The sequence below is a fragment of the Alosa sapidissima genome, chromosome 14 (assembly GCF_018492685.1).
Source record: "Alosa sapidissima isolate fAloSap1 chromosome 14, fAloSap1.pri, whole genome shotgun sequence".
Lineage (NCBI taxonomy): Eukaryota > Metazoa > Chordata > Actinopteri > Clupeiformes > Clupeidae > Alosa > Alosa sapidissima.
This window is the reverse complement of record NC_055970.1, coordinates 27,207,473-27,464,931: the sequence shown is the minus strand read 5'-3', so window position 1 is coordinate 27,464,931 and position 257,459 is coordinate 27,207,473. Positions and strand designations below refer to the sequence as shown.

Sequence of the window (257,459 nt, the reverse complement as noted above, 5' to 3'; positions counted from 1 at the left end):
GTAGGTGTGTTCATATGTGTGTGTGTGAATGTGTGTGCGCGTGTGTGTTTATGTGTGTGTGTGCGTGCGTGTGTGTGTGCCTGAGTGTCCTGTGTCCTGCCCACCCTCCTTTCGGGGGGGCCGGGTCCGGAAGGAAAAAAAACTTTGACTAAACCTATATGACTGCCGCTTCGCTAGTGCAGCAGTCATAATAAAATATATAGCCTAAAATTCCGTTATCCTTGATAGGTACAAGGAAGGCTAAAGAAATTGCTTTATCTGACTGTTTCCTTTTAGTTGGTGGTCCATACATCTTAATAGAAGACAGCCCCATATTTTAATGAAAGAATCTTAAAGTGTATGCTATATCAGCTTTTGCCAAAGACAAAACAGTTTTTTTCTGATTCGAAGCAACAACTGAGCGTTTTATAGTGTTTTAAGCCCCCAATGTCGTCTTCCAGGCAGCACATTGAAGGCACTAGGGTTAGGCATGGATTAGGATTAGGGTTAGAGTAAGGGTTATGGTTAAGGTTAGGGTTAGGTGCCTTGAAGTCGACGGTCGCAGCGCTGCCTTGAAGTCGACGGTGGGGGCTTAAAACTCCATTGAGCTAACTGAGCTAGCCTACAGCTATATAAAGCTATAACGTTAATTTAAAGCTAGATAAATGTCAATTCTGGTTGCAGTTTACATTGTTAATTTGCGTCCATCTTTTATTGTTTTTTTAATGTAAAGAAATCAATGGGAGGGCTAAGACTTCATTCATGCAGAGGTAAGCTACTAACAACCCTATACCCAACACAGAGCCTTTTAACAAGGACATGACTTTTGGAGAAGAGAACAACACAATTATTTTACTGAATTATCTAATGTTTGCAATATATACTATGTACACACACTGTACATTTTGACACAATATTTCACTCTATAACCATCCTAATTCATTTTGACACAAATTACACCCCATAACCTTCCAAACATGCATGAGTAAGCATCAAATAGCCTAAGAGCACATACAGTAACATTACCTATTTGTACACAGAATTGCAGGGTTCTGTGGCTCCTTGTCCCTGTATCTGTTGTTTTTGGCTACTATTCATGATAAGGTCAAGCAAACTTCTTCACTTGCCATATCCATTGATTCTGTACAATCAAAGGAAATCAGAGCCTGTTTTGTGTCTTTCTGTGAATACTGATAAAAATGAGTATGACACTGAAAGAATAACACCAGCAAACATCTCCAGGTGTTTGTTCAGTATCATTCTGACTAATAGCTCCACCATCTACCCCACCTTCACTCCGAGGACCAGACAGACCCAATGACTTGTATTTGATGCCTTTCACTGATGGGCTGCCCTTCCTAAAACCCTACCATGCTGCAATTATTGTACAGCAGGCTGCTCTCTCAGGGAGTGGATAATCTGAACTGATCAAATTAGTGCCCAGAGACCACAATTGACCCTGGGAGAGGGATGAACTCCCTGCTTGCTTGAGTAACAGTTTTCGTGACATTACAGACATGTGGTATCTCATAGAAATGATTTTAGGAGTGTAAAAACAGCAATACCACCAAAACCACAAAAAATGGCTCTTTAAAAAGCCTGTCAAAGGCCAGTGTTTATATTGGTAAAGTTGTGTACAGCTCCTAAGCTCTCTTCTCTCCTAGCAGGGTTACGTATGGAGGCCTTGGGCTAGCATCTCACTGGAACTAATTTGGGTGCTATTTGCTCGATATGAATGGATGGGTGCCTGAAGAACCGACACCACTTGATTTGATTGTTCTTCCCTGTTTTGCGTTGCATATGTTATTGTCGTTGTTTTTTGTACGTTTGTATGTTTATCTGTTTCTTTGTTTCTTATGCTTGACTGGAGGCCTTTTTCCCTACAGTAGTGCTGCTGATCACCAAAGTGTTGACCTCTTTGTTTTGTGATTGTCTTTCTGTTTGCACTCAATCTTTGTTAATTTGTTTTGCCCTCACTAAGGGGAAGCTGTGAAGCTGCTGATTCTTAGTGTGTCAGTTTGTTGGTTTTTTTTTATTGTTTGTTTGTGATTTACTTTGTTACACTTTGTATATGTGTGAGCGTGTGCTGTGTGTAACCCTTGTGCATCTCTTTGTTTAGGTGCTGAGAGCCCAAAGTGGGAGCAGTTCCTTGTGGTGATGGATTCCCATCTTTGTGTGCTGTGACATTTGTCTCTCACTGAGTTGCTTGTGTGTGGGTGTGACCAAGCACGACTGATTGGGGTGCCTCCTTCGGATACTCATCCATTAGCCACTGCCCTCCCACCGGTAAGCCTCAGCCCTGCCCTTTTCCTGTTTTATGTGTACAATTTACAGAAGAGAATAGATGTGAGAACAGTGTGAGAATAAATAAAGTTCTGAGTTAAGGGTACTGATATCTGAATTATATCTTTGGGTGCAAGTCCCATCGTGGGGTAGTCTGCTATTCTATCGGGGCCGAAAGCCCCCTAAAAACTATATCACTTGCCACACAGCTAGGAGAGTGTTCATGAAGCTTTGGAAAATAAACATTGCAGTTGATACACCAAACTGTAATCTCAGGGCACGGAACAATCCATGGTGTGTGTTGATGGTGAGCAACTCAGCAGCACTCTCATCCACAAGGAGTTGTTGATATGCCTGCTTTAAGTCTAGCTTTGAGAAAACAGTCCTACCGGCAAGCTTTGCAAAAATCTCATTCACAGTTGGCAGGGGGTAGACATCAGTCTTGACTGCGGTGTTAACAGTGCAGTGGTAATCACCACAGAGTCTCAACGAACGAGTAACTTGATACACCCCACTGACATCTATGCCCAAAACACTAAACCAGTCACGCCATAACAGGCTTGTGCCATGGCCCTGGATTACCAACAAGGGTAGGGTATGTGTCACTCCCTGATACGCCACTTCAACAATGATCTTGGCCAGTGCTCTCAATGGTACATTTGACCACTGTTTTAGGACTCAATCCTCTCCCATTAGCTGGGGGGTATGTGTAGGCCAAAGGTTGTGAAAAGTGTCCACACTGATTAGTGAACAGGCCGCACCTGAGTCTTCATTCCCTATCATCTGTAGGCTTCTATCCACGCCAGTGCTGATGTACTGTTTGGTGAACATCCGCTGATTCCTGTATTACCTGCTCAGGTCGAAGCATGCGTACATTTGCAGAGTCAGTCTCAGCTGCCTGCAAGGGCTTTTTCTTCAGTAATTTTGAAAGTCAGTTTAAGTTCTGCCAGCAGGCAACTCTGCAGGTTAGCATCGAGGACACCGCACACCACACGATCCCTTAGCATGTTTTCGAGTCACCAAACTCACAATAAACTTAAAACTTCCTTAATTCTACTATATAACTGGCAATGAATTGGTCTGGTTTCTGCTTACAGTTGTGGAAATTAAAATGTTGCACAATGGGAGATGGCAGGGGGTTATAATATAATATAAAGTGGAGTATGTCACTGATCCACACACGCTTAGTAGGACCGCTCTTTTTGTGCATCCTCCGTGAGCTTGTTAGCTACGAAAAAACATTCCAGTCTTTCAGAGTACTCTTGCCACAAAATTCCTTTCTCCCCTGAAAACTCATATGCGCCATCGCTGCAAAAAAAAAAAAGCTTTACAGAAAGTTCATTCAGTAGTAGAGCGTAGGCTACTGCACCTTCGGTTTGACGTAGTTAGTTCATTTATCAATCCGCATCCTCATTTATCAATCCACAATGATATGTTTGTTGTAGAGTGAAGAGGAGACACCAGGCTTAATATTCAGGAACCTTTATTAAAGAAAACTGCATGTTTACAATCAACATAAAGTATTCGGCCGAACTTCCCAAATATGGGCATACAAGAGAGCCTTCCCTAACTATGGTGGCCGGCAAAAGAATACAGCAATTCTTAACTACAGTGACCAGCACATGAGACCTACCCAAATACATAACAGCAAGAAAAAGTGCAGGTACGCTTAAGAGTAAAATGTATACTGTGTACCGGTGAGTACTTCGAGCACTAATAGACAAAAATACTGTATACCTTTTGAGCCCTCTAGTGTCATCAAGGACCAACATATCGATATATTATTGTAATAGGAAAGTTGTTTAATAATCAGGTAGTATTAGCCAATATTCATGCTCCAAACTTTGATGTTGCTTTTTTTCACTTCTCTCTGATCTTAGCACAAATTCCCTGATACTTGGGGGAGACTTTAACTGGTGGTTAGACTCAGTGTTACACCAATCCTCTTCCAATCCTGCAGCAGTACGCAAATCAACCAGCCACATACAGTCTTTCCTCTCTAAATATGGTGTCTCAGATATATGCCGTTTTTTCACCCTGGGAAAAAGGCATATTCTTTTTTTCCAATATCCACCACACTTACATCAGAATTACTTCTTGGTTGATAACAAGCTTATTCCACACATCCGCTCCTGTGAGTTTCAAAGCATTGTGATATCAGATCATGCCTCTCTAGTTCTAGGTCTGTTTCTCCCTGGCACTGGTCAGGCAAAGAGACATTGACAGCTAAACTCTGCTCTACTATCTGATGCAGTATTTGTAATGTGGGTATCAGGTAAAATATCTTTCTTTCTTGAAACAAACATGTCTTCTAAAGTCTCCTGCCCAACCGTGTGGGACACTTTGAAAGCCTATTTAAGATGCCAAATTATATCCTTTGTAGCAAATAAAAATAGAACTCTCAATAAGAAGCGGCTAGACCTCTCAACTGAAATGTTAAAGTTTGATAAACAGTATGCTTAAACCCCAACACCTGCACTGTATAAAACGCTGTCTTCTGTCCTATCAGTCATTTAAAGCTGGAGGGCTCCCACAAACATTTAACCAGGCCTGCATAACCCTTATAGCTAAAAAGGAAAAAGATCCAGAAGACTGTGCCTCTTACCCTTCCATCTGTCATAGACGCAGATCAAACAGGCTTTGTAAAAAAAACACCACTCTTTTTTCGATGTAAGTTGCCTATTCAGTATTCTGCAAACAGCTGTTTCATTCATCCCACCATAGACATTTGCCATTATAACCTGTTTTGCATCCCTTGTAAACAAACATGCAATGTGAAAGTCTGGGATTAGAGCACTAAATGGTCTACTGGAAATGGAATAAGCATGAAGTTGAACCTTTAAATGAAAACAGTCTTTAATAATCAAAAAAATTAAACCACTGATGAAGTTTACGTTGACCATCCAAAATCGTTTATCGCCTGTAACTCTGTGATAAAAGGATACAATAGGAACGTTTTTGGCTGATAGATGGAGGTTAACTTACTCTATGTTTTGTCCAAAGGATGTTTGTCTATCATCGTTGCACTCGGGGAAAACTAGAATGTTTAATTTCCTCCGATTCAATCATCCCAGTTGTACCCTACACCAAAGTTTCATGTTAGAAATGTATAGTATGGGAATTATGGCAAAGTATAGGCAATAGGCAAAGTTAAAGATACTGCCCTACTTTGCCTATGACTGTATATGGCCTCTTTTAAAAACCAGTATAAATAATTTTGAAAGAAAGAAGGGTGATGGGTTGTACAGCTTCTGGATTGAGCCTTTCCATTCACAGACCACCCTCTCTGATGACCTGATTGGTCAAACTCAGGTGAAAGGCAAAGGAAACGACTGCTGGATGCCACAGGTTTACCTGCCTTGAGGAGTTCATAGTTACCTGCAAAGCTCTCTTGCTAACCATTATGGGATGATCGCTGCAGCAGGATATGTACTAGCAGGAACTGGTCCAGACAGGCTGGCCGCCCCTGAATACGCTTGATGGCTGTAGTCATCTGTAGAGGAAGGAACGTTTTTTTGCTGTTCTATGTCCCTATGGTCAAATCCCAGGAGAAAAAGTTCCATTTTAAGTGAGGTGGTCGAACTTCCTTCTTTGCATTGCTCTCTGCTGTCTGCATGTCCTTTGAAATAATTAGCCCCATTTACACAGAGGGACAAGCATGGTGCCAGGGAGTGTATACACTGTAATGGACTAGTCTTAAACAGAGCATAACCAGGAATAGCCCAGCTCAACAGCCAGGGCCACACATCATGCCACATCAAACATTTCTTTATTTTAATCCTTCTAAATTACACTGAAACGAATAGGTTACTAGTATGACAGCAGCTGTATGATAATGTTGGTGTCATTTAAGATGGCAGTGGTTTGCATTTGATATGAAACGCCATAAATGTAATAAATTAACTACATGTAAAACTTCTCTTTCTACTGTATTTTTTTTTATCACAGAGTTAATTTCCTTGAACAGACCTGATGCTGTTATTACCTATCCCTGAGAAGTCCATCGCCACAGCATGTGCTTGACTTTCATTAAAATAGTATCTGAGTGCATCAACAGTACAGTCAAGAGCTAATAGCAAACTACATTATGGAGGTAAGCCTGTGAGTGAGCTGTCACATAAGTGCTGTTTTCATATTAGTTATTTTCAATTTACTGTAGTGGAGACCACATAATGATAATAATGTCTAATGCATCTCCACATGGATCAAAGCATGCAGTAATTTTCCCAAATTGAGCTGTTTTTCTCCCTTTTATGTGTACAACATTCCTCATTAGCAAATGAAAGGCATTTGGACAAAAGGTTGAAAATAGCTGAACTTATAACGTGACTGCAAACAAGTCGCAGAAATTCTGATAAAGGGCTCAAGCATGAAGTGTGCTTCAGCGTTTAATCGACTTAAATTACCTTGTTCAATATTTTGATTCATCATGAAGGTTGAAACATAAATTATAAAACAGCCTCTATCAATGATGATAGTAGCAGCTGGTGGTTATTATTGTAATAGGGGAGAAGGTGTGTGCTGGGCACAAGGCTGGACTGGGACAAAATATCAGCCCTAGCATAACTGGCCCAACCAGCCCTTCAATCAGTCGGGCACACCCTAATACACAATCCTGGCCTTAAATATACGTATCTATTAAACTAAGGGCCGTGGACCACTGCAAGTGCAGATGTACTCAATCGTTCACTATATTACTCACTAGTGATCAGAGGTGGCCATGGAGCACATCATTTAAGTACAAATACAAGCAATTGTCAAACCAAAATCCAAAGTATCATGTCAAGTTATTTAATACATTCACATTCACTATGGCATCCGCTATGGCATCATTTCCACAAGCTTCTGCAATGTCACAACATTTATTTCCATCCAGCATTGCATTATTTTTTTGCCACACTCTTGTATTGATGACTGGAGATTCGGACCACTGTGCTAAGTCTTCTCCAGCACATCCCAAAGATTCTCAATGGGGTTAAGGTCTGGACTCTGTCGTGAAAATGTTCCTGTTGGCTCCCTGAACCACTCTTTCACAATTTGAGCCCGATGAATCCTGGCATTGTCATCTTGGAATATGCCCATGCCATCAGGGAAGAAAAAATCCATTGATGGAATAACCTGGTCATTTAGGTAGTCAGCTGACCTCATTCTTTGGGCACATAGCGTTGCTGAACCTAGACCTGACCAACTGCAGCAACCCCAGATCATAGCACCGCCTCCACAGGTAGGCTCTTAGCTATTTCAAGTTCAACCTGTTGCTGACATAGCTACTTGCAATATCAGGTATTGTTGAAGCTAAATTTTGACACCATTGGCACCACCGGCCACTACCCGCTGCAATTTCTATGAGTACTTTGTTTTATCCATGCATTTTTCATGCACTCACAGAATTTTAGTGCTGAGCCAAAATGGGATGGGTGAGGCCTAATAAGAGCTGTTATCTTGAATTTCCCCTTGGGGATCAATAAAGTATCTATCTATCTATCTATCTATCTATCTATTGGGCCATCCCACTGTCAGTATAGAAAATGAGCCAATTGGCCGCTGACTGTCCTTGCTTTGGGCCGATTGTTGGCTTTTTTTCTATAATTTTTTTTAAAAGAATAAGGAAAGTGTTAAATGATAATATTCCCTAAGGTGCATTATATGTTATTATGCCCTAAGGTGCATCGGCCAACCAGAAAAAAGCTTAGTATGCCAGATGGCCAGTCCGTCCTAGGCTGGGGATGGGAGAGGGGTTGTTGGTTTGGTGGTAGTAAATGAAGGCATAGGCCTTACAGAGGGTGAAGGTGTTTTCTTGAAATGTTGAAAACAGGGGGAAATGGTGATAGACTGGTGTGTGGAATTGGAGATGATAGAATAGGCTTACAGCGCCGGTTATTGTCAGAATCTGAGCTGACATCTGACAAGGCACTAAAAGTAGCTCAAGTAATTGAAGAAGCCAACAAAGATGTGCAAGAATTACAAACCCACTTTTCAGAGGCCTTGATATTAGCGGGCCACCAGGAGGTGCACAAGATGGCTGCAACGCGACCAGAGATGGGTGGCGAGCGGTGCAGAGCATACTACAGGTGCAGCGGCGAGCAACCTTAAACCATTAGACAACCAAGACATAAGGTGTCTGTTTTTTTATTGTGAATAAATCAGTCATACAAACCCAGATGTTCAATCTAAAAAACTGAGCTCTCAGATATTAATTTTGGACAGTTTGTTTTGTTTATATAAAAATATGATGATTGGAATGGAATAACAGGGATTTGACCTTTGTCATAATGCCCTTTTTGTCCCAGTGAAGTGGTCCTTTAAATGCCAATGATTTCAGGTCTTGTACTGCAGTGAACATCTGTCAAAGCTGTTTGGCATTACACAGCAACTCACATGTGATGAATTGAAAGGGCTTTCACATCTACTCTCACTGTTTTCTGATTAAGACCAAATGGCATTAGATCACTTGGCTCTAGTAGATTTGTTTCCCATCGTCAACATCCGAAGTAATGGCAGCAGTAGGCTAGTTTCTAGGGGTGGCATGGTTCATGAAAAATCCGAACCAATCTGTTCGCTTGTCTCAGTTCGTGGCTTGTGTTCATTTTACGGTTTTGACTGTTATGAATGAATGAATGTTATGAATGTTATAGCCCAAAATAATGAACATGGTTTCCATATCAAAGAATCCAAAGTTGATAATGACATGCACTGGATAGATATTTCTACCATAATGCTTCAGGTGACATAAATGTAACATCAGACACAAAGTATTTTTCCTTGACATATAGGATGACATAAGTATGATCACATCATTTCACAGATATGGGAAGCCTATACTGTCTTGAAAACGATATACCCTAGCATAATAGATTGCCCTTACAATGACCAAAGAGCTTAATAGTAAAATGACACTGAAAATAGCCTCAGCCTTAAAGGACTAATATATGACTTATATGGTTAAAATCATAGCTTAGTCTAGGGTGCAATTGCTTAGGTTTCAATATTGTTTGATGATTGATTATTGAATGATCACATAAGTTAACAGTATAGTTTGCGGCTATCATTTTACCTGTACCACAATTAAAAATAAATTAGCCTACAATAAAGTAACCAAATTCTATGTCTATCTAAACATAGTCAGGTAGAACTTTGTGGAATTTGGGCATAAGTGTGACATAAGGTACTAATGCAATTTCAAGGTACTTTTTTTCAATTTCAAGGTACTTTTTTGCATAAATTGATAGGTAAGGGGGCGTCCTTTCAGAATCTGACGGGTGCCGCTCCGGCACCCTTGAGCATTTTCTTTAAAATGGCATCAGCTGCCACACCCCTTTTTTAATCATATAAAATCATCTAAATAGACATTAACATATAAACCCATCATGTATGGTATCAAATTAAAGCTCTTTTCATACAGAAATCAGCTTTGACCATAAAAAAGTAGAAAAAATAGTTTAGGTCCCTCCAGAGAACAAAATACCTTTTGCAAAGTGACCTTTAAGGTCAAATTAGGTTCCTTTTTGCTGCATAATAGCTTATACCTCTAAATCGTGTCATGTTTTGTATTAAATTAACTAAATTATGGAACTGCCATGTAGCTTAATACATACAGGAATACAATAATTCAATAGTAATTCATTTTAATATGAATATTATAGCAAGTCTGACAGCAATGTTGTGAGGTACTTCCCAGGTAGTTAGCACATTAATTATAACTGTCCTTGGATTTCCCCCCAGAATTACAGACAACAATATTTTTCATCCTAACATTTTTTAATGCTTTAAAAACAGACACCACAGTCCAGGATTGATACAAACTAGTCTGAGTTATGAGGTACTTGCCAGTTAGTCAGCAGTGCACATTACATAACTATAATATTCCTTAAATTTGCCCCCTTAATTACAGAGTAAACTGCAAAGTTGATTACAGGAGGAGAGGACAGAATCAAGAAAATTATTTCTTCCAGTATTGCAAGGAATGAGACGTATCATTTGGAATTACAACAACAAATATAATAACAAATGTAAATCAGGTTTATAGCCCAAGTATACTTGCATATAGGCCTACAAGGAATTTGGTCTCTGCATTTATCATGAATTAGTGAACACACAGTGAGGTGAAGCACACAATGAGCACACATGAGGTGAAGCACACACTAGTGTTTACTTGCTACAGTGGCGCTCGGGGAGCAGTAAGTGGTCAGGTGCCTTGCTCAAGGGCACTTCAACCGTGGTTGTGGGCATGGTCTTCAACCCCCCCATCCAACATTTCTCCTACTGGTCAGGGATCGAACTGGCAACCCTTTGGTTTCAAGCCCGAAGCCCTAACCAGTAGGCCACGGCTGCCCAAGTATACTTACATATACCAGTACGGGAGCATGCCTATCCCACAGCCCTATGTCCCCTAACCAACACCTCAGGCCTAACCCTAACCCTAATCCTAGAAATGTGGGACACTGATACAAGGTATTTGTGCTCTGCATTTTACCCATTCGGGGGTAGTGTACAACACACCCACACTAACAGTGTACACCCATTCAAACACACACCCTAGAGCAGTGAGCACACTAGGAGTACACATACACACCCTAGAGCAGTGAGCACACTAGGAGTACACATCAGACATGTGGACTCGAGTCACATGACTTGGACTCGAGTCAGACTCGAGTCATGATTTTAATGACTTCAGACTTGACTTGATAAAATTCGGCATGACTTGCGACTCGACTTGGACTTGAATACTATTCACTCGAGACTTGACTCGGACTTTGCCTCTTTGACTTGTGACGACTTGACATGTCTCGAGTCAAAAACTACATTTCCTGATCGTGGACCAGTCACCCCAGAGATGATTTCCCTCCGCGACTAAAAAAAAATAAATAGCGGAGACAAGCGGCTAGTCCAGAGCACAGTTCAGTGCTGCCGCTACCCCCACATGCGTTACGCACTGTGTGTAGGGCACCAAGAGACAGAGAAACGACCAACATTTAGCTAATAACTAGTAGCTTTACTGCAAACTGATTTGCACTCTTGTTAGAGAACGTTTACAATGTCAAAATGCACCAACAGCATGTTACATAAAGATGATACTTTTCGAGTCCTCTCCATTAAGATCCAACTTAAACTTATGCTAGGCTACTGCATTTAATTGAGAACACATCTAAGCACGCACGAGAGGGAGAGAAAACGAGTAGGTTCCAGCTGGCTTGTCATTGTTGATGATGATTGATATTTTCTTTTAAATATAAGAAACGTATAAAAGGAAATCATGAAGGCAACAAATACGAGATTAGGGGAAATTGCGGATTTATCCGGTTCTCACTACTGTTATAAACTATGAGATCCAGGTCACTATGACATAGGCTGCACTCACTGTGATTTGGAAAGTGGACAAGAATATGAAGAGTTGTCTTTGTTTAATGGAAATGGTGAGTCTTGAAGTAGGCCTATTCAATAATTTGTTTACATGAAGCACATTGATATGCCAATTGAAACGCATTCCACTCAGCTAGCTAGGTGGCTACTGGCTACCAGGCTCATAATTCACATTTAATTGCAAACAGAAAATGTCAAGCAAGCATCATGTCATACATGCATCTATTTCCAAAGGAATGAAAGCTGTTTGTGCCAACTTAATATAATGCTTATCATTGTTAATATTGTGCTATTCATGTGGCACAAACAATGTTTGAGTTTGTGGACTAGCCATAGGAATGGAGCTGGTAAAAAAGATCATTATTGAGAATGTGTGGACAGTGGCACACAATGGGCTTAAAGGAGAATTCCGGTGTGATATTGACCTAAAGTGTATTGAAACATGATACCGAGTGTGAACGTATGTCTCATAGCCCATCTCGGCTTGTCCCCTGCACTCCAAAATCTGGCGCTAGTTAGCCGATGCTACCAACAACTTTTTCAGTAGTGGTGCTTCGGCATCGGGCTAGCCATGCAAATAAATCACTGTTTTACACCCATTTACGAGGCTCAATGTATCTCCACACTTCATTGGTAGACTTCCGAGGGCCCTGACATTTAAAACGAGACACTGAGAACTTTGAAAAAGCACTGGTAGTTTACTTACAAGACGATTTATACAGACAGTATCTTCACGAAGTTTAGCGTTTGCAGCCATCTTGAATTTAGTCACGATAAGTCGAGCAACAGTAAGAATGAACAGGTATGATAAGGGATCAGATTCCAAAAATAATTCAGTGGAAATGCATGGAATCCATGCATTTCCACTGAATTATTTTTGGAATCTGATCCCTTATCATACCTGTTCATTCTTACTCATTGCTCTTATCGTGACTAAATTCAAGATGGCTGCAAACATTAAACTTCGTGAAGATACTGTCTGTATAAATCGTCTTGTAAGTAAACTACCAGTGCTTTTTCAAAGTTCTCAATGTCTCGTTTTAAATGTCAGGGCCCTAGGAAGTCTACCAATGAAGTGTGGAGATACATTGAGCCTCGTAAATGGGTGTAAAACAGTGATTTATTTGCATGGCTAGCCCGATGCCGAAGCACCACTACTGAAAAAGTTGTTGGTAGCATCGGCTAACTAGCGCCAGATTTTGGAGTGCAGGGGACAAGTCGAGATGGGCTATGAGACATACGTTCACACTCGGTATCATGTTTCAATACACTTTAGGTCAATATCACACCGGAATTCTCCTTTAAAGTGACAGTGCACCATTTACAAATGAGATAAACAGCATCACATGTGTAGTATTTCTTAAGAAATGAATACTTTAAAACAAAATTACTGTGTCATTATTATCTTTTAAATAATATAAAAGTGTTGACCTTGGCTTCCTTTATGAGTCGCCACTGGCAGACAGCCTAATAAATTGTTTGCAGGCAAATCTGTGGCCTAGCGCAGTGAAATGCCATCAGTCAAATTATTACTCATCCTTACAATGGGCTCCGAAATTTGGAAAAACAATATTTTTATTTGTCATGTAGCTATCCGTTTTGTACAGATTACTCAGGTATGCACATGTGTATATTGTATGCGCATGCATATATCGTAAAAGATTTCAAGACAGAAACATTGAACATATTTTAATCTGTATTTATAAAAAAAAATTCTGTGGATTAGATGGAAGTGTTAAAATTATGATCGATAGTCTAATAATGCCATTATTAAGTGAAGAGTACCTGATGACTTGTTCAGGACTTGAAAAAGATTGGGACTTGGACTTGGACTCGACTTGGCTTTGATGAGACTTGGACTTGGACTCGACTTGCCCTTCTCTGTATTTACTTGGGACTTGACTTGGACTTGAGTGCTAAGACTTGGGACTTACTTGTGACTTGCCAAACAGTGACTTGGTCCCACCTCTGGTACACATACACACCAAATCATCACCGAATACACACATACACAATCGAACTGGCCACCCTTCAGTCACAAGTCCGATTCCCTAACCAGTAGGCAATGGATGCCCAAAGTAATTGACATTAATGCTATGGCTGCAAAATTGGGAGACAAATGTTATGATTTGTTGGCTGTTCATGTATTGTTTGGTTGTGACAGTGTGTCATATCCATATGGCAAAGGGGCAAAGGGAAAACCTCAGCAATCAGTTTGATGCTCAAGAGGAATCTTGATTTGAAGAATTTTACAGATGTACTGTAGAAGCTGATGAGCATGAAGGCAGGAATGGATTTCCTTTCTTGCCTCTACTATTAAAAGACTGTTGAAAGCCTCAGTAACTTGAGATACATACTATTCACCAAGAAAAGAGACCCTCCTAAAATAAAGAGTCTTCCTTCAACAAGAGAATATGCAGCGGAACACATCAAGCATGCATGGCTGCGAGTCTTTCTGTGGAGAGCAGCTGACAAAAAAAAACACCTCCTGTGCCTGTTCATGGCAACACTGACATTGCACCCAAAACAGTTCTACAGCTTGTTGCTTGTGGATGCAAGGCAGTGCCAGCATGCTCCAGGGCCTTTTGTTGCTGTCAGTCAGATGGACTACCATGCACCACCTACTGCCATGGCAAAGGTGGTGAACAGTGTGCAAATAAAAATTTGAAGATGGCTACACTTTCAGTGGAGGATACTGATGACAGCGAGGGAGAAATGTCTGATTGAATGAATGTTTTTTGGAGGAGACATTTGATGTTTGTGATGTGTACAAAGCCAGCCTGGCAACATGTTCTGTATATAGTTGCTTTCAGAATCTGTGAGAAAGTTCTACTTTGTTCCTTATAACTTTGTCTATTTGACTAATTGTTGATGGTTAATACAATTTTTGATTTCTGTTTGAGAAGAGCTTTCATTTGATACCATACATGATGGGTTTATACAGTAATGTGCATCTAGTTATTTTTTTATGGTCAAAAAAGGGGGCGTGGCAAATAATGTAATTAAAAACTACTTAAAAGCTACTTCTACACCCCCTAAACTATCAATTTATGCAAAAAAATGCATTAGTACCTTATGTCACACCTATCCTGGGGTTCTACCTGACTAACAGGCAATATACATCAAACAATGACGTCACTGAAGACAAGCTCAAGTAAGGGAACAGGTGTACAACAAGCCCACACTGGGCTCTAGGTAAAACTTGTGTGACCAACAGGGTGTCTTTATGCTCACTAAACCAGATAATCTACACTTTACCAATCTGTATACAGGCTGCCCAATGAAGGAACAGTCTTGGAGCTGATGTTATAAGAAAATATACTTTTATTAACAGATAACAGACAGATACACATTAAACAAATAACAAATTTTGGCACCAGGGCAACAAACAATGTTCCGCATAAATTACAGTACACAACCTCAAAGAATGAGTGGGTACACCACAACACTTCACACTATATGGACAGTGCACAAACACACACTGATAAGGTTACACTAGGTTTCAGACACCACACTCAAATAGACACTGCAAACAAATCACTGTTTATATAGGGAATATTGCACACTGCCCTAAGCCAAGACAACATGAGAACAAATACAGACAGACATTTAACAGACACACAAACAGAGACAGACAGATAGTATAAAGGTGTACTGTAATTTATGCGGAACATTGTTTGTTGCCCTGGTGGCAAAATTTGTTATTTGTTTAATGCGTGTCTGTCTGTTATCTGTTAATAAAAGTATATTTTCTTATAACATCAGCTCCAAGACTGTTCCTTCATTGGGCAGCCTGCATACAGATTGGTAAAAGAGGGCTGCAACTTATGTGTTGTGGTATTAAGTATTGTGAACCTCACAAACTCCCTCATAAACACACTTACACTTTACCCCACTAGACTGGATCCTGTGTAACAACACTCCCACTGGTATCAAGCCAGCCATCTACCCATCCTTGTCATACTCCCTTTCAAAGTTCATTAGGTGTGATTGCACCTGTGATTGAACTTGCTGGCTTGAGCCAGCACAAAGGAATGTCGATGTTATTAACATTAGCATATTAGCATTACTTGAATGCATCTCAGTCACTCGCATTGTTCTGTGCCAATACAGCTGAGCTAACCACAATAATGCTATAATCTACACCTTACAGAAGGTAACACCAGGTAAATATGTATGTTACAGTATGTGAAACTATTTTTAAGATATTTTGTACAGTTTGTCCAAGACTCACAATACTCTTTGACTTCTACGCTGCTCCGTTGTTGATTATAATACAAATTAAATATTTCACTGTAAAGGATCTATGTCATTTGTGAACAGTAAGTTCTCCAGCACATCCTCTCTCATATGTCCACACTGTATGTTTATCTTTGTTTCAAAGCAAGTCTACTAAAGCATACCAATCATATGAATACTCCACAATAAAGGGTAGTCTGGGTTGGTAACAAACACTTCAATCAAAAGGGTCCAGACAAGTCAGCAATCTTCATCATTTTGTCAAATATCTCATTTCAAGGTTAAATACCTGGAGTTTTGTTGTCAGACGTCATATTCACCCAGTACTTTTGCCTTAGCTGTTGGGGTAGATAATGTTTTTTTCCCCTGCAGACAAATGCTTACCATAAAGCCTCATGTCACGTTGGCATTCTCGCACTCAGCCACCCACACAAAACATTATTTCAGATGCAGTGTTGCCTCAAAAGTCACTCCTCTTGCTTTTTGTTATATTAGCCCATCAGCCCATCAGGTAAGTGTTTGGAAAGAGAGGCCCCATACATTATCTATGGCCTTTCTACTCTCCACCCACGCACTAGGAGATGAGTCCACGTGTTCAAGGGTGGTGTTTATGTGGACCGGCAGCTAATGAATTCACCAACAAGGGCGCTTCAGAATCCCTCTCACCCATCGCCCACACAGCTGAAACCAAGCTGTGAAAACTGATGTTGAAGAGTTCACTCATTGGGATAAAAGAGGACTTGATGGTGCATACAGCCTATGCTTTTTGAAAACTACAGAAAACTACAGCTCAACAAAGTATGTAGATTATTTTAAGGTGATGTCACAGAAGTCATCAGTGATACTTTTTTTTTAATTATGTCTAAATGTAGGTGTATATGGAGTTCATGCATGGGCAAGCAAGTTCAACTACAAACAAACAAGTACAAGTAAAGGCACATTTGGGATTCAGATAGGATAACATAGTCTCATTTCCATCTGTATGTGTGCAAATATAAATGTGAGATGATGGTTAAAAATGAAATTGTTTGGCGGTTTTTAATCTTTGTTTTATAACTAGTGCACTCTAGCCTGTCATTTTTAGCGCATTTATGCCGCCTACATCCCCACTCTGAATACTCATGAGACGGTTGCATAAGGGTCTGTCTTCTTGCAGACCCCCTACTGGCCACTCTTTCCCATGTCAGAAGCTATTCTGAAGGCAGCCGTTAACAATGCCTCTATTTTCACACTGCACTGTTCACAGTCTTACTTCTCATGATTGGTAGCCTACTCCCATTATATCACTGCTACTGTTTAAATGTTCTCTTACAGAGTCAGTACATAAATATAGCCGCAAGTGGTGACAATGGGCCCGGGCACCTACAGTTTCGCAACCTGTGACACGTTGTAATCCAACAATGCACTCACATGTGTGTGTGTTAAAGAATGTTGCGAGTTTTATACATTGAAAGCACTTTCTCACTGAAGTGCGTCAAAATTGATTATGTGTCATCAGTGTAATAGCCATTCATATATTTGCCAGATGGTGGCGCTATGCAAAATATGCATTGTGGGCAAATGAATATCATTGCCATAATTTTCAATAACCTATGAAGTTTGAGCCATGTCATGCAATGCATGGTGAATTTATGATACATTTTCTGTTTATGTGACTAGATATTTCAAATGTACTGTATCACCATTTCAGCATACAACATAATAATAATAACAATAATAATAATAATAATAATAATAATAATAATAATAATAAGCTTTATTGTAAAGCACCTTTCATACACAAAATGCAGCTCAAAGTGCTTTACATTTGGAGCATTTAACACAATAATAGAGAAAAGATTGTAATAATACAAACAAACAAACAAAACAATAAATAAAACATCAGAGATTTCAAATTAAGTAAAAATGAGAATTCATATAATGGTAAGGAGATTCATACAACAGCGCATAAAATACAACTAATGCAGTGAAAATAGGAAGACCCTCTAAATAGTAGAATGTAACAATGTGAAGAAATAGGCTACAATCTAAAAGTGAGTTAACACTCTATACAGGTATGTTTTCAAGTCTTTTTAAAATATGTTTACAGAATTTGCCTGCTTGATATACAGAAGCAGGGTGTTCCATAGCTTCGGTGCATAATGGATAAAAGCAGCTTCTTTGCTTTGCTTGTGGAGCACTTAAGGCACAATTAAAAGATTAGCATTGGAAGATCTAAGGTTAATTTGTGGATGATAATATATTAAAAGCTCAGAGATAGAGTATATGAAGATGCTATGCCATTAAGAGCTTTGTAAGTAATTGACAGAACCTTAAAATCAATTATATAGGAAACATGGAGCCAGTGCAGTTCAGCCAACACAGGGTTGATGCGCTCTCCCTTCTTGGACTAGTTACAAATTTAGCAGCAGATTTCTTTAGGAGTTCTGATTTCTTTGTATGCTTTTTTGGGAGACCAGTAAAAAGTGCATTGCAGTAGTCTAATCTAGTGATAAAGGCATGGATAAATTCCTCTGCATCTTGTTGAGTTAAAAAAGGCCGCACTTTGGCAATGTGTCTCAGGTGGAAGTAAGCTATCTGGGTAACTTTACTAATATGGGGCTTGAAGCTTAACTCTGTTAAGCAGGCCTTGATGCACAGTTCTATCTTTCCGCCTATATCATTTTTTGATTTTCTGGACTGCCTATTTACATCTATGTTTGAGAGTGGCCCATATCACTATGTACACTACGCATGCACCCACACACTCATGAACACACGCAAACACACACATAAAGATACATGCACACACATGCAGGCACACACATACTGTACACAAACAGAAACACACACACACATAAACGCGCGCACACACACACAAGCACAGACACACACACACACACACAAACACACACACACACACACACACACACACACACACACACACACACACACACACACACACACACACACAGAGGTATGCACACCCTCACACATGTGCACACATACATACACAGGAGACATGTATACATACATATGCATGCACACACATGCACACACACACACACACACACACACACCATTACCCCCACACACACTCACAAGCCAAAACACACACACACAGAAGCACACATGCACACAGCTCTGCACACCCATTACTCTCGGTGAAATATCTCACAAGCAAACCATATATCAAAATAAACAGCAGACCTTACTGAATACGAGGATATAAAGCATCCCTTTGTAAAATAAGACATTGCCAAGTAATCCGGTTTTGAAATGATTGCAAATTTCATTGATTTCATATAATTTCAAAATCATAATGCATTCTAATGTATACTATAATTTATCAGCAGATTAAATTTTTTGTACATTGCTGAGCCATACGTAGAGTATCCCACCATCATCAACAACGACTATTCCGATCAAAGATTCTAAAGCGCTTGATCGGAATAGAACGTACCCCATGTAAACAGAGCCTCTCTGGTGGCTACTGTACAGAATAGAATCCTGGGATTATTGTTTTACATTACATTACATTACATTACATTACATTACATTTGGTTGACACATTTTTAACCAAAGTGACATAGTAAACAGTTTAAGTTTTAAAGCAATTCTCTCAACAATTCTAGGACCATTTAAAAAACGGTAGAGTACAGTATAAATAGTGCATCAGTGAGTGCTGTTTTTAAACAGTTGAGTGTCAGTTCAAGACAAGTGGTAAGTGCTAGGATCAGCAAGACTAGTTGTAAGTAGTGCTATGAGAGGAGATGTTCTCTGAAGAGTTGGGTCTTCAGGAGTTTTTCGAAAATAGAGAGGGATGTCCCTACCCTTGTAGGAACTGGCAGTGCGTTCCACCAACGAGGAACCACAGATGAGAAAAGTTTGGATTGGCCTGAGCGTACCGGTGGCAGAGCTAGACATTGTTTGTCTGAGGAGCGCAACGGTCTGGAGGTAGCATATGTCTGTATGAGGGCATTCAAGTAGGTGGGAGCAGAACCGGAGACTACTTTGTAGGCAAGCGTTAGAGCCTTGAATTTGATGCGGGCCGCCATAGGTAGCCAGTGTAGCTGGATGAGTAGCGGGGTAACATGTGCCCTTTTGGGTTGGTTGTGGACCAGGCGCGCCGCCGCATTTTGGATCATCTGAAATGGTTTCACTGTGCAGGCTGGGAGACCTGTCAGGAGAGCGTTGCAGTAGTCAAGTCGTGAGATGACAGACAGCAGAGCCGTTTCGGTAGAGTGGCCGCTTTTGAACCCAGACTGATTTGGATCCAGAAGGTTGTTCTGTGAAAGGAAATCAGAGACCTGTTTTGAGACTGCTCGTTCAATGTCTTTGGATAGGAAAGGCAGGAGTGAGACAGGGCGGTAGTTCTTGAGTAGGGTTGAGAGAAGTTTTCTTAAGTAACGGTATTACCCGGGCCGTTTTGAACGCTGTTGGAAATGTGCCAGAGGTTAGCGAAGCATTGATCACATGTGTGATAGCTGGTGCGATGGTCGGGCTGATGGACTGAAGTAGGCTCATGTGGATGTCAAAGCAGTTGGAAAAGTTAAATGCCATATTGTGTATTTTTTGTATATCTAAGGCTAAGATATCATGACATTATAGAAGAAACACAGTCATATCCACTGCTTTTTTCATGGTGGTGGTGGAAATGACATGATGAAATGACCTTGTCAATGCTAAAATCAGTTTTTTTTTTATCTTAATGCTTTTAAATTTTACTTTTGTCTACGTATGTCGTTATATAATCTCCACCACACTTTGTCTTTTCCACCACTGTCCTTTTCCATCACAATGCATGTTTTAAGTTAAACATTTAAAAAATAACATGCATTTGGCACATATTTGTGTAACATAAAAAAAAAAAATACATTTGGAACAGTAGATGTTAAGGTTACGGAGCCCTAGAGGGGTCATCGCAAAATGTTTTGCATGTTGAGAGAATGTGCGCTCGTTTTACTATATTGTGCGCTCGTTTTACTAAATTGTGCTCTTGTTTAACTAAATTGTGCCCTCGTTTAACTATATTGTGCACTCGTTTTACTAAATCGTACGCTCGTTTTACTAAATTGTGCGCTCGGTTTACTAAATCGTGTGCACAATTTACTATATTGTGCTCTCGTTTTACTATAGTGTGAGCTCATTTTACTAAATTGAGCTCTCATTTTAAGCATAGTAAAACGAGGGCACAATTTATTAAACGAGTGCACTATTTACTAAAACGAGCGCACGATTTACTAAAACAAGGGCACGATTTATTAAAACGAGAGCACAATTTGTGAACATGGTTATAGAACATTGTGTGCACGATCTACTTAAACGTGGCCACAATTTGTAAAACGTGCACTCAATATTGTCTTGACACATGTAAACATGAGCACGTTATAGTATATTCGAGATCTCGATCTACTAAAACGCACCCACGAATAATTAAAACGTGGGCTCGAAGAAATTAAATTGTGTGCACAAAAACATAGTGTGGTGTCAAGGGGTATCCCCGGGAATGACGTCGGGAGGTGTGTCGCTTGTAGTGACGTAGAGGGAATCTCATTGATTGCAGTGCACCTGGTTATAGCCCCGTTAGGTAGGCTGTAGGTGGGAGAGCAGATGATTGTGTGTGTTTGTACAGGCCCCTTGCCAACATCGTCCAGCTGAATGTTTGGCGAAGTTTTGAGTGTTTGTTGAGGTCCAAGTGTATGCAGAGCTGTGGTGTTTATCGCGAACGGTGTGAGCTGGTCTACATAGCCTGAGAAGCTGAGCATCGTGAACGACACTGTTTATGTCTCCCGTTTCATAGTCCGTATCAAAGCTTACCTCGTTGTGTGCATCATTGGTGTGCGCGTGGGTTATATGGTGAGGCCCATCGGGCGCTAGAGGGAACCTTATTGTATTGGGTGGGTATTAGGCGATACTACTAATACGCAGTAGCCTATTTGTACCAACAGTAGGTCTACGTGTTGTAATTGTTTGGGAGCTTGTCGCTGTGATGTGCTTCGATTGACTTCTACACCTCACAGTTAAGTCAACAATCCAGGAGATAGTGGAAACCGGTCATTAGGCTACAACAGAGCCCGCGAGTAGCCTTTGTAGTAGAATTTCCCCATTATGGGTCTCCATAGCTGGCGGTTGACACCACAGTGCCCCTGCTACAAAGAGTAGAAGTCCGCTATAAAACATGACCACCTAAAGTCTTTAATTAGCTGCTTACGGTTATCATCACATTACCAATATGAACTGTTACAGACAGCTGTAGGCCTAGTCCATGTCAAGGTAACACGAAGTTGCCACCACAGCACAGCGAGCGGTGAGAAAATGTCGGGAATTACTAAATGTGAGCACGAAATACATATTTCGAGAGCTCAATTTAGGCCTACAACGGGGTCACGTTGTATTAATTCGAGGGCTCAATTAAAGGAAAACGTGCTCACGTTTTATTAATTCGAGGGCTTAATTAAAGGAAAACGTGCTCACAAATTATCACGACCAGACAAAATATCACTTAAAGTGAGCTCTCCCGGGCTCCGTAAGGTAGGCCTATTTTTGCTGGAAAAAACGTGTTTTGTTGTGTGATGTAAATGACAGTTAGATGTTTAGAATAAAATGGCAAAAATATATATTGTTTAAGTAAAATCATCACAGCCACTATTAGGGCAAGTTTCTAGATCGACTAGGCTAGATAAAACTATGCAAAAAGATTTTTATTGAAAGATACATTTTCTAAAAATGTCCAGGACCTACACCAAAGGTGTAGTTGAAGAATAACCCGTAAACGATAGAATATAGCCGAGTTGTTACGCAATTATCAAAGCTATTATGGTATTATTCCTGAGAGAAACTCATCTTGCAAGTTTAGTTTTTGTTTTGATATGTGATATAATGAAATCACGCCTAGGATATTAGGATAGCGTAATGCTTGGATTGCAACTGTTAACATAGAAGAAGAAGAAGAAGAAACATAGGCTACGATAGAGCCATAACTAGTAGGCCTAGCCTACTTACAGTAGGTGGCATCAGAGAATGTCTAATAAGGGCTCTGGTGGCATCTTACACTTCGTTTGCCGGTGTTTGGAAAGTGTTGTTTCCGGTAGGCCTACTCTCCCATACCAAAGAAGAAGTACTTTGTGGGCAACTCAAGTTCCGTGGAGCTGGCAACAGTAGTCTAGCCTACACGACAATAACGGGCAATATGGCGTCAAAATAAAGGTAGCCTGCAAACGAACGTTCAGATAAAGTAGGCCTAGATTCAAATTCGGTTTGCACGAAATGTAAACATGTTGTTGCAACTATGTAAATGTATCTGCAAATGTTGTAGCCTAATTGTAGCAGAGTTGTCTTATTAACATCCTTTAAATTAAACGAAAGTGACCTCACGCAACACCTTTCTCAATAGCCTCAATCGACTTCATGCAGCACTGCGCCAATCTGACCTGATGAAGTAGGCATATGCTGGGTTGAACGCAGTGCATACTGTAGAAATACAGTGTTGGCCTATATGGAAAGTATTCACAGCGCTTCACTTTTTCCACATTTCATTATGTTACAGCCTTAGGATGCCGAGGATGATGAGCGGTGTCTCCTCCAAACATAATCTTTTCAGGTACCTTTTGGCAAACTCCAGGCGGACTGCCATATGCCTTTTACTAAGGAGTGGCTTCCATCTGGCCACTCTACCATATACAGGCCTGATTGGTGGAGTGCTGCAGCGATAGTCATCCTTCTGGAAGGTTCTCCTCTCGCCACAGAGGAACCCTGGAGCTCTATCAGAGTGACCATCGGGTTATTGGTCACCTCCAACTAAAGCCCTTCTCCCCTGATGTACACATCTAAAAATTCCACAGGTGCCGTACACTAGCCAATACAAGGAAAAAGAAGAGATATACAGTACACACACACCATCTTACTTGCTCCCAGTTTTAATACAATGTTTTGACCACTCAGGTCTTCGTCAGGTACATAAACCAGAACAGATGATAGGTAAGCATATATACTGGCATGCTGACCTCGGTAGAACAACAATCATTATAAGTAATACCACGTAATAGGCTCATAAATGAGCTAATGTCATCATTCTATAACACCTTCCTCTCACAGAAGACAGATAAAACATTCACATATTACCCACATCTGTTTAAAACCACAAAAATATGCAGAAGAAAAAATAAATAAACCAATATACAGGTGAAATGATATGTAGGTCTCTCCAATTAATTGTATAGCACAGGTGATATGGAGGAGGTGGGGGCACACACTACATCACACACCGCATGGAGCAAATGTCTTACAAAAAGGGTCTGATATCAAACTCCTCCTGGCTGTGAAAACAATTCACAAAGTTGTGCATATTTAAAAGGGGGGTAAAATGGACTCTTTATGTACTTTCAGAATATACATAGATATTATACCAAGTCTTTGTTCACTCGCCTTTTAAATATGCACAAGTTATTGTTTTCACAGCCACACAATTTGAAGTTCAACAGTATAAATTTGGTATAAATATCTATATACATTCTTAAAGTATTTTATAGAATGTATATAGATATTTATACCAAATTCGCCTTTGTAGGTACAAGGTACTAAATCTTGACCGAGTCACACACTATAATATTGACCCATACTGTTGAACTTCAAATTGTGTGGCTGCGAAAACAATAACTTGTGCACATTTAAAAGGCGAGTGAACAAAGACGAACTTGGTATAATATCTATGTATAGTAGAGATGCGCGGATGGGCTATTATTTCAACCGTAACCACATAGCAAAACTTATCATCCATCCGCCATCCATCCGCACCAAAGTTTTTTGACCAATTTTCAAAACCGCACCCACCTGCCATCCGCTGGTTGTTTTAATGTATATGGGTGATGCGTTTGATTGGTTCAACCGCCACCCGCCAAATTTAATTAAAATATTATATTTCTTCACGTCATCCGCCCGATCCGCGGTTTAACCGCGGAGTCCGCGGCTGTAACCGCGAACCGCGCATCTCTATAGCACTCGAGTCTTTTAATTTCCATTACATTTCACCCCACCTTTAAATATGCTCAACTTGTTGTTTTATCAGCCACACAATTTTTATTCAACACTAGGCTATATGGAAATAATGTAGCATTTCATGGTGTGTTTTGTATTTGATTATTTTAAAAATGTAGGCTACTCTACCTTTGGTAACACAATACAATTATTAATGTTCCTGTTGATGAATTTAAAAAAACTAATAAATAAATTGTAGTACAGCGGCTAAGGTCAAATCGTTCAGTTTTTGCAGAAAGCACGAAACTTGGTACAGGTGATAAAAAAATGAAATGGACCCCAACACATAGCGCCCCCTAGTGGCCCCTATCTTGACTTCAAATATGGCCACCAAAATATGCCCTTTTTTTCTACATTTATAATGCTATGCTGCTTTTAACACATAATATGACATGTCTACAGCCATCTTTCAGCATTATGAAATACATTATGAGACAATCATGCATAATTAAAATGGCAGACATGTTAGATTTTAAGGAAGTAGCCATACATTCTGACACTGAGTCAAAAACTGGGGTGCGTTTGGGCTATGTGTGAAGTTTTGACTGTGACTAAACCCTGCACTTGCCTGGGCTCAATCCTTCTAATTTGCCCCCTAGAGGCTGGCATGCTAGCAAGGAGGCTAAAACCCTTGGATGCTAGCGTCTGTCAAGTCTCTTAAAAAAACATATGCTGCCTTTTGGGAAATTAGCTAATTTGTCTTCTATCCTAGAGTTAGATCAATTAGTACATACACCCAGTCATAGTTAGATAAATTAGTACATAACCCAGTCCAACACATCCTACTGTTAGCCTAATTCAATTGAGGTGAGTGGGGCCAATTAGCATATGCTAAAGTTTATTTTAAGGCTTATAGTGATTGTTTGAAAAGGTCTATTTTGTTTTATTGTAGTTTAATATTTTGCTATATTTTAGCAATTTCCTTTGGGCCGGATCCGCATAAAAGCCATTAGATCCGCCTGTAGCGGACATACGGTATCTGACTGTGGGCCAGGTCTGCTCCTGATACAGGTTTCAGCTCTGCTAGCAATGCTGTTTTATCACCTGTTTACAGATTTGTCCCAGGTCCAATTTCCGCAACTCAACTGGAAGTCAGAAGATGCGTTTAAAATACAAAACACTGATTTGGCCCAAACCTGTGATATATGAGCCAAGGACCATTTTTTCACAGCAGACCCAGGTGGTAATGATATTAATTAAGGTGCTTCTGCTAAATTTACTGTCCTTTCCCTACTTCATTGTCAACTAACTGCTAAAGAAAAAAAAAGGTATTTTGGAATGGCACAAATTTAGAAACCATGGGGGTGCACTATGTTCCCATGACCATTTCATTTCTACAGTAAGGCTGGAAAAGAAGATATAGTTGGCTCAATATTGATCATATGTTCGTTTCATTATTTTTATTATTACCTAGCAGTGGTAAAAGTAGTCAATTGTTGTTTGTGTCAGACAGTGCTATGAGACAACCCCATATTCTTGCCACGCATGCAGAAGTCCAAGCAGTAACGTAATCAAGGATCTTTGGTTTGCTCACTATCAATCTTTGACATGATTTGCCAGCCTGGACTAGGACAGCCTAACTTTTCAAGGTAGGCTATCTGCTTTTTATCTCTGTTGGTTTATTCAGAAACAATAACAAGCAAACGAGCGATTGATAACTTTACTGTAAGGTTATACCAGAGAATGTCTAATGGGCTCTGGTTATACTATTATTTTCCAGCAATATGGGCTACTAGCTTAGCTTAAGCAAAACAGCCATCACAATAACTATTTTGGAAACAGTGATAACGTTTTTACCGATGGTAAACAACGAGTGTAATTGTGACTTAGCCTATTTTCAAAAAGGAAAAATGTTTATTTTGTGTTGTTGTCAGATTGACCATGGAGATGACTGAGGAATATCGATGGGGACAGTGGAATTAACACGACTTAAACTTTGTCTGGGATTGCACTTCTACAGCCAGGTTGTTGAATAAAAAAATAATAAGACACTTATGTGTAAAGTTTTTTTTACCCCCCTCTTGTGTTTGTAGCCTAGCTTATGTTTATCAGTTGAGCTGTTGGGAAAACGTTACGAACTTTAGCCTGGGTGAACCTATAATGAACCTGTTAGCAAATGTGTAGCAAACATTTTTTTCAGGATAATTAATTACCAATCACATTTCACATGTCAAATAAAGCCGGCTGATGTCTGATAAACGGGTCCGTACCACACACAATAAGCGGACGCGTATTGCATATGATAAGCAGATCTGGAACACGTCAGTAACACAGACTACCATACGGAACTGGGCCAGTCTTAGCCCTTATTGGTACCAGATCCGTCAAACGGATCCAGACCAATTTTGGACCGATGTGCGTTTGGACGCCGAATCAGGTCCATTATGCAGATCCGTGCCGGACGTTGTGGTAGGTGTGGCCCAGATCCGTCCCAGTGTATGTTTGCTATCTGGGTTATGAGTTTAGCTCCCTCCTGACACATTAGGGCTCATGCTAGTCAGTGAACCAGCACTTTTAGGACACTTGCTAGTGCGTTCAGCGCCAAGTCTGGTGGCAGGTACCTAAGACAGGTAAAGTTGTGTATCGTCCGCATAGCAGTGATAATCAAATTCATGGGAGCGAATGGTCTCACCCAAGGAAGTGTGTAAATAGAGAAAAGTAGGGGCCCTAATACTGATCCCTGATGCACACCTGTGGTGAGGTCATGTGCCCTTTAAGGTAGGATTTAAACCAGTCAAGGGCTTTCCTAGACATTCCAGTTCAGATAGTGTAGAAAGGAAAGTAGAAAGGAAGGTAAGTCCAAGACTTGCTTGAAGACCATTTTCTCCAAAAACTTTGACAAGAAAGGAAGAAGGGAGATAGGTCTGTAAAAACGGGAATGTTAGAGGTGATGGCAAATGATACATTTTCCATCTTTATCCTCCTTGACTGATTTTTCACTAGTTTCACATTTGGCTATGAATGGCACACCAATACGTTCCATTGCCAGAAGGATTGCTGTGTCTCCCAGCGCAGTCTCAAGAGCATGTAGGAGATTCCAGTAGACAGTTGCTCAAGGAGAGCTGGGCAGGATGGTAGAGGGTCCTTAACCCAGCAGCAGGACCAGTATCTGCTCCTTTGTGCAACAACAAATAGTAGGAGCCCTGCCAGAGCCCTACAAAATGACCTCCTCCAGGCCGCTGGTGTGAATGTCTCTGACCACACTGTCAGACTTCATAAAGGTGGCCTGAGGGCCCGATGGCCTCTGGAAGGACCGATGGTCACTGCCCAGCACTGTGCAGCTCAATTGGCATTTGCCATAGATTACAAAATTGGCAGGTTCGCCATTGACGCCCTGGGCTTTTCACAAATGAGACCAGGTTCACCCTGAGCACATGTGACGTTTAAAGATGTCTTGGAGAATGTAATGCTGCCTGCAACATCATTCAGCATGACTGGTTTGGTGGTGGGCCAGTGATGGTCTGGGGACGCACACACCTCTACGGGCAAGACAACTGCACCCTCACTACTCTTAGGCATCAGGATGAAAACTTCAGACCCATTGTCTGACCCTGTATTGGTGCAGTGGGCCCTGGGTTCCTCCGATGCCATCAAGCATGTCGGGGCCATACGAACTACTGAGTACCATCATGAGTTGCTGCGCTGAAATTCAAGCAAAATGTACTAGCTTGCCGTGTCATTTTTTCCACTTAGATTTTCGGGGGGTCTTTGAATTCAGTCCTCTGTGGATTGATCATTTTCTTTCCCAAATAACGAAGTCGCATCCTTTTGTTCCTAACATATTACCCAGTCCATATCAGTTTGAATCCTACCTCACAGGATGCTCGTTTAACGTATCATGGCTTGGACATCTGTCCGCACCTCACCATCCCACCACAGGGGTCCCCCAGGGCTCAGTACTGGGCCCCCTTCTCTTTTGCCACAACACTTCTTTGGGACAGATTATACATTCGCACAGCTTCTCATACCACTGCTATGCAGATGACACATAGCTTTATCTGTTCTTTCTACCTGATGACCCCTTGGTCTCGACACGGACCACGGATTGCCTCTCAGACATATCTTCATGGATGAAGGCACACCACCTCCAGCTAAATCTCTCAAAAAACAAACTGCTGGTCCTCCCAGCTAAACCTACTGCTCCCACCTACTTGAATGCCCTCATACAGGCATTATATGCTACCCCCTGACCGTTGCGCTCTTTAGACAAACATTGTCTAGCTCTGCTAACGTTACGCTCAGGTCAATCCAAACTTTTTTTCATCTGTTGTTCTTTGTTCTCTGTTGTAATTTAGTATTGTCCCCCAACAATACCGTCATTACCGCGACAGTCTATGATTACTACTAGGATTTTTTTAGGATAAGACTTGTTTGTGCCGTAACCATGGAAATCAATAGTGACAGGGAAGCACATGTCAGCCATGAGAGAAGAGTGATATCTGATGTCTGAAAAAGTAAGTAATTTAATCATGTGTTCCTTCTGATCATGGAGTAGACTTATTCAGCGTCATTACCATAAATGCTGTTGCAGCAATATTTTTATGAAAAAATAAGAAATATTCACATTATTTATGTGTATTTAAAGTTCATGTTGTACTAGCTGATGAATGATGTTAGCAAATCCATGACCTAGCATCTTTTTTCCTGAAAAAAGATGAAAAATGTCATTACCGCAACCGTCATTACCAACACAAAACTTGTCGTGATGGTGATGGCGGTAATGACAGGTTATGGCGGTAATGACAAGTTTTCTGTTTCACCATCTATATTTTATCATCTGTTTAGAAATTAAGCTAAAGAAGCCTAATAGGGTGATGTTGCAATGAAACTCAAGTGAGATACCTTACTTCCTAAAACAAATGTACCCTATTTTTTTTCAACCAGCATGACTCCCAAGACATTAGCAGAAAGGTCTAGAGAATACAGGGGGAAAGTATAGGAGACCTCTTTTTTCTGTCAGTCAAGGAACAATAATAAATGCTAGGCCTACAAATATTTTATGCAAATATTTAACCTTATACTGACTTAACCTTAACTTTTACAGATGTCCACTCTAGCACGCATTTAACATTGGAAGTATACGTAAGAATTGTCGATGACCAGTTGCCGTGAAGCATTTATTTGTATCTTCCTAGGGATGCAGATTAAACAACAAAAAGAAAAAAAAACATAAATAATGACATTTCAAGATGGTTTCATTTTAGGCCTGAAATATGCATTGTTAAACCATACCATCTTTTTCCTACCGGTAATAATCTCAATATAGTTATGGTCTGTATTTTGATATTTTCTGCTGTTTTATTACATTGTTTCATGTTTTTTCTCTAGAAAAAAAATTAGAGGTTTCTGGTTTAGTTTTGTTCCTATTTTTGTCTATTCAAACATTCCCATTTTTTCATTGCTTGTCATTACCAAAACACTATGTCATTACCAGAACAGCATGTCATTACCGCCACGTTCCTTAATTTACAGTAAAACTTTAAAAATAGCTTTATCTTCAATATTGAGCTGCTACATGAAAAGCTTAATGAAATACTTATCCACATATTCAAAGAAAAAATATCTAAAACTACTTTTCCAGAAATTAAACAAAAGTGTACTTTAAACACGGAAAATCACATTTTGATGCTGAAAATATCAAAATATATGTAATTTGCTGAATGTGAACATTTTGAATTTATACTTATTGTTGATGGTTAACAATGTTTACAACATAAATGAGTTTAAATTGTCTCCTTGTTAGATCCTTTTTTCCCAAGTTTTTGATGTTGTGATGGGAATGACATTTTGTAATGCCAGTTGGCAAATAAATTATTTTTAAATATATTTAAACTCGGTTGTGGCCAGCATTATACCTTCATATTAATTGTCTTGGCATAATTTAAACCAAAATTTTTCTGATTTTATCATTTAAAATTTGAGATGGCAAAATTGCCCCCAATTGAAGAATCACCCAACAATAGAGATGGTCTATATTTTCACATTTGGTATCCTCCATATTGGATTTCAAAATGGCCAATATCAAGTTTGTTTGGAAATCCTGTCAATAGCTTCATTGACCCTAACAATTGAGTGTTAGAACTTAAAATACTTTTTTATCTTGTTTAATTTTGAAGTTGTATCAACAATTCTATTAAGAATGGTAGCCATATTTGACTTCAAGATGGCGGCCACTAGGGGGCGCTATGTGTTGGGGTCCATTTCAATTTTTGATCACTAGGGGTCGTAGTATAACTGTGCCAAGTTTAATGCTTTCTGCAAAAACTAGCCGCTGTACTATTCTGACTTTTATTTTGAAGGATTAGCGAATGGCGGCCATATTGACATTTGCCTTACTGTCGCTAGTTTCACGCTACTGGCGACTCAGTGTGGCCACAGCTGTAGAACGATAGATTTCGAAGAATGTCGCAGTCACTCTTACGGTTCTCGTGGGTATTTTATATTGCTTTGAACGTCTGTTTGGGAGAAAGACGCCTAAAATACGTCACATTAGTAAGTCTCTGCTAACATTGAAGACGACCTAGATTAATGTTTATCATTGTTAATCAACCTCTCTTAACTTTGAGCAACGCTACTTCAACTTGGCTAGGACAGTACCCTACGTTATTGTTAGGCTGAACTTATCTAATTTGCTTATTGCTTTATCGCCTAGGTAGCTTCTAGCTGTGAAATGCTCAATCAATATGAATTGAAGCGCTTAACATTGTTTGCGGTGTGTAATTGCTCAGTAGCTTGCGTTAGCACTTCCTAGACAATGACATTAGATTAAACCTTCACTGAAACACACTCCACAAGATAAAAATGCATCGAAATACTTTGCAGTCATCTCAATTGGTGTGTGGCACTGTTTACGTTAGATTATTGCCTTAATGTTACTATTGCTAAATCCAACATGATTTTGCTAGCTAACGTGTTTGAGTTAATGTTAGCCATATTTAGTTTCCATTTTGGACTTACATTTTTTTTTTGCAGACTTTGCATGAAAGCTTCGTAAGCTTTGTAAGGAGTAACGTTAGGGGGTTCTTAAACGGGAATCAAGTGAACATGCCTACATATCTCTTTAATCCTGACTGTAACGTTAGCCACTTATGTAGGTTATTGCTACATGTAATGTGGAGTCAAAAGTAACTTGCGACACTACAGGTCATGGGGTTTGCAATTCCTGTCATTGTCTTAGAATAGTCTTGCTGACCGCAGGCGTGCCTATCCTTTTCCCCCTCTTGTTTATGGTAGCTCGCTTAATTGTACAAAGTAAAGAAGTATACAAGTAGAAGTTGTGTAGCCTATGTCTACTAGAAAAAAATGCTGTACTTTGAATGTCTGAATTAACTGCATGTCTTGCAATATCACCCCATAGTGTTATGCATTAATTAGATCACATACTGTATTGTTTTTGGCATATTGAAACATTTTGCGTTTACACATAGCTGTACCGTCATGGTGACCGTTCCCCTGTCAAAGCCTACCCAACTGACCCACATAATGAGAGTGCTTGGCCTCAGGGATTTGGCCAGCTGACTCAGGTATGTTGTTCCTCACATGATGCAAGTTTGTGTTTGCTGTGACTAAGAATGATATGACTGATTTGAGACACTATTATTTGTATTTGTTCAATGCAAAGTGCTCCAATTTCAAAAAGGCTGTGAGCTCAGCATTACCATTGCTTAGATAAAGCAACATCAATTTGAATTGCTATTTGCATGCATTGCAGCACACATAGGACAGCTAGAGGCAAAGCCTTTTTGGGAAAACCCAGACGAACCTGTTAGCGAATTTGAATCCGCTCTGCAGGTTAGTCTGGCAAGGAGGCCATTGATGTCCATTTCTAATGTCCAAAAAACACAGGCACCAATCACAATCATTAATTCGGCATGGAACGGGCTTATATGACGACCGATGAAGCATTCAAAACAACCAATGGCTGTGCTGATGGAAACAGATATGGATGTTGGAATTAAAGAAATGTTCTGGAGTAAAAACAACCAAGGGTCTATTTCCAGAAGTTAACAGGTTCAAGCAGTTGTTTCAGAGCATAATTACTGGTGCAGTTTTGAGCAACACAGTCGTTTGCATTAACACCAAATTGTGACACCAACGTGCAAAGAGCATAGACACATGTCAAAAACAAACTCTATTTTACACCACTGACAATGTTCAGAATAGAATGACTCTTCTGTGGTAGTGTGGTGAGGTTCACTACAGACAATGCAAAGTGCTGTAAACTGCAAAGTGCTGTGACACAGGTTCGCGGATATGAGTGTCACAATTTGGTTTCGATACGCATATCATTACAGCCATAGTTGCCACACATCCGATGTGAATCGGCATTATGTTTGTAGCCATGACTTCATCCATCATCTTCTTTTAGGAAGGAATGAAGCAACACTTTGAACTGGGACAGATGCTGCGCAGACGTTACCAAGGATTCCTTAGTGAACACTACAACCGCCTTGAGGTTATTCTTATCAGTCTTAAAAGAAAAAAAAAAATCAATATATGTTCTGAAAATTGGGGCATAAGATGCTTTTCACTAATTTGCTGCATATTAAAAAAATCTTCACATTTTTTTGTAGATATTTGTACGGAGTACTGACTATGATCGAACACTGATGAGTGCAGAGTCGAACTTAGCTGGGCTGTACCCACCCAATGGTTCACAGATCTTTGAACCAACTGTCCAGTGGCAGCCTATACCTGTTCACACAGTTCCCCAGAGTCAGGAGAAGGTAAGTGTCAAAAGTCTGAAGGTTGTACAGATATATGGAGACATGCACACAATGAGCTCACTGAGGAGAGACATGAGGCATGATTGAAAACCAAATGCAGAAAGACCTAACTTGGGATTGTGGTGATGTGACTTCTATGCACATTCTATACAGGACAATATATTGTTGTCCATGAGCATTTATTTCAAAGGGCTTACAGTGTAACCGGAAGGCCCTTTGAAGTTTTCCACATTTTGTTATGGTTCAGACTCATCTTAAATCAGATGCAATTAACTTTTATCACTCTACACACAGTACTAGTGGTGGGGCAAGTGTTGGGTCGCTAGGCTGTACGGGCCAGGAATCCGGGCAGGGAGGACAGTAATAGCCATGATAGGGCAGTCGTAGGGATGGGACTTCAGGTGAGATGAGGGCCAAACACACGGATGATCCTTGAGATGCTTCTACAACTTGATTGGAGTACACCTGCCTAAATTAAATCATTGGACATTATTAGGCGAGGCACACATCTGTATAAGGTCTCACAGTTGATGGTGTATGTCAGTGAGTGAAAAGCAATTCATGAGGTCAAGATAATTGTCCATAGATGTGTGAGACAGGATTGTGTCAACACACAGACCTGGGAAAGAATACAAGAACATTTCTGCTGCATTGAAAGTGGGGTGGTGGGCTAGCGTGCAGTAGCCTGAAAGTTGTGTGTTCAATTCCCGGTGTTGGACTTGTGCCCTTAAGCAGGGGTTCCCAAACTTTTTCATTACACGGACTGGACAACAGTTGTCATATTTCTGACAGACCGGTAGCAGGGACGTTGATGGTATTTTGTGAGAGGTGGTGCTGATCACGGGGTTCGAGGGTGTCTCCCTGGGAAAATGTCGAAATTCTGGCTGTTAAATACACCATTTTAACGCAGTTTGGAAGGGGCATAAAAACTTAAACAGAGCAAGCAGGGCCGTTTTCTGTCTGACTCAGGTGACATGAACATTGGCTACCTGCATGATAAGGTTATCACTTCACTGCTGCTTGACACTACCCTGCATGGAGACATAATCCAATGTCATGTTAAATGTATGTATATTGTATTACTTTAATTTCCCTGAACAGTTTAGGGAGTATTGTCCTCCCTTTCCTCAATGGACGAGCCTCCTCTGAGGCTCATATACAAAAGTAGTTTCATAATATATTTCATTAACTAATATACTGCATAACAGGGCATACTAAAACTGCTGCATCGTGGCAAAAGTATACCTCTGCCGTCAAAGCTTAGTGTAATGCAGATATGGATGTGCATTTGGTAGTCATTAAGGTACTGTATACTGTATCTCCTAGTTGCTGTTCAAACTGCATGCTATAGTACGGCATTGTTAAAGGCACCATATTATGCAAAACTCACTTTTTCTGTCCTTTTGTACTTCCATTTGGGTCTCTGATGCTTCTACAAACACTATAGGTGCTAAACAAAACCGCACGATGAGTTTTTGTGGGTTAGTTGAGAGGGGTTGATGCCAGAAACTATGCGCTTCTGTAAGCTAGTCAGAAATCTCCCTTATTGAGACGTCACAACAAGGGAAATTTGAATGTTACTACCCAGAGCAATATAGGGTGCTGACTAGGGTTGGGTATCGTTTCAATTTGAACGATTCCAATTCCGATTTCTTATTTCGATTCCGGTTCCTAACGATTCTCGATTCCGATTTTTTTTAAAGGCAGGGTCAAAAAAAGTTTAGGATATTTTAAATGAGCTAGCTAACCAACGGCCTTTCTCAGGGTACACTGCAAAAACTGTTTATCTAACAAAATCTAACCAAGTGTTCTTAATCTTATATCAAGATAAAAAAATATAGGTATTGTTTTCAGTATAAAGAGACTTACCTAGCACTTTCTTGTGAAAACATTTGTCTTAATTAAAAAAAAACTTGACTTATTTTAAGACATCTCATCCTGAAAACAAGCAAATTTGTCTGCCAGTGCGTTGAGTAAATTTGTCTTGATAAGAGTCCTTAAAATAAGTCAAAGTTTTCTTAAATTAAGTAAAAATGTTCTTTTGAGAGGGCGCTAGGTAAGTCTTTTCATACTAAAAACAATACCAAATAGATTTTTTAATCTTAATATAAGATTAATAACACTTGGTTAGAATTCATTTTTTGCAGTGTATCTGCACATTTTCCAAGTGCAAATTTAAAGACTTTTAAGACCTTTTCAAGACATCTAAATGAAAATTAAGACTATACCACGGCAAAAAGATATATATGACTGTTTATGCAATAGTTTTTTTTTTTCCTACTAATTTTAACCCCCACCCCATTACAGAAGTTACCAAATATATTTTGGCGAAAGAAAAATAATTGTGTGTAAATTACCTTCACAGCTATAAATGCCCAATTTTAGGGTCTGGGCTGCTTGCTTTTGAAGCTGGCTGTACATATTTGGTTTTGCTTACTTCTGAGGCTGACTGTTCTTCTGTGTCTGTAGTAGCCTAGGGCTACTTGCCAAAGACATGTGCACTGGACTGGATTCCCTTCAATATTTTTTTTCAAAGTTAGACTAAGCCATTTACATATTTTAATAAGCCTACTTTATATAATTTACTATGTGCATCTATTGTCCAATATGCAGCACAGCAAATTAAAGTTAATCCACGACTTTACATGTTGCATACCAGTTGTATCTAAACCAACCAAAGCTGGACTGAAACATTGTAAAACCATTGACTTGTTTTAAATTAATTAAGAGACAGGTCCTTCTCGCATGATCCTGCTGAAAACTGCTGGTTTCATCTCAAGCATGCATGTATTATGAACGCACTTATTATTTTTTTTATATAGCAGTCGCCGACATTCAAAAAATATGCGGTTATATTTCACAACTTTTGCGAAGTAGGCCTAGCCTACTGGGAAACGCTGGCAAGCAAGCTGCTGGCAGATATTACAGGTAGGCTATTATAACTTAGACAGATATTTTCTTCCCTAGGCTAGGCCAGCAACACACGCTGGAAAGATGCAAACAGATCAACTTAACATATACAGTATTTCCTCCTGATTGCGAAGCACTGCACATAATTTGACCAGCAGTCTTCGCGTCCATAGTTTGTGAAATGATGTTGCGTCCGAGCAAAGACTTTAGATGCCAAGCGCAACTCCAAAAAGGAGAACAAATGAGCGTCCGGCTTGAGGCTGTGCCAGACGCCGGACAGGGCTTTTAAAATCCATATGTCCGGCCTAAATTCGAACATATGGGCAACCTATCGCTAACTGGCTTACAAACTCTTTCTCCCGCTCATTCTACCGTAGGCTCCCTCATTCCACGTAGGCTACCTGTCTATCTCTCAGGCCTCAGCTTCACCACGAAAACGTCAGGCATATTATTTTGTACATAGGCCTACTGTATTATTACCGTTTTCACACCTTTAACCAAACCCGTGAAAAACATCTTCACTCTGCAACCACTACACTTCCTCCCGTAGCCTAATAGCCTAGTCACTTATACAATTGCGTTTACAAAACTGGATGGAGACATCGCTCGCTCCCTTGCTCGCTCATCGCTCGTTGGCGGTCCCATACGCAACATTTAATACCTCTCTTTCGCAAAATTCAGTTGTATTTAAGACTTTTTAAGGATCCGCGGGAACCCTGCTTTCTGAATGAAATAGTCTGACCTTCTCCATGAATTTTAATTCTATGAACTATGCGCTTCTTCGTTGGTGTTCAGCCGTTTCTTCTTCCGGTCGGCGGACTGAAAATCGAAACTAGGAATCGAAATTTAAACTTTTGAACAATTCCGGGAAAATCGCAAAGATAGTCCCGGTTCCAACCAATACTCGATATTCGATACCCAAGCCGATACCCAACCCCATCTGAAAATTCCCACCCACTAGGTTAGGAATTTCCTCTCGAAGATCCTCCATTTTGGTTGTAGCCTATCGTTTCCAGCAGTAGGCTAGGCTACTCAAAATATCCAAACGTCTTTTACGCACCTGATATTATCCATATTGCAAGTAACAGAAACTCCTCAGGACACGGTCAGTGGATCTTCTGGCCAATCGATTTCCGTTTCGGAAATGAAAATTAACAAAACAAAAAACGAGGGATTATTTGATTTCCGTTTTAAAATACAAAATCGAAAAACGAGAATCAAGTCATTCACCGTTTTCCTAATCGGTTTCAAAACATCAAAATACAAATATCGAAATTAGTCTTAAATTTCGACGGTCATTATTCAATGAAGCCTATAGGCTAATCTGAGTAGGCTACCCAGAAGCTCGCATCAGGCTAACTTGGTAAAAATAGGCTACCTGTTAGATATGGCGGCCTTGGAAAGTGTTGCGAGGGATATAGAAGAGATGGTTAAAAAGGACATGTGTTATGCAGAAATTCCAAACACTTTAACAAATAACTTTGGTTCACAAAGAGGTTACTCTGAGAGAAGCATCCAACGATTTTGCACCCAGCATAATTAGGCATCCACTAACTCGGGACCACCTGGAAACTGAGGTGGCAAAAGCCGTTTGCGAGGTAGCCTAGGCCCTAGGGGATGCCAGGCCTACTGCGGTCACGTAGCCTACCATAGGCCTACCTACTGTATGCAATCACTCATTTTACTTTGATGTATTTATTAGGTTGGTCCAACATACAGTACCTCAGAATTATTGGCACCTCTGCTAAAGTTGATGCCAGTAGAAAAATAGCCTAAGGACACCTGGTTTGATGCTCAGGACACCTGGTTTGATTAGATTATATTAGATTAGATTCAACTTTATTGTCATTGTGCAGAGTACAACAGAGACAATGAAATGCAGTTTGTGTCTAACCAGAAGAAAAGATATAGTGCAGTGTATACAGTAGTATACAGTTATTTTCAGAAGGTGGTTTAGAGTAGTATAAATTAAATATAAGTATGTGCAGTGTATTAGCAGTAACCTTGTAAGAGCAGAATAAATATGGCTGTAATATGAACAATGTAACATCATGTACAGATATGTGCAATAGTGGCAGTATACATTATAGTAGTAGTAAGAACAATATAGATATATGCAGTGTATTAACAGAATATATTACAGAAAAACTGAATAAATATGCATATTTAGTATGAACCATATGAACAGATATGTACAGTATGTACAGCTATGTGTAGTGTGGAAACCGTACCATCGTAGTGCAGAAAAAGTAACATTATAATAGTATTAAGAATAAGTATGTGCAGGATGAAGAGCAGTAATAGTAATAGTAGAGCAGTAGCAGTAAACAAATAGACACTATGGATGATTGATGCTCATTGAGCTCAATGCAAATCAAACCAACTATAATAGGCTAAATAAAACCATGCCAATCTCTATGGTGAAGGGTATGTGATTATGTGGAGCTATTTTAATTCCAAAGGCCAGGGGAACTTTATCAGGATGCATAGTATCCTGGATCCATGAAATAACTGGCCTTTAAAAATAAGAAAAATCTGGAATGTAACATAGGGGTGCCAATACTTATGACCCTATTTTAAGGAAGAAAATGTAGTTATTTATGATACATTAATCATTCACCAAGAAAATTGGTGTTCTTATAGGTTGGATATTTACTATTTTTTTTTACTTAAGGCATTAAGATCAGTTTCCAAAAGATGATTTTACATTCCTCTTTTTAGTCAACTTTAGCAGAGGTGCCAATAATTCTGAGGTACTGTATGTTGGACCAACCTAATAAATACATTAAAGTAAAATGAGTGATTGCATACAGTAGGTAGGCCTAGGCTATGTGACCGCAGTAGGCCTGGCATCCCCTAAGGCCTAGGCTACCTCACAAACTGCTTTTGCCACCTTAGTTCCAGGTGGTCCCGAGTTATTGGATGCCTAATTATGCTGGGTGCAAAATCATCGGATGCTCCTCTGAGTAACCTCTTTGTGAACCAAAGTTATTTAAAGTGTTTGCGATTTCTGCATAAGACATGTCCTTTTTAACCATCTCTTCTATATCCCTCGCAACACTTCCCAAGGCCGCCATATCTAACAGGTATTTTTACCAAGTTAGCCTAAGACTAGGCTATGATGCAAGCTTCTAGGGCCTCAGATTAGCCTAAGAATAGGCTTCATTGAATAATGATCGTCGAAATTTAAGACTAATTTCGGTATTTGTATTTTGATGTTTTGAAACCGATTAGGAAAACGAATTGATTCTGGTTTTTCGATTTTGTATTTTAAAACAGAAATCAAATAATCCTTCGTTTTTTGTTTGGTTAATTTTCATTCGAAGATCCACTGACCGGACACGTCTTGTTCTTGTTGGCATATTTAAGCAATATGAGACGAATGGGAGTGAGGTTGATAAACGATATCCCCGTGGCTGTAATTCGGCCGTAGACAGGAGGCCGAAGGCCATATAGCCTAGCCTATGCTGAAAGCGACCCCGCCCCATCTGGTAATAGACAGCCAATTTCACAAATGCTTTTAAACTTTTGACTTTACAACTTTACTATGAAAATGCAAACAGAACCATCAATGATGTTGTCACACATTCTTTATTAGTCCTGCATAACAAATTGCATTTTATCATTGGTAGTCAGAGGCTTTCTGGTGGCCGACACCGACTTGTATTCCCTGGCTTACGTTACGACCATGATGCCCGTTGACGTAGACATGGAATCAGTCCGGAGTGGTCATTTGCGTGTAAGGCAACAGGCCCCAGAAACAGCCTATTCTGACAGGGACTGAAACTGGCAAGAATAGAGCTGCTGATAATGTGTAATCTGAGGGGATTTTTTGCAAACAGCTTCAGGGACATGTTTTGAGCAACCCATAGGTCTATTTTGACTTTTTGAACAGAAGTATAATATGGAACCTTTAAAAAATTATTTAGTCATTAAAGTGAGAGAATATAAGTATTCACACGGTGTTGCAGGATTAGGGGATTTGGGAGGAACTAGGCCTGTCATGATAACTATTGTTTCTTCTCTTTAGTTACTTTCATTTCCCATTGATGACTGCCCTCGCTACAAGGTTCTTATGAATGAAACTGAGCACTCTGACTTCTTCCGCAATATGACAGAAACATACAAAGTAAGTGTGTGTGTGTGTGTGTCCCAATAAAGTTAGGAGTAGTGTGGTGTTATGACATACAATCTCTCTTTTCTTTCTTGTTTAACAAAGGATTTCCTGGCAATGGTGAGGAATGAAACGGGCTTGAACACAGCCACAGTAGAAAGTGTTTGGAGTGTCCATGACACCCTGTACTGTGAGGTGAGGTCCAAAATCTACTAGACATTTTAGCCAAATTGATTATTGTTTTATTATGTCTTTATTACTATTCCAGAACAGGGTTTCTGCTAGAATATGTTTTCTTGTTCGTTTGATTTTATTTTAAGAGAAATTATGTTACCTCTCCCAATTTGTTATAAATGCAAATGCACCAGTTGTGCACCTGACCTACTGGAGGTTGATAAAAGAATGAAGTCCTCAAATCAGTTTGACCTTTAAATTAACAATAACATTGAAGTAAATCAAAGAGTAGCAAGTGAGCAACACCTCAACATTACCAACGATAATTTATAATCTTAGATGAAATTGGCAAAGGGTAGATTTATTAGAAGCCACCAGCTGGCAAAATGGCCTAAATCAACAAAAACAGGCAGAAAACCTCCCTGTTCACTACATCATAATAAGCTTCATAATATGAATAAGAATATCACTCAAATGAAGAAAAAAATTTGCTGAGTAAATCACCATAATTAATTAAAATTCACTCATACATCAACAATATAATTAGTAGCAAACTTATTGCCTAATTTGTCTCCAGAGCTCAATGCCCTATTAGTGCTAAGTTCAAGAAGATGACTAAATAGCCCAAATTTAAATAAAGTCACAAACATAAGACTTCTCCCAAAGAAATGTAGCTTAAAGCCCGATGAAGTCGTCAGTTGACACTTTGTAATTGATGAGAGGTGGGCCTATGGCAGTTGGGATGTCCCTCTAAGGAAAGCGACATCCTGTTGAGGTAAAAATGTACAGTAGGCTGTTAATAGAGTGTTTCACAGGCTGTCAACACATAGATCTCCTTATACATTTTGTATGATAATTATTACCGGCATGTTTTATATTTGCCCTTTTCGCATACATTTGGCCTGTCAAAAATAAACCAGAACAGTACCAGAAACAGTTTTTCACAACTGGGCATTTTGTTCAAGTAAAGTATCACCTAGTGCTGCTCATGCATTTGATGAATCTGCAAGGAACAGTGTCACTCATTGCATACAAGCTGTCAAGCATGAAAGAATTTGGTCACTGCGGTCTTGTGACTGTTGACCCTTGAAAGAACTTGTGACGTGCAGTAAAGTTTTTACCATGCAGAGTCTAAAAGGCATTTAATGTTCTCAAACCTCATTACGGAGTTAGGAATGTAAAGATTAATCAAATCACAGCGAAAAGATTAGAGTCCCATCTGCTGTGTTAATAAAATAAACATCTAATTAAGGAGTTGGATATCCACAGTTATTTAGAAACCAAGAGGAATAGAGAATCTGTGACACTCAAATGGCCAAAGAAAACAAGGAAGTAGTTATCACTAGGCATCTTCCATGTTTGCTATAATAAATATACAAAGAAATTACCAAAGAAATTGCTACATGATGCCTCTTCCTATTTTTATAGTTTTAGTATAGTGGTGATGCACATTAGTGATGTCTGTCATGCTCCCACTGCCACTGGTTTACATCCCATTAATTTGATGTCAGGTGTGTGATTAAATGATTTGACAACTACGATGAAGGTAGCTCAATATAGGAATTCCTCTTAACAATGACATTCACAATGCTGCTGTATCTAGAATTGGGATCTTATTGAAAGTTAAGTAAACTAACTACACATCATGTTGTTTTGCCTTGTATCCAGTTGTGAAATTATAAATAGAATCCAAATATGTCATAACCATGAGAATAAATGTTGCATAGTCATTTAATATTGCATATGAATGGAGTAGTTGATAGATTGTTAAAGCTGGACACATAGAGCTCTAATTTAAATGGTGAGCTATGTGTAGTGTGACTGAGTGTGTGGGCTTCAGTGTTTGTTTTAGAGTGTTTGAGCAGGGCTTGTTTGTGTCGTTAGGGGTTCTGTGCATTATTAGTGTTTGTCTGCATGTTAATTTAATAATAAGGCAAGATCTATCTGATGTGATGCCATGAGCAAGATCCTCAGCAAAAACAGTGGGCAGAACAGTGCTCCCTCACTCCACGTGCTTTAGCTACAGTACTCTACAGAATTATTGCCACCTTTTGGTAAAGTTGAGTAAAAACTGGTATAAAAAATAATCTTTTGGTGATTTATTGTACTCTCACACTGAAAACAATAAGGAAAAATCCACCCTTGAAGGGAAGCAAAATTATTCTGAGAAAAAGGAAAATGGAAAGAAACTAGAAAGAAAGAAACTACAAAAAAGCAATTCCAAGGAAATACCAGTGCATGAAAATGACAAAAACAAAATGTAAAATATAATTTATAGTTTAAACAGATAATGCAAAAAAGAGATGGGGGCGGAAGAGAGAGAATGGGGATTTACATTTAGTGTAATTTACAGTATGTTATACGTTTTAGGGTTATTGCTAGGGTAATCTGTTGCTTGCTATGGAGATTAAGTAGTAATTGAATTATACACAGATATTGATGGATGTTGATAAATAGTTTAGTGGATGTTGACAGATAATTTAATGGACGTTGATAGACAAACAGTTTAATTTATGTTGATAGACAAATAGTTTAATAAGTGGATAAATAGTTTGAAGTAGATGGATGGAGAGAAAGTTGGATGGAATGTGCCTAGGAGCAAAGGTAATAATATTGGTTGCTATGCTGGTTCCTAGGTTGACATAGTGGTGGTTGCTAGGTTGTTGCTAGGGTAATTGTTATTGTTGCTAAGGTGTTGCTAAGACACCTATGGTGGTTGCTATGCTGGTTACTAGGGTAATCATCTTGGTTGCTAGGTTGACATGGTTTAACGGATGTTGATAGACAGATAGTTTAATGAATGTTGATAGACAAATACTTTCATGGATGTGTAAAGGTAGATATTTTAATGGATGTTGATACCATGGGTCACCTGCCTATCTGCAGAACTGAGCTCATCACAGTCTGATCATGTCTGAAGAAAATGACCAAAGAATGCAGTTACATTCAAGCTCATTTGTTTTAAAGACAATCTTCAAGCTATTAATACCCAAGCATTGCTTCCCAGATTAGGCATGTAAAATAATAATAATAATACTATTATTATATTGACAAATCTGAACAAAATCTGAATTGGTGCTGCAGACATTTTTCTGGATTCGATCTTATTTAACACAGAATGTCCCATGTTATTAATTTTTTTTATCATTCAGTCCAAACATAACATGACTATCCCACCATGGGTGACTCCTGAGGTAATGGAGACACTGAGGAGATTAAAAAACTTCGGCTTTCAGATGATGTTCGGAGTCTATAAGCAGAAAGAGAAGTGTCGGCTCCAAGGAGGTATGTTCATATTTTGATTGTGTGAAATAATTTATTGCTCAGTCCAAACCACTGTGTTTCCCATTTACAAAGCCAGGAATGCACATGAACGTCTATTGTTTTTAGAATGTGCTTTGAGTGTTGTCAGGATGTTTCTGTGTTCCCTTTGACAGTTCAGTCTAAACATTGTTCTGATTGTATTCTCACTGCAATACGGTGAATAAAAGGATCAACAGGCTCTCAGCGATTCTCGTCTTCGCTGTCCATCGGATACTTGGTTCCAGAGTGCTAATTGGTTCAAAGAGGTTCAGAGGTGGAATTTTCCACGACAAAAGCTACTATTTATTGGCTAAATGTTGGTCCTTCCTCTGTCTCTTGGTGCCCTACACACAGTGCACAGTGCATGCCTGTGGTGGTAACGGCAGCACGGATCAGTCCCCCACAAAATAAATAGGAAAACACAATGTGTTAATTGCGTTAATATTTTGTAACACATTATGTATTTAAAAATTAATCGCGGTGATTAACGCAATCCACTTAGTTGGGTGGCAAAATAGGACAATCTTGGCCGTGATCAATGTGATATTTTATTTAGTTTCTCATGCAGACTGGACGGATAGCTCTGGACTAGGCTACTAGGCTTCCACGGCACAATTCGGGGGCGGAGCTAATGGTTCACTATTAACGTTTTTCATGTGACGTATTCTAGGTTCTATAGCTTTGTATACATCCACCTGGTAGGCAAGGGACAAGTTGAACCCATTGAACATCATTGTCTGCAGCTGCCTCTCAGTAGGCTACATCTCTGTATTTCAGCAATGTCAACATTTCAGGCATCAATAAAGGTGATAATGAAACGTTATCCCATTGTTCAATATTTGATAGCCTGTCACAGGAACGTTATTTCGCTAAAATCGCCCTGATTTGGTGCATTGATCTGTATCGATAACGTTATGGGAGAACCTGCAGCCTATGGTAGCCTAACTTTTTTTCTCTGTTCAAAACTCGGTTTACACGAAGACGATAGACTTTCTTAGAAGCTGTGAAATTTGGCCAGAAAGGAGCATGTCTTCCCTCTGAAAGTTGACACAAAATCAAACAATATTTGATAATTTAACTTGAACTGAACAGCAACAGGTTTTGGTAAGCAGTAGACTCAGCAGACGTTAAAACGGTAGCCTACATAGCTAGCGTCAGTCATGTAACATTAATGTCGTTAAAGTCATGAATCCTGTAACATATTATAACATACAGTATAACAGCGATGACTCATTCGAAGACGATCTGCATGGATATATAACCACCCAGAAAAACTCAGAATGTGAGTGATAAAGTTCATTAATTGTATGAAACTTTTTTATTAGTTCATTGCAGCATCGGCTATATTAGGCTGTTTTGCTAGCTCAGCCCATATGCTGTTATTTTAGTCATGTGGACTTGATTAAACGGGTAAAGATAATTCATAAACTGCTTCTTACATGACTGAAGCAGTAGCCTAGGTTCGGCTAAGTTCAGCTCAAAAATCAGTTTATTTTGACATACGGGAGTTAGCCTAACTGAGCTGTAGGCTATAGCACATAGGCCTATTCTGTTTTCATTTATTTTGTGATTATATAATCAAATGACACTCATGATAACTTGAAATAGAAGGACAGAAGATAGGTGATTGATGTCCACAAGCACGAATTTCACGAGACAAATTAGAAAAAAATGTATATAATCTTGCCATGTTTAAAATGCTGAGCCTATCACTGGCAATTCATTTTTGGATGACTGTAGATAGTTGTATTTTAGCCTACGTCTTCGTAGACAGTAGGCTACACCATTAGGCCATCTTGAGAATAAAAGACTTCACAGCTGCTAACGATCATCCTCCACAACCACGAGGATAGGTAGGCTAAACGGTCGTTCGTCGCCTTTTTGCTTCTTATTGTAAAACCAACTGTTAGGGCCTACACAAGTGGTCGGCATCCCGGTCAATATTTGATATTAAAAAATTTTATTTCAATTTTGAAGCTATTTGTAACTATGTGTAGCCTATGCAACCCGACTGTTGTAGGCTTGCCTACCACTCTCTGCAGTGCCTTGCCTACCATTCTTGCCTACCACTCTAGTTGTAAACAAACGGTCACATGACATTATGACGTAGGTGCAAAACCTTAATACTGTCAGTGTTTATTCCAACATCATGTTTTTATTTAGCCCACTTCATATTGTGCTTATTAGAGGCTGAGGCATTTTGTTTATGTCCTGATGACCTAGCCTACCGTTTAGTCTGTGCATCGGGGCAGCTGTGCGTATCATCAGGCAACTCAACGAGAGAGAATTTCCCGTGTGTGTTCACACAAAGTTAGCCCACCATAACTTCCCAACTGCTTCACAACTGTGCAGTATCCCATTAACTGCTCGACAATAGGCTATTTACAAATTTCTTTAAAATTTGTAAACACGTTGTCAAAATCAACTTTAATGTACGCACCTTTTGTTTGAGCAGGAGAGGGAATAATAGCCTAACAAACGCATGCAGCAATTACAGAAGTTGTGGGCTAGGCTACTTGCTTTCTTTTACTATGGTTGCCTGTTATCAACACACAATGTTAAAGGTTAATTCCGGTGTGATTTCGACCTAAAGTGTGTTGAAACATGATAACGACTGTGAATGTATGTCTCATAGCTCACCTCGGCTTGTCCCCTGCACTCAGAAATCTGGCGCTAGTTAGCCAATGCTACCAACAGTGTTTCGTTGTGGTGCCTCGGGCATCGGCCTAGCCATGCAAATAAATCACTTTTACACCATTTACGAGGCTCAAAGTAGCTCCATACTTCATTGGTAGACTTCCGAGGGCCTTGCCATTTAAAACGAGACATAGACAACTTTTGAAAAAAGCACTGGTAGTTTATTTACAAGAAGATTTATACAGACAGTACCTTAAGGAATTTTACTGTTAGACGCCATCTTGAATTTAGTCACGATAAGTCCAGCGATGAGTACGAACGAACAGGTATGATAAGGGATCAGATTGAAAATGCATGGATTCCAGTTGCTGCTACGGCTAGGCCGATGCCCGAGGCACCACAACGAAACACTGTGTTGGTAGCATTTGCTAACTAGCGCCAGATTTCTGAGTGCAGGGGACAAGCCGAGGTGAGCTATGAGACATACGTTCACACTCGGTATCATGTTTCAACACACTTTAGGTCAATATCACACCGGAATTCTCCTTTAAGCTAATTTACTAACTCAAGACTTCAAGGCTATCATGGATATAAAACGTTTTTTGGAAACAATGAAAGGGTGGAGGTAGCAATGGAGGCAGCAAAACTAGAGGAGTTATTTCAGATGAACATGGTTGGCAAATGCTTTTCAAAACGTTAGCATTGTAATGTTTACTGATGTTAAAGTGCGAACGCTGTTTAAAGCCATACACAACGGTAAACTAACAAAACTAAAGGTAACTTTACCCTTATAGGGTCGTATAAAGTTGTCCAAATGAATTATTAGGCGTTATTGTAGTATATTGCATTTTGTACTAGGCTACAAATATTAAGCCTTTCAATGTTTTGTTGCGCGCGGAGGGGTAGATGCGCTTAACGGTACCCATCCACTTGCACGACACTTCATTTTGTCGTGTCGCATAGATGTTGCGCTGCCTCCCCTCGTTTAGTCGTGTCTGGGAATTTTGTTTAAAATGTCAGTTACCAGCTCATACTCAGTTCGTTTTAACGTATCTTAAGTGTTTTTCCACAAATGGACCACAATTTTAGGCATGTACTTAACAGTATACAAGTCGCTTGACGTCACCCATAGGACTAGAGTGGAATGCATAGATGTCGCGCTGCCTCCCCACGTTCAGTCGTGTGTGGGCGTTTTGTTTAAAATGTCAGTTACCAGCTCATACTCAGTTCGTTTTAACGTATTATAAGTGTTTTTCCACAAATGGACCACAATTTTAGGCATGTACTTAACAGTATACAACACATTAATAGCCTAAACAAACTATGCAAGCCATTTGGAAATCTTGTTTTATTTAAACTACTCAATGCAATCTCAAATCCTTACCAGAAACGCCAACAGTCAATACATTCATCCAAATCCTAGTTTCGTTTGTTTTATGGACTACTAGGTGGTCGTGGAAGAGATCGTTAAAACATTAATTGTCTTGTAAGCGGAACCAAAGTTTCACAGGCACCGATGTGGTAGAATAAAGGACCTACAACCTCGTCCTTTCATTGGAGAGTCGCCTCGCGTTCAACGGAATCATTTGCATAAAGATGGGCCTCGGCCAGCTTCTTTGTCGCGCTACATTATTTCAAATGCAGCGCTGCCTTCCCGGGATGCTTTGCGGACGCGTTAAAGTCGCTTGACGCCACCCATAGGACTAGAGTGGAATGCGACACGACAAAAAGAAGTGTCGTGCAAGTGGATGGGTACCGTGACATTCATTCCTGCTGGCGCGCCTGATAGTGACTGCTGTTGTCGCGGCAAGCTGCCTATGCTCCTGTCTCTAAATAGGCACAGTGTAGACTAGACCACTGTAATAAATGCAGCCTGTAGCATAGGCTACTTCGGCAAACCCAGACCGGTTGTGGCATCAGTTTCGCTTTTAAAACGCAACAGTGTAGCAAGAGGGAGAGTGCGGGCTATTTAATTTGCAGCATGACAGACGAACTCCCATTGTGAGCACACTCTACGGACCAGTGGCATCTTTAGTAGGCCTAACATTTTAGTACAAATAAGCATCGGTAAATATAACAATTAATCAAGATAGATTTGGCCAAAAGTGGGCCCCCTTTGCGGTCGTGGGCCCGGAGAGACCGCCCCCCCTGCCCTCCGCTAATTGCATGTCTCTGTCCGGGAAGGCAGCGCTGCATTTGTCTGCATGCTCTGCCCGCTTGTCTCCGCTATTTTTTTTTCTTCGTCGCTGAAGTGAAAGTGTCTCTGGGTTGAGTGGTCCACGATCAGGAAATTTAGTTTGAGTGAATAGTAGTCCAAGTCGAGTCGCAAGTCATGCCGAATTTTATCAAGTTTTGGCCTTGCTTCCACCAAACAAAAATATCGACCAAAAACGATATTTTTCAAAAACGGGTTCCAGGGTGTTCAGTGGGGTCGTCTTACATTCGCGGTCTAGAAAAAAAGGAAAAAAGCCTGTATAGGCTTGATGGCGCCGTATCGATATTTTGTAACGAGTGAATTAAGTGAGCAGCCACCAACCTTCTTCACAACAGTGGCACGAGCCTGAATGATGGAGAGACCAAGAAATAATCTCGAACAAAGTGGATCAGACTTTTAGTTAATTAATAAGAAGTAGTAGTAGTAACTTTTGAAAGTGTGTTGTCATTAAAATTGTATTTCGCCTGGTAACAACTAAATTGAAAGGAGCAAGATTAACATATTGGCATTGTTATTATTCTTTCAAATTGCAGGCCTCCTCTTAAACCAGATTATTGTTAACATGTCTGCACATGCTGTTCAAGATTCTAAAGATCCTCTGAAGATGACTGTATACTCAGCGGTAAGCTAAACCATTTCTGCAGATTTTCATGTGGTACTAGCAGTGTCTGTTAATGCAACAGTTTATGAATGGTGATTGCCAGTAATGAAGCAACTCCCAAGAGGTTGTAGATTGTAGGTTGTAGGTTGTACTTAAGCGATAATGGTTGCCAAGCATCACACAGATGAAAACTTTTCTAGTGAGCTAGACCTTTGTTTACATGCTCGCTGCTACAGCCTGCGTTTGCATATTAGTCCAGTAGTAATAGGGTTACACCCAGAACAAATTAGTAACAAGCTGAATTTTTCAGGATATGTTCAGAATACCTTTAGGAATGACATACTAAAAGTCCCCGTGAATCCCCCTTGTGCTCTCTGAGATGGTCAAGATGGCGTCCAAAATAAGTATAAGTATATATACTCTTTTGATCCCGTGAGGGAAATTTGGTCTCTGCATTTATTCCAATCCGTGAATTAGTGAAACACACTCAGCACACAGTGTACACACAGTAGAGTGAAGCACACACTAATCCCGGCGCAGTGAGCTGCCTGCATCAACAGCGGCGCTCGGGGAGCAGTGAGAGTTAGTATGTTAGGTGCCTTGCTCAAGGGCACTTCAGCCGTGCCTACTGGTCAGGATTCGAACCGGCAACCCTCCGGCTACAGGTCCAAAGTGCTAACCAGTAGGCCACGGCCGCCATTTGGAGATTTTTTCATATCTCAGGCTTAAAACCTGATACAAATGTAATTAAAAGGTCAAAATATATGTTTTTTAGGGTAAGTGAGTCAAGTTCATCATAAGTTTATTGAATGGAGACATTTCATAATAATAAATCACTTCAGTCATCATCCTCATCAGAAATTGGTGTTGATTCTTCAGTTTCTCCCTCATAATCTAGTAAAGCTGGCATTGGTGCTGCATTATATGAAGTCAGCATTATATATAATATTATGTGCTATTGCATTATCAAGGTTATAGAGGGAAAATTGTTGTCTAACTATGTGTTCAGACCAAGAGCTACCAAAGTTGCAAAATCACTTTTGTCACTGGTAAAATGCAGCTGCTAAATAATAAATCTGTTGTTTTTGTCGACATGAGAGATTTGAACCTTCTAAGTTCACATATTTTTCATAGACATTAAGATGGTTTATAAACATGATCAAATGTATACAGAAATGCCTGTAGCCTAAATATGCTTTAAAACTTGCCATCATAGTTATTACTCTTTTGCCAAACTCTCTGAATTAACAAGGAATTCTTATTTTAACTTGGCTTACGCTAGCTGTTTTTTGGGTCACTGTACCATTTCAGCCCACCTTGGAAAAAAGCATTTTTTTATGTTCAAAAAAATGCCTTTTTCCAAGGTGGGCTAAAATATTATTTCACCCATCCAAATCCTTATTTTTTTTTTTTTGTAAAATGAATCAGAAAACATATAGTTTGTACACTCACCATGTTTAATCCTTAAGCAGTGTATCTGTAGCAGGGTTAATGTTGTTTCCCTGAATTTCCCCACTTGAGTTGTGCTTTTCTTTTTGGAGTTTTTGTATTTTCTTTATTTTCCCACGGGAATCTAAGGGTAAGGGGGTGTGGTGTGCTAACTTTTAACTAAGTGTCCCACTTCCCCAGGCTGGCTTGCAGAGGTGGAAAAAGTATGAAAATATTGTACTCAAGTAAGAGTACCAATACCTTGATGAAATATTACTCAAGTACAAGTTAAAATACCGATCTGAAAATGTACTCAAGTAAAAGTAAAAAGTAGTTCATTTAAAATGTACTTTAAGTAAAAGTTACTTAGTTACTTTTTTTTGGGGGGGTGGGTACCAGAACAACCAGTTTTACCAGAGACTTTCTAATGAGGAGATACAGCACTCAAAAAATCCTCCATAGTAATGCATGGGGTTAGTTTGTAAAAGTTGTCTACACATATCACAACCCTTCCGTGGCAAAACGTTGACATGTGAATACATTGAGCCAATCATGTGGTGTGTTGTAAAATACATTGAGCCAATCATGTGGTGTGCTGTGAAGACATCGTGCCAATCATCTGTTGTGATCTCGCTGCTGGAGCAAGATTGGTGTCGTGAAGCCTTACGCACACGCATTTCTGCCGAAATAGATGTACGATAAGTGCCCAAAAAGTGTTGCAATATGGCCGCCGAGTGGAGATACTTGCCTGATAAGGATGTTGAGAAATGGAGATCTATGTGAAAAATCACCGGAGTTCTCCTTTAAGTTTGAGCAGTAGTTGATTTTCAAAGTTAGTTGCACTCATCCTTGGGTCGCTTTGCAGTGAACAGTAATCCAGCACAACTGAAAAGCCCCTCACAGGCAGCTGAGGCAGGCAGGCCAATGTTGAGTTGCAGAGGTTTTTTTTATATTTGGAAACGAGCAGAAGGTTCAGCAGATTAAAGGGCGTCGAAACCGGGGGGGGGAGTGGGAAGTATAGGGCAATGGAGGAGAGGGCCCTTGAAAAGTGGAATACAGGGGGCACAACATTTTCATCAGGCATTAGTAATAACTCAGGTAATCCACACATAAAAAATCCAAACAACTCCATAAGTAGAGTCATGTGTAATGAAGTGGAATAACACAGGGAAAAAGTATTGAACACGCTAAGAAAAAGCACTAAGGCAAGGAAAGGGAAGGAACGAGCTGGAATCTGTAAGTAGTTAGAGATTAGTTATCCTTTCTATCTGCGCAAATTAATATAAGCTTGGTTAGTAGCTTACATATTGATGGGCTATAAAAAGGTTTTTCATTACCAAGGTGTCACACAAGAAACATTTCATGATGGATAAAAGCAAAAAGCTCAAACAGTTCTGGAAGTAATCTGGAACTAAAGATCAGGATTCACAAGAGGGACCCCTGGAATCTGTTTAGAACAATGGACCAAAATCACACCTGATACTGTGACTAATAAGTTTTGTCATACAGGAAATGTCTTGAAGCTGTCTTTACAAACAAAGGCTTTTCCACAAAGTATTGAAGAAATTTCAGTAGGCACGTTCAATACTTTTTTTCCTGTGTCATTCCACTTTAATACACAAAACTCTTATGTTTGGATTTTTTATATGTGTGTTAATATAATGTGTGGTGAAAATTTTGAATAGACTCACTGGAAGTTTAGGCTAATTACTGGGGGAAAAAAAAAAAAAAAAAAAGCGTTCAATACTTATTTCCGCCATATATTTATTTTACCTGAATATTTTAACTTCCAAATTAAATGTAAAAATGAATGTCAGACGAAATGTAAAGTTTGACTGACTGGATTTTGTATAACGTTACAAAACATAGTGAAAACTGTCTAAGGTCACTCTCACTCTCCCTTGCTAAAGAGCTAAATGGTTTAGTCCGCCTGCACGATTCATAAGGTAGTCTCTTTTGTTTATTTAGTTGAGCATTGCTAGTAGTGGACCGCTAATTGTTGTGCTGCTGGTGCAATGTGTTTCTCGCCAAGAAAGCAAAGTCAGGTTACTAAAAACAAAGGCCAAAACAGGAAAAAGAGAGACATCAAAATGAGGGGAAACAACTGCTAATAAACTTCTTTCCATAGAAAGGTGAGCACAAACGTCAAAACATGAAATCCCATGGTGTTTGCTTGAATATCTCCGCAATCATTGGTGCTAAAACGAACTGAGACAACCCATTGGAATAGCGAAAAATACACTTTTATAGGTTAGGCTAATCTGATTCATCTCGTGATCCAGCTCCATCACTTTCAGAAAGACTGCATGGCGCCAGCTTGATTCATGTCCTGTTGTAGGCTACAGTACATGCTGATCATTATCACTAGGCTAGTGGTTGGGCGCGATTTTTTTTTTTCTCTCCCTTTCTGTTTTCGTTAGTCTTTTTTTAGTTTTTTTTTTTTACTCAAGTAACGGATGGGATTTTTGATGTAGCAAGTACAATACTTCACTCAAAAAGTAATCAAGTAAAATTTAAAATACCGATTTTATAAACTACTTAAAAAATACAAAATACACAGAAAAACTACTCAATACAGTAACGTGAGTAAATGTATTTAGTTACTTTCCACCTCTGCTGGCTTGTCAGATTTCACGCAACAGGAGCACCTGAATGTGATAGCCTGTGTACGAAAATAAACAAATTCAGTAAGACCCAGTTTGAACGTCACGTTGCGTTATTTCAACTTTTCTTTTAAAAACACAACGCAGAGGATATTTATGGAGAGCAAAATACTCCCGTTACATATCTATCAGTAGGGCTACATGTATTGACTATTGACAATGGTTTGCTAACTAGCATATCTCATCTTTCTACATAAAGCCAAATGGTAAAAAATGACACTGAACTACCTGTTTATACACACAAAACAAACAATGATCTCCCAATTTACATAATATGAATCTACATACTTAGTCAGTGGCTGAAAATAATTGAAAAGAGGCTCTATCTGAGGGGTTCGAAAACACCAAAGTTTTGAAGCGACTTTGGTGCCAAATAAAAACTAACATAATAAAGACATTGTGTGATTAGACAAAATGATGAATAGCATTAGACAGGCCCCTCTTTTTCTAAAAAATTACAAAGTTACAAATGGGCTTAAATGGTTCCTGGGCTTAATGGGTACACTATGTGAATTTTGTGTCACATTGACCTTGTAATCTTGGTTAACTTTAATTTTAGCAGTGTGTCAATGGTGAATTTGGATTCCTTGTATGAGAAAACTTATATTTAAACATTTTTATTGCATTTGTATTATGTTTTAAGCCTGAGAGATGGTAAAATCTCCAAATAGCGGCAATTTTGGATGCCATCTTGAATATCTCAGAAAGCACAAGGGGGATTCACAGGGACTTTTAGTATGTTATTCCTAAAGGTATTCTGAACATATCCTGAAAAATTCATCTTGTTACTAATTTGTTCCGGGTTTGACTCAATTTTGAGCTAATGCTCTTGGACTACAGTATATGTCTTATCGGCCTGCCTTTTTTTGGGTGGTTGGAAATGCTAGTGCATTCTTTTTTAATTTAGGTTGTATGACTTTACATTAACATACACAAACTGTTTAAAGTAATGTTTATTGATGTCATTGTAAGTAGTTACTACTAGATACTTGCCTCTGAAAATGCTGTTATCAGCAACTGAAGAAAGTATGATGATGAAAGTAAGTTTTCTGTTGTGATAAATAAACAGATAAATAAAGCACTGCACATCCTCTGTTAATAATGTCTTTTACTCACTACAGCATGACACCACTATAGTGGCCCTGCAGGCAGCTTTGGATGTGTTCAATGGGCAGCAGCCCCCCTATGCCTCATGTCACATATTTGAATTGTACCAGGAGGACAATGGGTATGCTACGCTTATTTTACACATTTTATTTTCGAGCTTGTATGCACTTTATTGCACATATATGCCACGTTTATTTAGGGAAAGGTTTAAATATTCTTTTGATTGATTAGCATTGGAAAATGGACCAGATATGGTTATAGTAATACTTTTGTTGTTGTTGGCAACAAACAAAAAAAAATTCTGAAAAAAAGAACATCTGTATTTGTATCTGTATTAACCCCCTTGACTATGAAGCCCTTAAATATGATCTTATTACACTGCTCTTCATAATGCTGCAGAATGCTCCATTCAGTTGGTGTGCTATTCCTCGATAACAGACTATTGCTAAGTCAAGGAAAATGGGTTTTGTGCTTCTAATTCACGTCTTTCATATCACTCCGCAATTAGTACAGTCACTTCTTGCATTGGAACTTCATTCAAAAGTGAAAGCAGATGGTTGATCAACTGTGTTCTAAAGAATGTTTGATTCAAGTTCAGCATGTGTTGCGAATTATTTGTTTCTCACCAAAAGCCACGATGAAATGGTAACAAATAAATGTAAAGAGTCATATCATGTGGAGTTTATTTTTCCGCTGGCGCGTCGGTCCTGTTCGCCCCTGTTGGGACTTATTTTCCGATAATGACCGGCGTTCTATACATTATCCCTTACGCAACTTACTTATAGCGTTTTTACTGCTGTGCTGATATTTCTTTGTTACTGATTTTGTTCAACAACCACACTTTCAGTATTTTCCTCTGATGAAACTCTGGATTTTTCCACGTCTCCATTTCCACGTCCTCCATATACACTGCATTCCACATTATTATACAAATTACATTTTTCTCAGATTTTCCTAAATAGTTGATGCAAATGACAGTCAGTATAATTCGAATTATATTGAACAAACCTCCCAATGATGGCTATAATACAATATGAACTCAAAATGCGCTGTTCCAAATTATTATGAGTTTCAAGACATTTTATAGGTTGTAAAGAACTATAAATGGATATTTGTTACATTTGCAGCATTAGGAGGTGATATAAATTAAATCAAAAGTTATTTCAATCAAAACATCTTAACAGGCCAAGTTACATGTTAACATAGGACCCCTTCATTGATATCACCTTCACAATTCTTGCATCCATTGAACTTGTGAGTTCTTGGAGAGTTTCTGCTTTAATGTCTTTGCAGGATGTCAGAATAGCCTACCAGAGCTGCTGATTGGCTGTGAACTGCCTCCCACCCTCATATATCTTTTGCTTGATGATGCTCCAAAGGTTCTCAATAGGGTTGAGGTCAGGGGAAGATGGGGGCCACACCATGAGTTTCTCTCCTTTTATACCCATAGGTGTTCTTTGCAGCATGAGAGAGTGCATTGTCATGCATAAAGATGATTTTGCTACGGAAGGCACGGTTCTTCTTTTTGTACCACGGAAGAAAGTGCTCAGTCAGAAACTCTATATACTTTGTCAAGGTCATTTTCACACCGTCAGGGACCCCAAAGGGGCCTACCAGCTCTCCCCCCCCCATGATTCCGGCCCAAAACATGACTCCGCCACCTCCTTGCTGACGTCTCAGCCTTGTTGGGACATGGTGGCCATTCACCAACCATCCATTACTCCATCCATCTGGACCATCTAGGGTTGCACGGCACTCATCCGTAAACAAAACTCTTTGAAAATTAGTCTTCATGTATTCTTGAGCCCACTGCAACCGTTTCTGCTTGTGAGCATTGTTTAGGGGTGGCCGAATAGTAGGTTTATGCACACTTGCAAACTTCTTGAGGATCCTACACCTTGAGGTTTGCGGGACTCCAGAGGCACCAGCAGCTTCAAATACCTGTTTGCTGCTTTGCAATGGCATTTTTGCAGCTGCTCTCGTAATCCTATGAATTTGTCTGGCAGAACCCTTCCTTATGATGCCTTTGTCTGCACAAACCCGCCTGTGCTCTGAATCGGCGACAAAATTTCTTCACAGTACGATGGTCACGCATAAGTTTTCAGGAAATATCCAATGTTTTCATACCTTGGCCAAAGTAGTGCACAATTTTACGCTTTTCAGCAGCAGAGAGATCCTTTTTCTTTCCCATATTGTTTGAAACCTATGGCATGCTAAATAATGTGGAACATCCTTCTTAAATAGTTTTTCTTTGATTGGGCTCACTAATAGTTTGATTGGGCAAACTAATTATCACAGGTATCACAAAACAATTAGTGATCCAGGCCAGAGCAGTCTATAGTACTTATATTATTTAAACGCAGCTCCGGTCTCCACGCATCTACAGGGAGAATGGATAAAAAATAAACCATGGATGGGTCCATTGATGGTCTACTTGAGTAATTAAATGGTCTTATTTAACTCTGTTTTATTCTCTTGTTTTATTCTCCTTTTCAATATTGGTAACTACAGGAGTTAACTGGGAGAAATTGTCTTGGTCAAAACGTCAAAAAAGGCCTATATTATGCCTGATATGCTGTTGGTGTTGGATATGCAACGGTGTCGCTTTTTTAAAAGAATATCAGACGGCACTAGCCTACCCCAGACGGAGCGGCACCTTCAAGGTGGCCTATCCGCTCCAGACAGTAGTATAAAAGCGCAGCATTGAAGCGCTGGTAGAGGGCTACACACAGAGTAGGCTAGCTAGGCTAGATCCTATTGCGTTCTGGGGTTCTTTCCATATTTGTTTAAGCACGGTGGACTGATCGGTGAATAGGCTAAAAGAATATTACTGGCGCCTGTTGCGGACCCATGCTCTAGATGTACACCGAGGAATAGCACAATGATTTTTTAACAATCATTGTGACCTCATTGAAAAGACAACACACCGTTCCTCTTAGTAATGAAATACTGTTGGTTAATAAAGTACTGGTGTGATCGTTTCTCTCTAATAATAAAATACAACAGGAAGGATATTCTGGTGAAATAGCTCCACAGCTTGTTTATTGCTATGTAATAAAGTAAGAGTGTCAAAAAGAAGAAGAAAAAAAAAATCATGTTATGGTCATGTCAGTGAAAATATCTGGACTTGCCTTGTTATCTAGGTCCTTCACTGTGGCCATGTTCTACCGCAATGACAGCAGTAAATCACCCTATCCCCTGGCCCTGCCCAGCTGTGAACAGTATTGTCTTCTGCAAGACTTCATTCGTCTCACTAAGGATGTCATAACACCTGACTGGGAGAAGGACTGTCAAGTGGTAACTACAGTAAAAGACACAGGTTAGTATTTTCACATCTTTACTTCAAGTATTACTAAGAATATCTGTGATACGGGATGTTTTCTCAGTTAGTTTTTTAAAATGATATCAGATTAGTTAACAGAATGTGCCTTTGGAACATTGGATGAGTGGTTGCTGATGATGGGCAATGTATATATTGCATTAATGATCAGCTATTTCTTTCTACAACAGTCTAGAACCCTTCTACAATTATGTGAACACATGCTGCCCTGATTAAAAAAACAATGTAACTGATCTCAGCTGGTATTCTGTCTATAATGGATTGGAATGGAAATGTTTTCAATCTTGAAAAGTGTTTCCAAGCTTTTGACTGGTAGTATATATGTCAAGCAATTATATTATGTTTACATTCTTGTCTTTTCAAGAGAGATTGAATATTTCCTTATCTTTATTCAACATGCCAACTTTTTATATGTCGCTGAAAGTATTTGCCTATGATGAAACTGAAAACTACACTGCTCATTTTCAAACAGGCATGCTAATATGGCTCCATCTTGTGGTGCTTCCTTAAATGACACTTAAATGACTTCAGAAGTTAGATAATTCATGATTCATTGCGGCAAAGACCATTTCTATATGAAAAAAAGCTGACAGATTGCTAATCATACAGGATTATCCATACATGGAAAAAGGCATCGACCTCAATCTTAGCAACAGCTGACGTCAAACAGATCTCAAACACCATACCATTACTCAGACTCAAAGGACTTCCAGGACAATTGTGGTGGTGCACCACACCACTGTGCAGTGATTGTTGCACAGAGGGTCTACTTTGAAAGGTTATCAGAGGAACTCTTCTTCATAGTCTGAAGTGTCCAAAGCAACATCTGTAGAAAAATAGAGCTGAAACATGCTCAGATAAGAGAGTGCATATCCAGTAAGTGTCCTGCATTTGAAGTAATCTGCAGTTAGCCTGTTTAGCACAGAGACCTTCTCATTTGGAATTGAGAGTGGGTCTGGTCTAGTCATTGACTTACGACTTCAAGCAGGGGCGTAACTAGCAGTGAAATTAAACTTAAATGGGTACATTAAGCTCTTGCCAAATCCTTTTAGAAGTTCCGCAATATTGTAAACGAATGTTTTTAAATGCAGTTCACTTAATTCCAAAGAAATATACATCCATGCTGGATTAGCAACTGCATTTGCGTGCCTGCATGTGTATTTAATTCTTCAATGGCCTCTTGGCCAGACAGACCTGCAGAGCAAATCCCAAATTTGCCAAAGGTTTGTATGGGTATTCCCAGGCTATTAGCAGTTGTTTCCCCTCATTTTGATGTCTCTCTTTTTCCTGTTTTGGCCTTTGTTTTTAGTAACCTGACTTGGCTTTGTTGGGGAAAGACATTGCACCAGCAGCAAAACAATTAGTGATCCACTACTAGCGATGCTCAACTAAATAAACAAAAGATAGACTACCTTATGAATCGTGCAGGCGGACTAAACAATTTAGCTCTTTAGCAAGGGAGAGTGAGAGTGACCTTACACAGTTTTCACTATGTCTTGTATACAAAATCCAGTCAGTCAAACTTTAAATTTCGACATTCATTTTGACATTTAATTTGGAAGTTAAAATAAATATATGGTGGAAATAAGTATTAAACGCTTTTTTTTTTTTTTTTTTTTTTTTTTTTCAGTAATTAGCCTAAACTTCCAGTGAGTCTATTCGAAATTTTCACCACACATTATATTAACACACATATAAAAAATCCAAACATAAGAGTTTTGTATATTAAAGTGGAATGACACAGGGGAAAAGTATTTTACGCACCTACTGAAATTTCTTCAATACTTTGTGGAAAAGCCTTTGTTTGTAAAGACATTTCCTGTATGACAAAACTTATTGGTCGCAGTATCAGGTCTGATTTTGGCCCATTGTTCTAAACAGATTCCAGGGGTCCCTCTTGTGAATCCTGATCTTTAGTTACTTCCAGAACTATTTAATTGAATTGGCTGCCTTCAAGTCTTTCTGGAGCTTTCTCCGAGTGGTCCTTGGCTCTTGGAATTGGCTATCCTTCTGACTCCCTGGTCAGAAATATTACGAGGAGATCCTGTGCATGGCCGGTTGATGATGCAGTGATGTTTCTTCCACTTGCAGATAATGGCTCCCATGCTGCTTACTGGAAGATTCTGATGTTTTGAAATGCATCTGTAACCAGTTTCATTGATATGTTTTGCAACAATAAGGTTGCAAAGGTCTTGGGAGAGCTTTTTGCTTTTATCCATCATGAAATGTTTCTTGTGTGACACCTTGGTAATGAAAAACCCATCAATATTATAATTATAGCCCATCAATATGTAGGCTACTAACCAAGCTTATATTAATTTGCACAGATAGAAAGGATAACTACTCTCTATACAGATTCCAGCTCGTTCCTTCCCTTTCCTTGCCTTAGTGCTTTTTCTTAGCGTGTTTAATACTTTTCCCCTGTGTTATTCCACTTCATTACATGACTCTACTTATGGAGTTGTTTGGATTTTTTTATGTGTGGATTACCTGAGTTATTACTAATGCCTGGTGAAAATGTTGTGCCCCCTGTATTCCACTTTTCACGGGCCCTCTCCTCCATTGGGGCCCTATACTTCCCACTTTCCCCCCCAGTAGGACGCCCTTTAATCTGCTGAACCTTCTGCTCGTTTCCAAGTATAAAAAAAACTCTGCAACTCAATATTGGCCTGCCTGCCTCAGCTGCCTGTGAGGGGCTTTTCAGTTGTGCTGGATTACTGTTCACTGCAAAGTGACCCAAGGATGAGTGCAACTAACTTTGAAAATCAACTACTGCTCAAACTTAAATCACCGGAGTTGTCCTTTTTCACATAGATCTCCATTTCTCAACGTCCTTTTCAGGCAAGTACCTCCACTTGGCGGCCATATTGCAACACTTTTTGGGCACTTATCGTGCATCTATTTCGGCAGAAATGCGTGTGCGTAAGGCTTCACGACACCAATCTTGCTCCAGCAGCGAGATCACAACAGATGATTGGCACGATGTCTTCACAGCACACCACATGATTGGCTCAATGTATTTTACAACACACCACATCATTGGTTCAATGTATTCACATGTTGACGTTTTGCCGCGGAAGGGTTGTGATATGTGTAGACAACTGTTACAAACTAACCCCATGCATTACTATGGAGGATTATTTGAGTGCTGTATCTCCTCATTAGAAAGTCTTTGGTAAAACTGGTTGTTCTGGTACCCCCCCCCCCCCCCCCCCCCAAAAAAAAAAAAAGTAACTAAGTAACTTTTACTTAAAGTACATTTTAAATGAACTACTTTTTACTTTTACTTGAGTAAATTTTCAGATCGGTATTTTAACTTGTACTTGAGTAATATTTTAATCAAGGTATTGGTACTTTTACTTGAGTACAATATTTTCGTACTTTTTCCACCTCTGCAAGTAGCTGATTAGTTTTTGTGTACAATTGTCCCTAAAACTGATTGACTACCATAAGTAAATGATTGGATGTACCACCTCTATGTACTTGGTGAAAATGTCTGTTAATCACTATTAGGCCATGTGTCATTTCTTCAGGAATGTTGATCGTTTCATTGTGACTTCCTGATGTTACTGAACACTGTATTTGCCTTCCCTCCCTCAGAAGTTGTGATTGGGTTGGCAGTGTGTGCATGCCTCCTCTTTTTCCTCGTCCTGCTCCTCTTCGTTGTGCTCTGCCGGCAAAGGGAGACCTCAACTGGCTACAGTCACGTCATCAATGATGGGGATGAGAACTCCTGACGGTCATACCACCGGAAAGAAGACACGTGGGATGGCGAGGATGATCTGTGAACTAGCATAAAGCCCACACCCATAACCTTTCAGTTTGGATGAAACAGGGATGAAGAAACGAAATATGATTGTTTTTACCTTTTTTTTTTGTTTGTTTGTTTGTCTTTTGGCAAAAAAACTTGACATGGCTACAATAGCCTTGCATACCTACCAAGTTGGTTGTGTTATGTTTGCCACATAGCCCTGAATTACTGAGAAAATCGCTGAAATCTACTGAAGGAATCTAGAGAACCATTAGGTGCTATGGCATCTGTGTGTGTGTGTGTGTGTGAAACTGTTGGGATAAGAAGTGTTTCTGGTTGCCTTTTTCACAGTGCAGTGACCACAGTGGATGCCCACTGAATGTTGTGTTGCTTGGAACAAAGTCTTGACCATCCCTTCTACAAAGGGTAAACCGTTTCAATACTTTGTGGCAACAAAGTGTCCGTTATTTTGTGAATTCTGTTTACATTCAATCATTGTGACACTTTTAAAAGTGGCTATGTCTACGGAGCACACTAAAAGGGAACAGCTAGTAGTGCTTCATGACTTACCTTTTTTTTGCATCCTAAGATGCATTGTCAAATGTGATGCTACCTTCTGTTCAGTTGATCAATGACTAAGTTCTTAATATTCTCTATACTTTAAGACTTTCAGTCCTTATTACTGCACAGCAGTTGACCAACTTTCTGTTTTCACAGATTGCAAGGTATTGGATAGGTACAGTTAGTTTTCCCTCAGTTATCAACAGTGATTTGCCATTTTGTGAGAGTCAGGCCAAAAAGGTTGTCATTTCAACACTTACAATGTGAATTGAGTGTTTCCATAATATATTTTGAATTCCAATCTTTGACATCTTCATGGGAATCTACTGTAGTTAAAGGTGTTCTAAGCGATGCTAGATAACGTCACTTCTGTTGACTTTCAAACAAAACAAGAGAGCTAGCTCGCTACTTTACAGTGTATTCAGGACAGACAGCTAGCAGTTGGTTAGGTAATTGCAGTAATTCACATAAAATGTTTTAACCTAAAACACCCTTGGCATCGCTTAGAGCACCTTTAAGTAAAATTATTTCTCTCTCTCTTCACTCTGAGGATTTAAGTATTTGTAAAATTTTATGAACTTTGTTCATTTTTCTATGTTACAATTTGTTTGTTTTTCTCTGATTGTATATATTGAATGCTTTAAAATGGCAAAGGAAAGGGAATGTAAAAATTAAATATGCAAATAAATACAATGATTTTACTAACATTTGACATGCATTACAACACATTCCTTATCCCTCAGGATATACAATTGAAGGTGATTCTAATTAATTAGTTTGTCATTAAGGGAAAATTTTCATTCTGATGGGCATTAGCAACACAACCCTTTAATAATGCATCAGTATGACTTATAAACACAAGTAAAATGTATAATTTTATTATGAATAATACTCCTGTTCTTATAAGAAAGTACACAAGGAATGTAACTGAACTGGTGAACACCCAGTCTGCAGAAATTAGACACCAGTAGCTGGTTAGAGCACGGATTTGCAGTCTAAAATATAGCAGAGTTTGAAAACACAATGTCACTACCATTTAGTTTACTGCATGGAAATCATTCTCAACACTGTAACAGCCTTTTGCTGAATCAAATGTGGAATCAAAATATTTAAGTACTGTATGTGATTTGCTCCCCCAGCCCAGTGTTCTTTGTCTGGTAAAGAAGCAAGCCTTATAGCAAAAAATATTGTGGGGGGAAAACAACAGCCACTTACCATTTATCCAATGTCTCTAGAATATTACAAATGCTTTTCAGCTGATCACAAATAAAGTGTAAAAACGTTAAATATTTTATAAACTTGTACACAGCGAACAGATCTTCACCACAATACAGGAGCTGTTTTCAGGTTGTACAGGTTATTTGCTGCAATACAATCTTCTGCTTGACCACATGTTTGAACACATTTTTTTGTATCTTGCTCTTTCCAGCTCTTGGATTTACACACAATGTGCAACCAAAAACAGCTTTTTGTTTCGTTTTTATGTATTAATTCCCTCTAAGGCATAGAAACTGAGTAACCTGGAAAATGAAAGTAGACATGAGCAACACCATAGAACTACCGAAGAAAATTACAGGATTCAAAAGAGGTTTCTGTTATTTTCAAGTTGTTTAGTCAAGTGTGCTCAAAGCGTCTCTTCTTGGTAGTGCTTTCACTCATACAATTGCCTTTGCCTCAGGTAGGAATGCCTCCCAGTACTTGATGATCTAGATGCACAAGAAATAGTTGGTTAATACTGATTCAAATACAAGTTATACATTATGTAAGGACACTTTGATATAGTTATAAGTTTTTATACACTTTTATTCATAGTTATACATTATGATCATGACACTTAAAGAGACTCACCCTTTGTTGAGAGAGTAGGAGAGACTCTAGATACTTTATAATGTGGATTTTGAAATCCCTTGCCTTTTCTTTCTGCAATTTAGTACAAGCATGATGAAGACGCATTTGTGCATTGATTATTATATAATTTCTACACATCTGCAGGAAATTGTCTTACCTCAAACCTGAGAACCTCTTGGCGAACTGTCGTGCAGATCCTCTCAAAGTCTCCTTCATATTGGGTGACTTTAGCCTCCCACTGTAAACAGCATAAATAAATAACCATGAGCTTGTACAGCTTTTGATAAGCGGTCAAATTTCCCCCCTAATTTATTTAATATATTCTAGATTCATTAGATATATTATATAAATATCTATATATATATAGACTATTTCAAGCCATTTTTTGGTTGTAACATTGTTGATTACGGCTTACAGCTCATGAAAACCAAAAATCAGTTTCTCAAAATATTAGAATAAAAATGTTATAATACAGAAATGCTGGTTTCCTGAGCCTTTAATCTCTTAGTCTGCTTCAGTAAACACAACTACAATCATGGGAAAGGCTGATGACTTGATAGTTGTCCAGAAGACTCTCATTGACACCCTCCAAGGAGGGTAAGCTACAGAATGCCATTGCTGAAAGGGCAGGGTGTTCATGGAAAGCTGACTGGAAGGGAAAATGTGGTAGGAAAAGGTGTGCAAGCAACAAGGATAGCAGCAGCCTTGAGAGAATTGTCAAGCAAAGTTGATTAAAGAACTTGGGGGAACTTCACAAGGAGTGGACTGAGGCTGGAGTCTGCATCAAGAGCCACCATGCACAGTTATGTCCAGGAAATGGGATACAAGTGTCCCATTCCTAGTGTCAAGCCACTCCTGAATCAGAGACCAGGTTAGAGCGTCTTCCCTGGGCTAAGAAAAGACAGAACTGGACCGTTGCTCAGTGGTCCAAACTCCTCTTCACATAAAAACAAAATTTGCATTTCATTTGGATATCAGGGTCCAATCAAGGTCCCAAGAGTCTGGAAGAAGAGTGGAGAGGCAAAGAATCCATGTTGATTGAAGTCTTGTTTGATGTTTCCATAGTCAGTGATGATTTGGGGTACCATATAATCTGCTGGTGTTGGTCCACTGTGTTTTATCAAGTCCAGAGTCAATGCAGTCTTCTACCAGGAGATTTTAGAGCACTTCATGCTTCCATCTGCTGACAAGCTTTATGGAGATGCTGATTTCCCTTTTCAGCAGGACTTGTCCACAGTGCCAAAACTGGTTTGCTTACCATGGTATTACTGTGCTTGACGGACGTCAATTCCGATGTAAACAGCAAATAACTCAAGTCGTTATATTGCATTGTTGTATTGTATTATATTGTATAGTCGTTATATCAGAACAAGAGGATTTTGCGCAATAGCCGGAAGAATGACACTTGTCTGACCTGAACCCCATAGATAATCTATGGTTTATTGTCAAGAGGAAAGTGAGAGACACCGGACCCAAAAATACGGCTGACCTTAAGGCCAGTGGCGTCAGCAGGCGTAATTCTGTACGCACTGTGCGTACAATTTTTTCACACCTTTATTTGTGAAATCATTCAATATTAGCCTACAACAACAAAAAAAAACTTGTGTGACAACTAGCCTATATTTATTGACTCATGTGCAATCTGAATATTTAATGGCATTATTCCGAATAAAACCGGAATATGGAGTGCATGGAAACCATAGACTATAAAATATGAAAACGTAGCATTGTCATGACATGATAAAGATTGGCCTGTGGCGGTTTTCGGCCGTGGGTTTGGATGGGTCAATTCTGGCTAAAAACACAACATTCCATTCATTCATAGGATAATAGCCTAAATCAATCAGTCATGAAAAGAAAACAACAGCAGCAGCTTAATATTTTTCAGGTGTTTAACCGTAATGTTAAAAGACGTAGGCCTACTGTTCTTAGCAGTAATGCTGACACTGACAGCAGTGAGAGATTGTCCTCTACAGTCACGGTCTACACATGTTTAAAATGTTGAATTGTTTGCTTTCCTCTGTAGGCTTATTTAAAAAAAAATAAAGCACTGTTTGGAACAGAGATTCAGTTAATGCGTAGAGCAGAGGTTCTCAACCTTTTTGGGGCTAAGGAACGTCATGACAAGTCGGGTTGGTGCGGGTGTTAAAAGTCGTTGACTGTGCGTAGGCCTATCATCTAAAAGTTTTGGATACCAAAACAGCACTGCAATGTATTTAGAGTGTTATGAGCAAATCCTTATTGTTAGTAGGTTACCATAACTGTTTCTCTCTATTGCAAATCGTGGCATAAACTCATTGGTTTTATTTTTTCTTTTCTTTTCCTTTTTCGCAGGTTGGGCAGTGAAGTAGTTATAATGCGCATAAGGTATGTTCACCTAATTTGAGCCAGAACCGCTGCTCTGTAAAAGGTATTTCTGTCCTTCCCAAACTGCGTTAAAATAGTGTGTTTAGCAACCAGAATTTAAAAAAATTTCCCGGGGGAGAAATCTCCCTCATCCCAGAACTTTTAAAAAGCTTGAAACACCCCTACACGCAGCCTACCAGTGTTGTAAAAGTTAGACGCTTCATGTGGTAGCTATTTAATAAGGCAGTGTTTCCCAAAGTCTGGGTCGAGGATTTTATTTTGGTCGCCAGCACAATTAATGTTGTGTTATAGGCCCAACTGATACCATTTGTCATTTGATACCAGGAAAGCTAACAGTTTTCTATTAGGATGTAGTTTGTTAACTACCACAGTCACAGTTTTGTCATAAAAGCTCATGAAACTGGCGCATGAAACTAGGGGACGAACGCATCGCAGAGGGGGTGCCAGAGCATGGATATCTACCTCTCAAAATGAAACCGTTCTGTGGGGCGCCTGCCACGTACCTCGCAGTTGCAAACTACAAGGGACATGAATCCGCCTATTTGCACGCACATTAACAGATACCAGCTCCTCAACTTTATCGATTAAAATCTAGTGACCGTGCTGTCAACTAAATCAGACATCCATAGACCGGACATAAGGCCATTCAATTTGCATGTAGATAGTTTCGATTGTAGATGCAATCTTTAAAGTTAATAGCAACCTCCTCACATTCTTATTTCTGATTTAAAATGCACAGTGCATTAGGCTACAATTTAAATGGACATTTTAAACACTATTCCTCTCGTTTTCTACCTCGCAAAGTAAAGGCGCATTCTTCTGGCTATTGCGCAAAAGCCTCGTTCTGATATAACGACTATACAATATAATACAATACAACAATGCAATATAACGACTTGAGTTATTTGCTGTTTACATCGGAATTGACGTCCACAGTGTTATGGACCCATTTGTCTGCAACGCAACGTAGCCTACAACATTTTTTTTTAGAAATACAGGAACAGCTTACTATGCTGACGAATGACGACCGCGTATCTTTTCAGTAGTCATTTCCAATTTTTCACGCTGATAGTGCTCAAAATGCAACACAACTGTGTTCAAAGCAGGATCTATCTATCTAGATCCTATAGCAATGTATGGTTGGGGAAGGCATAGAAAAGTTGGAGAACCTGTGGCCTTAAACAATATTGGTGGTTGCAGGGTAGATTTGAAGTGAAATGGGTTGCGATGGTCTGTCATTTTTAAAAAGTGGGTCCCCAGAAAAAAAGTTTGGGAAACACTGTGATAAGGGATGACATGGGTAGGTTGACGTGATTAAGAAGGGCTTTCTGTTCCAGTTTATGTAAAGGTTTTTCTTAGGCTCAATAAGGAGAGGGGGGGCACGTATGGTGTTAACTATAGAATACAACCCTAGCGGCGCCCCTGCTTAAGGCCACTATCAAAGTAACCTAGGTTTCCATAACACCTCAGCAGTGTCACAGGCTGATTGCCTCCATACCACACCACATTGATGCAGTAATTTGTGCAAAAGCAGCCCGACCAAGTATTGAGTGTATAAATGAACTACTTTAGTCAAATTAGTCAGATAAGTTAATTTCTATTCAAAAGTCGACATTCCTGTATTATAACCTCTTTATTCTAACATTTTGAGATACTGATTTTTGGTTTTCATGATCTGTAAGCCATAATCATCAAGATGAAAACACAAAATGGCTTGACATATTTCACTTTCTATCTAATGAATCTAGAATATATGAGATTCACTTTTTGAGATAAATTAGAGGGACAAAAATGAACTTTTTCACAATATTATTATTATTTTTTTAAACTCACCTGTGTTTAATATGCTTCCATGCTGTTGATTCTATACTAATTCTATGATTATTGGAAACTCCATTATTAAGAGGAATAACATTAATTTCAAAACAATACCAGTCTTGTAAAGTCGCCAGTATAGTCCATCACAAATTAATACCTACCAACAATATCTACAGGGCGGCACAACCAAAATCTTACAGGGTTTTGTGATTTTATGAAAATGACCACAAGAAAAACATTTTGAAGTTTCAAAAGTTTCAGTCATTTCGGACACTGAAGTTGGTTCATAACTTGCTAAACGCTAAATAATTACCTCTGTAATCTCCTCTTTCGCTTGTTGTAATTTGTCAGGCTTGTTAGCCCACAAAAGTTTTGCCTCAACTTCCCGCTTCTTTTGTAGAGTGTTCTGTGCATCCTGCCACTTCTGCCAAGTTTTCATTCGGTGGTCAAATGAATTCTGAGAGAAAAAAAAACAACCACAACCCAATAATAATTTTATATTAATTAAATTAATGTCTTGAGGATAATACCATAAGTTACAAGACCTAACAAGTAGCCTCTTCACAAGATAATTTTCAAAATGCAAAACTACCACTGCCAAATATAAAGTCTTTCAGAATTCTGCATTAAGCCAACTAATAGTTTTTATTTTTCCATTTTAGAAAATGTTCTCCTACCAGGGGCAGAGTAAGATGGGAGGCACAGGCTACCCCCAGAATTCAGTTGGCCACCCCACCGGAGATGTGGTAGTTGGTAATGTCAGCATAAAAAAGTAGATTTGTTTTCTTAGCCACACCAAGTGTTTCACATTGATTTGATGATGGCCAAATTATTAAGGCTATATTTATGGGTACTGTATGTATTGCGATGCTATGTCCAGTCTGGGCTCAAGAACCAGTTTCTTCCATTGTAATGTATCCATGCACATCTAGCCTACATATGGTGGAAAACTTCATTCTAATTGGCTACTGCTTTACTTGAAAATACTTTCTTGTTGCACTGCATCTACAGTACCAAGTTACTGTATGTGCTTGAGATGTTCTAAAAAAACTTAAGTTTGCTACTACATCATGTTAAATTGCTTATTTTCAATTATTCTACATAAAATAACAGCTTGATTATTAATATCACTTAATTTAGTATTAATTCTAAGACTTTAATATGTATTTTACTTTTCACATTATGTTTATGTGCCAGCCCTCTCTGAGTCTGTGCTCCAGCTTGGCCACCCCATCAAAATGTTTCTAGAATTGCCACCTTCAGAAATGCCACTTTCACACCCTTATCCTTCACTGCCTTTACAAGATGATGAGATGCAGGAATCTTGGTATGATATACAATGTTTTTTCTCCTCTAACTTCCAACACTATTAAAATAAAATGTCTGTTTGGAAGTGCAATCGTGCCACATTTTTAAAAGGTGCAGGAGGGGAAGTGTTGGACTGAGCGACTTCAAATCAATGTCAATCTTTTACCTCAAATGAGATTATGAACAATTAGTTATTTGGAAAAAAATGTACACTGCCCACTCTGACAATACTATACATTTTTTAGACTGCTCTGGTTGAGATTTGTTGGCTCTGTGTTTGCGTTCATGACATCCAGTCCACCAACTTCCCTGTGAGTGAAGTCATGCTAAAGTTAGCAAGAGGCAAGAGACTGAACACAACAAGGGAAAACCTGCAGGCATTGGGGAAAGTATAAATAGGTTAATTAACATGAGCAAGATTAAGTCCAGACTTTCCAAATGCCAGTTTCGATCCATTTTCAGGTAATTGCCCAGCCTTTGTGGAGGGACCTGAAAGTTGTACTCATTTTATTTTCAAGTTTTCAAAGTCTACCCTCTTCCCCCTCCAACCAACGGCACCATTAAATTGAAGATGCGAGACAAGGTAGTGACAACTAACAATACTTTCCACTTGTGTGCTCTTCTAGGCCTTGTACAAATACAGTAAGTTATTCACTTTTGTAAAGGCATCTAAAGGCCAGGCAGTACTACTCAGATGTTCTAAAAGGAGACGGGTATGAATACATCTCTGGCAGACACTATAACTAAAATGTAACAAATGTACACAATCACTGTGTATGGGCTATGTGTGTGTAACTCTGACCCGCACGGCTCCTAGCAGTCGTATGTAGTCGGCTAGCAGTTCTGCGAAGAGAAAGAAGTCACTGCAGGCCTGCTCCTGATGCAGGTGCTCCATTTTGTCTTCCACTTCTGCTAGCTGGGACAGAGCTCTGGATAATGCAGTGTTGTCTTCAGAGGTTCCCAGCATTGCCATACTCTTTGCAAACACAGCCGTGTTCACACACAATTCTAAACAGAAAAAAAAATTAGGCAAGTGACATAGGCAAGCAAAAAACCCTGATGATGACCACTTTGCTTGACAAAATGCCTTTCCAACCAGCTATGCAACACCATAATATCTGAGAGAAAGCAACACAATAATATCTGAAAGAAAGCAACACAATAATATCCGAGAGAAAGCACTCACCTTTTCTGTGATTGACAAGAGCATCCACCACTGTATGAAGCTTTCTTAGTTGCTGCTCCTCATTCTCCACCTCCTGAAACTTTTCCTCAAACCACTATAAGAGCCAGTGTACCAAAACAGAAAAAAGCAGAGCAAGCAATGTCAAAATACACTTTAGAATTGCATGCTAATCTTGCACTTGTAATTTTACAATAATATCATTACTTACATTGTCTGACTCATTCATCTTGATTGTCATTTTGTTAACTGCATCTGATGCCTTGTTGATCATCTTTAAGAAGCCGGCTCCACTCAATGCTTGTGTACTCACTGCCCTTGGTAACTGTAAACACGTATCCAACCTCTTAATATTATTATTCTGTTCAATCACCACATGCTTAACAATGTTTTATAAGAAACCAACTATTCTAAGATTAGTTATAACATTGCACAGAACAATATGTTGTGATATTGATTGGGAACTTCCCATAGCAGCAGTAAACCACATTTAACAAACAAACAATATAGCACAACAGAATGCAGAATACCAGATCACATGACTAAATGGTGACAGCTGCAACACCTCCCTATGCCGCATGTTGTACCAGAGATTCATAAAGGCACTACTTCACAGCACAACCAACACAGCCAACAACACCTAAACACAACAACATAATTGCCCAAGTCTCACCTCAACTCACCAAGCATGTTTTATGATATTCTACAAAACATTCTTGGTTACCACAAAATGTGGAAAGTATCAGCACAATTATAAGAAGGCTATACTTGTACAGTGAGATTTAATGGCATCTTCTAGTTACATTAATGCATTACGTAAGACATGGGGAAATTATTATTATTTTATTTTTTTTGAGACAATTATCACATCAACAAATCGATATTGAGTAAATCAACTATTCAGTTATTCAAAGATCATGACCCATTCCTAGTAGAGGCCGGATGGTGCTGAGGAATGACGTAGAAGGCAAGTCACTGACAGAAACACACAGAACACTGAAAAGCCTGAATGGCAGCCCCTACTTTTTGCAGATCATGTTCAAAATTCCAGATGTACGAACCTCATCTTTTTCTAAAAACTCCCTGACATCTGGGTCTTGCAGCAAGGTCTGATGTGAAACAACTCTCTTCAGGTACCTATAAAAAGGACAATGCCATAAGCATTACAAGTTAAAGATTAGGAATTTAACCATCCTGTTCTGTGAGCATTAACTGACACTTGCAGAGAAGGGTACAAAACATGTAAACATTAACGCTGATTAATCACATTTTGTGGTGACCTCTGACCCAGCGCACTTGACTGAAGGAGGCAAACGAAAAAGCGTCGCTTGGTCCAGTGAATGGAACATTCAGCCTATGTTTAAAAAAAAAATGCCCAGATGGAACTGTTGACAGGAGCATCCTTCTCTGCGATTTCTGCAGCAAGGAATTTCCGTAGGCTGCCATAGGAGTTTGAAGTCAAGTGTGAAGTATCACCTCAATGCAAAGCAACCCAGAGGTACCAGTTACCACACCCCTAGATGATGATAAATAACGCTAGCCTCCAGCCATATCATTGAGCTCAATGAGCATCAAACCATAGGTATGGTGAAAGGTATGTGATGATGTGGGGCTATTTCAATTCCAAAAGGTCAAGGGAACTTTATCAGGATGCATAGTACCCAGAAAAGCTGGAGCCAGCATGACTGAGTCTGATGAAATTAGCACAGATGCCCCTGCCACTCCGAAATTTCAACAAATTTAACATATTTCTAAAATGGGTTAAAAAATTAGCCTGACGAGCCAGACCCACATCAAGATGTAGGGTCTGGGAACTCACCATTGGCAGTGCTCAATCCGAGGGGCGGGATAAACGGTTGTCTTTCAAATTCCCTCTGCACGCAATAGGATAGCGCTACAACTCATGAGTCCCATGCGTTTTCCCACCAGTGGAGCTAGTTGACTAGTTGAATTTTTGCCAACTTAAAAAAAACCTTAACTCGAGTCGCGATTCAAAGTCCGCTGTTCGCCAGCAGCAGCATCCATCTTTGTTTTAGTAGTAGCAGGGAATTCACACGGAACCGTCGCAACTCCGCCGCCATTATGTTAAGCCACTTTACCGACTCTAGATTTCTAGGCTACTACAAAAATGGTGCTGACATTACTTGTCTTCCAGAATGACCACAAAGATACTCACCTCTCCAGTGCTGCTCTCCGCCTCTCGACAAACTCTGCTGAGGAGTGATCCTCCTTTCCCACTTTCACTTTAGTCATTCCTAGCAAGGCAAATATCACAATATCAAATATTATGAAGAAAAATAGATACACCCTTAACCCTGTTATGACACGAAAGGGTTCAATGTAAGGCCATTTACTCCCAAGCTTTTAAAAGCATCAAATGACCACTGTGTCAAAAAGCAATCAGTTACAGTTTTTTTCAGTCGCTAACAAGCGTTTGTCTAACCAGTTGTCACATTTTCAAAACTCTAAACACAATTAGCACAGCATCGGTCTTTTGTGGCCATACCATTCACACGTCATGTCGTTTTCACACAATTTGCAGTCAGTGAACACATTTCCGCAATGCTTACATTTTCTTAACAGACAAGCTATACCTCCCAACAAAACTATGGATTGTTTTTGTAGTATTTACTAATGTTAACACACAACATCCCACAATAGCAAACACAATACTCCAAACCTTAGATACACTATATCAAAACCTCTGCTTCTGCTCTGATTCTGCTAGCAAATGGTTTTATCTCAGGTGCATCGCCTTGGATACAGTTTTTCTCAGTCGCTTTGGTGCTTTTTTCAGATCAGAATTAAAATTCTCATAACTATTAGTTCAACCTCCACAACATTTAGTCATTTGTGCACATCATAGTAGCAATTTCTCCTTCCTCTGAACAAATTGCAAATACTTTTGGACATGTATCAGTTGCTTTCATACAATTCTCTGCTGTTTTTTAACATTATCATTTGCTTATGTCATGTCAGTCAAAATGAACTATACTTATGCATGCTGAATAGTCGTTCCCAATAAAACTAATAGTCTTCATTTCATTGCTTGAGTCATTACATACAAAATTGTTGAACTAGTTATCAAATTCTGTCACAATGCTGTAGAATTGCAAAGAGCATACAGTAAAAATGTACGTATTCAGTATCTTGTACTCACCTAACTACAGCAATGTGTAACTTTACTGTAGTTTTCAAATGGCTGTACAAGTACTGTATAGTGCTGTCTTGAGCATGTTCAGGTAGTGTCACCGAGTTCTGACCTTTTTTTGCATTGGAAAACACTGAGAGAACTGTCATAATGAAAACATGACAAAGCCATTTGACTATCTTGTTCATAAACGATGGTGTCAAGACTTCTCATTCTGATGACACTGACAGTTTCATTGACATGAATATCTGCTTTTGAGGAATGGACATTTTGAGCAAGTGACGTGCTTTTGCAGGTCATCCACTATGTTTTGCAGTTTGCACTAATTGTTTTGAGAATTGCACTAACTGCTGTGCAAATGTTAATAGTGATGTGAGAAAAGCACCAAAGCGACTGAGAAAAACTAATATCAGATGCGATGTTGAATGTGTGATGATGAAAACATGTGGCCTAACTCTAAAGATCGCAGAGATGAGATACAGTAATTTTGTGCTTTTTTTAGTTCCCCCTTTTTATCTGGGCTTTTTGCTGTTGTTTTTTGTTCAGAATGCTCTTGTGTGTTTCATGGATATTTTGTTCACTGTAAGCAATACTGTAAAACTTTTTCTGTTCTATCATACTGTAAACAGTATTTCTACTGTACCTCCTGTAGTAAACAGTAAAGGGAAAAAAAAACTGATTTGCTTTTTACTGGAATGCTTTTGAATGTGCACATTACATGTGGACATACAGTTCCCAACCAAGAAATGTAGTGTAAAAACTGTGGATAGAGCATGTTTTGCATGCAAATACCTGTAAAACTGAAACATAAAAGTCTATGCAGTTTTTGTAATGTCAACAATAGCCAGTATTTTGAAACCTGGTGTACTTTGATTGACTGCATGTACATTGTGAAGAGAAAACAAGTGTTATTCTTTGACAGAATAATTTCATTTTGAGTCAGATTTCCAGTGTTTTGGTAAAGTTAGTGTGTGCAGAGAAATATGTGTTCTGTTTTGTAAGTGAAATGAAGAGTTAGTATATATTTAACAAAATGTGTTTTTGAGAAGAAAATTATCCATTTGGCCAATTGTGTTTTGTAGGTGTGAGTCTGTGTTAAGAGTTTGGAAAAAGTATCTGAAGTATGGGTAAGCGCTTGTTAGTGATTGAAAAAAACTGTAACATTATGTGTACCTGTACACCTAATCTGTACTCATAAATTAGGCAAGTAAATTGGGGTCCTAGCAGCAAAACAACTGGAATCCTTGGATGATGCCGAATTCAACGCACCCCATGACGTCAATTTTCGCCATATTGGATTAGGAAAAAAAATGTGTCCAATCTTCACGAAATTTGGAAGATGCTCTTCAGACCGAGCCTCACAAAAATTACATATAGGTGTTCCAATTTTCAAAAGCGTTCACTGAATACAGTCAATCAAATTTGGTGGCAAAGCTGCCAAACAGGAACAGTGACTCATATATCAGCAACACTTCGATGTATAAAATCCAAACTTGGTACAGGTACTTCTAGGGGGAGCCTCAAAAAGCAGTAATGTATTTTCGCTCTAGGGGGAGCTGCAAAAAGCAGTAATGTATTTTCGCTAATAGCCGTTGATTTTTTTGCCTTGAAAATAAAATTCTACATCCAGTTTATACCTTGAAGGACTCTAGAGATAACACAATTTGCCACAGATGATCTTCAGACCAATGCTCACAAAAGGTACTTATTGCCATTCTGATTTATGAAGGCATTCATCTAATGTAGCCAATGAAAATGGACAGTGAAGCAGCCAAACAGGAAGTGAGGCCAATCTTTTGTCTTCTTTGCATTATGCACGTTAATCACAAAACACATTAAAGGTCAATATTGGGTCATTCCATGTCAAATCAGATCAGGTTGTTCCTGCAGTCTTAGACTGTTTTGATCTAGATCATGAGTGGGTCCCAAAACCAAGGCCTGTTAACTATCCCTACTCAAATCTTGTCTTTCATTTTAAAGACAATATTTTATTAAAGCTGTGTCAATGTTTGAGGTCTATAAAAAAAATGGGGATGAATATGTTGAATATAAAATAGGGGAGGTTGCGTATTTTAGCATTTCTGAGAATTTAGCACTGTGTCCTAACTGTATGCAATTCAACCGAGTGTTGGCGAGAAAACCAGTTAGATTACCTTATTTTCAATTAGAATGTTCTAACTAGATGCAATGCAACACAGTGCTGTGCAGTGCCACGCAACACAACGTTTTGAGCAGACCTTTTGTCGGACGCCCCATTTCTTTCTGTTGCTTGTGTTGTTTTGCTAATTTGAACCAAAAATATGACAATAAAACCGCATATTTAACAGATTCAGAGTGGGCAGAGAACACTCAATGCTACACCAAAATCGGTTGCTCGCATGCAATTGGGACAAGCTGTAATATATGTAAAAAGATCAACAATATGAATTGAATTGAACAAAAACATTTTACAGATGTTAGTTTGGGGACCTAAACATTACGTACGGCAAACTTTGAGCAAAATCTGGGAGACAACTATTTTACAAGATTCTGTCTGATTTGAAATTAAATTACCCTATTTGAAGAAACAGTCAGTCTAATACAGCATTCCTGCAGACTTTCTTTGATTTTATTCTCACAAGTTAAAATAGTTCCCAAAACGACATTTTTGAGGCAGGTTATTCACTCAAACCAGGGATTCCCAAACTGTGGTACGTGTACCACCGATAGTACGCGAGCTTGCACTAGGGGGTACACAAGATGAAAAGGGCAATGTCGGAAAGGTGTTAATTTATTCTTTTTTAAATCTTAAGCCTATGTTCTCTTTGTTCTTTGTGTTTCCTAATGTTGTTCTCCACACTGTTTATTTAGTGTGAGAGCTCATAGACCAGCTGCGCATTTTGTTATTTGTCATCATGTAGGGCCGCTAATAAACATGATGCCTGGAATGCATCAATAGAATGTGTTATGTTTTTATGTGTCGGATGGTGGGGGTACGAGAGCCGAGTCAGGATGTAGGTGGTGGTACGCGGGGAAAAAAGTTTGGGAACCGCTGACTTAAACCAACCTACCAATGTGATAACCATGTTCAATTTCAAGTTCAGTTCCTCACCTACAACACTCTTCTCTGGGGGTGGTGGCACAATATACCCATGGTGTGAATGCTTCTCCGAAAGTTTCTCAGAGAGTCCCAGGAAATCACTAAATCTTCTCCTCACAGAAAATGTTGTGCTCTTGAACATTGGTAGAGTGGTCTACAAGAAGGCAAGTGAGGTGCATTAAATAAATTCAAATATTTTACAAATGTATTTGTATATATACATGCCATTACATACCTGAGTAGACACTTTATAGGCCATATAAGCATTCATGCCATCTCCTGCAATAAGACATCAACATTAAGAACTATGAATAGTCACATTTTGTATGACAGACATACATTTAGAAGCCATGACCTGTACTGTATAAATAAAGGGTCTTACCAACTTTCTCTGGATTAGTCACGGCAATGTTTAATTCAAACTTGTCTTTGTTCTCTTCCTCTTCCCACTGAAGTATGACATAAAAAAGGACAATAATTTCAAATAACTTTAATAGTTCCTCATCAACTGCAGACTGTTTCAGCAAAATGCAGATGGCATGTGTCGAAATGGCAATATTAGTTACTGTGATTCAACAGCTTGTGTCTATCTCTTTGTCCTACCTCTTCCAAGGACTTATTTGTCGCACTAGACTTGAAAGAAATGTCCTGTACAGAAGGGCTTGGCCTTGTCATTTCTTTTCTTTCTCTGTTGTTAACCTTGTCTATGGATAGCTCCACAGTTGCCTCTGAAAATAAAACAAGAGTTTTTCAAACAATCTACAGAAGCCTTGGACTATTGAATAACACTGATTTAACAAAAATTAAAATGCAAAAACTAGAATTCCTTTAATGACCTCTTCTGCCACCAACAAAAACACAAATTCGACATAAGCAATATAACAGTTTAATCCCCAAAACATTCATAACCATGTCAAATTTTCATTTACAGCCCCCTCCACTATTATTGGCACCCCTAATACAGATGAATAAAAAGTGTTACAAAAAGCCAGGAGATGCTGGATACCATAAATTATTATGTACAAAAAATTATTTGAGACAAGCGTCTATATGAGACAGGCCTTTAATTCCCTTCACACAAAACTTTTCCTCTGTAAAGATGGGAAATATTATCAAATTAATTATTTCAAACACACTGAATGCCTATCCATATTACTAGGCTATCCGATGATAGGCTTCAGTTACGGATCATTCATCTTGTGATGCTGTTCATTGAGTGTTAAGAGATAACGATCCAAATAGGGAGAAGCAGGGATGGATGAAACATGTTTTAATGAAGTGTATTTTTCAAAGAGATCGTACCACGCTGAAAGCTAATATTTTGTCACTAGCAACCTACATCTGTCCATCTGTCCTGTTCGCCAAATACAGTTGCATTTTCATCCCTGACCAAAACCGTTCAGGAATTATTTAAGCAAAAGTGGGACGTGTGTGATGTTTCATTCTCCCTCCTGGTCGAGACGAATGAAACAGCATGAGACGAATGAAACATACAGTTTCTCACAAATGTTGTTTGGCAAATTTGACAAGTCACCTTACATTTCGAATCATACTTCATTTTCTTTGTCACCATGGTGGTAAGAAATGCATTTCGACTCCACTTTCATTCATTAATTGAATGTGTGCTGTGCTGTAATGGATACCTTATTGCGTATCCAAGTAGCCTAAATTGAGTTATTTTTTAATTATGCGTGATTTACTTTTTATTAAATTCGTAGGCTGGAATGCCTTGCTGCAACAACTGTATTTAAATGTAGTACTGCTTCAGCCTCTTGCAAGCTGGTAGCTTGAGAGCGACATGTTGAGACCCATGGTGTAGGACAACGACTTTTCATCGATAACAGTATCCAACCAACCAACAATATAAAATATTAAGAAGAGCTCTTAAGTGAAGAGTTAAATCGAAACAATGTCTTCTAGTGCTCGTGGACTGATAGCCCTACTGGTAGGCAATTATTACCCCGGCTTGTACTTGGGGACCGGCCTTTATTTGTCCGAATCGACCACGCCCCCGGCTATTATCCGAGGCCCAGCTATAAATAGAATTCCGGCCATAATTTGAGGATTTACGGTAGTTTAGTTACCTCGGTTGACAGTGTTGTGATAACTTCAATTGCGCCGCAGTTCATGATGCTAACCTTTAGTGAACTTCAGATTGAATCACAATTTGGTCGTTCGCCACACAACCATTAACTGTATATAGAGGTGAACCGATGTGGGTTTTTCTTGCCAATGCCAATCTTTAGAAATCAGGGTCGGCCGATATATGCTGCCGATTTTTTGGGGACGATATTTGCCTGTTTTTACCCTCTATTTGCAAGACAAAGAATAAAAAGATGGTAAGAAGTTAAGCCTAGGTTTTATCCCAGGAACAATGTTGTTCTGGCTGGAATCTTTAAGTGACACAAGGGGGAAGCCCGCAGATGCAACTGCCTGTTAATTGGCTTAATATCCTTGGATATCGGCCGATGACAATTAACTAAAAAATGCCAAAAATTAGCCCAATTAATTGGTCTATCTCTACATAAAATAAAAGTCTATTTCTGAAACGTTTAATGGAATGTGGCAAAAAATTATAATTAACAATAATTTGGCCTCCGTTGCTGATATGTGGACCATGAAAGTAACTTGGACTTTCATCTAATCTCTACAAAACCAGTTTCTGCTAACATCCTTCATCAATACAAAATGTACCTGAAAAAAGGTCTTGATCATCATCAGAACGTAGGCCATTTGCATCCTGCTGGGGCACTCTGTGGGACTGTAGAGTTGTGCCTGATCCTTCCTCAGTGAAGATGTCTGTTGGTATCTGGTTTACTGGGGTGCCAGAGGTGGATTTAATCTACATGAAATTCAGATATAGAGGACATCCGTTATCATGAGGAATCATTATAATATATTAAGAAGCGACATCGTTGACACACTGCTCACACAGTGTAACACTGCCCAGGAGTGTTTCCTAAAGGAATAATCTGTAATGCTTCCACTATTACTCAAACAATTAAATTCATAGACTAGGGAACCTTGACACATATCATACAGAGAGAGCATAGGGATGAGAATAAAGTAAAATAAAAACATACATACACACACACACAGAACACAACACACTTAACAAACACTGGCAGCAAACTCATATTGATTGTAGAATATTAAAAGATGCTCTTAAAGGGTATAGGCTATATTCATCCAGTGGTTGTCTTTGCCTTATTGATCTTTGCAGTCGCCCAACAGCAGTATAGTCGCCCAACAGGATACTTTAACCAGAAATAGGTGAGGCTACCAAGTTTAGTGTAACACAATTCGGTCATATAGGTTGTCAGAGTTTTTTTTCTTCTGGATTTTTTTGTTTTTGTTATTCCTTCAGTAATTTTGTGTGAACGATTCCCAGGATACTAAAAAACGGGGTTGCATGAAACACAAGGATGACAAAGAACCGTCACTTTGATCCGTCAACCACCCGCCGCACCGGACCCCCAAAAGGAGACTAGGATGGACACAGTTTTCTGTGAATATCTCGAGATCCGTAGGTCCAGGACGACCATTTTTTTCTATGTTGGTCAAGGGACCATCCTCCACATGTCATCTGGATCCCATCCCAACTTCCCTAGTCAAAGCATGCTTGTCTGCCTTAATACCTCTGATAACCTCCATCATCATATCCTCTTTGTCAACTGGCACAGAGAGGGGGAGTGGATACAGTAGAGCGGAGAAAGCCAATGTGTTCTTTCCTCAAGCCATCCGCATCCTGAACACACATGCATAAACTACATTACATGGACTTGCCATATTGCCATACTTACACACGGAACTTTTTACACTTTTCTCTCTCAATCTATTTAGGCCTATTAAATTCTTTCTAAATCTTTCTTTCTTTATTCTTATAAATAGTTGGTGATACTCAGGACACCGTTGGGCAGCTAAATGTCATTTCACCACATGTTTTACAACATTATCTCTATGTATGTGGGCAATTCCACGGAAAATGGACTTTTTGTCACATCCATAACGCCAGTGAAATGCCTTGGCATTTGTATGATGTGAATGATAACATTAATTTGTTGTGCATTTTTTCTCATGTACATTCTTCAGCCAAAATTAGCAAATGCTCAAATTTCATGTAATCATTCACATCATGCCATACCATCACATTTTATTGGCGTTATGGATGTTACAAAAAATTTAATTTTCCATGGAATTGCCCATGTGCCAAATAACAATCGACACGTGGTTATCACTTTGTAGTCTGATCATCCAGATCAGGATGCTAGGAATTTGGTTTCACTTTCAATAGCACTCGGCGATGGGGGCGCGAGGGTCTGCAGTCGCCCGACTGCCCTTGTCGTTAGTATGAATTCCGTGCAATGTATAGCTTTTGCAAATCTTAACAGCGAAGACAATTTGTATCTCACACCCATTCATGTAACAAAGTGACCTAACGACTTGAAATGATGTTGGCAATCAGAAGAATGTTATTGCTAGCTAACTTAAATGTTTATCTGCCCTGTCCCTTTGGTTTTCTCGAATTAGCTTCGAGCAGGCTAACTCAACGCTGAACAGCTTATCAAACAGGAATGATTACAGCATTTACATCCGTTATAAACTTGACATTGTATAGCCTACTTACATTGCCAGTAAAAATGTCTTCACCCTCGTCGTCACTTTCCTCTTCTAATTTATTCGAATTTGTTTCTCGATCCATTGGATCAGGGAATGGCGGTGGATTACGCTCTGTGCTAGCCTCCATACTTTGATGATGTTAACGCTAACGTTTGAATATGACCAAAACAGTCGTGCTTATTGGTGATACAATATTAATGTAATTATCTATCAATTTCACTTGCAACTGTGACTGACAAATGATTTGGAGGTGTCCAGCGATCGATTGAAGATAATTGACCAGACGTCTACACTTCAGCATTTCACTTGTCATTTACCTCCCTCCTTCTTCCACTTCCATCTTTGCAAACCAACAAAATACCGCTTTAGCGCCTTCTACTGTGGTGGAGTGTGAAGCCGCGACGGCCATACGCGGTGGTTTAGGGGATAAGTAGTTATTTCGCTCGGAAATCAAAACATGGACACAGTCTTGTACTTTTGTCTTTTTCTCTGTTTTTTCACTCGAAATGATATGTATTGTCATGAGTCACGCCGTCTAAAACTCTTTATATACGGATTTTCCAGACGTCGATGGGAGAAAAACTTACTTCCGGAAACTAAGCGCTCTCGTGTAAGCCAATCAGAGGTAGGCATAAGGCGGGACTTGGCGTGAGAGCCGTACAAGTAGCGTTGCCATGACACCATATTGTTGTTCACATCAAAACGACCACAAGCCAAGTTAGCTAGCTGGCTAATTTAAGGAGCTGGCAACACTTAGTCAGAATTCAATGGCTTGCCTTATTTCTTAACCGCATCTCACTGAAGTAATCAGCGTTTATATTTATGTACTTTTAAGTTGTACTTCACGTCTTTAAAATGGTGAGTGATGTTCATTTTTCCAGTAGCTAAGATTAAACAACATAAAATGATCGGTAGATAACTAGCATAGCATAACAGGTAACGTACGTATTTTTAATACTTCACAATAACATTTGATAAATGAACCTTACATTTTTCAGTAGCCATAGGTGTGTAGATTTGAACAAAATCTAGTTTGGTTCTTACCGGGGCTTTTGCTGCCTGAAATATCCGATTTTGTTTACCACGCTCGGAGTTTAGTGCTGTGCTGCCTATTTCCAACCTTTCTCACGGCACATCTACGGTTAGACCGAGAATTCTCGTCGCAAATCAAAATATTCCACTGGAGCGCCAAGCTGAGTTGTACGCAGCCTTACAGCACTGTTCACAGCTCTTCGAGTCACGGTAAAATGTAAATCCTGGTACATAGCTAATTTAGATGCACTTATGATGTAGGTGCTTGCGTTTCTTTAGGAATCCGCCGTCTTGGTTTGTATAGAAACGAATATTAAGTGACATACACGTAAGAGGTCGGAATACGGAGTACGGGACGGTTGACATTATCATTAGGTAACATTATAACGTTACGATTATAGTCTTGATGTCCCTGCGTTACTTAAACTGGAGATTCGCGTTAACATAATTAGCACTAACTTAATGTTAAGTTAGATAACTCTGTCTGGAACCTCTGCTGAAATTTAACGTTGCTTTGACCATCGTTAAGTTGGTTAAAGTTAACGTTCGTCTTTCTTGATAACGTTAACTCAGTGTCTTGAAACAACTAATGTTAACATTAGGATAACTTAATTTACCGTTAAGTTATCTCCTTTCCGTGATTTCTTTGGCAGCTGCCTCAGTTACCGTTTCTTGCCCGCTGTGGGCCTGTCTGTTAGGGCTAGAGGCTTCCATGGTGATGTTAAAGACCTAAAAGATGTGCCTAACGTTAAACGTTTTGGTAATCCGTTTGGCAAACCCCTTAATGTTAACCTTTGATCATTTGTAGCCTCCTAAGAAGAAACCCGGTAAAAAGGGTCCCAAAGGAAAAACACCCACTGTTGTTGATGGCCTGTCTACAGAGGAAATGTCGAAGGAACAGGTTAGTAATAATAGTTTTGTTAATGGAAAAAAAAAAAAGCCATAGATCTTCAGACTTGTCAGACATGTGCAGCGGTATACCTGAAATGTAGGCTTTAAAGTATTGTCTTCTCTGCTGTTTCTTAATTTCTTTTAGTACTCTTCAGTGTTTTGCAGTACATAATAAATAACATACAACCATTCAACTGGAGACATTCTGAAATTACAAGGAATTTTAGTACTGATTCAGATAGATTAATGTTGAAACATACAAGGTGCACTGATGCAGATAAACTAATGTTGAAAGTTACATGTATTTTACAGTTGGAAGAACACATTGTCCGCCTTCGAGAGGAGTTGGACAGAGAGAGGGAAGAGCGCAATTATTTTCAGCTGGAGAGAGACAAGATACATACCTTTTGGGAGATCACTAAGAGAGATTTTGAGGACAAGAAAGCTGAGCTGAGGAACAGAGACAGGGAAATGGAGGAGGCAGAAGAGCGACACCAGGCTGAAATTAAGGTAGGTCTGCTTGATTATGGCAAAACTCATGATGATGATTATTTAAGTCAATTTTGAAATCACAGTTATTTAACGTAAGCTGTTTTCAGACATGACCTCTTGATAGTGTCGGTGCAATTAGATCCGTATCTAAAAAGGAGTCGAGTCTCACAAGCAGACGTGGTAGTTGCTCATACCTGCAGTAAATACTCCATTAGTTTAAATTAAGGGAGGAGCCATGGTTGACGCACAATATATTGTTAGGGCATGATGACTCACAATATATCAATTAGTAGTGATGATAAATTATGCTAAGATAGTAGGTCCAGATTGTTAAAATGAAAATATGGTCTGAAAACATGTATTTTATATGCCCTTTAAAGGGCAATACAGGACTTTCCATCCCCAAGATGCACTTGCAAAAAGATTTTGACAAAGTCATAAACTTTTAGGCAGTTAAGCCAAGGGAACGTCATCCGTTTTGCACGGAACGGCATCACCACACCCCCCCACTGGGTGTAAATCTACCGGTGCTTTAACCTTGTTTAAACATTCGCTCACCTATGCGACTGTAACCTGTGTTGAGTTGAACCTTGCGGCTCAGCCCTGCACTTGCCCTGACTCAAACCCGCAAACGTCAACACCTCAGATCGGGATAATCTACATATAATTCAACTGAAAACAACTATAAAAATACAAGGCTAAAATGATAATGTACATCAGTTACCACTGTAAAGCAAAGGGTTACATTGTACAACCCCAAATCAGAAAAAGTTGACGTTGTGTAAAATGCGAATAAAAACAGAATGTAAAATTACAAATTTGACTATTTCATGGAAAGTATATGTTAATTTTGAATTTGATACCAGCAACATGTTTCAAGAAGATGGAACAGGGCTAACAAAATGCTGGAAAAGTTGTGTAGGCTAATGATAAAGAAAACAAAATGAGGAATATTTTTCAACTATTTAGGGTAACTGGCAACACTATTGGGTATGAAAAAGAGCATCCCAGAGAGGCAGGGTCTCTTAGAAATAAACATTTAGGGGTATTCATCACTCTGTGTAAACCTGTGTGTACAAATGATGAAACGATGTAATTTTAATGCTTGTTAACATGAAATTGTGAAGTATTTGGGGAGTTAATCATCTACAGGACATAATATTATTAAAACATTCAGAGAATCCAGAGAAATATTTGCAAACATTTCCATAGAGCTTAAAAAACGATTTAGGACCTCAGATGGCACTGCATCAACACCAGGGCCCGGTTTCCCAAAAGCATCGTAAGCCTAAGAGCGTCATAAAGTCCCTCTTGTGAACTTCTTAAGATTTGCCGCCTGTTTCCCGAAACCATCGTAGCTTAAGAGCGTCGTGAAAACACTTGTAGATCTACAATCGAGTTATGAAACGAGACGTTGCCAGAATAGTTTGTCATTATCTTTATGTAAGTGTAGGCTATCTTTTATTAGGCCTATGAGGTAAGAGAAAGGAACATGTGGTTTAGTCTGTGCTGCATCAAGATCTAAGCCTAGACTTATTGTTGTTGTTTTGTAACTCTATAAAAGAGCTAAATGCTCAGTCAATTTCTCCCTGAATAAAAAAACGGATGATGATGATTGATGATATGTTATTTAAGCCTACACATTTCCTCACTTTCTTACTCGACCTCTTTCTTATCTTCAAACGTCTTAAGTGACACAAACATAAACGGTGCAACAATCTAATCTTAAATAATAATAATAATTATTTATGTCTGTGTGTGGTATATAGTTGACTTGGGATTCTTACATGCAGATTATTAGACTATTTTAATATTGATGTGAATTAATGTGTAGATCCGAAGTTTAAACGGTAGGCCTATAGGTGTGACGTGCAGTCACCTGACATCACCATCAAATTAGAGGATATTTCAGAACTAGTAACATGGACAGCTCCCCTTAAGAGCAGTGCACGCGCGTTCATGCTACGAGCATGTTCGGGAAACAGTCAGAAAAACCAAACGAACGATCGCAAGATGAATCATAGAAAGCCCTTGTAAGTGCATGTATCCATCGTTATCGGGAGACCAGGCCCAGACCTGTTTCTGTAAAGAAAATCATTGAATGGGCTCAGTAAAACCTCTTAAAACCATTGTCTCTGAGCACAGTTGGATACTCAATTCAGAAATGCTAGTGTCAACTTTACCATGCAAGAGCCAAAGTTGTATTTAGACATGATACAGAGTCACAAAGTCAAGGACGGATCCTTCAAAGCTGCTTTTTGAAGTATGTTACGTCGTCGAATCTTGCCACTGTTCCAATGTCGAGGGTGCTTTAAAATTCTATCAAGTACTGAGTCCTTCGTTCTGAGAATTTCTGAGAATTTTAGAGGATGCATGTGTGTATCCTCTGCGTGCTTGGAACACCCACAATCCTGTGCAAACATTTGTGGAAGATTTAAAGTCTATACCAAACAAGGAAGTTCACTATGTATTTAAATGTAAACACTGTGTTATTGTCACTATGTAAAGTAACCTAAATGAAATATGGCCTCATCATTTTGACAACTTTGAACTCTCACACCGTAATTGTGTAAATAAGGCATTTAGGAAGGGTATTTAAACATTTTCTAATAAGAGCTATTGCGAGCTAAATATTACACTTTTCTCTTTACGATTTTGCTTAATAGTTGCTGCTCTGAGGTTTCTATTTGCAAATTGACTGGTGAATGAATGACTGGTGCATTCATTGTTTTTCAAAAAGAAGCGGGCAGGAGGTATGATTTTTAATAACGCACACAAGCAGCTTACTGCACACTCGCTAGTCTGTTCCATTGTGTGTTTTCCAAATGCTAAGAAGAAGCCTTGTGATTGTCTTTGAAGGATTTGACTCGGCAGGGCTCGTTCTACCAAACACAAGTCCTCGACTTTGAGAAACCGTTATGGATTCATCTGGGCTAAAGAGGAGAGAGCCTATCCAAGTATCCAGCCTATCCAACTTGTTTCAGTGCTCAGTTTGAAACCCAACATCCATGACGGTGTGGAGGTGCATTAGTGCCTACAGCATGGGCATCTTGCACATCTGGCAAGGCACAATCAATTCTGAATGATGTATAAAGGTTTTGAGCAACATATACTGCTATCCAGGCGATGTCTTTTATAGGGAAGACCTTGAATATTTCAAGGAATACAATGCCGAAATGAATTCTGCACTTATTAAAACAGTAGGCTATTTCTGCATAGAGGAAGAGTCCAGGTCAGTCCAGACCTGTCAAATTAGGTGCATCATGGAATGAAAAACATGATTAAGAATACCCCATACTGTTGAGCAACTGAAGTCCTATATCAGGCAGGAATGAGACAACATTTCATTTTCAAATGAACACGCGCACACACACACCTACATGACTTTTAGCACTTTTACATCCCTCTCCCTATGCTACAGACCTTTTATTTATTTTCTTATTTCATCACACGTCAAAACACACACACACACACACACATATATCTGACTTTCTCCAACTTTTGCACATCTCCATAGAACTTTTTTATTTATTATTTTTGATTTCTCCTCCATCTATCTACCCATACCCATGTCCTTGATTGCCTAGCCTTTCTGCCCCCCCATCAGGAAGCATCTCCAACACACATCCTCCAACATACTTACAGCACACTGCACCCCCCCCAATACACAGCACATTGTCTTATGAGGAAGCTTCTCCAACACCCATATTGCACACTGCCCTCTCCCCACATACACAGCACACTATCGCATCTCCCTTGTCATCCCCCCCAACACAGACACCAAGACCCCTGGCAGTTGGGTTAGCCCCTTGAGCCGTGGATCTGCCCAAGGTTTCTTCCTTGGTAAGGGAGTTTTTCCTTGCCCCTGTTGCTCTTGGATGCTCCTTGTTGGTGCGAGTTTAGAACACTCTCCTAGAGTCGCGATGTATTTATATGTCACTCTGCTATTGTAAATAGCAAACTTCTCGCGACTTATCCCCCCTGTACATAATGCAAATGCTTTTGTTGTGGAGGTGAAGGATTAACAACAGGCAAAAACTCTCCAAATAACTATATCTACTGACAAGGTAATGTTTCAGATTCTCGCGAGTTTTGGCGGGGCCACTCTTGGAAGTTGCATGGCTGTTTTTTTCTCGGTAGGGACTCGCTACGTCTATGCTATATAGCATTGTGAGATTACAATAAATCACCAAAACACAGTGGAGGGCACTGTATGTCTTCCCTTCTTGTAGAAGTGGCTAGTATGATGACCGGCTCTATACTTTCCTCTTCCTTTCCTTGTTTATTGTACTTCGGTGAAAATGTCTCTCATTTTGACTGTATTCTGTTGTTGTACAGGTTTACAAACAGAAAGTAAAGCATTTGCTCTATGAACACCAAAACAGTGTGTCAGAGCTCAAAGCAGAAGGAGTGGTGATAACCAAAGTAATGCAAGAGGAATATTCAGAACTGGAGAGTGAATTGCTGAAAGAAATGAAATCCCTGAAGATGAACTTGAGAGATCATGAGCTGTCCAAACAAAGCCTCATAAAGAGCATAAAACTGGTTTGTAGACCCATATTTTTGTTGACATTGACTGTTTGTTGACTTGCCTTCATTGCCATTGTAACTTGACTGACATGCCACTGTAACTATGTTAAACCTTTCACAGAAACATGAAGAGGAGATCACCAACATAAGGAATGACTGTGAAAGGCTTGTTAGAGGTGTAGTTGTCACTTGTTCTGTTAATTTAAAACTTTTAATAAAATTCAGTAAGGGTGTATAAAAGTAATTTTGGGAAATAATTGTACATTGCACATGCATTCCAGGGAATATGCCATTCAATTTAATACTTTAACGTCATATTTCTGTATTATTTAGAAATTGAGTCCAAATATGAGAAAAAGATGCAGATTCTGCGTCAGGAACAAGACCAAAGGCGGAAAACTGAAAACCACGCTCTTGAGGAGAATAAAAATGCTCAGATCAGTACGCTGATGAAGAACCACGAGAAAGCCTTCAGTGACATGAAGAACTACTATAATGACATTACAATTAATAATTTAGCCCTTATCAACTCACTGAAGGTAAGGTAATCAATTTGTAGTTGTGGGTGATGTTGGAACCTATTAAAATGCACTCAAATGTGTTTCTATACTTGATTGTTCAATGTTAACTTTGTCATAGGACTGCAGATCCCATCAGCCTCTGTTTGTGTATTTATAGGAACAAGTAGAGGAGATGAAGAAGAAGGAGGAGCGCCTAGAGAAGGAGATGGCTGAGGTGCAACTACAGAAAAGGCGTTTGACAGAACCCTTGCAAAAGGCAAAAGAAGATGTAGCTGAACTCCAGAAAAAGCTGGCTAACTATGAGAAGGATAAGGCCTCCTTAGCGGTATGCACAAGTCCTAAATATACATATCCTACAGGCTACTATGCAACTGTTATAGTTTAATATTTTACTGTTCCACTTTAACCATCCAATTCAAGGCTCACATTGCATCCCAATTTGTTCAACAAAGAAACACCTTTTTTGCCTTTACTTTGTTCATGGCAATGCAGTAAAAAGTTGAGAATCATTATGAGTGCATACACCTAGGCACACACTGGCTAACAAGTAAACTCGGGTCAAGTCAGATCAGTTCGTGTCACAGATATGGAGCGCAGAAAGGTCATTTTTCATCACTAAATAAAAAATGGCATTTTTTTCTGTAAATCATACACCACATATTTCTGTAAATTGCTCAGCCCCAGAGTATCCTTCCAACATGGCAATTATATTGCCCGATTCATGACCGTCTGCCCTACACACACATGAAATGCATGTAGAGCTATGAGCTTGCTGTGGTGAGATACATGTCAAAATATATGTTTTACAATATATATTTTTTATAATATGCTTTTTATATTTTAATTCTTTAAAAATCCAAATAAAATCAATGCTAGTACTAATACATGAAATGATGGCAGATCTGCGGTTAGGGTGGTAGGCTGTGGTTAGAAATAATCCAAGACAACTTGATGTGAGACTGCAGCTTTATTCACGGCACCGGAGATGTTACCCACACAAAATGTCAGATAACAAGCACAAATCTATGTGGTTGAAGTCACTTCTGGGGCAGCCGTGGCCTACTGGTTACCGCTTCGGACGTAACCGGAGGGTTGCCGGTTCGAACCCCGACCAGTAGGAACGGCTGAAGTGCCCTTGAGCAAGTCACCTAACCCCTCACTGCTCCCAGAGAGCCGCTGTAGCAGGCAGCTCACTGCGTCGGGATTAGTGTGTGCTTCACCTCACTGTGTGTTCACTGTGTGCTGTGTGTTTCACTAATTCACGGATTGGGATAAATGCAGAGACCAAATTTCCCTCATGGGATCAAAAGAGTGTATATATGCTTATATACTTTTACTATACTTACCCTTAACCAGAGATGTAAAAGTCCAGCTTCAGAAAGTAAAAGTTAACACATATGATTTCACTAATTAGCTGCTCTACCTGAAGAGTTGTGTTAATTAGAATCAGCTGATTAAGTAGATATATATATATATATATATACGTTATTGATCCCCAAGGGGAAATTCAATAGAACAGTCATAGCAATGCAAGCAAACGAATTGCAGCTGGAAGAATATGTAAATGTATACTATCTTTTTTTAATTAGTTTAAAATGAATAGTGTACATATTTGGTTAAAATCGATTCCCTATTTTAGTTTTCGAAACTAGTGTTGGTTGGTCCAATTGATTGTGCAATCGATTTTAGAACTTTAGACTCTATTTATGAAGTTAACAGTAGCTCAGAAAGGACAAACCAAAACACTGGGTGTACAGAGGGCCTTTCATGTTTTTACGCAACTAGAGGATCATATTTTACCCCCATACATTTAAAGTAAAACACCACTAGAGGCTACACACTGCTATATACCAGTCACTTTACTTACTTCTAGGTTCAGGTCTGGATTAAGGGTGGCTGAATGACCAACCTTTTGTTTTAACATTTTAGATTTTGCATAGTTACTTGTCGAATTAAATAAAAATTAATTAATTCATTCATTTATTTTCATTTATTTATATTCACTGTTAATGTTGTTGGATTGTACTGCCGTTGTTGTCTAATGGTTTCAAATATATTTTGTCACAGTTTTTGTCATAACAAATGGCTATAAACACATCCGTATACCATTATGTGCTGAACATGCTGTATTTAGGAAACTGTAGCATTGATGTATTTTGACTTCTGCAAAGAATGAGGCAGAAAATGAATGAGTGATGTCTTTGTCAGGGTGCCAAGGCTCGTCTGAAGGTTGCTGACAAAAATATGAAGGACCTCAAGTGGGAACATGAAGTACTTCTGCAGAGTTTCAATAAGGTGAGAAGCCAAACTTTACTGCAATCTAATCACCTCACTGATTTTGGATAGGGAAGGAAAAATAATTTTGGTGGATTACCACAATAGAGCTCAACAGCCCCCGCCCCCTCCTCCGAGAACTTAGTTTCCAGAAGTAAGTTTCCCATTCATTTCTCCAATCGACATCTGGAAAAATCCATATATAAAGAGTTTTAGACCCTGCCTTAGGTTGACCAGCTATGACATGACTCATAATCATACAACATTTAATTCAAATTCAAACAGGAAAAACGAAAAAAGGTACAAGACTGTGTACATATTTTAATTTCCGAGCAAAGGGACTACTCATCCCATCAGCCATTGCGAAATGATATATTTCGAACATTGCCCACCCAAAAAATAGTTTAACATGCTTCCTTATGAATGTAAAACAACAAGATGACTAACTTCCTACCATTTACATTGAGTAAATTCAACTTTCAAAGGTGAGAAAAACAGTTTTCATTGGATGGCCATGCATCGCTTCTAACTGCCTCTTCTTACATCTTGGTTCAAGCAGGTCGAGCGAGTAAACAATCTTGCAGTGGCGGGAGTCAGGCATAAACATTTCCATGGCAACGGTGATCTCTAGCAATCAAAGGCTCTGCTTTTACACATTAGGATTTTGAGTAGTGTAGTACTTTTTCATTAAATCGCGAATAAAACACATTTCACAAATTGTACGGCTTATAATCCAATTCTGAATGGAAAAAATTAACTACAATCTTCCAGAATTGTAGGAGGGCAGGACTGTTGAGCTCTATGGGGTAGAACCCGGTGTCTGATGCATCGTTCACACCAGATATGTTGCATCTCTGTTCATCACTACAAGGTTGTGTGTGTATTCACATCAGGAACTTCTCTGATGCAAGGCTGTTGCTACTATCTTTCACTGTCTACTGTCTTGTCACATGACTGCCTCCAACACTCTTGCGTGAAAAATAGGCACCACTTCTATTCTCTAGCACTTAGTCTAGCTGGCTCGTGGTTACAGCTGAGAGAAGCACGTCTCACGGAGGCAGTGTGAAAGCTGTAACCTGTTAACATGGGCTGCAAAATGAAAACGCACAGGTAGGTTAATGCAGCCACTATGCACACACCACACACACAGTGTGAATGGGGCGTGATGGAAAGCCTCAGAAACTATAAACCGAAACTCTTGGTTTCCACCTTTGTGACTGGTCTAGGGCTATGGCCCTAACAGCCTCAGATTGGTCCTGGAGTAGGCCTCAATCAGGGCTGAGCTAAGGAATTATAGAATAGAATACAACCCAACAATAAAATGGGAGAAATTGAAAAGGGGTTTGATTAAGTCAGTGTTTCCGAAACTTATATCTCTCATGGCACACTATCTACTAGGAAAAAATATTGTGGCGCACTGACATTAAGCATACACAAGTCACAAAATAACAAGTTTATTGTTGTTTAGCATTCGGTCTACTCATTAATTATTATATGGGAGCAGTATTCTGATTACTGGACAACAGGCACTGAATTGTTACTTGGTGTTTTAAGCCCCCAACGTTGTCTTCCAGGCATCGCTGCATGGAAGGCACTAGGGTTGGGCAAGGATTAGGGTTAAGGTTAGGGTAAGGTGCCTTGAAGTCGACGGTGGAGGCTTAAGACACCATTGACCACTGATTTGATTAGTTAATTGAATGCTATTCTTGGTCTGAAACCCAAAAGGGGTAAGACATGTGAAAACTCGTTTTATAAAGTTTATTTACACTTGAACAAAGCCGTGTTTATCTTGGTATATGATGGTGGTGAAAACGAGTGGTTTACTTTGTTTCCCTTATGCCTGTAAGCTTCATTGTATAGCCTTTTCTAAGATGTCTTTTTTACCATTCTAATTCAATACTTGACCCATTTTGGTTGTTTGTCTGTAGTGAATATTAAAACCTAAAGATGATCTACAAATAAGGCCCAGGTTGAATAATCCTATAGTAAAACAAATTGAATACATTGCTATACTCTTTAGGTCCAAGCAGAACGAGATGAACTTTATCAGAAATTCATCAAGGCTATCCAGGAGGTTCAACAGAAAAGTGGCTTTAAGAACTTGCTGCTGGAGAAGAAATTAGGAGGCCTAATTGAAACCCTGGAAAAAAAGGAAGCCCAGCTCAATGAAGTACTGTCTGCGTCTAATCTGGATCCCACTGCTGTCAGTGTGGCAACCCGCAAACTGGAGGTATGTGATAAGCCTGTTTGTTTACCTGTTTAGGGTCATTCTGTGTGATTACTTGTAATGATTTCTTTAAGATTATTCAGACCAGCTTCATTAGCTCATTACTGTACAGTATGTACTGTACATGACATGCAGTCAGACTTCTTTCTAGGCTATCAGCCCTTACAACAATCTCCAAAAGGCTAGAAAAGGACATTTTGCTTGACTAGTATAAAAAAGACAGCTTACTAAAGAACTCTTCATGACATACATATCCTGTTGCCATCACTTGGTTTGTTAAGTTGTGCATTGGATTAATTAATTCCAGAAATAATAAGGCGTTAAAAAATTGAATGCTGATTAATCACATTTCATAGTGACATTTGACCCAATGCAGTCTGGCTATCGTGACTGAAGGAGGCAGACGAGAAAGCACTGCTTTGAATGAAACATTTAGCCTAGGCCTACATTTTAAAAAGAACGCCCAAACTAATACTAGTATGGGGAATCGTGTAATTTTAGGAACAGTTCATATAGATTTTTGCAACTGGTGATGGGAGGACCCCATTGAATACAAAACAACCTGTTTCCAATTTTGTTCTTCATTTTCAGTGCCAAAATTCAAGATGGCGGACAATATATGCAGAAAAAATAATGTAAAGGCTTAAAGTGGTCAAATATTTTGATAAATCTACACATAATAAGGTAGACAAGTGAGATACAGACTATTTACAAAAGATGTATTGCATCATTTGCCAAGAAATTTGGAGAAAAAATGGAAAAAATTGAAAATTGTTTTAAAATCTGCATCTTGTTTCATTATTGAAGAGTTCAACAAAACATTGTCATTGTCACTCAAGTATTTATCCTCACCACTGTCACTGTCTTTTTAATATTGGTGCACATCTCCTCAGAGCCTTCAAACCTGCAAAGTTGTGTGAATGGTCAGTTGTTACTCTTGCAAGAACACCTTCTACTGCATTGGCTGGCAAGACAACAGCACTTCACAAGCTCCACAACAGCCTCTGGTGCTGGTGGAAGTTTTGACAAAACGGGAGCCCATTGCCCATCAACAATTTGCCTCCATCCCAGTGATAGTGAGTCAAGAATCTTTGGAGCAGGCACTGTATCTTGTGCCCAAACATTTGCTTGCCTGTGTGCTCTCAGAATTTCAATTTCAACTTAATTTCACTTATAGAGCGTCAAAACATTACCCTTGTCTCATGGCGCTTTACAGAGTGTTAAACATTCAGACAGAGCCCATGAGTAACAGGGGCGAGGAAAAACTCCCAAGAATTGGAGAAACATATAGGAGGAAACCTCAAGCATATCCACGACTCAAGGGCCTGACCCATCTGCCTGTGGTCAGTTACAGGACAGTAAGGTCTATATACAGAGAATAACATGGTATTTAGAGCCACCTGAGGTATATGTTACAAAGTGGTTAGATGGTTACATAACCAGTATGATAATTCATGAATCCCATTTAGTGTTAAGTTCAAATAGTCCAGTGTAGGGGATGAATTGTCCATAGGGATTAGGATTTCTCATCGGCCAAGTAGTGGGTCTCCAGGCTGCATGGGCAGGAAACCGAGCATGGGGACAGCAATAGGCGATGGTAGGGCCATCATAGGGATGGGATTTCCCTAGTTCCCGAGTTCCACCGAAGGGCTTTAGCTGTTTGAAAACCATGTTTTGAGGAGCTGACACAAATTTCTCACATCCAGCTAACACGTCTGGAGATGGGTGTGGACCTACTACAAGCCTACAAGTGTTTTAATGACATCATGACTTGATTGACTTGAAACAGAAACCTTTCCTTTCCCACGGGATAAACGGTAAATGGCGGGACAAACGGTTGTCCATCAATTTCCTGATAGGATAGGATACAATAGGATTCCCGATAGGTCCACCGACTCTATGCACAATGTGATTGGCCGGACCGAAGTTTGTTTTTTTCACCTCACAAGCCAACGGAGAGTTGCTAGACTACCCTGGCTGGAAATTACATTTGCTGCCGCTAGGGTACGTCAAGATTTCTAGGCTGAGATGTATCTTTTGCCAACGTTCTCCAGTGCCCATGATAATGAGACTGTCTTTGTTGATGTCTGGTACCCTGCGAAGGGCAAGCACCAAGACATCTGTGTGACGTGTAGATATGTGGGGTTTTGCTAAAATTATTTACTGCTACTGCCACCTTTTGTGTGTGTGAACTGTGACTGGCAGTTTACATAGTTCAACAGCTTTATGAGCAAGGTAGAGAACGAGGTTGGCTTTGGTTTCCTTTGATCCCAGGAAAGCTTTAAAGTCTTTGATTGGTGTAGTCTTGTATTTTGTATCCCTTATCATGTGCTTTTCCCATTGTATGGACCTGTCTCATCCTGTCTTTCATGGAGTTTGTGATGGTATAGTTGTTAAATAATAAGTAGCCTATATGTCATTGTAGTCTCATGCCTTACTTTCAACATTTTCAAAGAAGCATTCTGCCAGATCTTAGCAACAGTTTATGTCACTTTTCCTGACAACCATCTCCTGCACAACAGCCATGCCATCTATTAAGATGCCATCCAATGTGTGTGTTAATTGCACTGAGCTACTCTCTGTAGATTGTTCAGATGATGCTGCACACACCCCCATTCTCATCAATGGGACTGAAGTGAAGTGTATCACCAGCTTCAGATTTCTGAGTGTCCACATCTCTGAGGACCTCTCTTGGACCCTCAACACCTCTACCCTGATCAAGAAGGCTTACCAGCGTCTCTTCTATCTGAGGAGGCTAAAGAAGGTCCACCGGCTCCTCAGATCCTGGTGAACTTCTACCCCTGCACCATCAAGCGTATCCTTACCAACTGTGTCACAGTTTGGTATGGCAACTGCTCTGCCCACGACCGAAAAGCATTGCAAAGGGTGGTGAAAACTGCCCAACGCATCACCAGTTCCTCACTGCCCTCGATTAAGGCCATCCAGGGCAAGTGATGCTTGCATAAGGCGCACAGCAGGTTCAGAGGAAGCTTTCCTGCAGCTGAACTCTAGCTCTGCATCCCGGTGACAACCAACCTACAAACCTTTTTTTGCTACATATCGCCCTGCACTATACTGTTGACGCAGGAGCATCAATCTACTATTTCTGCAGTAAGGAATTTCTGTTGCCTACCATAGGAGTTCGTCAAGTCTAAACATAGCACCTCAATGCAAAACAATCCGGTGTTAGGCTTACGAGTTAGCACACCTCTTGATGATAACAATGCTAGCCGCCAGCCTTGTCAAAGTTAATTTTGCTAACGTTTTGCTGAGCCTACCCTATGACCGACTAACTGACCGACAAACTCCCTTAATAAATTGACTAATTGACTACGTTTGTTGCACGCTTAGACAAAACCAGACAAAAACAAATTGTCTTCAAAAGTATGTAGAAGGTGGTTACATTTATTTCCATTCCAATAACTTCACACATTACATTTCCGTTTGCACTTGTAAGCTATGCTGCTTTAATTTTTCAAATACATCGGTTCAGAGTTCCTAGGCCATTCAACCGCCAAAGATGTTGTTGAGAAACTCAACAACTTGCTATCCAAATCTCGATGGATGGCCCGAACGTGAATTGGCAAGTGTTTGAAACCCTTCAACAGCAGGTGCAGATTGACGTGGTAAAGTCACTTAGCAACATCGGGTCGTGTGGTTTGCATATACTACACAATGCATTTAAAGGTGTAAAGCGACCGGGTGGGACATTGAACATGGCCCTGTAAACATTGGCGAACATGCAGGAATTTAGTGACTGCGTATTTTTCCTGATATTCTTGGGATCTACTGGGAAAGTCCCAAAGATCTCGATCGGCGGTTTGGCGTCCCCTGCTGTAGACTGAAAGCGGAAGGAGCTTGACTAACTCCAAGCAGAGACTTTCTAATGAGGAGACAGCACTCAAAAAATCCTCCATGGAAATGCATGGGGTTAGTTTGTAACGCCAATATGGCAGTTGTCTACACATATCCCGCCCCTTCCGCAAAGCAACAAGTCGACATGTGAATACATTGTGCCAATCATGTGGTGTGATCTCGCCACTGGAGCAAGGTTGGTGTCATGAAGCCTTGCGCATGTGCATTTCTGCTGAAATAGATGCCCGATAAGTGCAAAAAAAGCATTACATTATGGTCGCCGAGAGGAGGGACTTGCCTAAAAGGACTTTGCTCCAAGGTCTGAAAAAGAAGAGGGCCACCATGGAGGCAGATGTGTTTGCCCTCGAAAAATCTGCTGATGAATTGTCAGAGAAAGCAGAAAAAACAAGTAGTCTAACGTTAATTTCCAAATCAAACAGTTAACGTCAGACAGCAAAGGAAAAAAGAGCTGCTCTGCATTGCATTTGTTTCTCTGTGGTGCCTTTTTAATCAGTTAATTTAAGCATTGACCTAACACTGTTTGAACAACCTGGTGCATGATTGTTCTTGTCAGCACTCCATACCCCCTTTTTTTTTTAGTGGGGTTAAAAAAAAGATTAAATTGTTAGTTGTGCATTCACTATTCAATTTCCACTACTGCCCAATTAGTTGTGTTAATTGACAGTTGCTGTGTTTTTTAAGGGGTAAACTTTAACACAGATTTTTATTCTTATTGTATAATGTCAACTGACATTCTTACATTGTCATGGAAATTTGCCAAAAAGTCATGGAAAAATATTGGTTAAAATGTGTATGAACCCTTAATTTTAGCAGGTTATTATTAGTAAGTGTTGTATCCCAGTCACTCCCTAATCCCTCAAACTTTTCCCAAGTGTCCCAATTTAGCACAGTGTGACATCATAGTGTAGTACATGTGATGTTGAAAGATCTGGCCATTGTGTGAGGCCACTCGTCATAGCATAAGAGATGTAAAATGTTTTTTCCGGTGTATGAACAGAATTATCCCAGATGAATGGGCTCGAAAGCCGCTTTGTTTCCGGTGGAGCCAGGTGTGTTTGAACCTGCCGCTATTGTTAATGTAATTAGTGTCTACACAGACCCGGTTTGGTGTTGCACCTAGTAATTCAGCATGTTACAACAAAGAAGGATTTTTAAAATTTGTATTATTGGTCAAACAAGATATTCAGTGTCGGAGTGAAGATGTTAGGAACAGAATATAACGGAAGATGCCGTTACAACACAGTTGACGCTCCACTGCGAACAAAGCGACCGCATTGAGAGCCTTTGTGCAAAGAGCCCATTAAGAATGACTTTCAATTTCTCAAATTCAAAGACTTTAATCAAATGTTTTACTTCTATTCAGGAGACATTGGACACGAAGAATAATACCATTAAAGACTTGCAATATGAACTTGCTCGGGCCTGTAAGGTGAATAAGGTCAAATGTCATAGTAAAATAGTTTACTCTTTCTGTGTAAAAAATAACATTGAGTAAAATATCCTATGGTCACAAATTTGTATCCTTACAGTTTGTCATCAACAATTACATTAACAAAACTGTTTTTTAATGGTTAACACCATACTAGTACCAACATTGAAGTTTAAGTGAACCATGATGTTATGTTTCAGGGGAAACAAAAAAAAAAACATATTCCCTAATAAATGGTTAAGCAGGTTGTTTCTTTACCCTTATATTGACATCATTCTATGAAGTTGTATTACCATTGCACCTTTTTTTTACCATTTCAGGCTCATAACGACTTGTTGCGCACGTCTGAAGCGAAGCTAGTCAATTTTGGGATTCCTGTGGCCCAGCTTGGATTCAAGCCTTTGGAGTGCAGTCTCAACCGCTTGACACTTGGTGCAGGTCCTTCAGGACTGGTGTCAGCAAATATTCAAAGAAAGGATGTAGCCCCAAGGGCAACACTTCCACCTCTGAATTGACTCCTGGTGAATTTTACCCCAACATAGAGATACATATTAAACTTACTTGCTGGCTCCTTTCCATTTGTGCAATCAAGATCTGGACCTCCCTATCCTTGAATCATCATGCAGTTTTCAGGAGTTTCATGAACATTTTTAAAATTGTTGTGCATTAAAAAAAGCAAAACGCAAACCAAGTTTTTTTTTTTTTTTTTTTATTACTAATTATTATTGGGGGATCGGGGGCGTTAAACATAAGCAGGGTGATTTTATATGGCATAAAATGTCAGTCTGATTAACATTTAGGGCCCTATTTTGATGGTCTAAAACGCATGGCGCAAAACGCTATTCAAATAAATGGCGAGGCGTATAGACAGTAGAAGTTACTACCGTCATTTTGTATGCATTCGATTAGCATTTTTTACACATTCCGGTTCATAAGAAAAAATCCCTATGAGAGAATGATGGGGTTTCGGGGAAACAGAAAGTCATAAAAATAATGCCCTTGATAGATAATTAATGACTTGACTTCCATGTAGACCTGCTACATCTTTTAAAAATAGATAGATTCATCCCGAGGAAAAATGTTGGCATCCTATAGCTTATACAGCTTAACACAACAAACACACGTCTCACCCAAGTATCTCACAAAAATGAGTACACCCCTCACATTTTTGTAAATATTTTATTATATCTTTTCATGGGACAACACTGAAGAAATTACACTTTGCTACAATGTAAAGTAGTCAGTGTACAGCTTGTATAACAGTGTACATTTACCGTCCCCTCAAAATAACTCAACACACAGCCATTCTTGTCTAAACGGCTGGCAACAAAAGTGAAAATGTCCAAATTCGGCCCAATTGGCCATTTTTCCTCCCCGGTGTCATGTGACTCGTTGTTATAAGGTCTCAGGTGTGAATGGGGAGAGAGCAGGTGTATTAAATTTGGTGTTATCGCTATCAGTCTCTCATACTGAAGAACTCTGAGGATCTGAAAAAAAGAATTGTTGCTCTACATAAAGATGGCCTATGCTAAGAAGATTCCCAACACCCTGAAACTAAGCTGCAGCACGGTGGCCAAGACCATACAGGTTCCACTCAGAACAGGCCTCGCCATGGTCAACCAAAGAAGTTGAGTGCACATGCTCAGTGTCATAGCCAGAGGTTGTCTTTGGAAAATAGACGTATGAGTGCTACCGGCATTGCTGCAGAGGTTGAAGGAGTGGGGGGTCAGCCTTGTCAGTGCTCAGATCATACGCCGCACACTGCATAAATTGGTCTGCATGGCTGTCGTCCCAAAAGGAAGCCTCTTCTAAAGATGATGCACAAGAAAGCCAGCAAACAGCTCGCTGAAGACAAGCAGACTAAGGACATGGATTACTGGAACCATGTCCTGTGGTCTGATGAGACCAAAACTTGTTCAGATGGTGTCAAGTGGGTGTGACGGCAACCAGGTGAGGAGTACAAACACACAAGACACAATGCTCTTAAAATGACCATTTATTAATGAGTTGAACTGCATCAAATTAGTAGTATTTTTTATATTAGTAATTTAAAGGTAGGCCTATCAAAGTTTTTTTTTTTTTTGGGGGGGGGCGTACTGTAAATCTATTTAATCTGAATTATCATACTGTAAGTAACATACTGTTACACAGTCTTTGCATTTGTATGCAATGGTAGCCTAATTCCACCCTTGGAATTTCATTTTCTAGTTTTACTGTATTCTGTTCTAATTGATCCATGATGCGTTACAGTAGAAATCAGAGCCTTATAGATAGATCCCACATATCTTCTAGCTATATGGCTCTCGTAGAAATGTAGAGAAGAATGGAGAATGTTTTTCAAGTAGGATCAAAACCTACCCTACCAGGTTAAGTTCAGCCTATATTATCATAGTGACTTGCATAACCTTATCATTTTGGAACTGAAATCCCAAGTTTACCGCTTACTCTGGGTTAACATACCCAGTTAGTACGAGTTAGTAGGCCTAAACCACATTTCTGGAATAGGCCGACCCCCTGGACGCCGAACCGTTCCGCACACGCAATGGAGGAGGGCTAGTGTATTCCGACGCAACTCTTCCAAAATCTCAGACACACCTCCAAGTTATTGCACCTGTTGCTAGGCTTAGATGCGCTTCCGCTATAGGCTTGGTCTTTAACTACGCCTATCCGGTGTGACTTGATATCACCTGGATGACGTGTTAGGCGTAGGCTATTTGTTTCACTTGTAAACGCAGTGGCAAGTGCTATGTTGTGAGAATTGTGAGCACAATTGGCATCGAAGTAGGATAGGCAACTATTAGTTTATGTGAGAATATGTCCGAATTTGATGATAATCCTTTTGTGGATCCTGTGGACGTCAATCCTTTCAAGGTAGGTCTAATTGACATTTTCACTGAAATATTGGAAACAAAGTAGGCTACGATTTTTTTGCTCTATAGCTTAGCCTAACCCAACTCTACTTCGATAGAAACCTGTCTGGTTGGTTGATTCGTTAAGCCAACAATACTTGCCCTACTTGTCTGGAAAAGTCATGATGTAGCCTAACGTTAGCAATACTGGATCGCCTTCGTGCATTCATGTGCTTCTCACACACAATTTAGGCTAACTTGTTTATTTGTAGTCTTTGCACGCTCTGGGATGTACCTTACAATTGTAGCGACAGTGTCATAAAATGACGAGTAGGCTAATATATACTGCGGTAGGCGAAATAATAAGGCTCGTAATGGATAAGCAACACTTGAGTTTGGACTATGTTAGCGTTACATTTTGGATGTTGTTGACATGTGGCATATTTGCAGGTGGTCTATTATAAATTGATACAGGATCTATACAGGACATCTAAACATGACTTGTTTGCAGGACCTATAATGTAACGCTTCTTATTCCTATTTTCCCAGATGACAGTGGGCCTATTGTAGGCCATACTAGGCATAAAGGTCAGTCGGCTATATTAGGGTAAAGGCTGTAGGCCTATATGTTTATTTCAGCCAGTTCAGTTCAATCAGTTTTTATACAACTCCACAACTTCTTTCACATTAAGGAAACAATAACCTTGGCTTAGCTAATAGAATGACAGTGTGTGTAGTAGCCTAGGCTATATGGACTAGGCCTTTCCCCTCACCATACACACAGTAGGTTACATAACATTTGTCCTGTCAATCACTTCTTAATCAGATTAATCAAACCCATTTATTAGTTTTCTTCTTGAGACTGAAACATGTATTTGAATGTGAAATCAGAGAATTAATGTTGAGTCTCAGAAGAGTATGTCCATAAGCCACCACTGGTTTCTTGGAAACCGTTAATAATTTTTCTCCTGTTACCCTAAATTTAGTTTTCCTTCTGAGTTTGCATTGTCTTAGTAGCCTATTTTCTTGGCATTTCAGGTATACCCTAATCAGTCTCACAACAAGTTCAGATGTTAGCAGCATGTAAAAAGATATGAATAAGTGTAACTGGTCTGGTCTGTGCTGCTGTTTGCGGGTTCGAGTCCTGACTGATTGCTGTGGGGCACATTGGATCAGAGCCTGGGGAATAAGTTGAACTAGTGGTTCATCTTACATCATATACAAGCCAAATTCCAAAAAAGTTGGAACATTGTGTGAAATCTGTAAGTCTTGTAAACCCATATTTAGCTGCAAAAGGGCATGGACAACATATCAAATATTCAAATATCAAATAACAAATTTGACTTTCATGAAAAATATAAGCACCGAAAGTTGGGACGGGGGCAGCTAAAGGCTGGAAAAGTTGTGTAATGACGGACAACAAAAGGAGAAACATTTCACAACTAATTACCGTATTTTTCGGACTATAAGTCACACTTATTTTCATAGTTTGGCTAGTCCTGCGATTTGTATATCAATATATATTTAATTTAACATGTCTTTAAATGTTAGCCAGTATGAATTGACATGACCCCTACATGAAACATTACCATCGCTCTAGGCTTGTGGAATGTGATCGGGAGCTTGGTGAACTTGCGACAGGTCAGACATTTTTTCGTACTTTTTCGTGGTGCTGTCACCACTGGGAAAATGTGTTAAATATTGATGCACAAGTTCTGCGCAGTCAGAGATTAGGACTTGCACTATGCCTAAAACATGCGTGCATACAATAAATCCTCTTTTGGTCAGGATTATGGTCAGGATTCTATTTATAGCTGGGCCTCAGATTCGGACAAATAAAGGCCAGCCCCCAAATAGCCTACAAGCTGGGGTAATGTTCTGCCTACATTATTTCGATTTAACTAAATGAAATAAAAGAGCTTTTTTATATTGTTTGTTGGTTTAATACAGTTGCTAATGAAAAGTCGTTGTTCTACACTGGGGTCTCCAACACGTCACTCTCAAGCTACCAGTCGCTTGCCGCCCCCTTCTGAGCTTGCCAGAGGCTGAAGCAGTACTAGCCTACATTTAAACACAATTTTTGCTGCGAGGCATTCCAGCCTTAGCCTGGGTGCCATTCCGAACTTAGTCCCGCCCACAACATTTGAGGTCGGGAAGTTCGGTCTGGCATTGCTCCATTGTGGAGCAAGTATGCTCGCCCTAGATCGGGCGGACCAATCAAATTGGGCTTTACGCGCTGTTGCTCACCTGTCCATCACGTCATCTAAGCACGCTTAGATTAGGCTTATGTTTGAAACAAAAACGCTGTGGCTAGAAGATGCATGGCTTTTAAGACCCCATATGGAAAATGCATATTATTTAATGAGGTTTTATCACAATTATTATGAAAAACGATTATTTCTGAAAACTTTGGCCAAAGTTGAGATGTGGGAAAACTCGTGGTTTCACTTTCATCAAGGGAAAACGGCGCTGTTACATTGCGACATGTTCCCTCGTTCGTTTGAAATCTCTGATTGACCACAGCCTTTCCCAGCTGTTTAACATGTTTGTAGCATATCAGTGTTCAACAGAATTATCTTTAAAAACGGAGGTGATATAGGCTATCAGTTTTTTCCTAATAGCCTACCCTACTACGTATCTCTTAGATTTCGCTAATGAATGTTGTGTAGGCTAGGAGTTATTGACGGCACTAACTTGAGCTCAATGCAAATCAAACCAGCTAATAGGCTAACTGAAATAACACCCATGCCAATCTCTAGGTATGGTGAAGGGTATGTGATGATGTGGGGCTATTTTAATTCCAAAGGCCAAGGTAACTTTATCAGGATGCACAGTATTCTGGATCCATGAAATAACTGGCCTTTAAAAATAAAAATCTGCCTGTCTCTATGGGAATTTAACATAGGGGTGGGAATATGACCCCTGTATTTTAAGGAAGAACATTTATTTATTTATGATACATTATTCATTCACCAAGAAAATTGGTGTCCTTAAAGGTTAGATATTTCCTAATTTTTCACTTAAGGCATTAAGATCAATTTCCAAAAGATGATTTTTATATTCCTCTTTTCAGTCAACTTTAGCATGGGTGCCAATACTTTTGGCCATCACTGTATATAAAAATCCAAACATTCATGTCTAAAAGTAGAGTTATGAGTAAAAAAGTGGAATGGCACAGGGAAAAAGTATTGAACACGCTAAGAAAAATCAGTACACAAAGGCCAGGAATGGCAAAGAACAAACTGTACAAAAGTATTTAAGAGAAATTATCCCTCCTATCTGAGCAAATTGATATAAACTGGGTTAGTACATACTGGTGGGCTATAAAAAAGTTTTTTTGTTACCAAGGTGTCACACAAGAAACATTTTATAATGGGTAAAAGCAAAGAGCCCTCCCAAGACCTTTGCAACCTTATTGTTGCAAAACATATCAATGGAACTGGTTACAGATGCACTTCAAAACTTCTGAATCATCCAGCAAGCAGTATTGGAGCCATTATCTGCAAGTGGAAGGAACATCACTGCATCAACAACTGGTCATGCACAGGATCTCCTTGCAAGATTTCTGACCAGGAAGTCAGAAGGATAGTCATAAGAGTAGCCCAAGATCCAAGGACCACTCCGAGAAAGCTCCAGAAAGACTTGGAGGCAGCAGGTACAATTGTTACAGAGAAAATCATAGGTAATGCACTCCACCGCCATGGCCTCTATGCACGCTCATCCCGCATGACTATTGCTGAAGAAAAACATGTCAAACCTCGTTGAAAGTTTGCATTTGGACAATCCTGAGAGAATGTATTCTGGTAAGAGCAAAATTGAACTTTTCGGATGTCCTACTACACACTATATTTGGAGGAGAAATGGCACTGTGCATCACCCTAAAAATACCATACCAAAATGAGGTTTGGAGGTGGTGGCATCATGATGATGAATGGAGTCATTTTGTTCCAGGAGAATCTTTACATCCACCAGGATGATGAGGATGAGACATGGCTAGTAGGGGTGGGCGATATATATTGTCTGCGATAATATCGTGATTGTTGTTTTAACGATCTGCAAATTGACATTATCGAGTATTTAAATTACTTATGGGGGAAAAACACTCAATCACGCATTGAAGACTCATACATTCCCAGGAGGTGTATGCGGGAAAAGCCCCTGGCTGCAGCAGAGCAAGTGTCACGTGATCACTAGTGGGTCACAACGTTGTCACACGCACGCCTTAATGTTTATTTTGTGCAGCAAGAGTATAGGCCTACTTGTGATTTTATGCAGCTACTTCTGTTCAAGTAGCATTGATGGGACAGTCACATTTTTTCCTACACGGTATTATATGGAGAGAGAACATTAGCCTTTGAGTATTTTAATAGTCAGTTGTAAACAAAGAACTATGTAACTCTTTTGTAAATGGACTGAAGTTCGCTCTAAATATCTACGGTTACCGATTATGCTAACCGTCTCTATGGGATTTCTCATATACATTAGCCATAAGCTAACGCATTCGTTTCTATTCTGTAACTTGGAATGCTAGCCTATGATTGCTCTTAAACTAAACATCAAAGGAAATAACTGAGATGTACTCTGTTGGTCTGCTTAGTTTTACAGTGAATCCTATGCAAAGGTTTGAAAGGAACTTCAGCTTCAGACTTTCTCTTAGGAAACTGTTAGGCCTATTCATCTTCTCTAATGTAGCTGGCTAGACCATGTCATTGCCACACACACAAGTGGGGGCAGAATTGGAAATGTGTCATCGAGTGAAAATGCATCGGTTGATTTGGTTAAAAAGTCACAGGTTTGGTTATTGGTTATTATTGTAATGATGCTGTTAAATAAAGAATGGGCTGTAAAGTAACTCAGACTTTAACAAAAACAATTCTTTAAAGGATATTGACTAATTATCGTTATCGTCAAAATCAAAAAAAAATATCGAGATATTATTTTTTGTCCATATCGCCTAGACCTTCTAGCAGGACAATGATCCAAACTATTCAGCAAAGGAAACTCTCAATTGGTTTCAGAGAAAGGAAATCAAGGCCCTGACTTCAATCCAATTGAACAGTTTTGGAAGTTAACTAAAGATCAGGATTCAGGAAGAGGGACCCCTGAAATCTTCAATATTAAAGGACTATCTGTTTAAAAGAATGGGCCAAAATCACACCAGAATACTGTGACTGATTAGTTTTTGTCATACAGGAAATGCCTTGAAGCTGTCATTACGAATAAAGGCTTTTCCACAAAGCTTTTTTTTTTTTAATTTCAGCAGGCGTGTTCAATATTTTTTTTTTTTTTTTTTTTTTTTCCTGTGTCATTCCACTTTATTACACATAACTCTACCTATGGACTTTATTGTTTGGATTTTTTATATGGGTGGATTATCTAAGTTAATTGTAATATCTGGTGGAAATTGCATGCAAATAGCTTCATTGGAAGTATACTTACTGAAAAAAATGTTGACGTGTTCAATACTTATTTTCCCCGCTGTATAGGTCGCAGCCTGAGCGATGTCCGCCATGTTACTCTAGGCCTACTGTTTTCTCCCTTTCATTTCAAACCGTGACAAGTCTCCCTTATCTGCAGAACGCATACAAAATAATAATAAAAAATGTGCCATGAATTGGTTTTAAATGCCGTAAATTCTCAAATTATGACCGGGTTCTATTATTTACTTAGGCTGTACAAAGCACAGCTTTATTTGGGGCAGGCTTAATCGAGGCAGGTCTTTATTTCTACGTTTTATTGTGACGTAAAACGTTTTTTTGTTGGTTTTATTGTTGGTTGCCTGAGGAAGAGCCAGGGGCTCGAAACGTTGCACGCATAATAAAAAACCTTCCATGGAAGCTATATGGTGTGCGGATCACTCTCTTACTTTTGAACTCTTTCCTCTGATCCAGCACCCATCCGAAACGGTGAAAAGGGATCTGCGCGGTCATACGTTTACTTAATTACGTTTTATTGTGAGACATGCGTTTTGTTTTGTAGGCTATCAAAAGCATATGATTTTCGGTTTGGTTTGGGATTTAATTTACCTTTTTGGACTGTGATTATATTGCTAAATGTTGGGACTGATAAGCACTGAAATCTGGGGGGTATTTGATGGTTCAGTATTTTAAGTTTCATGTAAGCTAGTTGAAAGAGTGTCGGGAATTCCACCCGCTGTGTTTATTGCAAGACAGACAGTCGCTTTAATTAATTAATTGAACATGCGCTGCGCTAGCCTGGGTTTTCCCATGCTGCCTTATGCGCGCGATTTTATTCACGCTGCTAGGCAGCCTGGATTCCATGGACTTTGTTTTCACCTCAACGAAGGAACCAATCACAGAACGGAGGGGGACAGCAAGACGATGACTACACACCGAAGTGGTTAAGAGCTACGTACAGACGCATTTGATAGACATTCGTAGCGCCCAATAAACGGCTCTGGGGATTCGTAAACTATGTTTCAAATACGAGAAAATGAATGTGTAGTTCCCAGACCCCATCTCAATGAGATGAGGTTTGGCGTTAGCCAGGCTAGCGCTGCGCTTTAATGGAAACCTTATTGTGTATAGCCAAGTAGTCCTACGGTAGCCTAAATTGAGGTTGTGTTTTTTTTTTTTTTTTTTTTTTTTTAATTAGGGTTTTTAATGAGTTAGCCTACTTTTGGTAACGCTTTAGAATAACATGTGCTTATTATGTATTAACAGTGCATAATAAGCAGTTAACAATTCATTACTAACAGTTAGTTAACTGTTGTTATCCTTTAATAACATTAACTAACGGTTAACATGCAGCTTTTTAAGTTACTTACAAGCATATTTGTTAACAGTTAACATGCAGCTTGTAAGTGTTAACAAGCTGCTTGTTAATGGTGTATAAGACAAAGAGGTGGATAACTAATACGCTTATAAGACCTTTCTTACCTATTTGTAGTACATTTTGCAGCCCCCCAATCTAAATTGAGGACCATGTAGCCTATTCTACAAGCCCAACCTTCTATCTCTATATATCTACTGCATCTATCTAGTTTGTTTAAGCTGTGAGAAATGCACCTTCAAAATTGCTGCAGCGAGCAGGAATTGAACCCCGGTCTCCTGTGGCAAAGAGTGAAGTGCTACTGACTGAGCCACGTTCCTGTCTTTGAATGTAATGATCATCTTGATTCTATATTCTGTTAATGTTCTAGATCATATCATTATACCTTTTACAAATATGTTTCTGATAAAAAAAAAAAAAGGTGGCGTTTAATTTCCATAATCTTTGTTCAGTGAACAGTCAGTTTGTCAGCAATCTAAAGATATTATCAGAGGGGGTTAATCAAGGATCTTTGATATTATGCCAGCTTTGTTTATAGTTTGGTTACATAGCAACCGAGAGTTGAAGACGACAAGTGGGTGCGTTCAATGTCGCAAACATAGGCGAATGTTCGCGATCGATTTGAAACCTTTGCCTTGAACAGAGGCGAACATTTGTGGTCTGTTGCTGCATCAATGTCAATGGGAGACTTGTGGAATTTTACCAAAAATTGGTCATTATGTCTTTCTGGATTTGTTGAGGGTTTTTGGGGAAAATTTGTAAACAAAATAACTTAATATCAGACCATGCTACTGTCAGTTACTGTCCAGTTGCTAGCGAATTAGCTAGCCGCCTATCTAAGGTAACATTTTAAATGGAGAAGTGTAATTTCTTTAAAATGACAACTAGATGAACAACATTACTGACATTAGTTAAAGTGGATAGTTTATACTCAAGTGAACTTGCAACAGTATATTAAGTTTAAGCAAAGCTCCTCAACTGCTAGTCACTTGTCAGCGCATAGCTGTGAACAAAATGAACAATTTCATCAATACTGTTACAGTAAAGTAGCCTAGTTTAGCTCAGTTAGTAGCAAATCACTCTATGACTCAGGAGACCAGGGTTCAATTCCTGCTCACTGCAGCAATTTTGAAGGTGCATTTCGCACAGCTAAACCAAGCTAGACAGATAGATGCAGTAGAGATAGAAGGTTGGGCTTGTGGAGCTATAGGCTACATGGTCCTCGCTTTAGATTGGGGGGCTGCAAAATTTACTACAAATAAATAAGAAAGGTCTTATAAGCGTTATATAGCATATAATAGTTATCCACCTCTTTGTCTTATACAACATTAACAAGCATTAACAAGCTGCTTGTTAACACTTACAAGCTGCATGTTAGCTGTTAACAAATATGCTTGTAAGTCACTTAAAAGGCTGCTTATTAACACTTACAAGCGGCATGTTAACCGTTAGTTAATGTTATTAAAGGATAACAACAGTTAACTAACTGTTAGTAATAAATTGTTAACTGCTTATTATGCACTGTTAATACCTAATAAGCACATGTTATTCTAAAGCGTTACCCTACTTTTTTGTTTGATTAAATTCGTAGGCTGGAATGCCTCGCGGCAACAACTGTGTTTAAATATAGTGGCTTCAGCTTCTGGCAAGCTCAAAAGGCAAGCGACTAGCTTGAGAGCGACGTGTTGAGACCCATTAGGACGACTTTTCATTGGCAACAGTATTAAACCAACCAACAATATAAAATATTAAGAAGAGCTCTTTAATTTCATTGAGTTAAATTGAAACAATGTATTTTAGTGCTTGTGACTGATAGCCACTACTAATACTACTAGCAATTAATAATAATACTACTGGCAATTATCATCCTGGCCATAATTTGCAGGATTTACGGGTAGGATATGCCTCCAAATCGTGTGATGCGTCCGAACAGCAGCATCTGCTGGTTGAATTTCATTGCGTTATCTATCATTGTTCGCCAAACATTCTAATCAAAATTGTAAATCTTACACAAAAGTATAAAATAATCTAAACTTAATTCACTCTCCGTGTATAGATCAAGACAGATTTACGGAACAGGTTGCAGGGCAACAGTCTGACAGCCTGCATGAAAATAAGCATAAATGGTCCGCATTCGTAAAAGAGTGCAATTACCAAAGGGCCCTTGTTGTTTTGCACTTTCTTTTGCACTTCAGTGTTAGCCTAGTGTTTGTTAAAATTGCACACATTAATTCACTGTTCTTGTTTCAGTTGTTATATTTATAGCACTTTTTTTTAACACAAATATGTGTAAAAATAAACAGCGGTGGAAATCCCGACACTTTCAACTACAAGAAACTTAATAATGAACCATCAAATACCCCTGCAGATTTCAGTGCTCATCAGTCCCAACATTTAGAAATATAATCTAATAGTCCAAAAGTAAATTCAATCCCAAACCAAACATCTTCTGTTTTTGCTCCAAACAAGCGCATATCTCACAATAGAACGCACGTAAGAAATAAAGGCCTGCCTCAAATAAAGGCCTGTGCTTTGCACAGCCTAAGTAAATAAAAACCACGGATCGGGCGGATGACGTGAAGAAATATAATATTTTAATTAAATTCGGGCGGGTGGCGGTTGAACCAATCAAATGAAAAAAATATAGCCTATACATTGTTAAATTGTGTTACCTACATCCGAAAAAAAACAAGCACACTTTGAAATAGTCAAATTTTCATCAGGCAGTTTGGCCTAGTTGCTTCTATGCATGCTGCTTTGTTTAGGCTATCTATCAGAGACGGTGTTGCGGAACTGGTGTATTTCGATGTTTCACTGAGCAACCCCGAACGCACGCACGCACACACACTAAAGGTAACAAAGTCTAAAATTAAGTAGCCTATCGTAGCCTACCAGCATGTTTTCCTCTCCAGTGTGCAATAAGAAAGTAGAATAGGCTACAGTGCAAGTTGACCGATGATTCATCATCCATTTCGCGTCTCGTTGCAGAGCCTTGGTAGGCCACTAAGCAAATCTGCAACCTATGAGCCCAGCTGCCAGTATTGGAGGAGGCCTAAACATCTCGTAGCCTAGATGAGACTGACTGGGTTATTTTGTTTCGATATTTTATATATATATATATATATATATATATATATATATATATATATATATATATATATACACTAAACACATAGTCATTGTAGCCTACCATTCAGGGAATAGGCATTTAAAAGGGAGACGGATTATGGAGTGATATGACTCAGAACTGACATCGGGCAATGGCAGTGCGAGATGTTCAGAACGTAAGAGCTAAAACTTCTACAAGTTCAGTAACATCCACGGCGGAAAAAAGAAGGTAAGAAAAATAGTCGGAAAACTTAGATGTGAGGCAAGCAAGCAAGTTTGGCGGTTGTTACTAAAAATGTGAATATGCACGTTGCACTGCTGTGCGGTGGGTTACAGTGCGTAAAGTAGCCTATAATGTGAATGACTTGTTATTTTATTAAGGATTTCTTTCTTTTTGCAAAAAAATAAAGTACAATAGGCATTAATTAGTAGGCTAAATAGCAGCATGTTGAAATGATGTGCCAAATTGCGTTTTTTATTACAATGATAAAATTGTAGGCTACAGGCCGATGTGCGTTTTATTTGGAGACTTTTGCGAGACAGAGACTGAGTTTGCTGCTGATATTCTGGGGATAGGCTACAACATAGCCAATGTAGGACTTTAGCCTTTTAATATATTTGCTGCATTGGATCAGTCTTTCTAGAACAGGCAAGAGCTTTAGCCTCACGTCAGCAGCACCGCATCACCCATATACATTAATACAACCAGCGGATGGCGGGCGGGTGCGGTTTTGAAAATTGGTCAAAAAACGTTGGTGCGGATGGATGATAAGTTTTGCTATGCGGTTACGGTTGAAACTAGAAATGCACTTCCAAGGAATTGCCAGTGCATGAAAATGCTAAAGTTGTGATGTAAAATATCATGTATAGTTAAAACAGATAATACAGAGATGGTTACTACGGTGATGCTAGGATAGACATGGTGGTTGCATAGCTTAATAAAAGTTGATAGTTTAAAAGTAGACTGTTTAAAAGCTGAATGTAGATAGTTTAAAAGTTGTTGATAGACAGTAGATAGTTTAAAAGTTGTTGATAGACAGCTAGTTTAGTAGATCGTTTAATGATAGTTTAAAAGTAGACCGTTTAAAAGTTGAAGGTAAATAGTTTAAAAGTTCTTGACAGACTGGAAGTTGAATAAATGTTGTTATTCAAATAGTTTAATGGCTGTGTATAGGTAGATATTTGACGATAACTGAAAGTTGGAATGGCTCTAATGTTTGCTAGCAGTTATGCTAAGATTTGTAATTCTGCTAACCATGCTACTTAGCTAATGTTTTATAGTAGTGTTAGCAATGCTAACATGTTAACCATGTTACTTAGCTAACTTAACTAACATTTTCTAGCAGTTTTGTTAAACATGTTAACTATGCTAGCAATGTTAACATGCTAACTATGTTAACCATGTGACTTAGTTAACCAAGCTTATCATTTTTAGTAGTTATCTTAACTAACATGCTAACTATGCTAACCATGTTACTTAGCTAACTTAGCTAATCATTTTTAGCAGTTATGTTAACAATGCTAACTAGCATGCTAGCATGTTAACTATGTTAACCATGTGACTTAGCTAACCTAGCTAATCATTTTTAGCAGTTTTGTTAAAAATGTTAACAATACTAGCAATGCTAACATGCTAACTTTGTTAACCATGCTAACTAGCTACAGTGGGTAGGAGTCATAGTTGATGAAAAGTGTTGACAGTTGATGACAAGTTAAAAGTTGTTGATAGACAGCTAGTGAATGTATATAGTTTAAAAGGTGAATGTAGATAGTTTAAAAGTTGTTGATAGACAGCTAGTTTAATAGATAGATAGTTTAATGATAGTTTAAAAGTAGACCGTTTAAAAGTTGAATGTAAAAAGTTCAGTAGTTTAATGAGTTACATTGTTTAACAGTGGATTATTGAGTAGTGAGGACTTTTATTTTGAAACAGTTTTGGGCAGAGGAAACAGTTGAATAGGATGTGTAGTCTTAATTGACCCAGATTGTATGCTTAAAGCCTGAGGCTGCAGGTGGCCTGAACACCTGCCATAGGATTCTAATTGCTTAATGGCCGTATTATGATGTCATAATCGGCAATGTTAAGTCTATGGGGATTTTTAAAAAGTTTTTCTTTAATAGTTTAAAAAGTATAAAAGTTTCAAAGTTGAAAAGTCATACCAACCCGATCTGTTTGAAGACCTATGTTACAAAGTTTGAATTAAGTTTCTAAGTTAAACTGTTGAAATTGCGTACGGAAAAAGTGGTAAGCGGAATAATAATAATAAGAAGTTGCCTAGGAAGAACAGTACAGTGCATTTTCATGCACTGTAATAATAGCCCATCCGCACATCTCTAGTATGCAACAACAAATTGGCGCCCCCCCCCAAAAAAAAACAAAAAAAAAACAACAACAACAACACAAACACACAAACAATTAAAGTAAAACAAAAGGCCAATAATTTACATAATTTATTAGTGTAAATTATTATTTTTAAGAAATTCTGCCAATTTGAACTGTTAAATGGTACATTGTCACTTTAAGACTTTAAGCGAGTCTAACCGGTTCTCATAACGTTCTTTTGCCAGCTGTTGCTCACAAAGGATAAGGCTGATCCAACCTTTGTTTGACACATATTATCAGCACAATATTAAGCTATTAATATTAGGATTGTTAGGAAATGGAAGCATGTAATGAGTTGTTGCTAGCGTCGCTATTCTGTTTGCAGTTTGCCATTAAAAGTGTAGTATGAGCATGCAGCCACGTAGCTAACTGAATATAATAGGTTATGTTTCAATCGGCATATGCTTAGCAAACGCTAGTCTGTTAACATGAATATTTGCAAGCCTCCAAGCACAGACGTCACATTTTAAATCCTACCTGTTGCTTTTCACCATCCACTTATTTAACTGCTGTCGCATCCCTTGACATGCCATCTCCTTTCCCCTCTTTCTTTTTCTATGTTTAGCCCCCGACAGCTTTTTTGCCGTATCCATCTTTTTCATATAGACGGCAACTCACTACTCGTAGGCCTAGCACTACCTGCTCGCTCAGCGCTCACGGCGCCCCCCACTCCCTCTTCTATGTCAAAATTCTATGATGGCCTGTTAGTCCTCTAAAATGTTATTTAACATTGAGGAAATGCAGAAATGATTTAGAAACGTACAACAGTAGCTACATATAGTATATACCAAATATATTATTATTATTATTATTTGTTTTATTTTTACCATGGCTTTGGCGCCCCCACGGTGCTACGCCCCTATGCGCCGCATATAGCGCATACCCACTTTTTGCGCCACTGCATTTTGGCATCGGAGTCCACTTGCTCTCAGGAACGGATCCGCTACGAAGGCGGATCGCGGACCCGCCGTGGCTCCGCGCTTACCTCCGCGGCGGGTCCGTTTGGGACCCGCAAATTGATACATAGGCCTACATCCGCCGCGGACCCGCAACGGACTCATAAAGGCTCATCTGGCCCGGGGTCCGTTTTGGACCAGTTTATCTTCAAAATTTCTTCTGTTCTTGCTGTAGGATAAACTATAGGATAAAACTAAAACGATCACTAGGCCTAGCCTAGGCTACTACAGCAATAGGCCTAATATTAATCTGCATTGCCTCGTATTTTTAACTTAACAATACTGTCAATAAACCTAACAGAAAAGGTTTAAGTCAAGACATCAATTTACTGTACACTACTACTTTCTTCTGAGTTTCAGAGCGCTCTCAAGTTCTCACAAAGTTCAGGGCTTCACCCTCCGCCAATGACAAAGCGCCTTTTAGTCACGTGTTTCACTTGTGGAGCGAGCGCGGTAGCCTAGTCCAGAAAGCCTTCGAGGCTGCAGCATCGTCGAACTCGTGCGACAGGAAATAAACAAATTTGATGTTGATGACAACTCAGGTAGCCTACTAGCAGTGTTGGGGAAACGAGTTACAAAGTTACACGCTGCAATAACGAAGGTAACGAAGTAGGCTAAGGTAACGCATTACAATTCAAATTTCAGTAATACAGTTACCGAATAACTGTAACTTCCATTCCGCGTTACTCACAATATCTCTAATATATTAACTTATTGTTTCCATAGCAGCACACGATTGCTTATTTAAAATATAGATTAGCCTGTGGTAGATGCATTATTTGCAGTGCACAGGGTAGAGCACGCATTCTCCCTGCACCGCTCTCCCTCAAATAAGTTGGCTTCAGCCTGCTCCACTTATTGTGCAAGGATTGAATGCAGACTACAACTGGCGTGGTGTAGCCTAGACAACTTTGATGCATTCAAGTTAACTGAAAGTAAAGTTAGTATAGCCTACTTATCACAACGTTGTCAATCGTATTTTGTTAATTGCAGACGCTCTTCACCAAACTACCTGTGGTTTAATTTGCGGAGGACGTAGAGAAAGCACCCGTTTGATAAAATGAGCCAGTGGTGGAGAAATAACTTAAGAAATGTTCTGTAGGCTACTGCAAAAAACATTGGGTAGGCCTAGGCCTAGTGACGAGCATCAGCCAACCACTCAGTCTCAAACCGAACTACATGGCAGTTGACTGTTAATTCTCTAAAGGGCAAGCAAGAGTGTAAGAAATCATTCTGTTTTTGATACTGTACTTAAATTGGCAAGTGACAAAGTCTATTTCTCTAGATACTGAAGCTGTAGCTGCAGCATGTTGATTGACATGTTTTAATTATGTAAGGAGATGTTCAAGGAGTCCTGTATCAGGACCATAGTTATACCATGTGTTTTATGTACTATTTTTGGTAGCCTACTGTAGGCTACTTAAATGGCTAGTATTTTCTTTATTCATTGAAGCCTCTATGTTTAGAGGCTTGTGGGGATGCACAATGTGCTAAAGGTGGCAAACAAATCTATGTTTGGTATTGCTATTTGTTTTGTTATGGTTTATGTGTGCAATAAACATTACAATTCGTGACAAAAAAAATTGTGGTATCCCCCAAACCACTATTACCAAATGGCCGATATTAAAAACATTAAAACATACATGGTAACTGCAATATGCACATCATGGTGTGCCACCACGCTGACTCAGGCATATTGGTCTACTGTTTTTAGAAATAAGTTTGGGCGCTTTCATACCTATTTTTAGGGGTGTGCAAAAAATTGATTCGCATTCATATTCAAGCGCTTGAATTCAAGCGCTATCCCTGACCGGTAGCCCAGTCGGTGCAAACGCCAACGTTCGGAGGTCCTTTGCTATGTGTAACAGACCGCTGTCAATGGCAATGTGTGGATCAGCTGCACTGTAAAGAATGTTTGATTCAACTTGTTTGTGTTGAACTTGTTTAGTTCATTCAGTCATTCGAACATTATTAGGGTAAGTGTTGCTTTTTCCAGCCTATGTTTTTGATGGTAACCGATTGTCAGTCAATAGTGAAAGTAAGTAACTATGTAGAACTGTTTTGTCGTTGACTGACACCACGGTGAAGTTAGTTTCACTTTGCCAATGAGTTCAAATAATAGACTAGTGCAAATGTGTGAAGGCTATACTATGCTAGGTTTTAGTACAGCATTGTTTAGTGGAATAACTTCCATACAGTCTCATGTAAAGCAGATTCCTTCACGCAAGCAGATTCCTTCAAATGCGCCACTGACTGTCAAAATACTGATGCACAGTTTGAAGTTGCGTTCCGTGGTGTTAAAGGGAATGGCAGATGCCATTCTCATTGGTTTATATGATGTTACGCCCAAAACACACCCATGAGTGATTTAAGAAACATAAGGCCCACCTTCTTGCGCGGTGCGCCAGACGTTTCATAACTAAACCACACCCAATATGGACTGGACAAACCCCGAAATTTGTTTAAACTATTCGCCAGTGACCATGCACTTGTCATAATAGGCCCCTTGTCTTTTACCTGTTCTATGGCATCATGAATAGCAAAAGCGGGTAAATTAGTTAAAGCCCTAGGGGTTAGGTAAAGCTAAGAAATGGAATGTGACTTGATTAGACCACAGGCTAATGTATACAGATATAAACATGGTCTGTTACCATATGTTATTTTTCAGTGATTTACTGTATGAACACAAAAGAAGGCATTTGTGACAGTCATACAAGCAGACTGTATTAGTGTAGCCTAGTCAATATCTGTTCAAAAGTAATGGGCCGGCCGTGGCGCAACTGGCTGGGGCACTTGCACCGTACTTCGATGTCCCGGGTTCGATTCCCACCCTGTGGTCCTTTCCGGATCCCACCCTGACTCTCTCCCATTCACTTCCTGTCATTCTCCACTATCCTATCCGCAATAAAGGCATAAAAGCCCAACAATATATATATATATATATATATATAGTTGGGCTTTTATGCCTTTATTGCGGATAGGATAGTGGAGAATGACATGATATATATATATATATATATATATATATATATATATATATATATATATATATATATATATATATATATATATATAATATAAAAAGTAATGGGCCTACTGCAAATTTGCAGAGAGTGAGGCTACTGCATTTTTGGGTTTTATGTTAGATTCTTTGTGGTAATCAAAATCTTTTTATATTTACAGGATCCATCAGTTGTTGAAGTAACCAGCACAGCCATGGATGGAATTCAGGAATACAACCCTTTCTCCGCTAGCGGATTGGTAAGATTTAGACCAATCTGAATGAAATCTCTTTTTACTGCTACTACTCTTTTTACTACTTTTGCAGCCAAGAAGTGACATCTTTTGTGGAAAAGGTGGAAGTGTGTTGTATTTACATTATGGATGACATTCATTCACTGCTGACTTAGCAAGTTGTACAAATTGGACTACGTCTTCCCAGATGCTCAAGTCTTTCAAAAAACATTTTTTTAAGAAAAAGACTGGCAGGATACGTGTTGACTTCAAGGATAGATAGATTAATTGTATTAGCCCATAACAGAGGTTTACTCCTGCTTCCCTGCTACAAATGTGTTATTTTTTTTTAATTTTTTTATTTTTTTTTTTGAAATAAGTTTAATTTATCTCTGGTGTTTAACCCTAGTACTCAGCAATTTTTGCAGGTTTTTGCATTACTTACATGTTTTAATGACTTTATAGAGGTCAGGAAAGTGCATATTCTTATATAATTTTTTTCAGCACAACCTAAGCGATATGAGCAGTATTGTCATTTCATTTTAACCAACTCCAACACATTTTCATTTTAACCAACTCCAACACAATCATGAGCAAAAAAATATATATGTATTTATTTTTAATTGATTTATTTTTAAATAAATGATTGGCAAAAAACACAAATGAGGAGTGCCAGGACAAAATGAGTCCAGTGTTGCGGAAATCCATTTTGAGATATAGCAATTTGAATGCAGAGAGGGTTGAAAAATTACAAAATTATGCATTTTCTAATTTCGCCACGAACACATTCCTTTACCTCTTATCTATCACTCATAGATGTATCTTACTGTAAAATGACCTAGAAATAATTGTTCAGATGCTTGCTGTGTGAGAACAGGAAGGTTTCAGTTTTTTTTGGTCTGATAACTTTGTGTTTTGGCTTTTGGCCTCTTAAAGGAGTCATCATAAATAGGCTTTCCACTCGTAATTATTCTGAAGAAAATGTCTATTTTATCCAAGAAATTTAGGATGAGAAACAGTGACCTAAACATACAGTTGTTGCTGACCAGATTCCTCACAGAGATTCGCAATTGGTCCGATTCAATTTATTTTGGAGTTGGTGGCGGCCTATTTAAAAACAAAAAGAGTAGGCTATGCATTAAGAATTGGGCTATTATAGTCCTTGTTGTCTTCAGAAGTTGATCGAACATTATCGCCTACCTCTCAAATTATACGAATGCCTCACAAGTTTAGCGGCCTGCGTGAATGGAGCATTTACATGTAGAAGCTGCGCTGTGTAGTTTGGACCTTTCGGATTAAACAATGAGATTCTGAAGCAATTCAATCTTTGGCTACGGATTTCTTTGGAGAACGGACAACAGAGATGGACAAGACAGCACTGGGGCTATTTTAATTCCAAAGGCCAAGGGAACTTTATCAGGATGCATATTGTGGTGGTTGAGAGGAAATACAGTATACATAATATGCTCATTTACACTTCACAAACTTTAAAGCTGATTTTCTCAAAACTTGTTTTTTTGCTGAGACGAGGATAGCTTTCACATTTTAGCCAATATCTCTGGGTTGGCTAAATGGAATTGAACAAATGACCCCTTGTTTTAAACCCTAAGGTCTGTGGATTATGAATATCCAATAAACCCATTTTTTGTTTTTGTCGAATTGGACTCAATTTCGTCGTGGCACAGCCCAAATGCATAGATTACACACTTATTCTGAAATAAATACGATTACATTTTTTACTACAACTATCATAGTCAGAGAGAGATCCCTCCTCAAAGTCATGTTGACACTACAGGTGGGTCTCAAAAAATTAGAATAAAAAGTGGAAAAGTTCATTTTTACCCCCTAATTCAAGTCAAAAAGTGGATCTTTGTATCTTGTATATGTATCTTTTGTATCTTGTATATGTACAATGCACGGCTACAGCTCATGAAATTCTTAAAAGATCCACTTTTTGAAACTAAATTAGGGGGAGGGAATGAACTTTTCCACGATATTCGAAATATGTTAAGACCCACCTTTTACTTTCTGTAATGCAATGGGTAGATTGGAGTCTATGGATAGATGGCGCTGTTGCTGATCTAGTTAATCTACCCATCCCTGGACAGGAAATGACTTCCATACACACAGTCGCTACCCAATGTGAGTCGCTACCCGATGTGAGTCACGCATGCCCATTAAACGGTTTACGGCATAACGCCAATCTATGATTGTTTGATTGCTAACGTTCGCTCAAAACGCCATTCAAGTGACAGACATTGTTGTGTTTGACTGCTAACTTGTGTTGTAGGTCCATCACAGAAGTTTCTCGTTAGCAGGTTCTTGTAGGCTACTTCAGCTTCTAATCTAGAACTGACATCAGAGATCATGCCGTGAAAATGTGATGCTTTAGGCTAAATAATAAATTACTGCTATGTAATGTACCTATGTCATTATTCTGTGGCTAACAGCAAAACTCGGAAGCAGACAGGAGCAGAATGACAATTTAGATGATCTTTTAATATTTACGTCGCAAAGTGACAAAGTTGTAAAGTGAGGCATGCGTGACTCACATCGGGTAGTAAACATCCTATGGTCATTTCAGTTTATTTCCTGGTTGGTTTGTTGGTCAAAAATAATGATAAAATGATGTTTTGTGTTTTTTTTCTTTTATTTTTTTTCTTCAAATGTCTGACACATTCCGGTCGCAGTAAAAAAACAACATGTTTTTAAAATGACAATAACATTGGTTCTACTTCATGGATCAGAAAACCAATTAGCTTAGCATGATCCCTGAACCCTCCCCTTTCCATAGACCAGCGGCACCTCCGGACAACGAGGGTAAGTCTGTTACAGTTAGTCATTTCCCAAGGGTGCGTCAGCAGCACGGATCCGTGCCGCTGGAGTTCTGAGGGTTAAAGTGGAATAGGCCATTTCTGTAAACTGTCTTCACTGTTAAACTGGGGCCTTGGATGTTGCATACATTGCCACACTATTGAGACTCAGAATTTAGGGTGTTTTCACACTTCGTCCCTTTCAACCTTCTAAACGAACATTTTTTTTTTGTGCATATGTGAACATATGCCAACCAAACTCAGACCCATCCAAAGCGAACCGAACAAAGATAGGAGGTAGTCTCGGCACGGTTCGCTTTGAAGTCCGCGGTGCGGTTCACCTAATCTGTGTATTGTGAACACAAAGTGCCCTGTGTTCACTTTCACTTTTTGCATTGTAGCCTATTTTATCCTCTTTGATTTGCCATTGCTAAGAAGGCATATTGTTAATTATCAATGTGAATAGAAAATCCTTTTTCCAGAGCCCTTTTTGTTTTGGTCCACTTTCTGGTCCACTATGTGGTCTGATTTTGGTTCTTTTAAAAAGGACTATATATGAAAACACCCTTGTAGAACAGAATTCGTAATGACGAAATGACAATTCCCCATTATTAACCTTTGGCTTAAATCATTTGGCTCTTAGGAGAAGTACAATGAAACTACCATCCCTATCTCTGATGGTTCCTCCCAGCCAGCAGTTCTGCAGCCTTCCTCAGAGCCCAGTCCGCAGGTCAGCTCTTGTTATTCATTTTTGAAGCTTTTATTTTTGTACTGCTATTCTGATTAAACCACACTGCATCTGCCTCAGTCATCATGGTTGTTAAAAAGTGGTTTCAGAAACCTCCAGAAAATTTCTCCATCGCTGTCGCAACTAATCTGTGATGCTCCACATGATAGTTCCCATGGTTAATTTACTCAATGCTCTCAGCACTCAAATAATCTCCCATAGAAATGTATGGGGTTAGTTTGTAACGCAAACATGGCAGTCGTCTACACATATTCCGCCCCTGATAAGTGCCCAAAATGAGTTGCAATACTGGTGCCGAGTTGAGAAGGACTTGCCTAAAAGGACTTTGATTTAAGGTATGAGCTACACCAGGCGCGTAACTGAAGCGCTCTGTTTGAGTAGCGTCTGCTGCAACAATTAGCTGCCACTATAATCAATGGAAGTAGCTACACCAGACGTAATAGCAGCGCGTATGTTCGGAAAAAAATAGACCAGTCTTTTAAAATGGATTTTACGCGTCGCAAATGGAATGCTTCAGTTATGCGCCTGGTGTAGCTCATACCTAAGTTTTTATTAGGGTTGGGTATCGTTTGGGTTTTATCCGATACCGGTGCTAAATCGATACTTTTAAAACGGTGCCGGTGCCAAAACGGTGCCTGAACCGGTACTTTTGTTTTTAAAATGTTTTTAAATTAAAATGGTCTAAAGCATGAATTGCTTTTTTTTATTATTGATAAGACAAATTTGTACATGAAATTGAACTGTTATATTCAATTTACTATCAATATGTCATTGCTCCTACGAATAACACATTTAAATGTTAAAACAGCTTGCCATGCATGCACACACTCTGCTTTCAAGTTTAGGCGGTTTGCCATAAGGTATGTTAAAACCGCTTGCCATAGAACTGCCAGGTCATGGACAACGGCATTTGCAAGCTAGTGTTAATTTCGTCAGACGAGACGAGAGGAAATATGTTCGTCAACAACCTTTTTTTTCATGACTAAGACGAGACGATGACGAGACGGCAGTAATGTCCTGAAACACTGACTAAGACTATCTTAAGATGCATTATTGTTGACGAAAAAAGACGAGACTAAAATGTTTTGCATGAAATAAAAACTAAGATAAAATCTCTCTTTATTTTCGTCTACAAAATGAGAAGACAGAATATCTAGCTGTTACGTTTTCAATAGTGTTAATTTTGTCACCTATTTTTAATTTAGTCTTAGTCTTGTGACGAAATGTCCTTTTTAGTCTGTCATATTTAGTCATTCAAATATCATTTTTGTTAGTCAAGTTTTAGTCGACTAAAAGTCTCGTCATTTTAGTCTAGTTTTAGTCAAAAGAAAACTAAAGGTATCTTAGTCTTAGTCAGTTTTAGTCAACACATTTTAGTCTTTTTTATAACAAATTATTTCTGATTACCATTTGAGTCAAATTGAGTCTCAATTTTCCAACAATATTGTGTGTCCACAGGGCTACTCGTCTGTTATAATTACTCATTCTGATTTTTTGTCAGTCAGTATGTTTACATGCACAGGTAAGTCGAGCTACAGTTATAGCTCGGCTGGGATTTGACCATAGACAGTAAAAGATTTGACTGGAGCACTGTCATATTTGTAGACCAGTGTTACTCAGAGTGTGGTCCGGGGATCACTGGTGTTCTGCAAGCTAGCCCAAGTGGTCCGCCAGCAGACGTGGTAAAATATAATATAGATGAGTTGTTTGCAATATAACTTGTATGTAAATCCAAACAGTTCTGCAACACTGTCTATGTAAGATATGCCAGTTTAAATCATACAGTATGAATCCTCTGAAACAATAAGCAAAGTGCAAAGACAATAAGCAAGGTGGTTCAGTGAGTAGGCCTATTGTGTAGACTAATTATAGGCTACTGTTGAAGTAGATTTAATCTTTTTTTTTTTTTTTTTTTTTTTTTTTAGCTAGGGTTAGTTAAGTGGTGCTGAAACTGAAAAAGTTTGAGAAACACTGTTGTAGGCCAAACTATTAATGTTTTACTCCGCCTCGCTAGATGGCGATATGCGCCCAAACACAACACATTCCCCAAACAGACTCTCCATCTTAGCCATAGCTAACTTGCTAGCGAACTTTCCATATTAGCTTACTTGCTAGCAAACTTTGCATCATCAGTCTAACTAGATGAATAGTTGACATTACATGCTGAACATTTTCGTATGGACATTTCTGGGGGATGTTAATTTGTATGAGAGAAGCTTCAACTTCTGGGTATGTAGCATTGTGGCATAAAGCTTAGGTAGTTAGCTTGCTAACTCTGGCAAAAATCTCCAGTGTTCTTGTTCCATGTAGTTTCATGTTGCAGCCAAAGGGTTGCAGCAGCAGCACGTAGACTAGCCTACAGGAAAGCTGTTGCGTATGAACTCATTCAGAATATTTTGAAAACATAACAGCTAGATATTCTGTCTTCTCATTTTGTAGACAAACATGAAGGGAGATTTTATCTTAGTTTTTATTTCATGCAAAACATTTTAGTCTCGTCTTTTTTCGTCAACAATAATGCATCTTAAGATAGTCTTAGTCAGTGTTTCAGGACATTACTGCCGTCTCGTCATCGTCTCGTCTTAGTCATGGAAAAAAAGGTCGTCGACGAACATATTTCCTCTTGTCTCGTCTGACGAAATTAACACTAGTTTTCAAAATATTCCGAATGAGTTAATACGCAACAGCTTTCCTGTAGGCTAGTCTACATGCTGTTGCTGCAACCCTGTGGCTGCAACACGAAACTACATGGAACAAGAACACTGGAGATTTCTGCCAGAGTTAGCAAGCTAACTACCTAAGCTTTATGCCACAAAGCTACATACCCAGAAGTTGAAGCTTCTCTCATACAAATTAACATCCCCCAGAATGTCCATACGAAAATGTTCATCATGTAATGTCAACTATTTAACTAGTTGGACTGATGATGCAAAGTTTGCTAGCAAGTAAGCTAATATGGAAAGTTCGCTAGCAAGTTAGCTATGGCTAAGATGGAGAGTCTGTTTGGGGAATGTGTTGTGTTTGGGGCATATCGCCATCTAGCGAGGCGGAGTAAAACATTAATATTTTGGCCTACGACAGTGTTTCTCAAACTTTTTCAGTTTCAGGACCACATAACTAACCCTAGCTAAAAAAAAAAAAAGATTAGACCTACTTCAACAGTAGCCTATAATTAGTCTACACAATAGGCCTACTCACTGAACCACCTTGCTTATTGTCTTTGCACTTTGCTTATTGTGTGGATTCATATTGTATGATTTAAACTGGCATATCTTACATAGGCAGTGTTGCAGAACTGTTTTTACATACAAGTTGGTTCAATATTGCAAACAACTCATCTATATTATATTTTACCACGTCTGCTCACGGACCACTTGGGCTAGCTTGCGGACCACCAGTGATCCCCGGACCACACTTTGAGAAACACTGGTCTACGAATATGACAGTGGTCCAGTCAAATCTTTTACTGTCTATGGTCAAATCCCAGCCGAGCTATAACTGTAGCTCGACTTACCTGTGCATGTAAACATACTGACTGACAAAAAATCAGAATGAGTAATTATAACAGACGAGTAGCCCTGTGGACACACAATATTGTTGGAAAATTGAGATGTGTGAAACACTATTTGACTCAAATCAGAAATAATTTGTTATAAAAAAAAGACTAAAATGTGTTGACTAAAACTGACTAAGACTAAGATACCTTTAGTTTTCTTTTGACTAAAACTAGACTAAAATGACGAGACCTCTAGTCGACTAAAACTTGACTAACAAAAATGATATTTGAATGACTAAATATGACAAAGACTAAAAAGGAAATTTCATCACAAGACTAAGACTAAGACTAAATTAAAAATAGGTGACAAAATTAACACTATTGCAAGCAAGCTAATCTAACAGGGACTCTACTTTCCAGTTAATTCAGTGTGTTCCCAAATGCTTAAAGAAACTTCATGTCTTAACCCATAACACACAATAGTTTTGAACATGTTAGGCTACATGTCAGTGTTGAAGTGTTTAGATTCCCAGCGCTAGCCTAGTAGGCATTTTAACAGCAACTATGGCTATGCACTAACTCCAGTCAGCTGAGTTTAATTAGCGATAACTACGGAGATGGTTTCGTAGCCTCTTTGACAGCTCAGTGACATCAGGTATGTAGCCTAACCTACATATTTATGCTTTTGCCAGCTAACTTTTAACCTGATCTTCATATTCATTGTGATGCTATATGGGCCTCATGCACATGAAAGATTAATATCATGCCATTATGTTGTTTAGAACACACTGTGAAATAAAGTTTTCACCTTACAACTTTGCTGATAACATTTCAAATAAATGGCAGTTAGCGCATTAGCAAGGATATTGTGTAACGTGTACTGTTGATGTTGTTTCATAGCCTTTTGCTTGTGTGTAGTTAGGCCCACGGCTAGATTTTGACAGGAGCTCGCGATATAAGTAAGCTACTTGTGCTCACGCAAGCTGTCAAACTCTGTCCACTCATCTATGTGGTGCACCCTCTGGTTTATACATCCAGTGTTTATGTTAGCTAACTGTATCTGGATGTGTTGCTATCAGAGCAAGACGTTAGAGATGGCGCATGACATGCAGTGATGCCTTGTATAAAATAACTAAATAAAAAAACACTATTTAAGCACCGAAATGAGGCACCGAAATCCACGTTGTTATTCGATGCAGTTACTACCGTTTGCGTCGGCACCGGTGCCATATTAGAACTGTGTTTCGGTGCCCAACCCTCGTTTTTATATTTGGAACTTTTCAAAAAGGTGCTAGTGTGACTGTGTGACAATGGGGTAAAGATAATCCATCATAACTGGAAATAATGATTATTGATGGCAGACCTTGTTATTGTAGAAAAAAAGTAGCCTAAGTCAAGTGATTTGTGAGATGTCTACCAGCACACTACTTGGGACATTAGCAAGTTAATTACGCTGTTATTGTCGTAGAAACAAACAAAGCAATGTAGGAATGTCCAAAGATTCTTGACTGCACTTCTCTATGTCTTTTGAAACGTCTTTTTGATAAAACTCTGGGTTGACGCTCTCCCCAGGGTCTTTCTGTCATTAAAAACACTATATGGACACAGCCTAATATAGATTCTGGGAGTCCAGATTTCTACCCACCTCAACGAAATCTGATATATGGCTATAATCATACTGATATGGCTATAAAATCAGTAAATAATTTCAGTTTGAAAATAGTTAGGCTTGCAAAGAAGGCTTAGCAGGCTGTGTCAATCCACCACTGATTCCATCCATGGGGTGTTGCAACTTACACATTTCAGTGAATGTGTCACACAGGTGCACACACACAGGCATACACACAGGAACAAACACAGATGTGTATACACAGGCATCGCGTGATTACTTTTCAATTCATGCAAGCACAGGCCAGTAGATGACTTCAAACGTTACTGTAAAAGTGCATCAAAGTCCATTTAAAACATAGTTGCTTATGTTGGCATAGGCAACAGCAGCTGCTGCTCAGGCAGAACTCCTCAAACAGCAAGAAGAGCTGGAGAAGAAGGCAGCAGAGTTAGAACGCAAGGAACAGGCGCTTCAGAACAGAGGAGTCTCCATGGGTAAGAATTCTTCTAAATTCTGTTTTAACTTGTTTTGGATTGTAACATAACTTCAATAAATGTTCTACAACGAGGTTTAAGTTTTAAGTTGGCTAATCTAAATTTCACAGGTCCAGAAAACAACTGGCCCCCACTCCCAAAGTTTTTTCCCATAAAGCCCTGCTTCTATCAGGATTTCAATGAAGAAATTCCTGTGGAGTACCAAAGGGTTTGCAAGATGATGTACTACCTCTGGATGTGTAAGTCCATATTCTCTGTAGTGCTATATGACTCCTAACACTTTGAATGCCGTGCTGTTTTTGGAAGCTTTTTGGATTGCTGGCCCTGAGTGCCAGCAATCTAGATCATTGTTGACGATTTTTGTAGAGCCACAGCGTATTCTATGTTATAGCTATGGACACATACTATGGCTCGTTTGAAAGGTGAGACTTTAAGCTCTCAGTGGATACAAATACAAAATTTTTTTTTTAGAAATGGAGATATAGCATCTTTTATGAACTGTTGCCTATAAAGTTTCTGGGAAGTGACTTAGCGAGACCTGGTGAGACTGCCACCTAGTGATAAACCCATGAAAATAAATGGCCTGGTTTTGACCTGATGTGCATGTGTCACTGATTCGACCCAAAGCAGCAACCATCAAAAGCCGAGTTATGATCAAATGTCCAGATTGTGCGTTTTCCTGAGTTTTTGATCGTCCCCAAAATCGCACATAAGGTGTGTTAGAGTGTCTATTTTCATAATTTTAAATAAAGCTAAAAACACAATATTGTGTTTTTGGCACTCCACGCATGGGAACAAAAAACGCAATTTTGTTTAATATAATAAATATATGTCGTCTCACTGAGCCAGATACACATGAAGGTATGCTCTCCAAGGGAAACATGAAAGTGAAATCTAGTAAATTTAGAAGTGTATCTATTAAGAAGGGGAAACTGGCAGAAGAAAAGTTTTACATTGATAAAGAGTTAATTCTGTCTATTGTGGAAAAAACTGTGAAAGAGTTTAGGCAGGTGAAACAATTCCACATTTAGTGACTGAGAACAGGTTGTGGAGCTTAAACAATTCATTGTTGAGGCTACCCATTCCATCAATAAAACCTTCTTTGTGGTGCTTACAGTTTGGGCTCTTGCTACGTACAATAATTTCCTGAGACATTTGAGAGAATTGTTAATGATGTAGTCCACATGAGGCTGTTTTTTTTTTTTTTTTTTTTTTTTAAACTGCCGGTTAACTTTTGCCGTGTAGACAGCAAAACCGGCATTTTCAATGACCACATAGCCCCACCCCTGAACCCAGCCACCGTACTGGACCTGACACTCTGCTTGTCAGAACAAACTGGCAAATGCATAATGGCATATTTTTTACTGGTGTCGTTAAAGGTGTGAAAACTGGGGATATGGCCTTAGACAACGTGACACTCCAAGCCATTTCCTAACTAAGTACTGTAGCATTATATGGAAAGGGAATGTTAGAATTACCAATGACCAGCTTAGTGGAGGGGTTCAAATGTGCTCAGACCAGCCTAGACATGACTCTTTCACAGTCCAAGGATCCAGTCATCAGGAGCACTGCCCCTGCATTTAAAACAGGTCGAAAGTGGAATCCACAAGAAGGAGTGAAGCATACTCAAGGTGCACTTGTCACATCAGGATATTGTAGGGCAGGTGCAAAATGGAAGAGCGGGGCTCAGACTACCAGGTGGAAAGCATGGGGCAAGTCCACAGCACAGGAGAAAAGACAGGTTATCAGCTTTGTTTGCAAACATGAAGAACAAATGTTTTGTTAGTGATTTTGGTTTTGACGGTAAATAGGCTTGATTTGTTTATTGGCTGCTGTGTGAAATCCCCTACCTTTAGCACTAGGAATTTAACATCTCACCAATGTATGAAATTGTCAAAAAAATTAAGATTACCTGTCGTCTTAATTAAACCAGGCCCTAACAACTCCAGTTTAAAAGATGATGTTAGATAAAGAGGAAAAATAACAAATTATAAGACATGCATTTAATTCTGCTTTCCAGACCATTGTGTCACCCTCTTCCTCAACATCCTGGCCTGTTTGGCTCATTTCACTGTGGATGCTTCACATGGGGTGGACTTTGGCTTGGCAATCTTATGGTTCATTTTGTTCAGCCCAGCGGCGTTCGTCTGCTGGTACAGACCTGTATACAAAGCCTTCAAGTAAGTTCTATTCCATCTAACTTTTGTTTCTACTGTGAGTTACGTTTCTACTGAACTCGTGTAAATTGACATTCCTGTCCATTTTCTTTCTCCAAAAGGTCGGACAGTTCCTTTAATTTCTTCTTTTTCTTCTTCATCTTCTCCTTCCAAGTGATTGTGTACATCATCCAAAGTGTTGGAATTCCATACTGGGGAAACAGGTTAGTTACTCCAGTGACTGTGTCTGAGTGAGAGATTTCTCTTCTCTCCTCTTCTCTTGCTATATCTTTGCCAGGGTTTTGCAGCAAAGTCCAATATTTCTGTGGTGTTCAGCAGCCCATTTTTCGACATTAATTAACAGATACCTGAATCAGTTAGAGATGCCATGGAGTGTTGTTCTGTATTTATCTTGGCATAGTTGAATAAAAACAGTTCAATACATGGAGCTGGCAGACTGTAAACCTCAAACAGTGATGTCTCCTCCCTCAAATGCAAATTCAGCATATACACAAAAATGTCAGTATAAAATCATCCAATTTCAGATTCCTAGAAATTTCATTATAGTTCTGACATCATCATAGCATCATAGAGGGCAGCACCCACCCCTATTTGCCCCTCCCAGCATCAGCCCTGCTTGCCTCAACTAGTTTTAGACAGAGCTAACCATATGGCCGCTAACCATACCCATAATATCAAATAACCTAAATCTATTCTATCTATCTATCTATCTATCTATTGGCCTTATAAATATTAAGTTAATGGGTGTGGTCCAGTTGTGGTGAGTCTGCAGTCAAGTTTGTCTTCCATTCTACAAAGTTTGAGAGTAAAGATTGCAAAAAACAAGGCTGGGAAACTTTTTGGGACCTAACCATTATGTAGATAAACTTCGAGCAAAGACTGAGATGGTGTGGCAACCATTTTCTTGGATGCTGTCTGATTTGACATGGAATGACCAGTCCATCCCCCAACATTTTGTCATTGTTGTTCTGGGTGAATTTGCTTAGCATTTGTGACACAAACACATTTCCTGTAGAAGTGTTCCAATTGTTGGCGAGATTGAACATGGTAAAATAGTCTCCCAAACTAGGGTACATAGATTGCTGCTTGTTGCTTTGTCTCAGAACATGTGTGTGCTCCTCTCCCCACTCTTTAAATGCTTTGGCTGGTAAGCTAATGTCACTGTCTATAAATACATTTGAATTTTGATGTTTTATACTATAATTTATCATCAACAATGTTATGGAGAGCGGTAGAGCGGGGTGATCAGTCAGAAGTACATTTTAAATATTAACCAGAGGGTTAGTGTAATTACTAATGTTCTTATACAGCTACATTATTATTCAACTTATTTGTCTTTTTTTTTTTATTTGGTAGTGGTTGGATATACTCTATTTCTGTGATCGGGACTAACCTGGCTGTGGCTGTGTTCATGATGGTAGTGGCTGGCTTCTTCACAGTGTCGGCTGTATTGTCTGTCATCTTGCTGAAAACGGTATGTTCTATTCTATCTCAAAAGTAATTCTACATTTTCATATGTTTCATTCAATGTAAGAAAGTTGCCATATGATCAGGTCCTCTACAGGATTATGACATGTCAAGGGGTAGTAACAAAATCAAACATTTTACATACCACACATTAAAACCTTTACAAATGAAACAACAGAACAGGGGCCTGTACTACGAAGCGGGGTTTCTGGCTTATCTGGGTAACTTCGAGAGTAACTTGATCACGTGTGGCGTAACTTCCCGATTAACCCGTACTACGAAAGGTGGATAGGTTTTAACCGAGGTATGCTGCCATGGCAATTTACGCTGCATCTCAAACCTGCTCCGACCAGGTTATGTTCTTGGTTAACCCGAGGTTTCCGTTAACCACACCCTTTATAAGTACCACCCCTCCACTAACAATTTCTCCCGAGACATGTCGGCGTACCTGGATGATCCATACAACATTGGAGCGCAAATCGTGAGGGACTCTCTTCGCAGGGCGAGAGGTTTTAGAGACCGCCAGAAAAAAGAAAAAAAAAAAAAAAAAAAAAAAAAAAAAATATATATATATATATATATATATATAGCTTACCCGGACGATATTCTCTATGAAGATATATATTGTCAGCCAAGGGAATTCGTTATCTTTGTCAGATGATCTAGGAAGACGTCTCATAGCAATGCCCGTACGTGGACATTCATGTATTCCATCGGTGATGCAAAAATACTTTGTGTCCGAAAATAAATCGGACATAGGCCTACAGTATGCTGAAAATCTGAGCGAGAATAGCCTAAAATAAATCGGACATAGCCTACAGTAGGCCTAATAAATTAAAATCACAATTTTAACAAACTTGTTGAATTGAATGTCATATTACTGTACCCTGCACATAAAGGCTTTGAAGAACATGTGGGAATAAAACTTTACTTTTAGGCATTTAGGCTACCCGATCTGCAATACGTTGCCAACAGCCTTGCTTTGTTCACTGCCGACGTATTTGATTTTTGTCGTAGAGTGGGTTTTAATTCCTCATAACTTGTCATAATAATTCATCCGTAAAATAAGGTGATCGCGTCATCATTGAAAGTGGTGACTTGCGCTGCAACCCGCCCCTTTTATGTGAACGCGCACAAACTCCAATTAGGTTAACCCCGGCTCAACAAATCAACTTCGTAATCAACGTCGTAGTACCGATTAACACCACTTAAGATAACCAGGTTTTGTCAACCCCGGTTTAACAAAGTAACCCTGGGTTACATCTGGGTAGGTTAAGCTCCCTTCGTAGTACAGGCCCCTGGAGTGATGCACCAGCAAAATCAAAACATATGGGAATGTTCTCAGGCACCTGCTGGAACAATTGCAAACTGGTAGCCAGTTAATGAACAAATGTGCAAAGGTAGGAATTGGGTTTTGTTAGAGAGAGAGAGGAAGACCGGGGGAGAGACCTTTTTAGCCTGTAAAGTAGAAATCAGAACACATCACATTTAGCTAATCAGGGACTTTTATGTTATATTGATCTTAATCAGTATGCAGGCAGCAGTGATAATATAATAAGATAATACAGGACATGGTAGCTGCAGGAAGAGGTTTGAAACCACCTTGGCCCTTGTGTATTTGATGCAAAATTTATTTTCTTTTTGCTTTCCAAAGGTACATGGCAAATACAGGAGAACTGGGGCCAGCTTTCAAAAAGCCCAGCAGGAGTTTTCTCATGGTGTTGTCAGTAACCAAACCTTCCAGAGTGCCGCATCAAGTGCTGCATCTGCAGCTGCTCAGAATGCCTTTCAGAGCAACTAGCAGTTGCAAACTCCGCCTTCCCCGTCTTGCTGTTTTTCTCTCTCTATTGATTTTTCTGACTGCACGCTAGTATGTTGCCATCACATACTAACAAAAGGTCATTGGGTCTGTACACATATGAACTGTTTTAAAACCTTAATCTTATTAAATTCAAATATACAAAGTTCCAATGATTTAGGGCAATGCCATATTATGTTATAATGTTTGATTGTACAGCCTTACTTTTACTGGTTACTTTTACTGATCATCAGTCTAAAGCCCTGTGCCTCTTTGTTTACATTAGGTTTAGCATTACATTATAGAGTTGTTACATTTGTAGATGTACATTATTTAGAAGGATTGTTACAGAAATGAGTGATGGGCCATTGTATGCTAACAGATTATTCTGGCTTATGTTTATGATTAAGTTAGAAATTACATTAGGAGTAAATTTTTATGGTGGCAACAGGTGTGAAGATGGGAGTCTAGCTTGTTCAGTAATTTGTATTAACTGCAGATTAGACTAATGAGATTGTAGGCCTACGTCACTGTCTGAAAAGTCAGGATTCATTACAATTTTTGTTCAAGCCACACTTGGAAGTGGTTAGAAATAATTACATTTAACATGACTATTCACCATATTTGTAAAAAACAGAATAATTTCCAATTGGTTATTGAGCGATTTGTCTCCATTTAAGATTGGCTAACTACAACCCGAAAGTTGAGATGCTTTGTAAAATGTGAATTAAAAAAAGAAGACTTTGTTTTAGAAATTGTCAACCCTATATTTAATTGAGAATAGTTCAAAGACAACATATCAACTGTTGAAGGAGTTTTATTGTTTTTTGATGACTGTATATGTTGCTCAAAACCTGTGTACATCATTCAAAATTGATTGTGCCTTGCCAGGTGTGCAAAATGGCCATATCATATGCACTAATGCACCTCCACACCATCATGGATGCTGGTTTTTGAACTGAGCACAAGTTTACTGAGCTCTATAACAAGTTGGATATGTTGAATAGTCCCTCTGTTTTTTTAGCCCAGGAGTCCATGATTTCTGAAAATAATTGCATATTTTGATTGGTCTAACCACAGGACCTTTTTCACTTTAACTCAGTCCATTTTAAATGAGCTCAGGGTCAGACAATCAATTTAGTTTACACCATCATCGTCATGATGCTCATAGACAATGGTTATCTGATGTTTTCTTGAGCACATACAATGATTTTCTTCACAGAAAAAAGGTTTGGTTTTATTGCAGTCTAGCATTTTTTCATCCCTGTCTCTGGCTTTTGCAGCCTTTTGTTGCCTCCATCCCAACTTTTTTTAAATGTGTTGCTGGCATCAAATTCAAAATATGCTTATATTTTCCATTCCATTTTCCATGAGTCAATTTTATCTCCAACAGTTGATATGTTGTCTTTGAACTATTCTCAATTAAATATAGGGTTGATCTGGTTTGAAAATCATAGCACTCTTTTTTTTTTTTCTTTTCTCTTTTTTTTTAAATTCACATTTTATAAAGTGTTAACTTTTTTGGAATTCAGGTTGTATGCGTCAACTAGAGACTACCCTTCAGAGCTAACATACCGGTATATACACATATACATAGTGGATGATGAGATTATATGTGAACATTTTTCAAAAACTTTATTCTAAACATTACATTCACTCTGGTCTGACCCCTGTTCTTTAAAGATCTAGTTGAGCACAGTTGGTGAGCACTGAATCATATTTTACTGACATTGATTCTACCATCCTCATGTCAGACACTGTAGCTACCCTGCATGACTACATGAAGGTAGTTACTTTGTCAGACCCGGTTGTGTAATGACTAACTTAAATCCTTTAAAGCAACACCAAAGAGTTTTTTGTACCTTAAAATAATGTTTCCAAAATTGTTTCCGTGGTTCATCAACTCGTTACAGGGTGAACGGCACTTCTGCATTCGCTTCGCGGCCCTCTATCGGCTATAACCGCACTATGTAAGTTTGCCAGATCGGGTAGCGGATCTGTAGTTCGATGGAATGAGACATAAGAAACTACAAATTCGACTTGCATGATGTCGCAATACATCGTAATTTCATAAAATCATGCAACATATTCTACCTTGTCTATGGACATCGTTATTTGCAAAGCCGTAGCTGGATAAACAAATAGCGTGCGTGCGACAGAGGAAAAGTTCTTTGGTGTTGCTTTAACTCTTCAATGGGCCTATTAAAACCAAGATCCTCAAGACACTCACAAGGTGAATCGGTAGCTATAGTAAATCCTCTGAAACGGTAACAGTACAGATACATGCAAGCGAAGTGAAGCGCTTATACTTTGCTGTCTGTGGGCATGTCATAATGTGTGGAGACGGTGTGACAGACAGAACTAACCTAATTAGCTAACTAGCCAGCTAGTTGGCTATCCACTTACTTTAACTGCATCAAATTAAGCCCCTGATTAAATGTATAATGTACCAGCAACAACAGCAACCCTTTACAAAGGCCTCCAAGCTATTCTTTTCAATCAAATTAACTGATCGAACAATGCCATAGTCTGATTGGTTCATTTGGTTTTCCGTTTAAAACCAACAATCAAAAACCAAAAATGCACTTATTTTTTCTATAGCCTATCTGTTTCTAAAACCAAAATGAGAAAAACGGTGATTTCCAGGTCACGCCAATTGTGTTCTGGCAAGTAGGCTAAACAAAACGAACAAAGGAACGTAAGAGCTTGTCTTGTTATCCAATTTGTCCATTTTCGTTTTGAGTACAAAATTGGAAAATGAAGAAAATGACTGTCCTTGTTTTTCATTTTGGCTTTAGAAACGGACATAGAAAAAACATTTTAGTTTTTTGATAGTTTGTTTTAAATGGAAAAACAAATTAATAAATCATACATGGACCCCATAGTGCTGCAATTTTCCAACCGTCAAAAGCAAAAGCAAACAATCTGATTAGTAGCCGCCTGCGAAATTTGTTCATTTGCATAAAATTCAACTTTACCCAACTTTTTTGCTCGCTTCACCCAATTCGCTGTTCTACGTCACCATCGCCTGCCCCCAACTGAAAATGAACGGAACATATAACTTTGCTTCATTCACTTCGCTGACATGTATCAGCACCATAAGCATCCATCGGGTATCCTAGAGCAAAGTAAGAGCTGTTAAGGCAGTCAAAAAAGATTGACACTGCATGTTACTATATGTTAGTAGTCTTAAAGTCTATACTCCTAGCAGTGTTTATCCAAAACTCAAAGTGTATTTTTTTTAAGATTCTCAGAATAACTGCAGTCAGAATGCTTGAAATGGCATGAAACTTGTCTATTACACTTTCCCATATGTGTGCAATGCAGTTGCTTTCTTGCATGTAAAAAAATACATTTGAATCAAAAGAACATGTATTTAAATGTAACTTTATGAACAAAGTAATATATGCGTTCAATTCATTTAAGGAAATGAAGGAAGATTGCTTAAATGATTTACCTTACGTAGAACTTACCATATTGTAAAATTTTGAAATATGAATGTATTTTTATTTTATATTTCTGATATTACTGAAGGAACAAATGTGTTTTCTCATTAAACAGCTGCTTTTCAAACAATGACTTGTTGATTCATGTTTCAAATTAGCATCAAATTTTAATGCAGGATTAAAACAAACAGGAGAACTGCTTTAGCCGGTGAATGTCACAACTCTCTTATAGGAACCAAGCTTTGAGAGACTTGTATGGCATCTGTTGTTTTGATCTTTTCTTTAAATATCTCCCATGATTTTCATGCAATATATCCAGATTTTGTGATGACTTGAGTTTCTGGGGAAAAGGATTCCAGAATAAACTGATGACTTCAAGGATGAACAACAGAACAAGACTTTTCATATTTTGGCTTGTGCATGGCAACATTTTAAAATCAAGCCAATTAACTCAAACAACCATTACATTTTATAGATTATATTTATAGCACAAATGGCCGGAAATTAACAGTCCAAGCAGTATTCTGTGTTCTGGCTGGTCCACAACAATCTGATGATCAGCATACATGCCATGGCATCACTTTTTTACCTAAACTGAATATCCCCACTCCTCCCCTCTAAGCTATCATATGCTTGTGGTAAGTGTGTTACACGTCAATGTGTGATCTCATTCTGTGTTATAGGGATGCTGTCTCATTAATGATGCGCACCTTTGATTGTTGACATCACGGGCAGCACCATGTTTGTTTTAACGGTTTTGAGAGAATGAATAAAAGATACGCTGTTGCGTTGTCAATGTGAGATATTGTCTCTTCACTTCATTTATTGCAATTTCCATGATGGCAGCAATAAAATAGCATTCTTTTTCCTGAACTGCAAGTAATTTACAGGTCATCTACACAAACATGGCTGATGCACACAAACCCACTCCCCTTCCCCATCTAGGATGCTCGATGGTATTTTAAGCCCCCAACGTTGTCTTCCAGGCAGCGCTGCGACTGTCGACTTCAAGGCACCTAACCCTAACCTAGTGCCTTCCATGCAGCGCTGCCTTAAAAGACCATACAGGATCTAGGACACTCCGATCACTTCTCATTGTTTCTACTGCCCAATTATTCAGCACTCATCAAACGTGTGAAACCAACACTAAGGACAGTCAAAGTGTGGCCAGAGGGAGCTGACTGCACTTCAGCTGAGTGTTTGCAACTCAGGCCACCCATGACTCCAACATGGACATTGATTCATACGCCTCCTCCATGTCACCACCCTCAAACGGATTACCACTTTCCCTAATCAGAAGCCATGGATGAACAGTGAGGTCAGACTCCTGCTGAAGGCAAGATACATCACATTCAGATCAGGTGCAACTGGACGCAGCTCAGGCAGATAGCTCATCCAGGGCTAACCTGAAAAGGGGCATAAAAAGGGCCAAGCACAACCGCAAGCTAAGGATTGAAGATCACTTCAAGAACAACTCTGACCCCCAACACATGTGGCAAGGCATCCAGGCCATCACAGATGACAAAACTACTAACTCCCCCCCCCCCCCCCCCCCCCCCCACCGACACCTCCTTGCCTGATGAGCTGAACCACTTCTATGGCCGCTTTGATAGGGACAACAAAGAGGTGGCCATCAAGGCTGTGGTCTCTGCAGATCACCAGCCCCTCACACTCTTTACCACCGATTTGTGTGTGGCATTAATGCACATACTGTAAGGGCCTGTCCACACGGAGACGCTTTTTAGGTTAAACGCAGAGGTTTTGCTTCGTCTTGGCCGAGTGTCCAAACGAATCCTGTAAACGCACTGCCCGAAACTGCACTTTTCTGAAACCTGGTCCCAGAGTGGAGAAATCTGAAACCGTAGCCCGTTTGAGTTCGTTTAGACAGCCAAACCGCACATCCTGCTTGCGTATCGATGATGTCATCGCCACACCTCAGCTGCCCTGGACTTGCACTTATAGTATTGCCTAACAATACTAGTTTTCATACATGACATTACCTACGATTACACTCCGTTAAGATAAATATCACAACTGATGCTGCGCAGCGCCGATAGCTTATGACTTGGTGGACTGAACACTGTTTTTCCCGGTGTTTTTTATGCATTCTAGCTACTGTCAGTGACGCGAGAGAACTTAAGTTATTAGGAAAGTGCGGTGTAAGTTTAGGCTACATTAATTTGTGCGTAGTGCCAGTGTCATTCATTTATTTTACATGTCTTACAACATATATACATGCATTCACAGTCGAGTGAAATCAGATATAAGCATACAAAGACGCTTAGAACTCACGTTAAGCCGATGGTAGCACACTGAATGCGAATGCACGATTTGATGCAGGAAAAAGTATTGACTGTTACTAACGAAGGTTTTATAGCAATATTATAAATGTGGCGACAGAATAGCCTAGAACTTGGGTAAGCCTTGCGTTTAGTAGCCTAATTGCGGTGATAGCCAAAACTAATGTGAATCATGGACTATCCTACAACCAAAGAAAGTAAAGGGGATTAGTAGGCCTACCTGTGTTAGCCAAATAAAGGACGGGACTGCACCCTTCACAAACCGTAATATAAAGTTTATTAGTTTTACAGTTGGCTACAGTTGACAGTTCACCATCAGTCCACACAAACAATTCTGGTTTCCTTGCACTAGCCCTTTTGCCGTAGCCTATTCTGTCTGTTTTTAAAGCGCAAGTTTTGCAAGTTTTGGTGAATTTCTGTAAAGACACAGTGCCACCTATAGGCCTGGGGTATGAAGTAACGTGTTGAGTCGTGTTGAGATGGATCCGTTTGGACGCAAATATTCTTGATACGGTTCCAGGGAAGACGGAGGAAAAAAAGATCGGTTTGGTACGTGTGGACTAGGCCTGAGGCTGCTGGTCCTGATGGTATCCCCGGACGCAGCCTCAGGGTACTGTGCTGAGGTCTGGACTGACAAGTTTAATCTGTCACTAGACTAGCCCAGGCAGCTGTCCCTGCGTGCTTTAAAACCACCTCCATTGTGCCGGTGGCAAAACACTCCACTGCAACAAGCCGTAAAGGGATATTCCACCATTTGGGGAATTACACTTATTTTCCACCTCCCCTTGAGTTGAACAATTGATTTTTACCTTTCTCCAGTTCATCCACATTTAAAACTCATCTCCTCTCAAGTTAGAAAGTGTAATAAGACCAACGGAAAATGAAACGTGGCGATTTTCTAGGCTGATTTGACATGGAACTATACTCTCATTCCAGTGTAATAATCAATGAACACCATGGGCGCAGCAGCACAATGATACCACGCAGTACCTAAAAATAGTCCCCGTAGGCTAACTTCTAGCAACAAGGTTGAGCTGCAGCAGACAAATTCATTAGTGACTGGATTATTACGCCTGACTTTCCTGAGTTTCCTCCAGGCAGGAAACTTGTCAACAAACGTGTTGGTTTGTATCGTAAAAGCACCACTGCCTTAAAATTCCTTTTTTGTTTACCGTGCTCAGAGTTTGGTGCTGGGCTAGTGGGTGCCTTATTTCCACCCACTCACAATAAAGGCGTAGAAGAGAATGGCAAAAGAAAACTCGTCGCAAAATCAAAATTCCACTGGAGCTCCAAGTGGATTTGTAGGCCTACACGCAGCCTTACAACACTGTTTACTCTTCGAGTCACGGTAAAATTACATTTTTGGTACATAGCTAATTTAGATACACTTATGGGGTGGGGGCTTGCATTTCTTTAGAGATCCGCCGTCTTGGTTTGTATAGAAATGAATATTCAGTGATACATACACGTAAAAGGGCAGAAATACTGTACGTGACATGCAGAAGCAGCAATGGCATTGGGCGTTTTTTGCAGGTTGTGCAAAAAAAAACATGAAAGTGAGTGGTATGTACAGTACACCCACTCGATCGATTTGTTTGCTAACCTAAAAAAGATCATTGAGCATCGTCGAGAGATTAATTGGATTGATGGTTGTGAGAGAGACTTTGCCGTCGCTTCTCTATCGCCATCGTGCTAAACCTGCCAATAGCGCACCAGGTGGACAAGCCAGTTTGTGATTGGTCCCGGCAAAATTTCTTTTTGAGCTCCCTCTAGAGTCACAAAATATCTATATTTTACCTTGCCATTGTAAATATTTCTCACGGCTTGAGTCCTTCCCCCTGGACATGGTACATGTGCGATTGTTGTTGAGCCAAAGGACTAGCAACAGGTGAAGACAATCTACTGACCAGGTAATGTTTGTGATTCTCACAAGATGTCTCCGGATCGAGGAGACCCAAATTGCAAGGCTGGTTCTCCATCTGCAGGTCACTGCTAACTATGCTCTATGGCTTTGGTAGGTGAACCCAAACATTTTTTTTACAAATTTGTATGTTGGCCTCCAGGGGCCATGTCAACTCATCCCATATCCACTCATTTGATGTATAGCGCCACCTAGTTAAAAATGAAAAAGCAAAAACTAGGCATTGTAATCGCAGGTATCTTTGGCTGACAGGTTCAAAACTGCACAGAATTTGAAGTGTAGGATCATTATGACACGCTCTGAATGCATGCCAAGTTTCGTGGTATTCTGTTCATGGGGGACCATACAATAAGTTAATGTACTGTATGTGTACCTTTAGTGAATGTACACTACGCATGCACACACACGCACTCATGAAGACAAGCAAACACACAAAAAAAAAAACACAGACACACATAAACACACACACACATAGGTACGCACACACTCACACATACGCATGCATGCACACACACATAAACACACACACAGGTACGCACACACTCACACATATGTACGCATGCACACAAACACATAAACACACCTACACATGAACACACACACATACACACACATAAAGACACACATACACACACAGTAGACATGCAGGCATACGCACGCACATGCACACACAGGCACGCCCGTACAGACTCACACGTACACATACACACATAAACACAAACACACCAACATGCACACACACACACATAAACACACACTCTATCTCACACACACACACAAATACGCACACTTATAAAAATACACACATGCAGGCACACGCACATACACACACACACACACGCACAGACACAAACACATACACGCACGCACACACATAAACACACACACTCTCTCTCTCTCACACACACACACACACATAAAAACACACACATGCAGGCACACACACATGCACAGACACATAAAACACACACACACATTCAGGCAAGCAGACACATGCACACACACACCCCCACACTCACAGAGAAGCACACATATACACAAAGGCAGGCTCGGACTGGTAATCTGTACAACCGGGCATTTGGGCCGGTCCACATGTGGGCCGGTGACCTCCGAGATTTTTTTTTTTTTTTTTTTTAGCCTATTTGCGACCCGTCATGTAGGCATAGTGCATAGGCCTAACCTATAAATGCAGTTGCATCCATTTGGCTTGGGGGGTGACAGGTCAATCATTTTGGCCTCTTCATGACAGGTTCAGTGTGTGTTACGATCGCGCCCCCCTGCCCCACTCCTCAAGTGGATTTGTCCAAGCAGCCGCTAGGTTTGTGGGAGGTCTAGTTTTATTCCATAAATATATTGTTTTTATAGACGTTAGTTGCACGCGCTACCAGCTTCCATTTAGTGCACCATGTAGGCTACTGTAGTGCGGTTCTGTCAACATAAAAAAAAACTACGGGCAGTCTACAATTTTCGCACAACTTGGTGGAAAAGTGTAGCACAGGTTAAAGAAAATCCATTCATTTTTGGAGTTGGGGGGGTCGTCGGTCCAGTGGTGGGCCGGTCCAGGAGAAAATTGCCAGGGCCGAATTTTGTTCCCAGTCCGACCCTGCACAAAGGTAAACGCCAGTGTTGTAGTACTCGAATCCAGGACTCGGACTCGAGTCCGAGTCATGAGCTAAATTTAGAGACTCGTGACTTGACTTGTTGGACTTGAGCACTGAATGACTCGAACTTGGACTCGGACTCGTACATCCAGACCATGCAGACTCGGAAATTGAGACGAGGACTCGACTTTTTTTGTAATGTCATTAGGCTATAATTGTAATATGTATATTAGTGCAATGAAATGTTACTGCTTCATGTCATACATCATACGTCACGCCATGTTCCTACAATAACGGACGTTAACTTTAATGATGCCAAATGCATGGAGACATGAATGCCCCAAAGGTTGTCAGTTTTGTATTTAATAGTGACTCGACTAGGAATTTTTTTTAATGACTTGGACTTGAATACTGGAGACTCGAACCTGAACTCGGACTCGAGCCATAGTGACTTGACTACAACACTGTTAAACGCACACACTCATTTACATACACAAAAGTTGCAAGAGTAGGGGATGGAGTAGGAGATGAAGACAAATTGACAAGTGTGATTTATTTTTGCGGAGAGAATGTGCAGGACTGAGCGGCGGTCATATTTTGTACCACTTTGTGGTACATCTGTTTTTAAAAAAAATAAATACAAATTACAAAACACCTGTTTATTTTTTGTGTCATGTTGGAGTATTGTGTGTAGATTGATGAGAAAAAATATAATTGCATCCATTTTAAGATGAGCCTGAAACATAAAAAAATGTGGAACAAGTGAAGCGCTGTGAATACTTTCTGTATGCACTGTATATATAACGACTCATTTACTGTTCAATTTCTGCAGCAGTGGTTTCACTTCAAAGCACGTGTCATATACGGTAATCAAATGGTCTTAGTGTGCAATATACGGTAGAAATGAAAGCTGGTGCCTCAGCCTTAATTTGTGTGTGCACGGCCCTGCTGTATCATGCCCTTTTATGGGGATAGGGCGTTTACCTATGCTAAATATGCTATTTAGCATAGGTAAACGCCCTACGCCCTATGCTAAATAAACAATTAGCACGCCCTGTCAACTTAAGAAATGGAATTCAGCATGATAAGAACGAAACTGCAAACGATTCTAAGGTTTAAGAACACCTTTGTGAATCTGCTTTTTGAGTTTTTGTAGGACCTTCTTAAGAACACAGTTAAGAAAATGTTTTGGGACGGGTTTTACACCGGGCCGCCATAAAGATGTCTGCCAGGGAAGCAGCTTCTGCAGCAGAACCAGGGTCACATTCCTTTATCCACACCTGGGGGTCAGGGGAAACCATGCGAAGGAATGATCCCCTCTGCAATCTCCTCTTTGGAGTGTTTTTGGGGCTGTATCCAGACAATACAGCTGGCGTCTCATCCTCACCCACCTTGGATGCTCTGAACTGAAGCCTGTAGGTCTCTATCTATATCAGGTGTGCCCAACCAGTCGATCGCGGTCTAATAAAGTATATATAAAGTATATACTCTTTTGATCACGTGAGGGAAATTTTGTCTCTGCATTTATCCCAATCCGTGAATTAGTGAAACACACTCAGCACACAGTGAACACACAGTGAGGTGAAGCACACACTAATCCCGACGCAGTGAGCTGCCTGTTACAGTGGCCAATTCTGGGACAACGCCACCCTCACCCTCTTCTCTGACAGCCCTCTCCTCTTGCTGCACAGCTCGTGCCTTCTTTGGCCCCATAACATCCAAAAAAGGAAGACCACCTGAGACAGATGAAGCAGAGGATCCAGAAATTCGGGGAAAAATACTTGTGTGACAGAACTGAGTTGCCGTCTGTATGTGAGTCTGGCCACAACGTCAGAGAGTGATGTGAACAATTGATTTAATTAAGTCCATATACAAAATAGTGATAAAAAGATATAGGAGGCTCAAATTTTGCATGCTGGTACATAAATAGGAATAGTATGTGGCAAAATCGTCACGTTTGGTCTGGATGATCCTGCATGGTCATAGCTGTCCCACAAAGTTCATCAAAATTTTATTGGGCTCTGTTTAGGCCTTCAGAAGACATTACTATTCCTATTTATGTACCAGCATGCAAAATTTGAGCCTCCTACATGGTTTAGTTGTTGCGCTATGGGTTTGTGAACTTTGACAAAAAAACAGAGGCTGAACAAAATCGACACCCCCCTCCCCCCGTTAAACTGGCTGTATCTTGGAAAGTATTGATCTTACTTAAAAGTAATTTTACAGCGTGTCTCCTGGTTAACATAGTTACACCTGGTCATTTTTTCTCAATTTTTTGAGACCTAAGTGGGCCCTGGTTGAATTGACATGGAATGACCAATTAATATAATATAAAGGTAGCCTATCTGAAACAAGTAGTTGCCCTAGTCACCACTCTAGGAAGATATTCATTCAGCTGTTTTATTTCTTAGAAAATCACAGATGTGCCTTAAAAACAAACATTCAGGCTTTGCGAAACATAGCTAAAAAAAAAATCTTATTTTTAAAGCCAATTTATTTGTCAGATCATATTGTAGAGGATATAAAATTACTGCCTGAAGAAAACAAGAAAGTTTCCAAAGTCACAGTAATGATATGGAGTTGCATGACAGGAAAAGGACCAGGGGAGATGGCAGTCATTTTATATCCTCTACAGTAAATGCACAAGTGTACGGGATTATGGACACTTTTGTCATTCCATCAATTGAAAGGAGTTGTGGTGATGAGGAAGTAATTTTCTAGGATGATAATGTATCTTGCCATAGAGCAAAGAATGTTAAAACTTTTCTTCAGGAAAGACATATCAATCAATGACATGGCCAGCAAACAATCTGGATCTCAATCCCATTGAAATTTAATGGTGGAAACTAAAGAAAATTTTGCTTGACAAGGCACCCTCAAAAGCTGCTGTTCGACAAAGTTGAAACCTGACTGATGAAGAATACTGTTCTACATTAATGAAGTCTACGCCTCAGAGAATTCAAACGGTCATAAAAGCTAGAAGAGGTGCAACAAAGTACTAATTGTGATGTTTTAGGTTTGTGATTCAATCATTTTTTTTTTCAGGATTAAGTAATTCAAGTTTTTTCCTCTACATAATCTGAAAAATAAATTGCCTTAAATTATACCATTTTTGTTAATTGTTTTGAGCTGTTTCACAAAGCCATGATGTTCATATTTTACAGAAAAATAAAGGTTGAGGCACATCTATGATTTGTCTTTTCTAAATAATAAAACAGCTGAATGAATGTCCTCCAAGAGTGGTGATTCCATATTTTTTGCCAAAGGCTGTATAGTTGCATAGTTTGTTGTTAAGAGAAAAAATAAGTAAGAATTCAGTGAACCACATTTGTCAATCCCTCCTGGATTTCATTAGTGTCATGCCATCTGTCAGTTTTTATTCTTAGAGTTTACACTCAATGGTGAGAATGTAAGACACCATTAACCTTCATTTTTAGGTCATGCCGTTGACTTATTTTATCAACCATTTTACTTACTGTACATACTGCACCACCTATGAAAGATCAAGAACTTCAATATTGATCAAGACCAAGAACTGCAGCAATATGTTGATAAATCTTACACTGCCATGTCTATTGCCATTGAGATATTCCTCCTCTTGAATTTGAGCGATAATAAATTCACAACGGTGGGGGGATCTGCACCTCACATTTACCAATAAAAGTAATGACTGAAGACCTTGTATTAATTGTTTCACTAGTCTTCAGACATTTAAGATATTCAAATGTTTAAAATAAATAGATGACGTGGAGCTAATAGATAAATTAAGAAGTAATTTTACATTTGTACTAAAGAGCAAGCTTGATAAAACAAGCTGGACAAAAATGTTTTCTTGTGTGTGTGTATATGAAAGGTTCTTTTTGCACCAAGGGCATATTGTTCTTGTTTCCCTACATGATACTATTTACCTTGTGTTGATTTAATCACACTTCGAGAGTGGAACAGATTGATTTTAGCATGATGAAATGCAGCTTGGCAATGATTGCTGGAGAATCGTTTTTGTCCATCTGACATATGATGTCCTAATCCTTCAACAAGATCTTTCCCAAGTTAATAGGTTTCAGTGCTTACCATGATCGCATTAACTCTGCCACAGCTTTCTAATACAGTCCTAATCCCCCACAGTATATCTGCCAGTAGGAGTTAATCATCAGTTTATCAGTGCCATATGGAGATCACCATTTTCCTTCTCCTTAAATCATGACTTTAAGCCACTATTATTCATTCAGCTTGTAGCAAGCATCACATGAGAACTAGACTCCTTCCACTCATCAATGTTAATCCATTTTATTATTTTATTTAATGTGAGCTTCTGTCTACTTCAGTAAGAATTTATCAAAATATTAAATAATGTTTTTTTTTTTTCCCCATCAGTTTGTAGGATTTGAAAATACAGTTAATGGATTTGCATTTGTATGTATGATCTTGTGTCATTCACAGCAATAAATGTTTTAGGGCAATGGAAAATGCAGGTAACTGCTGAAACAGATTCCTGCCTGCTCAATAAAATGCAATTGTGCACGAAAGTCAAAGATTTCGCTCGATCACTGATTACATCACTACACATTTGTAAACTCTGTTCCAGGGTGTTATAATTTGGACAAATAACTTTCTACCAACTTGAGTCCCAGCCACATGGTTCAGTGACTGGATAGTATAGTTGATATTTTTGGGGTTTTGCCTTTATGTGGAAAGGACTGTTGAGAGTGACGGAGATAGGGAGGAATAAGGAACTGAATGCAGGTCAGACTCGAATCTGGGTCCCAAGGATCCACTGTGTGGTATGAATGCAGCCTCTTGCATCATGGCTCCCACCCAGTGGTTGTAGTTAAAAGCATGGTCTGCACACTGCAACTGCTCCAAAATATAAACTTTATTAATTTGAAAGCAACGTTTACAAGGGGATCGAAACGTTGCTTTTAAATTAATAAAGTTTATATTTTGGAGCAGTTGCAGTGTGCAGACCAAACTTTTTCTACTGTCTGACACTATTGTCTGGCACCTGCAGAAAAGTTTCTTTGGATGTGCGCACCCACTCTCTGAAATGTAGTTAAAAGCATCCCATTGCTGCCACTAAATGTAAAGTTTCTTTACTGATAGATATCTCACTATTAAAAGAAAAAAAAAAAACAGATGTATAGAGAGGGATTTCCACGTACAAGTCACTCACTACTCACAATAACTTTCACACTTCCCGTAAAGCTAATTACGGGCTTTGTAGCCCAGGTTTTTATTTTCCAAAATCACCGAACTGTACCATCTATCTGTCTATGAGACAGGCCTTTAATTCCTTTCACACAAAACTTTTCCTCTCTCTGCAAAGATGGGAATTAATGATTTCAAACACGCTGAATGCCTACCCATATTACTAGGCATGTAATATGCATCCGATGATAGGCTTCAGTTACGGATCATTCATTTAGTGTTGAAATGTTGTTCATTTAATGTTAGACATAATAACGACCCAAATAGCAGGGAAAGCCGGGACCGATGAATGAAATATTTTAATCAAACGTAATTTACAAAGATATTGTATCACAGTTAAGCCCTGAACAAAACCGTTTAGGAGTTATTTAAGCAAAGGTGGGACATACCTTCTGAAATAACCTGATTTCCATTGCATGTTGATAGCTATGCAGCTGTGTTAAAGTCACCCTGGTGCTGGGTAGTTTACTCTGGGGGAGAGGAGGGGGCACTGTCCTAAACTATCAACCCAACAAGCTGAGTTACAGAAATAACCCAACATGAGTAAAAAAAACGAAACAATCCCACAAAATTACCCAATAGTGTCAACCCGGTGATTGGGTTGAAAAAATAACCCAGCATTTTTTAGAGTGATTGTGTATGTCTGAGTGAAAACCAAGCCACGAGGTCGAGAAAATTGTCCATAGACCTGCGAGACAGGGTTGTGTGAAGACACAGATCTGGGGGATAGAAGAAAATGTTTGCAGCATTGAAAGTGCCCAAGAGCACAGTAGCTTCCATCATTCTCAAATGGAAAAGTTTGGAACAACCAACAGTCTTCCTAGATCTGGCCGCTCGGCCAAACTGAGTAATCCGGGATGAAGAGCCTTGGTCAGACAGGTAACCAAGGACCCAATGGTCACTAATGACATCCAGAGTTCCTTTAAGAGGATGAGAAAAGCGTAAAGAAGGACAAACATCGGTGCAGCTCAGTGCCTGGTTTCTTCCACACACAACGTTCGGAATTAGGGCCAAATAGTTCAGTCTTCGTTTCATTAGACCAGATGATTTTACTTCTCATGGTCTGAGAGTCGTGCTTTTTGGCAAACTCCCGGCAAAAATGGCTTCCATCTGTCCATTTTACCATAAAGGCCTTATTGGTGGAATTAACAACAGCCTGGCTTGAAGTAGCACAGACTTTCACTTGAGGCTGAAGCCGTTCCATTAACTCAAGTTAACTGCATCCTTTGTTTATTCAAGAGAGGCATCGGTCAGCTTCATGTCCGCTCATGCAGGGGGTAGAAAAGTAGACAAAAACAATAGATTGACGAAAATGGAAAAAATGTTGTAAAATTAACTATCACATATAGGTATCCCTTCATTTTTTTTACATTTCCGCACATTCCAACATAAGGGAGCAGTACGGGAAACTTTCTTCTGACTCCCTGCCTAAAATCGACGTGATAGCAGCTTCAAACAAGCACTGTTCCCTGACAGCAGCCATCTTTGAATTTTTTTTAAAAACCCTGCTTCAACCAACACAATATCGGTACTGTAAAGCCCACCTCAACGGTTGTAATTGGTGCCTGGATTTAGGAAAATTGGAATGGGCTCTTTGCCAGACAGACTAGCAGAGCAAATCCCAAATTTGCCAGAAGTTCTTCTGGGTTTCCCAGGCTAATTATTCTCCAATTTATGTAGGCAACTATCTATTTTTTTCTCTCTTTCGATGTTCTTTTAATGAAAATCCTGTAGACGGAGCTTGTAAATCGAACAGGAATCCTTTATCCTCCCCTTAATTTTACGACATATTTTCCATTTTTGTTAATCTATTCTTTTGGTCTACTTTCAGGGCTCTCAAGTTTTGAGGACAGGCAAGAGTGACATTCCCCGTCGACAATCCCAACCCCCCCCCACCCCCCCCGCCGCCGCCAGGTCAACACACACTGGCATGGGAGTCCAGCGCTCTAACCACTGTGCTAAAAGCCCAGGCTTCCAACTCAGCGGTTAGAAGCGTTCTTAAGGTTAGGGGTGTGAGGATTTACACGCACAACTAGCATCACCAGCTAGCATACAGCCCCAGGTCAGTTACCAGTTGATCCAATATTAGTTGTGAAGAAATATAGCCCGTCTTATACACACCAATTGAATTGAAATAGAAATTGTAAAGATTTGTATTTTTTGTAATTATTCCATATTTACTGTAGTCATATCAGAACCTGAAGTAGCCTACAATCCAAAGGCAAGCATGAAACTTCAGAGTATTACCTTTCATTTGAGGCCAAGATTATGCTTATGTGGGGTTCATTTGCAGTAAGCATTTGATTGCCAGTATGCATTTTGGATAACCCAAAGTCCTATATGGGGAGTTTTCATAGGGCATTTTACCGAATGCATTAGCATACCTTGGCAAATAATGGTCTAAAGTACATATGTTGTCATTCTATATTGATCTACTTTTGCACAGCATGACAATACCTAATGCTAGGACTTAAGTCATATCAAGTCAAGACCTAGAGGGCTGAAATGTGGTCAGTTCAAAGATGCTTGTTATCCGGTAGAAAAATAAAAGAATAATCTAGCCTTTGTAACTTTGTGACAGTACATCACACAGTTATTCTAATTGTTTTCCAACAGTGTCTCAGCTTTCCAAAAGAGAGCAGACGTTTGATTATTGGCTAAAGTATGTAGGAGCAATGCCCTCCTAAGTCAAAATGGGGCAAAAGTATAATTTATAATTGCTCAGATCTGCAAAAGAAATGATTTGACACATGGCACTGACAATTCAATAATGGGCCTTTTCACCACCTCTGAGCATCCACTAACCTGGACCTTTCAGGGGGCTTTCCTCTCAGGGTGAATGAGAGGATGCTTAATTGTTTTCTACCCGACATTTTTGAATACAGATGCAATGATTAATGCATCCACGGCCAGGATATAATTATATAATATGACGTGATTTTAAAAGTGACCTATAACAATAGGCTATGCAATACACTTTAATTTGTTTAGTGCTAATAAAATGATTAAGCCTATTTGGAAAGAGAGAGATGTTTAGAATGTGAAAATATGTCAGTCATCGTGTGAACGAAAGTATGACTAGGCATAGGCTACTTGTTCTGAGCAAGTGTTGTCAATGAACAGGCTGTGAAACTGTTGGCTAAGTTACAGACAGTCATGAACTACTGATGCTAATTATCTGGGAAACATTCTTTATAGCAGCAGTCACGTTGTCATTGTTTGTGTCAAACAAGTTGTGGATTTGTTGTAACATTAAAAGACGACTTACTATGTGCTGAAACCATGAACTGATGCTCGAAGCTCCAAGGTGAACGAAACTTGGAAGAAGTAGGTAACAGGTTCACGTTCAATAATTCACGTTCAACAATTCCAGGATACGCGTTTTTCATTGGTTGTTGCGTTACATTTTACCCATATACAATACAGTTATTTTCTGATTGGCTACTGTGTAGATAAAAATAAATACTGTCACTTTGTTGGCTCAAAAACATGTAATTGTTCAATTAGCATATAGTTTTACTTAGAAATAGGCCTACAAAGAAATTGCAACAATTAGGTGTTTTTCAAAATGTAACATCTGTAGGCTAAAGTGTCAGGACAGAGAAATGGACGTTTCTGTAGAATGGCCCAACTAGTGAATGTAGGTATCATATCAATGCTTGGTGACACTGTCAGAAAAGAAATTGACTTCTATTTTTGAAGTTGTAGGCTACAAGTGATGAGAACATGAAAGCACAGGTTGACTGCACCGTCTTTTGGAACTCGTTTTCCCCGACTGATTTTTTTTTTTTTTTTTTTTTGCAACACATATGGACCAGACTAGTTATGTGGCATAAATTCTAATAGGATAAACCACGCTAATGGAACGGAACTCACTAAAATTAGCAAGCCTTATGGCAATAAGGTTTAGCCGGCTTTAGCGAGGTTGATGGAATAGGCTATAATCCTATAAGATTTATATAGCAGTGTATAATACTTCTGTGATGTTCTGTAATACCTCCTTATAGCCGCTATAGTATTTTCTAAAGTAGTCAGTACTTCCCAAATTCCTATAGCCTAGTATTCCTATAATATTTCTATAAGATTAGGCCTATAATATTTTGTCACAAAATAAGCGCTAAATCAAAAATGAAACCCTGTGTGGAGTTTCTCTGAGAATACTGGAGGACCTCTCTGGTGTTTCGCTTGGTCTTTGGTTAAAATATATGTATAGCACTTTGTTTTGGACAAAACCATCTGCTAATAATTTAAATATACACATAAACCATAGTCTGTATAAAATAGACATAAACAAACGCGACTTTCTGCGCAATCCCTGACTGCATCTTTAAGGCATTAGGCATCCTCATGTTGTGTGGGGTAAATTCGGGCTGGCTTCTAGGCTGGGTTGAAACACTCAACTCCCAATGGTGTAACGTCAGACAAAAAAATTGATAAGAATTCGAGTCTGGCTTTAGGCCTAGCCTATAGCCAGGTTAGTGATGGACTGGGTTTTAAGAACAGTGTCTAAGAACGGTTGGTGAATGAGGCCTACTGGGTGGTTAAAGAAATGTTATGTTAAAAACTACCCGATTGTTTTTAGAATGCTTGAGCTGAAGTTAGCCTACAGAATTTTGGGACTCAGCACATTTCCAGTTTCAATATTTGGCAACTAGGCCTACGTGCAAGCAATACCTTATTGAAATGCCTAATTCGCCCGAAACTTGCTTCCAGATAGCCACCCCATGCCTTAGTACTTGCCAATTCTTGCGTCAGCAATGCAGAGCCCCCTGTATTCCAGCCCTTGTTTTCCCGTTCTCCAGACAGAATTCCTGCTCTTCTGCGCTGCTGTTGCTCGTGGCAAGCAGGCTGCGTTTAACATTGGATAAGTGATCGTCTTTCAGACTAACATACGATTCCCCTCGTCCCCGTTCTTGGAATGCAAGTCTTAGCATTGTTTCCCCCCTCATAAATCAAATGATAACGTTAATCCCGTAGTGGAAAGTGTTTACTAATCTCTGGGAATGTTTTCGGTCATATCGCTATGGATTGAGTCTTTTTCAAACGGCTGAACAATTTAGAGGATCAGTCTTTCGCGTGAGTGTTTGACTACCTACCTACACGAAGACCGGGCGAGCCAACTAACGTTAACGTTAGGCTACCTAACTTGATGTTTCGTTTGGTCTGTTCAGGAAAAAAACTGGTCCCGAATGTCTTCACGTATTGCAAAGGTTATACTCGGGAAGATTCTTCGGCTTATTATCTAGGAAAAGGCGTGTGTTAGGGACTTCAGTCACAATACGGATTTTCTTCGAGGGATTTTCTGAGAGGATTATTTTTTTTTTTTAAGTGATGGCCGAGCGGGGAGCAGATTTGCTGCTCTCTCTCATCTGTCTCACCTTTCTACACCCGCTTACCATGGCCGTTCATGTCGACAAAGGTAACGTATACAAACACGAATTCATGCCTCGAACAACGTTAATCATTGTAGGTATTACGAATATGACAATAAATTGCGAGTAGGCTTTGTTTTCTTGACATTATGTTTGGATGTCGACAAAGGCAAGCTCTGGAATGCAGTTTACGTTAACCCCCAAGCTGCTGCAGTCTCACCAGATACAAGTGGCTTGTGGGCTAACAGCTAACGTTTCTTAGCCACTTGTCTGCTTGTGGATAACGTTGGCTCAACTATGCTTTGTTGAGCTGGTCAAATGTGTTTGAAATTGTAGCATGTCATATTTGATACAACAAGAAGGAAATCGTGTGGGTAGCATACATAGTCATAATCACCCCGAAGAAATAACTAACTCACCTTTTTAAACGACTCCATTATAAGTTAGCTGTAAGTTGCCCATGCATCGCTATCTTGCTTCTATCTAGCTAATAGTTAGCTGTTATTACCTGAACACTGGGGCTTTAAAGAGATCGTGCAGCTAGTAGCATTTTAGGAATTAAAGACGGATAATTTCATTTTGCTTTTTGAAGCTAAAGAAGTAATGACACTGCTGCTAGCTTGGTTGAAAAAAAAAAAAAAAAAACGATTTATATTGTAACTTAACAGTAAACTTATTAACGTCAGATAGAAGTCCGTAACTTTGCAAGTCATTGGTTGGGCAACCGCACGTTAATTAAGTAACGTTGGACAACGTTAAGGTAATGATAAGCGGTATTAAAACAAGCTGTGTCTCGTGCTAAAAAAAAGCCTGTTACATCTCAGTAGTAGCAAATGCTAACTAGATGGCCGCAGCTCGCCGACAATATGGTAGCCTGATTGCAAATTTGCTAACGTTGCTGTTGTCATTTCGAGGTATCAAGCTATTTTCAGTGTGCTAACGTTAAATAACAAATGCAACGACATTGATGGGACGTAACGTTAAATTGAAGGAAAGGCGAAGTCCTTGGATGTTCCCAGTTAAAAACCCGGAATGTTCAGTGCAAGGATCTCTGTGTATAACGCGACATCAATGGACGTTGTTAATTTGTAATACGTGTCATGATTAAATCATTGCAATGGATGCATAAGTTATTTGAGATATGAGTACTGCGCCACAGGTAACTCGTGTGCATATATTATGCCAAAAACAATAAAGCTTTCTGTTGGGCTGGTCTTGGTAGGCTTTGTTTTGCTAGGGGGATGATATGAGGTAAAAAGGCCTCTGTAGCACCGAGAGTCTGCTGCGTTGAAACATCACAGGCTTTCCTGGAGACCACCACAAAAGGGGGAGGGGAAGGTATGGGGGCAGGGTAGAATGGGCAGGCTGTGTCTGGAAAGTAATAAAAGCAGGAGATTAAGGGGAACGGGGGAGTTCCTGCGGGAGTTTTGATTGATTCCAGAGAATTGGAGGAGAATTGGACACTTGTGGGCAGAGTTTCAAATTACTAATTGTGGGTTCTCCAACTGAAAATATCTGTTTGTTACACACACACACTATTTTGTGTGCTCTGAAGTTGCCTGAAGCAAAATGTGTTTGCTTCATGATGGTTCATGGAAGGCAAGAGGAATACATGTGTTTGAGTAAATTGAAAATCATAGCTTGTATTCAGAAAGATCATCCCAAATGTTGGGACAAATATTTCTTCTTAATGGCCTATCAGACTACATGACTTTCTGTTACCAAATGCAAAATGACAGTTGTAGTTGACTTGAAGAATTCATAGTGCTCTGCGGTTGAAGTAAGATGTGTAGTAAGAAATGAACCAAGACTAGATAGATAGATACTTTATTGAATTCAAGAGTTACAAGGATTGCTGGCACTCTCGCCGGCACCGGAAACGGAACAGGATGACTGCAAGTCATTGGTTGGGCACTCGTCGTGCACACTGGTAGGATATTGGGCAGGTTTAATTTCCAAACTTTTCGGCAGCTCCAGTTCCAGCTCCAGGAGCCTGAGCTTAGTTGTGATCATTTGTGAAGCAAATCAACAAATATTCCTGCCCTCATGTATTGGGGCATCAAAATAGTTTGGGCTGTCTATACAGTGAACTGTTAATGTTAATGTTCAGTATTCAGTGGGAACTGTAACAATCCAATTTCTAATTTCCAACAAAACCATGACCATCAGATGTCAGATTATCCAACTGGGAAATTGGAAGGCACACAGTGTTTAAACTGTGTGGTACATAGATGTCCATCTAGGAAAACTAGGCCTGTACCCTCCTCCTCAGAAACTGTCTCTGACTTCCTCTCTTGTAAATTCTGGTGAAACTCTGGTGAAGTCTTTGTTGATGTTTAAAATTAATTGATCTACAAAGCACGGTTCTGAATATTTTGCCATGTGTTTTGACTCTTCCATTTCACTTCAGGATAGGAAATATGTTTGCTTATGTAATATTTAGGCCTATCCCTTATTGACTGGAAAAACAGTAGCGGGTCATTCCACGTCAGTTCAAAAAATCTTTGTATATTCCCACAAGGTGTTTAGGTGCTCTGAAAATGAGAACCAAAATTATTTTTTAGACTTGTGAGGTCTGCTGTTCAGACCCTGAAGGGATTTATTTTCTGTTCATTGTTTTTTGTGAGAGTGTTTCTACTTATCTCAGTAAGAAAAATAAATCAAGAGCCTATGTTGAGTAAAATTATGTCTTCTGAAGGCTTAAACAGAGCCCAGCCAAAAACTCCAATACAATTTGTATCAACTTTGAGGGACAGCTATGACCATGCAGGATTATACAGACCAAACGTGACGATTTTGCTACATACTATTCCTATTTATGTACCAGCATGCACAATTTGAGCCTCCTACATGGTTTAGTTCTTGCGCTGTGGGCTTGTGAACTTTGACAAAAAAAAAGAGGCCGAGCAAAATCGACACCCCCTCCCCCTATAAAACTGGCTGTATCTTGGAAAGTATTGATCTTACATAAGAGTAATTTTACAGTGTGTCTCCTGGGTAACATGGGTACACCTGGTAATTTTTTCAGAATTTTTTGAGCCCTAAGTGCGTGGGCCCTGGCTGAACTGAACGTGGAATGACCCTAGCCCAAATGGCTGGTGTCAATCCCTTAGAAATGATTTCACATTCTGGATAATAGCATCTCCCCACTTTAATGTGTAACTTTATTAGTGTTTGTTTCTAGGTTGTTTGGCTTTATCTTCTGAGCTGAAGGGATGTTTTATTTTGGACAGTTTTACTTATTTTATTGTAAAAATCTGTGTTACCCTCTGTTGCTTTCATTTGGACTCGCATTCACAAAGAATCCTAAGGCTAAAAGTAGCCTAGCTCTTAAATGGGCAATTTAGGAGAAATGTGAGGGGAAAATGTCAAAGATGGACTTTAACTTTGTGTTGTTTTTGCTTTGATACTTGTGGTTCTGTAAGATCTTACACTTTTAAATGGACTCTTCTGTTTAACCTAGTTCATAATGTTCCTTATTGATACTTCTATTGCCTTTTGAATTCAATCTTCTGTTGGAGACTAACCTAGTTCTTAAAGTTATTTTCATTTGATACTTCTGTTCTGGTAACTGGTGTGCAGATGACAAATCATGTGTTGTATGTGTTATGTGTTACATGCATGAGGCACCAAATGGTTACTTCATTGCTGCTTTATGACATTGGGTGCCTTGATGAAGTGGAATATTACAAAGAATGGGCACTTATCGCATAGAGTAGTGCCCTGATCTCCTGGCTAAATTCCTAACCTGGCTCCTTCAACTCAGTCAATTTGGTCCCCTAGTCATCCCCTTGTGAAATTGACTCATTTATTCATCCCCTCACTCTCCACCTCAAGCTGATGTGTGGTGAGCGTTGTGGTGCATAATGGCTGTCGTGCATCACCCAGGAATTTTTAAACCGCTTTTTATTTTGAAACCGTTCCAACCTCGAGGTTGTAATGTAAACAGAACAAACATTAGACTAAACGGAGACCTGAACATGAAATGAAACAACACAGAATGGTGATTTGATTGTTTCAGCACACTCCTAAGAGACCCAAGGTTAGTGTTCATGGAATATGTACTTATCAATTTGCATTTTATACCTTAAAGTAATTTTGGACTGTAACTAGATCATCTTTTTCACTTGGTAAGTTGAGTAGGCTAGTGTTAATTGACGTGAATGAACAACAAAATACTTCCACACCGGAGATTTCAGAGTAGCAAGAGGGGCTTTGATTTCGTTAGGTTGATGTGTATATTATAACTGGCTGCGCTTGTCCGTCTTGGCATACATGCTGAACGTGACATTGGGGGTGTGGCTGCATCGTCGATTCTACCTTTGAGTTTGAAGTTCGAGATTGAGATGTAATTTTAATATAAAATCGAAATCGTGACACCCCTAGTTAGGAATAATACTTTTCAAGGAATTAATGCCCAAACATGGCCTCCAAGATAAGGCATTTCTGAGAGTGTACAACTTAAAAAGTCAAGGGTGAAAAAATGTATGAAAACATTGGAATTTAACAATTCCATATAAATATCAGGTAGACAAGCTTTCAGCAAAATCTGAGACGGTGCAGCAACCATTTTCCTGGATTTTGTCTGATCTTGACGCGGAATGATTCCTTAATTTCCTTCTCCAGTGTCTGTCTCCAATTCTCACATTCATTCAGCCTTTGTATACGTCTTTCCTCGTTTGTGATTTTCTTTGTTTAAATTATTTAATTTCCTCTCTACCTTCAGTGGTTTCGGTGTTGCCAGCTTGCTGCTAGCAATTTGCTTAGGCTGGCCAACGGAGGATTGAAGTTAATGCTTCAGACATAAAAGAAATACACAGTTTATCAACAAGGCTATCACAATTTTAGAACTGTTACATTCATGACACTTACTGTACAAACCACCGCCGACTTGAGCTGCAAAAGAAGCTCTGGCCGCCTTGTCAAGGACGCTTGTCAAAAAATCGGCACAGTCGACATGGAATAAAAATATCACAGAAGCACTTCAAATTTAAGCCATAATCTACGAGATAAACATTGTGTAAACTCCACTGTAACACGTTTTCAACTGAACTAGTTAACTGAACTGAACATAATTAATGTATATGGACTAGGCTATTTCTGTTTGTTTTGCACTTCATTGAAATGTGCTGTAGGCCTAGGCTACATTTTGCACATGCAATTGTGCATATTTCTCAATATGAAAAGTTCCTTGTTTTGAACTGAACTCAAAGATAATGAAAATATGAGTATTTGTAAACGCTCTGGCGCGCGGTGCGAATGTGTTAGCATGTTGCTTTGCTAGCAGGCTCAGATGTAGCCATAGAGGGAGGAAAATAGCAGTAATCAAACACATCCACGTTTTCGCTACTTAAATACAGTTGCACGAGTAGTTGATAAAAATGTGTAAGGTCACACAACATGAAACATGGCGATTTTCCAAGCGAATAAACAGGAGAACTACAATGTGTGGCTCAATAGCACTTGGGAGTACTTTGACCTAGCGTAGTAATATTAATTGACATCTAATTGTAGATCCCAGCCATGTTTTCCGCCGTTTGCAGCGAAGCGGAATTCTATGAAACATGAAATCACTATAATACTTCTGCTTGTTATCACAACCCTTCACAATGCATGTTATAACCATGATTGTTCACAATCTACTTTACCACTTCCTGCTACTTTGCTAAGTCAGCTCAAAGTAACACCAGCAAGGCAGGTTGTCTCTATTTATGAAAATGACTGTGTGTGCCTCGGAGGGGGAGGCTGAGGGTCGGCTGAACTCTGTGGTGGATAGGATCTACAATTAGGTGTTAATTAATATTACTACGCTAGGTTGAAGTACTCCCAAGTGCTATTGTGTCACACATTGTAGTTCTCCTGTTTATTCGCTTGGAAAATCGGCACGTTTCATGTTGTGTGACCGTACACATTTTTATCAACTACTCGTGCAACTGTATTTAAGTAGGGAAAACGTGGATGTGTTTGATTACTGCCATCTTCCTCCCTCTATGGCTACGTCTGAGCCCGCTAGCAAAGCAACATGCTAACATATTTGCGCCGCACGCCAGAGCGTTTGAGTGCACGTACCGACACGGGAGAGGTATGACTCAACTTGTGAAAGTTAAGGTAAGAACATATATTACTACTGACATTGGGTGGCGTATTCCTTTAAAGTTGAGTTCATAAAGTAACTTTCACTGCATCCATTTGACTCCCAATCGAGATACATTGGTAATAATTGCTTTACATTGTTAATATGGACTTATGGAAAGAATTTTTAATCATGTGAATTTCAGCGATTAATCGAGAAAGAAAATATTTGACAGCCCCAACTGCATTGACAGAAATACCAATTTAAACTCTGGTATTTTGTATCAGTAATTGGATTTTGATTGATCCAATTATTGATGACACAATTCTCAACACGCGCTGCATGCGCAGGACACAGACACAGGCCTATTAGGCTACTGCAATCTAATACAGAGCCATTGCATCTGTCCCCCTCCCAGCCTCATGATTGGCTCTTCCCATCAGTCTGCTTCATGGCCAAGGTGAAGCTAGAAGCCTGCTGCAGTGTGAACATAGCTCAGGGATGGAAACGCTACATGCATGTTCTAGCCTAGCCTAGCCTTTAAAGTGTTGATAGCCCACTGGATGATATAGCAAGTGTAACTGAAAAGGAGGCAGAATTTTTACCATATTCTGGAAGTCTATGAAAGTCTCACCACACTAAGATGTCTGTGGGGTTAGTCTGTGGGGTGTTGGTTGTCATTTGAGTGAATATCTGACATATTTTTTTTTTATGTCAGGATGCTGGTCGATGCAGAGCTGATGGACAGTATGCATGTGCGCTTGAGCTTGCACACACAGTTGTCTTAAGGCTCGCTCTGGCTTGCAGCACATGAGTGTTGGAATTTGGGGCATATTTATGAGCTCTGCTTGCCTACTGCACTATGTGATTAGGCCTAGTTATAAGGCTATTGTTATAAATGCTGGCCTTGATGCAGGGATTTGCTTTTTTTCTGCAGAAATGGTGAATAGCTGAGGATAAACAAGAAGTATAAAAAGCTGAAATGGCTTTTCAAAGCAAAAACTCAAGCTTTCATCAAAGGCATGGAAATCATTATTTAATGTGGACCAATTAATTAATGGGGTTATTTAAAAGTAATGAGGATTCTGTTTACTTACATTTACTCTCCCACTTTGCACCACAGCCCCACAGCCTTTCCTTAATGAGGGAGAAGAGAGTTTGAAATGTAGCTTGTATGGATAACCCTCGGGTTTTGTATGCATCTAGATTAATAGATCAGCTATGCAAGTTCATTCTACTGTATGTGAAGAGCTAAGATAATGAAATTCTTAGTCATCCTTTGAATTGTTTAGTACGAGTAAAATCCTTCCTTGGTCTACCAAAGAAACAGGGCCAGCAAGTGCACTGCATACCCTTACAGTTGTTAACTCCTCACGCCGACATAGCACTTTTCCAGCTATGCACTTTTAAATCTCTTTTTATTGAGAAACATTCAATTCATTTCCGGTTAATACAAGATCGATGTAAAAATCGCCGTCTGTCATTCACTACACTGTAGGAACACAACCTCACAGAGTAAAAAAAAAAACGGCAAGATAAACATACCTTTGCCCTCCGCAGTTACTGTATGTATACTTACGGTACACAAGGAATTTGACTTTGGTAGGTTGGCTCTCTATACATTCAACAAATATACATGTACAGTAGAAGTAACAAATAGACATGTAATAGTAACTTTTACATTCAGTAGACAAATAGTAATATGGGCACATACTATACAATAGAGCCAACAATATACATATAGGAACATATCAACATAATATACAAAAATACACATCTACATCAGGGAAATGTTGCAGAAAAACCTGTGGTATAGTTTATTTTTTTGTGTCACGGGGCAGCCATGGAATGAGGTCTTTGTTGTGCTCAACATGGACCTCTATCCAATGCTTTTAGTGTGTTACTGACCTGACTGGTGCAAAACCTTGTAGACAGGAGACAAGAGTGTTGAATACTGGTTACATTACATTACATTACATTGGGCTGACACATTTTTAGCCAAAGCTACTAACATGGTAAACAGTTTAAGCTTTTTAAAGCAATTCTCTTAACAATTCTAGGACAGGTTCTAAAAAGGTAGAGTAGGCCTACAATAGGAATAAGTGCATCAGAGAGTACAATAGAAGTAAGTGCATCAGTGAGTGCTGTTTTTAAACAGTCAAGTGTCAGTTCTAGTCAGGTGGTAGGTGCTAGGATCAGCAAGACTAGTTGTAAGAGAGGAGATGTTCTCTGACGAGCTGAGTCTTCAGGAGTTTTTTGAAGATGGAGAGGGATGTCCCTGCTCTAGTAGGAACTGCTCATTCCACCAACAAGGAACAACAGATGAAAAAAGTTTGGATTGGCCTGAACGTACAGGTGGCAGAGCGTCATTTGTTTGAGGAGTGCAACGGTCGGGAGATAGCATTATGATTGTATGAGGGCATCCAAGTAGAACCGGAGTGGTTAGTGGTGTTCGTTGATGTTCCAAAACAAGTAGCGTAGTGAAATACAGTTTCTGTCGTGTTTTATTTGGCATTTTGTAAAATCTCATTGATTTCTGTTGGATGACTCATTGCACGTTGATATTACTGCGCCACCGTCTATGCTTCAGGTTCAAATATTGAGCAGAAGTTTATACGCGGTTGTGAGGTGTCTGATAAAATAGTTCCACAATAGCAAATAAGACGGCTGGAAATCATACATTGCGCCGATATATTTGACTTTAATAATCAACAAACACCAATAACCACTCGGTGAGTTGCACAATTTTGAAAACGAACGTTAAGGGTTGTTTTAGGACCTTCTTGAGTATGCCTGTTGGCAGCCACTCTGAGTAGTCAAAGGCGAGTCAGAAAAGTCGAGACCGGACCAGTCGTCAAAATTTCGGTGTCCACCACTCTAGTTCATCCAAAACAAACCAGAAAAGGGACTCAAAGTGCTAAATACCGGAATTTTCCCCTTAAGTATAACGTAAGACAGAAGCGTAGAAAATCAAGGATGCCTTTAACACAGTGTGTATACTCTATGTTACCGTAATGTTGCATTAAAAAACATGTGTCAATACCAAATTTAGCCGCCTACTAGGCTAGCTTACCTGTTGCTGAGACTTGACGGTCGACACTCATCCTGACGACTCTTCGTTGCTTCTTTTCAGGTGGCTTCTCATAACCCAAATAAAGCTTTGGGTAAAGGTTTTCTTCAGTTGGCGCAGTGATGATGAACATACATGACATACTACATAACATTTCAGGGGATGTTTTAAGCTCAGGTTTTCAGCCAATTTCTTTTAGCCTCCTCGTCGTCGTCGTCATTCGCAATGGATCAGGGCTTAAATTTCATTGCGGGTATTGCGCATAATTTGTTCAAGTCCCGCAACTCTAGCCATCATAATGCGAGAAATTCCCGCATACACTTTTACAGCCTGTCTGATGACGTTAGTATAATCACAAAGTGGCGTGAATGCGGTGCTATTGACCGGACGGATCAACTACCGAGTTGAATTGAGCATAGCCTCATGCAGACGCAGACACACACCCACACACACACACACACAGAGAGAGAGCAAGAGAGAGAACCACTTTGCGCTGTAATACGCAAATAGGCTACGCAACCATGGCAAACTTTTACATCTGGAAAGAGCTCCTTGGTAACTATCCTGCTAGCTCAGGTCGCGTCAACACTTGATCCCAGAAAGATTGTCTTCGACTTGTTAGTTTTTTGAACATTTATTTTATCTAATGACATAGAAAACATAATGAATTGCATCCACATATCCTTTTGCACTATGCACAACTTTTATTCACTAGCGACTAGCCTTAAACCATCAGGCTGAAGGGAGGCTAAATTACTCTCACGTATTTCTTAAAGTGACAGGCACTCAATTACACCTACTCATCTCACCTCACCTACACCTACACATCACCCATAGATATATATACTGACAGTATATCTATGCTCATCACCAATGTGCACTCAATTAGACATACACACCACATTAATGATATGCCTAAGTGTTATAGTTTAAAGTCAATATGAAGCATTCAAATGACTAAATATGTTTAGCTACTAGTAATTACTAGTAAAATGCTATACATTAAAAAAAAAACATTATTAACTAAATACACTCTGCGACTAAAAAAAATCCGGAGGTCGCACCGGTGCGACCAACTATTAGAGAGAGGAAAAAGTGTCAATTTGGCCAATATCGTGGTTTAAACAAATCACAGATAGTGAAGTGCGGGACCTCCCCTCTGATTGGCCGCCCTTCGAAAGAAAATGCGTGTGCTGCAGAGAGTGTGGTCACAGGCCGAGATAAATGTACCCTCTCCCCACTGTCTTTCGGCGGCTGGCAGCAGCAAACCGATCAGACGAGCCCGAGATGATGATCAAGTTTATCGTTGCCTACGATAGGCCTAGTGAAACTTCCCTTCACCAAGTTCAGTCCGAAATAATTATTCACCAGAAAAATAGTTTGAACGTAAACCCGATGTACAGGAATGCCACTTGCGCCAAATGTATAGGAGTCATTGCAGATGAAAAGGCGTCCTAAAATTGCGAACGACAGAGATACAGATCTCGCCGAAAAGGAGTGCGTCATTGACCGCAGTTACATGCAGGGAGTAACCCGGTTTTCAACAGCAATATTCGTTTTGCGCGCGAGTTGTGTAAACTCATTCTGATTGATGCAATCAATTTAATCCGGTAATTGGCGCAAATCAAATATCGCTGCTACATTTAAACCCTGAATATTCTCTGCATGTATAACTGTGGTCATTGTGTACGGTGAATTGAATGGACACATTTAGATCGAGCATGGCAATTCATTGCAATAGCCTATAATAATAGGCCTACCATTTCGTTACTGCATTAACCATAGTGATGTTCTTATTGAAAATTTAAAAATACTAAAATTAAAAAGTAAATTGCATTGTGGGACTGTCAAATGATTATTGCAATCATCATAGCAAAATCACATAAAAATTCCCCAGGCTACTTGGAACATCTCTTTAAATTGTGCTCAAATACATTTCTATGGAAGATGCTAGCATGGCGAGCTGGTTTAGCCAAGGGCTAAAGATCATGAAGGTATGTAAGACATTGAGCCATGAGATGTGCAGTTTGAAGCCCTTAAATAAGTATAAGTATATACTCTTTTGATCCCGTGAGGGAAATTTGGTCTCTGCATTTATCCCAATCCGTGAATTAGTGAAACACACACAGCACACAGTGTACACACAGTGAGGTGAAGCACACACTAATCCCGGCGCAGTGAGCTGCCTGCATCAACAGTGGCGCTCGGGGAGCAGTGAGGGGTTAGGTGCCTTGCTCAAGGGCACTTCAGCCGTGCCTACTGGTCGGGGTTCGAACCGGCAACCCTCCGGTTACAGGTCCGAAGTGCTACCCAGTAGGCCACGGCTGCCCACTGCCAAATGATGTACACTGTTAATTTACTCACTGTTATTTTTATTTAATTCATCTTGAGATGTTTTAAGTTTAAATTTCAGCTCAGTGAAGCCATTAAGTTACTTTTCTTGTAGAATTGTAAATCATAAGTCACAGGACAACCTATATAGGACAGTAATTAAGGAAAGAAAGTGAACCTGCTGCGGTGTTAAATGCGATGTGGTTGAAAATTTGGGTGCACCTAACTTTTGTGCTGGTGCACCTAAGAAAAAAAGTTAGGCGCACCAATTCCCCCCTATTTTGAAAAATGAATTTTAAGCCCTGATGGATGGCAGCTGTAGCTATATCTCTGGCACGAACCATGCTTTCTTCACCCAATTATTTAGTTTTGTGCGGTTGTAAGTACATCCTCAAATGGCACACGTTGTTCCCGAGCTTTTTAAAGGCATAATATTATTCAGCAACAGCACAACAATACAGCGATGTAATTAGCCTGACAACTGATCAGCAAAATACACAGCTGAGGCATCAGGTGCAGTGGACGGCCACACAATTCCACTGGAAGTGTTGCCCACAATCGTTTCACAAACGTTTCCCCAGCAACTACCCCAGGAAACTTGTGGATAGGATACATTTTTGGGGCTTCTCTTTATTACTGTAGTCCAATCACATTAGATGGTTACCATGGAAACTATTGAGACCCACAGCAGCACTGGTCTCCCATCCCTGCCTAATCATCTAAATGTGGCCTTCTACATGCCATGTCTGAGCAGCATTATCCTTGTAGCCCCTACTCATCAGAACACCACGGGGGTCCAAGAGAAGTTGAAAAGTATTTTTGTTCTGCTGCTACTTATGTGACTGCAATGGGAAAAGGGCTTTGCAGTTTTCTCTCTCTCCTTTACATGGGAGTGATTGCCTAGGCAGGCTTATGCAGGGCTCTACACTAACATTTTTTTCCAGGAGCACTTGTGCGCCCAAGTTAAAAAATGTAGGAGCACAGACAAAAATTTGGGCGCACAGTCAGTTCTGTACTTAACTTACACATAATCTAACATTACTCTGCAGCTAACAGTTAAACATGCCAGTGCACCAATTGCGAATATTAAGAATGACTGACAACATTTAGGCTACAGGAAACAGGATTTTAAAGATCAGTGCCTACTTTATTTTCCGTCTGTTCTATTTTCCTACATTTTGTTAATATAAAATAATATAATACATTGCCATATTTGCATTTAGCCTGTATATCAAGTATCCTGCCAAATGGACTACATACTGCCTAATACTACTACTAAAACAGTCCATTTTGTCTTCCACAAAACCCAACATAGGCTATCAAGGATATATTTTTTTTATCCTTTTATTTTTTATTTGAAATATCTGCATTGATGGGGGCAAGGCATGGCCTACTTTCGTTTTCCACTTCAGCTTGTATTCGGTGTAAACAAACAAGCATGCGTGGAAGCCTGGAGTTGTCAGTAGCTTTGAATAAAATGAGAGTATTATGGGAGGCTACTTTTGTGCCTGTTCGCTACAGCTATATTTTGCATATTGCAGCCAATACGTCAACTGGGCTAAAAGGCATGTTAGGTTACCTTTCCTTCTCTCACTACATTCTCAGAATCTCATCCTGTTCCTCCTATATTCGATGAATTCGGTGGATAGAAGAACTAATTTCTTTAATCTTTGCATCTCGGCTGGCTAGTCTAACTTTCTGCTTTTTCTGCGCGCTCTTGGATTTGATAGAAGCGATTACTAGCGAGTCACAACGCATGTGCGAGTGAAATGGGCGCACTGTAGAGCCCTGTTATGTTTAGCCTATATACAGTAAATCTGATTATGGATGGACCTGTTCTTCATCTGGGCCGTGTTTTTCAAAGAGAAAGAAAACTAGAGCAAGAGTGGGCTGTGTGTTATGCAGACATGGGGGACTCGTCACATTTTTAATGTGACTTGAGACTTGCTTGATCAACATGTATAAAATATATGACTTGACTTTGACTTGCTATTCATGACTTGACTTATACTTGAGTGAAAAGACTTGACTTAGAAAATCTGCTTAGGTACTGTTGCATGCATCGCGCGAGCGAACCTGTCATTGTTACCAAGTGACACGACAGAACCGCAGCAAGTGCCAGATCAAATAGGACAGACCGGTAACTTGCACATATGGAAGGCTCTACTTTTGTAGAAAACATAAAACATAATAATGTTTGGCTACACAGATGATGTATCTGACAACTCAAAGAAGAAATGAACAGCAGTCTGCAAGGTCTGCAGTGTGCAAATTAGCGACATAACCACCACGTTGATTTTCATCTGTCAGAAGTTAGTCGTGTTAGAAACCTAATGTCAAGTTTGAGGCATGTTAAGAGTTGGTTGTGAATTGATTATGCTTTATTTAACAAAATATTAGGTTAAAAGCGAAACTGTTGGCAATGTAACCTAAAGTAAGCGCCTCTCTTTCTCTCTCCCTCTTAAACCCGTCCCTGTCCCATACATTACAGCCTAGTAGTAACAACAGTCAGTAGCTAAACTGCCAGCAATAAGCATAGAAAAGTTTTAGCTTACTTCACATGTTAGGCTTATACATATGATATAGCATTGAGGGTCCTAAACCCTCCTAAAACGTGTTGTGCCTTCGCACTTGTCAAACTTTGGCAGTGACATCGACGGCAGCATTTAATTGACTGATTAGGTCCTTTTTTTTCAACTTTATTGGGTCCCTGGAGATGACAGGTGTAACTTGAATTGTTTGAATGTTTTCATGATTTGATGTAGCCTACCTAATAATTGAGGCATATTGAAACAATAATATGCTATTTTATAATAGGTACTTGAAATACATTTATTTTTATTTGTATATTTAATCTTATTCTACAAACCGTTTATGTGGGTTGAATGCAATGTCTGTTTGTTGCAAATAAAACTCCAACAGTTCATAACTAGCCTACTATAGCCTATTTCAAAGTGAAAACGTGGGTAAATCATCATGAATTTGTATGACTTGGCTTGTGACTTGCTTGACCCAAGCTATGACTTGACTTGCTTGATTGTCCTAAAAAATGACTTGGACTTGCTTGTGACTTGAATGTTAAGACTTGATACTTGCTTGTAGGGCCAGGGCGCAGCTGAAGTGCCCTTGAGCAAACCCCTCACTGCTCCCCGAGCGCCGCCGTTGTAGCAGGCAGCTCACTGCGCCGGGATTAGTGTGTGCTTCACCTCACTGTGTGTTCACTGTGTGCTGTTTGTGTTTCACTAATTCACCGATTGGGTTAAATGCAGAGACCAAATTTCCCTCACGGGATCAAGTATATATACTTATACTTATTTAACTGCGGGATTGCGGGTATTGCGCATAATTTGTTCAAGTCCCGCAACTCTAGCCATCATAATGCGAGAAATTCCTGCATACACTTTTACAGCCTGTCTGATGACGTTAATCTAATCATGAAGTGGCGTGAATGCGGTGCTATTGACCGGACGGATCAACTACCGAGTCGAATTGAACATAGCCTCATGCAGACGCAGTCACACACACACACACACACACACAGAGAGAGAGAGAGAGAGAGAGAGAGAACCACTTTGCGCTTACGCAAATAGGCTACGCATAGTAGGCTACGCAACCATGGCAAACTTTTACATCTGGAAAGAGCTCCTTGGTAACTATCCTGCTAGCTCAGGTCACATCAACACTTGATCCCAGAAAGATTGTCCTCGACAAATTCATAATTTACTAAAAGGACACTTGGTGGAGACACATATAAATATATAACACTATACAAACATTTACAGATAAGAACAGTGAATTAATGTGTGCAATTTTAACAAACAGTATAAACTTTACAACACTGAAGTGCAAAAGAAAGTGCAAAACAACATTTTCAAAATGTGCAAAGGTGGTCACAGTTACTGCTTATGGGTCATTCCACGCCAACTCAGCCACCCATGTACATGACACCTCTCAGATTTTGCTGAAAAGCGGTGAATATATGCCTTATGTTACCAAACAAAGGAATCTGAAGTCTCAGGTCAATATCGCAAACGGTTTGCCTGTGGCGTCCATTTGAATTTCGGGTGCCACGGCCCTAATTGACACATTGGAATTTCACATTTCATCTTTTGCCATTTTTGGAAGCCCATAACGTCTGTTCGAATAGAGGTAGAGGGCTGGAAACTGGTGTGGTAGTTCATTGTAGCCTGTACTACACAATTCTGGAGGCAGAATCAACATTCCTTACTGTTTGGGTGAGAGGTGGGTCACCAGAGTCCTAAAAAATGTTGACGGCATGTGTGAATTTTCACTTTTTGAGTGGCCCTAGCACCACAATTAATGATCATATTTATTCTAAACAGGATTATTTGTTATGTGGGAACTTTGCTCTTGCCAAAATGAATTTGAAGGGTATGGTACCACTGGTGGGGGTTTCATGGGGGTCCAAAAACCCTCTCCGGCAGAGGTGACTTTTGGAACCCCATATTTGGACCCCCAAATGACCATGTGGGCACTTAATGATCCTAATGGGATTTATACCAGATAAAGATACATATTTGTTCTTTCTTTTAATGAAATAAAATTTTTGACTATGAAGCTCCATAATATGAATTTTATTCTTCATAATGCACCATTTTGGACATTGTTTCCAGAAGTCTGGAATGTAGATCAGGGATAATTTAGTGATAATAAAGCATGAAAATTGTGGAAATAACTTAGTATTATGCTCAGTGATGGCAAACAATTAAATACTGAGACTGTCATGGATTAACCCCTTATCCCCCATGAAAGAGACCCTCCATCAAACTTCAAAATTGATATAAAGCAATGATACGATCGTGTTCCACTGATCATTTTGGCCGAGGGGTAACTTCTCTCCAGTTTGTGCGTTTCCTCATGTTTTTTTAATATCTTCTGCACTAACCAAGAAGAATGTAATGTTCTTAATGTTTTCTGCAAGTCGCTTTTTTGCAACTTTGCATGGGAAAAGCCCATGTGATGGAATCGGCAGAACTCTCAAGCGTCTTGCAGCACGAGTAAGTCTGCAGGCCACTGATGCAAACCATACTGACACCAATGGAGATTTTTCAATGGGCAAAAGAAAACATTAAGAACATTACATTCTTCTTTGTTAGTGCAGAAGATATTAAAGGAAAATACATTGCCTGTATCTATGATGATGACTGGTTCATTGGAAACATTGTTGAACGTTCAGATGAACATGGTGACGTTTTTGTGAAATTCATGAAGTGTGTCAACAACATCCTCACATAGCCATCGGACTAAAGACAGATCCCCTGTTGGGTGCCATTCCAACATATCATTTGTTGTGTCAGTGTGCCAGACATCTATGGACGCAGTGCTCACCAATACAAACTTGACCAAAAGGACCATGACAAAATTATGCCACTGCTTCCACAATTTCTTGAATAATAGTTAAATACACTATTCAATTTAATTTTCAATTTTATTTGGAGAGTGACAGGGGCAAGGAAAAACTCCCTTTTATTTGTAGTGTTCTTACACTATGTAACATTCTTGTTTAGTTCTTTAAAGTGCCCATATTATGACTATTTTTCAACAAGTTAAAATAGGTCTAGGAGTTCCAGAAAACATGTTTCTGAAGTTGTTTGCTGGAAATAGCTTGTAGGAAAAGATTCTTACCTACCTCTATTGCACTCTTTTTCAGTCCCTGTCAAAGTGTGCTGTTTCTGCTGCTCATTACATATTAATGAGCTGCTGCTCCCTTACCCACGCCCCACTCCATTAACTGTTACCAGGGTCATTCGTGCCAAATCAACAAATGCCTCCAGCCTAGCCTGACCATCTTGGCTTTGCTTCATACTTTATGTCAATAATGCTAAATATTACCCAACAACTACTGTGCAAAGGTATCTGACATTATTTTCTGAGGTATGTAGGCTTAAAAAACAGTTGAACTCGTAGGCTTGGTGTGGAGAGGTGGGGTGTTGATTATGCAACGTCTGAAACACGCCAATTTAAAATCCCCTAACACTTAGCCTACCATAATCTCTATGTAAAACGGTTAGCTTGCTAGCTAGCTATCTAACAGTGGAACTTCAGTAGCCTACAACATAAGCTTAGCTATCTCACCTAGTTTTAAGTGATGGAATTAGAATGAATCCCATGAACAAACAGATAACTCTTACACCAACCTTATTTTGTGCCTTTTATTCACGTTTGTTCAACGATTTATTAAGTATAAATCCTTTTCCCTGCCCACTTCGATGCAGCTCCATAGGTTTCCATTATATCCACGTAACGTAATTGCCCTAAAAGGAGGTGGTGGGTGGGAATGTTGAAATGTTTCGGCTTGCGACGTCAAAAGCCTTGCCGATTTTGACCAGCTCACCCTGGAGGCTGAAGGCAGGATACATCCAGAAACCCTTATCTCACTCAAAACAGCATGGGTGTTTTTTTCCCAAGTTTGTATGCGTGTGGAAGCACCAGAGACACACAATAACACATCAAATCCCAGAAAAAGTGATTTTTTCATAATATGGGCACTTTAAAAGTTTGATGGCTGGTCTCTTTCATGGGGGATGAGGGGTTAATCCGTGACAGTCTCAGTATTTAATTGTTTGCCATCACTGAGGATAATACTAAGTTATTTCCACTATTTTCATGCTTCATCATCACTACATTCTCCCTGATCTACATTCCAGACTTCTGGAAACAATGTCCAAAATGGTGCATTATGAAGAATAAAATTCATATTATGGAACTTCATAGTCAAAAAATGTATTTAATTAAAAGAAAGAACAAATATGTATCTTTTATCTGGTATAAATCCCATTAGGATCATCAAGTGCCCACATGGTAATTTTGGGGTCCAAATATGGGGTTTCAAAAGAGTCACCTCTGCCGGAGAGGGTTTTTGGACCCCATGAAACCCCCACCAGTGGTACCATACCCGTCAAATTCATTTTGGCAAGAGCAAAGTTCCCACATATAACAAATAATCCTGTTTAGAATAAATATGATCATTAATTGTGGTGCTAGGGCCACCCAAAAAGTGAAAATTCACACATGCCGTCAACATTTTTTAGGACTTTGGTGATCCACCTTTCACCCAAACAGTAAGGAATGTTGATTCTGCCTCCAGAATTGTGTAGTACAGGCTACAATGAACTACCACACCAGTTTCCAGCCCTCTACCTCTATTCGAACAGACGTTATGGGCTTCCAAAAATGGCAAAAGATGAAATGTGAAATTCCAATGTGTCAATTAGGGCCGTGGCACCCGAAATTCAAATGGACGCCACAGGCAAACCGTTTGAGATATTGACCTGAAACTTCAGATTCCTTTGTTTGGTAACATAAGGCATATATTCACCGCTTTTCAGCAAAATCTGAGAGGTGTTATGTACATGATACCCCGATTTTGGCTGTTTTCACATGGAATGACCCTTATGGCAAAGCAGACAGCATCACTACAGGCATCCTCCTTGGTTTTAAAAAGAACAATTCAAGGGCCCTTTGATAATTGCAGTCTTTAACAAGTGCGGACCATTTAGGCTTTCATGCAGGCTGTCAGACTGTTGCCCTGCAGCTTGTTCCGCAAGTCTGTCTTGATCTACGAAGTGAATGAAGTTAAGATTATTTTATACTTTTGTGTAAGATTTAGGCTACAATTTTGAATTAGAATGTTTGGTGAACAATGATCACACGATTATATAGGCCTACCTGTAAAAAGCTCTTCTTAATTGTTGGTTGGTTTAATAGCCTACTGTTGCCAATAAACACAGCGGGTGAAAATCCCGACACACTTTCAACTACATGAAACTTAATAGTGAACCATCGAATAACCCCCAGATTTCAGTGCCTACCAGTCCCAACATTTAGCAATATAATCAAACAGTCCAAAAGTAAAATAAATCCCAAACCAAACCGAAAATCATATGCTTTTGATGGCCTACCGCCGGTATGCCGCTCCAAACGAAACGGATGCTTCACAATAAAATGCAGAAATAAAGGCCTGTCTCGATTACAAGCCTGCCCCAAATAAAGCCCTGTGCTTTGTGCAGCCTAAGTAAATAATAACTTGGCCATAATTTGAGGAATTATGGCATTTAAAGGTTGTAAAAAACTTGAGTGTATGCCACATGCATAGTTTAGGTGAGCTATGGTTTAAACGGAGAACTATTTGTGCCAGTGTATTAGTATTGCGTAGATTCTACGCTAGCTAGCTGTACGTTTTTGATGCAAGACTAAAATAAGCAGCGCGAGTAGGCTACATGAAAGTATAGTGGCAGTTCCTTGAAAGCAGCAGCTATGATTTAGGGGAAACAGTGTAATTAAGTGGTATCGGTGGGTGATGTCTGTGATTTTTTAGGAGTATGAATATATGGCCTGGTATCGGCCCATCCCTACTATCTGATCACAAAGTGCATAAAACAAAATAGTGCACAGCAATACCATTATGTTTCATTTTGAAACAAAATAAACATCTTTCTCACATTTGACCCAGGAACATCTCAATGTGAATAAAATAAAAACTACACAGAAAGCTCGGCAAGATGTTGTCCTGGCTCACTTATTTCCTGTGGAGCTTTAGCTGTTTTAATGGATCTTCTGTTATACTCTGCTCCTTACATGTTCACTCTGACACTGGATATCTTGTTTGCCCGAATAATAAAAAATTGAACACACGCACAAATCCTTCTTTATTGTAACATGCTGATTCAACACCCAACCAGGTCCATGCACACACTAATTAAATTAACAATTGCGGCGACTACAAAAACACCAGGCTCCACCGGAAATAAACAAGCCAGGTCAAGAACTTTCCATGCATAGAGTGGATTGGTCTGGCTTTAGCAAGGCTAATATTGTTTATCAATTGTCAAGGTACTGCCAATTGTACAAACAAATTATTAATTATTCTTACCTAATGAGAGAGCAGCTGACATACATGAGGAGATGATGGCAAGTGATTGCATTACTAGGCTAGTTGGTCAAATTGTTAAAAAGAAGTCAGAACTGAGTAAGCTTTGCTGAGCAGTCATGGAGCATGACGTGTATTGAAAGATCTGACAGTCATTTATCTGTACTGTAACTAGGGATGCACAATATATCGGCGGCCGATATATTATTAGCCGATAAGTGAAAAAATAAAAATATTATTATCGGTCCGATAACAGAATTCTGGCCGATAATTTGCGCCGATAAGTCCTAATTTAGGCCTACGTAAGGTCCGTCTGGCTACACTGAGCTAGCCTACTTGAGCTTGGTTGGCTATACTTTTTCCTCAATATAATGTCAGCGGTGTGAATGTATTTCACCACTCTAACAAAATCTGTGGATATGCGTTCATTTGGGAATCTGTGCATCTCAAAATCCTCGTGAATGATCCGCCATTTAACCTTAACAGAGCGGAGCTCAGCCCTATCTAGAGCCGTCTTGTGCTGGTGTGTTTGCACTTTACTGCGCTGGTCGGGGAAACAAATAAACAAACTCGTTAGTGGGACGAGTACATAAGTAGGCCTAGTTCTAAGTTGTGTTTTAGTATTATATGTGCATTACTTTAGCTTGGGTTTTGTATTATTACCTAGAAATATGCTAACCGTTCGTGCTTCAGTTCCAGACAGGTTATCATAATAAGTTATTAAAACCTTCGGGGCTAACGCCTTTCATTTCTGCTGCAGCAGGTTGTGTGCAACAGAGTAGACGGACATAAGATACACTCTGAGGAGTTGCAGCTTTATTCAGTTACCCGCAGTTGAAACTAAACCTAAGTTTCCCTCACAAACTCTGATTTGGTCGCTATACTGTATTCCAATTATTCCAAGCTGAGCCGTTTATGAGAGTTTAGTCCTAAATGAAAACGATTCAAACTCTCTAGCCACTCACTCGCAATTCACTGACGTCAGGTTCACATAAAGGAGCCACACACACTGTAGGGCTAAGCTACTGTTATGTTGTTGACTGCCGTACTATTGAGGACTATTATGAGTTCTGTCCATCATTTGGTGGTAGGTCAAATTATTGCAATAAAATTATGCTTATTAAATGCTTTCCCTAAATCACTTTTTCACAATTTCTTTTCAAGAGTAATATTATCGGTTATCGTATCGGTATCGGCCACAACAAACCAATAAATATCAGTTATCGTTATCGGCCCTAAAATTCCATATCGGTGCATCTCTAACTGTAACATATGCATTCATACTTTGTCCATGTTTCATTCTTACAATCTGACATTTTACTCCCATTTGTTTAATCTATAGTTTTCCTTTCCCTCTGTAAACCCTACAGTGCATCTAGAGCTTGTGTAGGCTACTTTTTTGCACAGAGCTAAGCTGAAATGGGAACATCAAATGAAAACAAAGACTGTTATGGGGAACTAGAGAGGGGCAGAATGAGTGAGTGTGTGGCATTCCTGGGCATCCCAGTGGAACAACAGTGGGGCTTAAAGGGCCCAGAATGGAGGAGGGGTGAGATGGCATCAGTGCAAATAGCCCCTCTAATAATGGTAATCTCTGCTTGGTTTCACCCCACTTTATCCCTGCATTGTAGTCTAAAACCTTCCTTATTCCTTACATAACTTAATTAAGCATTGAAGAGAGCCTCTGAGGGAAAAGGCAAAAAATACTCAAAAACAGAGGATGCAGCATTGCAGCTTAGTTTCATTCAATAGTATTTGTGGTTGCAGAATGTAGCTGAGTCTAAACCATCCTACATGGGAAGCTGTCCAACAGACCAAACAGTGGTGTATTGATAAACTTTTGCTTGCCTCATTTAACCCATGCTGTAGGCTAGCCCTCATCACAGGCATGGGTTCCTCCAAACTCTAGTCAGCTTGTAAATTTATTTCTGTACCAAGCTATTTAAGGGAGTAAGGGCGCATCTAGTTTCAAGTAAATTAGTAACAGACCTGTGTGTAGCCGCATACTTTGATGTGTCTCTTGCTGCGGTGTCAAATGTCTCCTCATTGAACATGTTGGAGCAGACTTTTCACTTTCAACTTCGAGGTATTATAAGCTCCATTATCTTTCTTCAGAAGTCACCATAGATGACTGAACAGCGTAGAATTTTTGTGTGCTGAGGAACTTGACAATAATGGAAGCAATACAATTGATGCAAATTGTATTTGGTACAGGCTAACCTATTGGTCTGTTTTTCTTTGTTTTCAGAATCACACTGATTTGTCACATCAACAGTGTTTTTTTTAATGTGAAAGACTCAATGCCTTAGTGGCACAATGTATTTTTTTCTAGAATTACAACAGACTTGCAGATTGACCTTAATTATGTAATTTTGTTGTGTATTCATTTATAGGGTATAAAATGTAAACAAATTAATTCATTAGGTCAACTGTGAATGTTGTGTCTCCTAATGATGTTTTAACCAATAGTGCTGAAACCTGAGAAGGTAGTACCTACTTAAGCTGCTTTAGATGGAAACCTACCCAGCATGTACTTGAACATGTAGCCCAGGCCTACGTCTCAGTTTTCTGCCTCTGCATGCTTCTGCACTATTTGGCAGCCCTAGGTGCAGCCAATCAACAATCAAGACATTTCAGTTTAAGTGTGTCCCAACTGGAATTAAATATTTAGGTGTTTGATTGTGTCTATATCTAGAAAATATGATAGCCATTAAAATGTCCCCTTTACTTAGGAAAGTTAAGGTAAATTTGGACAAATGAAACTGATAAATCTGACCATGTGGGCTGAAATTAATGTCATTAAGATGGGTTTTTTTTTTTCTTTTCTTTTCGTGAATCTGGGCTATCTTATATCACATCTGCAATTTGAATTGTGTAAAGTATTGTTAAATTAAATTAAGAAATGAATAGAAAAAAAAGACAAAAGACAATCCATTTTAGTGGTAGGATATGCAAGGCCGCATCAATAGTTGTTTTCACACAAAATTTGCGGGAAGAGGAGACGTTATGCTACCCTGGAAATCCAGAGTTCTTGCGAGAGCACAATGGAATTGTCTCTGCGAGACACTCTGGCAAGGAGCAATGATGCACGTAACGTTTTACCCCAACATTCCAGGGAACCAGCTAAACTGATGAAGACAGCGCTCCAACGTTGGAGGACCGTACACATTGATCGTAGTGTTATCCGTTTGCGTCGAAGTCCGAAATCATTCAGAGTAAACATGGTCTAGTGTTATCCAATTGCGTGCAGTGAGATTTTAAAATGCACTTGTTGCCGCCCCTCGAGTTGGGCCATTACATTGTTCTTTGCCAGACCCTTAATCTTTCTAGATGATCAGGGTCTGGATTTTCCAGGCTAACGTTATGCCGCATCGTGTGTCGTAATAGTACCAGGCTGGCGAAATATTGCCAGCCTGGTACTTCGTACCGCGAGTGTTTACACACAAGCCGGCATATTGAGGAGCCAGGAAGCAGGACCAAATTGAAGCGTGACATGCAACATTGGGCGGATATGGGAACCAACTATGCATGATTTTCTGAACTGGGGATTTTGCCCCCATAACTTTTGACAACTGAAAATAAAATGTGATACAATGAACAGAAAGCCTCTTCTTAATCACCATGTAGGCAAGACTGTCAATCAAATTAATGTATGAGGCCATCCTTAAAAATATTTTCGTTTGCCGTAACCCGACCGACCCTGTCAATTTAGAACCGACCCAAATATTTATTTTTTTCCCCTTTTAGTCCGACCGACTTGCCGGTTGTAAACTTGCGTTAATACCGACCGATTGTTTTTTTTACTCTAAACAACCAATACAAACGCAATAAAATAATATTTCTTTTAGTAGGCCCAAGTATTGTGAATATAAATTGCCTACATGCAAACGTGGCTCACTTAAAAAAAACCTGTGGCGTCATCTCTACACCATTGGTTTTACGCATGTCACACTATGGCCTACGCTTCGTTTCATTCACACAAACTGATAACGCTTTTACTTGGCACGAAGTTCTGGAAGAACTGTGGCCAGATCTTTTCTCATCCCTTCTCCCCCTAGTCTAACGGTGACCGTGTCGGAGTATTGAAATTGGTTGTGGTCTATTCAGCATTTCTCAAAATATGGGTCCGCAACATGGAGACTGCTGGTCCGCGGAGTCGTGGAGTGAAATTAGGACCGGTGCTTCATCTGATAATTTGCTGCGCAGTTGATCAAGAAACCGCGGATCGACGAAAAAAGAAAACAAACGTTTCTGCTATCGATGTCATTAAACATGGAGCCCTACAATTAAGTGGTGGTATGAGCATTCATTCAATGCGCGTCTGCGCGAGAGGAACTGAAACTAATCGATAACGTTGGTATCAAAGCTCCGCTTCAACCTGTTGGAAGGCTATTTATTTATTTAACGAAACTTAATAGAACGACGTTGTTTTTTAGAACTTCCTTAGAAACAGAGCAGAGACTGTATAATACACTGTATAGCATTGAGTATTGTATAGTCAAATTTCAATATAACGTGGCCAAGAGCTATTGTAGCCTTCTTTCTGGGTACATGTAGATGAGCCTTATGACCCAAAAGTCTGCCATGACCGGGCCTCAGGTCAAAGAAGTTTGAGAAAGGCTGGTCTATATAACCTGCATCAGAATGAGGTTTGCAATGGTGCGCCTGAAGGCACGGGTTGAAGACCCAGTCAGTTACGTCACGATATGCACATTTGTGTAAATTCATTCCTACGTAATCACCATGACCAAAATTGTACTTTTTTCTTTTACTTTGAATCTTGAAAAAAAAAAATATTGACCTACCTACCGACCCATTTTTAATTTTTTTTGGCTGTTACTGCAAACAAAAATATTTTTAAGGATGGCCTGAAAATAAAGTTGTGCGTCATGTTATTGAAGGAGAGTAACATTGCTATTCCCTGAAGATGAGTCAGATGTAGGCTACACTTAAGTTATGTTGGCCACTCATCTATGCTTTTCTTATAGATGCCAGAAACTGCATATTACACTATGACCGTTTGTAAGGGTAAAAGCCTGCTCGCACGTTTTGGGCTAGGTCCATAAGCTACAGGCTACAGCAAAGTGTTACTGGAGAGAACATTGAATGTAGTCAGGCCTATGTGATGGTAGAATAGGGCCAGGCTATCTCTATCTCTAACTAGCTCTTATCGAGAAGAATTCATGACGGAAATAACAGTGGACTAACGGTGGATAATTGTGGATAACTTGTCTACCATAAGAGTTCAGTGTCCTTATGTTTAGCTGTGTTTGCTTGTTTGGCTGCATAGCATGCTAGTTTGTTTGTTAAACAGTTAAAGTAAGCTATGTTCTCTAATGTCTAGCTTCTAAATGTTATGTGGCAAACAGTAGTTATAATGTGATAATGTAAAAGCTTGCTAGGACAGACACTCAATGAGTTCATGCTGTTTTATCGTTGGAATTTAGGATTGCCTATATGGCAACCGATTGCCTTCCGACCTACAGTCAACTGTAGCAGGCGTTGAATGACTGGAAGCTTTGTGGATTTTAAGATTGTCGTAATGTGCTGTCTCTGCTATTGCTGTTTTTGATCAGTCAGATTTCCCCCCATTCCGTCTTAACGCATTTACACTGGTGGTGGAATGAATCGTTTCGCTAAAATGTCTACCCTGCCTAGTGGTAAAATTGGCAAGATACTTCGTCCCACCGTTCCACCTCGGTGTACAAAGAAAAGGCGTTCCGCGAATAAGGTACACATCTGTGGGAAATCTGGCAGTGTAAAAGGGGCTAGTGATTCTGTCCATTGCCTGTCCGTTTGATCTGTATTTTAGCTTCTTGACCAGGCTGGTTGCTACTCTATAAAATATATCCTCCTGGCTTTTTCATACATCAAGTATAAATACAAAATCTCACCTGAGTAAGGAAATATGTGGCTCTTTAAGTGGGAAAGGGGAAGTTTGTGTGTTGTATCTAGCATCTCCTGGCTTTTTCGGGTCTGACTGTTGGCAGATGGGCAGAATGTATAAATTTGCCAAGAGCTTGGCATCACTGCAAGCAAAACATGCCCCCTTCCCTTTGCCTCAGAAAGCATGGCAATGGTTGAGCATGTGGTTCTGCTGTTGATCTGCAGCAGCATCCAGTACCCTGGTTACAGTAATGGACATGCTGCCATCTGTTTGATACAATTGTGAAATGTTCTACAGCGTTCAGTGTTCTACAGTGGTATACAGTATGACATCCAAATTCGACTTGATGGTCATATTCAAAAGAGACTGCAAATTTTAATATGACCGTCAACTCATTAGAATGTCACTCAGCAACCTCAGCTTGGTCTTGTGTGTCAAGTACAATGATGCCTTTGCTTTCTGTGTGTGAAATTAACAATCTTTGCTTTCTTTGTTTGAAATGAACAATCATCTTTTTATACTGTTGAAGACACTGGCTACTAGTTTGGCTACAAACTAGGTCAGAAATGAAACTGTGCTGCATAAATAATAAGCCAGGCTTTTTCCCCTGGATGTCTGATCCAATATCTTCTATCTAGAATGGGGCTTGATGCAACTTCAATAAATCAAATTGTATTTTACACTATGCAATGGGGTTAATTTCAATGATAAACAAGTCTATATAAATATGAAGACTTGGCACCAACAATGCAAGTGCAGCTTGCTTGGGTTACCATCTGAGATGGTGTTAATTAATTTTGTGAATAAAATTTCTGAGATTTATTTCTGAGATTTATTTATTGGGTTTCTAACGGGTTTACTGGAAAAAGAAAAAATGTGAGGCTAGTTGTTTAGAACCCTGAAGAAGTTAAGACCTGTAGTTTACTGGTTGGATATACTGTGGGCTTAAATTAACTATAAGATAGGCCTACCTGTTGCATTTGGACATTGACTGGAAACATAGCATGCTGAATGGAAAACGGAAGTCAAATATTTTAAAGTGGTGCTAACTTCACTATTTTTGAACATGGAAAAGCCAGTCCTCCCATCCTGCTACACCCAACACTTGTAGGGTATCTTTTCTAACAACATTTGCTCCCTACCATCTGACATCCTGTGTCAGTGTTTGGTTACAGGAAAATGGAACAACTATTTGTAGATTTTCTCCCCTCAGAGGATAAGGCTTTCATTCCACACCAACTTACCTAGAACATCATCTCATGGATTTGTCCAATCAAAATCTTCAAATTGTCTACCTAGGTTAGTACTTTTGGTTAGTTGGGTCAATAGTTTTCAGCATGGACCTGAAACAAAAAATACTTTTCATTGTTGGTGCTCTTAATCCACACCCCCCTTTTCTGGCAAAATTAGTCACAGTGACACTACATTAAAGGTTGAGCTATTATCATTAGAGATGAGCTTTAAAATTATATCCAGGCAAGTTAAGAGAACATTTTTGAATTTTTGGTAATATCTTCTGTAACTATGCTACAATTGCTGGTCAATGCTGACCTGCAGCAGAATGCAAGTTAATGTTACCAGCATCAAGGTTATGGTAAAGTAGGCTATTATTCCTAGCCTACCCAAACTTTGTAGAATGAAAGACAAGCATGTGTAGTATGACTGGACCATTAAAAGGCCAACTACATGCCCATTAGTTTTATATAAGGCCCTAGGTCAAAGTGGAAAACTGGTGATATTGAGAGTCTTGTAAACTTTTTACCTACATGGCATGAATCAGTATTTTTTCTGCAAATTCAATGCTTTAATGTTGAGCCAATATTTGAGGTCTCTGCTGAAAATGCACATGAAGATATTAAGAATAAAACAAGGTGTTATTGTATTATTTGGTCATTTTCATAGGTCTAAAATGCTATGTGATGTAGCTAGTAGGAACACGAAAATCAACATGGGAATAGCTCAGTTCATAGTCATTTAGTCTATGAAGTGCCAATGATGTACCATGTTTCATTCATAGATAATACACTTACTTGGTTATATTGTATACTTTTTCATTATTGTCCCTGAGGTAAAACAATGAGGCCATCCTTAAAAATATTCTTGTTTGCAGTAACAGCCAAAAAAAAAAAAAAAAATGGGTCTGTAGGTAGGTCAATATTTTTTTTTTTCAAGATTCAAAGTAAAAAAAAAAGTACAATTTTTGTCATGGTGATTACGTAGGTATGAATTTAAACAATTGTGCATATTGTGACGTAACTGACTGGGTCCTCAACCCGTGCCTTTAGGCGCATCACTGCAAACCTCAATCTGATGCAGGTTATGGAGACCAGCCTTTCTCAAACTTCTTTGACCTGAGGCCCAGTCATGGCAGACTTTGGGGCCATAGGGCCAAATCAAATTGTCATTATCATTATCACAATCATTATTATGTCTAGATTGTTATACATGCACTTTCACTTAAATATTTTGTGACATGCACATCAGAGGACTGCTTTAGTAATGTAAGATATAATTAGTTTCATTACTTTTGCATGGTTGCATGATACTTGCATAAGAAAAGAAATACTTCTCAAAACAGCAACAATTATATGGGTGCTATTGTTTTGGGATGTTTCCCTCATGCAAGCATCATACATTGGTATGGAGAGAAAAAAAAACATGTGCAAAATGCCCCATTCACATCAATATGTTTTATATAGAGTCACCACACTGCCACCTGTGGTTGTATAGAGTAACCTAGGGTAGCTCTATACAAAACATATTGATGTCAATGGTGCATTTTGCCCATGTTCAGGGTGGAAAGTGAAAAAGAAAGATTGGCATAAGACAAGTCAAATTGGTGTTTTTGAAAAGAAAAGATCATGGAGAATAAAGAAAAAAATCTTTGTATATTCCCACAAGGTGTTTGGGTGCTCTGAAAATGAGAACCAAAATTATTTTTTAGACTTGTAAAGTCTGCTGTTCAGACCCTGAAGGAATTTATTTTCTGTTCATTGTTTTTTGTGAGAGTGTTTCTACTTATCTCAGTAAGGAAAATAAATCAAGAGCCTATGTTGAGTACAAATATGTCTTCTGAAGGCTTAAACAGAGCCCAGCCAAAAACTCCAATAAAATGTGTATCAACTTTGAGGGACAGCTATGACCATGCAGGATTATCCAGACCAAACGTGACGATTTTGCTACATACTATTCCTATTTATGTACCAGCATGCAAAATTTGAGCCTCCTACATGGTTTAGTTCTTGCGCTGTGGGCTTGTGAACTTTGACAAAAAAAAGAGGCCGAACAAAATCGACATCGACACCCCCCTCCCCCTGTAAAACTGGCTGTATCTTGGAAAGTATATATCTTACATAAGAGTAATTTTACAGTGTGTCTCCTAGGTAACATAGGTACACCTGGTAATTTTTTCAGAATTTTTTGAGACCTAAGTGCGTGGGCCCTGGTTGAATTGACGTGGAATGACCCTACATTATCTATACATTATTCTATACACACCTAAACCCGCCTCAAAACCAACACTGATTGGCCGTTTGTTTGGCGAACGGCTCCAAATGTTCTCTATGGGAAAGATGCCAGACTGATCTGCGAGTGGAAAACTGAAGCTCGCGAGATCAGGATGGTCTCACCAGGCTAATGTACCCGTTGGCTGTCAGCCAAGTTGAATGACTCTTTGAAATTGCTGTTTGTAGGTTTGAGATATTTGTTAATAATGCTCTTAGGAAAAGGATAGGGAAGCCATGTTGTTTAAGTATGGTAGCATTGTATGGTAAGGGAATTTTGAGTTACCAATGACCAGCTTTGTGAAGGGAGTTCAATGTGCTAAGACCAGTCCAGAGATGACTGTCACCATCTAAGGATCCAGTCATCAAGAACAGTGCCCCATCAGTGAAAAAAGAAGTGGTGGTATACAGTAAGCAGTGTTAAAGATGCCCTGCCACACGTATTTCATTACTTTATGGTAATGTCTGAAGTTCTACCATGGACTCTAACATTTTTTGCGGAAAACATGCCTTGGTTACCTTGTTTCAAGCCATTCTAGCGTGGTATTGAAAGCCTGCAGGAAGACTCGGCTCGATTTGCACCGGTTCTTATTAATATTCAACGAGCTAAGCTGCTTGACTCTGATTGGCTAACAGCTAGTAGGTGTCGTCCATAATATGACAGCCGTTATCAACTCATTTTAGCTTCATGGCATGAATTTAACTTGGCTAGCGAGTGCTAGCTTTGTCCAAATGGGCATTAAACCTGCTAGGCTAGCGAGTGCATTAAACCTGTATAACATAACACTTCCTTGAGTTGACTAACGTTTTACTTACGGGCACTGGTCATACACTGCTGCGATGGTAGCCTACGGCTCCAGCCTTTTTGCAAAGTCTGTGGCATTGTTCCAAAAAATAAACTGAAGCAATTTGATCCTCAAGTCTGGGTTCTTGGGCAAAATGCATTGTTGAAGTTCTGTTCGTGCATAGAGCACAAGCCAATTTTGTGGGCATGGTCTCAACTGGGCGAGCTCATGAATAGTAATGAGCTTGATCAATTCCACGTCAAACTAAAGAGCTTTTGCAACTGGCCTAATTTCTCCGCTCATTTCAGTGACTAGAGCTGACAGAGGAGGTAGCTGTTAATTTTCACATTCACGACATAGCACAAACATATGGACCTAACATATTAAAAAAATACAAGTAAAAACGTTTTTGTGTGGCAGGGGACCTTTAAGCATGCTCAAGGCACATTGCACCATAGGGATATTGTTGGGCAGGTGCAGAGTGGAAGAGCTGGGTTTGGTCTGGGTGCCAATTGGAAAGCATGGGGTAAGGCTACAGCACAGGAGAAGAGACAGATGGTAACTGGCTTTGTTTGTGAACAAGAGGAGGATCGACAATCAACAGCAGTGTCTCAAGCAAAACAAGAGCAATGAATGAGCTGGCATGAACGCATGATGTTGAGAAGAGGAAGATCAGCTGGAGACAACTTTGGGCCACATTACCACATTAATTTCAATGTAGGAGCCAGTTATTTTCTTCCAACTCCACAGAGCCTCAGTCAGTGGGTTGGTGTAGACGGAAACTGTAAGCTATGAATGGGTCATGGCTCTTTAAAGCATACTTTGTCCGGTTGTAAAACTATTTTGAACCAGGGTCGCTACACCTTGAGAGTTTGCTTGAGAACAAAGAGAGTTGAGGTTAACTCTTTGCCGGTTAGTAACAGGAACTGTAGAATTTCTTTTGTGCGAAGGGGCAGAAAAGTGGCCAATAGGCAAACACAAACAATACAGGAAGGTGGAGCAAAGTGTGGGATTGGGAACTCCTGGCGGATGTTGAAAGGCAATTGCCAGTGTCAGTGTTGTTTTCTGAATGTCAGCGGATCACCTACTTTATTGATCTAACTATTCCCTATGAAAATGTGATGGAGGAAGCCTATGAATAGAACAAGTCAAAATATGATAAAATATATACTCCATGCAAAAGCAAGAGAACAATGCTAGCAAGCACACACAAGACCGGTGAAGATAGGCCTAGGAGTAGAGGCTTTGTAGAAAAGTCACCTGCAAGACTTTGGATTTCGAATGTTGGATTTCAAGGACGAACACTGAAATAGAAAACACTGGTAGAGGCTCTTACAAACTACTTGAGGTCGTGCTGCGACCTGAATTGTCCCAGAGATAAATGAAATCTGTTACAGTGTTTCTGGAGTGTTACTTGTTCATGTGTCTGTTTGTTATATCTCAACCCATCATGAGTGTGGAGGGAGAGGTCCTAATTCAACGAAACAACAATGAAGGACGTTGCCTGTTTGATAACCCCAGTGAAACTCACAAAGATTGCCCTGTTAGTGATTTATTTTTTCTGTTTTGGTTCTTTGTCAAATAAATTTGTATTCGAGAATCATTATAAAGGAGGTACAAAAATACAATATATCATTATTCTCCAGGTTTTTACGGAATAACAAACAACACATGAACAAGTAAATCAGTCTTAAATAGCCTGGCTAACGTCTCTCGTATTTAAAACGTGGTTTACGAATGCCCAGAGCTGTTTATTGGGTGCTACGAATGTCTATCAAATGCGTCTGTACGTAGCTCATAACCACTTCGGTGTGTCGTCATCGTCTTGCTGTCTCCCCTCTGTTCTGTGATTGGTTCCTTCGTTGAGGTGAAAATGAAGTCCATGGAATCCAGGCTGCCTAGCAGCGTGAATATAATCACGCGCAAGGCAGCATGGGAAAACCCAGGCTAACTCTTAAAGGTGCTGTGGGTACATTTCCAACTCCTATAGTCCTATAAATAATGGTAAGACTTTGTCTACGACAGATTTGTTGCTCTCATGCTCGCTAGGATGCTTGTGTGTTTGTAACCTGTTTCCGGTGTCGTGAATAAAGTTTCTCTGGGAATACTAAAGGGAGGGGTGAGCTACCTCTCTGGTGTGTTTCCTTTGGTCCTTGGTTAGAATATAATGTACATTGTTTTGGTCAAAAGCGTCTGCTAATCAATTTAAATAGAAACATAGGCTAAACAAACTTTATCACTGACTGCACCTTTATGCACTGGGACTGGAAAGTTATGGACTTTTCCCTACTAAACATTAATCTAATTTATATTGCTTGACTATATATTTGGTATTTTCTAGTATTTCTTTTCCAGATTTCTGCATAGCATATTATGTAGCATGCTAGTAGGGCTACACAGTTAATTGGAATAAAATTGCAATCTCAATTCATACCTGCGCAATTTAATTTTAGAATGACCATGATTCTGCTGCATTTTAAAAAAGACTGCATCAGTCTTCATTCCAAGCCTACTGTACTTTGTTCCTTTTTTTAAAAAAAGGACAAAGGATTATACCACATGACAGAATAGCAGAAACTAACCCAAACCAAAACCCAGTGAGAGCAAGTGAATGACAGGGCAGGAGAAAAGTTGTGCTAGAACGAATAAAATCGATAAAATGAGTACAGACGTTTTAGAATGGTTACAACCTCATGGCTTTTATTTTTACTTTTATAATGTGTTGTCACAACTCTTGGATGTCAAGACATGACAGAGTTTTAGTTGGACGAGAACTGCTTCGTAAAGGTTGTAGCAGCGATTGGAGGCCCAAAAAAGGCCCAAACATAAATGATCACATTCATCTAATCTTTCCTAACGATCCGCTAACTGCCTGCCCCATAAGCAGGCCGTCAAAAAAATGTGTCTCTGTAGGCAGCCTAGGCTCTGATATCTGCACACAAAAACAATTGCTACCAACAAGTGTTGCTAACCACTCAAAGACAAAAGAAAGTGTTCCAACCAATAACCGACCAGGGGGTCGTTTCTAGAAAAGTTAGCAACGACGTTGCTCAATCACCATGGTACGACGCAACTTGTGACCAAACAACGGCACTGTTACACCTGTTTCCAGAAAGCATCGTACCTGTGTCGCAATTCGCTACCTCCGACGTTCGAACACCGTAGTTCCAACAACGTTGTTGATGATGCAGCGATACATATCATTGGTGGAAACAGTGGCAACGTATAATACCCCACCCCCTAGAAATGTTCTGTCACGGCCTATGTCGACATTTTTCTAATATAAACCGAGTGATTAATGCTGCATGGCATTGTCATTGCCATCAGCCAAAACCTAAACCTATTGCAAGCATATAAAACAGTTAACTTAACCTTCTAACGCTGTTCCGGTCAAAAATGACCGATTTACACATTCCCTGTACCATAAATATGGCATTTTTCATCAGATTGCCTCAAGATCTTATGATATCCTTCAAAAAAGGCTTTTGAACACATAGAATTTATTTTGACTACTTTCTTTGAATTTTGAGTGATTTATTCAACGTAGAAACACTTTTTTTGTTTACGGTCAAAAATGACCGCCATAGGAAATTAATGGGAAAGAGTATAATTTTCATCCAGGAGATAAAAGACATCTCCTTACACACACTCCTACAACTTACCACCAATGTTCCCACACACATGCACACATATAGTACACACACATGTACACCCACTCACACACACACACACACACACACACACACACACACACACTCAGTACATGTTGTCAGTTCATGTTGTCATGTTGTCACTTGTACGTGTGAACCACCAATGTTGCAGGGGAGTATTGTTGCGCTCAGATGATGTAGAGTTTTAGCCAGGTGTGTTTAAACCAAGAGTTGAAGAGAGAGAGAGGAGTAGTTCGCACACTGAAAGAATTGACTTAAACAAAGTCTACAGCAAGAGTTTGTCCATTTAATTTTGGGAGCACGAGCAGACGTTTCAGCCGTCCGGCTATTCTCAATAGCCGGACGGCTGAAACGTCCGGTGAGCATTGAGAATAGCCGGACGGCTGAAACGTCTAATAAGGGTCTGTTTACAATAATGTTCTATTAAATAATACTTTTTGTCATGGTATTGGTATTTAAGAGCAGTTAAAACTGTCAGGTCAAATTTGACCGCGAACAGTAAATTAAGGGGTGTAGCAACGAACAGTGTTTAAAGGTTAAGCAGACCAATATGAGTCATTATTTGTGTTAAATATCTATGTTGGAAAAAATATATAGCCTGGACAAATGTCTGGGTATCCAATAGCATATCAACTGTCTCGTGGCTTAACGGCAGCGCGTCAGTGCACTGAGCGCTTGGCCGGAGTTCACGTCCTATCTCTTTTCATCTCTGACTAAGAGTAGGCCTACGAGACACAACAATAGGTTTTGACCATACATATTTATGTATATAGTTACTCTACATCGAGAGACCATAGGTACAATACATCAGTCAAAAACAATTGAATGTCACACTAGTTCACCTGCAGGTAGCGAGAAGCAAGAGGACAATCTCACATCATAAGAAAATCGAACCTACAACGTTGGGATAATAAGTCATCTGCTTTAGCCACTACACTATTTGTCACTGCTGATGTAAGGGACTGTGAAGATTATAATACTAAAAGCAAGGCAATACTTGAATTAACATAAATAGCAGGAATGAGCCAAGTAGGGGAGTCAGTGTCTTAATAAAATTAAGCTAAAGGATAGATCAATCATTGAGTCACGAGATAAACATCCACTTCGCAAATTTTGGTTAGGCGGTTGTGATTTTTTTGGTTAGGCGCTCCGGACACCAACAGGAACTACCAAGGAACGACACAAGTGCGACTGCCTAGGGGCAGTAGTTCAAACGACCAAACTTTGCGTCCTTGTTTGCGATTGAGAGTTCGAACTACCCTTTCTAGAAACACCAAATCCAAGAACGATGGAGCGAACTACCAAGGTTGCGACGCAAGTTAGCAAATGATGCTTTCTAGAAACGACCCCCTGATGCGCGTTCAGGAGAGTTTCAATTGCACGGGAGGGAGAGAGAGGAAGTAGTGAGCTAGCTCTCTGTTTTGTTTGAACGTCAACAGAAGTGACGTTACCCCGCCATCGCTGAACAAATGCAATTCCATTGACTGTGGGGAATGTCTGTATTTGTTTAACTTTGCTGGCAAACTAGTAAGCTAGCAACTAGCAAGGCAAGGCAAGGCAATGAGTGGTTTAACAAGCAACATTGTTACTAAAAAGGTGGTGGTCTCATACAGCCAATTTCTGATTGTGTTGTTGCAGCAGGATGTTTGATATGTAGCTCCCCTCTTAACTCATTGCAGGATATAGGTTTAGATAATTCAACATTGTTTTCCCTCTACATGATCTAAAAAATACATTTTTGGAGCTATGTTTCATCTGTTACAGAAACACACAATCACATTCTGTGTTTACAGAAACACATGTCTGGTCTTTTTTTCTAAAAAATAAAACCGCTGAATGAACATCCTCCAGGAGTGGTGATTCCATGCTTTTTGCCAGGGGTTGTATTTTAGAGGCCTTAGTTTTTGAACTCATTAATAACAAGGTTTGAGTAAAATCTGAGACAATGCAGCAACAACCTTATCAGATTTGATGCAGAATGGCCCAGGAACCCTTCATTTGAAGTTCTGTCCTGGACATTTTTGTGATATTATAACCCAATGAAGCCTATATTGATATTATTTTCTGATTTACTGCTTTCAGACATAGTTTTTAGACTTTTTAGACATGCTGTTTGATTGGACTTTTCTTTTTTTTTTTCCAGAGTCAACAGTGCCTCAATTCATTCCATTTGGTTTCTCTGTGGAACCAGTGGACATACTTGTGGTACGAGGTGGACCGGCCATACTAAACTGCTCAGTTGACAGCCCAGTAGCTGCTCGGGTAGAGTGGAAGAAAGATGGTAGCTTCTTGAGGCTGCAGGCAGATGAGCGACGACACCTCCTGGACGACGGCTCACTGTTCATCTCGTCAGTGCTGCATTCAAAACACAATAAACCTGATGAGGGTATTTACCAATGTGTGGCATCCATCCAGAACATGGGCACTATAAGTAGTAAGACAGCACGGCTCAGCGTGGCAGGTAAGAAAACATGTTAACTTATTTGCATTCATTGTTTCATTCATTTGTATTATTTTATGCATGGCATTAATTGCCACAGTATTACATTCTATTTTGTGTATAACACTCTTAAAGGAGACGGATAATCAAAAAAACATGTTTACCTTGTCTTTGTTGAATAACGGTAGTCTACCTGCAGAACATACAAAAAGAGCTAGACATTCTGAATATGTCCGTTTCATAGAAATTCCTCTTTTAGAAATATTCGCAGAAATTGGGCCAATCGGAACAATGGATACAAATGACGTAAAATGTGTCTCACTGCCCCCAACTCTCTCATTCCATTCCCTCCCCTTTGAAATAATTTGCACACACCCGCCCTCCTGCCCCATACAGCAAGTACATTGCAGCAGTGTTCATGAAGTTCAAGGCGAAATGGCGAGTCGCGTTCCAAGGAGTGCTCATAGGCATCCAGGCTGTGCAAGCGGTGTGCAAACATTTCATTACCTTCCCACCAAAAGAAATGCACGATATGCGTGGCTGCTGTTAATTTTTAATTGGATTCCCACTACATTCAGATAGGCCATACTCATGAAACATTGGTACAGATGTGTATCTGTATGGAATTGCATAAAGTGTTAGCATCGGTTGTATTTACCGGTAGAATACTTTTTCTCTCTCGGTCATGCGAACACAGTTTCCACATAAGCACCTGGTAAGTGAGGAGTGGACAGTGGTCCTAGCCTAGGCTACACTAAGAAGGTTGGTCTAAAGTGACTGCATTGGCGGTCATACAGTAGCAATATCTAGTAAGCTTTTATTGGGTGAAAGAGTTCAATGGTGCTCAAGTGCAGGCTATGTAGTGCCTTTTTCGTTTGCGTGTCACTCCGAACTCGTCAAATGTGGAGGCTTGGTTAGGATCCTTGGCATCAAACTTCGACGCGCGGATTACCCCCTTGCCTAAGCTTTAGCTGAATCAGTTGTTACCAATGATCATGCCATGCTCACATTAAGACGATGGCAAGTCGGCATCTGCACCTTTAGTTTGTGAAGATGTTTCGCCTGGTGCATTAACTCCAAAACATGAAAGCAGCCTATCCAGCTGTCTCCAAGACATTGGAAATGGGAAACATTTGTAACGTTTGTATTCCAACTTCTGTCCTAAGACTCTATACATTTCGACTTTTAATACAAAACTATAAGCATCAGCCTTTGAGCGAGCCTCTTCTGTCTATTTTGATGCTCATATTATTACAAAAAGGCCTAGTTGAAACGGTTCTATTTTCTTTCTGCCTGAACGGTAGGCTACCATCAGCCCAAGACCCAATGCCGTCGGGCAAATTTATGCATTACAATATAAGGCTGAATCTGTGAATGGGCCATAGCTGTAAAAAGTTGGTCTGTCCATGTTCCGAAGCCGGCAAAGTTACATTCTTTTGAGTGGCAGCAAAGGCAGCCAATCAGCGTCAAGTGCTTGCAGTTCATAATGAGGTTTAACCTGACCCTAGCCAGATGAATTTCGCTCCGCCTAGCTCCACTCATCCATCTGGAACCGATCCATTGAAGTGTTGCTTCAGAAGGCTGGGCCTAATCAAAAAATGCTTGCATATGATTGAATAAGCCACTTGTCCGTCATCTATTGACGTGCTACTTCAACCACTCACATCGAAGCCAACCCGTGACGCTGATAACAGTCTCACAGTCTCACGATGTCTTAGCCTCGTTGACACCAGACCCTTCTCAATAGAGTGGTGAAGTCCCGCCCCTTCTACTTCCGGTCCATGGGACCTATCTTTCAAAAAATTATGAACGGGAGTTAATGGAGAGATAACAATTATTTTTTGGTCCAGTTTGAATTGTCCCACAAATTTCACATATGATGTGTGTGAATTTAAAAGATAATTTTTCACGTCAAGAAAGTACTGTTGTTCGATAGACTTCAAAAGTTATGTTGGTTTTGTGCGAATCCACTCAGTGAACTACATCTCTCGTCTCAAACGGTGTATGTCACCAACGTAATGAAACGATAAGAGCTGTTATGCTAGTTAACGGTTGCATCTTGCTGCCTGCCATGTCACTTAACAGTATGTAATGTACAGTCTATGGACGAATACAACTTACCTGATGTGTTTAATCCTCTGACTCATGGTATTTTCTTCGGCAAGGAAAGCCCAATTAAGACCTGTTGCTGGTATGCTTGTACAATCTACAGTGTAGTGTGGCTGTAAATGAGCTAACGTCACTAGCGCGACTGATGGGTTTGTAGTTGTTGGAATTACGATCTTTCACAATGTTGTAATTCAATAGTTACGAAACAAACTGCAAATGTCTTTACATGAAAAATTGTCTTTAAAATTGACAAACATCATATGGGTAATTCAAGGCACAAGTCAACCGGGACCAGAAAATAATTTCTTTTTCGCCATAGACTGCCGTTCAATTTTTTTTTAAAGAATGGGAATGGGGCGGGACTTCACCACTCTATTGAGGGTGGGTCTGGAAAAGGTTAATTTACTGAAAGATCTCATGCCACACCTATTTCATATTTTTTTTATAATCCTTGATGTCCTTTGATCGAGTTTGTAACATTATTTGGGTTGGAAATGCCTTGGATTGCTTATTTCAAGCTATTCTAGCATTGTCTGAAAAGCCTGGTTGAGGAGACTACTGCTGATTGGTGGAAAGGCCGTTATGGTCATAGTTTGAAACGTTCTCAGCGAAAAATATTGACAAAGATGGCCGAGTCTTTTACTGCCTATGGCGAAAATCTTAATGTGATTAAAAACTTTCTTGACGAATATTGGTACTTGTATCAACAAGGATTGTGGTTTATACATCACACGAACTTAGTCAGGGCCAATACACTATCAAATAGACCACTGTAAATGTTAGTTTAAACACTCAAACTTTTCAGGAATCCGACAGGCTAACCTTTAGCATTTCCGACATTGTATGTCATTACATAATGCAGTAGCAATATGAAATATATTATGTTTTAGTGAGTGTCCAAAGGGGTGAAAGCCACTTTAAATCGGGTCACATTATTGACTGTTGTGTTTCCGAGAGTCAGTTTGTGGGTTTTGTAAGGGCCAGCATGAGGGACAAGACCTACAAAGTTGTGGTGAGTTAAGCAGGAAGGTTGGTAACGTTAATGCTGCTAGCAGTGCTAGTTAACATTAGCTAGGCTACTGTAGCCTTCATACTGTATGATTCATATCAATCATTAAAGGCCGTGTTGCAGGGTTCATTTTCCAACGAATTTGCACAATTTGCTTGTTGATAATAAACATTTAAACTGTTATCCATTGTATTTGATGTTGTTGGGTATCACAAAACGGAATATAATACGAAAAAGCAGGTACTATTTCACAGCGTTTGAAGTGATTCTCCTTTCCCCCACAATGCATTGCATTACGTCACCTTGGGGAGACTACAGACCAAAGCCCACCTTGAGACCCTTGAGAGTAACGAGAGAGGAGTAAAGAGAGACGAGTAAGGGATTGTTCAGCAGTAGATAGCGCAGATTATAGATAAATAGATAGGCTATAGATAGCCTAGATATGTATATAGATTGCTAGATAGATCATGTCATATGCTGGTCACAGGGGAGCTCCTCGACCAGCGGCCAAAATGCACTCGCTTCCCTAGTTACTGCAGCTCTCCACCACAGTTTCCATCGGGACGGCACAGCCCACACAAGCACCTGCAAAACTGCGACTTGCCCATATTATCTCCCTCTTTGGTAAGCCGTACCCTGACGATGTCAATGGCAATCAATCACGAGCAGTAGTTATCGAAAATATTCATGCTGAAGACACGACCAGCCTAATCGGCGGCGGCTAGAAGCTAAGTAACAGGGGTGGCTCACAGGTGGGACTAAAAAGTAGCCCAGCTAGCTATCATGACTAAGTTTGCCCGGTAGCCTACTTATCTGAACTAACGACATGATCACTAAGAAAATGTTGACTTTCATTCGGTGCTGTTCACTGACAGTAACAAAAAAAGTGTTGTAATGTTATAAGAATAATACATTGAACTGAATAGGTGCATTATGTAGCCTCATAACGAGGCCTCTCAAATTCAGAAAATTGCATTAAACTAAAATCGGAAGACATTGTTATCTTTGTTAGACCATAGGGTCGTTGTCATATAAATGCTGTAACGAAATTCGAAGTGTAAATATACAAGCTTAATGTTGAAAGTGTAACCGCGACCGTTTCCCATAGGAATGAATGTAAAACATACCCTCCAAAACGAGACCTCCCGAAATTCAGAAAAATTACTAAATTGATATCAGGTACCGTTATTACCATTGGTAGATCATAGGGTAGCTGTGATATTAATGCTGTGACGAAATTCGAAGTGTAAATATACAAACTTTATGTTGAAAGTGTAACCGCGATGTCCATTGAAATGCATTGAAATGAATGAAGTACAGATCAAGTAGTCCCCAAAGTGACGTCATCACCGACTTGCGTACAAAAAACCCGCTAATGCTAAAAACAACAAAAACTGGCATTTAACACCATTTGGAGACATTTTTAAAAATAATATACATATATTGAGTGCTTTATGTACCCATTAATCAACAGTGGTGGTTAACCTGCAACACAGGCTTTAACCTCATTTTCCACTGCACCAATCCATGCATCAGCCCGACTGAGCAGTGATGACCGCATAGGATGAGTCAGGTAACGTTACGAAGCACTGCACTATGTTGCTAACGTTAACGTTAACCGCTTTCACACACACGCAATATAAAATACACAATGATAAATTCAATTCATTATCAAAACACTATTATTTACATGATTACTCGTGAAATAACGGCTATTAACTGCACATTCACTATATAAAAATCACTGTTTGGAGGAAAGGGTTCGCGTGCTGTCGCCGGTTGGAAATGGTTTAAATGGCAAAATAAATCGTGCCGATTTTGCCTATATTATTCAGTGAGGCGCGGTGGTTTATGGGATGAGTAGTTCCTTCGCTCGGAAATGAAAATATGTACAGTCTTGTACCTTTTGACTTTTTTTGGATTTTCTCTTCGTTTTTTCACTCAAAATGATATGTTGTATGCCTATGAGTTATGCCGTAGCTCGTTAGCCTAAGACATGCTGTAAAAACTCTTTAGATACGGATTTTTCCAAACGTCAATGGGACAAATGAATGGGAATCTTACATCCGGCACCTAACCACATTTTGGCTGTGGGCGGGACTGTGCAGCTCTATAGCAGATGTAAAGTCCTCATGGAGACAACATGCACGCTAATTTTATTGACAGGAAACAAACGCCGGGACTCGTAAGCAGTTATTTAACTATCGGAGGCATTATTTTTTTTTTATGATTATCGAAATCCCATTCATTCGCTCATAGGGATTTTTTGTTATAAACCGGAACAGGCAAAATGCTAATCGAATGCATGCAAAATTACGGTAGTGTCTACCACACTCTATAGATCATGTAGTTACATTTTTTTAAAACTCCAGGTTTCAATACCAACTTGATGCAAACCCCCTGCTGCATTCCCCATAGTTGACATAGTCATCGTCTTCGAAATGCGTCAAACACTACTAAGTTGGTACCATGTTCCGGTATTTCTCCAAAAATCAATTGTAACCATTTCTCCCTCAACTCCTCTTTCTTTGGCAGGGGATGCAATGTAGATGTTTTGTTTAAGTATAACACACAGATTCGCTGTCGTTCTGCCATTGCATTCAAAATTCTGTAACTAAGCAACTATGTGTATTAGCCATAGACTGTGGTATTAGCACTAGCTCAATCTAGATTCTGTCAGAACTTCTGTGGGTGGATACGAACTAACCAAGTGGGCAGGACCATGAATAATAATTAGTCAGTGCTAAGTAGCAATGACCATTTATCCAGATTGGCTCAATTTTTCTGCCTTTTCCTTTCCTTGGCTATTGCATACAGCAGACAAACCGCATGAATTTCAAACTTACCACAGGTCACAAACTCAATTTGACCTATGTTATTTAAAAAACAACTGGAAAAATGGGATGGGATCTTTAAGACTTCCAGCAGGGGTGTAACTAGCAGTGAAATTAAATGAAATTGGTGCAGTATTCCAAAGAAATACACATCCATGCCGGATTAGCAATTGTATTTGGGTGCCCGTCTTTTAGGAACATTGGAAATGGGCTTCAATTCAATTATGGAATGCTTGGTCATCTCATTTTTAAAGAAACTGTGGGCATGTCATTGGACTACAGGTTTTCTACAGGAATGGGCATGGTTTGTACAGGCACTGCACTAGTTATGTTAGAAACTCAGACTGTAATATAATCGCCTCAATGTCTTGAGGGTTGAGGGGATTAAGTTTCATTTTAGGTGTGTGTGTCTGTCTGTCTGTCTGTCTGTTTTCGTGTCTGTTTTTTAATTGTGTAGGCCAGAAGTAGCATAATTAGCATTTAATAAATTAGCATAATACTTTTATGCATTTATTATTTTGTGCCCTTTGATATTTTATCAGATGATCAAACTGTTTACTATGTAACTTAAAGGAATATTCCACCATTTGGGGAAATTACTCATTTTCCACCTCCCCTTGAGTTCAACAAATGATTTTTACCTTTCTCCAGTTCCTCCAGCCGTTCTCCAAGTCTGGCGATACCACTTTTAGCTCCAGCCTAGCATAGATCATTGAATCGGATTAAACCATTAGCATCTCGTCTGCTAGCATCACGTTTAAAAGTGACTAAGATTTCCGGTAATTTTCCTATTTAGAACTTGTCTTCTCTTAAGTTAAGGCGTAATAATCTAGTCACTAACTAATTCGTCTGCTGCAGCTCAACCTTGTTGCTGGAAGTTAGTCTACGGGGACTATTTTCAGGTGCTGCATGATATCATTGTTGTTGCTGCTGTGCCCATGGTGTTACTTGATTATTACGCTGGATTGAGAGTATAGTTCCATGTCAAATCAACCTAGAAAATCGCCACGTTTCATTTTCTGTTGGTCTTATTACACTTTTTCTAACTTGAGAGGAGATTTGTTTTAAAGGGACACCAGGCAACGTTTTTGTGTTAATTACTCATCTTCGTAAGTCGGTATATGGTTAAATGGCTCATTACAGGGCGAATGAAGACTCTCTCGCCCGCCCCTACTGCCTGTAGGAAGAATATCCCGCTTGCAAGTTCAGTGTATCGTACCCGGCGACCGAAGCAGTTTCAGTTTCCATCCTGCATCCACAGCACAGAGGGAGGCTAACGAAACGCTAGCGATTGTTGCAAACGTGTGTATAATGGCAGAGCCGGCGAAGAAGCAGCGAAAACCCTTGAGGGAAGATGCAAAGAAAAGGAAAAGAGCTTCAGACCGAGCGAGGGGGAGTTTCGTAGAGAAAAAGCATCAGCCTTGCCTGGTGTCCCTTTAAATCGGAAAATTACCGGAAATCTCAGTCACTTTTAAACCTAATGCTAGCAGGCGAGAAGCTAATGGTCTTATCAGATTCAATGATCTATGCTAGGCTGGAGCTACAGTAAAACTGGTATCACCAGACTCCGAGAACGGTTGGATGAATTGGAGAAAGGTAAAAATCAATTGTTTAACTCAAGGGGATGTGGAAAATGAGTGTAATTCCCCAAATGGTTGAATATCCCTTTAAGTTGATATATTCTTCCCGTATTATTCCTATTCTTATATCCATATTTTTTTCTCAGGTATACCTAGGTTCTCCAGTCAGCCTGAAGCAGGTCTTGTGAAACATGGTGACAACCATGTATTCTTATGCGACATTAATCAGGACCTTGTGGCTTTTTCCCGCTGGGAACTCAACCGGCAGCCCATATTGCTTGATCAGAGGGTCTTTCAGCTGCCCAGTGGGGCACTGGTTGTCAGCAATGCCTCTGATGCCGATGCCGGACTTTATCGCTGTGTGGTTGAAACAGGGGGTGCAGTGAAAAACAGTGAAGAGGCGGAGCTTAAAGTCATATCTGGTAATACACACTGCATTTTTTGTTTCTCAAATGTAATGTCTGACTGTTTGCTGACACCAGTTGCACCTTCCACTTGTTGTTACATCTACACAATAAGAGAGTGCCAGGCAGAATGTAGAAGTGCCATCGTACGAGTAAATTACCCTACATGATTCTGTACTGGAATAATTATATGCTATTTATTATCATATTCAGTGTCTGCTGAAGGATTTTTTTAGTTCAGATACTAATGCTTATGTTACCTGCATTTTGTTTTGACTGCATGGTTTAGTCCTGCACCTGCTCAGGCTCGAACCCACAAACTTTAGGGGATTCTACACGTTATTTCCAGATGTAAAAGTTTGCCAATAGGTCTATGTTGTGTAGCCTGTGAGCCACAAAGTGGACCAAAACAAAAATGACTCATTTGAAAGAGGGCCTAATAATTGTGGAGAAAGCTGTGGAGACAGTATTTGTCATTGATCAACCACTACAGAGCTTTCCCCGGTATACGCTATAGCCCCAAATCGTAAACAGTGGATTAGTTAAGGGCGGTGAGCTAAACGCTTCCCAAATAGCATTTTTTAACCAGTAATATTGTTCAAAACAGAACAAATTTTGTCAGTAGCTTGTTCAGGGTCCCTACACATAAAACAAAGTACCAGATAGATAGATAGATAGATAGATAGATACTTTATTGATCCCCAAGGGGAAATTCAAGACAACCAACAATGTAGTTCGCGATTCCGGAGTTTATTACATGGCAATTCCATGGAAAATTACGCTTTTTGTAACATCCATAACGCCATTAAAACATGATGGTATGGTATGATGTGAATGATTACATGAAATTTGAGCATTTGCTATTTTTGGCTGAAGAATGTACATGAGAAAATGAGGAGAGGAGCTACAAGGCAGGACTGTCTCACACACATACACTAGGGCTGGGCGATATATATCGATATAAAAGATATATCGATATATTTAAAAATGCGATATGGAATTAGACCATATCGCTAGGGCTGAAACGATTCATCGACTTACTCGAATAACTCGATTACAAAAATTACTCGAGGCAAAAACCCTGCCTCGAAGCCTCGTTAAATTCCTATACGCGCAGGGATCTGATTGTTCCACACGGAGCGTTGTTCAGGAAGCACACCACTAGCGCGTGAATCGTGATGCATTCTGAATTTAGCTGGCGGAGTCAAGATGTCTAAAGTTTTCAAGTAAAGTTTTGGGATCATTACATACTCAAAAGGGAAAAGAACAAGCATCTGAACCGAAAACATCCACTCTGTATTTTACCAAGCGTCAATAAAGTAGGCCATCTATCAATCTATCTAGCCTATCTATCATCTACATAGCCTATTGTTAGTAGCCTAATGGTAAATGCTGCAGGTGTAGAAATCTACATAAAACCGATATTTACTTTGATGTCAGGTCTAGATTACAGCATGAAACTTAATACATTAATATATGCATATTAATACATTAAATTGCTTTCCCTCTTCTCCCTCCGAGCACTTCACAACATAGTATGGACAGCTTTGTTCGCCCAGCTTAAGTCATGCACAAGAGGCTGCAATTTTACAGAGAGCATTTTGAACATTATTTAATTGTTGGCACTGGCACTTATAAACACTAAATGGGTAAATTGCAATAAATGGGCTTAGTTTTGTAGCCTGATGTTGGAGTTAGAATAAATACCTCTGTGTCAATTGCTTGATCATTTTACAGCCATGTCATTTTCGTTATGCATTATTTGTTAATGTTTAATGAAAAAAAAAAAAAATATCCGATTAATCGATCGATAAAATGCTAGATTAATCGATTACAAAAAGAATCGATAGCTGCACCCCTACATATCGCATATATCGATATAGTTCAAATTTGCGCCGTGATCATTGCTCCAAGCAAGCCGCTGACCGGAGCTCTCTGCACTGCTCCCCTCTCTGCACTGCTGTGAAACTGCATGCTACTTTTCTCATATAAATATATTTATTTCAGAAAAAGATTGGCCTATTTTATTTTATAGGCTATTTTATTTTATAAGATATTTTTTTTTATTTAAATGTGCACCTCAGGGATCTTTGATTTCAAAAAAAGGCACTCCAGTTTTATGTTTACATTTTATTGTTATTTGAGTAGTGAGTTTTCAATAAAACTACTCATATTTGACTGAACATTTCATTTTACAGCTCTAACTTTGCAGAAAAAATATCGGGATATATATCGTACTGTATATCGATATTCAACCTAAATATATCGGGATATGATTTTTGGTCCATATCGCCCAGCCCTAACATACACCCACACCCATGGACACACACATAAACGCACACACTCGCACACACACACACACACACACACACACACACACACACACACACACACACACACACACACACAAACACGCACAGACAAGCATACACAAAAGTTGCACGAGTAGGGGATGGAGTAGGAGATGGAGACAAATTGACTAGTGTGATTTATTTTCTCGGAGAGGATGTACAGGACTGAGCGGCTGTTTGTTGTTCTGTTAACAGATAGTTTTTCCTAACTATGTGAGGCCCATCTGACTACACTGAGCTACTTGAGCTTGGTTGGCTACTGCTTCCTTAAAATAATGTGTGGATGTATTTGACCATTCTAACTAGATCTGTGGATCTGCGTAGGCCAAAATAGTTGAAAAAACAACGCCTCAGTGGATAAATCTAACTTGTATTTTAGTATTATATTTGCATTTTGTTATATATATTTGGGTTTTGTAATCTTTCAGAGAAATATGTTAACCATTCCTGTTTCAGTTGGTAGTCAGGTCATTGTAAGTTATCAAGACCTTCGGGGCAACCCCCTTTAACTTCTGTTGCAGCAAGTTGTGCACAACAGACAGACATACGATAGTCTGTGGAGTTGCAGCTTTATTCAATGATCAGCTGTTGAAACTATGCTTAAGTTTCCCTCATCACAAACTCTGATTTGGTCGCCAGCTTTTCCGTTAATCTCCGTTCAGTATCTCGCTGGCTGCAGACACTCAATCACTGACTGACATCACGTTAACCTTAAAGGAGTCACACCTACTGCTATTTTGATGACTAGTTTTGCTGCTGTACCATTGAGGACAGGCCTATTATGAGTTCAGTCCATCATTGGTGGTATGAAAAATAACTGCAATTGAATGCTGCTTATTAAATGCTGTCCCTTTCACTTTTATTTTTTTTTTCTAAGAGTAATAGTAATGATGTCATATGTGTTTTAAGTAGCACACTGCTTGCCAAGTAATGGGTATAGATGCGTCTCGCTGCTCTGTCTGGCATGCTGTTTGTTTGTGGAGCGCTTTGTGTTGCATGAACACAATGTGAACACTGACCATCAACTAACGGTAGACATTAACATTAAGGCAGAACTTGTTGACTCCTCTCCAATCGTAAAATTTAGATTTTTGAGCGTAAAATTTAGGTTTTTGAGCATAAAGTCATCACTCCAAATTACTTTCTGAGGCGTGTCTTGATGCTGTTTGGCTTATTATAAGGTTTTGAAGCATTGATGCAGTAACAGCATGCTTAATCACGCCTTAGGATAGCCTAAAAACAGCTTCTTCTGAATCTGAAGTGTCATCTAATTTTTCCTCCTCAACCTTGGGAATTCATTGCTGTAGGCACTGGATGACATGGCCCACACAGTTGACTAATTGTTCCTGGACTCTTCCCCCTCATCCACTATACGTTCGACCAGCAATACATCGGCACCACGCCCCTTTTTAGATGAAAACAATCTAGAATCACATAATTGATCTCAGTATGAAAGACCAGTAGCTGACACTCTTTACATCTAGTTTTTAATTTAGAATAGAATAGAATAGATCTTTTATTGTCATTGTCACAGGTACAACGAAATTTAAAGTGCTCTCCAGTTTGTGCATCATTTACAGGAGATTCAATCTGTTTACTAGGACAAGGGTTTTGAAGAAATGTCTAACTCATGTTGAAACTATTTACATTACCAACCCAATTCACTTCCAATACCCCAGTGTTGAGGACAAATATGGCTCATTAATAATTCACTTCCAATACCCCAGTGTTGAGGACAAATATGGCTCATTAATAATTTACTATTAGTGTAAAACCGTTAGCTTGCTAACTAACTGTGGACGTTCAGTATAACATTCACAATTATCTGGTCTTAGTAGTAGAAAATCCTTTTGTATTTCAAGTGGTAGAATTGCGTTGTAACTTGTGTAGTTGACCTTGTGACATGTAAAGTTAAGCTTGCCAAGCCTAACTAAATAGTCAGCCAAATGCAGGTAAACATCTGTGCGCTTAACACATGTGATTTCACTAATTAGCTGATCTACCTGGCTTAAGAAATGCGCTAATTAGAATCAGCTGATTAAGTAAATGGTTGGAACCAAAATGTGGCAGGACTATTTAATATTTATTAGCTTGTTTCTCTCCCTATGTCAATGCAGCCATGTTGGTTTCTATTCAATCTAAGCTGTCGGGCGGAGACGTGTTGCAATTCAAAGTTCCAGGATGTGCCAGTATTGGTCTACACTGGCAGACTTGCTCTCTCCTTGTTTTTCCACATGAAATTTTAAAGAAACACTTGTACCGCCTCAAAAAAATGTGGTCCAGTCTGGAGCCTTGCTGTCAGTCATGTGCATCTGTCCCGCTTGTCTTTCAGAAACCGCAGAACGAAGAAAGCTTGAATTTTTGAAGACGCCCTCAGCCATGTCTAGAGTGCTAGGGGACAGTGTACTTCTTCCCTGTGTGGTGACAGGGTATCCTGCTCCCTATGTTAGATGGATGTTTAATGGCCAGCTCATTGAGGAGAGGTATGGAGATGTTTTTGATGTTTTTGACGATTTGAAAGTAGGCTACTAGGTTGATTTGAAAAAAATAACCACAAGGGCACTTGTATGTCACAAATCACAAAGGAAACTCCAACACTGTTTTATGTTTATGTAATGATGTTTTATGTTTCAATCACTTTTCATACTATGTATTCATGGTCACTTACACTGTGTCTCAAAAGTCCATTCTCCTTCTAAAAAGTCCTTGCGGGAGGACTTTTGAGGGAGCTTCATTAGCATAATGATATTTGATATAGAAATATTAAAGGGATATTCCACCATTTGGGGAATTACACTAATTGTCTACCTCCCCTCGAGTTAAACAATTGATTTTTACCTTTTTCCAGTTCTTCCAGCTGTTCTCTGAGTCTGGTGATACCACTTTTAGCTCCAGCCTAGCATAGATTATTGAATCGCATTAGACCATTAGCATCTCGCCTGCTAGCATCACGCTTAAAAGTGACTAAGATTTCCGGTAATTTTGCCATTTAAAACTTGTGTGATATCATTGTGCTGCTGCACCCATGGTACGTTTGCAACATTCCTTATTTATTACGCCGCAATGAGAGTATAGTTCCATGTCAAATAAGCCTCAAGTTAAAAAGTGTAATAAGAAAGTGTAAAAATGAAACGTGGCGATTTTCTAGGCTGATTTGACCATGGGCACAGCAGCACAATGATATCATGCAGCACCTGAAAATAGTCCCCGTAGGCCTTCCATCAGCAAGTTTGAGCTGCAGTAGATTATTACGCCGGAATGAGAGTATAGTTCAGGGAGGTGGAAAATGAGTGCAATTGCCCAAATGGTGGAATATCCCTTTAAATTTAAATTATATGCCAATATCTTCTACACAGTTATGTTCTAAACCATGACATTGCTTCACACTTACCATTAGGTGATATTTGTGTAGTTGCAAGGTCAAATGATTTTGAACACAGTTCTTCTCTGACAACACTTTCATTTAATGACTCACTTTCTTCTAATGACTTGTTATTCATTGTCAACAGTGAGGGACGTTTTGAAATTGTTGGTGGGGGAAGTTTGCATGTTCTCAACCTAACTGAAGAGGATGCTGGGACATTCAGTTGCCTTGCAGACAATGTGAATGACTCCATAGAGGTTCAGGTTGAGCTTAAAATTCAAGGTACAATATATTGTTTGTTCCCTCAACCTGTATCAGTCAGCATGTCAGATACATCGTAGGATTGGTCTCAGGGAATATCGTGGCTTCATGTTGTACGGTATTTGTGGTGTGTCTGTCAGTTTACAGAATGGACAGACCACACACATTTTAGCTGAAATATTCACATGATTTTTCGTTTAAAGTTTAGAGATTAAAGTTATAAACAGGACACACTTTAATTCATGATACTTCTTTATTGATGCACTTCTTATTAAACTATTTATTTTGTAAAGTATAGTAAAGTTTAGCTATAAGTGAAAACAATGGTGTATACAAAGGCTATGCGATCAGGCGTCATTAGATTTATGCATGATGTATGCTAATTCTCAAAATTATTCTTTGATTTGGAGGATGAAAGAAATGATACATGCTGTTTTGTGAGACCTATTGAGGTGTCATAGTGTGTTGTGTGTTAAATATAGCATGTTGATTGTCTTGAAAGAGAATTTAAGTTTCCTTTATGTCTTTTTGATATTTTTGAGGAGTGCTCAAAACCAAATGATGCAGATATCATAGTGAGCCTTATAGTTTTAAGCAGTTCAGTCTCAATTTGGCAGCCTTCTGTAAGTGTGTGCATGTGCGTTGATGTTGGCTGTTGTGCTTTTACAATGTAGGCCTAAATGTCGTGACATTACTGATCATGTGAAAATTTTACAGTGGCGCTTAAAATCTGCTGCGCCGCTGCTAAATACATAGTAGGGAAAACACTGCATTTTATGATTTATTACAATAAATGACTTACATATAGCACCTTTAATTTACTACTTATTAATGCATTGTGATGTGTAGCTCCACTTTGGGCAATCAGCGCACAGCAAGTAGCAGTAATCCTTAATTTCACATATATTTTTGTGTGTTTTGTAGTCAGTGCATTTTTTTAAAAACAATTCTTGAATGTTCACCCTTTTAACATAGCCAAACCTTTCTGCTTTCACGTTTTCAGTTCCTCCCCAGTTCCTGAAAAAGCCAGTGAACACCTATGCTCATGAATCAATGGATATCATCTTTGAGTGTGAAGTAACAGGTTCACCTGCACCGACTGTTAAATGGGTCAAGAATGGAGATGCGGTCATCCCCAGTGACTACTTCAAAGTAATTGTAAGTCCTAATGATTATGGAGAGTTTGCAAATCTTGTAAACATTAATGAATGTTTAGTCATTTACCAAGTAATAAGTCATAGCCCGCCACTCTGGATGTTTGTCAGAATGATTACTTTAGAAAAAGTCATGCACACACCTGCTTTCTTTTGCAGCAAAAACACCAATCTTTGGTGTGTTTAGGTATCGGGTCACAGTCCATACAGTGCCCTCCACAATTGTTTGGCACCCTTAGTAAAAATAGTAAAAAGATCAAGAAATCCTTTCTTGATGATTTATTTTACAATCAAAATTCACAGATTCAGCCTTATACTCTAATGCATAAATATGCCCAGAGGCTGTTTTGGGTCTTGGTCTGACTGTAGCCTACAGTTCGAGCAGAACGAAAATAGAACCGTTTCAACTAAGCCTTTTTGTCAAAAGACAGAGGAGGCTCGCTCAAAGGAGCTGATGCTTATAGTACGGTATAGCGCCACATAGTTCAAATTGAAAAGGCTCTGTAATAGCAGGTATTTTTGGCTGGCGTGTTCAGAACTGCACAAAATTTGACCTGTAGGATCACTTTGACACCCTCTGAATGCATGCTGAATTTCGTGGAATTCCGTTCATGTGGGGGCCATACAATAAATTAATTTATGTGTACATTTAGTGACTGTACACAAATCGGATGGCGGTGTTGAGCGAAGGGTTGCCAGATAAAGTTGAAATGTACACACACACACTCACATGCACGCACACACGCACACACACGCACTCACATGCACGCACACACGCACACACACACAGACACATACAGACACACACACACATGCCAAACACAGGTACAGGTACAAACACACACACACACACACACACACACACACGCGCAGTACATCTAGTTGACTACCCAATAATGCTTTGTACAGTCTCCACTTAATCTTCTACAATTGCGTTGAATTCAGACCATGGAATGTGACATTTTTCCTCTTTAAACTAATCTCTCGAAATTGTACAGGCTGCTAGGTTATCTATTATCCTGGTATTTTAGGATCAGGATAGCATATTTGATGTTCCCAAAGGTTTTGGAGGGAAAAGATCACCACAGTGTCAGACGTTCCACCATAAATAACAATGAATATCAGGTTATTTTCCATAGTCATCCTTCTTTTTATTCCAAACCTGGGTATCAGCAAAGAATACATACTAACATACTTATTTTCCTGACTATTGACCAGTGTTTATACATTGATTTTGCTAAATTTCTTCAGCTGCAAGGTTAATGCATTGTCTCAATTACTCTTTATGATTAAGGCACAATCTGATTCTGATTCATTGGGCTATTGGACATTGCGGTTAATACAAGTGTACAGTTAATACACATTTTATTTTTTGTTGTTGTTGCATAAAACACTGTCCTGCGGTGTATATACAATGTGCCTAATACATGGGAATAATTACAGTATATTAAAATATATCCTCTAAGAGGTACGTCACCCCAGCTCATTAGGACTTGAATGACATTAATGCAAAAATCTAAGGCCTCACCTGTTGTACAGGCTTTACTAGCTGCTCCATGACCGAAAGCTAGATGTCTTTGGCTTGTGGGTGAAACAAGGCATTTGAGGCTTTGGGAAACACTAATGAACTTTTATTACAATTTCCTGACATTTTATTGACCAAGCAACATATTTATTAAGTAAATAATCAACAGATTAATCCATGTTGAAAATAATTGTTAGTTGCAGCCCTAGTTGTTATTTTTAAAAATTCATATTATGCCTTTCACATCAGGTGTCACCTGATATTGCACTCTCTTGTGTCCTTGGCAATATTATACCAGTCAAATGTAAAGCTGGTCAGACGCCAATCAAAATTCAACCGTCAATGCCAACATGTTTAAAATGTCAAAGTACACAACATTTGAAATGCTGCATCATAGCCACATTCTTTGGATGCTTGCCAAATTTTGTAAAATTCCATCCACAGGGGGCGCTGCAGCTGACATATTTCAAATGTCCTTGGACCCTAATGATTGACAAACAGATATTTAAGGGTACTAATACTGATGTTGCTCCCTTTACAAAAGAAAAAACGATGCCATACAAAATGTTTTCAAAGAAAATGGAAAACTGAACTCATTAAAAGACTGACAAATTCTACAAACAACAAAACACATACACAGGAACACACACACCTAGATGAATAACAGACTCCATGCTAAAAGTGCAGAGGTGCAATTTCAGTACTTGTGCAAAACTTTTTTTCATACTATTATTCTATTAGAGCAGACACACTGCATAATGTCACCTAATATGAGTAATGAAGTGGATGTCTCTTGCACTCTAGCCTGCTGGTGCTCACGGAGCAGGACCTTAGAATCAATCGTAACTTTCAGGCCACTTCTTAAGACTGAACCCAGAAATGGGACCAGAGCACACGATTAGTTATAGCGAGTTTTTACTGGAGCTGGTGACTAATACCTAATATGAGTACTTCTATGGTCAAAGCTTTTCACAATTAGTAAGTACAAAACCAATGAAAAAACAGCTTGTATGAATGAGGATGAGCTCACTGGGGTGACCGTAACTAAGGTAAAAATAGAGAGTTTTGAAGCATGCTCCTGAGGGTTTATGCTTCAGACTTACAAACACCTTTCAATAATACTGACTAAACCTGATTACTATCAATTTCTTCTGATAACCCATAGAAGGAGCACAATCTCCAGGTGCTTGGACTGGTGAAATCCGATGAAGGCTTCTACCAGTGTATGGCTGAGAATGATGCTGGCAATGTACAAGCCAGCGCCCAGCTCATTATTCTGGATCATGGTAAGCTTGTAAAAAAATGTGTGTGTGCATGGCTGTACTGTATGTGTGTACCCTGGAAAACCAGAGTTCTCGCGAAAGCACAATTTGAATTGTCTCTGCGAGACACTCTGGCAATGAATAATGATGCACGTTACTTTTACCCCTTGCGTCGCGAGGAACCAATCACATCGGTGTATCTGATATAGGCAGGCCATGAGGCGAGCTAAACAGATGACGACAGTGCTGCAACGAATCAGTCAATAAACATTGGTCATAGTGTTATCCAATTGCGTCGAAGTCCGAAATCAGTCAGTAAACATTGGTCGTAGTGTTATCTAATGGTGTGCAGTGAGATTTTTTTAAATGCTTGCTTGGTGCTGCCCCTCGAGTTGGGCCATTTTCATTATTTGTGGCCAGACCCTTAATCTTTCTAGATTACCAGGGTCTGGATTTTCCAGGCTAGTATGTGCGAAGGATTCTGGTAGAATTTATATTAACTACCAAGCTACAGTAGGAATGGACAGAGTACATGTCATCACAAATTATCAGGTCATTAGAACATCCTCTGTTTGTCAGTTAATTAGCAAACTTTTTGAGAATGTGATGAATTTGCACTTAGCCAGGATGAGGGAATTGCAAAACACTTTACGAAAGCTATATGATAAAAACTGGTGGATTAACCATAATAACTAGACTGCATTTCAACAGAGAAGATCTGAAGGGTGGTGTGTCATCATAAGGCCCTGACTGTTGAGCTGCACTTGTTGCTAAGGCTTCAGTTTCTGAGGGCTATTATTATTCATGTCATAGTGGTCACTGTTGTTGATAGAGTTTTGAATATAACTAATTTCTAATACTGCAATTGTTGAATTGAATTAAAATGGAGGCCAAGTTTGCAAAGGAGTTTCCAATGTATAAGGTGATAAGGGCAATCTAAAGTAATATATTGGCATGCATGTGTTTCTTAATAGTGCCACGTTGTTTTGTAAATGATGTTGGTCCAGAAGAAGCACTCACTTATGCGCATACGTGTGCGCTTTCAGTTGGTCTGACTTCTGTTTTTTTTATATAAACAGACATGGTTTCCCTTTTAATATAATACTTTAATATCAAGCTTTTGCTCAAGCAGAGTTTACATGTGTCTGCACTCGCATAGTATTAGAACTCAAATGCAATGACAAAACAAAGTCTTAAAGTTATTTACGGTCACTACTGACAAGGGGATAGAATCGAAAACATAGCCTGAAAAGAGCAACACTTATTGGATATTCATCCAAGGACCGTATTACAGAAACTTCCTAGCTCGCAAATCCCATCTTATCTGTTTGGTAACTGTGGTAACTATATTTAAGCTTTGATTTAAGAACTGCCGCTCCTAAGTCAGTGTTCTTATCCTAACTCCAGATAGGAAAGATGTATTACAGAAACGTTTGAAGTCACAAAATCCTAAATAAACGTTCCTAACGTCCCGACATGCCCATTTCTGATCAAGGTTAATTTGACAACTGCACCAGTGTAAACTAGCAACGAGACTTGCATCACGCCCGGTGCCACAATGCCCCGGTTATAACATATGGCACTGAATATTATATGGCACGTTCATGAAGCTAAGATTTATTGTTGAGTTGATTAGTTACATGGCATTAGTTTTACGTCAGTGTTCCTAATAGTGTATGGATGAATACAGATATCTCTACTGCCATCATTACATTACCATAGCCAATCAACATTTGTCAGCTTGTGCTTTGCAGGAACAGTGCATCATACAATTGTTCACTGTCTGCACTACACATTTTGTGAAGAAATTAGAGCTGTCTGTTGGTGTTCCCTTGTGTTAAACAAAAATATATGTTTTGAAGAGAGATTGTAATTAAATTAGTAATTAAATTAGATTTATTGAAGATAGATGATGATGATGCTGGATCATATTTCCTGTTAGCAAGAGTTAACATGATTACCATTATACATTATATGTATTTTGGGGGAGATTTTAAAGATCTGCATGCGATTTGGGCTTTGGACACATCTGCAATAGATAGTCATTGTGTTTTCCTTGGGATTCATATGTTTGTTTTTGGTGAGCATACCGGTATACTCAGTCACCATGGGCCACCTCTGATTGGTGAGCATAACTTGTATTTGAAATGTGCAGCCTACACTGTTTGCTACTCAAATTGTCACAAATCATTTTGATTTCAAATAGATTAAGCCCTGTGCTGAACATATCTATGCTGTTTGTTATGCAGTATTTATTGTGTCTGTGTACCTATTCATTCTTAGCTTCTAATGGTAACCAATGCTACCTATGTTAGCTAATCTAAAAAGTTTGGATAGTTAAGAGATCTTGAATTCTAAACAGCGGCTGAGATTTATTATCAGAATTAAACAAATGTTCCTCTGTAGTGTTGATTCAAAGGAATGTTTTGTACATCTTACTTGTCCCTTTCTTAAATGATGCATCCCCCACATGCACACAATCAGTTATATATGTTTACATTCATACTGCAGCCTCTTCCCAAAGGCTGACTTTTCATCCTGTCATTTTTGCAGTATATTTATTTTTGTCACTTATGTATTTAGTTCATTCAGATGAGTTTTTAGTAATTTTTGTGCCTTATTTCTGTCATCAAGCCCTTTTGTTTCGATGTTGTTTCTGTCCTCTCCCCCTTTTCCTTTTTTCCTCTTTTGTGTTTCTGTCTTACCTTTTCATTCCCATCCTTCATCCATCATTTTCCTTCACCTGTGCCAATGTCTCTTACACCATCACTCAATTACTCCTGCTACACCCAAGATGTGTCCCTGCCCTCCCCCTCATCCCCCTCACTGATCAGTGCCACTACTGAACATGTAACACCAGGCTCTGGTGGCAGCGATGGACCTACACCCTCAGCCCCACGTGATCTTGTGGCTTCGCTCGTGTCCACCCGCTTCATTAAGCTGACCTGGAGACAGCCAGCTGAGACCCATGGGGAAGAAGTTTCCTACTCCGTCTACTACAGCCAGGAGAGTATGAACAGGTACTCAGTTATTTCATTCTCTACATCACTCTATGAAAAAGGAAACCTATTATTATATTAAGTTTGATTACATATTATTAAGCACTAATCAAGACTATATTAATAGATAGTTGTTGTTTGTTTTAGGGAACGCATAGTGAACACCAGTCAGCCTGGAGAGATGCAGGTCACCATCCAGAACCTCATGCCTGATTGCAAGTACACCTTCCGGGTGGTTGCACACAATAATAATGGTGTGGGTGAGAGTTCCAATGCCCTGACTGTCGCCACACAGCCTGAAGGTAAGAGTCCCCCAAGAGGTCATAAAAAATCTACAACTGTGAAAAATACAAAATTGGAAATGTAAACAAAGGAAACCAGTCGGAATGATACATGCACACACTTTTTATATACTGTATGCTTGTCAACTGAAGGTACATGAATGCACTCTGAGAAATGCACACTGAAGGTACATGAATGCGCACTGAAAATTTTGATGACACAAAGTACACTGCGAAAACTCGAATGGTGCACTCATAACGGTCAAAAAGTTGTGTGGAACGATGGAAACTATCTGTCCTCAATGGACGCCATCTTGGCTACATAAAGGAAGGGGAGGGAACATTTTCAAACTTGTGATCATCGCGATTAAGGAAACTGGAGCAGCAGCAGTGGAAAACAATTTAAAGATGTTCAAGCAAGTTATAACATAAACTGTTAATGTTTTGACAAAGTGTGACCTTGTCACTGTCTAATAGAGGACACCAATAAAGTTATATTTCAATGTTGCAAAGAGTGCACACACTCAAACAGTCCATGAGGCACCATAGTAATAAGGGCATATATGTGAAAAGTTTTGCGTTGTAGAAGTACTGTAGGCTTTCATGATTTCCACCTCTATGTGGCCGTTCCAATTTCTCAATGCCCACATAGCGTAGGGAACTTACTGTATACTATGTCCTATTTTAAAAAAAAAAAAAAAAAAAAGAAGAAATTCAGTAAGCACACAGTGCACTGCATTAAAGTGTACTGATGGAAGTACGTCATCTGAGACAGAGTGAAGGTTATGGCAGGTGGAAGCATATCAATCAATGCTTTGCGTCAAGTTTGATTTCATTGTACAATATTTGAAGAATATTGTTGCAAGAAGACCAATGTTAGTGTAGTGGCTAACTTGGCTAGCATGCAATAGCCACAGAAGTTGTGGGTTAAATTCATGGCTGCCACTGTTGTGCCTTTGAGAGAGGTACGTAACACCTTGCAATTGATATCTATAAGTCGCTTTGGATAAAAGTCCTTGGTCTGAAAAAGTTTGAGAAATACTGATTTAAAGAGTGACCACGTGTGTCCTTGACCTTGGACCCTACAACATAGAGTACCATGTAATTTCATCAGGCCCTTATAGTTAAAGGCTAACTATGCAGGTTTTTTAGCTTAATTTACCTTAACTTAACAGCTTCGGAGTCATTGGAATGGTTATATGACTTTTTTCGGGTTGAATGGTCGCCGTCTTGCTTCCCCCTAGCGCCTGTGAGAAAAACCACCCTTGCAACTTTGGGCCGGCGGGCCGACGGACTCCGTGTCAGGAAGTATAACAGTGTAACGAATTGCTTTACTGCATTTAAATACACATACACTCCAGGCACCGGCTAGAACAAGGTAGCGATGGAATTTCTCAGACATTCGTCATGACGGAGCCAGCGAAAAAGAAGCAAAAAACGAGAAAACAGCAAAGAAATTGACAATACTGCATAGTTTCTCTTTAATAATACCCCAACCATAGACTGTTCACCCCATTCCCCTACTCCACTCCAGGAAGCATTACAGATCTCTCCGCACTCGGACCAGCAGGTTCGGAGGGAGCTTCTTCCCTGCGGCTGTCACCCTGCTGAATACTAACTCTTATCATACTGTAAACTATACTCCATAGTCAACTGCACATATCTGTCTGTACTATTAATACTGCACATTTATTTTATTTTTTACTACTCTTATAATGCTACTGTTAATACACTGTACACTGTACATACCTGTACGTACATACATACTGTATCTGTCTATATTGTTCATACTGAATATCCATATTTATTCTGCTCTTATAATGTTACTGTTAATACTCTGCACATATTATCCCTACTGTAAACTATGGGCCAGTCCCAAAGTCCGGACTCACAGACTCAGGGACTTTGGTGCGCGTTCTCGCAAAATTCGTAAGGGCTTAGGTCTGTCCCAATATCGAATTTCAAAAGGTGTGAAGGTTTGAGTACACACTTACCGAGCCCTTTCTGTGAGTCTGTATCATTTTGACCGCTAAACTTTTTTTCAAAAAATTACTTTCTTGAAAAGGAAAATAGTTCTGCTGGTGAAATTTTTAGTTTAAATTCCAATGGTCAAAATGACCACCTTGGTAGTTCTAATAGATTTGAAATTCTTGGCAGTTCTAGTGTTTAACACTGTCTCATAAGGATCCTCTTCATGTTCATGTCATGACATTTTGAGTCTGCTAAGAGGCGCAAACATTAAATTCTGCTCCCATAACCACAACTTCATCTCCTGACTCATATTTTTAATAACCTTTTTAGTCAATTTGTTTGGAGTCTTCAGTGTGTAGGGCTTTTTTGCCAGGATATTGCAATAGTGTTATATCACTAATTATTTATAATAATTATATAATCTTTGTACAGTTCAAGTACCAGGACCAGCTCCCAATCTTCAAGCCGTGGCCACCTCCCCTACCTCAGTTACTGTAAGCTGGGACATCCCTCTCACAGGCAATGGAGAGATTCAGACCTACAAGCTTTACCACACTGCAAAAGGCCAAGACACAGAGCAGGTCAGTCTGACAGGATGTTTTCAATATCTTTAACCTCTAATCACCACCAGATTAAGTAAAGTGTTGATTATTTGTATCATTTCAGCATATTGTTTGGAAAGAATAATTCAAATAACTTGTTATGGTAATTTGGGAGGTTAACGGTAAATCTGGCCTTTGTCTGTGACCGCATATACCTTTGTGGTCTTTTGAATACTGTACGGCTCTCCTCTTTCAGGAAATCGATGTAAGAGGTCTGTCTTACACCTTAAGTGGGCTGAAAAAATTTACAGAGTACAGCTTCCGGGTGGTGGCTTATAACAAACATGGACCAGGAGTGTCCACAGATGATGTGATGGCGCAGACATTTTCTGCTGGTAAGAATATTTCAGACATCAACAAATGAATAGGTAAACCATTAGAAAACAAATGTTCACTATTAACACAATTAATGTGTGCCAATGTTAGTGCCCAATGATGTCCATATTACGCATCATTAATCCTTATTGTTACCTTTGCTAAGGAGGTTGTATTTTCACCCATGTGTGTTTGTTGATTGGTTAGTGAGCAAAAGATCAGAATTGGGTCACTTAACAGAAAAGCCTTTGTCACAATTGGCAATTGAATGAATCTGACAGAGTGAGTATGACATGAGCAGTGTCCTCTTATGTTCAATGTATATTATGCTACTTTTGAAGCAAATTTTACAGAACAACATTGATGATCATATGCAAATGTTCCACAAATATATGTGGATTTCTCACCCAGATGACAAACGTCATGACAACAGGAGTCAACATTTTATTCATCTAAATAAGGACAAAACAGATAATTTTGTTTGTCAGCAAAGCAAAGAGAATTAAAATACACCTTGATTCTTGAGCTCTAAGAACCAAAGACCAAGTCTGAAATCTTTCTTCTATCAAACATATGGAACTCAAAGACTCCTGCACACTGTTTATTTTGCAAATACTGATTTTATTTAGAAACTACGTTTCGGTCCTTTGACCTTCATCAGGTTATCTAGATCTAGATAACCTGATGAAGGTCAAAGGACTGGACATTTTGCATTTGGGTGTCAGATAGTATATTTTAAGTTTTTGCACCTATGCAGTAGATTGGTGCAGCTGATGACCGATGCAGCTGCAAGAAGTCAAACATGCCCACTGATTTGACGCTACTGGAACAGAAGTAAGGCAATGTGTTGCCTTCAGAAACCCTCCTTGTTATAGCCTCTCTGTTCACTTTAGAAGGTGTAACACTAGAGTAATACTTCGGTTTATCAGTAGGATACCCATGGACACTACCACCGAAGTATAAGGCTATTTTGAAGTTGTCAGTGGTTTGGAAATAGTGATTTATTTTGACATGGCTGTATGCCCACTGAAACACGCTATAAGCCATTTTGATGCTAATACAAACTCCTCGGATTAACCTAACCTGCTCCCAAATGAAAGTTTGATCCTGTTATCAACCATAAATAGACCCAGGTTGTTTTTACTCCACAGTATCCTTTTAAGTGTTTATTATTCTGGCACCTATGCAGTGGGTTGGTTAAGTGTTTATTGAGTGTTCCCATGATACCTCTTGGAATGTTCTTTCTAATTAATTTGTGTAAACTGCAATTTAAACATGATGTACTTTACTCTTAAAGATAATCCTTTTTTTTGCATACAAGGCTGTCATGCGGTTTATTTACAGTATGATGCAAGTTTGTCTATTTTTTCTGCCTTTATTTATGTAAAGCATATTGAATTGCCTGTGTATTAAATGTGCTATATAAATAATCTTGCCTTGGCAGACAGATATAGGCACATATTAGTTATGGGTTCATGGCCAACATAAGTTCCCTAACATGTTACCACATTCTTGTGAACCTGAGAGATATCAGTCTTTGAACTATTCCCATCTTTTGCCTATGCCTACAGTACCAAGTGCCCCACCACAGAATGTGACTGTAGAGGTTCTGAACTCAAAGGTAAGTTTGTGAGAACTGAACAATCCTCCACATACATAAACTTCAAGTAGGGTGGTAGTCAGTGTACTACCAGAGATGAGTGTATTCTCTGATGCAAAAAAGCCAGTCATGTACTCGCACTTTTGCACTTCAGAGCACTATGTTAATGAAATATAAATAGGGCTGAACGATTTAGGGAAAATATCTCATTTTAATTTTCAGATATTGTCAGATAGTGCAATTGCATTTTGATTTGCGATACCATTTTTGAAAGTTATGCTTCTGATCAATATTCACTATGATGCAGTCCTTGACTCTGAAATAGTATTTTACTTACTCTTGACTTGTTGGGCAAGACCAGCACTACCTCTACTAGCCTTTTTGGGCTGTGTACATCCATCGTACTGCTGCCTGTGGGGCTTTTTCAAGTTGCTACATGTTAATTGTGTTGCCTCAGGATCAATTGCTTGACAATAGGTTTTGCATAGTAAGCTACCTTTTTTGCTTGTTTGTTCATCACTTCTGGTGCACCCAAAATACCCAAACCCAAATAATTATAGTGGCAAGCTGTACGATTTAATTGCAACTTTCACGATTGGCTAAATGCATTAGTGGAAATTGCAGTTTCAGTTGAAATTTCGATTAAAAAAAAAGTATGAATCTTTCAGTATATAGGCTTGCCTTCCTTCATTTTGAGGACCAGTTGGTGAATAAAGACTGATGTAAGGAGAAATAAGGAGCAATACGAATAGACTGGAATAAAAACAGCATTTTGAGATCTCATGTTGAATTTAAATTGGACCTCTAGTCTCAGCCGAAGTCCAATTAGTTATTCTTGTCAATCTATTCTTTGGAGACAAAGAAAAGACATTTCTGAGATGAGACATTTTCTTTTAGGGAGGTAGTATTAAATTGTGGCTCCAAAAGAGAGTTGGCTGACATTGACCTTTGTTTCTCTAGAGTATCATGGTACGATGGCAACCACCCCCTGCAGATGATCAGAATGGGGAGATTACTGCATATAAAATCCGCTACCGTAAGGGGGCCCGAAAAAGTGAGGCGTCAGAAATTGTTGCAGGGACACAGCTCCACAAACTCCTTGACAGTAAGTTATTGGTCATGACATTTGTGTGCATTCAATCGACTGTAAACCATTCAGAAATAAATTATTTAAAAAACACTTTATTACATTTGCAGTCCATAACTCTTAATTCTAGTCACTGTATTGACACACAACTTATTAATGTCATATATTTTGGCACACTGTTGTGATGTTGTGATGTCTCTACAGTGTCACTCAATCATCACTTTTCTGACTACTTAAAACTTCCTTGATGTGAAGGCTAATGTAAGACATGTGGAAGTATTATCACATCATATTGTAACGCCAGTTGTGGGTAGCCTACTGTAAATGGTCCCGAGCAGCATATATAAACAAGACATAGCATGCGAAGATGGCCCCTATAATGACAAAGATAAGAGATTAAAAGATAGTGAAATTAACCTGGTGAAAAATAAACTCAATCACTTTGTGAATAGAGTCTGGACACTCACAGTTGCAAAACCTTTCCAACACAGACATGGTAACGGGTGTAGAAATAGCATTACAGGAGAAATCCTGTGAGTTTTCACAGATCTCCGTTTCATGCCCCTAGAGTGTAGCACTGTAGATGCCTTGCTGTGTTAGCTGCTGGTTGTAGCAACTCGAGCTAGGTAAAAAACAATTTTTTTCATGTTTTCCTCTCGTACGGACAGTACTCGGTGAGCTTGAGTAATGGAGATCTATCTGAAAATTTGCCAGATTTCTCCTTTAACTTGAAATCGTACATACCGTTAACTTTGAAATCATTGGTCCAGCCTAACCAATCACATTAATCAGGGATTCCTGACGTTTGTTCCTACTTCGCCTAAACTTTACAGACTGTCAATAAACAGCATCTGCAGTAAATCATAGGTTATGCATCATCATATGTTATAAATTAAATAGTTCATCAAACTGCTGATTCAACTGCATAGGCCTAATGAATCATTAAGGAGCCAGGTGTAAAATAATATCAGAATTTACTTATAACTGACTAAGCTAAATCAGTTATAAGTAAAATATTACTTAACTAAGCTGTGTGTGCATTTTTGTCCCCACCACTTTCCAAATCATGTGCTCTTATATGTACAGGAAGCAGGGTTCTTCGTACAAATTACGTCTCAGTCAGTCATTTATAACTGAACAGTCACTGAAATATTTTCTAGTAGCTTCAGGCATAAATCTGAGACAGGAATGACACTATGAGCATTTGCAGATGAAAACTAAGCTGGAGACATGAAGGACATTTCTAAATGTATGATCAGTGCTCAGCTGTTATTATGTGCTCCGTTGTCATTAGTGTAGTGTAACAGTGATTGATGATTGATATATATAGTGATGATTGATGATATGAAACACAATTGTTTTTAATTGCAGATTTGCAGCGCGGAACTGAATATTCCGTACGAGTGACTGCTATGACGTTAAATGGGTCCGGTCCAGCCTCAGATTGGGTTACTTCTGAGACGTTTGAGAGTGACCTTGATGGTAAGACATTTCAGGACAGACCATTATTAAATATTCAAATTTACTAACTGATTTTTTTTCCATCAATGTGAGTTCCCCTTTTTTGTCTTTTTTGTCTACAGTGATGTACTTTAAGGTGTTTAGGGTTAGGTGTACAATGCAAAAAATAAAATCTAACCAAGTGTTATTAATCTTATATTAAGATCAAAAAATCTATTTGGTATTGTTTTAAGTATGAAGAGACTTACCTAGCACACTCTCGATAGATAATTTTGACTTAGAGGGAAACTTGGCAGGAGTAGCTAAATTTCCCCCTCTGCTGGGGAAGTTGTGCATAACGATAAAGCACACGGATTTGTTTACAAGCTAGCGAAACGGTTAGCATAAGTTCGACAGAACAATGTGGATGTTACAAGGTGAGAAACACAATTTAAAACGAGTGTCTTGTTTCTCACTTCTCTTACCGGGACGGTAGTACCAAAGTTGCAAGGTTGGTTTTCCGCCTGGGGACGCTAGGGGGAGTGGGGAAAGTCACCATTTTCACCAGAACAGGTCATTTAACCATCTAAATGATTTCTAAACGGGTTTATTAAGTTGTCAAGTAATAGTTGCCAAGTTCCCCCTTGAGTCTTATCAAAACAAATTTACTCAATGCACTGGCAGACAAATTTGCTTGTTTTTAGGGTTGGGTATCGTTTAAGTTTTATCCGATGCCGATGCTAAATCAATAAACTGTGCCGGTGCCTGAACCGGTACTTTGTTTTTAAAATAAAATGCCCAAACCAATGGTCGAAACCATGTGTTGCTTTTTTTGGATTGATGAGACAAATTTGAACATAAAATTGAATATTGATAAACAATACAAACTATATGTTTTAAAATTAATAACACTTGGTTAGATTTTATTAGATAAGCATTTTTTGCAGTGTATGGTTTGTGAATAAATCCAAACATTTTTTTGGAATCATTCAGAGTCAAGAGTTCCAGACATCCCCAGCTCCTTGCATGTGCGACCTTTGGTCAACAGCATAGTGGTGAGTTGGACTCCTCCAGAGAACCAAGATATCGTGGTCAGAGGTTACAGTATTGGCTATGGTATTGGCAGCCCACATGCTCAGACTATAAAAGTGGACTACAAACAGCGGTACTACAGCATTGAGAACCTAGGTGAGTGTCCAAAGGTGTAAGCATCTGTGTGTTACAGGACTTTGTCATTAATGTAATGCTAATCATTGGTATGTAGATATAGGAGAATAAGCAATCAATATTTTCATGCATAATGACAAGTATAAGTATAGTAAGTATAAGTATATATACTCTTTTGATCCCGTGAGGGAAATTTGGTCTCTGCATTTATCCCAATCCGTGAATTAGTGAAACACACACAGCACATAGTGTACACACAGTGAGGTGAAGCGCACACTAATCCCGGGGCAGTGAGCTGCCTGCATCAACAGCGGCACTAGGGGAGCAGTGAGGGGTTAGGTGCCTTGAGGGCACTTCAGCCGTGCCTACTGGTCGGGGTTCGAACCGGCAACCCTCCAGTTACCGGTCCGAAGCGCTAACCAGTAGGCCACGGCTGCCCAAGTATTCAGGGGAGCTAAACACAAAGCTGCCATCAATCCAGCTGCACAAGTACTTAACAACATAGCATTGTGTTTACACAATTTGCTTGTTACAGAGTGTGAACCTCCACCAAATGTGCTTGTGCATTTAAATTCCAAGCAGATAAGCTGCAAAGGCTCACAGAGGGTTTCAGTCTTTTCCTGTTATAATGTTACAAGTTAAATTGAGGAGTGTTTAACATCAGATAGATTTCATGAACACTACCAATTAAATAGTTAAAGTTATGTAAAAGTGAAATGAATAAAGTGATGCTGATTCATTAGCACCCACAATATTCTTTATACTCTATACACTTTAATAAAATGTCATGTCCTACCAAAAATTACAGAGCTAGTATTGTCATGGTATGATGCTCTTTTGTTCTTTGTCTCCAATCCAGATCCAAGTTCTCACTATGTGATCACTTTGAAGGCTTTCAATAATGTTGGAGAAGGTATACCTGTCTATGAGAGTGCCATCACCCGGCCCCAATCAGGTAAGACCGTGAATACATATGGAAGGAACCCTTAAAGCCATGTCACACCAAAGATTTATGACTAGTCCAAACTGTTGCAGTGATGTGAGTTAAATGTTGCAGGGCGTTGCCAGCTGTTGCGAGCTGTTTCAAAAGATTTGTCATATCAAATCGAACACTTTTACCTTATGGTCTCTTGTCAGTCAGTCAGTCCCGGAAAGATGCCATGTCAGAGTTTTGGTAAAAAAGGAGAGGCAGAGAAGTATTTATTAACTCAGTTTTAAAGAACACCAGTGTCTACACAACATCAGTCTAAACTGGTATACTTATAAAGTGACAAAAAATAAATAGAATTTGACTGACTGTTGGGTATTTCGCTTAGCTGGTTAATTTTGCTGGTAAGTAGTCAGCTAGCTAGTTCATCTGGCTACAAGGCTTAGTGTAACAAACGTGTTGTAATGGAAACAGTGGTGTTGTTGCAAGTTGTTTCATTGGTGTGAACCCCTTCAGTTTTTTAAACCTGTGTTGTAGCTAGTTGCTGGTTTATAGAATTGCATTGTCTTGTTGTGAATCTGTGGTGTAAATTGGCCTTCACTCTGCCTCATAAAAGTGACATGTTGTACACGTACTGCAGGTTGATAAATGTGTGACTAGCATCTCTGAAAAAACGTTTACCAGTTATGTATGTATGCATCCTGCAGTTAATGGAGGTGTTTCACAGACTACAGATAATCCTGTAGTGAAAAGGTGTACTTACAATGTTTCTTCTTGCAGATACAGTGTTGGTAGTTTTTCATCAGTGTTCCTGAAATGTTTCTCAAATATTCATTTTTAATGGATTTATTTACAAAAATAATAATAAATAGGCCTTAACATTTGTGTGGTAAAGAATAACAATAATGTCAAATAATGTAGTGAAAGGTTGGCTACACAATTTTATCCACTAACCACAAGCTTTATGAGTAGTACTATTAGGCAAACTAACTTTTTCCCCTCTTAGAGATGGCAAAGGATTAAGAAGTTATTTGCCCAAAGCCATTTGTGTCAATTCACTTTTCTCCATCAGATGTTCCTGGGAATGATTGTTTCTGTTCTTAATATTCCTTCCAAAACGGTCAAATAAATAGGGGATTTATTCTGTCAACTTTACCAGATAGCTCTACTCCTGCTTGCTTCCATTTCACAGTAGGGTAGTAGTCACAGTAGTCAGATTATTGAGACAGCTACTTGATATCTCACAATATACTGTATGCTTCAGAGCTGTTCCAGATTCCTACTGCTGTATTTTCTGCGTTCGGTCTTCCAGCTTGTTTATTGGTAGTTCTTGTGTTCTTGTGAATTTTGTGTACACACCACTGGGATATACAGGTGGAAAAGTGAATCTTTCATATATTCTAGATTCATTACATATACAGTTCTGGAAAAAATAAGAGACCACTACACATTTTTCTGATGTCATCCTGCGGTTTCTGAGTGACATTCGTATGAGTTGACATCATATTCAAAATTAAGAGACCACTGCAAATTATGATGAATATGATCGTCAATTTTTCTTCCATCAGAAAGGAACCTGTAGAGAACCTCAAGTTTATCCTATTGTAATGGCACCTACCACATATTTTGGGGAAACTTCCCTAAATTGATGGAAGTAGGGACATCCTTTACTTCACTGCATCACATTTTATCCACTAGAGGAACACCTATTTTGGCATTCCAAATGCATTCCACTGCATTCTGTACTGGAAATGACACCCTTTGGAACACTTCCATGTAGGGGCAGCATAGAGGGCACTCCATAATGGCACCCTTTTCCAATGGAAGGGCACACATAAGGAATGACCACACATAAGTATAGACCATTTTAAGGGGCACCTTATAGGGTGTATTGCATACATCTTACTTTCTTCCACTCTCCTCGTCTCATCACAGTCACAGTCGTGATAGCGTAAAACTTGAGGTTTTCTACCATCGCCAGCAGCAATTTCCAACTCCATACTTTACACCATTTCCTTGTTCTTTGAATATTCTACCTTTTAATGCACAAAGAAAATTGTGGTGTTATGGTTGTTTGATCTCAGAGGTCAGTGATTTTAAGACTGGGTTATGTCTCCAACCTTGCACCAGACTGAATTTACAATCTGAAAGAATATATTTCAAAAGAAAAAGCTGTGGGTAAAAAAATGCGTCAAAACTTGGTGAGGCAACTTTTAGGTGCTATGTGGCTCAACTCTTTAACCAACTTCAGTTGACATCAAAGAAGCTTCCACTATAGCCAGCTATTCTCTGTTGTTGGGCTTAAGTGCTGCTGACTCTATTTTCCTATGGACATTTGAAAGTCTTGCTTATTTCTCCTGGCATGTTTCATAGTTTACTCTCTTTATTGATCAAATGCCTTACATTCTACTTCCTAGATGATCAGTAGCAGTAGTGGAAAAACCTCTTGTAGACTGTAGAGTACATAATACAATTCTTTTATAACTGAAATAATAATTTTGACCAGATGATGGATCCCTAGATCTGCCTTGATGGTTTTAGTATATTCTGTACTAATGTAATATTTTCTCTCTCTCTTTTGATCCCAATCCTACCCCTGCAACCTCCTTCCCTTTTCTCACCTCATCCCTCATCCCTTCCCGCGTTTTGTTTAACTCTCTTAATTCATTTGTTGTCCCCGTCAACCATGCCTTTTTGTTTTGTTGCCACTGGACATTGTGCTAACTGCTTGCAGACCCCATAGACCCTGATGTTGATTTGTATGAATTGTTCCATGCTCCATACACTCCAGTCCCAGACCCTACCCCCATGCTGCCCCCAGTGGGAGTGCAGGCCTCCGTGCTCAGCCATGACACAGTCAAGGTCAGCTGGGCTGACAACTCGCTACCCAAGAATCAGAAGATCACAGATGCCCGTTATTATACAGTGCGCTGGAAAACTAACATACCAGCCAACACCAAGTTTAAGGTATGTGTAAGACTTTGGAAAAGCCACTGTAAATCAAACTGGGCTATTTTTACATATTTTTTTAACTTTCTGTCTTTAACTGTACAACTGAAAAGAGTCCTTTGCATTTTCTTTCAATCATGCATTCATGTAGTGGCATGCAGTGTCCCCTCGGCATCCAGCATATCCAGATTGTCAAACTGTATATTATGTTTTGGAAAAAATGTATAAAATGTTTTGAAAAAATACCAGTTATACGAATTTGTTGTAGTGACGGCATGTTTCCTTGACAATTTGCTACAAGAAATTACCCTTTGTGTTTGTATGTGCGTGTGTGCATGCGTGCGTATGTGTGTGTGTGCGTCTACTGGGGTGTTGATTTGTAGATGGCCAACACTACTACCTTGAATCATATGGTTAGTGGACTGAAGCCCAACACACTATATGAGTTTTCGGTCATGGTAACTAAAGGACGGAGAAGCAGTACTTGGAGCATGACTGCCCATGGCACAACATTTGAGAGCAGTAAGTTTTACCAAAATGCCACCAAGGTGATTTGCATGAACACATTTTTGCAGTATTAACATGAAGTCATCTGCGTTTTTAATATGAGGACAGAGAGTCTAAAGGCCCTATCTTGCACCAGACACATTGTGGTGCAAGGCACGACACAAGTCTTGTTCCTATCTTACATCCAACGCAGTGATCATTATTTCACCAAGCACACAAGTTGACACGTTGTCAAATGAACTTTGCACACCCAGGGGCGTGTTAATGAAAGAAATAGGTGTGGTCAGGCGCATAATCACAAATCACTATTTTAACGTCACTAAAAACGATAATGCCACTGCCCAAGCAAAACCTGGTATAAATGATGGCAAAATCACAAAATGTAACAATTGGTGAGACCTTAGTAACACAGGCAACCAAGCAACTTTTGTCAATTCAGACACGCCTTAATCATTAGGGGTAGGAATCTCTTGGCACCTCACGATTCGATTCTAATTCAGAGGTCAACGATTCGATTCTAAAACGGTTATTGATGCATCGCGATGCACCAAATTCTTTTTTAGATATGTGTACATTTCCATACATGATTAAAAAAAACAGATGAATTTCCTTCTCTAATAAGAAAAGGCTGCTCTTCGTCATAAATAGATATGACTTTCTATTAGCGTTGTCACTAATATTGTTGTCACTAATGACTAGTGGCTCACACCATAGTCAAAGTGTCTTTATGTTTAGGATGCAATTGAATCCACAATAGTGAGACTGCTTTTGAAGGCTGACTGATCTAAAATATAGTTTATAAAAAAAAGGTTAACATAAAAGGTTAACACAAAATGTAATTTTCAGTTCCCAGCTCTTCCCCAAAAGATGTGACTGTTGTTAGCAAGGAGAGCCGGCCAAGAACCATCATAGTGAACTGGCAGCCTCCTTCTGAAGCCAATGGAAAAATTACAGGTATGCCATAATTTTAATCTGAATAGCGAACAGCCCAATGAACTAAAAGAAGGCAAAAGATTTCCATACATCATGTGCTTACATGGTTTACTCATGTGAAAGCTATTGTTAAGCTATGGGTAAAGTTTTGCCTTTATTTGACTTCTAACCCTTATCGTGCACATTTAAAGTGTGTAAGATATACTTGGCTGTGAGAGCTACAGGCATGAGTAAATATGATTGTCTGGTTCTGCCCTCCAGGGTACATAATCTACTACAGCACAGATGTCAACGCAGAGGTGCACAACTGGGTAATTGACCCTATAGTTGGCAACAGACTAACTCATCAGATCCAAGACCTCACGCTGGATACCACATACTTCTTCAAGATTCAGGCTCGCAACTCCAAGGGCATGGGCCCCATGTCAGAGGCTGTACAATTCCGTACACCTAAAGGTTTGTCCTTTTCTGAAATAATCTGAGTATTTCGCAGCATATATTCATTACTCCTGTTTCTTGTTCCATCTGGTTCTAATTTTCACTATCCAGCTTGCGATCTACATGATTTAGTTTAATTTGGCAAAACTTGAAAATCAGACTAAGAGTGGGCGATATTTCAAAAAAAGTAATGTTTTCTAAGCTGCCAGCATAAGACACCATTTGACATCTCGCTTCTCTTGCCGCTCTCGTTCTCATACCAGCATGAAAATATGTCACTTCATCTTGGTTCCTGCTTGACAATGGCAAACCAAAGCCTGTCTGCTTAACTTTTGCATTGTTGTAATACAGTAGCAACGTGTATGGTAGTGTGGTAAAAATGAATACTACGGATTGAAGACATCAAGAGAAAGAGAGTGATAGAAACTGAAACAGTAAAATTAAACTAGTATAACATAATTTTATGTGGTGAGGTGCAGTCATTAATTGATAGACAGGAGAGTGAAGGATCCCCGCACACTGGTGGGATTTCTTTTCTGATTTTATTTACTAGTGAACAACGCGTTTCGCCTATGCTTCATCAGGTTCACTCTCAAGACTTGAACCTGATGAAGCATAGGCGAAACGCGTTGTTCACTAGTAAATAAAATCAGCAAAGAAATCCCACCAGTGTGTGGTGATCCTTCACTCTCCTGTCTATAATTTTAGGTAACCTAAAATTGAAATAGTTTTCATTCAGTGCTGTGTGTATACATATGAAAGCTCATGTGGCCCATACAGGGATCAAATAGAACACTGAAGTTAAGGTAAAGCTTCAGTTGATGTGCTGGAGAGCACCCGCCAAGTAGTAAGTTAGTAACCTAAATAACATTTATTTATATAGCTCATTTATCTATGCACAGAGTGCAACCCAAAGCGCTCCACACACAAGACATTGACACATCAGATAAAAGATGCCGGACAGAGCGGCTTACCCGTGACACCCAGACATACAAGACAGATAACAAACAAAATTAACAAATAATAAAATAAATAAGTAATAAGAAATTTAAAAAAAAGAAAATTCCATGTTAACTTAGTCCAATTGGTTGCATCTAAGTAAACCGGCTGAAAAATGTCCAAGGGCAATGATGATTGCGCACAGCTGTGTCTTTATAACAGACCAACCTGGAGGATATAATGTACTGGCAGTCTGTGCAAGTGCATGTGGAGCCTCAGCTGATGCTGTAGGAGCACCCGCCGAATGCGGGGGGGGGGGCATAATACTTTCTACATGTCTATCTCTACATGTCCAGTTAGGGCTGAAGTGGAATTCATTCAAAGGAGTTCTGGGTTTGTTGGACCTCCTAATGCTGTAATGATTTAAATGCTAATGATTTAAAAGCATTTGATCGAATTCAGCAAAATCATAGTCACATTCCTCTAGCTCTCAATCCAGCTGTTGCATTCAGCTATGCAGTCTTTCAAAACTGACTCTAACCACTTTGATTGTTTTTCATCCTGCTAATGCTTCCCTATTATTTCCCTAATAGCTGAATCCTCAGACAAAATGCCTAATGACCAAGGTAATTTCTCCTCTTTTCTTTGTTTCATCTGTAAACTAAATATGCAGGGTTTTGAAGGTCTGTGCACAATCTCGATGTACTAGCAAATATCTGTAATGTATGTCCATAAAGTCCATATCAACTTGAAATTGCTAGAAATTGGCAAACTGGGGCGGTACATCTTTGGATATTTAATAAGAAAACTGGAGATAGTAACTTGGAAATCATTGTGGATGGGAGAGAGGCCAGACGGATCTGCCAGAGCAAATTAAAATGTGCTCTAAGATGCATCTGGTCTGCTGGCTATGAGATGCTGTAGGGCTGAAAATAAAAGTAGAATAGAGATGAGATATTGAGATATGGCCTAAACAGCGTGGTGACATGTATGACCTCATGTGGCTAAAATGGTTATAGCCTGGGCATGGTCTGGTCATACATGTTCTATGGACCCTGGGAATATATTAGTCATCATAAAAATCTGAGTCTATGGTGTCATGGCTGATATGAAATGTCCCATAAGAAATCATCATAATATTCAGTAAAATGCTTTAATTGTAACTGAATTATCCTTCTTATACTTCCTCACAGCTTCTGGCCTCCCAAAACCCGGTAGCCGACTACCACCTCCAGAAGGAAATGGAGTCGTTGGTAATGTCACTACGTTTTACATAATCATGCTAAAGCTCATCGTAATCATGTAATGTCGTTTTCATAATGTTGTGTATTACATCATCAACATGCTCCTGATTATTTCGATTTTGATGTTTTGTCAGGGAAGACAGGCTTGTCTGGTGCCAGTGAGAACCACATTCTGGTAATCATCATAATAATCTCAGTGGGGGCCTTTACCATCATAGTGGTGGTGGTTGGAGCATTTCTATGCACTCGACGCACAACCTCTCAGCAGAAGAAGTAGGTGCACCATGTTTGCCTGCATGATTGTAGCATTGTCTACATTGCCGTTGCATGCAGTACTGTAACAAGTTATATTTTGTCCACTTGCACCCAATGTGAAACATGCCACATTGTTTTGTACCTCAGTTATTTGTTCATAGCTGAAATTCTGATATTAACTTAGGCCCAAAAAGCACCAAATTGGATACTGGAGTGTTATTTTGTAAAGTTCTTTGAACATGCAGCATACATGTAGTAAGAAGTAGGCCTACTGCCGACATCAAGCAATATGCTACTCGACCTTAATACAGCCCTCAGAAGTGCTTAGCAGAAAATGTGTGGAAGTCAATGGCAGAATGCGCGTAAGGGTTGCTCATACAGTATAAGAAACTCACAGATTTTGGAGTAGCTCCTCCCAAAGCACATAACTGCCTTCATGGCGGGTAAAAGACAGACTTAACTTGAGAGCAGAATGTGCATAGGGTGAAAAGCACTAATATGTGTGCTTTTTTGACTTATGCACATGGGAGAATTTGCCCCTTCATGTTGATATAGTGTTTAAATTCAAAGTAGCCACACAAATAAACATCCTATGAGTTCTAATCTAACAGATTAAATGTAACATTACTAACCTTACTTAATTTGACAGACTATTTTAAAGTAGATTTTCCACACAAATAATGTACATGAATGATGTTTGTAGACGTTGAGAATACAGTTTTACGCAATTATCACTGAAATGAAAGATTAGTTCACACTCACAGTTGATGTGCTATGGACTGTCAGATATATGTAGTTTAATTTGTAACAAAATCTCATGAGCAGACTGAAAGAGAGGGAAAGACGAGGATACCTATTATCCTCAGACTGTCACAAATGGTGTATCATTAAAACTTGTTGTTTGAAAGTTCTAGTTGTTTCATGAAAACTGACTAATTCAAGAAAAAAGTGACTAATTCATGTAAATCAGTCATTAACTAGTCTACTACACATCATAGGAAACGAGCTGCAATTAAGTCCACCAATGGGTCACACAAGTACAAAGGCAACTCCAAGGATTTAAAGCCACCAGATCTGTGGATACACCACGAGCGGCTAGAGCTTAAGCCTATGGACAAGTCTCCTGACCCCAACCCAGTCATGACGGACACTCCTATTCCACGTACGTCTCAGGATATCACTCCTGTTGACAGCACCTTGGACAATCCAGTGCTTCAGAGACGTAATTCATATCGTGGTAAGTTCGTACTTTCCCTCACCAACAGCTCACCAACAGGTTAGTTAGGCAACATCTTTATTGTCTTTTTTCTGTGTCCAGTTTTATAGACCATTGCCTTGGCATACGCTGCTGATTCTTTTTTAACATCATTAGTCCTTTTGTATGATATGGCTTTGTTTTGCAAAGTAGGAATAGATGTAAACTATTACAGTAGCCCAAAGTTAGTGTTGACTAATTGTCCAATGGAAAATCAACTTGAGATGTTAAATGTAAAAAGGCAACAAAATTTGGCAGACATTTTTATCTAATGCAAGGCAAGCATATTGCCATCTCTTTAAACAAAGGAATCACAATGTACAGTTTTCCTGAAACTCATAGTCAACCTTTTTATTGCTCTGGAAAGAGACATTTTGATTGCATATGCAGGTAAGTGACTGCTAAAACTCTGCTCTGATGAAGACATTTTGTCGCAACAAGCAAGCCCATTTAAATGAAAGGCTTTTTCACTATACAAAGCAGTGTGCCTTTGAAGTTTTTTGGTTAGACTTGGCACCCTTGTGGCTCCGAAGTTTAATAAGTCAAACCAACCCTTCTAATACGTGACATCTATAACTGTTGGTTCCCTGGTAAGGATTAGCTCTTTTGATCATTTTGGTTGGCTGACCCAATTGCAGATTGATGCAATTGATGTGAGTCTATGCAACAGCAATCCCAGTGCTAACGTTAACTGAGTGTTCTTGAGAAACTCAAAACTGATGCGTCAAGACAAAATTACGGTGATAAAAATGTTAAAATGTCATACAAACCAATCAAGGCCAGGAGATATGATGCATTTTGGGTTTGGAACATGCATAGTGTTTTTAAACTGTGTATAAATGTAATCATACTTCAGCATAATACTATATAAGTAATTTTAAAATTATTTTCAATGAATGATGAACAATTAGCTAATGTGATCAGGTTTTCCTTTCAAAGTGAGTATCAGTTTAATTCTTGATGTTATTATAAGAAAACAGCAAATATGCACAAAACAGGGAAACCTTGCTGTAGGGACATCCAGTATCCTAAAAGAACATTATGCTTATTAAGCATATTTTTTATCTTCTCCTAATATCTCCTAATATTTGCAATCATATAGATTTCCCAGTCCACTATATTAAATTCAGTGTCAACTCAGATGGCAGATTTGGCCAAGCGGGGTTTGCTAGAACTGTTTGACTGATTGTTCATTTTTGGTTGGTTGTTCATGTGTTCCTGATATTCTACCAGAAGGAAGACTGGCTTAATATGAGTTAAAATGCTTTTTTACTGCTTCACAGGCCATGAGTCAGAAGACAACATGTCTACGTTGGCAGGCCGTCGGGGAATGAGGCCTAAGATGATGATGCCTTTTGACACTCAGCCTCCTCAGCGTAAGTGCTTACAGGACAGGAAAACCCATGTCTCTGTAGCTATTCAGGCTATGCATTAAACTGTTCTGTGGTCTGGGATGGCACACCTTAACGCAGTGGTCCCCAAACTACGGCCTGCGGGCCGGATACGGCCCGCCACCTCATTTTGGGTGGCCCCCCAAAACATATCTGTGGTATATAGCATCTGGCCCGCACAAGAGTATGACATCGCCAAACTGTAACTTCCGTAATTTCCCCCATTCATTCTCTATGGCGAGTCTTAACAGTACACGTGTAATACTCTTTTTGTCCACTGGCGGTTGTTTTGGCGCTGTTTCGCGTTTACCATTGAAAACGGAATGAAATGTAGGCTTACAAACAATGTAAAGAGGCCTATGCTGACTGCATCAGTGCTCAAAGTATTCTAAAAGTTTATCAATTAATTGTTAATAACTAACTAACTTCTATTCAAGTCATATTTCTGGGACTTCCTGGGATAATTATTTCTATTTTTTATTCACTCGTTCAAATGTTCATCCAAATTCACACTTCACAAAGTTCTCATCAGGTGAGTGAAAGTTAGAATGGTGGTAATTTCAGATGTTTTTGCCAGCACTTCATAAAACTTGGTTATTAAATTATTTGTAGGATATTGCTTGTTCACAACTTGAGCTGTGTATGCAAAGACTCAGAGTTCACACATTTTAGATAAAATATACTTTTGGGACTCCCTGCTAATACTTTTGGGAATGCTAAAGTCTTTTTTATTAGTATTATTTCATTTGAGCTACATTTTACATGGCATGATTGCAATATAAACACAGTTAACAATGGTATTAAATTGCAGTAGCCTATGATTAAATGTTTGTTGTTCACAGCACTAAGCTATTTAAGGTTACTGATATACTCCGAGTCTCTGGCCCTCTCTTAGAGCCAGGCATAGTGAGCTGGCCCTCGGAAGAAAAAGTTTGGGGACCACTGCCTTAACGCTTTGAATGCCGCGCTGTTTTCGGAAGCTTTGGCCCAGAGTGCCAGCAATCTTGATAATTGTTGACGATATTTGTAGAGCCACAGCGCATTCTATGTTGTAGCTATGGACACATACTATGGCTCGTTTGAAAGGTGAGACTTTAAGCTCTCAGTGGGTACACACCATTTATTTCTACATGCCTCTGTTCCTGAGATATCCCATCTATCTAAACAGTGGCTAGTTTTCAGCAAAATCCCTGTTTTTTTTTCTTCTAGAAATGGGAGATATAGCGTCTTTTATGAAATATGTGCTGTTTGAGCCAGTTACTCTTCTGACACTTACATTTCTGCGTCAAAAGACTTGTGTAAGATGAATAGTTTTTCTGTTCACAAAACCACCTTTCTACTGCTGTCGGGCTCCATAATTCCTCCTCTTGGTCGGTAACTTCTGTGTCGCTATAACCGACATAAAGATTGTGCTTTTTCATGAGTTTTTAGTTCTATTCATCATAGAGTTCCCAAAATCGCACATAAGGTGTGTTAGAGTGTCTATTTTCGTAATTAAAAAAAAGCTAAAAACACAATATTGCGTTTTTGGCACTCAACGCATGGGAACAAAAAACGCAATATTGCGTTTTTGGCACTCAACGCATGGGAACAAAAAACGCAATATTGCGTTTTTGGCACTCAAAGTTTTAATGAAAGAAAATTTTCCGACAGTCTCCTAGAAGGCTTTGCCAATTGTGGTACAAACGCTTTTTAATCTATTCAGTTATACTTTTTTTTAATCGATTCAGTTATAGTTCTTTTTAATAACATTTAACTTTTATTTCTTAATATTCAGTTAAATTAATAGTGAGGGTGGACCAATATCTGCAAATCTGACTTTGCTATCTGTGATGTATATGTGTACATAGTGAGTTAAAAATAACAATTAAATAATTAATTTATTAATAACTGTACAAATAATACAGGTATGAGGCCTACTGTTGCTTTACTAGGCTATTGGTTACACACTGTGCAGTAGCCCTATGATTGTCTTATGGATGCCTTGATTAGAATGAGCTCCATTTTATTGACGAATTCTCAAAAATGCTTTTATCAGTGCAAAAGACACTTTTTGTGAAGGGTGACAAGACTTTTGATTGTCAGTTTGACCGTATCCACTCCCCGCAGCATTTTGGTGATATTTTGATTTTGGGGAAACCAATTGTTGTTTCAATTGTGTTGAACTATTGAAATAGTTTTCCCAGAAAAACTCCAAAAGTGTGTGTGTTTTTAAATTTATAAAGGGGTGATGAGACTTTTGTCAGTGACTGTAGGTTGGGTAGTGCACTCCTAGTGGTACATTAAGCTGATCTCACTACTCTCTTTAGGGCTTTGTGGTCTTGGTGAGTGCTGTTTTCATACCAAGCTGTTATATTCCCAGTAATAATACCTTCAATGGTAGCTCTGTAAAAGTTCTTAAGTAATTTCTGGTAGCCTAAAGTACTTCAGGCGTCTGAGGTGAAAAAGACGGTACCCTTTCTCTCTCTACCCTTTCTCTCTCTCTCTACTCTTCACCAGAGAGTCGTTGATCTGGAGTGGTTAGTAAACCTTCTGCTGATCACGCCTGAAATCTAAAAACATCTCCTTAGTCTTGGTAACATTTAGGAGTAGGTTGATGTCTTGGCACCAGTTTGAAAGTCTGTTTACCTCATTCAAGTAAGCCTGCTCATTGTTCTTAGAAATGAGGCCAACTACTGCTGTCATCAGCAAACTTGACAATGATGTTGGAGTCATGTAATGCCGTACAGTCATGTGTGTTAGGAAATACAACAGTGGACTTAAAATACAGCCCTGTGGGGCTCCTGTGTTGAGGGTAAGGGACGAAGAGGTGTGGCTACCCACCCTCACCACCTGGGGTCTACCAGTCAAGAACAATTGAAAATCCATTTACACAGAGATGAATGCAGTCCAAGATCTTCCAGCTTAATGATGAGTGTAACAGGTTTGATTGTATTAAATGCCTGTTATCAAGGTGGGCTAATGCAGTGTGCAGTATAAAATTAATGGCATCAGTAGATCTATTAGACAGATAGGCAAACTGCAGGAGATCTAGATTTTGGGGCAATGAGGTGCAAATGTAGTTTTTGACTAATTTCTCAAAGCACTTCAAAGCTATGTCAGTGCAACAGGGCGGTAGTCATTCAGGCCAGCAGGATAATAAATAATAGTTTCAAATAGGCCTGTCAGGGTTAACGTGTTAATCGCTGTTTAATTTCTGTTAATCGCGTGCCGCCAAAGATTTTTTAATTTTACACCATCACTTGTTCTGTTATCAACGATTCTCTTTTTCTGCTACTATTTTGACCCTTTGATGCACCGTAAAAAAAATAATACAATTTTAATCGTGATAAAATATGCGATTAATCGCGATTAACTATAGAAATTCAGCGATTAATCATGACTAACCGTTTGACAGCCCTAGTTTCAAATAATATTTATAACTTATTGTTCACTGATGGCTCGTGGAGGCATGAAGATTCTTAGAGGTTGTGAATGACATTGTGTATGACATTGTGTTTATGATGAAGTTTTGCATCTTTGGCTCTTCATTTATGTCAATGTCTGTGTTACTGTTATAAATGCATTTGAGGCCCCGGCAGTGGCGCAACTGGCCGGGGAACCTGCACCGTACACCGGCGACCCGGGTTCGATTCCCGCCCCGTGGTCCTTTCCGGATCCCACTCTGACTCCCACTCACTTCCTGTCATTCTCAACTATCCTGTCAGATTAAAGGCATAAAAGCCCCAAAAAAAGTTTTTTTTTTTAACTAACTAATAAGTATTTTTCATGTGAGGGCCTGCAGATAACTAATCATTTATCATCTCTGCAAAAGTGTATTGGTTGTCTGTTAGAGTTTGAGTCTTTATGATATAATCATAGTTTGTGTGTTGTTTTGTGTTGTCTGTCTACAGCTGTGATCAGTGCCCATCCCATCCATTCCCTTGATAACCATTATCACCATTATCACCTGGATACCCTGGCCTCACCCACTCATGGCCACCTGCATCACCAACACAGCCCTCGGTCCATCACCACCCCCATCTCTCATCTAGACGGGTCCAATTCCACAGGTGAGACAGGTCAGCAACCAACTGAACGTCATGAGCAGTAACCACAGTTTGAAAACGTGCAACTAGTGAGTTCAAAGTTTTTGAAGATTGGCTGTAGGCTGCTTAATATTATGCAATAAACAATAAATAGTTTTCATATTAATGAGCTTGAATTTAAAGTAATAGCAGCATTATTCAGTGTCAGAATACAATCGCGGAGTATGAAGAATGATCATTAATAAGGTTTGTCTTCATATTTGTTAGCTAAGTAGGACCAAAATATACACTATTGCTCACTATCGTTATACAATCAACTGCTACAGATTGGTTTAAGGAATATTTCTTACCATAAGGTATACTGTACTGTTACGACGTGGTTCAGGCCTTTCGCGTCTAGGGGTTGGATATTAACTAAAAGCCCCCCGCAACTCGCAAAAAAAAAACAGAACACAAACCCAGAAAGACCTAACAGCTACCCTACACACTAGCTCTACATGTGGTGCACAAACTTGGAAGTAGGTCCTAACTGTAGTGTGTGGGTGTGTTTATGTCAGCTTGGCAGGAGCATCAGATAGCTGTGGCATCCTAACGCTCCCTGCCCAATAGTTCTACGACCAGCCCAAGCCTTGGTGTTTCGTATACAGTTCAGATTTTATTATCTTTAGTGATGGTTAGTCCAAATCAAATCCAAAACGTCACAGTCTCTCTCTGGCATATGGCAACATGAGGGGAACAGGCCTCAGCTCCAGCTAAGCCTGCCAAACCATGAGACTCCAAGACCCATTCCCAGGAGGCCAAGGACAGTTGCTATTTACTCAATTATCCACAGGTAGTGACATCACTGAAGCCCTGCCTGTAAGTCAGTGCTATCCCTACTCTGTGACCCTAACCTATCCTAACAGTACATTGTACAGTTGGAACAGAAGAAGAGTTGCAACATCTTAAAGAGCACCTTCCAGGTTAAAGTGCCCATATTATGACTATTTTTCCACAAGTTAAAAATAGGACCAGTAACTTTATTTTTTATTCACGTTTGTTTAAAGATTTAGTAAGTATAAGCCCCACTTTGATGCAGCTCCATAGGTTTCCATCATATCTAAACAGTCATCTTTTGCGATAAAAAGGGGGCCTGTATGTGCAGCACATACAGACTGAAAAAGCAGGATACATTCAGAAACCCGTATCTCACTCAAAGCAGCATGAATGAATGTTTTTTTTTTTCTCCAAGTTTGTATGCGTGTGGAAGTGCCAGAGACTTCATAATATGGGCACTTTAACAACCACTTTTAATTAAATGTCTAAGGAAATTTAAGAACTACACTTTTTGTCTGTTTGCATTTGTACACAACAGGAACTTTGAGATGACTTAACATTTGTTTGTAGCCCAATTATTACATGAGCATAAAGTAATGAAACGGACAGCATTGCTATTTAGTTACGAAGAATCAGCATTGCTTTCATCTTTATTCTTCTCATCTGTCCAGAAAGCATTTGTCGTGTAACAGTAGTCAGCTGCTGCAGCCTTCTTGTGCAGTTTTACGTTCAGAAAATTTAAACAGAAGCTGAATTATTTGTATAAAATCTTTTTTTTTAAAAATGGTGCTTCTGCTGCCTTGGTCAAGTTAGCATGTACATCAGTCATGGTTCCTACGCACAGGGAAAATACCCTACCCCAAAGTAGGAGCTCAAATAGTTATAACTGCAGTCAGAGGAACTCCATAATCGCCAGTTCCATGCTGTCTGAATGCGGGAAAAAAGGGGTTCTATGAACTGCAAAAAGTTCCTACAGTGTGAAAGGGCCTAATAACATTTACAGTTATTTTATAAGTTAATATATGAGCGCAGCCAAGCCAAATCCAGCCAAGTTGATGAATTATAACATAAGGGGTAATGGGTCATAACATCAGTTTTTCGACACTGGTAAGGCTAAAATATACATTTGATACATTTGTTGTTTGGCATCACATATGACCTAACAACAACAACTACCATCAAAAAACAACAACAACTAACATCTGCTTGGCTATCTAGCTATGTTATAAACTTAACAGTATATTATCTACTGTTGCAGTAGGCAGAGAAAGCTCGCTCTTATTGCCAGGGATATATAGTGTTAGAGTACACTGCGTTGTGAACAAATCTTGGCTTCAGTGTGATGCCGGCTCTACTGTATGTTACTGAAAGTGGAACATCAAGCAGAATTCAAAACCCATATCATTCACTGGACCAAATTAATTTCAGAATAGAACAGAACAGAAGAAGTAGCAGCCCACAACAAAAACAATATATCAGCCTTTACAGAAAACCTTGACTCTGATTATAATCTTTCTACAGAATCCAACGATAACCTAAGACCCTAAAACCAGACACATTTGTCATTTTTGTCTGTATGCTTGACTAGTCTTGTCTTGTCTTATCATCCTGGCATGTTTGTCTATATGTCCATCCTGGCATCCGTCTCATCCTGTCATGTCATATGCTGTCACCTTATGGTGGTGGTGGGTTTCTGACCCAGAGTCTTAAATATAATGCCGGCTCCTGTACGGTCGCTCATGTGAATATTGCATGTTCACTTTGGGACGTGCACGGCAGACACACCAAACAGACGTAGGCTATGCGTGGCAGCTATGATGCGTATGATGATGCGTCTGATGATGCGTCTGCCTTGTTTAACCTCCCAAGTTTGTGTTTTTGTTGTTTGTTTTTACCTACACATGCTTTGTAACCTTCTATTTGATGGGAAATTTTGACGGTGTGCAATTCTCCAGTCTTTAGATATTGGCCCAGATCGCTTTGGATGAGGGTCATTCCGTCTACTTTCACCTAAGTTCTGAAAATCTTCCCACCTGACACATTAAAAAGTTGAATGGAAACACAGCTACTGTGAAAGGGACAGAGTGAGGTCAAAAGCTTAATAATGAGTCATTCCGTCTCCTTTCACCCAATGCCTCCCACCTGATCATCTCAGAATTTCCTGGAAAAATTCTAGTAAAAAGATACACTTCTTAATAAGAAAAATCCAAAATATTGTTAATATTTTTTTTGGTATCATTTTTAAACAGCAATATCTAAAAATCTAAAAATAAAAAAACACAACACAAAAATAAAAAATAAAAAAGCACATCTTTGCCAACTTCAGAGCCATATTCCAAAAAACAGGTATCAGATCTAAACTTACTTTTTTTGAAAGATCAAATTCTTGTTGAAATCATACAAGAATGAAAGTGACAAAATGAGGCTGAACACCCTCCCAATTTTTTTATATGATTTTAACAAGACTTTGATCATTCAGATGTGCGAAGATGTGTTTTTTCCATTTTTGAGCCTTAAAGCTGCAGTTCTGCAAGTTTGACAGATTGAGGGGACTTAGCCAAAATTTTGAATGTTTACAACTCTCATGCCCCTCCCCCACTACCAGCGAGCACCCTCTCATCGAGTTTGAGCTCGTCTGTGCGCACCAGACTGTGATTGACAGTCAGATCTCACACAGCCCTGCTCTGATTGGACCAGAAGAACCGGGATCTGTGGATTTTTTTTTAAAACAAATAACAGGCTCTAAGTGGAGGTAGAAGTGCGTTTTTTTTTTTTTGTTTTTTTTTTTAACCGGCTTGTTTATGTTGTTCTCTGTCGGAGCATAGTGTCGGTGTCAGTGAATATAATCAAAAAACGAAATTGTGTACAGTGTTTAACCTGGTACAGTACCAGAGATGCTTACTGTAAAATCTAAGTCTTCTATCTGCAAAACTGGGGGCTCAACAACTCTTCAAATGTGCTATTTTATTTCACCAAGCAAATTTTTGGAAAAAGTTTAACCTACCATTCTAGGTTATACTTGAGCTACACCCCTGACATTCCATGTCTGGATGCTATTAGTAACAGATATTGACTGTAGAACATTTGATGGCTACAGGTGAGAGTTTTCCAGATATTGCTGTTTAAAAATGGCTTTGATTATGATGAATATGATGCCAAAATCCTAATCCCTCATACCCCTCATTCAATATTTTTGAATGTGAAAACTATTAACAGTAGAGACTTAATATTTTGGATTTTTCTTATTAACAAGTGTATCTTTTTACTATAATTTTTCAGGAAATTCTGAGATGATCAGGTGGGAGGCATTGGGTGAAAGGAGACGGAATGACTCATTATTAAGCTTTTGACCTCACTCTGTCCCTTTCACAGTAGCTGTGTTTCCATTCAACTTTTTAATGTGCAAAAGGAATTGCTATTTGAAGAACTTCCATACCATTCAGTTGTATTTGGCCTTAAATTTTATTTTGGAATCTGACACAAACTACTGAGCTCCAGGCCTTGTTGACCTCATAGCTACAACCACACCACCAACAGCTCTATCAACCACTCGTATTTCTCATTTAATTGTTTTCTCTTGCACTATGCTCCTGGCAGGCAATTTGACATACAGTTAAGAACAAAATTATTCATACCCCTGGCAAATATTGATTTAAATGTTGATTTTCTCTTGACCAATGTGTTTGTTCTGACTGAAAATGGCATTGCCACATGGATAAAGGTTGCAAGACAATGTGGTAGAAACAATTATGATATAAGAATAATTTTGTTCTTAACTGTCCTAAACAAGCCTTATCACATGAATGCAGAGATGATTGAAACACACTGCATGGTACACCTTTAGTTTATATTTAAATAATCAATTAATCAATACTCAATAGGCCCTTCTGCTGATTTTTGGAAGTGACCACATACAAGAAGTATGCACGCAGGTTTGATCTTCGGAGTCCACACATAAAGCTCCTGGAAGCAACCCATGACATAGAATTGATAGATTTTTTTTATTAGGAGTAACAAAGATTCTTGTTTTTGTTTTTTTTAAATTATTATTGTTATGTAATTTGTGAGCTTTTGTAGCCGTTATTGATGGGACAGTGAAGAGTAGACAGGAAATTAGTGGGAGAGAGATGGGGAGTGGGATCAAGAAATCTTGATCCTGGGCACTGGAGCCATATCTGTTGTGATAATTCGACACTGATAGAACTGTTATTCAGCACCTGGAGTGTTGTATACTTTGAACAAGTATTTGAAGGCATGTTCATTTCAAACTCAACCTAAAAGGCTTATGAGTGATTTCAGATCTTCTAAAACTCTGCAGAGTCAGTGAGCCGCAACATTGCCAGTACGGAGCTGCTCCCCGCAGCCTCTGCACAACCTATCTACTCAGTGGAACCCTCTGAGACAGATGTCAGCTACCACAGTTCAGCTGCTGAAGATGAGCCAAATACGTACCCACCCACTGCCCATGTGCGACCAACACACCCACTCAAGAGTTTTGCTGTGCCAGCCATAACTCCTCACAGCGCTAACTTTGAGTCACCAGCTTTGCCTAGCACCCCCCTACTTGCGCAAACAGGTGATGTCCTCCTACCTATTGTGGATATGTTACTCACCTTGATCAACTGACATTGAATTTAAATTATCCATCTAATGTCTCACATTGCTGTATTTTCACATTGCTGTATTTTCACATTGCTGTTAGCAGGGCCTCATTCGGTTAAGACTGCTTCCATTGGCACACTAGGAAGAACCCGACCCCCCATGGCTGTTACAGTGCCCAGTGCCCCAGATGTGCCAGAGAGCAGCAAGATGTTGGAGGATCCAGAAAATGTGAGTATGCATCCTACTTTCCATTATTCAAATCATACCTAGAACAAAGAATATTGTAGATTCCAAAATATGCTGATATGTTTTCAGTGTTGCATTATCTATTGCATACCTCTTATGTTAAATATATTTCTTTTTTGTCACCTTCTGGTTTCAATTCCTTCTTATTTCATGGCTGTCATTGGCTGCATGTTTCCATTGCAATGCTATGCTAAAAACTGTAACACATTCAACAATACTTCACACTGCATATGTTATAAAAACCTAAACTTGTATTGGCTGCTTCCATATGCTTGTGCTCTTCAGGTCCATTGACTTTTTCCAGTCGTGTACTCCACAGCCTATAGAGTCCCACCACTCTTCCCTTCGTTAAAATGCATCCCTCAAACACCCAACCCCCTGCATGAACTCCTTGGCTTAGGCTGACTACCCCTCTTTACAGTAACACCACACCCGCCTTTATGTTCTACAGAGCTACAAGACAGATGTGCTGACAGAGGAGATGGCTCATCTGGAGGGCCTTATGAAAGACCTAAATGCCATCACTACCACCTGAGCACAGCACCTTTGTAACTCCAGTGAAGTCTCATACACTACAGACTCATAAATAGGATGACCTTTCAAATGAACACAAGAACATCAAAAGAAAAAAAAACAGAAAATAAACTTAACATTCTGGCTAACCTTGCTTAGTCTCAGGAAGGAGATGGCCATGTTATCAACTGTTTGCTTTTTTAAACTAAAGGGGAAGGTGCCAACATTCTCAGAGGACCGTAATATCAGTTCAAGCAAGAAGATTTCAATACTTTTTTCTTATCCTCAGCAAGAAGATTTTTTCTTCAATTTGATTGCTATGGAGTCAGCTGTAAAAGACAATTTTCTCATGCTAGAAGAAAAAGGAAAATGACAGCATTTTATTTTTCATGTTGGTGCTTTGAACATTCAAGTGTTTTCCCTGCAATTTCATATGTATATTGCTCATATTCTCCATGTTCATGTAATTTGTTTTTGTTCTTTTTGTATGCAGCATTTGGTTCCTTTTTTTGGTATGTCATATATTGTGCCATGTCTTAGTTATTTTCTGAAATGTGTATTGTGATATACAAATAACCTATAGATTTGTATATAAGTTAAACCTCCTTTGTGCTGTTACTCTTATTTTCAGCATTGTCTGTGCGAGAGTATTCACACTCCAGTTCGCTCCATTTGGGATGTGCTGTGTTTTTTTCAATGTGTGTGCCCACATCCTTCCACCAAGATGCATCATAGACCTTTTGTGTGACCCTTTTCAAAGATGGCCTTATTATTTTTCTTATATTTAAAATGTTTTTGTATCAAGTTGTCATGGAACATATGATGTTCTTTCATTAAGAGGTACTACATAATACTGTGACTCCTGATGGGTTAGTCCTGAATTCCCAAAATGCTGTCTAATTTGTCAATCACACAGACCTAACACAGGTGTGGTGGTCGCAAGTCATATCAGAATCATATCTTCCTGTTGACCAACAGTCAGGCTTGTTCAGGCAGCCAGTCTATCAACCAAACTTACCTACTGCCTGCTCCATGTAATTGTAGTTGGAAAGTAGAAATTTAGAGATTTAATTTTCTTAACAACTGAAAATATTGCGCACTGTCTGAGATTCTCCCCACTCACGTTATCAAAATGAAGTTCTTTTCGCATCAGTGCACTTTTGGAGTACATAGAATTAACAAAAGTGTAACGAGTCCTAATTCAGCTTTTTTAAACATGTCATTTTATATGAAGAAAATACTATGTTCTTGAATTTAAAAAAGAAAGTCTGCGTGAATGGAAGAAGAAGATTATGTTCCCTTGGGACAGTGTTTTTTACATACCTGTTGCCCAAAGAAGAAATGTCATCACAATCATTTTGTTCTACTTTTTCATGTCTCATGTACAACTTATTGAATGTCAAGGTGATTGTAACAAGTTGGGTTTCAAGGAACATATAAAATGCCCAGCCAGGATGGGTCAAAAAGAAAAAAAAAAAACATGTTTGGTAGCCTGTTGAGTTGTAGATGGTCATACTCTTATTGCACTTTTTCCGATTTTTCAAAAAAAGAAAGCATTTCTTACATATCCCGTTTGGAATGAACTAGCTCTCTTTGTGTAATGTAGTGTCATAGCTTAGCTGTTGGCAGCTGGTGTTGTTTCTTTGTATATTTGCCTCTGAAATGGAATTTAGCAACCACTTTACACGTGTTGCAGCTGAGTACTTCTACGCTTATTTCTGTACAAAATCTCCTTTGCTGTCTGTAGAATGTACTGTGGGATTTTTAAGCACAGAAAAAAATCTGAAAACAGTACGAACTAGTTTGTTTGCTTGATCTCCCAAAACATTCTTGATACAACTGTCATATGCCATTATGAAATCAACTGTGTGTACAGTATGTAGCTCTGGGTTTATATGATCCATATGCCAAGTTTGTACTCAGAGGGATCATCCTCAAAGGGTCAACCTCAAAGTTACCACAGCAAAGCCTGAAATAAGCAGAGGATGGCCTTTTTAGAGATATCCATTGAAGTTCTCAAAAGTGCAGTCATTGGTTGTTATCCATCACACTTTTTGTTGAATTCAGTGAAATTATCCTCGTGTTCATCTGTCTTCCTAGTGTCTGTGTGCTTTTTAAAAGGCTCTGGTGGTCAGGCACAGTCCTTGCTCTCTGAATTATAAAGAGCCATGCACTATTTCAGCCTATCAACATGTTACTTCAGGAGTACGGAAGGGAGGGGTGTAATTTGGCTGTTGGACTCAGATATTAACCCTGGCCAAGAGCGCCCCATTAAGACTATTGCTGGACTTTGGTGCTAATAGGTTGAGACTTGTGGAGTCTTTCGCCTTTAGGCATGGTGATTTGCAGGGTGTTGACAAATATCGCTGCATAATTGGCATGCTGCTCTAGGATGATGTAACATTTTATGATTTTCTGAAATTGAAACATGGGTATTGGAATGTTACAAATTACAAAAGAATGTCCTGAGGGAGGAAAGAGGAGCCTCAATGATATGTTCACTGCAGTCTGTTCCTGTCCTGTTGTGTGGGCAGCTGTGAACCAGACTGTACTGGATAAGTATACATAGGACAGATGACTGCAGAGTAAAACTGGATTAGCAGCTCTTGTTACACATTCTGCTTTAGGTCATGAGAAATAATATTTCCCAAGAATGTGCATCTTCCTGAGCCTCAGTTTGTTCAGCTCCAAGTTGCTCTAATTGCATATGGAAGACTGAAAGACTTGTGTTATGGTGGAGGCTTGTCACCATCTTGGGTGAACTCAATGACTGTAGTGTCATCAGCAAATTAATGAGTTTTACAGAAGTGTCTATGGAGATGCAGTCATAAGTGTAGAGAATGGGTTTTAAATTGGTCCCAAGGAACATCACCTCGATAAAGGAAGCAACCTCAGGGCCATCACCGAATAACAAAGTGCTTATCACTTTGAAACTACATTGCAGATGCATGGTCGGTGACCACCAGTGGGCTGCAGACCACTGGTTAAAAACCCCTGGTGTAGAGGGAGAAGTGTAGCTAAGAGAACACGGATCCCTAGGGATCACTAGTGCTGATTGTACTTATGTCAGAAGTGATTCCCCCAGAGAAGTCCCCCAGTCTCACTTCTTGTTCCCTGTCAGGAAGCTGGTTATCCACTGACAGATAGCAGGAGAAACTCTTAAGCGGTGAAAATTTGGGGCAGACCATTTCTGAAATAATGGTGCTGAATGCTATCCTGAAGTCCACAAACGGGTGTCCCTGGGAAGTCAAGGTGTTTCATGCAGTCCAATGTTTATAGACCTGTTTGCCTGTTAAGCTAACAGCAGCATGTCCAGGTGATGCTCTTCGGATGGGCCAATATTAGTCTTTCAAACCTCGTCATGACCACAGAGGCCTGTAGTCATTTCATGCTTTTATCCGAATTAGTGTAAAATGAGAATGGAGACCTGTCTAAAGTGTTACAATTGGACTGATTCTCCCCTACTAAAGTCTTAAAGGCTTAAAAGACAGTCAAATCGAGTCTTTTATAAAGTGTCTTACCTCAAATATTGTACTCCCAATAACAGTCAGCCTCTTAATCTCTATAATATGTGGCTTGAATGTCCAATTCACACCATACTATAGATGGAAAAAAATGCTCCATAAAATTTAATGCGACATGGTGTTACCATGTACAACCCCTGACAAAATGTATTGAATTACAACTCTTGGAGGATATTCATTCAGTTGTTTTATTTTTTAGAAAAAATACAAATTGCAGATATGCCTCAAAAATATTTGTTATTTAACATGCAGAAATTTATTTACAGCAAAGGTAGACCCACCTATGTTGTTTCCTGACTGTTGATGCTGTTTATTGTCAGTTTGTAAAGTTTAGGCGAAGTAAGAAGTAATGTTAGGAATCTCTGATCAATGTGATTGGTAAGGCTGGTCCAATGATTTCAAAGTTAGTGCCGTCACGATTCAAGTGTTGCAAACGTTTCCCAATCGAGGGTCACCAGACTCTGTTCACTTTGTGAATGAGTTTGGATTTTTCCAGGCTATAACAATCTAGCTTTGTGAAACATCTCTTAATGTTACAAAAATTGTAGTAATTAAAGGCAATTTATTTTTCAGATCATGCAGGAAAAACACATTGAATCACTCAATCCTGAGGGGAAAAAAATATGGAATCACAAACCTAAAACAATCATAATTAGTACTTTGTTGCACCTCCTCTGGCTTTTATGACTGCTTGAATTCTCTGAGGCATTGACTTCACTATGTGGAACAGTATTCTTCATAAATCAGTTTTCAACTTTGTCAAATAGCAGTGGACAGATCAGCTTTACAGGATGGTCCCTTATCATGCACTATTTTCTTCCATTTCCACCACTTTTCTCATTCCATCAATTGAAAGGAGTTTTCCAGGATGATAATGCATATTGCCAAGAACATTAACAACTTTTCTTCAGGAAAGACATATCCATCAATGAAATGGCCAGCAAACCATCTGGATCTCGATGCCATTGAAAATGTATGAAACTAAGGTAAATGGTGCAAGGCAAGGCAACATCCTGCAGAGCTGATCTGTCAACTGCTATTTGACAAAGTTGAAACCTCATTAATGAAGAATACTGTTCTACATTAGTCAAGTCTATGACTCAGAAATCAAGTGGTCATAAATGCCAGAGGAGGTGCAACAAAGTACTAGTTATGAGGCATAAAACAGCTGAATGAACATCCTCCAAGAGTGGTGATTCCATATTTTTTGCCAGGGGTTGTACTATCCGAAAGAAAATAAACCACACTTCCCAACTCCTCTTCACCCCATATACTGTTCAAACTCCTTGTAAACTGCAAGTCTTACATGCTCTTTCTTTGGTTACTGAATGATTTTTGAAACTTAAATTCTTGCAAATGTTTACAACTCCATTTCCAAAAAAGTTGGGACGTTGTGTAAAATGTAAATAAAAGCAAAATGATAATCTGTGAATCACATAAACCCATATTTAATTGCAAATATACCAAATGTTGAAATTGACAAATATTATTTAATGAAAAATATATGCTCATTTTAAATGTAATGCCAGCAATACATTTCAAAAAAGTTGTTTAACAATGTTTTGCATCACTGCTTCTCCTAACAATAGTCTCTAAACATTTGGAAACTCAGTAGCCCAGTTGCTTGAGAATCTTGGAGCTTAACAGGATGGGGACTTAATTGTGTTTTTACCCATGACATCTGCACTGCAGGCAGGCCATTTTAGCACTTGAACTCCTATATTGCGCCATTATTATTTAAATATGTGCAGCATGTAGCAAGCATTAATAGCAAGTTGGATGATCCCTCTCCTCTTTAGCCCAGAGAATGCAGAGTTCATGATTTTCAAAAAGAAAGATACATTTTGATTGGTTTATCGTCGGTACGATTTTCCACATTGCATTGGTCCATCTTACATGAGATTGGACTCAGATAAGATGGCAGCATGTCTGGATTATATCTAAATATGTTTTTCTTTGTATGAGTTTTAAGCCGCATTTATAGATGGAGCTAACGGTAATCACAAGTTTTCCTGAGCTCATGCAATAATTGTCATTGCAGAAACAGGTCTGTTTTTGATGCAGTGCCATCCGAGGCGTTGAAGATAGCCATTAAATATTGCTTTTCAGCCCTGTCTTCTGTACAAGGATTTCTCTGAATATTTTAAATACATTATATACTGCAGATGATGAAATACCCAAATTCTTCACAATTCTACATTGAAGAGCATTATTTGCCCACAAAGTTTTTTTATAGATTGATGAATGCCTCTGTATCTTTGCTTCTGAGACTAAGCTTTTGTTATACCCAATCATGGTGCCAGTTAACCCAATTAGCTGTGAAATGTTCCTCCTGGTGTTTTCTTTAGCATTACACAACTTTTCCAGCCTTTTGATGACACTGTCACAACTTTTTTGAGAGTTGTTGCTGGTACCAAATTCCAAATTAGCATGTTTTTCATTTTTTTCTGAACCGGCGGTTTCTCTTGTACTGAGTAGGATTACCACTGCAACACCACATCATCAGTATAGTGTAAATCTCACGAAGCCTGCACTGACATCAAAATATTATCTACCTCATTTGATCGTTTTTTTATTTTATTTTAGTGACTAAATAGAATGTGAACTTTTATTTTCTGATAGTATACGGATCCCAGGAAGTGTCATTGCAAAATATTTTTGTATATTGAGAGAATGTGCACTCATTTTAGTTAATTATGTGTTCATTTTAATTAATTGTGGTCTCATATTACTAGATTGAGCGCACAAATAGTATAGTGTGCTCGTTTTACTACATAGTGTGCTTATTTTACAACATAGTGCTCTTGTTTTACTAAATTGTAGTCTCATTTTATTAGATTGTGTGCTCAATTTAGTAAATCATGCACACATTTTACTATATTGTGCGCACAATTAAAACAATTTAATAAGAGCACAATTAAATGAAAGCACAGTTTAGTAAAATGAGTGCACTATTAAGTAACATGTGAGTACGATTTAGTAAATTTAGTCAAATGAGCGCACTATATAGTAAAATAAGTGCACGTTTCCTGAATATACATCAAAAAATATCTTTCAATGACCCCTCCAGGGTTCCGTAATAGTAAAACAATTTAATATAACTTTATTTCAGTGTTATGGTAGCATGATCCAGAATAATCTTCATGATACAGTAAATTACAATGGAAAACCATTAGTAAGAAAAAAAATGTTTGCAGATTTTTTTTTCCCATTTACACAAACAAGTACATTAAAGGAACAGTGCAGTGCATCAACATTTTTATATATTTTTAATTCCTTTTTAAATGAATTACAGTAACTCATTACTGAAATACAATGTGTATTGTAGTTTTTTCAAATAATCTTTGTTTACTAGGCCTATATAAATGAAGAATTTTTTTTGTCTCTGAGAAACCATTTCTATTACAATATCTACTGTATGCACACAGGAGAGGTGTATAGTGTCACAGGAAGGGGATTTACCACAGTGGCCAGTCAACAACCAAGCATATTTACCATAAATAAAATAACCAGCAAAGTAACCTTTGTGGGCAAAAAACATCACCAAAGAGTAGCTTTCGAGAGCATTTCACTGGGCTTATCAAGCAGGTACCTTCCTTCGTCTATGTTTTGTTGAATTAGGCCCACGACACCTCCAGAAGGCTCAACAGTGGTGTCTGGCGTCCCCGATCCACCCTCTTCCACTCTCCTGACTGGTTCTCTACCAACAAATACCGACAAATTCTTTGGGCATTCCTTCATTGCTGTGGCTGTTTATAATCCAATCAGCAACATAACCTCAACCTCAAGCCCTTAGAGTGAACACCAACAACTAGCACTCGCAGCAGCAAGATTTAACACATCTCGGGCTATGTTTACATGTGGCCGGCTATTTTCATAAACAGACATTGCCCCCTCTCCGTTTTCAAAAATAACATTGTGCACACCTGTCAGTTTTCAGAAAGATTTTCGTTTACACTAACCTGTGTATATATATGCTGTCAAGAGCATGCCAAACCTGTAGGTGGCTGTGTAACAAGAAGCACAAGCCCACATTAGCCAGTCAGAAAAATATCAACAACAGCAACAAATCACTTCCTCTTTCTCTTTTGAACTGTATTTGCAAATGCAAACAGACAGAAAGAGTTTGCACCAACATAAATGCGACTGCTACTCTGAATGTATCCATGATGATCACCATAGCCGAATGAAAATGTAAACATAGGTTGCACTTTTGGCACAGGTGCAAGTTCTGGCGCATACTGTGATGTTGGCTGCCTAAATCCCAGCTTTTGTCCGTTTACATGCAACCGAAGATTTCCAAAATCTCCCCTCTGCCCGGAGTTTTTAGAAAGAATCGTTTTCAGAGGCGAATTCTCCGTTTGCGTGTAAACGAAGGGCACAAACAAAGGGAAATGTCTCAGTTTTTCAAAATAGCCATGTATGTGTAAACAGGGCCTCAGAGTCAATTCGGTTTGCAAGAAGTGTGTGAGAGCCTCAGTCATGGCCATTAGCTTGCCTTTTCAGCTCCTTTCAGTGACCATCTTTGAATACCCAAATCTAACAGAAGTGTTGTGGCTGACATACAAAGCCTCAAACACCCATCTCCACTGGTCGTGTGTGTGCTTACCAGCCACCTTCCCTTACCTCTGATACCAGTTCTGCATACTTTTTGCTTTCAAAGGCTTTCCCCATCACTGTGCTGTAGACTTACCCCACACTTTCCAACTGGTACCAGGACCAGTTTTTTTCTTCTTTTCTGCTCCTACAACATTGTACCACCTGCCTAAACTCGTCACGTTTTTCTCACTGTATATGGAATCACCTCACCATCAATATAAAACTTTTCTTCCACTAATTTCCCTCTCTTAATAGATACACCTCAACATTTGTGAGGTTATATCCTTTTTAGACTGTCATAGAGCCCATTCAACTTGGCCTACGGGTACATGGAGCCTTGTCATGTCAATTACATAGGCTCAGATGGGAGGTAACTGATTGCCATCCTGCAGCCTTTTACCTCCAACAACCCATTTTGATGCCCCCATAATTACCTCCATTGCCACGGTAAACACCAATGGTAGTTCAAATGAAAAAATAAATAAAAAAACATAACATTACTGATTTACAAGATTAAAAAAAACACAACCAACTGATTAAAACACTATCATTGGTCTTTATGCCTGAGTTGTGGCGTGCCATACAAGTAAACATGGCAAAAAATGACATACAGAATCCACAGTCAAAAATACAGAGAGTACAGAGCAGATCAGACAATTAGGGCAAAATTATATAAAGGGACCAGGCAAAACTCTGTAGATAAAACAGTAATTGGCAAATCAAAAATCCAAGAAGATTTAACATGAAATAGGCTAGGCTTGAAAAAATTGTTTGGTGTGGACAAAGAGGTATAACAATGGGGTGAGAAATAAGTTAGTGGAGAGAACACTTGATGTTAGGTGAACCTGACTAGTAGAGGGAGCCGGTCAAGTTACAGTATATCAAGATCTTCACCGCATGATTACCGCAACTCGGCTTCTTATTACCGTTATTACCCTTTAAAGTGTGTGGTAATGAGAAATTGGAGTAACGGTAAAGAGATGCTCTTGTCTAAGTTGGCAAATAACACAACGTAGCAGGCTATGCAATCTCAACCTTAACAAAATATGAAAGTCTTGTATTGTCTATCATAAAATATAATTTCATATATTTTTAGAAGCATTGAGTATTGCAGCATGTCGGTAATGATAATCAACCAACCAAATCAATCAATATCATGATGTGAGAGAAGAGAGAACTGAACATGATTCCATCATGGGTCTGCCTGTTCATTTAAAGGAAATCGGGAGAAAATCAACATTAATGAAGGTGTACACCAAGTTTATTTTGTACTCCGGCTTGTCTGGCGTGGAACCGAGGCATTCAAACGTAAGTCATACGTCAGTGACACGTCCCTGTGCAGGCGGGAACTGAACCAGAGCCCGTCTCTGGCTGAACTCCACTTTGCACTCATAGACATGAACTAGGACGACCCATCTTGCTACGCATTCATTATCTTTGGTGTAGTTTTTAAAGGCAGGTAAAGTCGCATTATGATGATGAATTTAGTGTGGACACAATCAGTGACGGATCATGGCTTGTGCCAAGTGTGCACGTGCACAGGGGCCCTAAGCCAATAGAGGTAGAGCAGCTTCACAGAAGAGAACTTCTGACAGCAAATTTGAGGAAAAGTTGGTAGACCCCCCTTCTTACCTAATTTGAGGGTGCTGATTCTGAATATTTTGTTTACCAAGCTCACTTCTGAGTTCTAAGCCGCATAATCAGCATTTTAACATAAAATAGCGATTTCTTTTGCTTATTTTTCCCTAAATTGGGTTGATTTCAAATAAAAAATTAAAACCAAATAAAAGTGTTCTCTAAATACATGTTTGAGCATTAAAGAAGCCATACTATAGTTTATTAACATATTTAATGGGAACATTATTACAGTTAACATGTAATAAACTCGGAAATTCTAATCAAAACACAACCACATTTTTACTGCTAACATAGTGAGTCACTCGTGGTGGATGCATTTCATCACAATAACAAATTGCACAGATAACCTTCAACTCCGAATATATCTACAGTACATATGAACTGAGATAGTGGGAATAAGCCTAATGCAGAACGGCATCTACCGTCAGCAACAACCGACAAGTAAAAAACATTTTACTTCTAGTAACACTGGATTTGGTATGTGTGCTTGCCTCCATACTAGAGCTTGATAATGTGCTCTTCTAATATGCCATTGAGCAGCATCACTTGTTGGAGGTAGAGCCTCCGATCCTCGACATCTAGAAAACAGAGTGGCTCTGGCATAGTGTTGTCACAATACCAAAATTATGACTTCGATACAATACCTGCCATAAATATATTGATACTGAAACGATATCCAAATCCTAAAATATCTGGAAAAGAAAGGACACAGGCCTCCTCCAAGTGTATTGAGTCATTTGTGTTGAATTTGGTGCATTTTTGGTCAATTCTGGAATTTAAACTTCTAAACTTATTATTTTTGTAGTCAGTAAAATAGTAGTTTGTGTGTGATTAAGTCATTTATTGTTTGTTATAGCTCATTTATATTGTGTGATGTTTTGGCAATAAATTACCTTTAAATAGCCAAAGTAGGCTAGATCAAGGTCAGTGTTCAAATTACTGCATGCAAATCACTTAATGCTATGCAGAAGAGCCTAATCTTTAGGCCATCTGATGTAGGCTACCCTAGTCCTTCCTGTGTTTATGGGATTGTCCTTCCTGAGTGTATGGGATAGTCTTCTTTGCTCCCAGTGTAATTTAATTAGTACGTATCAACCACTCTTTGGGTCTTAATCAGATAGGCCTACACCATTATTACATTACATTACATTACATTACATTTGGCTGACGCATTTTTAACCAAAGCGACTAACAACATGGTAACAGTTAAGTTTTAAAGCAATTCTCAACAATTTTAGGACAATTTAAAAACGGTAGAGTACAGTAAGAATAAGTGAATGAGTGCTGTTTTTAAACAGTTGAGTGTCAGTTCAAGACGGGTGGTAAGTGCTAGGATCAGCAAGACTTCTTGTAAGTGGTGCTATGAGAGGAGATGTTCTCTAAAGAGCTGGGTCTTCAGGAGTTTTTTGAAAATGGAGAGGGATGACCCTGCCCTTGTAGGAACTGGCAGTGTGTTCCACCAACGAGGAACAACAGATGAGAAAAGTTTGGATTGGCCTGAGCGTATCTGTTGCAATATCTGTGTGCATTCCTACATTAGGTCTATTTCTTTGATAGTCAACATCATTTGCTACCACATAACAAATACCAAATAACAATACAAAAGTTTCTTACAAACTTTCCTGCATACTTCTTAAATGTGCTGCAGTCAGATGGGTGTCCTAAAGACATAACTAGATCTTGAGATTTTGAGCATCTATTATCAGTGTTGAATGAGCAGTTTTTGCAGTGATCACTACTGGACATTCCACATTGCTAGACAGCACTTGATGGAGGATAGACTTATTTCCACTTCACAAATAACCATCGCTATCTGCAATAGCTACAGTACAGGGACATTAATCAGTTAGCTGAGGATTTGTCCTAGGTCCACTTCCCTTTCAGCATCATATGCAGTAATGATGCACTGGAGAATGTTTCTTTTTGTTGCACTATAAAGGATATCTTGTCTAATTTTTTTGCAAATAATGCAATCTCCATAGCACTCTTCAGCAACCCTCAAACATGCACTCTTCCATTTTTTTGCATGGCTGGAATTTGCACGAGGCAGTCCAATGCTTGGTGAATTCTGCTTCACAATAATGGAAAAAGCCGACATCGAAGGATCAAAAAGCGCCATTGCTATGACATGATCAAAACAAAAATGGTTTACTGAACACAAAATGAAGCTTCTGCCATTGCCATCTGAGTTCCCTGGTCTAAACTCCATAGAAAACAGTGGGGTGAGTCAAAGAGTAGTATGCTCAACTGATGACCTGGAGAGATTTTGTAAAGAGGAATGGTCTCAAATCTCTTGCTCTGTCTTCTCCAATGTTATGGGATGTCATAGGAGATAATTATGGGCTGTTTTATTGGAAAAAAGAGGCTGACGTACTACATGTAGGGTTGCCAACTTGTGTTTTTGTAGAAATACAGTATATATATTTCTTTAAGGTCCTTGCTGAAGAAAACAGCCTGGCCAGCTTAAAGGATAAATCTCCGTTTATCGAGATTACCGAGTACTGCCGGTACGTAAAAAAAAAAAAAAAAAACGAAAACAATTGGTTATACCTAGCTCGAGTTGCTGCAACCAGCCAGGCAGCTACAGGGCTACACTCTGGGGGCATGTAAATGGGAGCTCACGGACATGCCCCCAGCATCCAGTCTTTAAAAACTTCTGCTGATATTAATCATGCATATGGCAAAGAAAGACATGAGATCGTTGGTCTTGGAATTTTGAAAATGCATCGCTCTTAGACCTCAGATTACTTGCAGTACCCTGGCATTACCACAAGGAAATGGTCGTATGTCAGGTTTGAACTGACTTGGAGATAAGCACTTTCCCACGTCAGTTTTTATAAATCTGAATGTTGGGATGGATTTGAGCGTACGCTAAGTCTAAGATCAAAGTCTAAGATCAAATCTGTGCGTAAGAATGTTTTATAAACGAGGTCCCAGCTGTATCCCAGGACAGGCTAAACGAGGCCCCAGCTGTATCCCAGGACAGGCTGGTCACACCAACATGACCAGCTTCCTCGGATGGCCACGCCAGCATATCCACCTGGTGGCCCAACCAGCTACACCAGCGAGACCTAGAGGAAAACCAGGAAAGACCAACTACCAGCTTAAAATGGTTTCTAGCTGGGGATTTTCTGCAGGGTTATTTTTGTTTCTCAAAATAAATTAGCTTCCATTGAAGGCTGTTTTTCCTCATTGGGGGACACTCCCCCCCCCCCTCCCCACGCTGAGCCCCCCAAAAATGTTTTTCCTAAATAACTACCTGAACCTGGCACCGAGGATGAAGACATTTTTATGGTATGTTGCTCAAGGGCCCACATCAACCTAGCCCATAACTTACGGTTTCACAGCATTGTGGCTTGTGTATTCATGGTAGGATGATTTTCAGGTGAAATGTCATTCCTATTTCTTCTTGAAGCCGAAATAAACCTGAGAAAGTTTATCCGACACGCTTGGTTTTTACTGCAGGTAGGCTACTAATCTTTCACCAGCTTGATAATAGGTAAAATAATGTTAACGTTTGCAAAAGTTAAGTGATGGAGGCTAGTTTGATTGTTTGTGTAGTTGTGAAACAAACAGCACTGTAATTGTCTATTTCAACTGTTATCCCATTGTCTTCTGACCATACTGACAGGTGCTAAGTTAGTTAGCCACAACATTAATGTTCACTAAAACGATGGTTTGCTCAGGGCCGGAGTGGTAGGGTTGCCACCTGTCCAGGATTTTCCTGATTGTCCAGGCTTTTCATGGTCTGTCCAGGAAAATAAAAATAAAAATCCTGGACACTGAATGTCCCGGATTTTTGTACATGATGCGCAAAATGTGTATTTCAGTTTAATTGAAGCGTGCCTACGTCCATAAACGTATGCACAGCCTTATTGGCTCTATAAAAATGACGTAGCATAACATGGGTGGTGGTGGTGGGGGCACGCACCGTGGAGGTTAATTAGAAATGGTAAGGTGGAGACGGAGAGTGTGTGGGACAGAGAAAGGAAAGTTTATTCCACATAAGCAAAAAAGCAGAACCTAATTATGTATTCCCCCTTTTTTCTCAATACTGCCCCCAGGTGTCCACAACTAAAAACTGTTGAAAATATAACAAAACTAGATGTACCGCATAGCGGTACAAAATATGACCGCCGCTCAGTCCTGTACATCCGTTCCGCGAAAATAAATCACACTTCAATTTGTCTCCATATTTTACTCCATCCCCCACTCTTGAAACTTTTGTGTATGCTTGTTTGGTATGCCTGAGTGTGTGTGTGTGGCTGCACAGAAAGTAGCCTACTGGTGCTGAAAAGGTGAATAGATTGTAGAATAGCCAAAGAAGATGTAGCATTGTTATAAAACCTTTAAAATCTCTAAACAATCACAAGTAGGGCAGTTCATCACAGTTCATCCATTGCAACTGGATTGATGAAAGGTCACTTACACCTGTAGGCTACATTGTATTTGGGAAAAGCAAAAGGTATCAGCATAATGTTATTTATTTATTTATTTATAAACAAAAACATCTCTGTCAGTTCCATGCCGTTTTCAACAGCTATCAAAAACAAAGGTCATTTTTGGATGGATGGATTTTTTGTGAATGTTTCTTCTTCTACATAAGATTTTAGTCATCTTTAGTTCATGTAATACTTTATTGTCAATGCACAAATTAAGTAACAGTAGTCTGAAACGTTATTGTTAATGCACAAATTAAGTAACAGTAGTCTGAAACGAAATGCTGTTTTACATCTAACCAGTGGTGCAAATAACTGACATGTCCAAATAGGCCTTGATGAAATGCGTCGCTAGACTGTTCATACACATTTTAACGGGCCAAAGTTGAAGAGCTGTTGTCCGTTATTGTTCGTGCAAATATAGGCTGATTCATGTTCCCTTGCATTGTGTAACTGAGGTCCATGGCTAGTCTGGCTTTCACCAGACCAAGCTCAATCTTTTAAGAAATCAAAAAATAAATAGCGGGCAGATCAGGCTGGGTTCACCCAGCCTAGTCCATAGGCACCCAATATTGTTTAATTTTCCGAATTGAGATATCCACGCTCTGGCTATTCTAAATGCAAAAATGCATCAGGGAGTTATGACAAAACTGTAACTAACAAACTAGATTCTAATAGAAAGCTGTTAGCTTCCCTAAGCTACAGGTAGGCTTATAAGGTAGGCCTATATCGACGGTGCTGTGGTGGAGAGAGCGAGCAGCACCAAATTCCTGGGGGTGCACATCAGTGAAGACCTCTCCTGGACCACCAACACTGCATCACTGGCGAAGAGAGCTCAGCGCCGCCTGTACTTCCTGCGGAAACTCAGGCGAGCAAGTGCTCCACCAGCCATCATGACCACATTCTACCGAGGCACCATTGAGAGCATCCTCTCCAGCTGTATCGCTGTGTGGGGCGGAAGCTGCACTGAATACAACAGGAAAGCCCTGCAGCGCATAGTGAACACAGCTGGAAGGATTATTGGTGCTTCACTCCCCTCCCTGAAGGACATTTACACCACCCACCTCACCCGCAAGGCGACCAAAATTGTGAGTGATGCAAGTCACCCCGCTCACAATCTGTTTGATCTACTGCCCTCTGGGAAGAGGTACAGAAGCCTGCGCTCCCGCACTACCAGACTCACCAACAGCTTCATACACCAAGCTGTAAGGATGCTGAACTCTCTCCCTCCTCTCCCCCCTCCACCCTCAGCTACATAACATCCTGGACATTGGACCCAAAATGGCCGCCTGCACTACTCCACTTGCACACTTGCACACTTTACAACTTGGTGTTGTTGTCCTGAAAACACAACACTTCTGCTGCTCTTACATAACTTGCACCACTATGCCACTTTCTTTCTTACTTAGGTCAAACAGAACTACCCAAGCCTTATTTGCCTGACTTTGCACTAGTATTTTATTGACTGTCTATGCACAATTTCAACCAAATTTTGCTGCTCTTATTTTTTCATTATTATATGTGCCCTCTTATTTACTTATTTACTTACTTTTTTGTTTACTTTAATGTTATGTTTGTCTGTGGACCTAAATTGGCAAAATATGTCTTGTCTCCACCGTGGGATAGTGAGAAACGTAATTTCGATCTCTTTGTATGTCTGGAACATGTGAAGAAATTGACAATAAAGCTGACTTTGACTTTGACTTTGACTTTATTTACAACATAAATTGTCAATAGGCTATGCTGGCGACACAAATAAAATCTCCTTTGGAAACCAATGGCTTACGCCTTAGAGTATCAAGCAGACTTGAACTGCCATATCGTGGCGAAAAGTTGTAATAAAATTCACGCAGCTCCATGAGTCAAGGAAAGCGCGAATGAAGTAGCCACTTCTAAATGGGACCCACTACACAGTAGCTTAAGGTGTGTTGCTAAAGCAGCCATAATGAAATGAAGGTGTCATTGTTTGGATACTTCACACACACGTGCTTTTTAATTTCACAGACTACAACTACCAAGCTGGAATCAAAGCACCAATCGATTCCCCTCTCACACCCTGCACGCACTTAAAACAAAATAAACAGGCGTCTCAGTCTCACGCATGTATAGGCAAAACTGTATCAGACCGGTGTAACGTTGGTAAATCTTCCATTGCACAGAATGATTTTTGTAGCACTGTTACAAACAAGCCAAGTCCACCCCGACAAAGACACGAAAACTGCCAAGACGCTATCTCTGACAAACCAACACAAACAAAAGGGTTACAAAGCTAGCTCACTTACCTGCTACGTTGTCTAGGGATTCTAAAATAACTACATGCTAGCTAGGACCTGGGTTGTAACGTTAACCTTGCCCTGCCGTGTATGTGTGAACGTGAAAGTTGAAAACTAGGTCAGTATGGATGAACTGTGGGTGTGACTAATGAGAAGGCAAGGAGTGTAGCTTACCATCCGCCGAAGAACGCACAGGGATAACCCAATCCTTACTCCCAGCGAGTGGCCAGCCCAAGCTCCAAGTCCTTCAAGTCAAAGTTTTATCTTCCGACGACGGTAGTCCACAAAAAGGAGAATGTCCAAACGAAAATCCTAAAAGGTCCGAGAGGTCATGGCACGCTGCGTTGCAGACACAGAAACTCACATCATGGGAAACGCGCCACCCTCAATCAGTCACCTATTTCCCATTTTCAAACCTTGGTGTGTCCACGCCCACTAATCAGCTGACGCTTCCACGGCCTTCTCATATCAGTGTGTAGTTTCCCTGACTGTCCACTACGTAACAAGCACGTGCAACAAATGACAGTCGAAAGATACAATTACAGTGCTGCTATCAATTTGCTTGGTATAACCGCATTTATAGTTTTCTACAAATGCAATCAATCAAATTGGCCTCCATCACTCAACCAACGCTAACGGTAACATTACCTAGGTCCTTATTGATATTATAAGATTAACGTACCTGCAGTAAAAACCAAGCATGTCCGATAAACATCGGCTTCAAGAAGAAATGGGAATTACATTTCATGTGAACATCATCCTATCCTTATTAGACATTCTCTGCGCTAAACTACAGTCCTTGTAGGAAGCGTCCATTGTTTTTCCAACCCACTTTTAACTTCCAACAAAATTACGTCTCACTGCAACGATCCGCCATCTAGTGGACAAACGACTACTTATCGCCAATACTGGAAATGCAGCCATGATGATGATGATGATGAATATTTATTTTTTGGCAGGGCTCAAATTATCTTTTTGTCTGTAAGGGGGTCTCTCTATCTCATAAAAAGTTGGCACACCCCGCGCATAGCCTAACAAGGCGATACAATGAAATAGCCTAGGCCCAAGTGGCGCTTTTGCGCAGTACAGTATATGCGCACGGTAGGCCTAGGGTTTACCTTGACACACGCACACAACAGACATAGATTTTTCATAG

The 257,459-nt window shown here is 39.4% G+C and overlaps 5 protein-coding genes across 19 annotated transcripts; 4 read left to right on the top strand and 1 right to left on the bottom strand.

The window, feature by feature from the left end:
- Window positions 1–31,219: 31,219 nt before the first annotated feature.
- acp2 (acid phosphatase 2, lysosomal) lies at window positions 31,220–63,116 on the top strand. Its single transcript, XM_042062528.1, has 11 exons — window positions 31,220–31,368; window positions 32,304–32,399; window positions 33,245–33,331; window positions 33,450–33,602; window positions 40,543–40,641; window positions 40,732–40,821; window positions 43,953–44,085; window positions 49,489–49,577; window positions 54,769–54,875; window positions 57,898–58,073; window positions 61,695–63,116. Exons 1-11 carry the CDS (start codon window positions 31,279–31,281, stop codon window positions 61,829–61,831), a joined length of 1,257 nt encoding a protein of 418 aa, XP_041918462.1. The 5' UTR covers window positions 31,220–31,278; the 3' UTR covers window positions 61,832–63,116.
- A 152-nt stretch (window positions 63,117–63,268) lies between these two features.
- LOC121682386 (sorting nexin-1-like) lies at window positions 63,269–83,446 on the bottom strand. 4 transcript variants are annotated; one of them, XM_042062525.1, is made up of 15 exons: window positions 83,430–83,446; window positions 79,855–80,002; window positions 77,764–77,888; window positions 77,543–77,609; window positions 77,396–77,439; window positions 77,173–77,314; window positions 73,107–73,185; window positions 71,992–72,067; window positions 71,142–71,255; window positions 70,934–71,027; window positions 70,550–70,755; window positions 68,753–68,896; window positions 64,412–64,492; window positions 64,255–64,326; window positions 63,269–64,112 (listed from the first exon to the last, which is right to left on the bottom strand). In XM_042062525.1, the coding sequence occupies exons 3-15, from the start codon at window positions 77,833–77,835 to the stop codon at window positions 64,062–64,064; spliced, it is 1,242 nt and encodes a 413-aa protein (XP_041918459.1). In that variant the 5' UTR covers window positions 77,836–77,888; window positions 79,855–80,002; window positions 83,430–83,446; the 3' UTR covers window positions 63,269–64,061. The 4 variants fall into 4 exon arrangements, with proteins under 4 accessions (XP_041918459.1, XP_041918456.1, XP_041918458.1 ...); XM_042062522.1 differs by lacking the exon at window positions 83,430–83,446 and adding an exon at window positions 81,788–82,326; XM_042062524.1 differs by lacking the exon at window positions 83,430–83,446 and adding an exon at window positions 82,098–82,325.
- Window positions 82,474–99,739, top strand: gas8 (growth arrest-specific 8). 2 transcript variants are annotated; one of them, XM_042062526.1, is made up of 11 exons: window positions 82,474–82,638; window positions 83,621–83,713; window positions 84,016–84,213; window positions 88,534–88,740; window positions 88,847–88,901; window positions 89,059–89,264; window positions 89,404–89,571; window positions 91,455–91,541; window positions 93,541–93,750; window positions 98,987–99,052; window positions 99,373–99,739. In XM_042062526.1, the coding sequence occupies exons 1-11, from the start codon at window positions 82,636–82,638 to the stop codon at window positions 99,565–99,567; spliced, it is 1,488 nt and encodes a 495-aa protein (XP_041918460.1). In that variant the 5' UTR covers window positions 82,474–82,635; the 3' UTR covers window positions 99,568–99,739. The 2 variants fall into 2 exon arrangements, with proteins under 2 accessions (XP_041918460.1, XP_041918461.1); XM_042062527.1 differs by lacking the exon at window positions 98,987–99,052.
- Window positions 99,740–101,738: 1,999 nt separating this feature from the next.
- On the top strand, window positions 101,739–134,897 carry LOC121682390 (secretory carrier-associated membrane protein 2-like). 3 transcript variants are annotated; one of them, XM_042062529.1, is made up of 9 exons: window positions 101,739–101,923; window positions 118,324–118,401; window positions 121,831–121,917; window positions 127,420–127,534; window positions 127,645–127,773; window positions 129,555–129,714; window positions 129,813–129,914; window positions 131,068–131,185; window positions 132,833–134,897. In XM_042062529.1, exons 1-9 carry the CDS (start codon window positions 101,867–101,869, stop codon window positions 132,977–132,979), a joined length of 993 nt encoding a protein of 330 aa, XP_041918463.1. In that variant the 5' UTR covers window positions 101,739–101,866; the 3' UTR covers window positions 132,980–134,897. The 3 variants fall into 3 exon arrangements, with proteins under 3 accessions (XP_041918463.1, XP_041918465.1, XP_041918464.1); XM_042062531.1 differs by lacking the exon at window positions 101,739–101,923 and adding an exon at window positions 102,471–102,489; XM_042062530.1 differs by lacking the exon at window positions 101,739–101,923 and adding an exon at window positions 115,634–115,759.
- A 17,323-nt stretch (window positions 134,898–152,220) lies between these two features.
- neo1a (neogenin 1a) lies at window positions 152,221–244,778 on the top strand. Of its 9 annotated transcripts, none has more exons than XM_042061138.1 (29): window positions 152,221–152,868; window positions 189,175–189,492; window positions 197,150–197,425; window positions 202,091–202,241; window positions 203,268–203,404; window positions 204,387–204,541; window positions 207,228–207,348; window positions 210,119–210,344; window positions 210,471–210,625; window positions 213,008–213,156; window positions 213,374–213,512; window positions 215,064–215,113; window positions 216,053–216,197; window positions 217,551–217,661; window positions 218,613–218,807; window positions 219,646–219,741; window positions 222,449–222,681; window positions 223,047–223,185; window positions 224,017–224,124; window positions 224,365–224,559; window positions 226,074–226,106; window positions 226,674–226,733; window positions 226,859–226,997; window positions 227,978–228,216; window positions 229,518–229,610; window positions 233,519–233,686; window positions 238,788–239,045; window positions 239,175–239,299; window positions 239,603–239,761. In XM_042061138.1, exons 1-29 carry the CDS (start codon window positions 152,781–152,783, stop codon window positions 239,609–239,611), a joined length of 4,311 nt encoding a protein of 1,436 aa, XP_041917072.1. In that variant the 5' UTR covers window positions 152,221–152,780; the 3' UTR covers window positions 239,612–239,761. The 9 variants fall into 9 exon arrangements, with proteins under 9 accessions (XP_041917072.1, XP_041917068.1, XP_041917071.1 ...); XM_042061134.1 differs by lacking the exon at window positions 239,603–239,761 and adding an exon at window positions 239,769–244,778 and having other exon boundaries at window positions 152,225–152,868; XM_042061137.1 differs by lacking the exon at window positions 239,603–239,761 and adding an exon at window positions 239,769–244,778 and having other exon boundaries at window positions 152,226–152,868; window positions 210,185–210,344.
- The last annotated feature ends 12,681 nt before the right edge of the window (window positions 244,779–257,459 follow it).

Bases quoted from the DNA above. Each gene is read 5' to 3' on its own strand.
- acp2 (XM_042062528.1), top strand. From the start codon at position 31,279: ATGTCGCAGTCACTCTTACGGTTCTCGTGGGTATTTTATATTGCTTTG. The intron at 32,400-33,244 runs GTATGTTGTTCC...ATCTTCTTTTAG, and splicing joins GATTTGGCCAGCTGACTCAG to GAAGGAATGAAGCAACACTT. The intron at 54,876-57,897 runs GTATGCTACGCT...CTTGTTATCTAG, and splicing joins TTGTACCAGGAGGACAATGG to GTCCTTCACTGTGGCCATGT.
- LOC121682386 (XM_042062522.1), bottom strand. From the start codon at position 81,907: ATGGAGGCTAGCACAGAGCGTAATCCACCGCCATTCCCTGATCCAATG. The intron at 72,068-73,106 runs GTGAGTATCTTT...TCCTTTTTATAG, and splicing joins CGGAGAGCAGCACTGGAGAG to GTACCTGAAGAGAGTTGTTT. The intron at 71,028-71,141 runs GTAAGTAATGAT...TGGCTCTTATAG, and splicing joins AGATGAATGAGTCAGACAAT to TGGTTTGAGGAAAAGTTTCA.
- gas8 (XM_042062526.1), top strand. The intron at 89,265-89,403 runs GTAAGGTAATCA...GTGTATTTATAG, and splicing joins CCCTTATCAACTCACTGAAG to GAACAAGTAGAGGAGATGAA. The intron at 91,542-93,540 runs GTGAGAAGCCAA...TATACTCTTTAG, and splicing joins TTCTGCAGAGTTTCAATAAG to GTCCAAGCAGAACGAGATGA.
- LOC121682390 (XM_042062529.1), top strand. From the start codon at position 101,867: ATGTCCGAATTTGATGATAATCCTTTTGTGGATCCTGTGGACGTCAAT. The intron at 101,924-118,323 runs GTAGGTCTAATT...TTATATTTACAG, and splicing joins TGGACGTCAATCCTTTCAAG to GATCCATCAGTTGTTGAAGT. The intron at 121,918-127,419 runs GTCAGCTCTTGT...ATGTTGGCATAG, and splicing joins CCTCAGAGCCCAGTCCGCAG to GCAACAGCAGCTGCTGCTCA.
- neo1a (XM_042061134.1), top strand. From the start codon at position 152,781: ATGGCCGAGCGGGGAGCAGATTTGCTGCTCTCTCTCATCTGTCTCACC. The intron at 239,046-239,174 runs GTGATGTCCTCC...TGCTGTTAGCAG, and splicing joins CCCCCTACTTGCGCAAACAG to GGCCTCATTCGGTTAAGACT. The intron at 239,300-239,768 runs GTGAGTATGCAT...TATGTTCTACAG, and splicing joins TGTTGGAGGATCCAGAAAAT to AGCTACAAGACAGATGTGCT.